Source organism: Somniosus microcephalus, chromosome 5, assembly GCF_052327205.1.
Source record: "Somniosus microcephalus isolate GS21.2 chromosome 5, FLI_Smic_1.0, whole genome shotgun sequence".
Lineage (NCBI taxonomy): Eukaryota > Metazoa > Chordata > Chondrichthyes > Squaliformes > Somniosidae > Somniosus > Somniosus microcephalus.
This window is the reverse complement of record NC_140991.1, coordinates 201,367,550-201,655,907: the sequence shown is the minus strand read 5'-3', so window position 1 is coordinate 201,655,907 and position 288,358 is coordinate 201,367,550. Positions and strand designations below refer to the sequence as shown.

Sequence of the window (288,358 nt, the reverse complement as noted above, 5' to 3'; positions counted from 1 at the left end):
TTACCAAAATGTAATCCCTCACTCTTATCCATGTTAAAATTCATTTGCCAATTATATGCCCATTCTGCAAGTTTATTATTGGTATTCTCGTAATTTGTTGCAGTCCGCCTCAGTGTTGACTATCCCTCCCAATTTGGTGTCATCTGCAAATTTAGAAATTGTGTTTTTGATTCCAAAGTCTAAATCGTTAATATAAATTGTGAACAACAGTGGTCCTAGCACTGATCCTTGTGGAACACCACTTCCCACCTTCTGCCACTCTGAATAGCCACCCTTTACTCCTACTCTCTGCTTTCTGTCTTTCAGCCAGCCAGCTATCCATTCTGCTACTTGTCCCCTGACTCTGCATGCTCTGACCATATTCATTAGTCTAAAGAAGGCCTTTTCAAAATCTAGATATATTACATCTACTGCATTACCCTTGTCTACTCTCTATGTTATCTCTTCAAAGAATTGAAGAAGTTGGTCAAGCAACACTTTCCCTTTTGAAATCCATGTTGACTATTCATTATTATATTTTTGGGGCTAGATTTTCAGTATAGACAGTTTTGGGGCGCTAACCTTAGCGCCCGTCCGAAGTTAGCGCCCGCCCCAAAGTAGCGCCCCGTTGCCGGAAATTCAGTGGCTTCGCCCTAAGAGATTGGTGGAGCGCTAAAAGAGGCGTTCCACTCCTATCTTTAGGCGCTAAGCCGGCGGTCCAGAGGGATAGCGCCCAGGCGGGGCGCAGCGCGGGTGCGGTCATTTTTGGACTGACAGCAGACCCCGTGGCGCCGACCAGCTCTTAAAGGGGGAAGGGACGAATTGGTCTGCTGCCATGCCCTGCACACTGCAGCCTTGCAAAGAGGCCTCAACACTGCTGCTCAGCCCCAGGGAGTCATGGCAACGCCAGAGAAGGCCTGTCAGCGTGCCCTGCGCTTCTCAGAGGGTGATCTGGACATAATGGTCACAGCTCTGGAGGTGAGGCGCAAGATCTTGTTCCCAGAGAGTGGGAGGAATCCAACCCACCACGACTACACCAAAGCCTGGAAGCAGATCGCCCAGAGGGTGACGTTCACCGGCGATGCCCCCAGGACCCACAAACAATGTTGTAAAAAATACAACGATCTGACCAGGATTGTGAAGGTGAGTAGCCTTTCCAGTCTCCTCCTCATTCTTGCATGTACACCTGACATGATGGGCAAAGGGAGCTGAAAGTCCTATTGGCCAGCCCTCAGCCAGCAGCATTCGGACAGTCATGAGCATCACATGGCCATTCGGCACTCTACACTTTGTCCAAGCTATTCCACCATGGGAGGCAGTGCACACTACATCAGGGCTTCACTCTGTCCACGCTATTCCACCATGGGAGGCAGTGCACACTACATCAGGGCTTCACTCTGTCCACGCTATTCCACCATGGGAGGCAGTGCACACTACATCAGGGCTTCACTCTGTCCACGCTATTCCACCATGGGAGGCAGTGCACACTACATCAGGGCTTCACTCTGTCCATGCTATTCCACCATGGGAGGCAGTGCACACTACATCAGGGCTTCACTCTGTCCACGCTATTCCACCATGGGAGGCAGTGCACACTACATCAGGGCTTCACTCTGTCCAAGCTATTCCACCATGGGAGGCAGTGCACACTACATCAGGGCTTCACTGCGCACTTACAGCCCGTCCTTTCTCTTGCAGGCTAAAGTAGCGTTTAATCGCCAGGCGTGTGCCAGGGGTGGCCGCGCCAAGCTGCAGAAGCTCACTCGGCTGGAGGTGCGCGTGTGTGTGCTCATGGGAGCCCGTGTGATTGTCCCCACAGCGTGCGGAGTATCCGACCCTCCACTGCCCGGCAATGGTAAGGACCTCGCCTTTTGGCCCTCTCGCGTCGCACTGGCCCATCCGAGCTACCTCCTTTGCCACTGTCCCACCAATGCGCTGAATGCCACCAGTCCTAACTCCCTCGCTGACGCCGTCTCCTCACTCTGAAGCTACTCTTGTGCATTCCTGCTTTCAGCTGGTGACGACCAGGACCCTGAAGCTGCCAGTGACAGCACCTCCGACCAGGAGGAGGAGGAGGAGCAAGCCGGACCTTCGGGGGAACAGTCACATCCCGCAGGAGAGGAGGAAATGCTTGACACCTCCTCACTGGACGAGTGCCTGGAGGAACTGTCGCAGGGCAATGCAGCTTCTGGGACCAGTGGCGTCCAGCCACCCAGGAGTCGTGCGCGTCGCCCGCGGCCTTCCCCCCAAAGGGGGGAAGGATCAGAGGGGAGTGCTGCTGATCGGCACACTCGCCGCCACCAACGCGGCAAGGGTCCCCTAGTTCGGCCCCCTCCTCCCCAGCGGGAGAGTCCCGACTCCAGTCCGGACACCTTCACCTCGGAGGAGGTGCGGAAGCTGGATAAGATGGCCGAGGATTCGGACCGGCGCCACACGGAGCTCATGAGCGTGGTGGGGCGCATGCCTGAGGCCATCGAGTCGCTGGTGACCAGTGTGCGCGAGTTCGGGGCAGCAACTGCCGCGAGTGGCCGCATGCTGACTGATGCCGTCAAGACCCTGGCGGCTGTGATGCGCGCGCACACCAGGACCACAGGGGCACTCACTGCTGCCACACGCGCTGTCTCAGGCAGGCATCGCCAGGGCAGCCGCCGCACTGGACCATCCCAGCAAGCCGCCCCTCGGCTGATTGTTGCGGATCCTGCAGTGCGGGCCCGGCCGAGTGCCACCGCGCCACAGCACCAGCCAGCGCATCCCAGACGCCAGCTGGCCCACATTGCGCCATCCGTCGCCGCCATTCCCCCACTGGGGCGTCAAGGGCAAGCGGCTGCAGCTGATGGTGGCCAGGCTCAGGTGCGCCACTCAGCAGACGGCCCCTCGAGGCCCAAACGCCGTGTAGGCCGCCCCCCAGCGGCATCTGGCGGAAGGGCATCTGAGCCTCAGGCGCCTTCCCCCAGCCTCGCAGCAGCCACTGGGCAGAGCTTGCGAAGGAGCAGCAGGCCGGGCAGGGGAGGCAAAAGGCTGGGCAAGGTCTCGCCCTCGTGGGCCACTCAGTAGAGGGTGTGGGCAGCTTTCCTTTTATATGGCGGTGGCCATCTTTAATTTGCCCATGGTTGTGTTGTTGGAGGGCTTATTTTTTGCGTTAGGCCGACGTTGAGGCCCGGTTTGAAGAAAGGTGGAGTGACTCCTCCCCAGTTTGTGGGAGTGAGTCGTTTGTTGGGCTTTTTGTGGGGCCCGTTTATTGTTTTTGGGGATTCATGTGGGAAGGGCTTTTCATTTTTGTGTAATAAAAAATTATCTTTATTCATGCAGTCTCCATGGTTGTTCTTCTTAGTGTTTGTTGGCTTCGCCGGCTGAGGGCTTGCGGAGCGGCTGCATTCATCTTCCCTCATGGCCCCTGGCCATTCCCTGACAGGGGGCTTAGAAGTACCGTGTAATAAGGTGGCGTCGTGCGGCCCTTGGCCCTGGTCGCTCCCTCCTGGGAACGTACTCCTGCTCCTCCTCCTCCTCCTCCTCATGCTCCTCCTGCTCCTTCTCCTGAGGTGCTGGTCCAACGTCAGGTGGCAGTGCCTGAGTCCTGCGGATAGCCAGGTTGTGTAGCATGCAGCAAACCACCACAAATTGGGAGACCCGGTCCGGCGAATACTGGAGAGCTCCTCCGGAGCGATCAAGGCAGCGGAACCACTGCTTGAGGACCCCAATAGTTAGCTCGATGATGTTGCGGGTGGTTTGATGGCTCTCGTTGTAGGCCTCTTCAGCAGCGGTCCTGGGCGCGCGGAGCGGGGTCATGAGCCAGGTGCACAAAGGATAGCCTTTGTCCCCGAGTAGCCATCCTCTTGGGGGAGGCTGTGCCTGGAACATGTCATGCACAGTACTCTGCCGCAGGATAAAGGCATCATGGCTGCTGCCTGGGAAGCTGGCATTGACTGCCATGATGCGCTGCTTGTGGTCACAGACCAGCTGCACATTCAGAGAATGGTAGCCCTTCCTGTTGCGATACTGCTCGCCATGCTCCAGAGGGGCCCGCAAAGCCACATGCGTACAATCAATGGCGCCCTGCACCAAGGGGAATTCCCCGAGTCTGGAAAATCCCAATGCGCGCTGATGCTGGCTCTCCAGGGCCATGGGGAAGGAGATGAATTGGCTTCTCCTTCTGAACAGTGCTTCGGTCACCTGGCGGATGCAGCGATGCGCGCCGTACTGGGAGATGTTTGCTATGTCCCCAGCAGCGTATTGGAAGGAGCCGGTGGCATAGAAGTTCAATGCCACCGTCACCTTCACTTCCACCGACAGAGACGTCCTGCACCTGAGCTTTGGCCGCAGATCTCGGCGAAGCAGGTGGCAGATCTCTGCAATCACCTCCTTTCGGAATCGGAGCCTTTTAACACATCGCGCGGCACTCATGTTTAGGTAGGAGCGCTGCTGGCGGTATAGCCTGACTGGGTAAGGCCTACGTGGCCGACGCCTGTAGCCCCCTCTGCCTCTAGCCAGGGCTGCCCCTCTCACAATGCGTCTGCGAGCCCTACGGACATGGAGCTGCAGCTCCGCGTTGGCACCCCATGCAACCCCCATCAAATCCTGGCAAACACTCTAATTTCCAAAAGGCCACTTGTAGCGCTCTGGCCTGAGTCCAAAAATACCTGGCTCTTGCTGCTTGAAACCAGTTAGCTATCCTCCTTGTTGTGTCTCCAGAAATGCGTTGCACAAGAGTGTTTTCTGAAAAAAGGCTGGCCTTTATACTGGAGAGTACGTCCCCTTTAATTTGCGCCCCCCGGGGCCCGCGCTGGTTGTGTTGCGTTCCTTTTTCCAAACGCTCCGGCCGCCAGCCGCACAATGGGGCGGTCCGACTGAAGTTTGGAATCGGGGCGCACAAAGGGCGTTGCACGAGGATGTGACGTCATTTTCTGCGCGCGCATCCGGGCGGGCGCTAAACTTTGCGCCGGCGCTAACAGGCAACTTAATTTGGGGCAGGGCGCAAACTGCGCTGCGCCCGGGCGCTACACGCATAGCGCCCGAAAATCACTTCTCTTAAGGCGCTAACTGCTGGCGCAAGCGACTGAAAATCTAGCCCTTGGTTTCTAGATGTTTTTCTATTTTCTCCATATAGTAGGGATTCCATTACCTTTACTACCACCAATGTTAAGCTGACTGGACGATAGTTCCCTGGACATATCTCCCTTCTTAAATATAGGTATAATGTTAGCTATTCACCAGTCCTCTGACACTACACCTTTTTCTAATGAAATATTAAATACATGTAATAGTGCCTTTGAATGGATAGGTGTTAAAATATACAAATATCATCAGATGATATCAATGTCGTTTGATGCTCACTCGGGCTGGAATTTGTCATTGTTTCAGCACCTACTTACAGAGACAGAGCTAATTGCTGACCTGCTAGCGGGTATTTTAGCTAGCCAGGTGTTATTGTGGGATAGAACTTCCATGAGAGTTCTGCCAATCTCCCTCCCCAATTTCAGCAGAAACCATAGAGAAAGGACGTAAATTCCGGTTTCTCTGGCTTTCCACTGAAGTTACGGTGGAAGATCGGGAGAACCCTCATGGAAATTCTACCCTTGCATGTTTGATTATTGAAGGACAACCCAAATAATTGCAAAACCAGTATGTAAACAACAGGGGTCTCACTGCAGGTGGAGTTCTACGAGTTGTCTCTGGGGGAAGTAATTAATATTTTCTTAATTCATTCTCGGGATATGGGCGTTGCCAGCAAGGCCAGCATTTATTGCCTATCTCTAGTTGAGAAGTTGGTGGTGAGCCTCCTTCCCAAACTGCGGCAGTCCATGTGGTGAAGGTACTCCTACAGTGCTGTTAGGGAGGGAGTTCCAGGATTTTGACCCAGTGATGATGAAGGAACGGCAATATATTTCCAAGTCAGGATGGTGTGTGACTTGGAGGGGAACTTTGAGGTGGTGGTGTTCCCATGTGTCTGCTGCCCTTGTCCAAGGTTGATGGTTCTGTGTCCAGACCAAGAAATATATGCTGCAGCTTTTAACCAGTTCACATGTTATTCCCATTCCAATGTACTGCAGACTTTGTAGAGGTGAGCACATAAAAGGTTCTGTGAGGGAATCGACCTCGCGTACAAGTTGTGCGTTACAGATGCTAATCCAAGTTCAGTGTTGCTAAGAAAGTTAATGAAATGTGTTTTTAAAATTATTTTTGCCACCAGGAACTGTAAGTTTTATGTTGCAAGTTAATGAAACATGCTGTTTCAACATTTTGCTGTAGTTTAATTTTTAGCTTTTAATTAACCTGTTACCTAGATTGTAGTCTAATCCACAGGGTCTGATAATGATTATTCTTCCGTTGTCCAATGACCGGGAGGACACAAAGGGCTTGGGTAATGCTATATTATCAGATACTTAATTTTGGTCCTTGGTGCTGAGTGTGAGAGAAACACATACTGCAGCCTGAAAATCAAAACTGTAGTCTGCACAGTGTCAGCTGTGGTTCAGTTGGTAGCACACTTGCCTTTGAGTCAGAAGGTTGTGGGTTCATAGTCCCACTCCAGGAACTTGAGCACATAAATGTAGGCTGACACTCCAGTGCAGTGCTGAGGGAGTGCTGCACTGTTGGTGGTGCTGTCTTTCAGATGAGACGTTAAACCAAGGTGGATGTAAAAGATACTATTTTGAAGAAGAGCAGGTGAGTTATACCCGGTGCCCTAGCCAATATTTATCCCTCAACCAACATAACAAAAACAGATTATCTGGTCATTATCACATTGCTGTTTGTGGGAGCTTGCTGTGTGCAAATTGGCTGCCACATTTACAACAGTGACTCCACTTAAAATAGTGCTTCATTGGCTATAAAGTGTGTTTTGAGATGTCTGGTGGTTGTGAAAGGCGCTATATAAATGCAAGTCTTTCTTTCATTGGCATGCCACAGAACTAGTCATGTGGCTGCTTCAGTATAAAGTTGCAAATAAATATTTTGTCTGAAATGCATTTGTTTTATTACTTTTTCATTGTGTGTTTTTGTCATTTATTAGATTTAAAGCTAAATAATAATTCTATTTCAAATGGAATCTTGCTCCTAATACAACTACCTTAATCATGCTGTTAGCTGGCTTTCTGAACGTTAATGCAAATCATATTATACCCAGGAATTTATCATGACAACTGAATGCAACTGGCTCAGGGGAATCCAGTTATCAGGCTCCATAATGGAACCAAACTTAATCTACATATATTTAAAAAAAGTCAGAGGTTTGACTTACATAGTAATTCACCTACCTGTAACAACAACTAACGCTTTACAGCCATATTTCTGCACTGAAATTTTACATTTTAAAGCTTATTAAGAAAACATGATTGTTAAAGGGTTTAAAATCTCAATGCATAGAGTCATCATAATCTCTGTTGTATTGGACTAAAACAGAAGTCATATAAAAGAGTGGCAATAATCTACTTTTTATTTGGGTATCATAACCAGATAATATTCCCCAATACAAATGGGCAGTATGATCTCCAGTACTTCCAATATTTGATGATGGGAAACATGCTTATTTTGTAAACTGGAGCTGTCACTGTGTATTCAGTAGGCCAACAAGCTGGTATTCTTTTCACAAACTGGAAAAGCTGCTAAAAATATCTACACGGTAACCCCCTTTCACATACTCTCACTCAGAAAAGCCATCAGCCACTTGCTTTCCCCAAAGAAGACCAGACAAGCTTATATCTTATTCCACGGGCACAATTAGTAAATTCACTGCTCACAATATTATTTGATGTGTGAAAATCTAAAATAATTCACACATGTGAAATAACAGTTGACAGAGGCAGCATATAGTGCTCTAGATTTGAACAGTTGCCCAGCATTCTACTAGACACTAAGGCCCTGATTTTCTGCCAGCCGTCGGGCGGGTTTTCATGCGGGCGGGGGCCGAAAATCGCCGAAATAGGGGGTCGCGACCGCCCCCCCCTCCCCGTCTGATTCCCCGCCCCGCCCAACTTTCGGACCACCATTTCTCCACGACCCGAATCAGTCCCGCCCGCCGCTGGCGGGACTGGCCGTCAGGACCATGATCACCAATTATTGACATGTTTAATGCCATTTTAGGGGGCCCTTGCGATTTTATGGGGTTCCCCATGCTAAACACGCCTGCGGGGAACCCCGCTGATGAAACCTGGCGTGAAGCTTGCCGGCTTGCTTGCTGTCAGCTGCAGGTCATTCAGGAAAGCTGCGATTTAAAGGGACAGCATTTGTATGTTGAAGGACCTTGTTGTTGCAGGCTTGGGGCTACTTCTTCAAGGCTTAGGCACAGCTGTGGAAGGTTGGAACCTCACACACTTCTCCAATGTGATCTCCTGGGAAGCCCCTCTCGCCACCCTCACTCAGCGCTTCCTCAGCGGAGGCATCTACCAGAAGCATGGGACGCCTTTTTTTCCTTCCCTTCTTGCCATTAGAGGATCTCCAGCAGTAGAGGCAGCAGCAGCAGAACCAGGAACAGCAGAATGAGCACCAGGAGCACCAGGCTGCTGCTCACTCACCTGAAGCTGCACAGGCCAGAAGGGGCCAGCGCTTGGAAGTGGCTTGAGAGCACCTTGCTGTGCTTTAGGGGGCCATGGGGACCTGTATCTGCACTGGCAGTCCTACTCAGAAGGACTTCCATGAAGGTCTGGTTTCTCTGTTCAATAGATGGCCAATGCTCCTCAAGAGATGTCATTCTCTTATGAGCACTCACCATGTTTTCCGTACCCTGGCGAGTTATCTCCTCCATGGAGGGTGCCAACCTTTCCATGGTGATGCGTTCCTGCGCCAATGACTCCAAAAAGGCTCTGCTCATGGTTGCTATGGACTCCTCCATTCGCTCCACACTCGCAGCGACCCTGGAGACAAAACCTGCCAGAGACTCCTGCATCTGTGCATGGAGATCCATCACCTCTTCTCTTGCGGATGGACCCAGAGGCAGAGGGTCGACATGCAGCGCAGCTGAGCTGAGCTGGCAGAGTCCTGCGCCCTCCGACGAGGACTCTCCACTGCTGTCCCTGTCTCCAGAATCTGCTGAGGCTCACTTGTGAGCTGTAAAACACCAGGTGACAACACTACTCTATGTCCCGAAGGTCCCCCCGAAGTGCGAGTGTCTGCGCTGGTGCTGGGTGCGCTTACTTCTACTGACACTGCACCCTCAGAGGTTGGAGCTTCCTCTGAGGAGTCTGGCTGCACAGCCTCTTCCTCCTCCACAGTGGGGACGGGGGCTCTGGATGGTCCTGTGGGGGAGTAGAGGAAGGAGTTAGAGATGTGATGCCAAGGTTACATGCACATTCGAGTTGACATCTGCTGACACCTGCATCCATGCAGCCTTGGTCTCAGTGGGAGGCCTCTTCCTGCCTGACCTAGGGAAGAGGACCTCCCTGTGGGCCCTAACCCCATTCAATAATGCCTGCAGTGAAGCTTCGTCGAATTTGGAGGCAGCTTGGGATCTGGCACTGGCCACAGCTGCTGCAGGCTCCTCTGCCATCCTGTATGGTTCGTTTGGAAGCCAACAGAGGAAGCAATGCTTGCTGTGGACCTTGAAAGCACCACAAATGATGACATCATATTGTGGGGCTTTCTGACTGGAAATGAACAATTAGCAAGGCTGCCCACACGCTGGAAATTAATTGGCCACTTGAGGGAAAATTGCGTGCAGCTGGCTGACCCATTTTTTTGTGTGTCAGAACCCCACATTCGGGGGAATCCGACCATTTCCCACACAATCCACAAAATCAGGCCCTAACTTACCTGTAGATTAAACTGAGTAGGGTGAAACTTCAGCTCAGGCCTCCAGTCAGGCAGGGAGTCGGGATTTGCATAATTAGCATTTACTCTCCCTTATTTCTGCAGCTGGCCTAATTAGCATTTTGTAGCATTATGCCCTAGTCCTTATGAAAGCCATTTCTCTCTCTCACCCTGGCTGTTCCCCCTGGTACAGCCCTCACCTCTGTTCCCTTAAGTCCAGGGATGTAGACTTGAATGGATATGGTGGTCAACTGCTTTAGCCAAGCTGAAGCACATAAAGCATTATCGGGTCCTGCTCTCATCTGGCAAAACTGCTCACTATTCCAGGATCATTCTGGAATGCAAAGATAGCCCTCAACCTCTTTTCTCTACTGCTAACCGTCTACTTAAACCCCTCGCCCCCGTCTCCTCCACCCTTACCTCCAACAAGTGCGAGGAGCTCATGGACTTCTTTGATTCTAAGATTGAGACCATCGGATCAGCTGCCTCTGCCACTTGCCTTCCTTCCCCTAGCCCACCAGGCCAAACTTTCTCGAAGGTTTCCCCTGCCCTAGCTCTGAATGCACGGCCGCGATTTTGCCGGCGCTCAGAGGGCTGGTTTGGAGGCAGTTTAGCTGTTAAATTCGAAATGATCGACGGCGGGTTGTGAACCTGCTGCGATGCCGCCACCGTGTGAGTTTCCAAAGTGTCGGGTCTGTGATTTCAGAACAGACCCAACACCAAGCGACGGGTAAGGGATTTAAGATACTTAACTCCTTGCTAAGTGCTTGTTAACTGCTATTTTGACAGCCTTTTCCTATTTTCGCACATTTTCAACGGGTTTCATGATGTTCGGAGATCATATCAGGTAAGTATGTCGGGAGTACCAACGAGCTGAATAGTTCACAGCTGCAACTGCAGTATAAAAGCTGAACTCTCACATCTGTTCACTTTGAAATGTCAAAGGCTGCTGATTTCAGGATTTGGAAGACACATTTGATCCATCTGGAGGCTGTAAGTGTGTGGTGTTAAATCTATATCCACTGTCATCCCCTTGGAATAAGCTCTCTCCCCATTGACTGAATGTTTATAACATCTCATCTTCAACTGCCATATATAACAGCAGAATGGGAACCCTGTCATCCTGGTCCTCAGAATCTGAAGAGGATCAGCCGCAGCAGCAGCAGAAGCAGGCACACCAGCAGCACAAACAACAAGAGCGCCAACCTTCTCCTCAACCATGATGCTGCGCAGGGCAGAGGCCATCAGCGCAGGGCTGCACTGCACCGGAGGAGATACCCCCAACACAGGGTATACAGGCAGAGGATGAGCTTCCTCAACATGACTGAGCAGCAGTGCCAAAGGAGGCTGATACTTTCGCGACAGGTAGTCACAGACATTTGCGCAATGCTTGATCAAGACCTGCAGCCCAGAGGAGCAGGTGGACACTCCTTACCAATGGCTGTCAAATTCACCACCGGCCTCAACTTCTTTGCGTCAGGCTCCTTCCAGGGATCAGCAGCAGACATTAGCGGCATCTCCCAGTCGGCCGCCCACAGATGCATCACACAGGTCACCGATGCCCTCTTTACCAAGTCTGCCAATTACATCCACTTTTCCACTGATGAGGCAAGTGTCACCGAGGGGTCGCTAGGCTTTGTCAATCTGGCTGGCTTCCCACGGGTACAGGGCGTCATCGACTGCACACATGTGGCCATCAGGGCACCCCATCAGAACACAGCAGTATTTATCAACCGCAAGGGCTTCCACTCCCTTAATGTGCAGCTGGTGTGCAACCATAGGAAGAGCATCATGCATATGTGCACCAAGTTCCCTGGCAGCTGCCATGACTCTTACATCCTGCGCCAGTCCACTGTCCCTCAGCTCTTTGCTCGCCAAACAAACTTTCCGGCTGGCTCCTTGGAAACAAGGGCTATCCCCTGAAGATGTGATGAATTACACCGTTGAGGAGGCCCTCAAATGAGTCTGAGGAGCGCTACAATTAAAGCCACATTTCCACCAGAAGTGCCAAAGAGCAAACAATAGGGTTACTCAAAAAGCGCTTCAGATGCCTGGACAGATCTGGTGGAAACTTTCAGCATGCACCAGCCGGGGTCTCGAGAATCATCGTTGTCTGCTGTGCCCTGCACAACATCGCACTGCAGCAGGGATGAGGAACACAGTGCAGAGCGCACAGCCTCTTCAGAGGAGGAGGAGGAGGAGGAGGAGAAGCAGAATGAGGTTCCAGATGAGGAATACCTGGAGGAGGCAGCTGACCCATTGTGACCAGCACAGGAGCACATTGCTGCCCATGATGCCTAATCCATTCCAGATTCGCCTACATTTATGCAGCACAGACATATGGCTGCCACATGCACATGAAGGTTGCCATGACCACACTTCAACACCATAGAGCATCTCTACAATGATCTGTGCATTCCTTGCACTGTCACCACCATTGCTGGACATAAAAGGTGCCCTTACCCTTCACTCTGCCACTTCAAATTGTGGCCACACATATGGCAATGAATTCAAATATTCACATAACCTTAATTTATTACAACAGAATAAAAGAACAGAAACTTAACATTGATTTCTAGCAGAACACCCAAGTGAGTACCCTTGTGACTATTTATGTGGCAGCTTTCTCTTACGCGTGCTTCTACGTGGTGCTACCCCTGTGGTTTCAGCAGATATAGGGGCAGCCTGCTCACTTCCCTGCTGTGCCTGCTTAGACGCCTTTGGCAGTCATCCTCTGGGTTTTGGAGTCTGTGAGGGCCCCTCCAAAGTCTGATCCTCCTGTGGCTGCACAGGGGTAGACTCGGCCATCAGTGTTCGGGGAGGCATCTGGGGCTTTGACCGAGGGGTTGGCAAGGGGATGGCAGTTTGAGCACTTGGAGAGGAGCCCCCACTTGCATGTCCCCTCTCACCATCATCCCTCTAATGGGCTACCCGTACTTCTCTGCTAGCAAGTAGCTGGAGAGCACCTTGCTGCACATCAGTGGAGCCATGAAGACCCATGTCTGTACTGACGTTCCTCATAACGGGGACGTCCATGAACCTCTGGTTTCTCTCCTCAATAGATGCCCATCTATCCTCCATAGCTGACCATCTATTTAGAAGTGTTACCATGTTGTTCTGAGTCTGGCGATTTATGTCCTCTATGGAGGTTGCCATCCTTTCCATGGCGGTACCTACATTTGCTATTGCATGGCCATGGCATTGCTCATGTTTGAGATGGACTCCTCCATTCTCTGCACACTCGCAGTCACTGTGGTTCCAAACCCAATCAGAGCCTCCTGCACTTGGTCCTGAAACTCCAGCACCGCTCTCTTTCTGGATGGCCCCAGAGGCTTAGCGTCTACATGCAGCTGAGCAGAGCTAGGAGCGTCCAGCGCCCTCCAACGTGGACTCTCTACTGCTGTCCCTTTCTCCGCCATCTGCTCTTGCTGACTCGTGAGTTGTGATACACCAGGTGACAGCACTACTGTATCTCACGAATGACCCACCGAGGTGTGCGTCTCTGCGCTGGTGCTGGGTGCGCTCATTTCTGCTGATGCTGCTCCCTCAGAGGCTGGAGCATCCTCTGAGGAGTGCTCCTGCTCGTCCTCCTGGACAGTAGGGAGGGGGGCTCTTGATGGTCCTGTGGGAGAGTAAAGACATAAGTTAGACATGTGATATGTAGATTGCAGACACATCCCATTGTGCACATGATGAGCATTCAATATCTATTGACACAGATGCCATATGAGTGACTCATGAATGCCAAATAAGATGGATGGAGAATTATTCTGTCACCAGGTTGTTCTACTGAGCCCCTCTCTCTGTCACCCACTTCAAGCTGTTTGACTGTTCCCACAATGTCAAGAGCGGACTCCTCAGCGTGGGTGAGCTGTGAGAACGATGGTGGTCCTCCTCCTGTTCTCTCCCTCTCCCTCTTATTGTGGGCTCTCTTTTCCTGCGATGAGGGAAAGAAGTGGCATTTCAGTGAGAGTGATTGAATGAGTGTAAAGAATGTATAGGATAGATGTTTAGAGGGAGACTATGATGGAGTGAGTTCCCATTACCAAGTTTCCTCCTTTGGAGTTGTTAGTAGTTGTCATTGCACAATATTGAGTGTTGGTGTGAGGGGTGCACAGTAAGATGGGGATGTGATTCTGTACATAGGGAGAGAAGGATGGGTCATGGTGCAAGGGATGTTGGGGTAAGTTAGGATGTGTAGGAGTAGGGTTGGCAATGCAGAGTGATGGGGATCTGATGACAGACACTGCAGAATTAAGGTAAGTTTGCTTTTATACTCACTTATCCAGAACACAGGAGACATTGGACCCAGGTGCGTCTATACACAGACCTGGCACTGACCTCCTCAGCTATTTGTCTGCTGAGGAGGTTTCTTTCTTCCATCCGCCAGGAATAGTACCTCCCTACATCCTCTGACTCCCTCCACAAGAACATGGAGGGAGTCATCGTTGAATCGGGGAGCAGTCTTTGGTCTCTGCAGACATCATTGACAGCACCAGCACTCAGAAGCATCAATAACAAAGTGAGAGCCAATGGGGACACGGCCCCCTTAAATACTCCCGCTGCAAACGCGCCATCAGAGCAACTCAGCTGACCTGTATCTTGTGATGAGGCCGAGTAACGCGCATGGTGGGCTTAACGAGCCCAATCAGCAGAAAATTGTGTCAGCAGACTGGCTGGAGCCGGGAGTGGGACCGGAACCAGCCGACTTAATTCCCGATGCCAACCCGCCTCCAATCAGAAAATCCAGCCCCACATCTTTCTCCAGTTTCTCTCCGATCTCCCCTCATGGCCTCTCTGCGCTCATCTTGTCCATGAGACCCACTTCCTGCTCCCTTGACCCTATTCCCATTAAACTGCAGACTACCCAACTTCCTTTTCTGGTTCCCATGTTAGCTGATATTGTTAACGGTTCTCTCTCCTCAGGTACTGTCCTCCTCTCCTTCAAACCTGCCATCATTACCCCTCTCCTCAAACAAAACCCTTGACCCCTCTGTCCTTGCAAACTACTGCCCCATCTCCAACCTCCCTTTCCTCTCCAAAGTCCTTGAACATGTTGTCGCCTCCCAAATCCATGCCCATCTTTTCTGGAACTTCATGTCTGACTCCCTACAATCAGGTTTCCCCCCTGCCACAGTACCGAAATGGCACTTACCAAAGTCACAAATGACATCCTTTGTTACTGTGACAAAGGCAAACTATCCCGCCTCATCCATCTCGACTTGTCTGCAGCCTTTGACATGGTTGACCACTCCATCCTTCTCCAACGCCTCTCCACCGTCATCCAGCTGGGTGGGACTGCACTCACCTGGTTCCATTCTTATCTATCTAACCGTAGCCAGGGAATCACCTGCAATGGCTTCTCTTCCCACTCCCGCATCATTACCTCTGGTGTTCCCCCAAGGACCTATCCTTGGCCCCCTCCTATTTCTCATCTATCTGCTGCCCTTCAGCGTCATCATCTGAAAACACAGCGTCAGTTATCACATGTACGCTGATAACACCCAGCTCAACCTCACCACCACTTCTCTTGACTCCTCCAGTGTCCTTAAGTTGTTAGACTGCTTGACCGACAACCAGTACTGGATGAGCAGAAATTTCCTACAACTAATTGTCTTCGGTCCCCGCCACAAACTCCATTTCCTAGCCACCGATGCCATCCCTCTCCATAGCATCTGTCTGAGGCTGAACCAGACTGTTTTCTTACTTGGTGTCATATTTGACCCTGAAATGAGCTTCCGACCACATATCCACGCTATAAGTAAGACCATCTATTTCCACCTCTGTAACATTACCCGACTCCGCCCCTGCCTCAACTCATCTGCTGCTGAAACCCTCATCCATGCCTTTGTTACCTCTAGACTTGACTATTCCAACACACTGCTAGCTGACCTCCCACGTTCTACCCAAGGTAGATTAAACTAAAATGGCAGGGGGTTGGTGTTATGTATTGTGTGTTCTAGTGTGTGTTCTCCTCCCACCTGTGGTGGCGCTGTCACAGGAGATAAATGGTTGGGTGTTCTCGGTTAAGTTTAGCTCTCTTTCTTCGGAACTTTCCAGAACTTCCTTTCCTTCCAATAAAGCACTTCATGTTTGAATCTCTGAGTTCTGAGTCCTAAATTGTGTCTAGGTAGAAAGGTACCGACACAACAAGTGGCGACGAGGATCGGATGAATCTGTGTTGTGGGAACTTTCTTGTTTTCGACTACAAAACACTCGGAACAGAGACGGGTGCAGTGACTAAACAGAAATTTTAATTTGAAACGTGAAATGGCTAATATATTAGGAAACATCGGTGATTTTGATGAAAATGTGGAGCAATGGAGCGCATATACGGAACGTTTTGACTATTTTGTACTGGCGAATGCGGTGGCAAATGAAAAGGTCGTGCCTACCTTTTTGAGTGTAATCGGGCCGAAGACATTCAATTTACTTCGCAGCCTCGTGCAACCAGATAAGCCAGGAACTAAAACATATAAGCAACTAGTGGAAATTCTTGGAGCACATTTTTCACCAAAACCTCTGGTTATTGCTGAGAGATTTAGATTTCACAAACGGAATCAAGAGGAGGAGGAATCAGTGACGATGTTTATTGCTGCTTTAAAAAGGTTATCAGAACACTGCGAGTTCAAGGAGGTGCTGAAGGACACCATTAGAGACAGACTCGTGTGTGGTCTGCAAAATGCAGCCACACAGAAGTGCCTTCTTACTGAGGACAACCTTACTCTTGAAAAGGCCATTGAAGTTAGTGTCTCCATGGAGATGGCGGAAAAGGAGGCTCACCAGTTGAGTTCAACAGGGAGAGTTCACAAGGTGTCGTCTGAGCCTAAAGGTGCGCGGAACGGCACATGTTACCGTTGTGGGAAAACGGGCCATAACGCTAATGACTGCTGGTGTACGGAGCTGGAATGCCGAAATTGTGGCAAAAAGGGTCACATTGAACGCGCCTGTAGAGGTAAAAAAAAAACAGACAGAGCTGGGAAGCATGGAAGCAAAATGTCTGTATTTGGACAAGAGAGGAAAAAGAGTGTTCATTCAGTGCAGTATGATGGAACAAGCAAAACAGAGGGGAGCGACACCTCTGAGGAGGAAGAGGTGCATATACTGATGGTTGCAGGTGATTCAAATGGCTACTGGGTGTCACCACTGGTGGAGGGACAATCAGTGTGGATGGAGGTGGACACAGGCGCGGCTGTGTCCCTTGTTTCAGACACTGTCTACAAAAAATGCTAAAGCATCTTACCCTTCAGCCAACAAACATTGTGCTAAAGACGTATACCGGCGAACCTGTGGCCATGAGAGGCGCCATTGAGGTGACAGTTAAATTGAACGGACAGACTGCAAAACTGCCACTATATGTGGTAAAGGGAAATTACCCATCGCTACTGGGACGTGCGTGGCTAGAGAATATCACGCTGGACTGGCCTGCAGTCCGCATGATGTCAAAAGGGGAGTCAGGTCTGACTGCAGTGTTAAACAAACATGCAGAACTCTTCAATGGGGAACTTGGGAGCATGAAAAAGATCAGCGTGAGACTGGACATTAAACCTGACAGCAAGCCGAAGTTTCACAAAGCCCGACCTGTACCCTATGCAATTAGGCCAAAAGTTGAGGCTAACTTGGAGGCCTTAGTCGAGAATCGAGTCCTGGAGCCTGTGAGCGTGAGCAAATGGGCCACACCCATTGTTCCTGTCCTGAAAAAGGATGGATCTGTTCAAATCTGCGGGGATTTTAAAGTGACTATTAACCCGGTGTTGTCTGCGGAACAGTACCCTCTTCCCCTCATTGAGGATCTTTTTACGGGCCTGGCCGGAGGGCAAAAGTTCAGCAAAATAGACTTATGCCAGGCTTATCTACAAATGCATGTCGATGACAAATCAAAGGAGCTGCTGACAATTGTGACAACAAGGGGCTATACAGGTACTGCCGCCTTCCGTTTGGAATTACGTCGGCCCCTGCTCTATTCCAAAGGGCAATGGATCAGATTTTGAGTGGACTGCCAGGAGTCCAGTGCTACCTGGATGACATCCTTGTCACTGGGACAAATGAGGAGGATCATCTTCTGAACTTGGATGCGACACTACAACGACTGAAAGAGTACGGACTCAGAGATCGTAAAGACAAATGTGAATTCTTTCAGTCTTCAGTTGAGTACCTGGGGCATGTGATTGACGCTACTGGCCTGCATAAGGTGCCGTCAAAGGTCAAGGCGATCGTGGAGGCCCCAGCACCCCAGAATGTGAGCCAGTTACGTTCATTTCTGGGGCTACTTAACTACTATGGGAAGTTTATTCCAGACTTAGCAACATTGCTGAAGCCGTTACATCAGTTGCTATGTCAAGGCAAAACATGGAAATGGACTGAACTGTGCAACGAAGCTTTTGCCCAAGCAAAGAAAGCATTGCTGAAATCGGAGGTCCTGACACACTTTGACCCAAAGCTACCCATGCAGCTAGCATGTGATGCATCACCATATGGTGTGGGAGCAGTCGTATCCCACATCATGCCTTCGGGTGAAGAGAAACCTATCGCCTTCGCATCACGCACCTTGAACAAGGCCAAGAGTAATTATGCGCAGATCGAGCGCGAGGCCTTGGGAATCGTTTTTGGAATTCGAAAATTTCATCAGTACCTGTTTGGGAGAAGGTTCACACTCCTGACGGACTACCGTCCTTTAACTTCAATCTTCGGGCCCCACACTGGAATTCCTTCTCTCGCTGCAAGCAGGATGCAAAGGTGGGCTTTACTGTTGTCAGGACACACATACGACATCAAATATCGCAAATCAGACTTGCACGGCAACGCAGACGGTCTCTCGAGGCTACCCTTGCCTGTTACTCCCCCAGAGCCTCATCAGATAGACATCTTCTACTTTAGACAAGTGGAGGGAGCACCTGTCACTGCAGTTCAGGTGCAAAGGTACACCCGCAACGATCCAGTCCTGTCTGAGGTAATGGACGATGTCATTCGAGGGAGAGCTATAGGAGATTCTCCTAGTTTGAAACCTTACGTTTCAAAAAGAAATGAGCTCTCCGTCCAGGCAGGTTGTCTTCTTTGGGGACGCCGTGTCATCATTCCACCACCTCTGAGGGAACCTATACTGCAACAACTTCATACAGGCCACAGTGGGATGGTTCGGATGAAGGAAATGGCAAGAAGCTACTTCTGGTGGCCATGTCTCGATGGGAATATTGAGGAGAAAGCCAAAACATGTTCCCCATGTCAAAGGGTCCGGAATGTTCCACAGCTGGCAACCCTACACCCCTGGGATTGGCCTGCAGAAGTGTGGCAGCGAGTACATGTGGACTTCGCTGGTCCTTTCGAAGAGAAGATGTTTATGGTGGTTGTAGATGCTCGTAGCAAGTGGCTGGAGGTCGCTGTGATGAGGTCTACCACGGCAGAGAAAACAATTGAGAAACTTGGTGAGATGTTCAGCCGTTATGGCTCACCGGAACAACTCGTAAGTGACAACGGTCCACAATTAGTATCACAGGAGTTTGCAACCTTCCTGCATGTGAATGGTGTCCAACACATCAGGTCTGCGCCCTAGCATCCCTCTACTAATGGCCAGGCAGAAAGGTTCGTGCAAACTTTGAAGCACGCCTTGAAGGCATCGCAAGGTCAGGGCTCAATCCACCAACGTCTGAACAGCTTCCTGTTGTCCTACAGGAACGAGCCGCATGCCACAACCAAAACTTCCCCCGCTTCGCTCATGATGAAGAGGCAGTTGCGGACAAGTTTTGACTTACTCAAACCTCCAAGGGCAGAGCAGGTTGTCCATCGTCAACAACAAACTCAAGTTGAAAAGAGAGAGAAAAGAGCCAAGGAGAGATGGTTTCATCCGGGAGAGCAGGTCCTAGCTCGAAACTACAACACTGGACCGAAATGGGTTCCTGCTACGGTGATCGCGCAGACGGGCCCTGTGTCTTACATGGTTGAGACTGCTGAGGACGTCGTCTGGAGAAGACACACAGATCAACTGTTGCTAGGAGCAGAGACAGCCACAGAGGCTCCAATGGCTGGTTGGCCTGAACTGTTTCCAGATGATACCGCAAACCAGCATCCCTTGCCACAATGCTCTTCTCCAACACAGGAAGTCAAAGAGACTATTCCACCTGTGCAAACTCCTGACTTTCAACTGACACAGGCACCTTCTCCATCTAGGCCTGTGTCAATGCCTACTGCTGTGGAAGCCAGCAATGACCGCCAGTATCCTGTCAGAGAGCGGCAGCCTCCAAGACGCTTGGATCTGTAGGCTTAGTGACTTACCCACAAGACTGGGGCAGAATAAACCCCAGGGTAAAGTCAGGGTTTGAGGCAGTCTACCTCTACCCTAGGTTCGTTGAGTGCATTGAAAGTAACTTACCTGTTGAGGAATAATGTGGACCTTCCATTTAAGAGGGGAGGAAATGTTATGTATTGTGTGTTCTATTGTGTGTTCTCCTCCCACCTGTGGTGGCGCTGTCACAGGAGATAAATGGTTGGGTGTTCTCGGTTAAGTTTAGCTCTCTTTGTTCGGAACTTTCCAGAACTTCCTTTCCTTCCAATAAAGCACTTCATGTTTGAATCTCTGAGTTCTGAGTCCTAAATTGTGTCTAGGTAGAAAGGTACCGACACAACAGTTGGGAACTTGAGCAGGGAGACAGAGGAAAGGGAAACAAGGATATAAGCAAAAGATAGGAAGGAGAAAAACAAAAGTGGCAGTCAGAGAAATCAATGGTTTAAATCAAACGTGGCCACAGTAAATAATAATTCTAATAGGTCTAAGAGCGTTAAAAAAACAAGCCTGAAGGCTTTGTGTCTTAATGCGAGGAGCATTTGTAATAAGGTGGATGAATTGGCTGCGCAAATAGAGGTAAACGAATATGATTTGGTTGGGATTACAGAAACGTGGCTCAAGGATGGCCAAGACTAGGAACTCAACATCCAGGGGTATTCGATATTCAGGAAAGATAGGCAAAAAGGAAAGGGAGGTGGGGTAGCATTACTGGTTAAAGAAGGGATTAACACAATTGTAATGAAGGATATTAGCTCTGATGATGTGGAATCTGTATGGGTAGAATTGAGAAATACTAAGGGGAAAAAAACATTAGTGGGGTGGTATATAGGCCTCCAAACAGTAAGGCGGAGGTTGGGGATGGCATTAAAAGGGAAATTAAAGAAGCGTGCAATAAGGGCACAGCAGTCATCATGGGCGACTTTAATCTACATATAGATTGGGCCAACCAAATTAGTAATAATACTGTGGAGGACGAATTCCTGGAGTGTTTACGGGATGGTTTCCTGGACCAATATGTCGAGGAACCAACCAGAGATCAGGCCATCTTAGACTGGGTATTATGTAACGAGAAAGGATTAATTAGCAATCTTGTATGAGGCCCCTTGGGTCGGAGCGATCATAATATGATCGAATTCTTCATTAAGATGGAGAATGAAGTAGTTGACTCAGAGACTAGGGTCCTCAATTTAAATAAAGGAAACTACGATGGTCTGAGGAGCGAGTTGGGTAGGATTGATTGGGGAATGGCACTCAAAGGGTTGACGGTGGATAGGCAATGGCAAACATTCAAAGACCGAATGGATGAGCTACAGAATTTGTTCATCCCAGTTTGGCATAAAAATAAAACAAAAAAGGTGACTCAACCGTGGCTAACAAGGGAAATTAGGGATAGCATAATATCCAAGGAGAGGACATATAAATTGGCCAGAAAAAGCAATACTCCTGAGGATTGGGAGCAGTTTAGGATTCAACAAAGGAGGACAAAGGGATTAATTAAGCAAGGGAAAATAGAATATGAGAGTAAGCTTGCAGGGAACATAAAAACTGACTGTAAAAGCTTTTATAGATATGTGAAGAGAAAAAGGTTGGTGAAGTCAAGCGTCGGTCCCTTGCAGTCAGAATCAGGGGAATTTATAATGGGGAACAAAGAAATGGCAGACCAACTAAATACATATTTTGGTTCTGTCTTCACAAAGGAGGACACAAATAACCTCCCAGAGATGCCAGGGAACATAGGGTCTGATGAAAGGGTGTGTTAGATCGGGTAATTAATTTCAGTGGACCACACTGATCTGAGGTCAACACACTAAAATTAAAGTTTGCGAGTCCGGTGGTAAGTTTTAAATAGTCGATTTATTGCATCACTTGATTTACACTGTTTGACTTCCTTTATCCAACTAACATCATATTCACAATGGCTGGTTTTTATACAGCAGCAGATGTACCCGCCCCCTTTATTACCATTGGCTCAGCAGCCTGCATGCAGAGCTATGGTTGGTTCAACTACATCACACTGATTGGATCTCTGGTACATCAATCATTCCTTTGTTCTCTGTTTAAGCCAAATCAGCACTTTTAGTATTAAGCTTAGATCAGCATTTTCAAAGTTAAGCTTAGATCAGCATTTTCATTGTTCTCAGTTTTTAAGTCAGCCGATGTGACATTACCAGCTGTGATTGGATCTGATACATCACACCATCCTTTGACACGTGGTCAGCTTAAGCATAATCAGATTTCTATAAATCATTAGTTTAATTATATTAAAATCTATGTTATTAATATATATATATTCCCTAACACTCCTCCCTTTGATTCTTTCAAAAATTGAATCATAAAAATAAAGAGTCAGATTAAAAATATAATCAATCATTGCTGTGTTTTGCCACTGTCCGGATCAGTGGCTCTGCACAAATTTACATCAACCAGGATTTAACGTGGCCACAGTAAAAGCCTGGTTTTAATAAGTTAATTGATTTCATAATCTTAAATTAATTAGTGCATCTTAAAAAGTGGGAGGAGCTCCCCTCAGCTTATGGCTTTGAAAAATACATTCAGGTAAAAAAGGTAGAAAAATTATAAAAAGTAGAAAAGGTACAAACCGATCTAGCAGCTAAATATAACATGCCCCTTTAAGATGTACAAATGGTCTGCGGCGACCTGCAAGGTGTCTTGCCCGCGGGGCAGCAGCCGCCTGGTGGCAAGCACATTTAATCAACAGAAACACACAATTTGATCCCCATCCTATCTTTCTGAGGAATGTTTTGACAAGTTTCTTCAAGGGCATTTGATGGCTTCGTGGCTCCTTGTTATCTAGCAGGTGCTATCCTCCCTGTTTCCTTGCATTTTACCATTCCCTTATCATTTCTATTTGTCTTTTGATGCTTGATATTCGACCTTGCTGGCATTTATGCTATCTTTTTCCGCTTGCCTGTTGTCAGTCCCTGGTCTAAGAATTAAAACCCATCTTTGAATCTAACAGCTATTTCTTACAATTCCCTTCTTTGAGAAGGAAATATCCTTATTGACTTCTTACAATCGGCTCTTGACTAATCTAGCTAGCTCTTATTGCTCTCTCAACTTGGGCATTAGTTAGTAGGGAGTCTTGAAGATTTCTCCCTTCCTTACAGTCCATTCCTTTGAGGGGGAGGAGCAACCTCTGACCCCTTACTCAAATTCAATTCACTGTTCCGGTGTTCCAATTCTGCCCCGCCTGGGATCTCCTCTGTTTCTTCTATCTTTCCTGATGTTACCCCACCTGGGGTCTCCTCTACATTGCTTCGGATCTTCTCTTTCGGTGTGCTCAATTAATTTGTTAGTGCTTGTCAGTCATGGGCATGAGTACCCAATTGGCTTATGTATCAAAGTCTTACTTCACATGTTACATGTATCAAATACACTATCATTACAAGTTGGATAGCTACCAGAGCATGTGAAATAATAAGGGTGTGCTGATGTATTAAGCCCAATATCCCATCAATGTGAGTTGTCCCCTATGCTGTCAATTTCAATATCTATTCTTGTGTTGTCTTGCTCCAAAACATAAAAATGCTTTAGGGAGGAGTTCAGTCGCATCATGAGCTCACTGAAACCCACAATCAACAGGGGAATGTCGTATCCGAGTATCCGAATTGTGCCAGATAATTGTGTAGCTCATACTTAAAAACATGTTGGTTGATGGGACAGGCCCTGTTAGACCCGTAAAGCATGGTAATTGCAGTAGTAGTGACACAGGAGGCACCACCAAAACCACCTCATACTGGATTCGTACCGGTTTTTCCCACACTCTGTTACCTACAAAACACAATTATTACAGTCACAGTTAAATTCAGTCTTACAATCATTTCAAGCGACATTACAGTTTAACATCTAATCAACATATCATGGATTTAAAAGATTCTCCAGATCTCTTTTACTCGTATCCATCTTGTGGATAATTCTTATTAAACATGATGGCCTAGAAATTGGGTATAGCCCCGCCAGCTCGTTTGCACCGTAAATTTTGCGCCCGCCGCGGAGCCAGTTGTGCCCGCCCCATATTCACTTTCAGCGCCCCAAAGCGGAACCGGGCGCTGTTCCAGGGTTTGGCCGCCCCGCTTGGGGCGCTGAAAGTGAATTTCAGCGCTGCCGGTCCCGCTGCGCCACCCGATGCGGTGCGGCAGGCTGCTGTACTGCAGGCCTCCCCCTTCTCTTAAGGGGGAGGTGCCTGCAACGGCCGGAGCCCCGATTGCAAGTGCCGGCAAAAGAGCCCGGCACAACGGAGAAGTGCCGGGCTCCACGGAAACCAGCCGGCAATGCCGCGGGGGGGGGGGGTGGAGGAGGCCGGGGAAGGAGGTGCGGGCAGGCAGCCGCCGAAAAAGCGGCCGCCCCGCACCTCCACCTTAACTTGCGCCGCTAAGGCTGCAGTAAGGACCCGTTCTCCCGATGTTGTTAGCGGCCACCACGGATGAGGCGGCCGCTACTGAAGATGGGGATCGGCGTGGTTTCGGGCGGTACCGGGGCACTGCGCACACCGATGAAGTCATCGGTGCCGGCGCAGCACTACCGGCTAACGCCGATGTTAAGGCCCACCTAATTTCGGGCGCGACGCAACTTCCGGCGCAACCCACTCTTTCGCCCCTAATTGGGCGCAAACGCAAGTGAATTTCTAGGCCGATTTCTCCTTAGCCCTCAATTGTCCCAATCCAGATTCCATGTAACTCTCCGCTTCAACTTCAATTTTAATCCCTCCAACAGGTACCAGTGTGTTTAACTCTATTCTGATTGTTTCATCAATTAGATAGTTTCTCGATGGAGTATGTGTCAATGCTTTAAAAGTTGTCTCGCTCTCCTGAGCCACATTACCCCTTTCATGTCTTGCTGTTGTCAAGTAACTGAGCATGTCTGAGACCCGTTCTTCAGTGCAAATTCACCATACATTTCTGGATGGTAATTACTTCATACGTAACAAATCACATTTGCACACTCATACCGGTATCTCAATATCATGCCACCCATGCCATCCGATACAAGCCTTTCTCGGGCTTTCAGGTATCTTATCGAAAGATTGTAGTCGTCTAATGGTTGAATACTTCTTCAAGGTCTTACTTGCTGCTATTTAAGCTTTGACCTGAGCTTTTTGCCCTCTGCCTGTAATCTGGCCACTTCAGCCTGCTTGATTTCAAGCTGATTTTTAGCAGTAACTAGCCCTACATTAATCTCTTCCATTTCTTTCTCCTGAAGTGCTCTTTCCTGTAGTTGTGCTTTCACTAATGCGGTTTTCTCAGCTATTAGGCTCTCTAAAAGCATAATCTGTTGCTTAAAGTTATTCTCAAGATTCAACTTTTCTTTTTCCACGGTCTCTATTGTTGCCTGACTTTTCTCAATGTTTTCCGAAAACTGCTTTAACCTGTCAACTTTTTCAAGTGAAGCATCTTCCTTCTCATGTTGCACATTATCATACAATTAGTTTACAAGATAACTTCCATTTATCAAATCATAATTTTCCTTCTATCACTGTGGGGAAATGTTAACTTAAAATTAAGAAACTTAAATTTAATAATGTCCCATATCTTTAAATTTCATACTAAAGTTGTTGCTTGGTGAACTTAAACAGCTGTCAGTGGAAAGGGTTAACTCCTTTGCAGGATTTTAAGAAGGTGGCGCGAAACCTTATCAGGCGCAATTGCGTCACTTCACGTAAATTTAAAAAAAGTTTCCTGATCGAAAAAGACAGTTGTGTTTTCACACTTTAACTAAACATGAACAGAACAGATAAAACAAAACAAAATAGCACATTCTTGCAGAAAACAGTAAATTACGTCATATTTCTTATTGTCCTTTCTTCAGATGTCTTTCCAAAATAATGTAAAAACATAACTGGAGAAAAATTAGTTTTTCACATTTAAACAAATCAAATCAAACTGCTTTAGAAGATTTCACCATAGCAACCGGGACTCCAAGGTTAAATCTTAGACTGAAACTTAATGTAACATTGTACAGTTTGCACTGCAAGTACAAAAATCTATCGCAATCTTTTGTTAAGCAAACTTTTTGTTGCTCTTCTCAGTTTTTACACACCAGCTTAACTTAAATTATTTCAAAGGTTTTTTTTTTTCAATTCTTGGGGCACAATCTTATTCGCACATGCTTCCAAAATCCAAGACAAGACAAAAGATTTAAACGCTTTTAACACAGAGAAGTGGGTGGAGCTAAACCACACATAACAGAATCTTTCTTTTAAAGAACATCTAATCAGACAAAAGAAATACTTTAACTTCTTAAACATTCATAGTCATTTTTCAAGGTTCCTTTCACTCAGCAAATCTTGTGTTTTATTTGACTCAGCACAGATGTTAATAACTTCCATGTCAGTAAAACTTTAAGTTTCTCTTTGTTTTCCTCTTTTTCCATCGGTGTCTCAGTAGCTTTTTTCGACCTTCCAAATCCCTGTTTTTTTCCTTCCTTTGCTGAGTTTTCAGATTGGCTAGCCTGCAAATTAGATCTTTTTCCTTTTTTATCTCTCCTGTGTTCAGCCCCGAGTGTTCCAACCAGTTAGTTTTAAATCGCTCGTCGTACTCTAACACTTCCTCCGTCTCTTTCTGTTGACAGGCTATGATCTTTCCCCAATCCGTTTTTGCAGGGTTAAACACTTGTAACCACTGTTGGATCGCATCCCATCCGGCATCTAATTCTTGCTCATAATTTCCCAGGCCAGTCTTTACTTTGCTGTGTAACTTATTTCCCTCTCTCCTGGGTATCATTACAATCAGAATTTGGACTCCATCCCACGGGTGGAGTTGGTACTTCGCCCTTTCTTCCCCATCTTCTTTCTTCTCATACTCCTTTTCTACTCTTTTCCTTTTCTGTCTCAACGGGGCCAAATGGGGTCCTGTTTTCTCTTCTTCACTTTCACTAACATTACTAGAGGATCCCGAGTCAGTCTCTTGACCTGCTTCTTGTCTTTGTCTCCCACGACCTTCCTCCTTTATTTCATTTAGATCTGGGTATCCCTTCCAGGTCCCGACACATTTTCCCTTTTCTTGGACTACCGGTACTATCGGTTGTTTATCCAATTGTTTTTTTACAGTCCTGAACTTCATCTTTAAGTTTTTTAACTTCCACTTCTGACTTTTCAAGCTCATTTGTTTTCTTTTTCAATTGTTCATGAATCGAATCTTTCTGCTCTTTTGCATTGGTCAAGTCGTGATCATGTTGGGAGTTTGTCTTAATCTCATTTTGCCGTCGGATCTGACTCATAACTGCCATGGACCATCTGATCCGTCTTTTATCTTTCATACGGGTCGTTTCTCCCCAGACCTTTTTTATGTCATCCAAAGACCACTGTTCAGAGGAGGTACCGTACTTTTGTTCGATTTCGAACCAGGTTTTAGATAAGTCAAACTGTAATTCTATATAGTCATACAACTGCTGGAGAATTTCGTCTTCTGAAATCTCAGGTGGAGCCCGCCCACCCTTAATAGTTGTAGGTTTATCGAGTGGTGCCATAATATCGATTTCTTTACTTGGGGGTCTCAAGTCGCAGGCTTTTCAGCTGAGTCAGCAAGTTAGAGCTCTATATGGGACCTCGAGCCATCTTACCACACAGAGGGTTCGCTACCCAGGAGGTTTGCGGAGTCGCGTGGAGGGGAGATGACTAGACAACCAACCGAGGACTTTTAAAACGAGGAGTCCTTACCTCCGATATAGTTCTGGTGTCTCAGATCCAATCTCTTCCCTCAGCGACCCTGCTCACAGCGCCAAATTGTTAGATCAGGTAATTAATTTCAGTGGACCACACTGATCTGAGGTCAACACACTAAAATTAAAGTTTGCGAGTCCGGTAGTAAGTTTTAAATAGTCGATTTATTGCATCACTTGATTTACACTGTTTGACTTCCTTTATCCAACTAACATCATATTCAAAATGGCTGGTTTTTATACAGCAGCAGATGTACCCGCCCCCTTTATTACCATTGGCTCAGCAGCCTGCATGCAGAGCTATGGTTCGTTCAACTACATCACACTGATTGGATCTCTGGTACATCAATCATTCCTTTGTTCTCTGTTTAAGCTAAATCAGCACTTTCAGTATTAAGCTTAGATCAGCATTTTCAAAGTTAAACTTAGATCAGCATTTTCATTGTTCTCAGTTTTTAAGTCAGCCGACGTGACATTACCAGCTGTGATTGGATCTGATACATCACACCATCCTTTGACACGTGGTCAGCTTAAGCATAATCAGATTTCTATAAATCATTAGTTTAATCATATTAAAATCTATGTTATTAATACATATATATATATTCCCTAACAGGGTGGAACTGAAAGAAATCAGTATTTGTAGGGAAATGGTGTTAGGAAAATTGATGGGACTAAAGGCCGATAAATCCCCAGGGCCTGATAATCTACATCCAAGGGTACTTAAGGAAGTTGCCCTAGAAATAGTAGATGCATTGCTGGTCATCTTCCAGAACTCGATAGACTCTGGAACAGTACCCATGGATTGGAGGGTAGCTAATGTTACCCCACTATTCAAAAAAGGTGGTAGAGAAAAAGCGGGGAATTATAGACCGGTAAGCCTGACATCGGTAGTGGGGAAAATGCTGGAGTCCATTATAAAAGATGTAATAGCAGAGCACTTGGAAAGCAGTGACAGGATTGGACAAAGTCAACATGGATTTACAAAAGGTAAATCATGCTTGACTAATCTACTGGAATTTTTTGAGGATGTAACTGGTAAAATAGATAAGGGAGAACCAGTGGATGTGGTGTATTTGGACTTTCAGAAGGCTTTTGAAAAGGTCCCGCATAAGAGATTAGCGTGCAAAATTAAGGCACATGGGATTGGGGGCAAGGTATTGACTTGGATAGAGAACTGGTTGGTGGACAGAAAGCAAAGAGTTGGAATAAACGGCTCATTTTCCGAGTGGCAGGCAGTGACTAGTGGGGTACCGCAAGGATCGGTCCTAGGACCCCAGCTGTTCACAATATATATTAATGATCTGGACGAGGGAATTGGATGTAATATCTCCAAATTTGCAGACGACACAAAGCTGGGTGGGAGGGTATGCTGTGAGGAGGATGTCGTGAAACTCCAGTACGATTTGGACAGGTTGGGTGATTGGGCAGAAACATGGCAAATGCACTATAATGTGGATAAATGTGAGGTTATCCACTTTGGTGGCAAAAACAGGAAGGCAGATTATTATTTGAATGGCAATAGATTGGGAGAAGGGGAAGTGCAAAGAGACCTGGGTGTTCTTGTGCACCAGTCGCTGAAGGTAAGCATGCAGGTGCAGCAGGCGGTTAAGAAGGCAAATGGTATGTTGGCCTTCGTAGCAAGAGGGTTCGAGTACAGGAACAAGGATGTCTTGCTACAGTTGTACAGGGCCTTGGTGAGACCGCACCTTGAGTATTGTGTGCAGTTTTGGTCGCCTTACCTGAGGAAGGACGTTCTTGCCATGGAAGGAGTGCAGCGAAGATTCACCAGGCTGATACCTGGGATGGCAGGAATGATGTATGAGGAGAGATTGTGTCGATTGGGCTTATACTCACTGGAGTTTAGAAGATTGAGAGGGGATCTAATCGAAACCTATAAAATTCTCTCAGGCCTGGACAGACTAGATGCAGGAAGGATGTCTCTGATGGCCGGGGAGTCCAGAACCAGGGGTCATAGTCTAAGGATAAGGGGTAAGCCATTTAGGACTGAAATGAGGAGGAATTTCTTCACCCAGAGAGTGGTGAACCTGTGGAATTCTCTGCCACAGAGGGCGGTGGAGGCCAGTTCATTAAATATATTCAAGAAAGAGTTGGATATATTTCTTAAGGCTAAAGGGATCAAGGGATATGGGGAGAAGGCAGGGACAGGGTACTGAATTAGGATGATCAGCCATGATCTCATTGAATGGCGGAGCAGGCTCGAGGGGCTGAATGGCCTACTCCTGCTCCTATCTTCTATGTTTCTATGTTTCTAACTCGCACCAAGTCCCGTTCGCCCATCACCCCTGTTTGCTGATCTACATTGGCTCCCGGTTAAGCAACGCCTCGATTTTAAAATTCTTATCCTTTTTTACAAATCCCCCCCTGGCCTCGCCTTTCCCTATCTCTGTAATCTCCTCCAGCCCCACAACCCCCTGAGATATCTGCACTTTAATTTTGCCCACTTGAGCATCCCTGATATTAATCGCTCTATCATTGGTGGCCAAGGCCCTAAGCTCTGGAATTCCCTCCCTAAATCTCTCTGCCTCTCTTTCCTCCTTTAAAACACTCCTTACAACCTACCTCTTTGACCAAGCTTTTGGTCATCTGCCCTAATTTCTCCTTACGTGGCTCGGTGTCAAATTTTGTTTTATAATACTCCTGTGAAGCGCCTTGGGTCATTTTACTATGTTAAAGGCGCAATATAAATTGTTGTTGTGACCATCCTATGTGTCGGCAGTGATAACAGGAGGAGCAGGAACCTGTTTTCCAGAGGGTCAGCTTACATCTGTCCTCAGTTGATGAGGACACAGATCCAAAACTAAGGTGACCTTGATGTAAAAAGGAGTCTCACACATCAAGGAACTTTAAAGTAAGCTTTAAGCAACTTATAATTATTATACTATATACAAGAGCGGTCTTCACCATGCCTCTAGGAGAAGCCCTTTTACCATACTGAGCAGTTCAGTATTTATACTAGTCCAAACACAGGAAGTGACGTATGCACAGGAAGTGATGTATGCACAGAGTTCACAGTTCACAGTTCACAGGAAGTGATGTGCACATAACTTCATCCGGAAGTTATTTATTATTGTTACATTCTTCCCTCCTGTGAGATTAGAAGGCTGTGGTCTTCCTTTTATTCCGCAGCCGCCGAACGAGGAAGAGTCGCACCCGTTTGGGTTCCCGTCGTAGAGGGTCTCTGGTCCGCTTACATGCTGTTGGCCATTGGTCAGAGTCTGTGTGGCCTGGATTACCCTGCGAAGGGTCGGGGAGATCATGGCTTCGTGTACGAGCCCCAATAGGTGCAGAGTTGGTCTGTCTCTGTTCAGAGGGAGGTGCAGAGCTGGTCTGTGGTGGATCAGTACTTTGGTGCGCGGTACTGGGAGGGTCGCAACTTTGAGTACGGGGTTCTACCGGCATCAAGCTAGTTGGTGTCAGATCAGGATCCTGGAGAGGGGTACCCGGTAGGTTCCAAGAGGCTCCTGGTAAAATACCATCACTCGATGTCCCACTAGGTCCTGGTGGGCAGGGAGCCAGATCCCGTAATGATACGGTAGATTCTCGGCCGTCGGGATATCGTATGTATGCATAGGTGGGGTTGGCATCGGTTAGTTCGACCTCGTCTACGAGAGGGTCATTTTTAGACGTCCGAACGTATCTTCAGAGTAGTACAGGTCCAGGAGTAGTTAGCCATGATGGGAGGGATGTCCCATAAGATGAGCGATGCTGGAATCCAAAGAACCGCTCATGAGGTGTAGTATTTGTGGCTGTAGAAAGAAGGGACCGTATAGAGTGCAATGCATCCGGAAGCACTGCTTCCCATTGCTGGTTTGGTAGGCCCCGAGATCTTAAAGCAAGATGTACGGAATTCCAGATGATACCGTTATACCTCTCTACCTGCCCATTTCCGATGGGATGATATGGCGTCGTTTTGCTTGTAGCAATTCCCCGTTCTGAGAGGTAGTCCTTGAGTTCCCTTGACATAAAGGATGGACCCCGATCCGAGTGAATGTAAGCCGCCATGCCACAGAGAGAAAATACCTACTCAAGGCAGCAGATTACTGTGGACGCCAGCATATTGGAGCAGGGGAAGGCAAATGGAAAACGTGAATATTCATCAATCATGGTGAGCAAATATGTGTTCCAAGTTGAAGAGGGCACTGGGCCCTTAAAATCGATGCTAAGTCATTGCATCGGTTGGGTTGCGTGTATGAGCATACCATCTGAGGGGCGGAAGAACTGAGGTTTTAATTCTGCACAAAGCCGGCATTCTGAGCACATTTTCTTTACATCTCCAGTAGAAAAAGGGAGATTCCGTGATCGTACGAAATGTAGCATGCGCGTAACGCCAGGATGACACAATCCATTATGGACATCTATGAGAGTAGAGGACGACATAGTGGAGCAGAATGCTCGTGTGAGGGTATCCGGGGCCACATTCTCCTTGCCAGGTCGATAGTGAATGGTGTAACCAAAAGAGGCCTGTTCCATCCTCCAAAGCTGTATTTTATTATTCTTAATTTTGGTTTGTTTTCGATTATCGAGCATGAAGGCGACTGATTGCTGGTCCGTGATTAATGTAAAGTGCTGGCGAGCTAGGAAATGGTTCCACTTCCGTACCGCCTCTATGATGGCTGTGGCTTCCTTCTCAACCGGAGAATAATGTAGCTCGGCACCTTGTAAGGTCCTGGACATAAATGCTACAGGACGACCTTCCTGATTTAGAGTAGCCGAGATCGCCACCTCCGAGGCATCACATTCGACTATGAAAGGGAGATTCTCATCGATGGAGTGAAGAGCCGCTTTCTCCAACTGTTTTTTGAGAAGGTTAAAGGCTGCAACAGCCGCTGTTTCCAATGGAAATGATCTAGCATGCAGCAAGGGTTGGATTTTGTCTGAAAAATGAGGAATCCATTTAGCGTAGTATGCAAACAGACCGAGAGCCCGACGTAAAGAAGCCGGATTCTTAGGTGACGGGAGCTCTTGGAGCGGGCGAAGTCTTTCTGGGTCTGGCTTAATGATACCATTGCCTACGCAGTAGCCAAGGATGTTGATGGTCGGTTGCGACTCAACAGATTTAGATTCATTCAAAGTTAAGTTACGGTGATGGAGGGCATCCCGAAATTTTTGGAGGTTGGCGTCGTGTTCCTGTTGATCGTGACCTGCAATAGTAATGTTATCAAGATAGGGAAAAGTGTCCCTTAAGTTTTCCTGCTTAACCAGGCCATCTATTGCCCGTTGGAAGACAGCCACTCCATTAGTAACCCTGAATGGGAGGCGACGAAATTGGTACAGCCGTCCATTAGCCTCAAAGGCCGTGTACTGCTTATCTGAAACCTTCAAGGGTACCTGATGATAGGCACTTTTTAAATCGTAAGTTGAGAACACTTTGTATTCGGCCAGTTTATTAACCATATCATCAATGCGTGGCAATGGGTAGGCATCCAAGTCAGTATATTGATTGATGGTTTGCGAATAATCAATGCATAGTCGTTGTTTGTGAGGTTTTAGAGGGTTCTTGACGATGACGACTTGAGCCCGCCAGGGCGACGAACATGGTTCGATGATATCCTCTGCTAAAAGTCGAGAGATTTCAGTCTCAATAAAAGATTGGTCTTCCTGACTAAAGCGCCGCGATTTCGTTATTATTGGTTTGCATCGAGGAAGAATACTGGCAAATAATGAGGGTTCATCAAGTGAAGCTGCTGATAATGCACAAAACGGTAATTTAGACAGTATATTAGAAATAGTGGCCTAGAAATTCAGTTGCGTTTGCACCCAATTAGGGGCGAAAGAGTGGGTTGCGCCGGAAGTTGCGTCGCGCCCGAAATTAGGTGGGCCCTAACATCGGCGTTAGCCGGTAGCGCTGCGCCGGCACCGATGACGTCATCGGTGTGCGCAGTGCCCTGGTACCGCCCGAAACCACGCCGATCCCCATCTTCAGTAGCGGCTGCCTCTTCCGTGGCGGGCACTAACAACATCGGGAGACTGGGTCCTTACTGCAGCCTTAGCGGCGCAAGTTAAGGTGGAGGTGCGGGGCGGCCGCTATTTCGGCGGCCGCCTGCCCGCACCTCCTTCCCCGGCCTCCTCCACCCCCCCCCCTGGTTTCCGTGGAGCCCGGCACTTCTCCGTTGTGCCGGGCTCTTTTGCCGGCACTTGCAATCGGGGCTCCGGCCGTTGCAGGCACCTCCCCCTTAAGAGAAGGGGGAGGCCTGCAGTACAGCAGCCTGCCGCACCGCATCGGGTGGCGCAGCGGGACCGGCAGCGCTGAAATTCACTTTCAGCGCCCCAAGCGGGGCGGCCAAACCCTGGAACAGCGCCCGGTTCCGCTTTGGGGCGCTGAAAGTGAATATGGGGTGGGCACAACTGGCTCCGCGGCGGGCGCAAAATTTACGGCGCAAACGAGCTGGCGGGGCTATACCCAATTTCTAGGCCAGTAAGTCCAGGTTTGGATCCGCCGAACTCAATGGTGAGTTTCTTATGCTGTTTTTGAAAATCCAGCCCTAAGATGAGATCACTACATAAGTCCTTGAGCACCGAAAGTCGGGTGGAGGGATACATGCGACCATTAAGTGTCATATCAATAATACAAAAGCCGGAGATTCTGGTATTAAGTGATGACTGAGCCATCGCAATTGCCTGGTCCGATGGGAAGATATGTAGTTTCAATTTCGCAACAATCTGTTCTCTAATGAAACTATCAGTACTTCCTGAGTCAATTAAGGCATCTAAGGTATGCCCATTAATTGAAACTTTTGTAGCTGCATGAAACAGGTTCTGTGGGCAAGCAGCTGTAATTGGTGTGGTTGCACAGAGAGTGGCTAAAACTCTAGGTGTGCTTCTTCGGGAGAGAGCTCGAGAGGAAGCTTGATAGGTCCTAGCCGGAGCATCTTGATAGGCCCTAATTGGGGCAGTTCGGTAGGCCTTAGCTGGATAGGCCCTCGTAGAGGCTCTTGATTGGCAAACTTTTGCAAAGTGTCCCTTTTTATCGCAATGACTGCAGATCGCATTGCGAGCAGGGCAGAATTTCCTAGGGTGAAAAGAATCTCCACAAAAGAAGCATTCCTTCCTAGATTGCCAAGAGGCTGCTAAAGTGGGGTCATCCTCCTCTTCTTCATCAGAATTATCATCAGGATTAGATTCCTCCATGATAGGGTTCACCTGAGGCCACTTGAATCGTCTGGTTGCAGTTACAGCAGCAGATCGAGATCTGGGCAGCTGATAGAGGTCTGCATTTTTCTTTGCCAAATCCAGAGAACAAGCCAGGTCAAAAGCCTTTTGTAGCTCAAGTGTTTTACTTTCTAGTAGACGCTGGCGTATAAATGGAGAGGCAATTCCGCAGATGAAAGCATCACGAATCATTTCTTCGCGGTACAGCTCAGCCGAGGCTGCCTGAAAGTTACAATCTATGCTGAGCCTGCGAAGTTCTTGAAGGAATTCGTTAATCAATTCCCCTGGCCCTTGTCGGGCTGTGGCCAGTAGATGTCTAGCATAGACCTCATTTGCGGTCTTGGCATATAGTTTTTTAAGTGCCCGGATCACCGCATCGTAATTATCCCATTCATCAACATATTCAAACACTGTTGGGGTCACATAGTTGATAAGTATCCTCAGTTTAGTAGAAGCATTCGCTTTACATTCATCAAGAAAATTCTCAAAAGTACAGTACCAATGCTTCCATACCCTGCCAGCTGCTGGTGCGTTTATGTCCAAGTCCAGACGAGTAGGTTTAAGGATGTTTTCCATGATGGGTGGTTCCCTGGATCCTTAACTCCGAGTTTGTCCGAAGGTCTAGTATTTGTGAGTGTAAATACTAAGTTGCTTAAATTGATGTAAAAAGGAGTCTCGCACATCAAGGAACTTTAAAGTAAGCTTTAAGCAACTTATAATTATACTATATACAAGAGCGGTCTTCACCATGCCTCTAGGAGAAGCCCTTTTACCATACTGAGCAGTTCAGTATTTATACTAGTCCAAACACAGGAAGTGACATATGCACAGGAAGTGATGTATGCACAGAGTTCACAGTTCACAGGAAGTGATGTGCACATAACTTCATCCGGAAGTTATTTATTATTATTACAGACCTGTTTTGGGAAAAAAAAGCTGTCTTGGCATCAAATACTGCTGCACTCATTGGAGACTGTGCCAACTAAGCACCCACAACAGATGATGGGTACGACGCACTACCCGTGTCTGTGTTGTGTTGATGGATAGTGTTAGAACATTTTAGGATGATGTAAAAAGTCAATCTATTCTAGCATTATAATCTTTTAGCATTTTTAGTGATAGAGCAAATGTGCGAGAAAGGGAAATCTTAATCTTGTCTCTGTATATGAACAGCAGACAGTTTGGAAATGCACGGACGGAAAATGAAAACATCCAGGTCTTGGGAACAGGACGCACACTTTATTGTATTGTAAATAAAGCTTGTAGTACAATGGAAAAGGCTGAAAGGATTATAAGCTGGGTAAACACCTAAAAATGCAGCCTCAGCTAAACGTGCAAACTACGTATTAATTCCTATGTGGCGACACGCCACCATTGGACATAATCTGCTCACGGCGGCACGGACAGTTTACGCAGGTGCACTGCCGGCAGCAGCCGCCCCCAGCCGGGGGCCCTTTCCTCCGGCAACTTGTTTCCCACAGGGACAGGCTGCCGGGAGCACTTCCTGTCTGGGGAGTATTTAAGTGGTTGCGCGGGCTTTTCAAGCTCTCTTTTTGCCATGATGTAGATTAAAGCAGTTGTGTTTCACCAACTCTGGTCTCGACTCCCACGTTTGCCGCGGTATCTCAACACTAGTGACCCCGACGCTCAGGACGAATCCTAAGCTAGCATGGCGGATACAAACGCAGTCACGGTTAAACTACCGGACTTTTGGGAGAACCTGGCCGAGGCCTGGTTCGTTCAAGCCGAGTCCAGATTCCGGCTGAGAAGCATTACAGTCGACGCCACGAAGTACGACTACCTCGTCGCCTCTCTCACCTACGCCACAGTTCCCAAGGTTTGGGCAGCGCTGCAGGATCCACCAGTGGAAGGCAAGTACGAACATCTGAAGGCCGCGCTTCTTAAAACATTTCAGGCGCCCTCTTACCAGCACAACTGCCAACTCCTCGACCTCCCAGGCCTTGGTGACACTTCACCGTCGGACCTGCTTTCCCACATGCTGTCCCTCTCGGACGACAAAAACCCCGGCGCCCTCTTTCGCACGCTTTTCATTCGGCAGCTCCCCGCCAGCATCTGCCCGCTCATTGTGGAGTCTGGCTCCACGGACCTGAATGAGATAGCCGAAAAGGCCGACCGGCTGCTCTCCGCGCAGACCGCCCGCGACGTCGCGCCCGACCTCACGGCAACGACCACGCGGTCTCCCCGGCCCACTAGGCCCAACTGCCCTTCCACTCCGGGTCACTGCTACTACCACAGCCGTTTTGGCACTAGGGCCCAACGCTGCACGCCACCGTGCACTTTCAAACCCCCCCCCGCACCGGCCCCCACGATGGCCGCGGGGCAAAAGGGGCCCCTACTGTATGTCACCAACGACAGCACCAACCGCCGATTTCTGTGTGACACAGGAGCCCAGCACAGCATCACCCCCGCCTCCGCCCTCGAAATCCAACGCGGTGCATGGGGTATCACGCTGGCCGCAGCCAATGGCTCTGACATCCGCACATACGGCACCCACATGGTCACGCTTGACCTCGCAGGCCGCCGCTACCGCTGGGAGTTCCTCACAGCCAAGGTCCTCTGCCCACTCCTCGGTGCCGACTTCCTACGCGCCCACGGCCTCCTTGCCGACATTCCGAGGCACCGCCTCGTCGACATCAACACTATGGCCCCCATCCCTGCCGCATTCACCCCGGCCCGTTCGGCCGGCCTGACGACCTACTGCCTCGCCAGAGCCACGGACGACTACTCGGCACTTCTAGCCGAGTTTCCCGCCCTCACCAACCCGACCTTTTCGGCCAAAGCCGCCAAACACGGTGTGGAGCACTATATCCCCACCACTGCCCACGCCCGCAGACTCAACCCGGCCAAGCTGGAAATCGCGGGGGCCGAGTTCACCACCATGGAGCAACTCGGCATCATCCGCCGCTCCAGCAGCCCTTGGGCCTCGCCCCTCCACATCGCCCCCAAGCCCGGCGGAGGCTGGCGCCCCTGCGGGGACTACCGCCGCCTCAACGACGCCACCACCCCCAACCGATACCCGGTGCCGCACATCCAGGACTTCTCGGCCCGACTGGCCGGACGAACCGTCTTTTCCAAGGTCGACCTGGTGCGCGGTTACCACCAAGTCCCCGTACACCCCGCGGACATCCCCAAAACGGCCGTCATCACCCCATTCGGCCTGTTCGAGTTCCTGAGAATGCCCTTCGGCCTCAAGAATGCAGCCCAGGCTTTCCAGCGCCTTATGGACTCAGTCCTCCGGGACCTGAATTTCCTATTCGTCTATCTAGACGACATTCTCGTGGCCAGCTCCTCCCAACAGGAACACCTCGAACACCTTCGCATCCTGTTCGGGCGCCTAGTCCAACACGGGCTCATCCTCAGCCCGGCGAAGTGCCAATTCGGCCTAGCCGAGATCGATTTTCTCGGCCACCACATCACCCCTGCTGGGGCCATCCCCCTGCCCAACAAGGTGCAGGCCGTCCAGCAATTCCCCCGCCCCAAAACCATCAAGGGCCTCCAGGAGTTCCTCGGGATGGTGAACTTCTACAACAGGTTCATCCCCAGAGCAGCAGCCCTCATGAAGCCCCTATACGATTCCCTCCGAGGTAAATCCAGCAAGATGGCCGTAGCCTGGACCACTGACATGTCAGCCACCTTCGACGCCACCAAAAACGCGCTTGCCGACGCCACCCTGCTCGCGCACCCGAGGGCCGATGCCCGGGTCGTGCTCACCACCGACGCCTCCGACCACGCGGTCGGAGCCGTGTTCAAGCAGTGGGTCAATGGCGCGTGGCAGCCACTTGCCTTCTACAGCCGCCAACTGCGCCCCCGGAGGTCAAATACTCTGCTTTCGACCGCGAGCTCCTCGCGCTCCACCTGTCAGTCCGCCATTTCAGGTTCCTCCTGGAGGGCCGTCCCTTTACCGCATACGTGGACCACAAGCCGCTCACATACGCGATGGCCAAGCACACCGAACCCTGGTCCACTAGGCAGCAACGCCAGCTCGCGGCTGTGTCCGAGTTTACCATGGACATCCAGCACATCTCCGGTAGAGACAACGTTGTCGCCGACTGCCTTTCCCGTCCCGCCATCTGTGCGAATCACCTCGCGGTCGACTACACGCAACTAGCAGCGGCCCAGCTCACGGACCCAGACCTCCTCTCGGCGGCCACCAGCCTGCCAGGGCTACGCCTAGCCAAGGTCGCGCACGGGCCCGAAGCCACGGCAGTCACTTGCGACGTCTCACTCGGCCAACCCAGGCCGGTCGTCCCTGCAACCTGGCGCCGCCGCATCTTCGACGCGCTCCACGGGCTCTCCCATCCGGGTTCCCGCGCATCCGTCAAACTCCTCTCCCAGCGCTTCATCTGGCGCGGCCTCAGCAAAGATGTTCGGACTTGGGCCACCTCCTGCCTCGCCTGCCAATGGGCTAAGGGACAGCTGCACACAAAAGCACCCCTGGGAGACTTCGAGGTACCTAGCCGCCGCTTCGACCATGTACACGTCGACATCGTTGGTCCTCTGCCGCCATCGCAAGGCCAAACTTATCTCCTCACGATGGTCGACCGCTACACACGCTGGCCGGAGGCAGTGCCGCTGACCTCCACCACCACAGCCGACATTGCCAGGACGTTCGTTAACACCTGGGTCGCGAGGTTCGGCGTACCGGCCGACATAACCTCCGACAGAGGCGCCCAGTTCACCTCCGAACTCTGGACGGCCACAGCATGCAACCTCGGGGTGATGCTCCACCGAACCACGGCGTACCACCCGAAGGCCAACGGGCTTTGTGAATGCTTCCACAGGTCACTCAAGGCCTCACTCCGCGCCGGCCTGCAGGCCAGTACCTGGACTGACCGCCTACCGTGGGTGCTACTAGGCCTACGCACCGTGGTCAAGGAAGACCTCCAGTCCTCAGCAGCGGAGTTAGTCTACGGACAACTGCTGCGCATACCAGGCGAATTCCTCCCGGAGGCTACCATGCCTTGGTCGGCCGAACAGCAGCGGCTCAACTCTTTCTCTTCCGCTCAACAGTTCGCCCCACTTCCGGTCAACCGACACGGCGAACTCGCACCTCACGTCCCGCCAAACTTACAGCAGGCACGCTTCGTCTTCGTGCGACATGACGCGCACCGCGGACCCCTACGACCCCCGTACGACGGACCGTACGAGGTACTACAAACCGGGGACAAGATCTTCAAGCTGCGACTCGGCGACAGGGTCGAAACAGTCTCCATCGACCGGCTCAAACCAGCACACACAGAACCAGGAGAACAGGTCCCCGTGGCCCGACCTCCAACTAGAGGCCGTCCCGCCAGCAAGCCAGCACAGCCGGCGGCGAACCGCCCGGCCCCACCAACTAGACTGGTGACCACTCAGAGCCGCTCCGGCAGAACCATTAGACCACCGTCACGACTCGTCCACTCCTCCTAAGTGGATTCTGGGGGGAGCTCTGTGGCGACACACCACCATTGGACATAATCCGCTCACGGCGGCACGGACAGTTTACGCAGGCGCACTGCCGGCAGCAGCCGCCCCCAGCCGGGGGCCCTTTCCTCCGGCAACTTGTTTCCCACAGGGACAGGCTGCCGGGAGCACTTCCTGTCTGGGGAGTATTTAAGTGGTTGCGCGGGCTTTTCAAGCTCTCTTTTTGCCATGATGTAGATTAAAGCAGTTGTGTTTCACCAACTCTGGTCTCGACTCCCACGTTTGCCGCGGTATCTCAACACCTACATATTATGTAAGCACAGGCCAAGCTTGTATTATAGTATAAGAATTGACCCAGGTCTCCTTTAACTTCAGAGCATTCTCAGGGGTCAGGAGCAATGCAGCGGGCCTGGAGGGCGGGAGCTGGTCACTTCAGGACTTGTGTTGTTCTCTGACATCAGACAGCGTTCTCGGAGGTAGTTGGAGCCTGGGAACCAGGTTGTATTATTTGCATGTCATTTAATATAAATGGAAGACCAAATCAATCACCGTAATAAAGCTTGTTACAGTATTATAAAACCACTCATGCATGCATCATAAGCGGAGTTGTTGTCGTCGGACTAACAACCCTGTGTTGCAACGGTAACCACTAAGAAATCTGCTAACAAATGGGTTCAGAACACTGTAGTCCACTGGAGCATATGGTATCTACAGTGATAGAGGCCCTAAATCCAATCATAGTGTTTCTTGTGAATGATAAGACTGCTAGTGTACAGGCCTTGGCTCCAATGTGCAAAAGCCTCTCTCCTTTAGGGTGGGCAGGGTTGGGGATCGCATGCATTGATTGGGTTTCAACAACCTCATTGCTGCCAACTGTTTTGCTCCCGCGCAGATCATTGGGACTTGGGGAAACAACATTAAGTAGCATGGGGATAGATTTCTCTCAGTATGTCAGGATATCTGCATTCTCCTGCCAGCCTCCTCCGATGATTGCACAAGTGCCAAGCTGTACCACAGCTGGAGTCTGCAGCTGTGATATCTCAGGTCTCGTTCAGAATTTTAGGGCCACATCAATCCCAAGAGACTTTTCACTTCATATGCTCCGGCCACTGGGGAGCACATAGAAGTTATAGATTGGTTGTGGGCCACGTCAGTCACACGCAGTCACCAAGGGGAACAGCTGAGACACTAAATACTAGACAATCATCATATTTAGGGAAATAAAACACAGTTACACTGAAGCTGTACTGTGTTTGGCCAGTGTTGTTGATATGGTGGTCAATAATGTATCAGCAGGTAAGTAGCTGGCAAAGTTGCCTCAAGAGCTGCCTCCTGCTCACCTCCTTCCTGCTGTTCATTGTCTTCCTCCCCCGGGTGCTGCACATTGACACCGTGTTGGATGGCGAGGTTGTGCAACACGTAGCAGACTATGATGATCCAGGAGACTGGCCAAGCTGTATTGTAGCGAGGCCCCAGATCTGTCTGGGCATCTCAAATTCTAACTTAACATGCTTATACTGTGTTCTATAATGATTCTGGTTGATGCATCCAACTCATGCAAGAGAAAGAATGGAGACAGAAGGAGAGAGACACACTGAAGGATTGGAGATATGTAAATGTTGGCAGATTGTGCTAAAATAGCTAACGGTGAAGTTGAAAGAGACCTAGGAGTCTTAGATGCTTTTACTCGATGCTGAACAGGGTAGATTTTTAACTTGTCGCCAGGTGTAAAACCATCGTTGCTGATCGGCCGTCCGTTATAGAAACTGCCCAAATTCTATAATGGACAGCCAATCCGCAACGTTAGTTTTACCCCAACAGGTCCAACCAATGTAGAGTAGGAATCAACAAAGCCAGTAGAATGTTGAACTACATAGCCAAAACAGTAGAATACAAATCAGAGGAAGTTGTGATCAAACTGTAGTTCTCTAATCAGACCACATCTTGAGTACTGGGCTCACTTAGGTCACTGAGACGCAGAGAGACATTCACGTGTTGGAGGCCATACAGAGAAAAATAACAAGCCTGGTCCCCAGCATGAAAGATATGAATTACTAGGAAAGACTGAAGAAATGTGGACTTCTCAGTCTTAAAAGGAGGCATCTGACAGTAATCTTAGAGGTATGTAAGATTGTAAACCGTAAATCCACAAATTCTTTTAAATCAAATTGTGAGAGTAGGACAAAGGGACACAGATTCAAACTAAAGGTAATTTTAGGATTGATATCAAGAAGTTTGTCATACAAAGAATTTTCAATACATAAATGGCCTTCTGGCTAGAGCTGTGGGGTGGAAACCCTGGAATCATTTACGGGCAAATGGATGCTGGAATGTACGGGTGAGGGGAGGACTTTAGGGCCTTTCTGGATGGATGAACTTAAATGGGCTGAACGGCCTTCTTCATCTGTAATTATCTTGTGATAGAGGGAGAGATGCACTGAAAAAGCGATGGAGGTACTGAACTTGGGCTAGACATTGGCAACAAACTGGTAACCATATCCCATGCCAAATAGTTCTTCCCTTTTACTGCTGAACATTACATCTGGTGTATGGAAGGTAATGAAAACAGAGGGAGAGACAGATTGATCAGAGACTGTGGGAGAAACTCTCTTTAAGAAAAAGGACAGAGTTCTGTCCAATTCATTGGGCTTTGCATTGTGGAATGCAAAAGACTGGTAGTAATATTAAAGCATTGCAGATTTATCCAACATGGAAACTGTTAAAATACAGGCTACTAATTTCTGATCTATCTGGTACAAGACACCTACATAAGGGAGAAGGCGAGGTAACTGCATTGCATTTGTTTGTTTTTAATCTTAGTTGTTCAGATTTAAATTTCAGTGGTCATAACGGAGTGGTTTCAGTGCCACTGCATACAGCTGGAGCTGAGACTGGATTTCTTGTTTATATTTTCGTCTAGTGTTTAGCTTCCCCCTCAAGATTATATTGTAAATTGTGTATTATAATTTTAAACTTTTATACACAATTATTTATTTTTATTCATTCACGGGATGTGGGCGTCGCTGGCAAGGTGTCGGTGGGAACTCAGCGGCAGCAGCGGGGCTATAAAAGTGCCAGAGCCCAGGTAAGGTTTACCAGTCTCCAGTCTGGGAACTCGGAGGGAAGGAGAGAGGTAAAAAGTAATCCAAGTGTGACATCACCAGAAAGCGGGTAAGTGATTGGTTGGTATGTATTTCTCCCTTTTAAGCTTAAATCTCTTTGGTTTATAGTTTCTAAGGTGTGATATTCACCATCTAGAATCGGGGCAGAGGGTATTTAAGAATAATATTAATAAATTTAATTAATTACATAGAATAGGAGATCAGGTGATGTGTTGCTGCTGCATTATGTGGGAGCTGGTGGACACCATTGATGCTCACGGTGATCACATTTGCAGTAAGTGTTGGCTGCTCGAGGAATTCCGGCTCCGTGATGAAGAGCTGGAGTCCGAGCTTCAAACACTGAGACACATCAGGGAGGGGGAGGGTTACCTGCACTCTGTGTATCACGAGGTATTCACACCAATTAGATTAATTAATTCAGATGTAGTCCGTGGCCAGGGTCAGGATGGTGTGACTAGAAGTGAGGCAGGTACGGGGATCCAGGAGGTAGTGTTGGAGGAGCCGCAGCCCTTGCACTTGTCCAACAGGTTCGAGGCTCTTACTCCCTGTGAGGATGGGAACAGGGACTGCGGGGAGGATGAGCAACCTGACCACAGCACCGTGGAGCGGGGGGCCATTCAAGTGGGGGGAGTTAAAAGAAATGTTGTAGTGGTAGGGGATAGTATCGTTAGGGGGATAGATAGAGTTCTTTGCAGCCGAGAGCGAGAGTCCCGAAGGCTGTGTTGCCTGCCCGGTGCCAGGGTTAAGGACATCTCTTCTGGACTGGAGAGAAACTTGGAGTGGGAGGGGGAGGATCCAGTTGTCGTGGTCCGTGTTGGTACCAACGACATAGATAGGACAAGGAAGGAGGTTCTGCTGAGGGAGTTTGAGCAGCTAGGGGCCAAATTAAAAAGCAGAACCACAAGGGTAATAATCTCTGGATTATTACCTGAGCCACGAGCGAATTTGGCTAGGATAAATAAAATTAGAGAGTTAAATGCGTGGCTCAAAGATTGGTGTGGGAGAAATGGGTTTTGCTTCCTGGGACACTGGCACCAGTACTGGGGCAGGAGGGAGCTGTTCCGTTGGGACGGGCTTCACTTGGCCAGTGCTGGAACTAGAGTCCTGGCGGATCATATAACTAGGGCTGTAGAGAGGGCTTTAAACTAACTAGTGGGGGGGACGTTCCTAGAGAGCAAATAATAAAAATGACAACAGAGAAGGTCATAGACTTAGGTAGCAGTGGGGAAATTAAAAACCAGAGTGTGTCAGGAAGGGGCAGAAGGTATGGAGTAAAAGGTAAAGTAATAAAAAGGGCAAAAGCAGGAACTAAGTGTCACAAAACATATTTGAAAGTTCTCTATCTGAATGCACGTAGCATTCGTAACAAAATAGACGAGTTAATGGCACAAATAACTACATATGGGTATGATCTTGTGGCCTTTACAGAAACATGGCTGCAGGGTGACAATGCCTGGGAATTAAACATACCAGGTTATTTAACGATCAGGAAGGACAGGCTGGAAGGAAGGGGAGGTGGGGTGGCGATGTTAATAAAGGAAGGAATCACTGTAATACAGAGAAATGATATTGGGTCAAAAGATCAGGATAATGAAACAGTTTGGGTGGAGGTAAGGAATAATAAGGGGAAAAAAACACTAGTGGGCGTAGTCTATAGGCCTCCGAACAGTGGCAACTCTGTTGGACGGAGTATCAATCAGGAAATAGTTGAGGCTTGTAATAAGGGAACATCTATAATTATGGGGGATTTTAACTATCATATTAATTGGACAAATCAAATTGGGCAGGGCTGCCTTGAGGATGAGTTCATTGAGTGTATTAGGGATGGGTTTCTTGAGCAGTATGTAACTGAACCGACCAGGGGGCAAGCAACCTTAGATCTGGTCCTGTGTAACGAGACAGGATTAATTAAAAATGTCCTAGTAAAGGATCCCCTTGGAATGAGTGACCATAACATGGTTGAATTCCATATTCAATTAGAGGGTGAGAAGGTTGGATCTCAAACAAGCGTGCTAAGCTTGAATAAAGCAGACTATGAAGGTATGAGAGCGGAATTGAGTAGAGTGGATTGGGAAAATAGATTAAAGGGTAAGACAATACATGATCAGTGGTGTACATTTAAGGAGTTATTTTACAACTTCCAAAAAATATATATTCCACTGAGAAGAAAAGGGCGTAAAAGAAAAGACAGCCATCCGTGGCTAAGTAAAGAAATTAAGGATAGTATTTGACTGAAAACAAGGGCACATAAGGTAGCCAAATCTAGTGGGAGGATAGAGGATTGGGAAAACTTTAAAAGACAGCAAAAAATACCAAAAAGATTGATTAAGAAAGGGAAGATAGATTATGAAAGTAAATTAGCAAAAAATATAAAAACAGATAGTAAGAGTTTTTATAGTTATATAAAAAGAAAAAGGGTGGCTAAAGTAAATGTTGGTCCCTTAGAGGATGAGACCGGGAAATTAATGGTGGGAAATATGGAGATGGCAAAAACACTGAATGAATATTTTATATCAGTCTTTACAGTAGAAGACACTAAGAATATCCCAACACTGGACAAACAGGGGGCTAAAGGGGGGGAGGAGCTAAACATGATCAAAATCACTAAGGAAGTGGTACTCGGTAAAATAATGGGACTCAAGGTGGATAAATCACCTGGACCTGATGGCTTACATCCTAGGGTCTTGAGGGAAGTGGCGGTAGGGATTGTGGATGCATTGGTAATAATTTTCCAAAACTCCCTGGACTCAGCAAAGGTCCCGGCAGACTGGAAAACTGCTAATGTAACACCCTTATTTAAAAAGGGCAGTAGATAGAAGGCTGGAAATTATAGACCGGTTAGCCTAACATCTGTGGTAGGTAAAATTTTGGAGTCCATTATTAAGGAGACAGTAACAGGACATTTGGATAATCATAATTTAATAGGACAAAGTCAGCATGGTTTTATGAAGGGGAAGTCATGTTTGACAAATTTGCTGGAGTTCTTTGAGGAAGTAACATATAGGGTGGATAAAGGGGAACCAGTGGACGTAGTGTATTTAGACTTCCAAAAGGCATTTGACAAGGTGCCACACAAAAGATTATTGCTTAAGATAAAAAATCACGGGATTGGGGGTAATATTCTGGCATGGATAGAGGATTGGCTATCTAACAGAAGGCAGAGAGTTGGGATAAATGGTTCATTCTCAGACTGGCAATCAGTAACTAGTGGTGTTCCGCAGGGGTCAGTGCTGGGTCCCCAACTCTTTACAATCTATATTAACGATTTGGAGGAGGGGACCGAGTGTAACATATCAAAGTTTGCAGATGATACTAAGATGGGAGGGAAAGTAGTGAGTGAGGAGGACATAAAAAACCTGCAAGGGGACATAGACAGGCTAAGTAAGTGGGCAGAGATTTGGCAGATGGAATACAATACTGGAAAGTGTGAGGTTATGCACTTTGGCAGGAAAAATCGTAGAGCAAGTGATTATCTTAATGGCAATAAACTGGAAAGTACTGAAGTACAAAGGGATCTGGGGGTCCTGGTGCACGAAACTCAAAAGGTTAGTATGCAGGTGCAGCAAGTGATTAAGAAGGCCAATGGAATGTTGGCTTTCATTGCTAGGGGGATAGAATATAAAAATAGGGAGGTATTGCTTCAGTTGTACAAGGTATTGGTGAGACCGCACCTGGAATACTGCGTACAGTTTTGGTGTCCATACTTAAGAAAGGACATACTTGCTCTCGAGTCAGTACAAAGAAGGTTCACTCGGTTAATCCCGGGGATGAGGGGATGGACATATGAGGAGAGGTTGAGTAGATTGGGACTCTACTCATTGGAGTTCAGAAGAATGAGAGGCGATCTTATTCAAACATATAAGATTGTGAAGGGGTTGGATCGGGTGGATGCGGGGAGGATGTTCCCGATGATGGGTGAAACTAGAACTAGGGGGCATAGTCTTAGAATAAGGGGCTGCTCTTTCAAAACTGAGATGAGGAGGAACTACTTCACTCAGAGGGTGGTAGGTCCATGGAATATGCTGCCCCAAAAAGCTGTAGAAGCTACATCATTACATAAATTTGAAACAGAAATAGACAGTTTCCTATAAGTAAAGGGAATTAAGGTTTACGGGGAGCGGGCAGGAATTTGGACATGAGTCTCGGTTTGGATCGGTCATGGCCCTGTGGGTAGCGGAGCGGGCCCAGGGGCCGTGTAGCCTGATCCTGCTCCTATTTCGTGTGTCTAATTCTGTTAAGATTCAGGAGATGGTTCTGTGATAGTGGATTGGCGGTTAGGATCAGATCAGCCATGATCTTATTGAATGGCGGAGCAGGCTCGAGGGGCCGATTGGCCTACTCCTGCTCCTATTTCTTATGTTCTTATTTATTGCCCACCCCTAATTGCCCTTGCTAAGGTGGTGGTGAGCTGCATTCTTGAACCATTGCACTCCATCAGGTGAAGGTACACCCACACAGTGTTGTTAGGGAGTTCCAGGAATTTGACCCAATGACGCTGAAGGAATGGCGACATATTTCTAAGTCAGGATGCTGTGTGACTTGGAGGGGAACTTGGAGGTGATGGTGTTCCTATGTGCCTGCTGTCCTTGTCCTTCTAGGTGGAAGAGGTTGTGGGTTTGGGAGGTGCTGTCGAAGAAGTCTTGGCGAGTTGCTGCAGTGAATCTTGTAGATGGTACACACTGCAGCCACGGTACGCCAGTGGTGGAGGGAGTGAACGTTTAAGGTGGTGGATGGGGTGCAAATCAAGCGGGCTGCTTTGTCCTGGATGGTGTCGAGCTTCTTGAGTGTTGTTGGAGCTGCACTCATCCAGGCAAGTGGAGAGTATTCCATCACACTTCTTACTTGTGCCTTGTAAATGGTGGAAAGGCTTTGGGGAATCTGGAGATGAGACACTTGCCGCAGAATACTCAGCCTCTGACCTGCTCTTGTAACCACAGTATTTATGTCTCTGGTCCAGTTAATTTTCTGATCGATGGCAACCCCCAGGATATTGAGGGTGAGGGATTTGACAATGGTAATGCCATTGAATGTCAAGGGGCGGCGGTTAGACCCTCTCTTGTTGGAGATGGTCATTGCCTGGCACTTATTGGCCCAAGCCTGGATGTTGTCCAGGTCTTGCTGCATGCAGGTATGGACGGCTTCATTATCTGAGGAATTAAACTATTTTTATACATGAATGAAGACAGAGTGAAGAGAAATCCAAGGAGAGGGGCAAGTAGGTTTAGCCAAAAACTGAAATCACCGATGATGAGAAGTTATTCAGTGCAGAAGCAGAGTGAGGACAGAAGGGAGGAGACTTTGGCTAGTAAGTTGCTGGGAGATTTGAGAGGGTGGCAGAAATGGAGAGGGAGAAATGGGGAGGGAAAAGAAAGTGAAGAACAAGATGCCAGAGGTGTAAGGGGACAGGGTAAAGTGAAACCTGATAATGAGAGCCATACCATTGCCACAACAGTGATAGTGAGTGAGGTGCTGGAATGATAGCCAGCCAGGGCACCCTCAAGAGGGAGAAAAGACTCACCCATTTGTCAGTCAAGTTTCATTAAGGCTCAGGATATGGGCTCATCTAGATGAGGTCATGGATTATGAGAGCCTTGTTTATAAGGAAACAGGCACTTTGAAGGGCAATGCAGATTAGATGTGTAGTAGGAGACCCGCAGATGTGGCCGGAGAGAAGGATGGGAAAAGAGAAAAGATTAGGTTTGTTCCAGAAGTAGATGGACAAGCTTTGCACCAATATAGGGAATGAGGCAATGTAGATTAGTGCTTTAGGAGTCATGATTGGTGAGAGGGTACCAAGAGCAGAGTGAAGGAAAGCTGTTGGGACATTTAGGAAGCACTCAATCTTGAGGTGTCAGAAGGAAAAGAGGTTAACAGGGGAGTAGCAGTGTGTGAATTTGAAATATGCAGAAGTAGAGTGATAAATGGTAAGTGATTCAACAACAACTTGTATTTATATAGCGCCTTTAACGTAGTAAGACGTCCCAAGGTGCTTCACAGGAGTATTATAAGACAAAAAATTTGACTCTGAACCACATAAGGAGAAATTAGGGCAGATGACCAAAAGCTTGGTCAAAGAGGTAGGTTTTAAGAAGCATCGTTAAGGAGGAAAGAGAGGTAGAGAGGCGGAGAGGTTTAGGCAGGGAATTCCAGAGCTTAGGCCTAGGCAACAGAAGGCATGGCGACCAATGGTTGAGCGATTATAATCAGGGAAGCTCAAGAGGGCAGAATTAAAGGAGTGCAGATATCTCCGGGGGGTTGAGGGGCTGGAGGAGATTACAGAGATAGGAAGGGGCAAGGCCACAGAGGGAGGCCAGCCAGGAGTGCGTTGGAATATTCAAGTTTAGAGGTAATAAAGGCATGGATGAGGGTTTCAGCAGCAGATGAGCTGAGGCAAGTTTGGAGACGGGCGATGCTACGGCGGTGGAAATAGGCGGTCTTAGTTCAGCCGCCAATATGTGGTCGGAAGCTTATTTCAGCGTCAAATATGACACCAAGGTTGCGAACAGTGTAGTTCAGCCTCCGACAGGGAGAGGGATGGAGTCGGTGGCTAGGGAACGGAGTTTGAGGCGGGGACTGAAAACAATGGCTTCGGTCTTCCCAATATTTAATTGGAGAAAATTTCTGCTCATCTAGAACTGGATGTCGGACAAGCAGTTTAGAGACAATGGAGGGGTCGAGAGAAGTGGTGGTGAGGTAGAGCTGGGTGTCGTCAGCGTACATGTGGAAACTGATGCTGTGTTTTCGGATGATATCGCCAAGGGACAACATGTAGAAGAGAAATAGGAGGGGTCCAAGGATGGATCCTTGGGGGACACCAGAGGTAACGATGTGGGAGAGGGAAGAGAAGCCATTGCAGGTGATTCTCTGGCTACGATTAGATAGATAAGAATGAAACCAGGCGAGTGCAGTCCCACCCAGCTGGACGACGGTGGAGAGGCGTTGGAGAAGGATGGAGTGGTCAACCGTGTCAAAGGCTGCAGACAAGTCAAGAAGGACGAGGAGGGAGAGTTTACCTTTGTCACAGTCACAAAGGATGTCATTTGTGACTTTGATGAGAGCCGTTTCAGTACTGTGGCAGAGGCGGAAACCTGATTGGAGGGATTCAAACATGGAATTGCGGAAAACATAGGCACGGATATTGGAGGCGACAACATGTTCAAGGACTTTGGAGAGGAAAAGGAGGTTGGAGATGGGGCGGTAGTTTGCAAGGACGGAGGGGGTCAAGGGTTGTTTTTTTGAGGAGAAGGGTGATGACGGCAGATTTGAGGGAGACAGTACCTGAGGAGAGAGAACCGTTAACAATGTCAGCTAATATGGGAGCCAAAAAAGGAAGTTGGGTGGTCAGCAGTTTGGTGGGAATAGAGTCGAGGGAGCAGGAAGTGGTTCTCATGGACAAGATGAGCACGGAGAGGTCAAGAGGGGAAATCAGCGAAAAACTGGAGCAAGATGTGAGTTCAAGGCTAGGGCAGGCAGGACCTTCGAGGAAGTTTGGCACAGTGGGCTAGGGGAAGGAAGGGAAGTGGCAGAGGCAGCTGAATGGATGGTCTCAATCTTAGAGACAAAGAAGTCCATGAGCTCCTCACACGTGTTGTCGGAGGTGAGGGTGGAGGAGACGGGGGAGAGGGGTTTAAGAAGATGGTTAACAGTGGAGAATAGAAGCAGGGGTTTATCTCTGCATTCCAGAATGAACTGGAATAGTGAGCAATTTTGGCAGATGAGAGCAGGACCTGAGAATGCTTTATGTGGTCCAGCCAGGTCTGGCGGTGAATGGATAAACCAGTTATCCGTTCAAGTGTGCGTCCCTTGGACTTAAGGGAGTGTAGATGAGGGCCGTACCAGGGGGAATGGACAGGGTGAGAAAGAGTAATTGTTTTAATAGGGTCTAGGGCATCAAAGGTGGTGATGTGGGTGTGGTGGGAGAGTTTTTTCCAGGGGCGGACACAGACGGAAGTAGGGTTGGGGGGGGAAGGGGGATGTGGGTCGAGAGTGATACGAGGAAATGGTCAGAGATGGCCTTATCTGCGATTGACACGATGGGAGTAGCGAGGCCACAAGAGATGGCAAGGTCGAGGGGGTGGCCGTGAATATGGGTTGGGGAGTTTACATGGAGGGAGAGATTATGTAAATTGTAATGTTGATGCCAGCCAGAATATACATGCAGTGGACACAGAGAACTGGCTACGGGTTTTGTACGAAAACTGGGTGATTTATGTGCAACTTGGTGATTTATAGTCGGGAACAGTAGCATAGTGGTTATGTTATTGGACAAGTAATCCAGAGGTCTGGACTAATGATCCAGAGACGTGAGTTCATAATGGGGAATTTAAATTCAGTTAATTAAATATATTTGGAATAAAAAGCTAGTAATGGTGACAATGAAACTATCGGATTGTTGTAAAAACCCATCTGGTTCACTGATATCCTTTACAGAGTCATAGGGGTAAAAATTGGGTAGCCTTTTAGCGCCCCGAAAAAATAGGCACCCTGAGGGAGAGGAGGGGTGCTACTGGAAGGGCCCTGCATCCCTCTTGGGGCGCTGTGAGTTAATATCGCGGCACTACATGCCGCGGTACTGCAGGCCTTCCTCCCCTTATTAAAGGGGAGCGGCCTGGCGAAACCTGTCCCAGTGCCCAGCTGGGCCACCAGGGATTGGGAATGCCGGCAAACGAGCAGGGCAGTCAAGAGGAGTGCCGGGCTCTCAGAGAGCAGCTGGCACCCCACGGGGCTTCATGGGGACCAGGGACAGCAATGGGGGCAGGTGCTGGCAGGCGGCCAGCAACAAAATGGCCGCCCGCGACCTCCCCTTTAAATAGCGTCACCCCGGCCACAGGTAAGACCCCCTGACCCCGTCGGACATAGCGTCCGGCGGTATGTCGGGGGGCGCCACCCAATAATACAGCCGGGGCGTGAGCGGGGCGCTGCGCACGGCGATGATGTCAGCGCCGGCGGCGTAGCGCCGTCGCTAACCTCCCACTGAATTTCGCAGGAGGCGTTGGCTGCGGCGCACCCAGGTGCTAGTTGATTTGTGTGGTGTATGTGCCTTTAAGAGCAATTATGGTGTATGTGCCTTTAAGAGCCCAGGTGTGCGTAATGCCGGTAATTGCCACTTGGGCTATATAAGCCTGTGTATTGTGTATATCCTTTAGAAACCCCCCCCCCAGACTTGCTTAGTAAATACCTATGAACCAACTCCTGTCTTCAGTGTCTTTATCTACACACGGACACTACAGTGGCGACGAAGTGGAAACGGACTTACCTGCAATTCGGCAGCACCTCAAGAACATCGATTCCTCCAGCGTCCAGAAGACTCAAGGAAGTAAGAGAAACTGTGGTTTCACCAGCTGGCCAAGCTGGTGACAGGTACTGCGCTAATCCTTCCTGGGCGTCAGGCTGGAGCTCCAGCGGCGGGCTCCACAGCTGAGACAGGCAGCGAAATCGGAGGCAAGCAATAACGGACTGGGAGGGTGCACTCGAGAGACGGCCGGCGCGGCAAGCAGGTCAGCGTTTAGACCTCCGTCGGGAACGAGTCTCCAACAGTGAATAAACGGAAACCACAGTAAAACAGCGTTGTTATCGGTAGCAGCGGCGGGAAAGCGCGGGAAGCGCCATATCGTTGCTACAGAGAGAAAAAAAAAAGCGCGGGAAGCGCCATATCTTTTCTGAAATGCCTAAATCTGGTAATATTGAGGCTTTTGATGGCGAAATAGAAGATTGGACCACATACGTGGAAAGAGTAGAGGTTTATTGCACTGCAAATGGAATAACAGATGAAAAAAAAGCTTCAGTACTTCTGAACTTAATGGGCGCGAAGACATACGGGCTGTTACGAAATTTAATCACTCCAGCCAAACCAAAGGACAAGACTTTTAAAGAAATTGTTGATACCCTGCAGGAGCATTTAAACCCAACACCGCTGCTGATAGCGGAACAATTCAAGTTCTTCAAGAGAAATCAACACAAGAATGAAAGTAACGCTGATTACCTAACCGAATTAAGAAAGCTATCAAAGTACTGCCAATTCGGAGCAGGACTATCGGATTATCTTCGAGACAAATTTGTTTGCGGTCTCTTAAGTGAAGGAACACAAAAAAGACTGCTTTCTGAAAAAGATTTAACATTGGACAAAGCTTTCAGTATGGCTGTATCATACGAAGCAGCAGCAAAAGGAGCTGCAGAGATACAACAAGGACTTCGGCACCCATAAAATGACACAGGAGTTCGGAAGATGTTATCGCTGCGGCAGATCCACCCATAACCAGAGGAACTGCTGGTTCAAGGGCAAAGCATGCAGGCAATGTGGTAAGATTGGACACATTGCACGGGTATGCCAATCTGGACAAAATAAATCCACTGACAGAAAACAAAAAATCAATAAAGAAAAGTACAGGAAGGTACAAATGATGACGGACAATAGCTCCGAAGACCAGAATAGCGATAGCGACTCCGGAAACAAGAGACTAAGCTGTCTCAAATTACATAATGTACTTGCCAAAGAGGATTACCAAACCATTTGGGTTACCCTCACAATAGCAGGGTCCCCAGTTCTTTCAGCCTAGTGAGCACCTGCTCCAAATTGGCAAGGTGCTCGTTGTCGTTTTCTCCTGTTATAAGGATGTCGTCTAGGTAGCATTGAGTCCCCGGAATCCCTTGCAGGACTTGCTCCATAGCTCTTTGCCAGATAGCTGGTAGTGATGGGTTGTAATGAGCCAAAATTTTCTCGGATGTGATTAAGTCTTTACATTTATGGAAGGCACGTTTACAGTCTTCGTTCCATTTCCAAATCACTCCTGTCTGTAGAAGATCATTAAGAGGGTGTAGAATAGTTGATAAGTTCGGTAAAAATTTACGATAGTAATTTATTAATCCCAGGAATGACCTTAATTGTGAAACATTTTCAGGTGCTGGGGCTTTTATAACTGCTTCAATTTTTTCAGGTGACTTATGCAACCCTTCCTTATTAATTATGTTGCCACAATATGATATCTGATTTTGGAAAAATTCGCACTTGGGGCGATTTGCTCGTAGGCCCCGTTCTTTCAGCCTAGTGAGCACCTGCTCCAAATTGGCAAGGTGCTCGTTGTCGTTTTCTCCTGTTATAAGGATGTCGTCTAGGTAGCATTGAGTCCCCTGTAATCACCCTAAGAGGAGGCGCAAATCAACCGAATTTAGCCCCCATAGAGTCATAACGGCACAGAAGGAGGCCATTTGGCCCATCGAGTCCGTGCCGGCTCTCTGTAGAGCAATCCAGTCAGTCCCATTACCCCGCACTATCCCCGTAGCCCTGCAAGTTTATTTCCCTCAAGTGCCAATCCAGTCTCCCCTTGAAAACATTGAGTGTCTCCGCTTCCATCGGCAGCAAATTCCAGGTCATTACCACTCACTGCGTAAAAAAGTTTTTCCTTACGTCCCCCCTGTATCTGTTGCCCAAAACCTTAAATCTGTGCCCCCTAGTCCTTGTACCATCAACTAGTGGGAACAGCCTTTCCCTGTCTAGCCTATCCAAACCCGTCATAATCTTGTACACCTCTATCAAATCACCCCGCAATCTCCTTTGCTCTAATGAAAACAAATTGAGCTTCTCCAACCTGTCCTTGTAGCTAAGATCCCCCATCCCCAGAACCATTCTGGTAAATCTCCTCTACACCCTCTCAAGGGCCTTCACATCCTTCCTAAAGTGTGGTGACCAGAACTGGACGCAATACTCCAGTTGTGGCCTAACCAGCGCTTTATAAAGGTTCATCATAACATCTCTACTTCTGTACTCAATACCTCTAAATATGAAACACAAGATCCCATATGCTTTGTTAACCACTCTCTCAATATGTCCTGCCATCTTCAGGGACCTATGCACATTAACTCCCAGGTCCCTCTGTCACTGCACACTCTTTAAAACTGTGTCATTAAGTGTATATTGCCTCTCCTTGATCCTTCTGCCAAAAAGCATCACGTTACACTTCTCTGTATTAAATTCCAACTGCCACTTGTCTGCAAATTCTGCTAGCCTTTCTATGTCCCGTTGCAGTCGATTGGTATCATACTCACTGTTTGCCACACCCCCAGATTTGGTGTCATCAGCAAATTAAGAAATTCTACTCTGTATTTCAATATCCAGGTCATTTATATATATATCAAAAAAAGCAGTGACCCCAGCACTGACTCTTGGGGAACACCACTGTCTACCACCCTGAAAAACAGCCATTTACCACAACTCGCTGTTTTCTATCCTTAAGCCAATTCCTTATCCAAGCTGCCACTGACCCACCTATTCCATGAGCCTCAATTTTATTAACCAGTCTTCTATGTGGTACTTTGTCAAACGCCTTCCGAAAATCTATGTAGACAACATCCATTGCATTCCCTTCATCAATCTTCTCTGTTACTTCATCAAAAAATTCAATTAGATTAGTCAAACACAATCTGCCTTTTACAAATCCGTGTTGGTTCTCCTTAATTAGCTTAAACCTCTCCAAGTGCCCGTTAATTTTTTCCTTGATTATTGTTTCTAAAACTTTACCCACCACTGATGTTAAACTGACCGGCCTGTAGTTACTAGGATTGTCCTTACACCCTTTCTTGAAAAATGGTGTCACATTTGCCACTTTCCAATCCTCAGGCACCTCCCCCGCATCCAGGGAAGATTGGAAAATTATGGCAAGCCCTTCCACTATCTCCTCCCCCAATTCCCTTAGCAACCTGGGATGCAAGCCATCTGGACCAGACGACTTGTCCACTCTAAGCATACCCAGCCTTTCTAGTACATCCTGTCTATCAATTTTCACCCCTTTCATTCCTTCTACCTTTCCCACTTCTACTGATATTTTGTCAGCATCCACCTCCTTAGTAAACACCGATACAAAGTACTCATTGAATAATCTAGCCTTGCCCTGCGCCTCTAAGCATATATCACCTTCTTTGTCCCTAATAGATCCCACCCCGCTTCTTCCTCGCTGCTTACTGTTTACATGCCGGTAGAAGATTTTTGGATTCCCTTTTATGTTAACCGTCATTATACTCTCATATTCTCTCTTTTCCAATCTTATTTTCATCTTCACATCCCCTCTCAACTGATTGTATTTGGTCTGGTTCTCCCTTGAAGAATTCACCTGACATGCATCATACACCCTCTTTTATTGTTTCATCATCTTCTCTATCTCCCTCGTCATCCAAGGAGCCCTTGCTTTGGTTCTCTTACCCATCCCTCTTGTTGGAATGTACCTAGCCTGTACTTGTAACATCTCCTCCTTAATGATCACCCATTGTTCCGTCACAGTTTTTCCTGTCTGTCTTTGGTTCCATTTTACCCTGGCTAGATCCTTTCACATCCCATTGAAGTTAGCCCTATTCCAGTTTAGAAGTTGCACTCTAGATTGTTCCTTGCTCCTCTCCATTGCTAATCTATATCTTACTAGCTGGAGTGCCTGGCGGTGCCGAGGGCTTTTTGAGGGCATGTTGTTATGAAAAAAGTAGAATTAATTTTTATCCATACACACGACATGAAATGCCCCGTGACGCACCGCGCTTCCCCCGTAGGATTGGTCAATCATCATGTCACTCAACGCTAATGAGCGGTAGGATTGGTCAACTGCTAATGAGCGGGTTTAGTCCGTTTTTTGAACATTTTTAAAAAGTAAATACGCCTATGACACTCCCTTGATTGGTCAACCGCTAATGAGCAGATTTTGTCCGTTTTTTGAACGTTTTTTAAAAGTAAATACGCCTATGACACTCCCCTGATTGGTCAACTGCTAATGAGGTTGGCAATTCACCTCACTGTTTCTCTCAACAACAACAAAACCCCCCCTACCACTCTTACCAGTCATCTGAGATGCCAATGTTTGTGTCAAAGGCTACCAGATTTGGAAATTGAACAAATGTGGATGAAACTTCAAATGAAAGGGGGGGAAAAACACCTTGGGCTTGTTTCAAACACTACTTCAGATTTTTGAAGGAGAAAGCTATTAAAAAAAAAAGTGCATTATTATTGCTGGAGAAGAAAAGTGACAGTTAATTCCAAAAATAAAAATGCAAAGCGGAGAGAGCTTCAATGAGCTGCCACAGGAAAGATGGCGGCGGTTTGCCAATGGCCGGCCATTGGGGCGGGGAAGGCAGGAAAAAGCAAGAGCGCGAGCGGGCGGCGCGCGAGAAACAGGGAGCGAGAAACAGGGAGCGCGCCAGAGTTTGAAATCAAACAAAACCGTTGGAGAAAGCACGTGATCGCTTTTGCCCGCCCGCTCCCTCCCTCCCCGGGCTGGGACACTGAGAGCGGACCGAGTAGGGTGAACCCCATGGTCGGGGGTGCATCACGTGGTTCTCGGAGCCGGGTTTGCCAGACTCCCTCCGGCAGTTGCTGGGCTGGGAGACTGAGAGCGGACCGAGTAGGGTGAACCCCGTGGGCGGGGTGGGGTGTCATGTGGTTCTCGGTGCTGGGACACTGAGAGCGGACCGAGTAGGGTGATACCTGGGCGGGGGTGTCACGTGGTTATCGGTGCTGGGACACTGAGTCGAGCCCCGGGACCGGGCCGAGGTGGGGAAAGGTCGAGTCCCCGGCCACAAACGGAGCCGAGCCCCGGGACCGGGCCGAGGGGGGGGAAAGGCCGAGTCCCCGGCCCGTGGCCACAAACGGAGCCGAGCCCCGGGACCGGGCCGAGGGGGGGAAAGCCCGAGTCCCCGGCCGCAAACGGAGCCGAGCCCCGGGACCGGGCCGAGGGGGGGGGAAAGGCCGAGTCCCCGGCCCGTGGCCACAAACGGAGCTGAGCCCCGGGACCGGGCCGAGGGGGGGAAAGCCCGAGTCCCCGGCCACAAACGGGGCCAAGCCCCGGGACCGGGCCGAGGGGGGGAAAGCCCGAGTCCCCGGCCCACGGCCGCAAACGGAGCCGAGGACCGGGCCAAGGGGGGGAAAGCCCGAGTCCCCAGCTGGGGCCTCCAGCTCCACAAGGTGGGGAGACCTTCCCCGGAAGACAACTGAGTTCCTTCATACTTGAAATGGATCACTTCATTTCTAACTGTTCCTAAATACTATTTAAAACTGAATTAATTTGTTCTTTTCCTTAGTTCCGTATTAAATTTCAGGTTTTTAAGCACCCCATAGCTAAGAAGACAACTGCACTACATGATCTGGCATTAAGCCATATAGAACAGGAAGGTGGCAGCTGTTAAAATGTGAATAAAAGTAAAAGCTGAGGTAAAGATGGCCGAATTAACGGCAGTTTGAAAGATTAGGCCCCGCCCACACACGCCATGAAAGGCCCCCCATGCCGCAGTGCGCTCCCCCCGTAGGATTGGTCAACCTTCACGTCACTCAACGCTAATGAGCGGTAAGATTGGTCAACCGCTAATGAGCGGAATTTTGCCGTTTTTTGAACGTTTTTTGTATACTGTCCAAACAATTTTTGTCTGACCAAAATGTAAATATGCCTATGACGCTCCCCTAATCATAAGCTTTCTTTTGATATAACATATGTGTAGGTACACTCTATAACTTTTGAGTGATACCCAGACATACACACAGACAGACAGACAGATCGATCCTTTTATATATATATAGATAGATAGATAGATGATACGATGATCACTCGTACCCAAGTGTTCTCCCACAGACACTTGGTCGACCTGGCCCACCTCATTGCCCAGCACCAGAACCAGCAATGCCTCCTTCCTAGTTGGGTCAAGAACATATTGGTCAAGGAAATTCTCCTGAACACATTTCAGAAATTCCTCCCCCTCCTTTCCCTTTACCCTAGCATTATCCCAATCGATATTTGGGTAATTCAAGTCCCCCAATATCACCACACTATAGCTCTTGCATATCTCTCTGATTTCCCTGCAGATTTGCTCCTCTACCTCCCTCTCACTATTTGGAGGCCTATAGAATACCTCCAATAGCATGATCATACGCTTTTTGCTCCTCAACTCTAACCAAATGGATTCTGTCCTTGTCCCCTCAAGAACATCCTCCTTTTCCAACACTACAATGTCTTCCTTAATCAGCACTGCCACCCCACCTCCCTTTTTTCCTTCCCTATCTTTTCTGAACTCCTTGTACCCTTGAATATTAAATGCCCAGTCCTCACCGTTTTTAAGCCACGTTTCCGTTATTACCACTTCATATTGCCACACGGCTAATTGTGCTTGTAGCTCACCAACCTTTGTGCATTTATGTACATACATTCTAAACACATTTTTGAATTTTTCGTAATCTTTCTTAGTCTGCTCCTATCTAATATGGTACTACTATCGCCTCTAGTACTATCTTCTTTAGTACTATCCAACACACTCACTCTTTTATGCACCTTATTCTTCTTTTCTACTCCTATATGCTGGTGCCCATCCCCCTGCCAAGCTAGTTTAAACCCTCCCCATCAGCACTAATAAACCTCCACGTGAGAATATTGGTCCCAGCTCTGTTGAGGTGTAACCCGTCTGGCTTGTACAGGTCCCACCTTCCCCAGAAATGGTCCCAATGCCTCAGGAATCTAAAGCCCTCCCTCCTGCACCATCTCTCCAGCTAAGCATTTATCTGTTCTATCCTCCTATTCCTGTACTCACTAGCACATGGCACTGGGAGTAATCCGGAGATCACGACCTTTGAGGTCCTGCTTTTTAATCTCTCTCCTAGGTCCCTAAACTCTGCCTCATCCCATTTTCTGCCTATGTCGTTGGTACCGATATGGACAACAACCTCTGGCTGTTCACCCTCCCCCCTCAGAGTGTCCTGCAGCCACTCAGTGACATCCTTGACCCTGGCACCAGGGAAGCAACATAACATCCTGGAGTCACGTCTACGGCTGCAGAAACACCTGTCTGCTCCCCTATCAAATCCCCTACCACTATTGCTCTTCCTCTCTTTTTCCTCCCCCCTGTGCAGCTGAGCCACCCGTGGTGCCATGGCCTTGACTCTGGCTGCACTCGCCAGAGGAACTATCGCCCTCACCAGTACTCAGAACAGAATACTGGTTGGAGTGCGTGATGCACTCCGGGGACTCCTGCACTACCGGCCTGGTCCTCCTCTTCTGTCTGGCAGTCACCCATTCCCTCTCTGCCTGCATACTCTTCAGCTGCGGGGTGACCATCTCTAGAAACGTGCTATCTACGTAACTCTCAGCCTCGCGGATGAACTGCAGTGACTCCAGCCGCCGCTCAAGCTCCGAAACCCAGAGCTCAAGTTGCCGTAGCTGGTGACACTTCCCGCACATGTGGTCATCCAGGCTACGTGAAGTGTTCAGGACTTCCCACATGGCACAGGATGTGCACTTCATGGGACTGAGCTGCCCTACCATGCCTCTATTTAATAGACTAAGAACTACTCCAGCAGAAATAAACTTAAAACTTAACAAAATACACTCACCAGCTACTCACCAATCAGCTCCTTCCCTTGTGCCGACATCACTTTTTTTACTCTGACGCCACTTTTTCAAAAACTGCCTCTGTTGAGTTGCTGCCGCTCGGGACTGCTCCTTTTAACTGCTCGCTCTCGCTGTGCTCCTTCCAGGTCTGCTCCTTCCGGTGTCCGGACCCCATGAAGTCTCATGGCTTCAGGTCAAGCATGGGCAAGGAAACCTCCTTTAGGAAAGGAAATCTGCCATCCTTACCTGGTCTGGCCTATATGTGACTCCAGACCCACAGCAATGTAGTTGACTCTTAACTGCCCTCTGAAATGGCCCAGCAAGCTACTCAATTGTAAAAAAAACACTACGAAAAACAATAAGAATAAACCCGGATGGGCCACTTGGCATCGAATTCGGCACTGGCTACGGACACAACGGCACACCTAGCCCAATCGACCCTGCAAAGTCCTCCTCACCAACATCTGGGGACTTGTGCCAAAATTGGGAGAATTGTCCCACAGGCTCGTCAAGCAACAGCCTGACATAGTCATACTCACAGAATCATACCTTTCAGCTAATGTCCCAAACTCTGCCATCACCATCCCCGGGTATGTCCTGTCCACCAGCAGGACAGACCCACCAGGGGTGGCACAGTGGTATACAGTCAGGAGGGAGTGACCCTGGGAGTCCTCAACATTGACTCCAGACCCCATGAAGTCTCATGGCTTCAGGCCAAGCATGGGCAAGGAAACCTCCTGCTGATTACCACCTACCGCCCTCCCTCAGCTGGTGAATCAGTAATCCTCCAAGTTGAACACCACTTGGAAGAAGCACTGAGAGTAGCAAGGGCACAGAATGTACTCTGGGTGGGGGACTTCAATATTCATCACCAAGAGTGGCTCAGCAGTACCACTATTGACTGAGCTGACCGAATCCTGAAGGACATAGCTGCCGTCTGGGCCTGCGACAGATGGTGAGAGAACCAACACGAGGGAAAAGCCTACTTGACCTTGTCCTCACCAATCTACCTGTCACAGATCCATCTGTCCATGACAGTATTGGTAGCAGTGACAACCGCACAGTCATTGTGGAGACGAAGTCCGTTCTTCACATTGAGGACACCCTCCATCGTGTTGTGTGGCACTACCACCGTGCTAAATAGGATAGATTTAAAACAGATCTAGCAGCTCAAAACTGGATATCCATGAGGCGCTGTGCGCCATCAACAGCAGCAGAATTGTATTCCACCACAATCTGTAACCTCATGGCCCGGCATATCCCTCACTCTAGCATTACAATCAAGTCAGGGGACCAACCCTGGTTCAATAAGGAGTGTAGAAGAGCATGCCAGGAGCAGCATCAGGCGTACCTAAAAATGCGGTACAAACTTGGGGAAGCTGCAACACAGGACTACATGCATGCTAAAAAGCAGAAGCAGCATACTAAAGACAGAGCTAAGCGATCGCACAATCAATGGATCAGATCAAAGCTCTGCAGTCCTGCCACATCCAGTCGTGAATGGTGGTGGACCATTAAACAAATAACGGGAGGAGGAGGCTCCATGAATATCCCCATCCTCAATGATGGCGGAGCCCAGCACGTGAGTGCAAAAGACAAAGCTGAAGCGTTTGCAACCATCTTCAGACAGAAGTGCCGAGTGGATGATCCATATCGGCTTCCTCCTGAGGTCCCCACCACCACAGAAGTCAGTCTTCAGCCAATTCGATTCACTCCACGTGATATCAAGAAATGGCTGAGCGCACTGGATACAGCAAAGGCTATGGGCCCCGACAAAATCCCGGCTGTCGTGCTGAAGACTTGTGCTCCAGAACTAGCCACCTCTCTAGTCAAGCTGTTCCAGTACAGCTACAACACTGGCATCTATCCGACAATGTGGAAAACTGCCCAGGTATGTCCTGTCCACAAAAAGCAGGACAAATCCAAGCTGGCCAATTAACGCCCAATCAGTCTACTCTTAATTATCAGTAAACTGATGGAAGATGTCGTCGACAGTGCTATCAACCAGCACTTACTCACCAATAACCTGCTCACTGATGCCCAGTTTGGGTTTCGCCAGGACCACTAGGCTCCAGACCTCATTACAGCCTTGGTCCAAACATGGACAAAAGAGCTGAATTCCAGAGGGGAGGGGAGAATGACTGCCCTTGACATCAAGGCAGCATTTGACCGAGTGTGGCAGCAAGGAACCATAGTAAAACTGAAGTTAATGTGAATCGGAGCGAAAACTCTCCATTGGCTGGAGTCATACCGAGCACAAAGGAAGATGGTTGTGGTGTTTGGACATCAATCATCACAGCCCCAGGACATCGCTACAGGAGTTCCTCAGGGCAGTGTCCTAGGCCCAACCATCTTTAGCTGCTTCATCAATGACCTTCCCTCCATCGTAAGGTCAGAAGTGGCGATGTTCGCTGAAGACTGCACAGTGTTCAGTGCCATTCGCAACTCCTCAGATAATGAAGCAGTCCATGCCTGCATGCAACAAGACCTGGACGACATTCAGGCTTAGGTTGATAAGTGGCAGTTAACATTCGCGCCACACAAGTGCCAGGCCATAACTATCTCCAACAAATGAGCATCTAACCACCGCCCCTTAACATTCAACACCATTACCATCGCCAAATCAATATTCTGGGGGGTCACCATAGACCAGAAACTTAACTGGACCAGCCACATACTGTGGCAACAAGAGCAGGTCAGAGGCTGGGTATTCTGCAGCGAGTGTCTCACCTCCTGACTCCCCAAAGCCTTTCCACCATCTACAAGGCACAAGTCAGGAGTCTGATGGAATACTCTCCACTTGCCTTGATGAGTGCAGCTCCAACAACACTCAAGGAGCTCGACACCATTCAAGACAAAGCAGCCCGCTTGATTGGCACCCCATCCACCACCTTAAACATTCACTCCCTCCACCACCGGCGTACCGTGGCTGCAGTGTGTACTATCTATAAGATGCACTGCGGCAACTCGCCAAAGCTTCTTTGGCAGCACCTCCCAAACCCGCGACCTCTACCACCTAGAAGGACAAGGGCAGCAAGCGCATGGAAACACCACCACCTCCAGGTTCCACTCCAAGTCACACACCATCCTGACTTGGAAATATATCGCCGTTCCTTCATCGTCGCTGGGTCAAAGTCCTGGAACTCCCTCCCTAACAGCACTGTGGGGGTAACTTCACCACATGGACTGCAGCGGTTCAAGAAGGCGGCTCAACACCACCTTCTCAAGGCAAACTACGGATGGGCAATAAAAGCTGGACTTGCTAGCGACGCCCAAATCCCATGAATGAATTTAAAAAGATCCCTAACAAGGTCTAAGGTCCCTTTAAAGGAATCCTGGACCAGTGGTGGTTGAGGAAATCTAGCTTGCTGGAGAAAGCAAAAGAATTCAAGGCCTGCTGATGGTTGAAGAGAGTCCAAGCTTGAAGGTGGCTGTAGAGTCCAAGCACCTGGTGGAAGTTGTGGAGGGTTCAGAGGCTGGTGACAATCAATGAAGCTCCAGAGTGTGGTTGGTTGACCGGCTGGTTTGGTGTCTGGTAGGCAGGCTGGAGTTCTGGGCCTAAACCTGGTTGGCTTAAGCCTGTGGCCTTCTGGCTGGTGAGGTCTGAGTCTAGGGCCTGCCAGTCCGAGGCTGGCTGGCTAGAGACTGGGGTCTACCCGGAGTCTCCCGACAGAACCTCTTAAACCATTTCCCCCATGGAATTTTTTGTTGCTTTTCTGTCATGTTTAGCATTCACTGTGTCTTTTTTCCACTCTCTCTCTTGGTATGTGCAAGCAGTGACCTGTTGCAGAGCAGAGAGTGCATCTTGTCTGGAAATCTAGCTGATTAGTGAAGTTTGCATCTCATGGAGGGAGGACTAGACCATTAATAGGCGAAGAGTTTGGCCCCCAGGACATAGAGTTTGGTCCCCAGGACTTCAGCCCTCAGATGCAATTAGACAGGGAATGAGCCTTGATCAACCTTTGCAACTTCTTTAGTTTTCTGTTTGGGAGAGCGGGGCACCATATGTGTAGCAGCAACATACAGGCAGGGAAGGAAGGAAGAATGGCAGGTGGGAGAGGCACTGGATCCACATAAGGTGACTGGAGACCAGATGAGCAAAGCAAATAATAAAGTAAATAGGAAACTCTGAAACCAGCTAGAACATGCAACACCACAAAAAGTTGCATTTATATATCGCCTTTTAAGTAGAAAAACGTCCTGAGGCACTCCACAGAGGTTTAATAAAAAAAATAGATGCTGAGCCAAAGTAGAAAAGATGATGAAGGATGACCAAAAGCTTGGTGAAAGAGATGGTTTTTAAGGAGGGTCTTAATCGAGGAGAGGGTGATGGAGAGGTAGAGTGGTTTGGGGAGGGAATTCCAGGGTGTGGGGCCTAGGCAGCTGAAGGCACAACCGCTAATGGTGGAGTGAAGGGAGGGGAGAAGGATCCAGAGAGCAGAATGGTCAAGGAGCGCAGGAAAGAACCTTCAAATGTCAAGGAGGCAACAGACCTTGGGCTACTGTCAAGAGCCTCGAACAGCAGCTTGTTGCAGCACTGCCATCTCGTAAATGTACCGTAATAGTAATCATGTAATGTATCACTTCACTGCATTATGGCAGTCTGTGAGCTGCTGTCGCTCTAGGCTGCAGCAGGATCAGAATGCACTCCAAGTCCTGGATAACCCATGAGCAATATCACAGGAGATCTACTCATATATAATTTTCTTCAAAAATACCTATTTACACATGACAAGTACATGACATAAATGGTTGGAAGTGGATTTTTTACATTAGATTTCCTGAACAATGCATTGAAGGCTGCAATAGTTGAACAATGTGCATGCTCTTTTCATTTGTAAAATTGAGATGGATTGCAATACCCTTGTGTGTTCTCTTGCATTTGCCTTAAATTTTATGATTAATTAGATAGTGATGTGAACTATTGATGCGCTATCAATTACTCATAAAAGACTGAGAGTTAGAAGAGTAACTAAAGGCTTTTATTAACAACAGAATGGAGGTCTGCCTCGAGTGGTCAACTGGTCCAGGATACCAAGGGCTGGGGAGCAGTCACCTTTATACTAGGACCTGTGGGAGGAGTCAGCCGAGGCATGTCCAGGCATGTACACAGTGGAATACAAACAGGACAAACAGGAATACAAACAGTGGTTTACCACAACTATAGATCAGCATCCAGTTACTGATGTTTTAATTGATACTGATGTGGGCCGGCACTCAATAATGTATAAGACTCAAGGAATCCTTTTGGGTGGGGGGGAAGGACAAGAAAAGGTTAATGTTTGATGGTGGTTACACCACTTGTCATAATGTTTACTTTAGATATTTTTAGCTTTCATGATTTTGCAATATATAGACTGTTATTGCCTGTTACTTAACACTCGTCCAGCCGCCAGTGATTACATCACAATCATTAATCCTCCATTGTAGATGTCATCATGTATCAGCCATGATTGCTGCTGGCTGCCACGATACTTGTTAGCAGCAAAATAGGCCAAACAGGAAATGGAATAAGAGTCCTCACAAACTTCATAGTATCACAGCTTTTCCTTAGTAACTACAAGACAGAGCAAATTGCTAGTCTCAGTTGATGCTTGTAAACCATTTGATTTTTGATTGCAGATTGTGCCCTCTCAACTTCTGGATGAGCTTGAAGCCTCATAACCACAGTCATTTATCTGTTCTCTTTCTCATCAGATACGTGGCATGCTTTGATATCAGAATGTTATGATAGCAGAATGTTATGGTATCAGAATGATCATGCGATTAAATAAAAATATATTGTAAAGCTGTTTTATTATATGATATATTGGGTTATGTACTGTATTGTATCCATGCACTCAAATTATACAGTTAGTAATCAGAGTTTAGGTAGTTAATGGCTTCCATACAATGAATGATAATCACTGCATTTGTCATTCAACTCTGTAAATCAACATCCTACATTTATACAGCATCTTTCATGTAATGAAATGCCTCAAGGTGCTTTACAGGGGAACCAAAGAGGAAGTAGGGGAAAAATTGGGGACTTGACTGAAATCTAGTCTTTTATCCAAGAACTTTTGCTTTTTCTATTTCAACCGATTATTTCAATTGAAGGATATACCCAGTGTGAAAATCACCCTCCCACACAGCTGAAAAACTCGTAATCTGACTCAATTTATCTCTCATTTTGAAACTACTTCAGATACGTATTATTCACCAATAAGGTTGACCAAATTAGTCAATGCATGGGCTTTTATCACTAATACAAAGTGTTAATTTAAGGTTCTTCATAAATATTAAAAGAATGACTAAGAATATTTTCCACACAAATAGTAATGGCAAACATGCTGCACAAATCATAAATGTTTCCATTTTAAAGGGGGTTTCTCTACTTTGGATAAAGAGCGACCAGTGTCAATAGTTTACTCACAAAGTGAATCCTCTGCTGACTACACAGGGCTGCTGTGTAGGAATCCAATTTATAATATTTTTGATTTTTCACAGAAGGAGAAATACCACTCCTCCTTGAGACTGGTTTTGGGTAGGTCCACATGCATGTGGATACAGAGTTTTTGAATTATGAGCCGATGTCTCATGAAAGTAACTCCGGTGGTTACTGGGCAACTGATTTCTTACAGATTACTGAATGTGCCAGCATGTGATGGCTAACTCTGTGTGTATCTTCTGCCTACAAAGGAGAAAGTTCCACCTGACAAGTGTCTGGGGAGCCCACAGGCGGATGCAGTTTGTAGCTTTGCCATTAGTATTTTGTGAAGACTTTTTGGATTGCTGCTGGTATAGCTCTTGTGCTCCTGGTATAAACATGGAAGTCTGGCTTAAGAACTAGCAACTTTTAGTTGTGTTGCTGTCTTAACCTTGTAAGTTGTAGCTGTCCTCCACTTCTCTACATGGCATAGGAGTATACCAAGTCCAGAAAGAAGCTATTTTCTCTGTGAACTACCAATATAGGCTACAAGATTCCATCACTGGAGATACAGATTTTGTGTAACTGCCAATATTAACAAGTAGAGCTGTACTTGCTTGATGATTGCTACTTGACTACCTATTTTTCCAGCCATCTTCACCAGTCTGTTTGCCTCATCATAGCTCACATGTGATTCACAAACCAACGAGTTCCATGTTTGTAAGAGTTGCTTTATGGAGTAGAGGGGTGTGAGTATGGCCAATCTTTAACAGAATTGGTGACTTTGTTTTCCGTGTGCTGAAAATAATGCACTGTTTGCCCACACACTGTCTAATTCTGTCTGCAGTATGTCATCAATGCTCATCATTCAAAGGGGAGTTAACCACTCTGCTGATAACAGCAAAGTGAATAACATTACTTTCGATGAAATGCAACAGGTCACTGATGAAGACAAGAAACCAAATGTGGCCAGGCATATTTGTTCTCAGTCAAGACTGCCAATGGCATATCCCTTAAAGCAGATGACATAAAGAGGTATTGGGGTAGATTTATGTCTTCACGGTGGTAATCTGGCAGAGCAGATTGCTCACCTGGTTTTCATCCCATTGAAATAGGATGAAAATGGGGCAGTTCTATAAAAGACAGGTGATGCACTCCACCAGATTACCACACAAATACCGATGAGGAAAATCTACCTCATCTTTCAAAATTCTACATAAAACAGACTTCTATTTATAACACACCTCAACACATCTTTCAGAAATGCCTCAGTGATTCACATACAATGAATTACTGAGGTGCAGTGACTCATGTAAGCAAATGTACACAGACTGAATTGAAACATTTTCTGCCAAGATCTAATTAAAAAATATAGAATTCTGCATGTTTATAAGCTGTAAGTAAAATTTGTGGGCAAATTCTGAAGCGTTTATCATGTCATTGCTTACCTCTAGTATATTTTGCAGAAAGCTGCTGAATGTTAAAAGGTTGTTTTGCAGATCTGACTTTTTACAGTTTTAATGTGCAATCTGCCTGGGCCAGCGCAAGCCATACTGTTGCTTTCTCACACTTAGTATGCAGCGGCATAGCTGTACATATTAAAGTTAGAAGCATAACTTGAGAAAGGAAAATTAAGCAGCTTGCAAGTCAATTAATCATCAAATTGTCAGCATTAATGACCAGGACAAATGCAAATACTTCAAAATAATTCACTATTTTTAGTATATTTGTGCCACTGATTCAACCTAGAGCTAGATTTATTAAAATAAAATTTGCATTTAAAAAAAACATCAAATTTCACCTGTGAATACTTTTGGAAATGTTATCACGGGTGTTAGTGTGAAAGCTTAGACTTCACATGGAGGTGTTATTTAAGTGTAAATTTATCACTCAGAACAGACTGAACACTCCATGCATCTGCCATAGATTGCAGAATTACTGTTGGGCTTTTAAGTCGCCCCCAGCACTTCCAGACAAGTAGACAAATGCAGATTTGTAACTTTTGCACATACTGGACATGTCAACTTTAAAATTGATGCATTTTCACTTGATTGTAAAACCCTCCTTTTGAATTACTGTGATTTTGGCAACAAAAACTAATTATCTTTTTGGGGACCTGCAACTTTCCCCATCCCTAAACCCACTTAGATCAACTTCAGATGAGAGATGACTTTCCCCACGGACACACCACTCTATGCTATCATAACAGAGGAGGAGCTACAGCAGCAGTGTGTTGCGTCCAGGAGAATCAGGCTGTATAGCGGAGAACAAGAGCCCATCAGGTACGAGCCTCTCCAGCTTGTGTACAGGGCACACCAGTCCTACGAGGACTTCTCTGTCCGACACTCCAACGATGCCATTGGGCACCTTTGCCAATTTCATTACAAAGATTTGTAGACTTGCTCCACTGCCACAACTGCTCTGCCTGTGCCAGTTAAAATGACAGCAGCCCTCAACTTTTACTGCACCGCATTCTTCTAGGCTGCCACAGGGCATCCGTGTAACATTATCCAGGGAGCTGTCAGGAATGGACATCATGCAGGTGATGGACGCCCTCTTCCATAGAGCAGCCAAATTCCTCTATGTGGGCATTTCCTCCAGGCAGCAGAGGCACAGGGCCAGGGACTGCTACAGGATAGCTGGATTCCCCCAGGGTGCCGCGATGGCATGCACATGGCACTGAAGACACCAATTGAGCAGCCGCTGGCGTATGTGAATTGGAAGGGGTTCCATTCTCTGAGTGTCCAGCTTGTCTGTGAATAAACCAGGCCATATCCTCACACGCCATTGAAAGGGACATCAGAGGGCAGATTCTGCAGGATGTCTTCATTGACTGATCAACTGCAGCAGCGGCACCTTACCCGTACCTTCTTCTATCCACTCATCTGGATGACATCACAGCAGACCTCTTTTGCCCAACATCCATCACCTGAGTTAAAGAATTCCATACCAAATGAATGCTCCCTTTCCTGAAAGACTATCATGATCATAAGTAACAAAGCACAAAACTGCATAGTGCATTTCAAACAAAACATTTCTTTTATTTACAGAAAATCAATTATTTGTGTCCAAATGTTGCAACTTCCTACTCTTAAAACTGATTTCCCCCTCATGCCTAACTCCTATCCTAGGCCGTGTCTAAGTTTTCCAAGTGCTAGTAACAGAAGAGGTGGTGGATGCTCAGGTTGTACAAAAGGATCATGAGACTGAGGTGGCACTCGGCTCATGGCAGCTAACTCCTGAGAGGGAGCCGCTACTGGTTGTATCTCTGGAGGGTGTCCTGGGCAGCCTGGTCTCGTCCGCCACCACATGCCGTCATGGCACTTGGAGGGGAACAGCTGGAGTCCTGGAATGTGCCGTTGTCAGGAGACACAGCAGTATGAGGTTGATGGACTTCAGCTGCTGCCATTCTGCTGGGTCCTTGATGTGCAGCGCCACTATCCCTCAATAATTTCCTCCCTTGCACTGCTGGAGGGAGTGAGTAACACAGGTGGCAAACTTGGGGGGGGGGTTGGTTTAGGGGGCATGGGTAGACAGGGTGGCTACTAACTGTTGACTTTATGGCCTGGGTTGTTCTTTCTCAACCCCTTCTTCCTTTTGTCCTCTGGCAGCAGTATGCCCCCAGGTCCTCCTTTTCTTCCTCAGTATGGTATTGCCCCATTGAAGGATCCTATGTAGTGGATCTGCAGGAAAGGATGGCAGAAGGTAGGAAAGAGTGAAGCTAGGTGTGCTTGTGAGAATAAGGCTGTCAGTTAAGAAGTGTGTGGCAACTGTGATGGGAGAGGTGAAGTGAGGCGTGTGAGATTCTAAAGTGGTTTATGCAGGGTAGTTGGTGTGTGGTAGGGGAGTTGCAGGTGGCATTACTCAGAGTGTAGTGTGATGGGTTAGTAGTGTGAGTGTTGTTTTAAGAGGGTGAAAAGTTTGCTGGTGCCTAGGGTGGGCAGGGAGGAAAGGGAGAGTATGGCGACACCGTATCATTGCCTGCTTTCATGAATTGTTTTCAGTTCTTTCTGCAGTGTTGATCAGTGTTGGCTGTGAGGGAGTTGGGAGTCAGTGCCAGCCCCTCTACAGGCAGCACAATTGATGTTGGGGTCCAGTTTGGTGAAAGGAAAACCCAGGAGTGCAAGGCTCCTGTCTTGTACTTCATCTGCCTGCTATTTGGCATTGTTCCCAGTGGGCACAGCTGGCATCTAACCAGGCCCTGATGGTGCCAGTCAGGACTGATGCTGTGGGTGAGAGATGCCATCAAATGATTTGGTGGAAATTGCCTGCAAAACCACTTGTCAGCTGCTTACCTTGCTGTCGGGTGACTGTAGAGTGTTTTTAAGATTTACACCATTGTTGCATGGAAGTTTCCTGGAGGGGAATGTCGGCAACTTACAAAGTATCTACACTCAAGTTTCACCAGAGCTGCACCAAAAATATTTAAATTAACTTACCCGGGAAACTTATGTGTAATCCCCTCTGCTGGTGTATGGTGTAACTTTCTGGCTCAATTATGGTGTGGCAACACCGTAACTGACATCAAAGAAATTCAGTACCAAATAGTATGCTGCTCCTCCCTCCCAAAATAAGGTTAAACCCTAATGCAAACTAGGAGAACAGAAAATCCTGCAAAGGCACAACAGGCCGACCAGCATCAAAAATAAAAAGGTATGCAAGGTGTGAACCTTCATCAGAATAGGAATGGGCTGCTTTATATCCTATCCAATGGTTTACTTCTCTTCCTCGCAGATGCTATGTTTACAGCATTCATGGACTTTTTGTTTAAAGTTCAGCTGGCTCAGCGTATGGTGTACTCACATGATGCACCATTGAGTGACAGGTCAATTTGTGCCAGTCGTTCTCAATGGGGCAATTTCTCAATCTCGGAGAAACCACTGGAGGAGAGTGGGTTGCTTTCCCACAGGAGGGAAAATTCATGAGGAAAGTGAATGAGTCGCTCATGCGTCTGTGAGCAGTAGTAACATGGCAGTATTGACAAAGATTTGGTACAGCAAAGCAGGCAATAGCTGCTTTCTCTCCACGGATGTTGCCTGACCTGCTGAGTTTTTCCAGCATTTTCTGTTGTTATTTCGGATTTCCAACATCTGCAGTATTTTGCTATCGCAATAGCTGGCTGTATGTTTGCTTATATAATTGTTAAAAATAGAGGATCAAAGTTTTAAAAATTTAAGATGATTGCAAGTGTAGTCAGACAACTACACAAACAACCTAAACTTTGCTCTTGGGACTTATGGTGTTAGAACCTTTGACTGCATTGCTCGAGTCTATTATTTTTATATGGCAGTTTGAGACCTACGACCGTAATCGATCTGCCTTTAACCCAATTGCCATGCACAGCAGTAACTTTTTCTTCTCACCCAAACCTCATTAGGGTTGGAATAAGAATACATTTCAACATTATACTCGGTCATCTGTTTAGGATTGTACGTACATCAGAAGGGGCCTTGGTAATAGTTTGCGGCTGCTCCCATTATGGACAAGGAAACAAATTATAGCCATAGCAAGAACTGTGTGTTCAACAGTACATCGAGATGGACTTTGACATGGTGCAGTGCAAATACATTGACAAGCTGCCTCTCCTGTGGGTGGTGATCAATGTTTGACTAAGTCAGGGGATTTGGCAACCAATTGCTTAAAACTTACATTCCGTGGACAAAATTGAAAGCTGCCCAGAACTCTGAAGTCAAAACTGTTCTGCAAAAACACAAAAGAAGCAGCCAATTTGGTAGCTGTAATCAGACAATTCTCAAAATCTACCTTCTGTTCACAATGTTGTCATAGTATCAATTTACAATTTAATTCAAGGTAACACAATGTATCTCAGAGTAACTAAATACACACAAATCCAGAATTTATAGTTTTTCATTTATAGCTACAATGTACCTGATTGGATTAATAGAGATATGCTTTATTCTGCAAAATATTTGGGTCATCTGCTGATTAACATGTTCAGACATCCAACTGGCAGAATCACACGCCTAAGTCTATAACCAGGGGTTCATGAATGCAAAAAAACAAAGTAAATGTAAGAGATTTTCATACTGCACTCTATAAAATCTGAAAAAAAACACTGATTACTGTACAGTAAACAGTAATCAGTTCAATTCCACAATTTACAAAGATGTGTATTTCAAACATGATGAATCACTCTTCACCTCACGATTGGCAGGTTTCATGTAATTGTTCCCTCTGTTGGTTCTCGGTTCTTGAAGTGGCACCAGCTTTTTATTGAAGAATTTGCAGCCTTCAGCTACATGCTAATAGGCACTTTCTGCTGTCTTTTCTTAGAAGGAATGCCAGTTTGTTGGAATTCTTTCCTTTCCTTCAGATATTCTTGTTTACATTCTTCATATAATGCTGAATCTTTATAACTTAAGATTAAAAGAACAAGACAAACAACATTACTTTAGTGCAAGATTAATTTTTGTAAAGTGTCATAGGAAAAACAAATAAACATTTGGAATATACTATTGTTTACAAGAATTATCTTTTTTTAAAAGCACTCTATATTCTCCATGCAGCACTGAAAAAGTTTTCTATATTATATCAAAATTAACACTTGCCAGGTGTTTTGGAAGTTCACACACACAATTAAAAAAGAACACCAGTAATCTGACTGCGGAAAAGAGGATCGCAAGACTCTGCTGTAAATCCGAACATATTTATCACAATCCAGAGGTCAATATCTTAGTAAATTACTTTTTTTCCTTTTAACAGTTTACATGTTGTGTATGCTAATATGAAAAATATCACAGTTATGACGCAGTCAGGGGTACATGCTTTCATATGACACTGCACAGTAACATGTTATACCCCGAATGGCTGCAGTAGATACTATGGGAATGAGTGGGTGTTTAAATGTTAGGGCCTGTTATATACGAGTACCTGCAAATTAATAGCGTGCACTCATCATGTGCACCTGTATTTGGGCCCAATGTTGTGGGTTATATACACAAATAATGGGACAGATTTTAATGTTAAAATAACGGTGAGCCTAATGGTGCTCGCCATTGTTTATGAGCAAATGGCACAGCTACTTCAGGCGCGGGGCAGATGTGCAGTTAAATGGGGATATCCAAAAGTTGTTGTTCAAGTTGCGCTGCTCCACTGTTAGCTTTGCAAAAACGGCATCTCACTGTCTGCCTCAACATTGACAAGCACTGAATGCATTGAATGGTGTGAAGTTGCTGTATTTGCGCAGTAGGTACGAACTAAACTCGCCACAGAAAGTTAAGTCTTGCCATTTCAAATGTAAGTACCCTTTTAATGACATGATAAGTGTTAATTACTGCCAATCAGCCTTTCTGGCACTGAAAATTAATTATTACAAGTGTGGAGTCTCATTCCTTCAGGTTTTAATTGTTAGAGATTTAAAAACTATAAAACTTTTCCTTTCTGTCTTCTTTTCTCTCTCTTTCTTAATCCAATCTTTCTTTCCCTCTCTTTGGCCATGAATTTAATGGATGAGGTGGAATGGTGACGGGAGAGATGGTTTCCGGGTTCCGGTCCCGCTCCCAGCTGCAGCCGCTCTGTAGACATGATTTTCCCTTGATTGGCCTTATTAAGCCCGCCCTGCGGGCTTCCCAGCCAATTAACAGGAAGCGGGTCTGATGACATCATTTGATGCCGCATCATCAGCCGGTTTCCTTAACGGGACCATGTCCACATGGAGTTTGACAGCATTGAGGTGCTACAAACACTGACAAGCACTGCACAAAGGTGGACGCTTGTACTCAGGCTCTACAATGACTCCCTCCATATGTTAATGGAGGGAGTCACAGCATGCAGGGAGGTTCTCTTCCCTTCCAAGGGCGGAAGAGACCTCTCCAGGACACCAACGCAGCCTGGTTGCACATTGCACAGGAGGGCACAAGCAGGATGTCGTCAGGGGTCCCTGGCTGCAGTGGCCCCAACCCTTCAATGATCTCAGTGGATCACGAAGTGTTACTGCAAAGCCACACTCAAACTCACCCTGCTGTGCCACTCAACACATCCCCATCACTCTGCCTTCCCTACCCTTCTCCTGCACATCCTTATTCACACCAACTTACCTTGCACCTCCACCCAACCCTATCTACTTTATCACTTCCCCATCTCACTAGCCACCCCTCACACTCACCCTCATCCTACTGCAAACATACCAACTAACAACGCACAAGGGTAGGCACTTGAGAGGATTAGCCAATGCCCATGTGAAGTTTCTGGTAATGTGTTGTCATATAGTGAAATCTATATTTTCCAAAAGTGCCCCTTATTGGACAGATCTGAGCGCACCTTAAGTGTCTTACTGAGTTACAGTGATTGTTCAGACATAACTCTCCCCCCTGCGCGCCCCCCGCCATAGTGATGAGTGTGCATGGAATGGCTTGGACATTAAAGGGATGCTTCATGGTGCTGGTGTGGAATGGTGTCAACTTGGCACATCATGTGGCAGCCAGGGTTTACAGCATCAAGTGAAGAAAATCTGGCCATGGTGATACCATCGCTGGCCTCCCGGGCAGCAATGTTGTCAGGGGCTGATGCCCTGTGTCCAGTGCAGCATCAGGTGATAGCGGAGAAGGTTGGTGATGTTGATGTTGGGGCTGATCGTGGAAGGATTCGGTGGACCAATGTCTGATTGTTTCAATGGCTCTGATGTTGCTGCAATAGATGGCAGCTGCAGGTGAGATGACAGAAGCGATCTGTCAATGGTGAGAGAGGTTCTCCCAATGAGGCGGCACTGGGCATACAGTTGGATCTAAAAACTTGTAAGCTAAAGAAATCTGTATATGTATTAAAAATGCAGTAACCAACATTTTCTGTGCTCTGAAACTCACCATCTGCAACATGGCATCCCTGACACCACTTCTGAGCTGTCAGCTTTTCAGAAACATCAGAGCAGACTCACAACACACCAGGTTGAGTTGGCATGTTCCCCGGACAGTGGGTAACCCGTGGGGGAGAACGTAAAATTAGAAGTAAGCCTCAAAATAGTCCTAAATTGGCTTTTAACAAGCCATTTAACAAGCTGAAATGTATCCCCCGCTGCTTGGTGTCGGGTCAGTTCTCCGCTGACAGACCTGACACCTGGGAGACTCGCGTGGAGGCAGGTTGACAGCGGGTTTCCTACCCGCTGTCAATCTTTACTATTTTGACAGTGGACCCGCCTCCAAGCCCGCTCCCTGAGTGCGATTAAATTTGCGGTCTTTATTTCTCTTTCTGTACTTGATTTGATATTGAATTCACCCACTCTAATTTGCATTTCCTTCTTGGTCTTTGTGCTGTTTACTTCTCAATCCTTTAATCTGATTGGTTAAGGAGATACACAGTTACAATCCCTGTTCACTCAGGTCCCAGATGCCATTTTCCTTGTGAGCTGATAACAGCTCACACTATCAGCAACTCGTCATGCAATTTTTTCAAACCTAAATGTGCGTGGGCAAGCCTAACTAAAGGCAGACACCGTTAGATGCCCTGCTACAGAAAATTTGGCCCATTATAGTACACCTCTTTATTCACCTACCCATATTTGTAATTTACAATGTACCACATATTAATATATGCCAAGATGGATAAATACTTCACCACACAGAAAGTGTGTACACTTTACTAATGAGTCGCATGGGATTTACACAGTGGACCATAACATATGAGAGTTCGCGTTGTATTGGAAACAGAGTCAAATTAAACAAAGATTAATTTTCTAAAATTTCTGTCTTATTAAGCAATCATCATGCCATTATTATAATTCAAAATATACTTGAGCAGGGATCACAACTGTGTATCTCCTTACCCAATCAGATTGAAGGATTGAGAAATAAACAGCACAAGGGCCAAGAAGGAAATGCAAATTAGATCTTGAGTTTAATAATGTAACAGCCTTTTCTCTTGGTGGAGAAGAAATTAATAAAGACAAATATTAATTTTTTAAAATTATAGGGGGAGAAATTGGGTGAGTAGCGCCACCCGTTAGCGCCTAAAGAGGCAGTCAGTGGCTGTAGCGCCACTGGCTGCGTCTCCGGCGATATTCAGTAGGGGCGCTAATGGTGGCGTTAGGCATTTGCGCTGCGCCGCCACCGATGACGTCATCGGTGTGCGCAGCGCCCCATTCGTGCCCTGTTCGCGATATTTGGTAGCGAACGCCGCATTTGAGCCGCTCGCTACCCGCGCTCGGTTCACAGGGCCTTACTGTGCCGGCAGCAGCGCAAGTTAAGGTGGAGGTGCAGGGCGGCCGCTTTTTCAGCGGCCGCCTGCCAGCACCTCCGTCCCCGGCCTCCTAACCGTACCCCCCCCGCCCCCGCGGCATTGCCGGCTGTTTCCCGAGAGCCCGGCACTTCTCCTTGGTGCTGAGCTCATTTGCCGGCACTCGCGAGCAGGGATCACGCTGTTGCAGGCACCTCCCCCTTAACAGTGGGAGGAAGGCCTGCAGTACCGCAGCGTGCCGTGCCGCAGCAGGTGGCGCTGCGGCACGTTGCGCTGCGAGTCAGTTTCAGCGCCCTAAGAGGGACGCGGAGCGCCTCGAGCCTCGCCCCGTGTCCCTCGAGCGGCACTGAAACTGAATTTCTGGCGATCGGTATCACTCCAATCGCTGCGCTAAATCCTGCGCTCAGGCAACTTTTGCGCCACTTTGGCGCCCCAACCCAATTTCTAGGCCATAGTGTTTACTATTTGCATAAAATGAATGAGTCAATAACTGAATCATTTTTGTATGCATTACAGTTTCCACATACAGTAAACTCTTTCGTATCCAGCACCTACAGGACTGGGATGGTGCCGGTTGATTAAAAATTCCGGATAATGGAGAGGTATACCTACCAAGGTACGAGACCCCCTATACAGCCACAGGTACTGGAGCCCCGGATACATGGCCACAGGTGCAGGAACCCCGGTTACACGGCCACAAGTGCTGGAGCCCCGGTAACACGGCCACAAGTGCTGGAGCCCCGGTAACACGGCCACAGGTACTGGAGCCCCGGATACACGGCCACAGGTGCAGGAGCCCCGGTTACACGGCCACAGGTACTGGAGCCCCAGTAACACGGCCACAAGTGCTGGAGCCCCGGTAACACGGCCACAAGTGCTGGAGCCCCGGTTACACGGCCACAGGTACAGGAGCCCCGGTTACACGGCCACAGGTACAGGAACCCCGGTTACACGGCCACAGGTGCAGGAACCCCGGTTACACGGCCACAGGTGCAAGAGCCCCAGTAACACGGCCACAAGTGCTGGAGCCCCGGTAACACGGCCACAAGTGCTGGAGGCTTGGTTACACGGCCACAGGTGCAGGAACCCCGGTTACACGGTCACAGGTACAGGAGCCCCGGTTACACGGCTACAAGTGCTGGAGCCCCGGTTACACGGCCACAGGTGCAGGAACCCCGGTTACACGGCCACAGGTGCAAGAGCCCCGGTTACACGGCCACAGGTGCAGGAACCCCGGTTACACGGCCACAGGTGCAGGAACCCCGGTTACACGGCCACAGTTACAGGAACCCCGGTTACACGGCCACAGGTGCAAGAGCCCCGGTTACACGGCCACAGGTGCAGGAACCCCGGTTACACGGCCACAGGTACAGGAACCCCGGTTACACGGCCACAGGAACCCCGGTTACACGGCCACAGGTGCAGGAACCCCGGTTACATGGCCACAGGTGCAAGAGCCCCGGTTACATGGCCACAGGTGCAGGAACCCCGGTTACACGGCCACAGGTGCAAGAGCCCCGGTTACACGGCCACAGGTGCAGGAACCCCGGTTACACGGCCACAGGTGCAGGAACCCCGGTTACACGGCCACAAGTGCTGGAGCCCCGGTAACACGGCCACAAGTGCTGGAGCCCCGGTAACACGGCCACAGGTACTGGAGCCCCGGATACACGGCCACAGGTGCAGGAGCCCCGGTTACACGGCCACAGGTACAGCCGCCCCGGTTACACGGCCACAGGTGCAGGAACCCCGGTTAAACGGTCACAGGTACAGGAGCCCCAGTTACACGGCCACAGGTGCAGGAACCCCGGTTACACGGCCACAGGTGCAAGAGCCCCGGTTACACGGCCACAGGTGCAGGAACCCCGGTTACACGGCCACAGGTGCAGGAACCCTGGTTACACGGCCACAGGTACAGGAACCCCGGTTACACGGCCACAGGTGCAAGAGCCCCGGTTACACGGCCACAGGTGCAGGAACCCCGGTTACACGGCCACAGGTACAGGAACCCCGGTTACATGGCCACAGGTACAGGAACCCCGGTTACACGGCCACAGGTGCAGGAACCCCGGTTACACGGCCACAAGTGCTGGAGCCCCGGTAACACGGCCACAAGTGCTGGAGCCCCGGTAACACGGCCACAGGTACTGGAGCCCCGGATACACGGCCACAGGTGCAGGAGCCCTGGTTACACGGCCACAGGTACTGGAGCCCCAGTAACACGGCCACAAGTGCTGGAGCCCCGGTAACACGGCCACAAGTGCTGGAGCCCCGGTTACACGGCCACAGGTACAGGAGCCCCGGTTACACGGCCACAGGTACAGGAACCCCGGTTACACGGCCACAGGTACAGGAACCCCGGTTACACGGCCACAGGTACAGGAACCCCGGTTACACGGCCACAGGTGCAGGAACCCCGGTTACACGGCCACAGGTGCAAGAGCCCCGGTTACACGGCCACAGGTGCAGGAACCCCGGTTACACGGCCACAGGTACAAGAGCCCCGGTTACACGGCCACAGGTGCAGGAACCCCGGTTACACGGCCACAGGTGCAGGAACCTCGGTTACATGGCCACAGGTGCAACAGCCCCGGTTACACGGCTACAGGTGCAGGAACCCCGGTTACACGGCCACAGGTGCAAGAGCCCCGGTTACACGGCCACAGGTGCAGGAACCCCGGTTACATGGCCACAGGTGCAGGAACCTCAGTTACATGACCACAGGTGCAGGAACCCCGGTTACACGGCCACAGGTGCAGGAACCCCGGTTACACGGCTACAAGTGCTGGAGCCTCGGTTACACAGCCACAGATCCAGGAGTCCCTGTTACACGGCCACAGGTACAGGAGCCGTGGTTACACGGCCACAGGTGCAGGAATCCCGGTTATACGGCCACAAGTGCTGGAGCCCCAGTTACACGGCCACAGGTACAGGGGACCCAGTTACACAACCAGAGGTGCAGGAGCCATGGTTACACGGTAAAAGGTACGAAAACCCCGGTTACACAGCCACAAATATATAGTAAAACTTACCTTTGGGTTTTTGAACCAACTCCTGAATTTTGCCGGTTATTAGAGAATTCTGGATAATTAGGTGCCGTTTAAATGAGAGTTTACTGTACTGTGTTTGAAAAGGAACTCATCTTTAACCACTAGATTAAACTGGTTAAAGAAACTATCCCCATGTAAAGTGTTAAAATTACTTGCCACTTTTTAACACCCAACTCAACATTCTCCTAATATAGAAGATATTGATATTAAGAAAATTTGATCAAACAAGGTGACAGCTGTTGCATGGAAACCAACTTTAACCTTTATTTACAGACTGATTAAATTGGTATTTTCACGGAAATAGGAGACTTGGGAAAACTGAGCAGTTTAATCGTTGCAGGGCCATAGTTTGAGCCATATTCAAAATAGTATAGCACAAGTAATGGATTAGCAAAGACGTAACAGAGAGAGTAGACAAGGGTAATGCAGTAGATGTAATTTATCTAGATTTTCAAAAGGCCTTCAATAAGGTACCACATAATAGACTAATGAATAAGGTCAGGGAATGCGGAGTCAGGGGACAAGTAGCAGAATGAATAGCTAGCTGGTTTCAAGACAGAAAGCAGAGAGTAGGGGTAAAGAGTAGCTATTCAGAGTGGCAGAAGTTGGGAAGTGGGGTCCCACAAGGATCAGTGCTGGGACCACTGTTGTTCACAATTTATATAAACGCTTTAGCCTTTGGAATCAAAAACATAATTTCTAAATTTGCGGACGACACCAAATTAAGGGGGATAGTCAATACTGAGGAGGACTGCAACAAATTACAAGAAGACATCAATAAACTTTCAGAATGGGCATATAATTGGCAAATGAAATTCAACACAGATAAATGTGAGGTATTACATTTTGATAAGAAAAATAGGGAGGTCACATATTACTTGGAAAATAAGAATCTAAATGGGGTAGAGGAGCAAAGGGATCTCGGAGTACAAATACACAAATCACTAATAGTATCGACACAGGTTAACAAAGCCATTAAAAAAGCAAACCAAACACTAGGGTTTATTTATGAGAGGGATAGAATTGAAAAATAGTGAAGTTATGGCAAACTTGTATCGAACCTTGGTTAGACCACACTTGGAGTACTGCGTACAATTCTGGTCGCCATATTATAAAAAAGATATAGAGGCACTGGAGAGGGTGCAGAGAAGATTTACAAGAATGATACCAGAAATGCGAGGGTATACCTATCAGGAAAGGATGAACAGGCTGGGTCTCTTTTCTCTTGAAATGAGAAGGCTGAGGGGTGACCTAATAGAGGTCTTTAAAATCATGAGAGGTTTTGATAGAGTGGATACAGAGAGAGTGTTTCCACTTGTGGGGAAGAGCAAAACTAGAGGTCATCAATGTAAGATAGTCACCAAGAAATCAAATAGGGAATTCAGAAGAAACTTCTTTACCCAGAGAGTGGTGAGAATGTGGAACTCGCTACCACAGGGAGTAGTTGAAGCGAATAGTATAGATGCATTTAAGGTGCGATTAGATAAGCATGTGAGGGAGAAGGGAATAGTTAGATGAGGAAAGACGGGAGGAGGCTCGAGTGAAGCAAAAACGCCGGCATGGACTGGTTGGGCCGAATAGCCTGTTTCTGTGCCGTATATCCTATGTGATCCTACGTAATATGACGGCTTAATTTAAAAAATGAAATGTGAGTATGGGGTGTTTTTCCTGATTTTTTTTTACTTTTTGAATTGAAGCGAAGACCCCTGACTAAATAAAGGAAAACAATCCCTCACAAGACTACAAAGTCGCAACATTTTTCTGCTTTATTAATTTTTTGCTCTTTCTCCCCTCTTCTGCTGAGACTAGAGAAGCTGGTGTTGTTCTCCTTGGACAGAGAAGGCTAAGAGGAGATTTGATAGAGGTGTTTAAAATCATAAAGGGTTTAGATAGAGTAAATAAAGAGAAACTGTTTCCAATGGCAGAATGGTCAATAACGACAGGGCACAGATTTAAGGTGATTGGCAAAAGAACCAGAGGCGACATGAGGAAAAACATTTTTATGCAACGAGTGGCTAGAATTTGAAATGCACTGCCTGATAGGGTGGTGAATACAGATTCAATAGTAGCCTTCAAAAGGGAATTCGATAAATACTTGAAGGAGAAAAAATTGCAGGGACATGGGTAAATGAGCGGATCTAACTGGATTGCTCTTGGAAAGAGGCGGTGCAGACTCGATGGGCCAAAATGGGCTCCTTCTGTGCTGTACTATTCTAGGATTCTTTGAGGTAATTAAAGTGCAAAAGTGTTTAAATCGCAATATTGATGTCTCTCAATTTCAAAAATTCATTCAGGGCTTGAGGCTGGGAGCGAGCAAAGCCACCCTTCAAAAGGGTTGTATGGAAATCCAGCAAGAGATTATTGTGGGGTGTATATTCGGCCACACATACACACAAGAAAAAAACCTAATTAAAAAAACTATTTCTCAAAACAAAAAGGTTGGTTCTAGATGGGAAAATGTGATTTCAATAGAATCAAAGATTTGAGCAGAATAAGAGAAAACACATACGTCTGGTTTCACACCATATCAAAGTTGCATCACACACTACGGCTTTTTTGACACTAGCAATGCTCCTTTGCTAGGCTCTGTATGCAAAGTGAGAGTTAGTCCTTTCTGATCATTTACAGACAATAGAAATTTCATACATTTTCTATTTAGTGTCTCACACCTGGTTAACCCTTTTACCAGCCTTTACTGTTCATGTAATTATAAGTGGTTACATTTCCCACATTGTTTTTTTTTAAATCGTCACATAAAATTTCTGAACTACCCAGGATTTGCAAGTTCAATATTTTTAACCTTTAGCCTGCTGAATTGAACACACAGAAATATATATTTACAGGAAACTTTGGTTTATCCGGAGGTTGTATGTCCGGAAACCTCGATCTACCGGCAGAAATCAGGAGCCGTTTTGTTAGGTTTTTTTTCTTCTCGTGGCTTTTTTTTCCAACAATCAGGCTCTGGAAAGTCTCTCTGAAGCTGTTGCTAAGCTACAGAGATGCTTCCAAGGTACGGGCCGACTGTTTAGAAGCTGTTGCTAAGCAACAGTGTTTGTTGTCAGATACGGAGATGAAAACCTCCGTATGCTTCAACATTAACACTGGTATGTCCGGCAGTTTTGATAGATCGGCAACAACTCAGTCCCGTCGGTGCCGGATATAACAAAGTTTCCTGTAGCAGGTTATACATTAATTAAATGTGTAATCTGGTCAGCAGAAATTAAACATGGAAAAATATATAAAAAATTATTGGGTAATGTAGAAAAAATCCTAATGGGGAACATTGCTGTAGAGGGAAGTACTTAGACTGTGAAGTACCCTTCCATGGAACCGTACAGCACAGAAGGAAGCCATTCAAACCATCGTGTCTGTGCTGGCTCTTTGCTACAGCAATCCAAAACTAATCCTACTTACTGACCTACTCTCTCCCCGTAGCCCTGTATCATAGAATGGTTACAGCACGGAAGAAGGCCATTCGGTCTGTCGAGCCCATGCCGGCTCTCTGCAAGAGCACCTCAGCTAGCCCCACTCCCCCGCCCTTTCCCTGTAGCCCTGCAAATGTTTTTCTTTCAGGTACTTATCCAACTCCCTTTTGAAAGCTGTGATTGAGTCCGCCTCCACCACCCTTTCAGGCAGTGCATTCCAGATCCTAACCACTCGTTGCGTAAAAAAGTTTTACCTTATGTCGCCTTTGGTTCTTTTGCCAATCACCTTAAATCTGTGTCCTCTAGTTCTCGACCCTTCTGCCAATGGGAACAGTTTCTCTCTATCTACTCTGTCCAGATAATTGCGGTTATCTTCCTGTGCTTCAAATATTTATCTAATTTTCCTTCAAAAGATGGAATGGTCTCTGTCTCAACCACTCTCTGTGGCAAAGCACACCATTCTCAAACAACACGCTCTGTAAAGAGAGTTTCACCTAACATCTGTCCTCACTCTTAATTTTAATTTGATGACCCATCACTGACTCTACAAGCAGAGGAAATAGTCTTTTCATAGTCACTCCATCAAACCCATTCATAGGCCGCGAATTTAATGGAGGTGGTGGGTTGGAGTCGGGTTGTGTGGTGGGCGGGGTCCGGTCCCGCTGCTGGTGTCAGCCGCTCCGGATTTGAAATTTTAATTTAATTGGACTATTAAGTGCCGTCGTACACGCTGGCTGGTCCAATGGCTGGGATCTGGTCTGTTAGTTGCCTCTGATGACGTCATTGCTGCTGTTGTTTTTAAGGGGCCCATGCAGCCTCAGCCTTTCATTTATCGTTTCTGCTTGTGTTTGAATGTGCCAAGGCAACAATGAGTAGTCCAAAACCGAAGGCTGCTCCACATTTTAATGATGTCTCCCTCCAAGCTCTTGTGGAGGGAGTAAGAGGGCGTAGGAACATCCTGTTCCCTCAGGATGGCCGGAGGAAGCCTCCTCAGCAAACAAAGGCAGCCTGGCTGCACATTGCTGAAGAGGTCAGCGCAAGGTCCATTTGTTCACGCATCTGGATCCAGTGCCGGAAACGGTTTAATGATCTTCTGCGATTAGCAAAAGTGAGTATCACATCACACTTACCTTCAATCTGCTTCCCTTCTCTTTTCATCACCAGCACTCTGCTCTGTAAGCCTACTCCTCCATATCCCACCTTACCCTTACTTCCCTTGCACCCTTACCCATCCACCTTTCTCTGTACTGAATCACTTCACCATCCTACTATGCACCACTCATACTCGCTCTCACTGTTATGCAATGACAACAACTAACAACGCACAGGGAGGCAGCTTCCTCTTGGCACCTCACTTTATCTTGGTCTCCCTCTAAGCTTCTATATTATGGATTCTTCACAGTCACTCCATCACTCTCGCTGAAACTCCACTTGTGTCCCTCCTTGCAGGAAAAGATAGCCCACAATAAGAGGGAGAGAGCGAAGACAGGAGGAGGGCCTCCATCCTTGGCGACATTGACAAGTGCCGAGGAGGCTGCGCACGAGATCGTGGAAGGTGGCGAGGAGCTGGAAGTGGGAGACAGAGAGACGGGTGCAGTAGACGAAGCTGGTGACAGAATAGATTTTCAACCCTCGCATTTAGATTTCATGATTGACTGCAATGGCAAATGATGTTCATAGAGATTGACTTTGGATCATCTGCACAATAGGATGTGTCTGCTACCTCCAAATCCATGCCACTGCGGAGCCCTCGGTCAGAGCCCCAGAGTCCTCACCCAACTGAGATGGCCATCGCAGCCCCTGCACCGCCGCAGGAAGAGCAGACTGTTGCAGAGCCCTCCCAGGCTCCCAAACCCAGAGGACGCCCGCCAAAAGTGTCTAAGCAGGCGCAGCATCAAAGTGAGCAAGATGCCTCTACATCTGCAGAAGCCACAGGGGAAGCGCACGTAAGAGGAAGCTAACACACAAATAGTCACAAGGGTAGTCACTTGGGTGTTTTGTTCTGCTGTATATTTGCCATTGTCATCCTTTTGTGATTTTATTAAACAAAAGTGATGGCAAACAGTTGAAGTTCTGGCCTATGTATTCCGGGAAATGCAAGTTGCACTTTAAGGGCGCAGGGCAACTTGCATTTGTAACGATGATGCTGAGAGTGATAGGAAAGCACCGTTTATTGGAGAGATGATGTATGGTGTTTAAGAAGGTCGTCCACACATTCATAGCCATATGCTAGCCACCTGTGGTTGAAACGTAAGCTTACGCGAATCTGGCATGGATGAGTGCATCCCTTGCATGACGGCTAGCTCGAGTGCTACTGCATTGGCCACATCCGACCCCACAAGGCGTACCTCCTCCTCATCCTCCTCCTTCTCCTCATCCTCCCCCTCTTCTTCTGAGGATGCTCTGCACTGAGCCACTTGTTCTTCAGAGCGCTAAGCCACGCTGCTGTGCAATGTTGTGCAGGGCATAGCAGACGACATTGATTCTGGACACCATGGCTGGTGCATATTGCAGGGCTCTACCACATCTGTCGAGGCATCGGAATCGCATTTTGAGAAAGCCGATGGTTTGCTCTGTGATGCTTCTGGTGGAAATGTGGCTCACACTGTAGCGCTCCTCAGCCTTGTTTGATGGCCTCATCGGTGTCATGAGCCACTTTTTCAGGGGATGGCCCTTGTTGCCAAGTAGCCATCTGGAAAGTTCTGTTGGCGGATTGAAGAGCTGAGGCACAGTAGACTGCCGCAGGATGAAGGAGTTATGGCAACTGCCAGGGTTGTTGGCGCAAACATGCATGATGATGTTCCAGTGGTTACACAACAGCTGGGCGTTAAGGGAGTGGAAGCCCTTGCAGTTGCCAAATACAGCTGTGTTGTGATGGGGTGCCCTAATAGCCACATGTGTGCAGTCTACAATGCCCTGCACCCTTGGGAAGCCTGCCATATTAGTAAAGCCAACCACACATGAAGTTATACTTGCTTCATCCATGGAGAAGTGGATGTAATTGTGCGCCTTTGCAAAGAGGGCATCGGTAGCCTGTGTGATGCAGGTGTATGAAGCAGACTGGGAGATGCCGCTGATGTCTGCAGATGATCCCTGGAAGGAGCCCGAAGCAAAGAAGTTGAGTGCAGCGGTGACTTTGACAGCCACTGGTAAGGATAGTCCACATGCTCCTCTGGGCTTCAGGTGTTGGTGCAGCATTGCACAGATGTCAGCGACTACGTCTTGCGGAAGTTTCAGCCTCCTTTGGCACTGCTGCTCACTCATGTTGAGGAAGCTCATCCTCTGCCTGTAAAGGGAGGTTGTTGGGGGTTTCTCCTGCGGTGAGGTGCAGGCCTGTGCTAACGCCCTCTGCCCTGTGCATCATCAGGTGGCTGAGGAGAAGGTTGACACTCCTGCTGATGTGCCTGGTTGCGCTGCTGCCGCAGCTGCTCTTCCTCCGATTCTGAGGACCAGGATGAGAGGATATAAATGGTTCCCATACCGCTGGTATATATCTCAGTCGAGGAATGGAGGTTGTGTGCGCTCAACAAAGTGACCAGAGGGTATACCAAGGAGGTCACACATCAGATGGATTTCAGCCTCAACACTCACAAGATTAGGAGAGCTGCAAAATGTCTCCCAAACCTCAAAGCACTAAGTTGTGGCATGTGAAAGAATGAGAGATTGCAGGACCGCTTTTAAGCTGCTCAAGCAGCTGGCAACAATTCAGGTCCTTGCTCAACCCGGCTCGATTCACCTGGCGTGTTTTTATGAAGGTGGGCAGCACAGTGAAAAACCTCCAAAATCAGATCAGGTCTTTAAAATAGGATTATCCAGGCAGTTAACAAGCTGTTAACTGTCTTAACTGTCTCTCCCGCCGTTTGGTGTCGGGTCAATTCGGGAGTGGCTGACCTGACACTTGCCAAAGTTTTTATGATTATCGCAACAGACCCATCTTCAAACACGTCTTCTGAGGTCAATTAAATTTGTGGTCATAGTTTTAAAAACCTATACTAAATCTCTTCTTAAACTTTCCAGTAGAAATAGTCTCAGCATTCTCATTTAGTTCTGGGGAAGCTAAAATTGTCTCCTTAGCATGTATGAAAAACATTGGGCCAGATTTTGGAGTCAACGGTGAATGAACGCGCTCACCGTTTATTATGCTTACACTTGCCCACATTACACTGCAATTTGCAGTTATCAGACAGTCAAAATAGTGTGGCACCCTCTGCAGGGGATTTGGGACCCCTGTGAACAGGGCAAGCAACGGCGTGGCTCTGCAACCAATCAGATTGAAGAATCCTTACTGCGGCACAGAATCTAAACCAAGAAGTGCAAGTTAGAATATTTAATTCAATGTAAAATCATGTCCAGAAAGGGATTAAGAGATTTAAAAAAAACAACGGAAAAGTAAAAAAATGTACATTTAAAAAAAAATCTCCAACAAAAATTAAAATCAGAAGGAATGAGACTTCACACTTGTAAAAGTTAATTTTCAGTGCCACAGAGGTTGTTTGGCAGTAATTAACACTTATCACGCCGTTAAAAAATCACTTACACTTGAATGGACAAGCCCTAACTTTTTCTGGCGTGTATAGTCTCTAGTAGGTAAGTACTGCAACTTCATGCCCTTCATGTGTTTCAATGCCGAGTCGAGATACTGTTATAGCGTAGCTTGTGGAGGAGCAGGGCAACTGGGACAGCAACTTCCTGATTTCTGCGTTTAACTGCACATGTGTGGACGCCGGAAGATGCTGTCGATTTACTCCTTAATAACGGTGAACACTGATAGCCTCACCGTTATTCTTACCGCAAAATCCGGGTCAATTTGTTTGCCCTCCTCACTGCTAGTCTGTACTATTATATCAGATATCACAGCTGAAAGAAACTCCTCAGCTGACTAATGTAATGAATCCCTCAGTGAGCGGTTCTCACAGCTGTAGTGGGTATGTGCACACATCCAGATCCTGGGAGCCAATTCTGGTGCTGTTAGCAATTTAAAAAATCAGTTCTAGCTAAGATTGCCTTTCCCTAAGTCAGAGTCCTCTGTATGAGGAAAATTCCCTCACTCTACAGCCATGTCTTCTTTTCCTAATTAAATACAGGAGGATTACTATCTTCATTCTTCAGAATTCTGATTAGCAATATTTCAATGACAAGTGTTAGCCACTATTAGAAATATAACATCTGGGTAGTTACAGTAGATTCCTAACTAGGTTTGCAGAGTTTGAATCCCAGTGATGATCATCATCTATCTCAGTAAGGTTAGCTAGGACAGCAAGGGGAGACACAAGCCCCTTCTCACACTGGTGAGGCTCACCTCTTAGGGAATTAACCGATTACTCTATAGAAATCTTGGATTAGGGTGGGAAAAGGAGCAAAGGAGAAGTACACCCTCAATGTTACATTTCTTATTCTCGATATAAAGTGAAATTATTCCTCAATTTCTTTTCCAATTGATGTTAGTACAAAGACTGATAATAATTAAATTCATCTCTCATTAGGACTGGGTGTGTCACTGGATCAGAACAGTCTCTTTACTCCTGGGACCTGGATTTGAATCCACTAAAACCTTGATAGCATCATAGATAGACTATCATCCAAATTAAGGTTTTTAGTCGACAGCACGAGTGGCCAAAATTCAGCAGTTATTCTCACTAAGAGATTGCATAAGACTGGAGTATGGTATGGAAATTATATTGTGGTGGAACAGGAAATGTAGAAATGCACAGAATTGGAAAAGACCAATGGAGTGCATCACTGCTTAGAAGAACCAACTTACTTTTAATGCAATTTTCTGTTTCTAAAAAAAAGTCATATCTACCATCTACTTTTGATCTATACAACAGATGAGCTGCTACTCGAAAATAAATACAACACACAAAATAGATGACTTTAGCCTGCTCAGTAAAAAATGTAACTAGATCCAATTCATAAGGAAACAAGTGGAACACGTTGTTCATATTAGCAAAGGATCAGATTTCTCTTAGCATGTAATCTCAGTTTGCTGCTACACACGTTAAATCTGAAGATCCAGACTAGCCCTGGTATCAATGAGCACACCTCCCCCCCCCGCCCCCAAGGCTGATCTGTATGCTCCCCAGTAAAAACTGGCACGGGGCAGAGCTTTCAACTTCGGCGGGGCGTAAAACTAGCAATATGGATTGGCTGCCTGTACACCATGCCTGATATTAAGTACAACACGCAAACGGGCCATTCAGCCCAACCAGTCTCTTTTGCTGTTCATCCTCCACACAACTAGCAGTTCTAAACCCATGTGCCCATCTTGTTCCCATATCTCTTTATTTCCCCTTTCTTTCACCATCTATCTAACCTATTCTTAAATGTTGACATGGTCTTTGCCTCAATCACCAACTCAGATAGTGTATTTCAGAGCCTAACATCCCCATGTAAAAAGAGTTTCTCCTACTCTCTGTCCTAAATCTATTACATTTTACATCCCCTCGTTCTAGACCCCCTCAATCACTGGAACAGTTTTTTTCCATTTACTTTGTCTCATCATAATTTTAAACATCGCTATCAAATCACCCCATAATCTCATTTGTTCTAATTTTGTCCCCAATTTTTCCAAGTTTTTTGTTGTATTTTAATTTCCTTATATCAGGCAACACCCTAGTAATTTTGCACTGTATTCTCTCTAAAGCCTTAACACCATCCTACAGTGTGAAACCCAAAACTTCACAGAGTACTCCAACCCTTACTAAGATTTTATATAGATTTACTATTACATCTCAACTTTTGTATTCTATACCTCTTGCCATAAAACTCAGTATTTCATTTGGAAAATCGTGCAGGATATATAATAGGTGGCTGATCTGATACGGTCAGTTTTACACCCACAAAGTTGAAAGTTTTGCCCTTGGATTACGCCTTCCCACTACTGTTTCCAATCTATTGGGAAGGGGAGGAAACCTTTTTACATGCATAGAATTAAAAAAGTAGTACTGTTTGGAGCTGTTCATTAGCAGTTTTTTTTTTACAAGGCCCGGTCTACAGAATTTGGCTCAAATCAAAATGTCAAACCAAGATTACAGCACAAAGACTTAACAAAAATATGACATAAATCAGTTATAAGTATTGTCGTAATTAAGGGAAGAGATGTCAATAATATGGAATGGAAACTTTTCTGCTGTTGAGCTGTCCTTATCAGCATTAAGCATTCTTAGGTAACAACTTAGGCCAGCTATGGAATAATGAACAGAACAAAGCTGACTTTGCTCTGTCCCGAAAATGTGTCTTTACTCCTACTTCAACAATACATCCCAGAATACAATATTCAGTTTTCAATTTCCCATCCTAGCTATCATACGGGTTTTCAAATGAGTTTGCCAATTTTGTACCAATTTTTAGCCAGTTCTGTGCTATGTGGGGTACAAAACTGGCAACTGGATTGAGATTAACCAAACTCAATTCACTTAGGTCCCACACAGCTTGCAAAGAGAGGAGACTCTGACATGGGTTTTAGCCTAGGCCAGTCTGAGATCAAAGTCCTCAAATCTTTTTCTTAAATTAAACTTTCAACAGTTTACATTCATGGTTATATTTTATGAAGCCATTTTACATTTTTATTACACTATGTTTAATGTTAGACTACATTGATGCATGAAGATTTCTTGGTATGGCTGTCCTTGCACTGGGAGCAATGAAGGTTTATGGGTTACGGCAATTTGTTTGATCTTGACCTCTGGAGCTCAGTTGCATCAGGGAACAGAGGGACGTCCTACCAAATAGTCATTGTCTCTCCCTTTCTATGGCCGGAATTTTACCGGCGCTCAGAGTGTGGGTTTGGAGGCAGGTCCACTGTCAAAATCACAAAGATTGACAGCGGGTCAGTATCCCGCTGTAAACCCACCTCCTTGTCAGTTTCCCAAGTGTTGGGTCTGTCATCCCTGAACAGACCCGACACCAAGCGACGGGTCAGCAAATTTAGATACTTAAAAGCTTGTTAAAAGGTAGTTAAGAACCATTTTCCCATGTACATACCATTTTACCAGGTTTTTAACGAGGATCCCGGAGAGCAGGTATCACATCAGGTAAGTATGTCGTGTTCTCAATGACTCTCCATTGCTGTGAATAGATGACAGCTGCAAAAGTGGTATAAAACCTACCATTTCACAGCTGTTCACTTCCCAATCTTAGAAGCTGGAGCCTTCAGGATTTGGAACCCACTTTTGAGCTGTATGCAGTTTGGAAGTATTTGGAGTAAACTCTCTATCCACTGTCACCACAGACAGATCACTTCTGTCATCTCAACTTCAGTTGCCATCTATTCCAGCAGCATCGGTGCCCTTGAAAAAATCTCTCCTTGGTCCTCAGAATCCCACCACGATCAGCCCCAACACCAACATCATCAGGCACACCAACATCACCAACAACACCACCAACCTTCTCTGCAATCACCTGATGCTGCACAGGATACAGGGCATCAGCACCTGACCACATTGCTGCCCGAGACGCCAGCAATGGCATCACCATGGCCAGATTTACTTGACGCTGTACACCCTAGCTGCCACATGGCGTGCCAGGTTGGCACCACCCCACACCAACATCACAAAGCATCCCTACAATGCCCAAGCCATTCCTTTCACACTTATCACTATTGCAACTCACTGAGCCACTTCCAAAGGTGCACACAAATCTGTCCAAGAATGCAAAGTGTTTAAAATAAAGATTTCAATGTTTGACAGCACATTAACAGAAACTTCACATGAACATTGGCTAAACCACCCAAGTGCCTATCCTTGTGTGTTCTTAGTTGGTATGCTTGCAGTAGGATGAAGGTGAGTGTGAGGGGTGGCTAGTGAGATGGGGAAGTGATAATGCAGCTAGAGAGGGATGGGTGGAGGTGCAAGGTAAGTTGGTGTGAGTAAGGATGTGCAGGAGTAGGGTAGGGAAGGCAGAATGATGGAGATGTTATGAGTGGCACAGCAGGATGAGGTTGAGTGTGGCTTTGCAGTAATGTTTTGTGATCTACAGAGATCATTGAAAGGTTTGCGCCACTGCAGCCTGGTCCTCCCGACGACATCCTGATTGTGCCCTCCTGTGCAATGCGCAACCAGGCCGCGTTGGTCTCCTGGGGAGGTATCTTCTGCCCATTGGAAGGGTAGAGAACCTCCCTGTGTGCTGTACCTCCCTCCAAAAGCATATGGAGGGAGTCATGAGAGAGCCTGGGTGCAGCCGTCCGCCTTTGTGCAGTGCTCGTCAGTGTTTGCAGCACCTCAATGCTGCAGAACACTGACAGCACAACTGTCAAAATAAATTTGGACATGGTCCCTTTAAGGAAACCAGCTGATGACTCGTCATCAAATGACATCATCAGACCTGCTTCCTTTTAATTGGCCGGGAACCTCGCAGGGCAGGCTTAACAAGCCCAATCAACGGAAAATTCTTCTCACACAGCGGGATGGTACCGGGAGGAGTCGCCGCCCGGCACCTACCTCGGCCGCACTTAGCCGGCGTTGGTAGGCGAAATCACGGCCTATGAGTGGCTCTCTATCCTTGGGGATGAGGGATTTAATCTAAGTGGGCTTCTAAGAATGGGTGCCACTCTCCAGTACCAGATGAAGGAAGAATATCATTTGTTCTGATCTGGATATGTCCCACATGTACTTCAGCCTTGGAGCTGCACTCCACCACAGATTAGCAACAGCTCTGCTAGCTCGAGCACTTCGCCCCAGCAAGCAACATGTTGGCTCTTCCGGAACTGCAAGATGAGTCATGGTTGTCAGGTTTCCCAGATCACTGTCTAGAATAGCTGAATCCAGAGGCATGACCAGAACATGTACAGGAGGGTGCAGCTTCTGGCCGTAGCCGCTACAAGAGTATTCTGGTATCTGGTACTTGTGTGGCATGTGTGATGCATGACCATAAGTCAAGACTCTTGCATTCTAATGCTGGTGGTGGTGTTGAGAGGTTCTGTTTCCGTGCCTCCCGCTGTTGCTCCGCAACTAACTAACCACCCAAGTTTCATTCCCAGATCCCCTTCAGGTTTGCTCTACTAATGTACAGGGCCATGATCTATCTTGTTAGGTCTGCTGGGGAATGGAGGTAGGGATCTACGAGGGTTGGCTCATGCCAGAGTCTGCAAAGTATTGCTGGGTTCTGGGGAAAAATATTGGCCAAGCTGATAAAAATCTGGTGTTTGTGCAAGATGGTCTAATTTGATCCCTTTTGCATGCAAGGCTCGGAGCCCAACTAAGGTAAGTAGTCATAGGAGTTCCCCATTAGAGAGAGGCCTGCTGGGCCCAAAGGGTTATTCGGGGAAGTGTAGACCTCTTTCCAGGCAATACTGTGGTGCTTCTGGATCCATGGCAGTCTCTTTTGAGGACATATAAAGTATAAGCTGTACAGGCAAGTTAGGAAGACCTGAATCTCTTGGATCTGGGTGCCCAGTAGTGTCTGAAGTTTGGGAGGCCGAGTAACCTTTCTTACTTTGGAAGCTGGAAGTGCTTCTGGTGTATTCTTATCAGGAAATAGAATCAGTATGGATGGAGATAAGGAATAACAAGGGGCAGAAAACACTGGTAGGAGTAGTCTATAGGCCCTCTAACAGTAGCTATACCGTTGGACAGGATATTAATCAAGAAATAGTAGGAGTTTGCAACAAAGGTAATGCAATAATCTTGGGGGACTTTACTCTTCATATAGACTGGACAAATCAAATTGGCAAAGGTAGTCTGGAGGACAAGTTCATGGAATGCATTTGAGACAGTTTCCTGGAACAATATGTCATGGAACCAACCAGGGAACAGGCTATTTTAGATCTTGTATTTTGTAATGAGACAGGGTTAATTAGCAATCTTCTAGTAAAGGATCCTCTGGGGCAGAGTGATCATAATGTGATAGAATTTCACGTTAATTTTGAGAGTGACTTGCCTAAGTCCGAAACTAGAGTCTTAAACTTAAATAAAGCCAATTACATAGGTATGAGGGGTGAGTTCGCTAAGGTAGATTGAAAACATAGATTAAAAGGTATGACAGTAGATAAGCAGAGGCTAGCATTTAAAGAAATATTTCATAATTCTCAACAAAAATACATTTCATTTAGCAACAAAAACTCCATAGGAAAAGTGATGCAAACGTGGCTAACTAAAGAAGTTAAGGATAGCATTAGATTGAAAGAAGAAGCTTATAATGTTGCAAAGAAGTAAGCATGAGGATTGGGAGAGTTTTAGAAACCAGAAAAGGCTGACCAAAAAATTGATAAAATGGGAAAAAATAGAATATGAGAGAAAACTAGCAAGAAATATAAAAGCAGATTGTAAGAGCTTCTACAAGTATGTAAAAAGGAAGAGAGTAGCAAAAGTAAACATTGGTCCCTTAGAGGCTGAGACAGGAGAAATTATTATGGGGAATAAAGAAATGGCAGAAACGTTAAACAAATATTTTGTATCTGTCTTTACAGTAGAGGACACAAAAAGCATACCAAAAATGGTGGGCAACCAAGGGTCTAATGAGGGCGAGGAATTTAACATAATTAATATAAGTAGAGAAAAAGTACTAGAGAAACTAATGGGACTAAAAGCCGACAAATCCCCTGGACCTGACGGCCTAAATCATAGGGTTCGAAAAGAGGTGGCTGAAGAGATAGTGGATGCATTGGTTTTGATCTTCCAAAATTCCCTAGATTCTAGAATGGTCCCAGCAGATTGGAAGGTCGCAAATGTAATGACGCTATTCAAGAAAGGAGGGAGAGGAAAAACAGGGCACTATAGGCCAGTTAGCCTGACATCAGTCATTGGGAAAATGCAGGAATCCATTGTTAAGGAAGTGGTATCAGGGCACTTAGAAAATCATAACATGGGTAGGCAGAGTCAACATGGTTTTATGAAAGGGAAATCGTGTTTGACAAATGTATTTTGAAGATGTAACTAGCAGGGTAGATAAAGGGGAACGAATAGATGTAGTATATTTGAATTTCCAAAAGGCATTTGATAAGGTGCCACATAAAAGGTTATTACACAAGATTAGGGCTCATGGGGTTGGGGTAATATAGTAGCATGGATAGAGGATTGGTTAATCGACAGAAAACAGAGAGTGGAGATAAATGGATCTTTTTCAGGTTGGCAGGCTGTAACTAGTGGGGTGCCACAAGGATCAGTGTTGGGGCCTCAACTATTTACAATCTATATTACTGACCTAGATGAAGGGACCGAGTGTAATGTATCCAAGTTTGCTGATGATACAAAGCTAGGTGGGACAGTAAGCTGTGAGGAGAACACAAAGGCCTAGAAATTCAGTGCCCTTAGCACCGATTTTGCGGCGCTAGAGGGCCTAGCGCTGCAATTGGCGCCGGTTCCTAAATTGCCTGGGGCCCTTCCGCGGCGGTAGACCGGTAGCGCTGCACCGGCACCGATGACGTCATCGGTGTGCGCAGCGTCCCGGTTGCCGTGGTAACCCGGCCCCAAGCCGAAATTCAGTTGCAGCCGCCTCGCCAGTGGCAGCCGCAACTAAGACTCAGGCAAACGAGTGTTGCCGGAGTCTGCGCCGGCGCTTTAAGGAGGCGCGGCGGCCGGCCGCTTTCCCGCCGGCCGCCTGCCCGCAGCTCCCTCCCCGGACTTCTCCCCCCCCCCCCACCCCCCGGAACAGATGCAAGCCCGGCACTTGTCCGAGGTGCCGGGCTCATTTTTGCAGAGATTTGCGCGGGCTGCGGCCGGGTGCAGGCAGCTCCTCCTTAACGGAAGGAGGAGGCCTGCACTTCCCGAGCCTGCCGCACCGCAGCGGGCGCCGCAGCGCCGGAATAGCGCCGCAATGCGGCGCGTTGCGCCAGTTTTCAGGCGCTAAAACCCTTCAGTAGCGCCGGCAGCCGTTTGGGTGCGGCGCTACTGAATTTTTGGCGCGCGCAAAGGGACTTAGCGCCGGCGCTAACTTCCGGCGCTAAAGCCCTGGCGCAGCGCAAACTCAATTTCTAGGCCAAAGAGTCTGCAAAGGGATATAGATAGACTGAGTGGGCAGTAAGGTGGCAGATGGAGTATAATGTAGGGAAATGTGAGGTTATTCACTTTGGTAGGAAGAATAGAAAAACAGTATATTTTTTAAATGGTGAGAAACTTTCAAATGTTGGTGTTCAAAGAGATTTGGGTGTCCTCATACAAGGAACACAGAAAGCTAGCATGCAGGTACAGCAAGCAATGAGGAAGGCAAATGGCATGTTGGCCTTTATTGCAAGGGTGTTGGAGTATAAGAGGAAGGAAGTCTTGCTACAATTGTACAGGGCCTTGGTGAGACCACACCTGGAGTGCTGTGCACAGTTTTGGTCTCCTTATCTAAGGAAGGATATACTTGCCTTGGAGGCGGTGCAACAAAGGTTCACTGGATTGATTCCTGGGATGAGAGGGTTGTCCTATGATGAGAGATTGTGTAGAATGGGCCTATACTCTCTGGAGTTTAGAAGAATGAGAGGTGATCTCATTGAAACATACAAGATTCTGAAGGGGATTGACAGGGTAGATGTTGAGAGGTTGTTTCCCCTGGCTGGAGAACTAGGGGGCATAGTCTCAGGATAAGGGGTAGGCCATTTAAGACTGAGATGAGGAGGAATTTCTTCACTCAGAGGGTTGTGAATCTTTGGAATTCTCTGCCCCAGAGGGCTGTGCATGCTGAGTCTTTGAGTATATTCAAGGCTGAGATAGATAGATTTTTGGACTCTAGGGGAATCAAGGGATATGGAGATCGGGCAGGAAAGTGGAGTTGAGGTCGATGATCAGCCATGACCTTACTGAATGACGGAGCAGGCTCGGGGGCCGTATGGCCTATTCCTGCTCTTATTTCTTATGTTTTTATGTTCTTATCCAGAAGAACTTAGAGATGCAGCTATCCACATCTTAGAATTCCTGGGCTATCAGTTCTGAAATCAAATGGCTTTTCAAGGTTCTAACTGAAGATAACAAACAGTAATTTCCAACTAAAGTTCTGTCTGCAACATTGTTTTGAAGAAAATGTATTTTAAAAAAACTGATACTTCCTGATAGTATCACTAGAACAGTGACTTCTGGAGTCATGCAGCCATTCAGCAGCATGTTTAGCGCTGGGCTGCACGCTACTATCATTTAAATTAACAAGCAGCACCAAGTTTGCATGCTGCCTGCCTTACTTTGAACGGGCGCGGGGTAGTCGCACATTGCGATCCCCATGCTCATTTGAGGGCTATCAAACTTTTAGCCCATTGCCTTGTCTGGGTTTGTTCTCCTCAGAGCGTAATGCTGAATGGGTTCAAAAAGTAACACAGACTTGGATATAAATGCTAGAAATGTAGCATATATATTGACTATGATGGTAACTCACATTGAAACAGAGCTCTTGATATACTGTTTAACATTAATCCTTCATGGCACAGTACAATACTCACTGGTCAGTTAGGCATTCTTTCAGTGCGGCATTTTCTTCTCTGCATTTTAGAACCATAAAAAAGCCACTTTTCTGGCAGCACTTGGTAAAGGCTGTAACGACAGAGACCGTTTTAGTCAGTCACAAGTTATTAGTGCATTGGTTCTCAGGAATATCACAATAGAGGCAAATTAAGATATTTTACTTGTGCTTCGCGATTTTTGTGGCTGGATTCCTTAAAGGGGTTGACTGATCAAAGGTATACAATAAATGTATTAAAATTAGGACCAAGAGAACACATGGAAACCTTCTTCGCTATCTAATCTAAACCAGAAGGCAATTAAGTCCTTATTTAGGATAATAATTAATTCAGAGAAAATATCCGTTTGGTTTAGCTATTTGACTACACAATTTAATTTCCTAAATAAAAAAAATAGGCTCACATATATTACAGCCACATTCTTCAGCCATCAGGAGCAAGCAATGTCACATTATCTGGGGACAGTGATTTCAAAGAACTTTACCAAAGCAATAAATGGCTGTCATAGTTGTCACTAGGCCTGAAAATCTCGTCATAATTGGACATAACTCAGTGCACTTCAGCACGATGCTATTATCTGTCATCTGTTAGTGCTGCAGGCTGAAGCTGTTTCACTGTAATGGAGCCAGCACATACCCAGACTGCTCATCAAAACTGAAACTACTTTATAACCTAATATTGTCATTTGGCCAAATAAGGGAGAAAGGAAGAGATAAAAGGGAAAACAAAACAAGGGAAAAGAATCAAAGGGAATCAATGCAAGAAAAATAATCTAAATGAAAAAGTAAATGGGAAACAAAGTAAGTACAATACACCCAACATTCCACTACTCAAATCCTAGTCTTTGACTGCACCTCCCAAACCCGCAATCCCTACCACCTAGGAGGTCAAGGGCAGCAAGCACATGGGATCACCACCAAGTTCCCCTCCAAGTCACAGACCATCCTGACTTAGAAGTATATCGCCGTTCCTTCATCGTCGCTGGGTAAAAATCCTGGAACTCCCTCTCTAACAGCACTGTGGGAGTACCTTCACTAGAACGACTGCAGTGGGTCAAGAAGGTGGCTCACCACCACCTTCTCAAGGGCAATTATGGATGGGCAATAAATGCTGGCCTTGCCAGTGACGCCCACATTGCATGAACGAATAAAAAAAACCCGGGCTGCTCTCAGTAAAATGAAAATACTCACTTTGGAACTGCTGTGTCGAAGGAATGATCAAAATAAATTACTGCTGGGAACTAGATATTGTAGCAGTGTTCTGTGCATCACATACGTGTTTGGAGCTTTTAGTTCTCTCTTTGACTAATCAGCTATAGTTCTCATCTTGCATGCACCAAGAAGTAAAAGACAATGATGGGACTGCTCTGATCAAATGGGTGCTACATACCTGGATTACAGACTGCTCAACCTTATCTAGTCTAAGAATTCCTCTTCAATCTTCTAATTTTATCAATTCAGCTATTTAAATAAACTCATTGTGAACTGCCTAACATTTTAAAATTCTGGAACTTATATTGTAAATTACTGTAGTAGCCATTTGAGCAAGATCTGAAAATTTGTTGGAAAATTCCTCAATCCAATAAATAAATTAATGTGTAAAAAATGGTTACTTCCATTAACACTGTATCAGCAAATCATGGAAACTAGTTGCTTTTCTTGGGTCAAATTTTGTGTGTTAAACACAGACTTTATACTTTCATTTTAAAATTCAAAGTTTACAAAGAAAGAACCATTGGTAACTTCATGGACTGACAATGTAACTTTCCCATTGAAACAGGTTACTCCAATAATTCCAACAAGCAGGTTCTGGAACTGGCTTTTTGCAATGGAAATTCTTAAAAGTGACCAAAAACAATCTTAATACTCAGGTGAGTCTCCTATTCTTGAAGGTAGGAGGAAAATTAAGAATTCTGACATGATTTAATTTAATTTTTTTTAAATGTCCTTTTTTGCACCACTAAATGCTAAACAAAAATATCCCAGTGCTTAAAAAGGGCATTAGACTTTTTAAAAAATGTTGCCTTCCCAAGTCACTTTTTAGCTCAGACTACAAGCCAACTAAAATGGAGTACAATTGGCTCCATTTTTATATAGTGTACCTCTACCATCATATGTAGAATTAAGGAATTCAAATTTACAGTTGCCGCACACAGCCAAAATATTACTTGGGCTACTTATTCCAAATGCTAATAGCCCAATTAACTATCAGTTTCCAAACATGTATATATTCTTATCATGAATGCTTGTTCTGTTCGATACAGGGCAGAAAGATGCTGAAGCATTTCAGAGTTCTATCATGTGGTAAGATAGGGGCAGCAACATATGAGCTCATTTAACGTCTTTTGCATGAAGGAACACATGTTTTTGATGGGTGGCCATTAATGAACAAGTGATCTGTCCAGCTGCTAAAATAAACAGACCCACTGTAAATAAATACTCAGCAGTTTACTAACATTCAAATGGAATAATTATTCAGTATCCTTCATACACTTGTGAATGCAGGTTTTTCATCTTTTAAAACACAATGAAAGTGATACAAGAGCATAGCTTTGCCACTGGCACATTTTCTTTACCTTTTATAATGCCCATTAGAATCAAAGTATGACAGATGACACTGGGAATGCAGAGAGTTGTTAGCAAAACCTTTTGCTAGTGACTGAAATGTACACAAACAAAGGTAAAAAAAAATAATGTTCAGGAGCACCGGATTCAGAACTTGATGCTAGATTTACTACAATTCCACCATATGATTACACTGAGCCCGGGTTTAATATAGTTTTACAACGATATATTTTGAAGACTCCATTACATCTTTGTATGTTTACATAAATGAAAGTACATAAATTCATTTTAATATTAAGTGTTCAATCAAATGCAAAAACTACATTAAGCTTTACATTTTAGGTATTTCTAATTATTATCTTGCTGGAAAAATGCATAAAGTCAATTCATGTGGTCAATTAGAAAGTCACTAGTCACAGCTCATAAGTACAGAAGTTACATAATTTGAATTATCTGTTAACTCAAATTGGGATTGTGCAAAAAAATGCCACCTGTGCTGTCTTATCAAAATTGCTTAACTTGAACTACTGAATAATTCAAATTATTTTTCAAGCAAAAAACAACTTTGAATTAACAGGAATAGATTATATAGTGTAATAACTCTACCATCATTGCTTTAGTGTATTTGTTCCCGGTATCATATTTGTGCTGCAAGTAAGTGCACTAGCATTAATTATTTTCTTATTCGTTCATGGGGTCTGGGCATCGCTGGCAAGGCCAGCATTTATTGCCCATCCCTAGTTGCCATTGAGAAGGTGGTGGTGAGCTACCTTCTTGAACCGCTGCAGTCCACATGGTGAAGGTACTCCCACAGTGCTGTTAGGGAGGGAATTCCAGGATTTTGACCCAGCGACGATGAAGGATCAGCGATATACTTCCAAGTCAGGATGGTGTGTGACTTGGAGGGGAACTTGGAGGTGATGGTGTTCCCATGCGCCTGCTGCCCTTGTCCTTCTAGGTGGTAGAGGTCACGGGTTTGGGAGGTGCTGCCAAAGAAGCCTTGGCGAGTTGCTGCAGTGCATCGTGTAGATGGTACACACTGCAGTCACGGTATGCTGGTGGTGGAGGGAGTGAATGTTTAAGGTGATGGATGGGTTTCCAATCAAGCGGGCTGCTTTGTTTTGGATGGTGTATAGCTTCTTGCGTGTTGTTGGAGCTGCACTCATCCAGGCAAGTGGAGAGTATTCCATCACACTCCTTACTTGTGCCTTGTAGATGGTGGAAAGGCTTTGGGGAGTCAAGAGGTGAGACACTCGCCGCAGAATACCTAGCCTCTGACCTGTTCTTGTTGCCACAGTATTTATGTGACTGGTCCAGTTAAGTTTCTGGTCAATGGTGACCCCCAGGATGTTGATGGTGTGGGATTCGGCGATGGTAATGCCATTGAATGTCAAGGGGTGGTGGTTAGACTCTCGCTTGTTGGAGATAGTAATTGCCTGGCACTTGTGTGGTGCGAATGTTACCTGCCACTTATCAACCCAAGTCTTAACGTCGTCCAGGACCTGTTGCATGCAGGCATGGGCTGCTTCAGTATCTGAGGAGATGTGAATGGCGCTGAACACTGTGCAGTCATCAGCGAACAGCCCCATTTCTAACCTTATGTTGGAGGGAAGGTCATTGATGAAGCAGCTGAAGATGGTTGGGCCTAGGACACTGCCCTGAGGAACTCCTGCAGCGATGTCCTGGGGCTGTGATGATTGAGCTCCAACCACCACAACCATATTCCTTTGTGCTAGGTATGACTCCAGCCAGTGGAGAGTTTCCCCCCCAATTCCCATTGATTTCAGTTTTACTAAGACTCCTTAATTTACCAGTCTGATTCAATTTTCATACTCAAAAAGACAATATGGTAAAACTTTTTAATGACCTATTTAATACTGTACTGTACATATGCCAACAGTAAATTTTAAGCCTTAAATTAGCTATTATCAATGTTTTGTCACTTGTTTAACAACCAGGTTTTAATTAGATTTTTTTTCAGTAATCTGATAATTTGTTTGCTGGGAAGATGCAGCAAGACTGCAAACCAATTACCAGGATCACACACTGCATGCTAATCCAATTTAAACTCCAGCAAATTAATTGCTGCCAAACCCAAATAATAAAGAATTTTAACAAATCCTGCAGTTCCATGTCATTTACTAAATTATTCTTCCTGCTTCCTTCCTCCTTATGCTTCTCCTACCCCCATCCAAATTTACCCGAACAAGAGCGACAACTTATTTTCAGCCCCTGGCACTGAAACTGGCGGATGGAGGAGTAACGAACATTGCAGAACCATTCTGACTAAAAGGTCATCGACCTGAAACGTTTAAATCGGTTTCTATCTCCACAGATGCTACCTGATCTGTTGAGTATTTCCAGCACTTTCTGTTTTTATTTCAATGTTCCCCCTAATTTTTTGATGGGTACGCAGTCCCTTTAACGGGCTGCATGGGACCTCCAGACAGCCGCGTGGTTGGGCAGCTCAGCGAGCACTGGGGTGATGGGTGAATGGGACTTGGAGTGTTAGGATACATGCAGCAGAGTTTCAGATGAGCTCATGTTCATTGAGAGTGGAAGATGGGAGGCTGGCCAGGAGAACTTTGGAATAGTCGAGTCCGGCAAATAACATAAAAATGTAATGTTATGTATATTGTAGGACCAACACAGAATACGCTCTCATTTAAAAAATTTATTTATTACCCATCCCTACTTGCCCTTGAGAGGGTGGTAGTGAGCTGCCTTCTTGAACTGCTGCAGTCTGGGGATGGGGGGATGGGGGAAGAGGGCAAATTTGGTGCAGGTGGAAAGGGGATGGGGGTGGAAGAACATGATCCAGGCCGAAAAGAAGGCGAGAGAACGTGATCTATCTTCCCATCTGGATCACGTTCTTGCTCTCATTCCCCCCTCCTTTCGACCTGGATCACGTTCTTCCCCCCTCCCCACTATCCTCACCATGCTCCCCCCCCCGCCGACAAATTCCTGACCTTCTCTCCCCGAATTCCTGACCTTCCCCCCCCATTCGAGCTCCTGACCTTCCCACCGCCCCATGAGCTCCTGACCTTGTCTCCCCTCTGAGCTCCTCTCCCCTCCTCCGATCTCGTCGCTCTCTCTCCCCCTCCGATTTCCTTGCTCCTCTGATCTCTGTAGTGTATGTGCCTTTAAGAGCCCCATGTGTACTGTAATGCCGGTAATGGCCACTCGGGCTATATAAGCCTGTATATTGTGTTGTATCAGTTAGTTCCCCTCCAGACTTTGTTTAGTAAACACCTATGAAACCAACTCCTGTCTTCAGTGTCTCTATCAACACACAGACACAACAGTGGTGACGAATTGGAAACGGACTTACCTGCAATTCAGCAGCACCTCAAGGCGTCCTCTGGCGTCCAAAATTGAAGAAAAATCAAGAAAAAGAAAAAGCTGTGGTTTCACCAGCTAGCCAAGCTGGTGGCAGGTACTGCAATGATCCTTCCTGGGCGTCGGGCTGGGGCTCCAGCGGCTGGCTCTACAGCTAGGCCAAGCAGCAAAAGCGGAGGCAAGCAGTAACAGACGGGGAGGGAGCACTCGGGAGACGGCCGGCGCTGCAACAGGTCGGCGTTCAGACCTAGAGAGAGAGTCCGGCGGGAACGAGTCTCCAACTGTAAATAAATAAATAAAAAGAATGGAAACCGCGGGAAACAGCGTTGTCATCGGCAGCAGCGGCGGGGAAGCGCCATATCTTTTCTGCAGAAAAGAAAGACAAGCGCGGGAAGCGCCATTTTATTTCTAGGATGCCTAAGTCTGGCAATATTGATGCTTTTGATAACGAGATAGAGGATTGGACCACATATGTGGAAAGAGTGGAGGTATATTGCACCGCAAATGGAATAGAAGATGAAAAAAAAGCTTCAGTACTGCTAAATCTAATGGGCGCAAAGACATACGGGCTGTTACGAAATTTAATCACTCCAGCCAAACCAAAGGACAAGAATTTTAAAGAAATTGTTGATACCCTACATGAACACTTAAACCCAACACCGCTGCTGATAGCAGAACGATTCAAATTCTTCAAGAGAAATCAACACAAGAATGAAAGGAACGCTGATTACCTCACCGAATTAAGAAAGCTATCAAAACACTACCAATTCGGGGCAGGACTAGCAGATTATCTTCGAGACAAATTCGTCTGCGGTCTCTTAAGTGAAGGGACACAGAAAAGGCTGCTTTCTGAAAAAGATTTAACGCTGGACACGGCTTTCAGTATGGCTGTATCATACGAAGCAGCCGCAAGAGGAGCTGCAGAGATACAACAAAAGACACAGGACTTCGGCACCCATGAAATGACACAAGGTTTTGAGAGATGTTATTGCTGCGGCAGATCCACCCATGACCAGAGGGACTGCTGGTTCAAGGACAAAGCATGCAGGCAATGCGGAAAGATTGGACACATTGCACGGGTATGCCGATCTGGACAAAAAAAATCCACAGACAGGAAAAAAAAAATCAATAAAGAAAAGTACAGAAAGGTACAAATGATGACGGACAGTAGCTCCGAAGACCAGAAGAGCGATAGCGACTCCGAAAACAAGAGACTAAGCTGTCTCAAATTACATAATGTAATTGCCAAAGATGATTACCAGACCATTTGGGTTACCCTCACGATAGCAGGGTCCCCAGTTAAAATGGAGCTAGATACAGGATCAGCTCTGACCGTCATAAATCGATGGGATTACGAGCGGTTATTTCCGCATATACCTTTAAAAGACACATCCATTATCTTGAAAACGTATACGGGGCAGAAAGTATACCCCAAAGGAAAAATAAGGGTGCCTGTTGCATACAACAGCAAGGAAATACAGAAGTTGTATTTATACGTTCTACAAGATGGTGGTCCACCGCTGTTGGGACATGAATGGATCAGGAAAATACGTTTAGACTGGCACTCCATTCAGGCACTGACGGTGACCAGTAAGAAAAAAAACGATGATGACGTCATACCTGAACGATTAAAAGACATCTTGGCCAACGCCAAAGAAGTGTTTCAAGAGAAACTAGGAACCTTGAAAGGCATCACCGCCTCAATCAAAGTGGAAGATGCAGCAATTCCCAAGTTTTTTAAGGCAAGACCGGTGCCATACGCAATTCGTCCAGCAGTCGAGGCAGAGCTGGAGAATTTGGAAAAGTCAGGCGTATTATCCAAAATAGATTGGAGCGAGAGGGCAACACCCATCGTTCCAGTCATGAAGAAAGCATTGAATAATGATAAATCTGAAGAACAGAGAAAAATTCGCATCTGTGGAGACTTCAAGGTGACTGTAAACCCGGTCCTTCACACGGTACACTATCCTCTTCCGAGGATAGAAGATACTTTCGCCTCACTATCCGGAGGGAAACGTTTCACCAAAATTGACTTGGCACAGGCATATCTACAGATGGAGGTTGAAGAGGCCTCTAAAAAATATCTCACGATAAATACACACAAAGGTTTGTACCAGTACAATCGACTGGTTTTCGGAGTAGCATCCGCTCCAGCTATCTGGCAAAGAGCTATGGAGCAAGTCCTCCAAGGGATTCCGGGGACTCAATGCTACCTAGACGACATCCTTGTAACAGGAGAAAACGACAACGAGCACCTTGCCAATTTGGAGCAGGTGCTCACTAGGCTGAGAGAACGGGGCCTACGAGCAAATCGCCCCAAGTGCGAATTTTTCCAAAATCAAATATCATATTGTGGCCACATAATTATTAAGGAAGGGTTGCATAAGTCACCTGAAAAAATTGAAGCGGTCATAAAAGCCCCAGCACCTGAAAATGTTTCACAATTAAGGTCGTTCCTGGGATTAATAAATTACTATCATAAATTTTTACCGAACTTATCAACTCTTCTGCACCCTCTTAATGAACTGCTACAAACAGGAGTAATTTGGAAATGGAGCGAAGACTGTAAACGTGCCTTCCATAAATGCAAAGACTTAATCACGTCCAAAGAAGTTTGGGCTCATTACTACCCATCACTGCCAATCAGACTGGCGTGCGATGCATCCCCTTACGGCGTAGGAGCAGTATTATCGCATAAATTCCCTGATGGCTCGGAACGGCCGATATTTTGTGTCACGCTCATTGAACTCAGCTGAGCGTAACTATGCCCAAATCGACAGGGAAGCACTCAGCCTGGTATGGGGAGTGAAGAAATTCAACCATTACCTACACGGACAAAAATTTACCTTGTTGACTGACCATCAACCCCTCATCTCCATATTCAACCTTAAAAAGGGTGTTCCCATTATGACAGCGCAAAGGCTACAGAGGTGGTCCCTTTTTCTAGGGGCACACCAATACAACATAGAATACAAAGGATCAAAACAGCATGGGAATGCTGACGGGTTATCGCGCCTACCGTTGCCAACGGTAGAAGAAGCACCTACCGTAGACCCAGTGGAGATTTTCCACTCTACCATAGTCGAATGTCTACCAGTAACAAATTCTGCCATTGAAAGGGAAACTAGAAATGACCCGACTCTCTCACGAGTCTACGATTTAACAGTGAAGGGATGACCAGCACATGGCGAACCACTGTTGCCAGCATTCTTGCAAAGAAGAGAACAGCTGTCAGTGTGCCGAGGAACCTTGATGTGTGAATCCAGAGTGGTGATTCCACCCAAACTCCAGGATAAAGTTCTAAAGGAGCTTCACGAGGGGCATCTGGGTGGAGTGAAAATGAAGAACCTAGCCAGAGCGTTTGTATGGTGGCCAGGTATCGATGGAGACATCGAAGAAATGACCAAGAGCTGCCTAGGATGCCAGAAGGTCCAAAACGCTCCACCCCAAGCCCCTCTACATCCATGGGAGTGGCCCTCATCTCCCTGGCAAGGGGTACACATCGACTTTGCTGGTCCATTTATGGACTCAATGTTCTTAATCGCGGTTGATGCACACTCCAAGTGGCCGGAGGTAATAAAGATGTCCTCCACCACCACGGAAAAAACCATCACAGTATTAAGAACCATATTTGCCAGGAATGGGCTGCCGGAACAGATCTGTTCTGATAATGGACCGCAATTTGTGTCCGAAGAATTCAGGAAGTTCTTAAAAAACAATGGGGTTAAGCACTACACGTCCGCCCCATACCATCCCGCCACCAATGGATTGGCTGAAAGGTTTGTCCAGACCTTCAAGAAGGCCATAAAGGCCATGGGTAATGAAGACATAAAACTTCAGCACAAGGTGGATAACTTCTTGTTCGCATACAGGAATGCAACACATATGGTTACAAACCAAACTCCCGCCATGATGTTCTTCAATAGAAGCCTAAAATGCCGGCTGGATTTGTGGCATAGTGGTTAGCACTGTTGCCTCACAGCGCCAGGGACCCGGGTTCAAATCTGGCCTCGGGCGACTGTCTGTGTGGAGTTTGCACATTCTCCCTGTGTCTGCGTGGGTTTCCTCCGGGTGCTCCGGTTTCCTCCCACAGTCCAAAGATGTGCGGGTTAGGTTGATTTGGCTCTGATAAATTGACCCTTAGTGTTAGGGGATTAAATACGTGGGGTTACGGGGATAAGGTGGGATATGTGTCAGTGCAGGCTCGATGGGCCGAAATGGCCTCTATCTGCACTGTGGGGATTCTGTGATTCTGTGATCAGAAGGGACGTGGAGAACCGGCAATTTCAAGGCATGAATGAAAGGCCAACTAGAACCTTCCAGATAGGTCAACAAGTTTTGGCCCGGGACTACCGTACCGAGAAATGGCAGCCTGGAACTATCTGCACACGACTAGGACCGCTGATGTATACCGTGGACATCGGAGAAAGCATAATAAGGCGCCATGCTGACCAAATCATCGAGTCATCCGAAAAGGGACAACCTACACCACAACTTTATACGCCTAACGATGAAGTAGAGATACCCATATCTACCTCCGATCCGGTGATACTGGAACCCGATGAACCCGACACTGGCATTCAAGCCGAATCAGCCTTGCCAAAAGAACCTACTACACCACCAGAAACTACTACACCACCGAGGCGTTATCCGGACCGAGTCAGGAAGCCTCCAGAGAGACTGACTTATAATTAATTAACTGCAGCAATGTGTAGATTATTTTTCTTGTAACATGTAATTAATAATTACTTAAAATATTATGTAATGGTTGGCTAAAAGGGGAGGAATTGTAGTGTATGTGCCTTTAAGAGCCCCATGTGTACTGTAATGCCGGTAATGGCCACTCGGGCTATATAAGCCTGTATATTGTGTTGTATCAGTTAGTTCCCCTCCAGACTTTGTTTAGTAAACACCTATGAAACCAACTCCTGTCTTCAGTGTCTCTATCAACACACAGACACAACAATCTCCTCTCTCTCTCCCCCTCCGATCCTCTCTTCCCCCCCCCCCGCCCCCCATCCCCAATCCGATCCCCGACCTTTTCCGTGTGTAGCCGAGGCAAGTGTGGCGGTGAAGGCCTTGGCCGCCGCACCGTTTGGTACTGCGCATGCGCGACTGGATCGAGTGCGCATGCACGGTACCAAACGGGCTCGCATGCACAGAGAGAGTCAAAAGTGCGCTGCAAATAATCACTCCGTTCTTCTACCAACATTACTCACAAAAGGAAACTCAGTTCAGTAAATACACCAGAGGAAAAAGTTCTCACACTGGAATACTGATGATGAACAGGCTTCAAATCTATTGTCTCCTAGTGACATTTATTGCTAATTACAGGCCTCTTAATTACATTGTAAAATAGTGAAACTATATATATTTCTTCGAATAAATTTCCTATTCTTTATTTTAGGCCTCATCTGTAACTGACAATATTACTCACCAAAATTATGAGTAGCAACAACAACATCGGTTGAGCCATTTGATTTTTAGAAAGTCTCAAATTTGGGAGATTTAATAAAAATCCACAAATCCCTAATTTAAAATACAATATTTAACATACATGGGCCAGAAAAGTACACAATTTACATTTGTTACTTCAATTGTGTGAAATATTGAATTTATTTAACATGCAAGATAACAACTTGACGGCAGTTAATTTCCTACATGTCACGGGCACTTTAAAGATATCAAACAGTTGCAAGTAAAGTATTAACAATGGGGGAATCCTTTTCCTTTATAAGGTAAAACTTTATATTCTATTCCTTGCACTTAGAGGGGACCAGATACTCCAGCAAATGCACTTGTTTTCACATGGTTTATTACTTAGGAGGCCATTAAGAAGGCAAACGGTATGCTGGCTTTCATTACAAGAGGATTTGAGTACAGGAGTAAAGAAGGCTTACTCCAATTATATAGGGCCCTGGTGAGACCACACCTGGAGTACTCTGTACAATTTTGGTCTCCTTACCTAAGGAAGGATATACTTGCCATAGAGGGAGTGCAATGAAGGTTCACGAGATTGATTCCTGGGATGGCGGGACTGTCGTATGAGAAGAGATTGAGTAAACTAGGCCTGTATTCTCTTGAATTCAGAAGAATGAGAGGGGATCTCATTGAAACATACAAAATTATTACAGGGCTTGCTAGGGTGGAAGCTGGGAGAATGTTTCCATTGGCTGGGGAGTCTAAAACCAGGGGCCACAGCCTCAGGATGAAGGGTAGGCCATTCAGGGCTGAGGTGAGAAGAAATTTCTTCACACAGAGGGTGATGAATCTTTGGAATTCTCTACCCCAGAGGGCGGTGGAGGCTCAATCATTGGGTATATTCAAAACAGAAGTCGATAGATTTCTGACTAGTAAAGGCATCAAGGGATGTGCAGGTTAGGTTGATTTGGCTATGATAAATTGACCCTTAGTGTTAGGGGATTAAATACGTGGGGTTACGGGGATAGGGTGGGATATGTGTCGGTGCAGGCTCGATGGGCCGAAATGGCCTCTATCTGCACTGTAGATTCTGTGATTCTGTGATATGGCGATCGGGCCGGTGAATAGAGTTGAGGCAGAAGATCAGCCATGATCTCATTGAATGGCGGAGCAGGTTCGAAGGGCCGAATGGTCTACTGCTCCTATTTCTTATGTTCTTATGTACTAAGGTGATCTGACAGAATATGAAAGTGAATAAAAGTGCAACATTAAACCAAAGCTTTTATCTATTAGATCGTACTGAAACTTTGGAAATCTGGGCTGAACTACTGGAAGCTCAGGTTCCCGACTAACATTATATTAACTGCATTTCCGGTGACCCTAGATTATAGGGCTGTGCTGGTGAAAGGCTGAAGGTGTAGTGGATTTGCACGTTGACAAATAATTTAGTACTTCTCATGTAAAAGCACATCAGAGAACTTTACAAGGGGGAGAGGTGAACACCAAGCATTAAGTGAAGAAATTTAGGAGAAGACAGAAGGCACAATCAAAGAGATAGGTTTTTATAAAGTTTTTAAGGAACAGAGGGAGAGGTTTTGTGTGGCTGGAAAAGATTATCCAAATGAGGCAGAGTGGAGAGGTTTGAAAGCAAGGACCTTGAAGTTGATTCACTGGGACACAAGCGCCATTAAATTTCTATGATTCTATTATCCAATAGAGGTAGACAAGGATGGGTGTGTGGGACTTTAGGCAACAATGGGTGTGCGGGACTTTATGCAAAAGACTCTGGATTATCTTACGTCGGTGAAGGATGGAGGCTGACAAGCAGTGTATTTCAGATCCTCAAAGTTAATGAAGGCATAGTAAGGGTTTCAGCAGCAGAAGAAATGTTCCCCTTAATTTTCTTTTTTGGGTGCGTAGTCCCTTTAATGGGCTGCGCGGCCCAAAGTTTTGCGCAGGCATGAAATTTCACATTGGAAAAGCCGGTTCCGGGCTGCGCGGTACCAGCAGACAGCTGTGCAACCACGCAGCTTAGAGGGAACATTGGCCATAAGTGGACAATATTCCAGAAGTGGAAAGAGGCAGTCTTGGTGGTGGACTGAATTAAGAGGTAGAAAGCTTTTCTCAGGGTTGAACACTGCATGCCACTGAGGTGAGCCTGAATGTGTAGCCAAGAAAGTTGATGGAGTTGATGCCAGAGGCACAAGGTTGGTGGCAATAGCTTCAGCTTTTCCAGCTTTGAACTATTGACAAAACTGCGTGTCTAAGTTTAGGCATGATGATTCAGTTCTAGTATTTCATCGATTCAAACTAAAAGAATCCTTGCCTATCTATGCTCTTCAACCTAAATACATGAAATATTTAGAATGGTTTAAAAAAGAGTGACGAAAGACAGAGGTTGATTATTAGAAAATCAAAGGACTGATGGGCTCTGACAGCACTGGAGTTTCCTGGAAACAGAACAATTCTTAAATTATGCTCATACCTAGATTCAGACTCTGGGTACTGAGCATTTGCAGGCCTCAACGTTAGTTCATGTTTTGTGGAGTGGTTTCACAAGCCACAAGAGCGAAAGAATGAAGTTACAGCGGTGCAAAAAAGGCCATCACTCACTTGCTTGCTTCCTGCACGCCGGAGCTGCAGCTTCTGCTCTTATGATTGTAAATTTTAAAATGTTAAGATAACAGAGAGAATTAAAAAATCTTCACACATGGCAGCATGCGTGCAACATGTACAACATGCAGTGACACCCATGCGAAAATTCAGTTTAACGACATGACAAGAGTGGCAGCATGGGCAAACTTGGATGAACTGCAAGATTAAGTCAAACTTGAAACGAAAGAAGCATTTAGTGCTTACAGGACAAATAATAAAAATGAAAGCCAGGACAAATATAAAAAAATATAGGAACGCTACAAAAAAAATAGAAAGATTAGGGAGCATGAGAGAAAGTTAGCAAAAACAGAAAGGGCAATAAAAAGGCACATTATGACAACAACAGCTTTAGTGTAAAAAAACCAAGGCATTTCACAGACAGGTAAAAGGAAAAGGAACACTAAGCCAGGAAAGGAAGATATTCAGAGTGATGACTATAAGCTTGGCCAAGGAGATGGGTTTTGACAAAGTTTTTAAACAAAGAGAGAGAAGAGGGTTGAGGGAGGGCATTACAGACAATAAGATCAAGGCTGCAGAAGGGTCGGCCACCAATGATGGGACAAAGTGAGAGGAATGAAGTACATGCTGGAGGCAGAGGAACAATGTATTTGAGAGTGGTAGATGGCTGGTGGAGATTGCAGAGATAGAATGAGATAAGGTCATAAACAGATTTAAAAATGAGGATGAGGATTTTACAGTAAAGGGTGAAGGGTGTAGTTCAGTGGGGAGGAGAGTGACAGGTGAAAGACAGGATACATGTGGCAAAGTTTTAGACAAGTTGGAGCTTATGGAGGGTGGAAGTGGCATGAGGGGAGATAGGAGAGAAGCTAGAGAAAGACGCTAGGGCAGTGGGGAACTTTGGGGGAGGTTTGGCTTGGTGGCCAAGGGAAAGGGGGTGCAGCAGCAACAGCTGAACAGATGGTCTCAATTTTAGTGACAAAGAAGTCCATGAGCTCCTTGCATTAGTTGCTGAAGGTAATGGCGGTGGGGGCAGGGGAGAGGGATTTCAGGAGACAGCTTGTAGTGGAGAAAAGAAGCCAGGGGTTACCTTTGCATTCAGGATGATCCTGAAGTAGTGAATGGTTTTAGCAGAAGAGAGCACGGCCTGACAGTGCTTGATGTGGTCCAGCCAGATCTGCTGATGGATGGCTAAGCCAATTTTGCAGCAGATGAGTTTAGTCTATGCCCGCTGAACATGACGGAGGCCATACTTCAGGAAGAACCAGAATGGGAGAGAGTAAGAGTTCTGATGGGGACAAGGGCATCAGAGGTGGAGTGAGGCAAATGTATTGTGGAAAATGGAGGACCAAAGGCGAGACAGTTGGGAGCTTGAAAGTGCAATTGCAAGTGGCTTGGGGGAAAGTTTTTTCCAGGCGCGGACTCAGGTGGAAGTGAGGTTGGAAGGGGGAGGGGGCTGTGAGTGGAGAGGGATGCAAGGAAGTGATCAGAGATGGTCTTATCTGTGATCAAGATGATGGGAGTAGAGAGGCCTCATGCGATGGCAAGGTTGAGGGGTGGCCGTAAATGTGGGTAGGAGAGTTAATATGGAACAAGAGGGTAAGGGATGACAGGAAAATTACAGGAGGGTAAGGTGAGCTGAGATGGAGACTGAAATCACGGAAGATAAGGAGTCGACCAGTGCAGAGGGTGAAGGAGGAAAGGAGTGACGACATCTTGGTTAGAAACTCGTGGTGGAGCTTGGGGGGGGGGGGGGGGGGCGGGGTGGTAGAGATTGAGGATTTTAAAGGAGAGGCGAGAGAGGTGGATCAAGGTGAGGTGTGCTTGAAGGAGAGACAATGTCAGAGAAATTGGGGGAGAGACCAAGGTGTGATTTGATGCTAAGGACCACAACGCCCACTGCGGCGGTTCCAGTAGGTACAGGTGGTGGAATGTACAGGAAGGCTTCAATAAATGGCAAGGTGTCACCACCCATGAGCCAAGTTTCATTCAAAGACAGGATGTCAATCACAATAAGATTGTGGGTGACGAGGGCTTTGTTCGCAAGTGGATGGACATTCTCGAGGGAAATGCAGAGACAAAAGAAAGAAGACTTGCATTTATAAAGTGACTTTCATGACCTCAGGATGTCCCAAAGCGCTTTACAGCCAATGAAGTATTTTTTGAAATGTAGTAGCTGTTGTAATGTAGGAAACGTGGCAGCCAATTTGCACACAGCAAGCTCCCACAAACAGCAATATGATAATGACCAGATAATCTGTTTTTATGACGTTGAGTGAGGGCTAAATATTGGCCAGGTCACCAGGGATAACTCCCCTGCTCTTCTTCGAAATAGTGCCATGGGATCTTTTACGTCCACCTTAGAAAGCAGACAGGGCCTCGGTTTAACATTGGTTCCAAAGGACGGCATCTCTGACAGTGCAGCACTCCTTCAATACTACACCGGAGTGCCAGCCTAGATTTTTGTGCTCAAGTCTCTGGAGTGGGACTTAAACCCACAACCTTGTGACTCAGAGGCGAGAGTGCTATAACTGAGCCACGGTTGACACTCTAGATTGATTGTTGCTCCACAGGCAGAGTCCAAGACAGCAGTGGGGGTTGGGATGAGTGAGACAGGAAGAGTGGCAAGGTTAGCCTCCGGGGGCATGTTGGGTAGAAAGGTCAGCAAGAGAGGAGGATGGGGCAGTTTGGGTTGCAGTTCATAAGGAGATAGAGATGGCTGCCTCGCTGGGCACTTTGGAGAATGCCAAGAGAGGGACAGAGGGCAACTGTGGATTTATCCGAGGGGGATTCAAGCCTGGATCAGCAGCAGGAGAGTAGGAAGGCAGAGGAGTAGTGATGGATTGGGATAGGGATTAGGTGGGGCAAAGTACCCAAGAGGGGAGAAATGAAAGATGGCATGACAGAGTGACAGGAAGGGGAAGAGACAGGAGAGAAGGGCCCAGAAAGGAGCCAAGAGAGCGAAAAAAGAGATAGAGGTAATGGGCTCTGGTCTACAACGCACCCAAAATGCACACGCGAATACACACAGGGAATTTGGGTTACATAGTATGGCAGTGTTTAGAAGAGACGTATCCTAGTTATGAATGCCAATAGTTAAGGGAATATATATTCTGTAAAATTATTAGAGAGGCATTAATATATATCAGGCTGCAGAAAAACAAACATTACTTTAGCTTTAGGATGTGTTAAACAAGTCTTGAACTGTCAATATAGCAGACTCTGCTCAGAAGAAGGGCATGGGATGAAACAGGGACCAAGCATCACAGCACATAAGAGGCAAAGACAGCAAGTTTGTAAAACAAAAATGCCAATTAACATTCAAGGAAGATAAAAGTTCAATATTTAATGGTGATGTATGTATTGCACAAATGTTGCTTAAGGACCTGTATCTTTAAAGGTGTTCCCAGAATACCTCATTAAATAAAAGATAATTATAAATAAATGTATATAAAAACACAAAACTTGGTCAATGAATCTCAAAGAAGAAAACAAAATATGATTTTTTTCTTTAAATGACATATTCATACTTTACAGAACTTTCATAAAGAATATACCAACTGCCTCATCCCAAATATCAATCATCTTCATCTTGGATCGTGAATCAGTTTAATTGACCATTTTAACCCTGATTATTACTTCTTTCACAAAAGAGTCTTGCAGCTGTTGTGACTAAGTAGCCTCACAAATCTGGAAATAAACTTTTAAATCATGTTGTTCAACTTGCTAATCACAACTGCATGGGAGAAAAAAATGCTGGACGTAGCAACTTAAATTCTACATATCAAACTATAAACTACCATCTTAAAGAGCTTGAGCACACATCATTTGCACTTTCAAAATAAATTGTGTATTTCAGTACAATTAGAGAAATATGTTGGGCTGGAAGACTTCACTTATAGCAGTCTCATAAACTTAAAAACATTCTGTTTTGGTGTTGAAATCCTCCGATACTACAAAGATATATACTTCACTGAATTATGAACTCACTGGGGTTAAAACAATCCATAGTATAAAGATTACATTATAACACTTCAAAAGTATTTAGTTTGCTGTAAAGCACTTTGGGACGTCCTGAGTTTATCAAAGGTGCTATATAAATGCAAGTCTTTCTTCTTTCTTACACTTGAAATCTTATCAATAGCAGCAAATGGAGCCACATAATCAGCATTTTTTTAAAACTGCATAAAGCCATATTTTGGGTGGTTTCTGAATGTCCATACCCGACATGCCTTGAATTTTGCTTTTCCCTTCCACTGTAAACTACTGCTGTATCAAAGGCAAAGGCAGAGGCTGCCAAAGAACATGGTTGCTGTCAACAATTTATTGGCAGCCTCGCCTTGTCGACTAATACCAGCAGTGTTATGATTCTGCTCGTGGACTGATATTATGTCTCCTCTATCACTGAGAAAAGTCTGGGGTCTGGGTGAAGGCTAAAAAAAGATTGAACTCCTGCCCCACCCCTACCAATTTCACACATTGAGGGATAGGACATAATACTAGTGAATGAGTATGTCTGCTGCATTACTGATAGGGAGGGAGTACTAAATGGCTTTGCCTATCAGCCTGGCAGTAGCCACATTCATTATACAGTCATTCCCTGCTGATTAAACCACCCAATATAAATGGGGTAGTTTTATCAGAAAAGAAAGCAGATACCCTAAAAGTGCAGACACTTTTGAAAATATCTCTGTACTGTTTGGAGTGTTTGATATATATATAGCGTTACACAAGTCCTTAAAATGGCGTACCACTTTTAAACCAAATTAACAGTTATTTCAAAAATGGGGTTGCAGTATCTCAAAATGCAGTCTGTTCTCGAACTAACAACTTAATTCTTATTCCCATCAGTGACACCCGAATGCTGTGAAACCTGCAGTAATGATCCTGTCTTTTGAAAGCTGTTTATAGCAAAACCTCCACACGACAGGAGGTCCCTTTTGCTTGTTAAGTGGAACTGGACCACCTCCCCAGATTTGATTGGTGATGGAAGCACAGTTCCTACAAACAAGGCTCAAGACACAATGCATTCACTCTTCAGCTCCAGAAGGCACTGCCTGTTGGTACATAACCAAAACTGTATAGAAGCTGGTCACCCAATGAGCTTCAGATCATTAAAACATGATAAAACGGCTCCAAGCTATAAAGAAAAATAATAATCAATGTCTCCTAAAAAAAAGAGGGATGCATGCTGCAGCATATAAACACCCTGCTGCTTTAATTACTCATTTCACTTCTTCTCTATTACGGGTCTGCTTAATCCATCAGATGGTGGCTTAGGAACAATCATTGTAAAACAAGCTCATTAACAAATGGTAATCAGTAAGAGGCTAGGGGCATCTCACTGAACTATCACATGGTAGAAGAGATTTATTTTATCTATAATATATGTTTATATTTAATTAATAAACAAAATCATAACTGCTCACAATTTGAAATCTACCCAATGTCTTTTTACTCTACTGATTCATCACCAAAGTAGGAATTTTAATGATGCAAGGGGGGTGAAAACAAACTTGATACCAAATAAAAAATTCAGTTCATTCAAAATATCAAACTCTGCAATTAATTTAAATACTCATTTAACAGTAAACTGTTTCCATTTGATGCCCTATATATAAAAAACATTGACACTTCATTCACCAAAATGCAATAAATGAATAGATATTACTAGTTCATAACGTTGTCTGCATGCTTCCACTAAGTTGTGTATTTCAACATTTCCTTACCCGAGAAAGTTTGTACTGCTACTGTGAATGCAATCAAATAATGGTTAAACAAGTCAGAATTAATTTTCAGCACAATATTCCAATAGGGAGACATTAATTTAAAATGCAAACCATTTATTTGGAGATCACCTGTTAACTACTACTGTAGCCAGTTGGAGAATGAAAAACAAAGTTTTAAAATAAGAGTTTATGCTGTTGAACTCACAAGTCTCTAAATGTTAGAAGCATTGGTGAAAAGATTTAAATTAACAATAACCTTTCAACGAAGCTCCAGAATATGTTTCTATATTTTTTTTAAAGAAAAGTTTACCTGCTAATTTAAAAAGGAACTTTGCACTTACTGAAAAAACACAACTGAAAAGAATTAGTGCTGGCTCGTACAGTACTAACACATGGAAGATTATTACCTACTGCACAGCACAAGCTATTTGACATTTGCAATGCCAGTACAATCATAGCTTCTAGATTGATCAAGGTTCACTTAACATCACTGAATATCTAATACTCCAAGTCTATTAATTCTTACCTGATGAAGAATAAGAAGATATTCAAACTAAATCAGCTCTCCAGTCAAGCAGAAAAGGATATTTCTGATCTCGCTTTTAAATTAACAAATAATATAATATCTGCGTGTTTGGTATGGCTTGAGTGGTGTTTTCGATTCTAACTTATCATAGCATGCATAAAGCTTCTTATTACAAGACTCAAGACTAATTTGAAACAGAATGAAAGACCAGAACAGCAGATTAATTTGATTGAATACAAAAACAGAATTAAGTTATTACATTCATCCTACAAAGAGCCAATGCAGAAAATTAATAATGAATTCAACACAGTGCTTATGAGAAATACATTTCATGTAAATAAGGCAACTTGATGGTTACCAGCCATTCTAGCTTCCTAAAACTTAATTAACATTCTATGGATAATGGTAGAAACTGCAGGTTTGTTTTCAGCAGCACTTCTACTAACATTCATTCAAAGGAGAATTTCAAAACTAAAAGAAAAGTCAATGGTAGAAATGATGAAAAGCAATACATTAACCGAGAGTTTTTCAACTGACTTTATCCCGAGGAAGGACACTGATCAGTTTGTGGGGTGGGGGGGGGGAATAAAATGTACATTTTACAACTCAATTTAAACATTGTTTTTTTAAGTAAAAGCATTTATATACCCGTTTTCATAGCCAGGTAGTAGCACTTCTAATCCCACTATTTAATGTGGTTGCAACTTGGAAGACACTTTGGGATTTTCCCTCAGTCAGGGTTTGGTATGGAAGGGGCAAGAAATAATACCAATCTAGGCTGGGATGTTGGGGGTTATAACCCATAAAACTTTTAAAAAGTTACAAAATTCCACATAACACCCCCAGCTCTAAGCATACTTTGCATTCATATTCATACAGGAAACTTAGGTTTATCCCGAGGTTAACTCGATCCACCGGCAAAATTCAGGAGTCGGTTCAGTAAGTTTTTTTTCTTTTCGTTGCTTTTTTTCACCAGTCAGGCTCTGCAAGGTCTAGCTAAAGCTGTTGCTTAGCTACAGAGACGCTTGCAAGCTACAGCCAACTGTTTAGAAGCAACAGGGTTTGTTGCTAGATACGGAGCTTTAGCGCTGGTTTGTCCGGCAGTTTTGATGGGACGGCAACAGCTCGGTCCTGTCGGTGCCGGATATCACAAAGTTTCCTGTACTATAAATGTTTGTCTGGGTTAATTTGCTAGTTTTACTATTCAATTGGAGCTTATAGAAACCAACAGCCTCTGATATGTCTTCCTGAACTTTGTGTCCTTGTACAATACATACAAAATTGAACAATTAAAAATAGCACAGTATGTATATATACTGATTGTCGTTTAAACTACTTCTGACAAAACTGAGTCAATGCTGACACTATTTTTAAAAAGTTCAATGTCACAGAATAGGTTACCTCAACCCAAGCACAAGAGGGCAGGTGGGCACGTTGCTGCAGTGCCTCTGCTGCTCTTGAACCAATTATACGAGATATGTGCAAGGTTTGCACTGGCCAGATTTCACCTCAGGTTTTATGGGAAACAACCTGTCCTCTGTATATTCCCCCCTTGCAAAAACAAAGCTCAGCCAAGCTTAGAAACTGGTCATGTAAATAATCTGGGAAGAATGCTGTCCTACTACTTTGTTTCTTAAAAAACCCCATTAATTTTACCTTCCTATACTTCCTCATGTTCCTATTTCTTTTCATATTGCTCAAAATAATTTAATTTATTTTCTATTGAATCTTCATATCATGTGATTATTTTTCATCTTTTGCCAAAATGGCCAGTGCCATTTATGTTATACAATAAACAATAAGCTGGCACATCTTATTATCTGGTTGCCTTTCAAATTCATTTATCAACTTGTGCTCTCAATCTCAGAATCTTAACATTTTTGGATTACATCAATACACAGCACACTGATTCATGTTGCAGCCTTCAAGACTTCAAGAGGTTTCAATAAAGTAGGGCATAACTGATGAACTGCTGCCTTAAATACACAACTTCATCTGAGGGCACAAACATCAAGTTATGATAAAAAGACATTTGTCTTCTTATCAGAACATCTATATAGAGATCCCTTGAGTGTTTTGTTAAAGGAGCATGAGCAGTGTGAGGTGGCTAAAAGGACAGCTAACAGGGTTTTAGCTTGTGTTGCTGGGATCAGGGTACAAAAGAAACAGTACTATAGAGAGGATTTAAACAGCAGTGTACGTGCCCAAAGTATTGTATCCAGTTTTGGTCCCTGCACATGGTGAAGGATATCAAGGTCCGGAGAAGGTGGACCAGGAGGTTACCAAATCTGAGAGCCCTTAGTTGTGTGGATAGGCTCCAATAGTTAGGGTTATATACCAAGAAGAAACAGGCTTAGAGGAAATAAGATTTGGGGTTTTTAAAATAGGGTGACCATACGGATGAGGTACCATGTCCCTGAGCAAACAATGTCCACGGACGAGTCCACGGTTCACGAAACTCATCCCCAAAGTGTATACCTGGGCAGGGAGTGTACCCCCCCACAGCTGTCAGTTTTCGGCTCTAAGGCTAAATTAAACAACTTGTACAATGGCCAGAGTGACTCACTGCACATGTGCGACCGGGCGGTCTTTCTGCACATGTGCCAGTTGTTGTTTCTGAGTTTCTGGGTGATCTCATGCTGCTGGATTGCTGGCACCAGAAGTGACACCTCAGGCACTGTGGGGGGATTAGGTGTGACCTCAGTCACGGGGGTAGGGTCAGGTGTCACCTCAGTCATGGGGGCCGGGAGGAGGGGTCAGATGTCACCTAAGTCACTGAGTGGGAGGATCATGTGTCACCTCAGTTACGGGGTGGGGCGGAGTCAGGTGTGACCTCAGTCGGGGAGGGGGGAGGAGGGGTCAGGTGTCACCTCAATCACGGGGGGCAGGAGGATGGGTCAGATGTCACCTAAGTCAATGAGTGGGAGGATCATGTGTCACCTCAGTTACGGGGTGGGGCGGAGTCAGGTGTGACCTCAGTCGGGGAGGGGGGAGGAGGGGTCAGGTGTGACCTCAATCACGGTGGGTTTTGGGAGGGGGGGGTGGGGGGAAACAGGTGCCTGAATGCACTTTAATAGTGTGACGTCACATCCACGGTAATTATATGCACATTTGTATTGCATTTGTGGTATATATGTGCAACTGTTAAAATATAGGCAGCCAAAAAAAATGTTGCTTCGCTACGCTGCACAACCTACATATTCCATCCCGGCTACTTTGCTGTGCTCCCACTGTGTCCCTGGATTCGGTTTAGAAAATACAGTCACCCTATTTTAAAATGACTGGATAGGTTACTTGAAACCACTGTCCAGCTCAGTGACTGCTCTCCCTTGGTTCCAGACTACCTATCCGATTGTAACTAGAAGATCTCCAATAACGACATGCTTCGTTTAACGTCTCATCCAAAAGAGGGCACTTCCTACAATGCAACACTTCTCAATCATGAACCTAAGTAAATGCTCAAGTCCTTAGAAGGTCTTGAAAACACACCTTTCTGACTCAGAAATGACAAGTGCCCAACTGAGCCAAGCTGAGTTAGTAGTGCTTTAATCTGCATGGTTTACTGTGACCTCCTGGAGCTTACTTGATTGCCTTAGGGAGCTGGAAAGGAATTTTCCAGAGTTTTTCCTGAATTGGCTGCAGGGTTTTTGCCTCTCTCTAGATATAGCAGAATTAGGAAAGGTCTGAATGGTGTATGTAGTTACAGCATTCACTGGGTGATGTGGGCTTGATGGTCTTTTTTCACCTTTCTTTTCATATGCTCTTAAATGTTGACCAGGACATTGGATGAACTTCCCTGCTCTTCTTCAAATAGTGTCATGGGATCTTTTATGTCTACCTGAGAGGTCAGACAGGGGCCTCAGTTTAACATCTCCTCTGAAGGACAGTACCTTTGACAGTGCAGCACACTCTCAATACTACACTGAAGTGTCAGTCTAAATTATGTGCTCAAGTCTCGAGTGGGGCTTGAACCCACGACCTTCTGACTCAGAGGCAAGTGTGATACCACTGAGCGAAGACTGACAGTTACCTGGGCCAAATTATGGGAGGTAGCAGGCCATGTATTGAATATTAGGTCTAGGTGCCGCCCTTTGGAGGAGTTTACCCGGTTTCCTGGTCAACAGTCATCCCTCAACCAGACGTTATTCTGGTCACTTATCATATTGCTGTTTGTGGCACCTTGGTGTGTGCAAATTGGATGCTGTTTTTGCCTACTTTACAACAGTAAATACACATTAAAGTACTTAATTTCACTGTGAAATGCTTTGGATATCCTAAGGACATGAAGGCGTTATATAAATGCAAATTATTTTCTTAAAATTATCTACATGGGTGTAAATGCATCACAATCAGCAGCAAATAGTTTGTGTAAACCATATTATAAGTGCTCATTTAGTGATAGATGCAGTTTGCCTGATAATCAGAAAAGTAAGCCTGCTCTATGTCATTGTGTGATGTGTTGTGTTTAGAAATTTAGTTTTTTAAATCTGAGACTAGCAGATGACTAGAACCCCACTGTAGAGCTTTCCAAGTGAACAAATTAAATGATACAAAATAATGGATTATATTGACAGTTTCTTGAACAGCCACTTGGATCAGTTCCCAGAAATGTGAATAATTTTTCAACATGAGCAAGCACCAAGGGTTTCCGATCACTAGTTGTATTTGCCCTTAATTGATAATGACTTTGAAGGCCTAAAGAGCCTAATTTCAGCAAGTGTAGGTGGCCACAGATTGCACCATCTTAATCTACGACACAGCTACTTGTGTGTTACATTATCTCTTCTCTCTTCTCTTAGGCAGTCCCTCGGAACCGAGGATGACTTGCTTCCACATTAAAAATGAGTTTGCAGGTGACTAATTAGTCCAATGCAGGACCTACAGTCTCTGTCACAGGTGGGGCAGACGGTGGTTGAAGGGGCGGGTGGGTGAGGTTCTTGGGTTGACATGCGCTCTGCGCTTGGCTTCCGCTTGCTCCCATTGTTATATTATCAACAGGAATTTGATAGGAGCTTAAGCATTCAATCCCCTGCTCTGACACACATCCTTACCTCACAGCATTTGCCCATCAAGTGTTTTCCTCCAAATGACACACCCAGTCTAATCCCACTCACCTGCTCATGTGTTCTTTTGTGGAGTGAAAGATAATTATTTGCCTCTTATTCAGAATGAACGGGAGAGGAGAGAAGTCACTTCCCCACAGGGAGGAAGGCCATTGGGATCACATCAACATTTAGTGTCCCTGAAACAGGTGAATATTTGTGAGTTTGAGTAATATGATCTGCAAGGGACTGCAATGGAGAGAATCTCAAATTCTTCACTACCACTAATGCTATTAAGGACATAAGAAATAGGAGCTGAAGCAGGCCATACGGCTCCTCGAGCTTGCTCCGCCATTCAATAAGATCATGGGTGATTTTTGACTTCAACTCCACTTTCCCGCCCGATTCCCATATACCTTGATTCCCTTAGAGCCTAAAAATCTATCTATTTCAGCCTTGAATATACTCAACTACTGAGCATCCACAGCCTTTTGATAAAAAAAATTCCAAAGATTTACAACTAACGTTCCTGCACAGTCATGTTTTCTGACGGTCCCATGCAACCCCGGGACCAGCTTTTCCAATGTTAAGTTATGCGATGCGCGAAACTGTGAACAGGCCACACAGCCCCTTAAAGGGGCTGCGCATGCAAAAATAAATTAGGGGAGCTTTGTTCGCAACCCTCTGAGTGAAGAAATTTCTCATCTCCATCCTAAATGGTCGACCCCTTATCCTGAGACTATGCCCCCTAGTTCTAGACTCTCCAGCCAGGGTGAAACAACCTCTCAGAAGAAAAGTTTCTGTTGATCTCAACACCTGGCATGATCTAAAAACTGTTTAGACAATTCATAATTTATAGAAAAAGAGCGTGATAGAAAAAGTGCCCATTATAGAGCAGTCAATGCAAATAGTAATGATGGCAAGTGATAATGAATCTAAGGCCATTCAGAGAACACCCTTGTACAGTAAGGTAGGGAAGAATGCACAAATTCATCAAAGTCTCCTTAAAAAGTTAGGTGTCCCTGGAATTTTTCCTAGTTGAATATAAAATACTCATAAACTATGAGAATAATGAAGGAAGAAGAATTTAAATTTAAATAGAAAACATGATTTTTTAATATATTTTATAGCTTTAAAAGGAATCACTACTTTCTAGTCAGCAATTTTTCAAAGAAAAAAGTTTCAATCGTCTAGAATAACCATTCATAGAGTTTATACATAAAATAGTGCAGTCTCATGTACTTTGGGGGAAACCAGGTACAATACTGCGCATTATAAAGGATAAAGTTTAAGTTCCTGTCTCCTCTAAGATAACATCAGATTTTTTAAAAAATCTACAAAGAAAGAAAATCACATCCTGTAACTGTTATAGGAAATAAAAAACTAAAATTTGGTACCTTTCCACTTTAGTGTTTTTCTAAAATGGCAATATACTGACACCAAAGAATTCCCATCATGACTTTCTGACAACATCAATGTTTTCTTCTGAGGTAAAGGGTGGAGATTTCCTGTATATCATAAATGCTTATGTCACTGACTGCACAACGTGCACATCAGTGCAAACTAGGTCTTAGGTTCACTGTTGATTTTTTTCTTTGAACGGCTAGTGTTTAGTTTTCTCTTTTCCAGTACATAATAAAATTTTCACTGTCATTTGCAGCTGCAGACATGCTCCCTGTGGTAAGTATAGGAACAGCAACAGGGCATAAGCTTCATTTTATAGTTTTTTCCCCCTTTAGGTTCCCCCTACGTGATCCACCATTGCCTAATCAAGGAGTCAGCAGTCAACCCAGGTTCAAGCCTCCGTCAACTGTTTCTGAACTGGCATCTCAGAAGGGCATGGAAACACTAAGGGTTACCTCACCCTTCAACCGTCTCTCCTATCTGGAAAAGCACCTGGTATCCACTTGCCACCTCCCCATAGTTTCTCCCTCATCTTCCAAAATACCAAATATGAAATCACAACTTGTGTGCGTGCATCAAAAAAAATTGCTGGACTAAACTCACATTGTCACACCAGTAAACAAACAAGCTCGAAGAAAATTAATGATGTCAGTACTGCTAAGTAATCACCTGTTTTTACACCAGCTGTTTTTATTTCATGCTAATAAAACATAGTTTGAGCTAATTTAAAAAGAGTATATATATATTTTAAAGTAAGTGATGATGTGCTAGTCAATAATCTAAAATATATCTGCAGCTACACTTTTGGCACAGCAAATGCTATTGCACCTCTGTGCCTCTAGGGGGCAACTGAGTTTCAGCTGTTTGCGTTCTTCAGTTTCTCAAATCTGGACTGTGCTGAGCCTTAGCTTTAGCAATTAAATGTTGTATGAGTTATTGAAATTAACATCTCAAACGTAAATTCTCATACATCATAAACACTGTACCACCTTCCTGTTAAGTGTGTATATGATACCTTGCAGCCAACCTTATAACAAACAATACCCTACCTACACACAGCCACACATCTATCTCAATCGGCTGGCTAAAGACTGACAACATATTCAGTGTTTCTTTTGTTATTCAAAGATTACTGCCTTCTGGAGGATTTTGGAGAGCAGAATCAAGTGTGTAGTATAGTACCATGCCTATGCTAGATCTATCTGACAATTACAAATCAGAAAATCATCTTCTAAAATGCACTGCTCTCAATTACAGAAAATAAACTCTATTATGGTCTGCATCACCTGGTTCAAAATCATTTAAGAAAATTCAAAGTACCCAGATTTAGTTCCCCTACTTACAAATACAGATATCTGAGCCATCAAAAATAAAAAGCTATCCTCCTTCAAACCAAGGAAGTCTGGACTTTATCAAGAATTTCTGTGAGTTGTTTTGTTGCATCCAGGGATTAATACCTCAGCAATAGAAAAAACAAAACAGTAGAAAGTGCAATTCTGACCTCACTGCAGATACAAGTACACTGAAGCAAACCATTACCAATGATCAGAGCCACTGGTTTATGGTAACTAAATAAGTCAAATTCCACTTGTAATAAATGGAATTTTTAAGTAATAGTTAGGGGATTGCATTCTCCAATTACACCCATTCCTTTTATGAAAACTGAAAACCAGTACGTAGCCTTACCAATAACAAAGGGTCTACATTCAAAACATCAACCTATTGTTTCGCCCTATAGATGCTGATGGACATGCAGAATCAGAGCTGATTAGGTATGATGCTATGCAGGGCACAATTATATATTTGTCTATATACTGGGGCTATTTCTGGCAGCATGTTCAGGCACTAAAGAGCCTCCAAGGTGGCCAAGATGGGGTCTTGAGCTGAAGCACCGGTTTAGCCCACGTTTAGCGCAAGACGCCATCTTAGTTAAGGAATTGAAGCCTGCGCTAGGAATGGTCGCCCAGAGATTCGTTAAGGGGTTGATTGCCACTTAAAATGCCTGCTAGCGTTCTTTTGCCCTCTCCGAACAGCAACCAGCTGTTTCGGAGTAAACACAGCGTTGATGTAGATTTCAAACGTTACTTAAAGGGATACTCACCATTTCATGTTCACTTATGGCTGGAGCTGGGAAGAGGGCCTCTGAAACACATTGGGAGATTTTCTGGGACACTTTGTCAAGACTTCAACATTCAAGAAACATTTATTCCAGAAATTCTTGGAGGACTTTCCCTAAGAATAAGTGCTGTGCTACTCCACCTTATTGAACACCTTAAAGGAGTCACCAGGAGAAAGGGAGTACTTGGGCATGGGCATCTTGCTAGGGGACCCATTGGTCTGGACGAGGAATAGGAGGAGGACATGAGGCCAGGCAAAGCAGCACCAGCTGCTGCAGGAGAGAGCGGCAGGCAGGCAAGGTGGACTCCTTCCCCCTGCGGGTACAGGAGATCCCTCCTCCACCAGGACCTCCAATGTCACGTCCGAGAACCTGAGCCTTTGGTCCCTGAGCCATCCTGCAATGTGCTGTTGTGTGCCAGCCAGAGCACTCCACACCTTCAGTGGAAATGTGTGCAAGGAGCCCACATATACTGCTCCACGAAAATTGCGTCTAATCATCACTTGAGTGTTAAACCTGCAGATCTCTGTTTTAGCACCTCCAGGCAAGTTTAAATTATTGCAATCAGTAATTAGGACCAAAAATTGCATGCTAAATCCAGACTTTCAAACAGGCGTGTGTTATTAGCACAGCACCCATTTAGCACCTGCTTTCATAACCCCCATTGTGTAAACACACAGAGCATAAAATTCTTAAAAGGCGGAGGTGCATAACTTCTGTTATTGGCAATTTTAATGTTTGATTCATGTTTGTTTACAGCTGTGTCACAAATATTATTGTTCTGAAATGCAGAAGTCCACATTGTTCGCAAAAAGGTTCTCAATTCCGAAAACCCTGTACCCAATTTCTGGTTGTCCAGTTAAATAGACTAAAGCTATAAGGACTGCAGCCTTGGTTGTAAGGTGTAATTACTCTTTAGATCTAACAGTACAGGCAAGAGGTTTCCGAGTTAAATTCCTGTTCTGCGCAAGTTAGCTGATCTCAGCCAAGGCATTATTATGGTTAGCTTCCCCACCCTTGGACCTGGGATTCAGAAAAAAAGCCAGGGTTTTGCTCCTAATCTTTAACCAATGGCACTTGCAAGAAAGTTTTTTTTTAAATTGAGAAACCAAGGAGAAGTGTCAAACATAGAAACATAGAAGATAGGAGCAGGAGTAGGCCATTCGGCCCCTCGAGCCTGCTCCGCCATTCAATGCGATCATGGCTGATCATCCAAATTCAGTACCCTGTCCTTGCTTTCTCCCCATATCCCTTAAGCCTTAAGAAATATATCTAACTCCTTCTTGAATATATTTTAAATGAATTGGCCTCTACTGCCTTCTGTGGTAGAGAATTCCACAGGTTCACCACTCTCTGGGTGAAGAAATTCCTCCTCATCTCAGTCCCAAATGGCTTACCCCTTATCCTTAGACTGTGATCCCTGGTTCTGGACTCCCCGACCATCGGGAACATCCTTCCTGCATCTAGTCTGTCCAGTCCTGTCAGAATTTTATAAGTTTCAATGAGATAACATAAGAACATAAGAAATAGGAGCAGGAGTAGGCCAATCGGCCCCTCAAGCCTGCTCCGCCATTCAATAAGATCATGGCTGATCTGATCCTAACCGCCAATCCACTATCACAGAACCATCTCCTGAATCTAACAGAATTAGACACACGAAATAGGAGCAGGATCAGGCTACACGGCCCCTGGGCCCGCTCCGCTACCCACAGGGCCATGACCGATCCGAACCTAGACTCATGTCCAAATTCCTGCCCGCTCCCCGTAACCCTTAATTCCCTTTACTTCTAGGAAACTGTCTATTTCTGTTTTAAATTTATGTAATGATGTAGCTTCTACAGCTTTTTGGGGCAGCATATTCCATGGACCTACCACCCTGAGTGAAGTAGTTCCTCCTCATCTCAGTTTTGAAAGAGCAGCCCCTTATTCTAAGACTATGCCCCCTAGTTCTAGTTTCACCCATCATCGGGAACATCCTCCCCGCATCCACCCGATCCAACCCCTTCACAATCTTATATGTTTCAATAAGATCGCCTCTCATTCTTCTGAACTCCAATGAGTAGAGTCCCAATCTACTCAACCTCTCCTCATATGTCCATCCCCTCATCCCCGGGATTAACCGAGTGAACCTTCTTTGTACTGACTCGAGAGCAAGTATGTCCTTTCTTAAGTATGGACACCAAAACTGTACGCAGTAGTCCAGGTGCGGTCTCACCAATACCTTGTACAACTGAAGCAATACCTCCCTATTTTTATATTCTATCCCCCTAGCAATGAAAGCCAACATTTCATTGGCCTTCTTAATCACTTGCTGCACCTGCATACTAACCTTTTGAGTTTCGTGCACCAGGACCCCCAGATCCCTTTGTACTTCAGTACTTTCCAGTTTCTTGCCATTAAGATAATAACTTGCTCTACGATTTTTCCTGCCAAAGTGCATAACCTCACACTTTCCAGTATTGTATTCCATCTGCCAAATCTCTGCCCACTTACTTAGCCTGTCTATGTCCCCTTGCAGGTTTTTTATGTCCTCCTCACTCACTACTTTCCCTCCCATCTTAGTATCATCTGCAAACTTTGATATGTTACACTCGGTCCCCTCCTCCAAATCATTAATATAGATTGTAAAGAGTTGGGGACCCAGCACTGACCCCTGCGGAACACCACTAGTTACTGATTGCCAGTCTGAGAATGAACCATTTATCCCAACTCTCTGCCTTCTGTTAGATAGCCAATCCTCTATCCATGCCAGAATATTACCCCCAATCCCGTGATTTTTTATCTTAAGCAATAATCTTTTCTGTGGCACCTTGTCAAATGCCTTTTGGAAGTCTAAATACACTACGTCCACTGGTTCCCCTTTATCCACCCTATACGTTACTTCCTCAAAGAACTCCAGCAAATTTGTCAAACATGACTTCCCCTTCATAAAACCATGCTGACTTTGTCCTATTAAATTATGATTATCCAAATGTCCTGTTACTGTCTCCTTAATAATGGACTCCAAAATTTTACCTACCACAGATGTTAGGCTAACCAGTCTATAGTTTCCAGCCTTCTGTCTACTGCCCTTTTTAAATAAGGGTGTTACATTAGCAGTTTTCCAGTCTGCCGGGACCTTTGCCGAGTCCAGGGAGTTTTGGAAAATTATTACCAATGCATCCACAATCCCTACCGCCACTTCCCTCAAGACCCTAGGATGTAAGCCATCAGGTCCAGGTGATTTATCCGCCTTGAGTCCCATTATTTTACCGAGTACCACTTCCTTAGTGATTTTGATCATGTTTAGCTCCTCCCCCCCTTTAGCCCCCTGTTTGTCCAGTGTTGGGATATTCTTAGTGTCTTCTACTGTAAAGACTGATGTAAAATATTCATTCAGTGTTTTTGCCATCTCCATATTTCCCACCATTAATTTCCCGGTCTCATCCTCTAAGGGACCAACATTTACTTTAGCCACCCTTTTTCTTTTTATATAACTATAAAAACTCTTACTATCTGTTTTTATATTTTTTGCTAATTTACTTTCATAATCTATCTTCCCTTTCTTAATCAATCTTTTTGTTATTTTTTGCTGTCTTTTAAAGTTTTCCCAATCCTCTATCCACCCACTAGATTTGGCTACCTTATATGCCCTTGTGTATAGTCGAATACTATCCTTAATTTCTTTACTTAGCCACGGATGGCTGTCTTTTCTTTTACACCCTTTCCTTCTCAGTGGAATATATATTTTTTGGAAGTTGTAAAATAACTCCTTAAATGTACACCACTGATCATGTATCGTCTTACCCTTTAATCTATTTTCCCAATCCACTCTACTCAATTCCGCTCTCATACCTTCATAGTCTCCTTTATTCAAGCTTAGCACGCTTGTTTGAGATCCAACCTTCTCACCCTCTAATTGAATATGGAATTCAACCATGTTATGGTCACTCATTCCAAGGGGATCCTTTACTAGGACATTTTTAATTAATCCCATCTCGTTACACAGGACCAAATCTAAGGTTGCTTGCCCCCTGGTCGGTTCAGTTACATACTGCTCAAGAAACCCATCCCTAATACACTCAATGAACTCATCCTCAAGGCAGCCCTGCCCAATTTGATTTGTCCAATTAATATGATAGTTAAAATCCCCCATAATTATAGATGTTCCCTTATTACAAGCCTCAACTATTTCCTGATTGATACTCCGTCCAACAGAGTTGCCACTGTTCGGAGGCCTATAGACTACGCCCACTAGTGTTTTTTTCCCCTTATTATTCCTTACCTCCACCCAAACTGTTTCATTATCCTGATGTTTTGACCCAATATCATTTCTCTGTATTACAGTGATTCCTTCCTTTATTAACATAGCCACCCCACCTCCCCTTCCTTCCTGCCTGTCCTTCCTGATCGTTAAATAACCTGGTATGTTTAATTCCCAGGCATTGATCCCCTCTCATTCTTCTAAACTCCAGCGAGTATAAGCCCAATCAACCCAATCTCTCCTCATACGTCATTCCTGCCATCCCAGGTATCAGCCTGGTGAATCTTCGCTGAACTCCTTCCATGGCAAGAACATCCTTCCTCAGATAAGGCGACCAAAACTGCACACAATACTCAAGGTGTGGTCTCACCAAGGCCCTGTACAACTGCAGCAAGACATCCTTGTTCCTGTACTCAAACCCTCTCGCTACAAAGGCCAACATACCATTTGCCTTCTTAACCGCCTGCTGCACCTGCATGCTTACCTTCAGCGACTGGTGCACAAGGACACCCAGGTCTCGTTGCACCTCCCCTTCTCCCAATCTATTGCCGTTCAGATAATAATCTGCCTTCCTGTTTTTGACACCAAAGTGGATAACCTCGCATTTATCCACGTTATATTGCATCTGCCATGCTTCTGCCCAATCACCCAAACTGTCCAAATCATCCTGGAGTTTCTCGGCATCCTCCTCACAGCACACACGCCCACCCAGCTTTGTGTCGTCTGCAAACTTGGAGATATTACATCTAGTTCCCTTGTCTAGATCATTGATATATATTGTGAATAGCTGGGGTCCATGGACCGATCCCTGCGGTACCCCACGTGTCACTGCCTGCCACTCGGAAAAAGACCCATTTATTCCAAATCCATAAAACAGGACAGCACTAAGGTTGAAAATAGTAAAGGAGGAAAGGTAAACTAGTTTATTAAATGGTACCATGCCTAAATGTTAAAGCCTGAAGATAGTAAGCCAGACAGACTGAGGGAAATAAGGAGTTCTACAGTTCTGAAGGAAGACAGGAAGTAATGCAGAGCGTGTAGGACTGTGTATTTAATGTTTAGAAGAAATGAGAGGGAAGATCATAGGAGGAAGAAGAGGGAGAACGAGAGACAGAGAGGCCGGAATTTTCTGGGGTCCGCGCGGGCGTGATCGGAGGCGGGTCGGGTGGGAAATTTGAAAAAAGGTTGGGAACCCCGCATCATCCCGCCCCCACACGCCTTTCCCTCGGGCGTGTTTGCCGGTGCAGCAGCGACCCGACTGGCAGAGGCGCACGAGCTAATTGAAATCATTATCAGCTTGCTGTCAGACACTTAAGCGCCTTTTTCCCCCAACCTTTCAAATTTCACTGCATGGCCATGGGATGCACGCAGCTTGGGAACCACACCTGTCAACCTGAGGTGGGAGTTGAGTGGCCATTGATCCAGCTGATTACTTGAAAGCATCAAAAGCATTAACAGCTCCGTCCTCACAGCTGATCACTTTCCTAAGGCAGAAGCTGTTGTTGACTACATTGCCAGCACAGATTTAACTTTCTGCAGGCTGCAAGTGTTTCCAGCAAAGTCTCCATGCAGTGTCACCTCATTGGAAGAACCTCTCTCACCATTGACAGATTGCTTCTTTCACCTCTACTTGACCTGCCATCTATTCCATCAGCAAGGGTGCCGTTTATACTCTCACCTTGGTCCTCAGAATCTGACCACGATGAGCCCCAACACCAGCAGCACCAACACCACCAACCTTCTCCGCAACCACCTGATGCTGCACAGGACAGAGGGCATCAGCACCTGGGCACATTGCTGCCCGGGAGGCCAAGGATGGCCTCATCATGACTAGATTTACTTAACTTTATGCTGTACACCCATATGGCTGCCACATGCAGCGCCAGGTTGGCACTACCCCACAGAAACACCATAAACCATCCCCACAATGACCAAGCCATTCCTTTCACACAAATCACCATTGATGGAGGGTACTGTTATGTCTCACCATTCACTGCAATTCACTAAGCTACTTCCAAAGGTGACAACAACTTTCTCCAATGTGGTGAAAATAATGATTTTTATGTTTGAGATCACATTAACGGAAACTTGACATTAACATTGAATAAAATACCCAAGTGACTACCCTTGTGAATCTACTTGTGTGTCATCTTTCTCTTACGTGTGCTTCTACGTGGTGTTACCCCTGTGGCTTCAACAGAGGTAGAGGCAGCCTGCTCACTTCCCTGCTGCGACTGCTTAGACACTCTTGGCAAACGTCCTCTGGGTTTTGGAGCCTGTGATGGCCCCGCTAAAGTCTGCTCCTCCTGCGACTGTGCAGGGGCAGACTCGGCCATCGCTGTCCGAGGAGGCATCTGGGGCTCTGACTGAGGGGGTGGCAATGGGGAAGAAGTGCAAGCACTTTAAAGAGGAGCCCACACTTCCATGTCCCCTCTCACCATCATCCCTTTCAGGGGCCACCCGCACTTCCCTGCTAGCAAGAAGCTGGAGAGCACCTTGCTGCACATCAGTGGGGCCATGAGGACCCACGTCTATGCTGACATCCCTCCTAGAGAGGTCTATGAGCCTCTGCCATCTATTCACCATAGATAGCATGTGCTCACGTGAGTGGCACATCAGCTGCTCCATGCAGGTGGCCACCCTTTCCATGGAAGAGCCGACAGTCGCCATCGCCTACGACATGGTGGTGCTCATGTTGGAGATGGACTCTTCCCTTCTCTGAACATTTGCAGACATCGCAGTCGCAAAACCTGTCACAGCCTCCTGCACTTCTTCCTGCATCTCCAGGATCGCCCCCGAGACTCAGCGCCTGCATGCAGCTGAGCAGAGCTGGGAGCATCCTGCACCCTCCGGCGAGGAGTCTCCACTGTTGTCCCTGTCTCCACCATCTGCTCTTGCTCACTTGTGAGCTGTGCGACCCCAGGTGACAACACTATTCTATCTCGCGTGGGACTCACTGGGGTGTGCGTGTCTGCACTGGTGCTGAGTGCACTTATGCCTGGTGATGCTGCGCCCTCAGAGGCTGGAGGCTCCTCTGAGGAGTCGTCTTCCTCTTCCTCCTGGACAGTGGGGGGGCTCTTGATGGACCTGTCGGAGAGTAAAGAGATGAGTTAGTTATGTCATATGAATAATGGGTAGATACCATTCTGCACATGGTGACCATTCAATGGCTGCTGACATCAGTCCCCATATGAGTGACTGATTTATGCCATGTAGCTGTTTGATATGTAATTCTGTCACCAGGTTGCTGAGATGTCCCCCTCTCACCGTCTCCCACCTCGAGTTGCTCGGCGAATCCCGATACTTCTAACGCAGCCTCTTCGGCTGTTGTAAGGGTGGCAAATGATGGAGGTCCACCTCCAGTTCTCTCACTCTCATTGTGCGCTCTCTTTTCTTGCAAGGAGGGAAAGAAGAGAAGGTTGAATGAGAGTGATGGAATGAGTGTAAGGAATGGATGGGTTAGATCTTTAGAGGGAGACTATGATGGAGTGGGGTGGCAATGCCAAGTGGCCTCCTTGTGGGTTGTTAGTTGGTATGATTGCGTTTGGATGAGGGTGAGTGTGAGGAGTGGCTAGTAAGATGGGGATGTGATAATGTAGATAGAGAGGGATGGGTAGACGTGCAAGGTATGTTGGTGTGAGTAATGATGTGCACGAGTAGCATTGGGAAAAGCAGTGATGGGGATGTGATGAGAGGCACAGCAGGATGAAGTTGAATGTGGCTTTGTACTCACTTTTTCTGATCTAATGAGATCATTGAAAAGTTTCCGGCACTGCACCCAGGGCCTCCTGAACACATCCCTGCTGTTCACCTCCTCTGCAATCTGGAGCCAGGCTTTTTTGTCTCCTGGGGAGGTCTCTTCCGCCCATCGGAAGGGAAGAGAACCTCCCTGTGTGCTCTGACTCCCTCCACAAGCATATGGAGGGAGTCATCGGAGAACCTGGGTGCAGCCCTCTGCCTCTGTGCAGTCATGTCTCCAAGTGTTTGGAACAATCAAAAGCTCCAGAGCTGTGACTGCACACTCCTAGATGAACCTTCAAATGCAATGTGGCCATGGCTCCTTTAAATATCCCGGCTGAAAACGCGTCATGGATGACGTCATCAGACCCGCACCATTTAATTGGACCAGGTAACGCGCTGGGCGGGCTTAATAGGCCCCATTAACACAAAGTCTAGAGCAAGAGGGAAGCAACAATGGGGTTAGAATTTTGCATCTAGGTCAGCACCTTCAGCAGAAGGGGGGAGAAAAACTATTTAAACTGCTTTCAGTTACTTCCCCACTTTTCCAGTAGACAAGGAAACAAGTTAACAACCAAATATATTCAGAATAAAGACTGAGGGGGCGATTTTGCCAGCCCTGGGGAGGCAGGTATGGAGGCGGGACTGCCAGGAAAATGGCAGAATCTGGGGGCGGGTACCCATAGCGCCCCCAACACGCCTCCATGCCATCTTCCCAGGAGGCGGGTACCCGACCCGCACTGGGAGCCGCCTCCTCGAGGCGGGATGGGGATTAGTGCCAATTAACTGCCTGTTAACAGGAAGTTAACAGGCAGTTTTTTGGATAATCCCTATTTTGCCACCTAAAGTGTGGGCTTCCCAACGGCTCCGAACCGCGCCAGGGTCAGCGAGGCGAGCCATGGGTCTGCGGGGGTCGGAGGGGCCAAGGTGTCCGGTGTGCAGGTGAGTGATGGGTGCATGTGTGCAGAGATAAGTGTGTGAAGTGAATGTTGAGTGTTTTAAAAGCTTTACTTACCTTTGCTTCTTCTTCCAGGCTTCATCCCTTCAGGTCTCGGGAGTCCCTCAGCTCACCAGCAGATAAAGCACAATGGCTGCTGCATTCTCAAATGCATCAGCCTTCTGCTTTCTGCTCAGGAAGGCTTTCTAATTGAGCCTTGAGTAAAGACTCAACTTAGAAGACAGATTGTCAGTGTTTCACAGCTTCACAGAGCCGTCAAACGCTGACATTTCATCTGTCAAAAGCTCTTGACAGATAAAACGTCACTCGCTGACGTCACCTGTAACTGGCTTACCCTTAATTGGCCTGCTGGGCGGGCTGAACAAGGTCAATCAAGGGAAAATAGCGTGGGTTGGCCACAAGTCGATGGAGGCGGGACTAAAATCCAACAAGTGAGAGTCCCGCCTCCAAAAGCTCCCCATTGAGAAAATCCCCCAAAAAAGTCAAGTACAAAACAGACTCACCACTCCAATATGCATTTCTGCCATATAGGACAGCCAAAGCAATGGATTGGTTGGAGTGACTGAGTGCAAGAACAAGAATATATTTCAGACTACCTTTCCCCAACTTTTGAAGTATTCTTTCTCATTACAGTAAGTGATGCTAGGTGACGTTTCACTGCAAACCCAAACAATGTATCACAGGTTTAAGTGCAGGAATATCTGGTCGCTTGGATAGACCTGTTTACACATGGATATTTAGCAGTTTCAGGCCGCTAGATGCATTTCTGGGGAGCAACTTGCTTGCCCTGTATGACTCATTGCCGAGCAGTAGTAATAGACTAATATCAATAGTAGTTGTGGAGAAATGTGTGCTTCTTTCCTCTATTCCTCCTAACACATAAAAGAACCTAGAAATTCGGTTGGTAGCGCCAGCGATTAGCGCCTAAAGAGCCCGAGAATTGGGGCGTTACCCAATGTTCAGGCGGGCGCAGTGAATATTGCGCCACCTCCCATATTGAGTATTGTTTTAGCGCCGGCGCTAACTCTTTGCATGCGCCCGCGGGCGCAGGCAGATCATGATGTCATTTCAGTGTGCAACGCCTTTTTGGCGCCCCGGACCGGATATTGGGTGGCGCCCGGAACCTTTGCGCCTAGCGCTGTTAGTGACAGTTCAATGGAACGCTACCAGGCCCTTCTCGTAGTCGGGGGCGCTATTTAAAGGGGACAGCTCTAGTATAAAAGCTGCAGCCACTTGGCCTGTTCATTGTGATCGTTGCTGAAGAGAGTTGGTGAGCTACTGTGGAGCAGATTTTTTTGAATTTAGTCTTCGAATACTTGGGACCTTCAAACCTGTCCGGAGCAGCTGGAGCGCTACAGCTAACAGCGTTTGGACCGACTGGCATCGGTATGGGAGCTGCTTTGGATGGCAACGTCCTCATGGCCGGACACTGTGAAGGGGCAGAGAGATGACCGGAGGGCTGGGATTGGCCAGAAGGAGGAGGGGCAATGGAGGTCAGCCAATCCGAGGGTACGCTGCGAGGGTATTCAGGCAGCAGGTCTCATACCTTGCAATGTCAGAGGAGCAGTGTGTGCGAAGGCTCCGATTCGGGAAGGAGGTTGTAACTGAGCTGTGCCACCTGCTTGCTCAGGATCTGCAGCCGCGTCTACGGTGCAGGACCTCTCTGTCGGTGTCCGTTAAAAGTGACTGTTGCCCTCAATTTCTATGCCACCGGATCCTTTCAGGCAGCCACTGGGGACATTGCGAATATCTCTTAGTTTGCAGTCCATTGTTGCATCCGGCAAGTTACAGCTGCCCTTTATAGACGAAGGCGTCAATTCATCAACTTCCCTCTGAGCCTGGAGAAGCAGGCGGAGCGCGCGCAGGGCTTCATTGCTATTGCGGACTTCCCCATGGTGCAGGGGGCGATTGATTGCACACACGTGGCTTTGCGGGCGCCATTGCTCAATCCTGAGGACTTCCGCAAACGCAAGGGGTTCCACTCCCTCAATGTGCAGCTGGTCTGTGACCACCGCCAAATGATCATGGCAGTCAACGCCCAATTCCCAGGGAGCAGCCACGATGCCTTCATCCTGCGGCAGACCTCAGTTTGTGACCTTTTTGAGGGGCCGGCTCGCCCATGAGGCTGGCTTCTTGGGGACAAGTGCTATCCTCTCTGCCCATGGCTCATGACACCACTCCGTTTGGCCGCCACCCCAGCAGAAGAGCTGTACAACAGCAGCCATCAGGCGACTAGGAACATTGTAGAGCACACTATTGGTGTGCTCAAACAGCGTTTCCGCTGTCTGGACCATTCGGGGGGAACCCTGCAGTACTCGCCGGAGCAAGTGGGTCACATCGTCGTCGTCTGCTGCATGCTCCACAACTTGGCGATTCGACGCACCCAGCCAATGCCAGCTGTCCCTCAAGGTCCAGCAGAGCAGGCGGACGAGGAGGAGGAGGACGAGCAGGCGGACGAGGAGGAGGAGAAGGAGGAGCATGCGGACGAGGAGGAGGAGGAGGAGGAGGACGAGCAGGCGGACGAGGAGCATGCGGACGAGGAGGAGGAGGAGGAGGAGGAGGAAGATGGGAGGGCTCCTGCAAGTGGAAGGGCCATCCGTCAGAGGCTCATCAGGACTCGGTTCCAGGCCCCTCTGGCGGAATGATGGGTGTCATTCGTCCTGCGCACTGCGGATTTTTGAAAGGCTCTGAAGGCCAGCATGACTGTAAATAGTTACGTGTACCATTGCAAATTAAAACTTTTCTTTATTGTCACAAAAGTCCTTCCTTCCAGCATAACAACGTCATGTCAACAGAAACCATAACTAACAAAATAACAGTTAACTCTTCGGCAAAGCCGCAAAACTAAACAAACCATTTCCAACTATCACAACAGGTGAGGGAGTCCTTCAATTTGGCCAAAGAAACCTCTCTGCACCTCCCTCTACTGCTGGCCCCTTGATGGAGAACGACTTCTCTTTCGCGGTCGGCCCCTTCCCTCCCTGCTGCTCCTACGTAATTGAACCCCAGTGGCGGGGTCAAGGCTGGGGGAAGCCTGCTGACTGTGTGGAAGCACAGAAGCCCCTGAGGGACGGCCTGGCCGACCTCTGGTTTTGGAGGGTGCGGACGCAGGCTGCTTGATCTGAGCATGGCTGGAAGCAGTGTGCCCTGCAGGTGGTGGCAGCTGCACTGCAGATGTACCAGCGGTGGCATAAGCAATGGTCACCTGTCGAGAGAGGACACCTGCACCATGGTCGGACGATACACTGGCTCTCTGAGGGGACAGGTTCGGCTCAACCGCCACAATCGCCTGCTCTACTGATTCCTGGCCTTGTATGGTACTGGAAGGGCCCGGGGTGATCCTAGCTGATGCAGATAGGGTGGCTGTAGTGAGAGTTCGCGTTGCCTCAATCTGGGTGTGGACGAGGCCAGCAAGTGACTGCGTGGCAGCAGTGAGGACCTGTGTGGCAGGTGCCAGTGCTTCGGAGAAGCCCTGGACAGTTCTTTTAATTGCTTCGGACAAGGCCGGAGCAGTCCGTTCCACTGCCTCGGACAAGCCCTGGACAGACCTTTCCAGGGATTGTCCGAGGCTCTGAACAGTCCTTTCCATTGCAGCCTCGAAGCCCTGGACAGTCCTCTCCATTGCTGCCCCGAAGCCCTGGGCAGTCCTCTCCATTGCTGCTCCAAAGTCCAACACACTCTTTGCCAGTGTTTCTATCGACTGAGGCATCCTCCCCACTGCAGCCATCAGCTCAGTGCGCCTGAGCCGGGCCTGGGTGCTCATTTCAGCAAGGCTACGCACCTCCTCTGCACTCTGTGCAGCAGTCATCACCCACAGCCTTGCCCTCCGGGGAGCCGGTGGCCGAACTTGCCTACCACCCCCCCCCCCCCGCGCTGCTGCATGCCGCTTGTTCCGGCAACTGGCTCATCAGCAGAGCTCCCCCCCACCCCGCTCCCCTCCAGGGAACTACTATCCCCAGTCTGCAGATGTGTACGCTCCCCTGAAGTTGGAACGGATGCTCCGGCTTCCTCCTGATCCTCGCCTCCGGAGGCACTGGCACTGGCAGCTTCAGGGCGCAGATCCCGAGTTGGTGATGCAGCATCTGAAAGCAGGGATGTGGAAGAGTGGCTTTAGCAAAAGGTCAGGTTGGCGGCAAGGCATGCCAGATTGCGGCAAGGCTCTGACATGGCTGCACACTGAGAAAGCATGCTGGCGGGGGGACCAAGTGGAAGGAGACAGCTGAAAAAGGTGAGAGCCTTACCCTCGCTGTCGAGAAGGGGATCGGCAGCTGCAGTGGTAACAAGACCACTCAGACGTCCTCCAAGAATCTGGTGCACTCTCTCCTCGAGATCCGTGAGAGTGACCACTTGTGGAGGTCCGCCACCGGTTTGACGCTGGTCCTTTCGGATCGTCGCCAGCTTGGACTGCAGGGGAAAGAAGGGGAAGCTCTGTTACATGATGCCTTGAGAGATCATCTCATGCCCCCCATGGTGCAAGAGCCCTTACATGATGCCTTGAGAGAGCATCTCATGCCCCCCATGGTGCAAGAGCCCTTACATGATGCCTTGAGAGAGCATCTCATGCCCCCCATGGTGCAAGAGCCCTTGCATGATGCCTTGAGAGAGCATCTCATGCCCCCCATGGTGCAAGAGCCCTTACATGATGCCTTGAGAGAGCATCTCATGCCCCCCATGGTGCAAGAGCCCTTACATGATGCCTTGAGTCAAATGTGCATGTGTGTGCCCAGAAAGGGCCATGGGTGCTTGCTGACAGATGGCCATTGGGGCATCATGGCAAGAGGGTGCGCGAAGTCAGGTGCAGATGGAGGGAATCAGAAGTTTGCATAAACAATACTCACCCTAACGACCCGAGTGAGGTCGTTGAATTTCTTCCTGCACTGAACAGGGCTCCTGGTCGCCATGCTGCTGGAGTTGACCCTCTGAGAAACCTCCCTCCAAGCTCGGCGGTAATCCTTTTGATTCGGCCTCCTGCCATTGTCAGGATACAGAACATCTCGACGGCGCTCCACTGCGGACACCAACTGGTCCAGAGCCTCAGTGCTGAAGCGTTCTGCTCTCTGTCTCACCTTCTCCATCCTGACCAAGTTTTTTGCGCCAGAGAAGGGCGAGCGCCGATTCTGAGGCCTACAGGGCGTTGAGTGTGGAAGCTGAGGCTGACTGACCCACCCCTTTACGAGCCGGCCGGCGCCTGGAAGTCTCGTGGTTATCGGTAATTGAGATCACCTGCGCTGCGCCCGTCCGCGCCGATATTGGGTAGCACCGGAAGTTTTGCGCCTTAGGAGGCCCGTGCAACGTCTGAATTCGCGCCTCAATCCCCTTTGGGGGCGATGCGACCCAATATCGCGCCAGGCAGCTATAAGTTTTGTCTGGCTATAAACTTTGCGCAGCGCCAGTTTGAACGCCTCAAGCGGGGCTATACCCAATTTCTAGGCCCAAGATTTTAATATGTTGAAGTCACGTGAAAAGAGAGAAAAAATGAAATCTACAAAAATAAATGATTTGTGAGCTGAAGAATCGATTATTTTACTGCAGTATGACTTTTGTTACATTGGGGAAATAGTCTGTAAATAGTTTAGTTGATTGTATAGCCAATTCATGAGCCCTTACAGTCTCACACAGATAGTACTCGATTGAATGAGAAAATGAAAGCAAAATTCGATTCGATAAATCAAGAATTCCAAAAACACAATGCTAACATGCAAATTTGGAATCTCTTAAAATCTATAGACTCTTTTCATGTTTACTTTGATCCCTCACCTCCCACCCCGCCCCACCCACCTCTTCCCGACCCGCCCCCTCCCCCACCCCCCCCACCATTCCAATCCCATAGTCTCCCTGTTTCATGCATTCGCCATAGCCATGAGGTCAGATAGGAGATCTACTCTCAGGCCTCTGACAATGACGCTATATAGCCAGTTATTAGAAAATCCAAAGAGTTGGGTCTCCTTCTTTGTGGAAGGGCACCTGCTTGGCACCATTTCACTGCAACGCATTTAAGAATGTAAACTCACCCATGTGGGGAATTGACGGTGTGAATACCCTGCCACTCCAAAGCACAGCATGTCAGTGTTCTAATACATTGCACCATTATGCCTCCATTTGAACAATACCATTTCTTTTTCTGCACAAAGGTAGCAGATGTTTTTGTCCAATAATTGTATTAAGGTACAATTATATTTCATGTGATTTAAAAAAGAGAAAACCTTATAACGAAGGTTAGAGTCTTTCATTTAAAAAAAACAGGGTTAAATCAGAAAAAAGACTCACATTACAAAGCAGGCAGCTTGTTAAAATATGGCTAAAATCCGCAGATATGTATTCATTAGGACACTCTCAGAGTGTGAAAGGGTTGCATTTGGTCTTTTTGGACTTTACCAGCTGGGGTTCTGTGAAGGAGTGACGGTTAATGCTTTACCTAGTTTTGTCCTCCAACCTCAATCCTAATTAGTCCATGACTGTGAGCACCAACTGTCTGGGTTACAAAGAAACTAATTAATGCTAACAAATTAGATCAAGTCAAAATCAACAGCAGCCAGAGTTAAATGTTCCTTGGTAGCTAAAGGTTTTTGATATCAGTAATTGCTGTTGAATGCTGTAATGAGGCGCCCTTCCTTTGAATGAAAGTCATTTTACTTGCTTTTCCTGGTAAAAGCCTGTGTATCCCATTGTAGCTTCTGCAACAATGCAACATGAGAACTAGGATTGATATTTTTATGTAATCCACAGGCTGAGAAAATATCCTAAGTAAGTGTAAAGAAAGCTTTGGAAACTCGGGGCAGACAGGGTGAGTGTGGACGCACTCGCGGGGGGGGGGGGGGAAGAGGAGGGGAGAGACAGGGTCGGGGGGGAGAGACAGGGTCGGGGGGGAGAGACAGGGTCGGGGGGGAGAGACAGGGTCGGGGGGGAGAGACAGGGTCGGGGGGAGAGACAGGGTCGGGGGGGAGAGACAGGGTCGGGGGGGAGAGACAGGGTCGGGGGGGAGAGACAGGGTCGGGGGGGAGAGACAGGGTCGGGGGGGAGAGACAGGGTCGGGGGGGAGAGACAGCGTCGGGGGGAGAGACAGGGTCGGGGGGGAGAGACAGGGTCGGGGGGGGAGACAGGGTCGGGGGGGAGAGACAGGGTCGGGGGGGAGAGACAGGGTCGGGGGGGAGAGACAGGGTCGGGGGGGAGAGACAGGGTCGGGGGGGAGAGACAGGGTCGGGGGGGAGAGACAGGGTCGGGGGGGAGAGACAGGGTCGGGGGGGAGAGACAGGGTCGGGGGGGAGAGACAGCGTCGGGGGGGAGAGACAGCGTCGGGGGGGGAGAGACAGCGTCGGGGGGGAGAGACAGCGTCGGGGGGGAGAGACAGGGTCGGGGGGGGAGACAGGGTCGGGGGGGAGAGACAGGGTCGGGGGGGAGAGACAGGGTCGGGGGGGAGAGACAGGGTCGGGGGGGAGAGACAGCGTCGGGGGGGGAGAGACAGGGTCGGGGGGGAGAGACAGGGTCGGGGGGGGGAGACAGGGTCGGGGGGGGAGACAGGGTCGGGGGGGAGAGACAGGGTCGGGGGGGAGAGACAGGGTCGGGGGGGAGAGACAGGGTCGGGGGGGAGAGACAGGGTCGGGGGGGAGAGACAGGGTCGGGGGGGAGAGACAGGGTCGGGGGGGGAGAGACAGGGTCGGGGGGGGAGAGACAGGGTCGGGGGGGAGAGACAGGGTCGGGGGGGAGAGACAGGGTCGGGGGGGAGAGACAGGGTCGGGGGGGGAGAGACAGGGTCGGGGGGAGAGACAGGGTCGGGGGGAGAGACAGGGTCGGGGGGGGGAGAGACAGGGTCGGGGGGGGAGAGACCGGGTCGGGGGGGGGAGAGACAGGGTCGGGGGGAGAGACAGAGTCGGGGGGGAGAGACAGGGTCGGGGGGGGAGACAGGGTCGGTGGGGGGAGACAGGGTCGGGGGGGGAGACAGGGTCGGGGGGGGAGACAGGGTCGGGGGGGGAGACAGGGTCGGGGGGGGAGACAGGGTCAGGGGAGAGACAGGGTCGGGGGAGAGACAGGGTCGGGGGAGAGACAGGGTCGGGGGGAGAGACAGGGTCGGGGGGGAGAGACAGGGTCGGGGGGGGAGAGACAGGGTCGGGGGGGAGAGACAGGGTCGGGGGGGAGGGACAGGGTCGGGGGGGAGAGACAGGGTCGGGGGGGAGAGACAGGGTCGGGGGGGGAGAGACAGGGTCGGGGGGGAGAGACAGGGTCGGGGGGGAGAGACAGGGTCGGGGGGGAGAGACAGGGTCGGGGGGGAGAGACAGGGTCGGGGGGGAGAGACAGGGTCGGGGGGGAGAGACAGGGTCGGGGGGGAGAGACAGGGTCGGGGGGGAGAGACAGGGTCGGGGGGGAGAGACAGGGTCGGGGGGGAGAGACAGGGTCGGGGGGGAGAGACAGGGTCGGGGGGGAGAGACAGGGTCGGGGGGGGAGAGACAGGGTCGGGGGGGGAGAGACAGGGTCGGGGGGGAGAGACAGGGTCGGGGGGAGAGACAGGGTCGGGGGGAGAGACAGGGTCGGGGGGAGAGACAGGGTCGGGGGGGGAGAGACAGGGTCGGGGGGAGAGACAGGGTCGGGGGGGAGAGACAGGGTCGGGGGGGAGAGACAGGGTCGGGGGGGAGAGACAGGGTCGGGGGGGGAGACAGGGTCGGTGGGGGGAGACAGGGTCGGTGGGGGGAGACAGGGTCGGGGGGGGAGACAGGGTCGGGGGGGGAGACAGGGTCGGGGGGGGAGACAGGGTCGGGGGGGGAGACAGGGTCGGGGGGGGAGACAGGGTCGGGGGGGGAGACAGGGTCGGGGGGGGAGACAGGGTCGGGGGGGGAGACAGGGTCGGGGGGGGAGACAGGGTCGGGGGGGGAGACAGGGTCGGGGGGGGAGACAGGGTCGGGGGGGGGGGAGACAGGGTCGGGGGGGGAGACAGGGTCGGGGGGGGAGACAGGGTCGGGGGGGGAGACAGGGTCGGGGGGAGAGACAGGGTCGGGGGGAGAGACAGGGTCGGGGGAGAGACAGGGTCGGGGGAGAGACAGGGTCGGGGGAGAGACAGGGTCGGGGGGAGAGACAGGGTCGGGGGGAGAGACAGGGTCGGGGGGAGAGACAGGGTCGGGGGGAGAGACAGGGTCGGGGGGAGAGACAGGGTCGGGGGGAGAGACAGGGTCGGGGGGAGAGACAGGGTCGGGGGGAGACACAGGGCCGGGGGGAGAGACAGGGTCGGGGGGAGAGACAGGGTCGGGGGGAGAGACAGGGTCGGGGGGAGAGACAGGGCTCAGTGATCTCTGCAAATCTCAAATGTAGTCTTTTTGATTGGTGCCTCATAGTGTTTCTGTATCTATCTGTATGCCTCTCCGTCTGTCTTCGCAGATCAGTAATGATAACTTTTACATTTTCTATCAAAACACAATTAATAATCAAGTGATTATTAGAGGCTGACGAAAGTTTATTGACCTGAAACGTTAACTCTGTTTCTCTCTCCTCAGATGGTGCCTGACCTGCTGAGTATTTACAGCATTTTCTGTTTTTATTTCAGATTGTCCGCATCTGCAGTATTTTGCTTTTGTATTATTACAGGCTTTCAGTCAAAATTCAACTAATTTGCTGTTTTTTAAAACTCAGAATGAGGAAAGGCACACTTAATATGCCTTCTGAATTTAATAGAGTATTAATAATTCAAAACCAAAAGTAGCAACAGGGGAGAGAGACATGTCCATTTTTTTCAATTTAAAAGCCGGCTCACCGGCTGCACGGGACCCCTGGAGTGCTGCACAGCCACGCAGCTTAAAGTGAACATTGGTGAGCACGCTACATGGCCTTGGAGAGGGGAGGGGGAAAAGAAAGAGACTTTCCATTCTCTGGGCCTGCGGCTAGGCCATAATCGGGATTTAGTGTGACGCTCTCCTTCAATGTCTTCAGTCTGAATTAATAAAATAGCTGAAGGCGTTATCAAATTTTCCCCGTACCTCAGACTCGGAGCTTTATATTCATTGCCATGTGCTTCTCTGATGGATGGATAGGCCTAGTCTGGGCGCTTGTGTCCTTTGAGATACCGCCGGCTATTTGTGAAATGGTTGGGGAGGAAGAAAGAGGGGGGCTGCCTTTGCCACTAAAGGATTTATGGTAAAGATGTTGGGTGGGTAAAAAACACACTGGGCCCTGGTTATTTCTCCATTTCTCTCGTTCCATCTACCTCCGCCATTACTGGTGCTGTTCATTCAAGTCGCTGGCTTTCACCATCGTGTTGGGGTTTGGTATTGAAATAAGAGGGAAGTTCTGTCTAGTTATAGAGAGTGTGCACAAAACAAGCACTGCGCTTGTTGCTCCTGGTTCATTTCCTGTTGAGCCAATGGTTGATGGGGTGGAGCAGACCTTGGGCAGCAAATGGGCACATAATGTAAATTTAAGATAAAAACAGAAAATAGTGCAAATACTCAGCAGGTCAGACAGCATCTGTGGAGAAATAAAAAAATGTTAACGGACGGAATTTTACCGGCGCTCAGAGTGCGGGTTTGGAGGCGGGTCCAATGTCAAAATCACAATGATTGTCAGCGGGTCGGTATCCCGCTGTAAACCCACCTCCTTGTCAGTTTCCCAAGTATCAGGTCTGTCATCCCTGAACAGACCCTTATGTCTCACTAATCACTGCAACTCACTAAGCCACTTCCAAAGGTGAACACAAATCTGTCCAAGAACGCAAAGTGTTGAAAATAAAGATTTCAATGTTTGACAGCACATTACCAGAAATTCAAATGAACATTGGCTAAACCACCCAAGTGCCTACCCTTGTGTGTTCTTAGTTGGTATGCTTGTGATGGTGAGTGTGAGGGGTGGCTAGTGAGATGGGGTAGTGAAAATGTAGCTAGAGAGGAATGGGTGGAGGTGCAAGGTAAGTTGGTGTGAGTAAAGAGGTGCAGTAGGGTAGAGAAAGCAGAGGGATGTGAATGTGATGAGTGGCACAGCAGGATGAGGTTGAGTGTGGCTTGGCATTAACATTTCGTGATCTACTGAGATCATTGAAAGGTTTGTGCCACTGCACCCAGGCCCTCCGGACCACATCCCTGCTTGTGCCCTCTTGTGCAATGTGCAACCAGGCTGCGTTGGTCTCCTGGAGAGGTGTCTTCTGCCCATTGGAAGGGAAGAGAACCTCCCTGTGTGCTGTGACTCCCTCCATAAGCATGTGGAGGGAATCATGGGAGAGCCGTGCACCGCTTGTCAGTGCACATCCACAGTGCTTTGCTTATGAAAATTTAGGACTTAATAAATTCTTCTTTACATAATGTGTAATAGAGCTAACAACTAATTTTTATACAGAAAAAAATACTTGGGTTGTGTTACGGGGCCGGGTGGGGGGGGGGGGGGGGCACAGAATTTTTATAACACGAAGGGGGGCCGAGGAAGCAAAAACGTTAAGAACCCCCGCTCTAACTGTAAGCAATAAAATACTTCAAAGTAATGTCTTGTACTGAGAGCTCCTGTTTCATCACCTCAAGTAACATAAGTAACATGTACTGTTCAAAATTGGTGTTTGATCAAAATTTAAAAAGTGGATCGATGACTATGACAGCATGTGATTGAAAGTATGCACGGGTATACTCAGCATACCAGCGAAAAGGTGGTGTGCGGAGAGGCTTTTTGCAGAGAGAGCTCAAGCAGCTTTTTCACTCTGCGTTTGTTTTGAGTGGTTGTCGTTACCTTTGAGTTTGTTAGGAGGAAGGCTGCAATAGCATCTGCAATGATCTTTGGCACCTCATGTGGGGGCAGTGAGGCGGCGCCAAGCCAGCGGAGCAGGTTCCAGGGTTTCCTGCTGCAGTGAGAGAAATTCAGGTTTTTGGTGGTTTCTCGCTCTCGCGCTAATCTGCCTTCACCCAGGGAATCCATAAGTGCTGTTGCTGTATGCGGGTCTTGAGTGACACTGAACTGTGCCAGCTGTCCTGGGACCAGCATGGCACGTAGTCTTTCCTGTAGCTGCGCGGGATGCTTCTGGCGGCCCCCACTTTTAGCAGTCGAACAAAGCGGTCGCAGTTCTCTGGGGACGGCGGTATTCTCTGGATTGTGTGCTTGACAATGCTCGTGAGGTGGGCCATGAAGTCTTACGGAAGTTCCATCTTGGTTTTGAGACTGAGGCGACTATCGGCACCTTGATCCCTATGATGCTGGGTCCGTGTTGTGAGCGGGGGAAGTACTGAAGAATCTTCCAGGAGCAGGTGGGTGGCCGTTCTTTGCTGTCACCAGTCGTGAAGCAGAGGGTTTGGTGAACATTCCTTCTGCCAGCGGGCAGAAAAAAAAGGTGCCTGGCTGTATGGCATCGTAGACGAGATGGATATCGGAGGCCAGTGCCCAGTCTTCTAGTTGTTCGTCTACTCGGTCTACTTTTTGGTAGCCCCACATGTAGTGGTGGCTGTCAAAATTGCCGATGTAGATGGCTGGGTGGTTAGCGGTTGGTAGGGTGATGGAAGGTGGAGACAGCGCTGACAGCCACCAAGTCTAGAAAGCTGGCCGGGGTCGATGGCATCGACCCAGAATTTCGCAAGAACCAGGGCCTAAATGGATGGATGTGGCTTGACATATTCGCCTCCAACATCCTTGACACTGGGATAGTCCCAGATGTTTGGCGCCATGCCAAATCGTTATCATCCTAAAGCCAGGAAAACCAGCCAACGATCCCAAAAGCTACCACTCCATCGCCCTTCTGTCTACGATCTACAAGGTGGTCGAATGGCTCGTCCTTAACTGGATAAAACCCGTTTTAGAAGCCGCCTCCCAAACGAGCAGGCAGGCTTCAGAGGGGGAAGAAGCTGCTCTGATCAGGTCCTTGCACTCACTACCAACGTTGAGGCAGGGTTCCAGAAGTAGCTGAAGACTGGAGCTGCCTTCATAGACTTGTCATCAGCATACGCCACTGTCTGGCGTGAAGGTCTGCTACTGGAGCTTTCAATAATCATCAAATGCTGCAAGACTCTCAGGCTTATCAACACCCTAACGAGTAACCGTAGGTTCCGCGGCTATCTTGGTGACAAGACCAGCCGGACACGGACGCTCAACAATGGTCTGCCACAGGGGTCGATGCTCGCACTGGCCTTTCTCAACATCTATACGGCGGACATGCCCTGCACCAAATCCCAGAAGTTTGCGTATGCCGATGACATAGCACTGCTGACGCAGGCATCAACGCTAGAGGAAGCAAGTAGGATGCTAACAGGTGATCTGGACCTACTGGAATGCTACCTCCAGACCTGCCGCCTCCGCCCCAATCCAGAGAAGACAGTTGTGTCGGCGTTCCATCTGAACAACAACGCCGCTGGGAAATAACGTAAACTTTCCTTCTGCGGAAGGTGACTTACCCATGAAACCCACCGAAAATACCTGGGCGTCACCCTGGACAGGATTCTCACCTATCAGTCCCATCTCACCAACACTGGCCAAAAAGTAAAAACCAGGGTGAACCTGGTCCGGAAACTTGCTGGAATCATGGGGGAGCACAGCCAGAACTCTTCGCACCTCAACAGTGGCCCTAGTCTACTCTGCTGCAGAATACTGCTCTACCCCATGGTCCTGCAACCACCACACAAAGATCATGGACATGCAGCTAAATGCCACCATGAGGATGGTGCCAGAGACGCTCAAGTCCACTCTAACTGAGTGGCTCCCGGTGCTGTCCCACATTGGTCTGCCTGCCATTCGCCACGATGCCACCGTGCTCCGCGAGATGGAAAAATCATGAGCAACATCGACCTTCCCATTCACGAAGACTTGAAAAACCCACCACGAAAGCGCATAAAATTGCGACGGCCATTCTGGGAAACAGCAGCCAATATTCATGCAGCTGGTATCGACCCACTATCCAGATGGACGGAATCGTGGGACGCATGCAACATAAAGAATCAACACCTCATCACTGCCCCAACAGCAGAGCTCCCTGGATTCAACCTCCCTCAAAGACAGATTCCGCACAGAACATGGACAACATGGCCACCTGCTCCACAAGTGGAAGATGAGGTAAAACCCAAAGTGTGACTGTGGCCACGAGTCCCAGACCATGGAACACATCACATCAACCTGCCCTCCAAGATCTGTTGCCGGAGGCACCTCATTTCCCCGCTCGGCATCTCAGAAGGCCATCGAATGGATAGCCAAACTAGACATTGCATTATAGGCTTTCCCGTCATACCAAACAACAACTAAGCATACCAACCTTTTATTTTTGAATACCGAAGTATGAATCAAGATTAAACATAGTGGCCTAGAAATTGGGTATAGCCCCGCTTGAGGCGCTAGAACTGGTGGTGCACAAAGTTTATAGCCAGACGAAACTTATCACTGCCTGGCGAGATATTGGGTCGCATCGCCCCCAAAGGGGATTGAGGCGCGAATTCAGCCGCTGCACGGTGCTCCTAAGGCGCAAAAGTTCAGGTGCTACTCAATATCGACGCGGACGGGCGCAGCGCAGGTGATCTCAATTACGGGAAACCACGAGACTTCCAGGCACCGGCCGGCTCTTAAAGGGGTGGGTCAGTCAGCCTGAGCTGCCACACCCAACGCCCTGTAGGCCTCAGAATCGGCACTCGCCCTTCTCTGGCGTTAGAAACTTGGTGAGCATGGTGAAGGTTCGACAGAGAGCAGAGCGCTTCAGCACTGAGGCTCTGGACCAGTTGGTGGCTGCAGTTGAGCACCGTCGAGATGTCCTGTATCAAGACAATGGCAAGAGGCCGAATCAGAAGGCTTACCGACGATCTTGGAGGGAGGTTGCTGTGAGGGTCAACTCCAGCAGCATGGCGACCAGGACCCCTGTTCAGTGCAGGAAGAAATTCAACGACCTCACACGGATCGTTAGGGTGAGTGATGGTTTAGCAAACTTCTGATTCCCTCCATCTGCAGCTGACTTCGGGCACCCTGTTGCCATGATGCCCCAATGGCCATCTGTCAGCAAGCACCCATGGCCCTTTCTGGGCACACACATGGACAGATGTCTCAAGGCCTCATGTAAGGGCTCTTTCACCATGGGGGGCATGCGATGATGTCTCAAGGCCTCATGTAAGGGCTCATTCACCATGGGGGGCATGCGAGGATGTCTCAAGGCCTCATGTAAGGGCTCTTTCACCATGGGGGGCATGCGATGATCTCTCAAGGCCTCATGTAAGGGCTCTTTCACCAAGGGGGGCATGCGATGATCTCTCAAGGCCTCATGTAACACAACTTCCCCTTCTTTCCTCTCCAGGCCAAGCTGGCAGCCAGGCGAAGGGACCACTTTCAAACCGGTGGCGGGCCTCCACAAGTGGTCCCTCTCACGGATCTGGAGGAGAGAGTGCACCAGATTCTTGGAGGACGTCTGTCTGGTCCTGTGACCACTGCATCTGCCGACCCCATTTCCGACAGCGAGGGTAAGACTCTCACCTTTTTCACCTGTTGCCTTCCACTTGGTCCCCCCGCCAGCATGCTTCCTCAGTGTGCAGCCATGTCAGAGCCTTGCCGCAATCTGGCATGCCTTTCCGCAAACCTGTCCTTTTGCTAAAGTCACTCTTCCACCTCCCTGCTTTCAGATGAATCAGCACCAACTCGGGCTCAACGCACTGAAGCTGCCAGTGCCAGTGCCACCGGAGGCGAGGAGCAGGAGGAATCCGGACCAGCCGTTGCAGAATCCGGGGAGCGGACACATCTATAGACTGGGGATAGTAGTCCCCTGGAGGGGAGGGGGGGGGGGCGCTCTGAGGATGAACCAGTTGCCGGAACAAGCGGCATGCAGCAACGCAAGGGGGATAGGCAAGTTCGGCCACCGTCTCCCCGGAGGGCAAGGCAGGTAGTTATGACTGCTGCTCAGAGTGCAGAGGAGGCGCGTCGCCTGGGTGAAATGAGCAAACAGGCCCGGCTCAGACACACGGAGCTGATGGCTGCAGTGGAGAAGATGCCTCAGTCAATAGATACATTGGCTAAGAGTATGTTGGACTTCGGGGCAACAATGGAGAGGACTCTCCAGGGCTTTGGGGCAACAATGGACAGGACTCTCCAGGGCTTCGGGGCAACAATGGACAGGTCTATCCAGGGCTTCGGGGCAACAATGGACAGGTCTATCCAGGGCTTCGGGCCAACAATGGAGAGGACTATCCAGGGCTTCGGGCCAACAATGGAGAGGACTGTCCAGGGCTTTGAGGCCGCTATGGAAAGGACTGTTCAGGGCTTCGGACAATCCCTGGAAAGGCCTGTCCAGGGCTTGTCCGAGGCAGTGGAGCGGTCGGCACCTGCCTTGTCCGAAGCAATGGAAAGAACTGTCCAGGGCTTCTCCGAAGCACTGGCACCTGGCACACAGGTCCTCACTGTTGCCACGCAGTCACTTGCTGGCCTCGTCCACACCCAGATTGAGGCAACGCGATCTCTCACTGCAGCCACCCTCTCTGCATCAGTTAGGATCACCCCGGGCCCTTCCAGTCCCATACAAGACCAGGAATCAGTGGAGCATGCGATTGTGGTGGATGAGCCGAGCCGGTCCCCTCAGATAGCCAGTGTGTCGTCCGACCATGGTGCAGGTGTCCTCTCTCGGCAGGAGACCATTGCACATGCCAGCGCTGGGACGTCTGCAGTGCAGCTGCCACCACCTGCAGGGCACACTCCTTCCGGTCATGGTCACATCAAGCATCCTGCGTCCGCACCCTCCAAGCCCAGAGGTCGGCCAGGCTGTCCCTCAGGGGCTTCTGCGCTTCCACACAGTCAGCAGGTGTCCCCCAGCCTTGAGCCCGCCACTGGGGTCCAATTACGTAGGAGCAGCAGGGAGGGAAGGGGCCGGCCGCGAAAGAGAAGTCGTTCTCCCTCAAGGGGCCAGTTGTAGAGGGAGGTGCTGAGACGTTTCTTTGTCCAAATTCAAGGACACCCTCACCTGTTGTAATATTTGCAGAAGTTTTGTTGAGTTTTGCAGCTTTGCCGAAGAGTTCACAGTTATTTTGTTAGTTATGGTTTCTGTTGACATGACGTTGTTTTGCTGTAATGAAAGACTTTTGTGACAATAAACAGAAGTTTCAATGTGGCATGGTGCACGTGACTACTTTCAGTGATGCTGGCATTCAGAGGCCGTCAAACATCCAAAGTGCGCAGGAGTTAAAACTCTCATCATTCCGCCAGAGGGGTCTCGAAACGAGTCCTGATGAGCCTCTGACGTATGGCCCTTCCACTTTCAGGAGCCCTTCCATCTTCCTCCTCCTCCTCCTCCGCCTGCTCTTCCTCCTCCTCCTCCTCCGCCTGCTCTTCATCCTCCTCCTCCTCCGCCTGCTCTTCCTCCTCCTCCTCCTCCTCCTCCGCCTGCTCTTCGTCCTCCTCCCCCTCCTCCTCCGCCTGCTCTTCCTCCTCCTCCTCCTCCACCTGCTCTTCCTCCTCCTCCTCCTCCTCATCCTCCGCCTGCTCTTCCTCCTCCTCCTCTGCCTGCTCTTCCTCCTCCCCCTCCTCCTCCGCCTGCTCTTCCTCCTCCTCATCCTCCTCCTCCGCCTGCTCTTCCTCCTCCTCCTCCTCCACCTGCTCTTCCTCCTCCTCCTCCTCCTCATCCTCCTCCTCCGCCTGCTCTTCCTCCTCCTCCTCCTCCTCATCCTCCTCCTCCTCCGCTGGTCGTTGAGGGACAGCTGGAATTGGCTGGGTGCGTCGAATCGGCAAGTTGTGGAGCATGCAGCAGACGACGACGATGTGTCCCACTTGCTCCGGCGAGTACTGCAGGGATCCCCCCGAATGTTCCAGACATCGGAAACGCTTTTTGAGAACACCAATAGTGTGCTGTTCAATGTGCCTGGTCGCCTGATGGCCGCTGTTGATCAGCTCTTCTGCTGGGGTGTCGGCCACACGGAGTGTTGTCATCAGCCATGGGCAGAGAGGATAGCCCTTGTCCCCAGTAAGCCAGCCTCGTGTTCGAGCCAGCCCCTCAAAAAGGTAGCAAACTGAGGTCAACCGCAGGATAAAGGCATCGTGGCTGCACCCTGGGAAATGCGCTTTGACTGCCATGATGATTTGGCGGTGGTCACAGACCAGCTGCACGTTGAGGGAGTGGAACCCCTTGCGGTTGCGGAAGTCCTAAGGATGCTGGCATGGCGCCCTCAAAGCCACGTGTGTGCTGTCAGTCGCCCCCTGCACCATGGGGAAGTCCGCAATAGAAGCGATACCCTGCGCGCGCTCCGCCTGCTTGTGCAGGGTCAGAGGGAAGGTGATGAATTGATGCCTTCGCCTATAAAGGGCATCTGTAACTTGCCGGATGCAACAGTGGACTGCAACCTGAGCGATAGTCGCAATGTCCCCAATGGCTGACTGAAAGGATCCGTTGGCATAAAAATTGAGGCCATCAGTCAGTTTAACGAACACGGACAGAGAGGTCCTGCACCGTTCACGCAGCTGCAGATCCTCAGCAAGCAGGTGGCACAGATCAGTAACAATGTCCCTCCAGAATCGGAGCCTTCGCAAACACTGCTCCTCCGACATGTCAAGGCTTGACACCTGCTGCCTAAAGACCCTCGCAGCATACCGTCGGATTGGCCGCCCTCCATTGCCCCTCCTCCTTCTGGCCAATCCCGTCCCTCTCTCCCGCCGTCTCTCTGCCCCTTCACAGTGTTCGGCCATGAGGCCGTCGCCCTCCAAAGCAGCTCCCATTCCGATGCCAGTTGGTCAAAAGGCTGTTAGGTGTAGTGCTCCAACTGCTCCGGACAGGTTTGAAGGTCCCAAGTACTGTAATGCTAAATTCCCAAAACTCTGCTCCACAGTAGCTCGCCAACTCTCTCCAGCAACGATCGCAATGAGCAGGCCAAGTGGCTGAAGTTTCTGCACTAGAGCTGTCCCCTTTAAATAGCGCCCCCCTACTCCGAGAAGGGCCTGCTAGCGCTCCCTCGAACTGTCACTAATAGCGCTAGGCGTTAAGGCTCCGGGCGCCACCCAATATGCGCTCAGGCGCTCCTAAAAGGCGCTGCACACTGAAATGACGTCATGATCTGCTTGCGCTCGCGGGCGCGCGCAAACACTTAGCGCAGGCGTTAAATGTATAGTCAAAATGCGAGTTGTCGCTATCTTCATAGCGACCGCCCCAACATAGGGTATCGCCCCAATTCTAGGTCTCTTTAGGCGCTCAACGCCGGCGCTACCAACCAAATTTCTAGGCCAGTATGTCATGCTTAACCTTCATCAACACATCTTCAAAATACATACCCTTGGGTAAAATTTCTGCTGTGCATGCTCCTGGTGTACGCTAAGAGCACATATCACACAAAATGTGCTCTCGGCACATGCCAAAAGCAGGCCCAGCATGTCTTATCCACATTGCTTTATATATTTTGTAAAGAATCTTCATTACATACTATGCTTAATCTTCATTGACATATATTCCATAATATTATGACATTATTTCTTCCCTTTACAAACTTGAACATTATTAATGCAGGTTGATAAGAAATCCCTAACTTGTTATCACATGGAAAATTATCAGTGGTTAGTGGTACATAAATTGAGCTATCTCCACCTATTGATCAAACCTAGCATTTGAGTGAAGCACATCTCACTTTTAAATATCTGCCCTCCTTGGAAGGCAAGGCTGTCATTTAAGAATTTTCCTTCAGATGAAACGATATGGCATTGTTCAGTCAGGTAACAGTTACTCTTTTAATTTTAACTTACCACTAATTTGAAGGGTTCACATTAATGAAGGTATAGAATAATTCGACAATATGGTGAAAGATAAAGGGAAATGACAATAGAAGAGCACTTCTCATCTCAGACCACTAAATCCTTCTCTCAGTACTTCCCAAGCAAAAAAAATGTATAACAGGAAACTAGAAAAAAGTGTCAAAAAATGGTACAGTATATTATTTTGCTAATGGATTACTACAATATATATGATCCACCATTATATAGTTATAGTCTGTCCAGCTTAGTGGAATATATTCTCCCACATGAAGTAGTAGACATATTACAAAAGCTACGGCAACAACATACATTTATATAGCACTTTAATAATGTAGAAAAACGTCCCAAGGCACTTCACCGGGGCTTTATCAAACAAAATTTGTCAACAAGCCAAATGAGGAGATATTAGGATGGGTGACCAAAAGCTTGGCTAAAGAGGTATGTTTTAAGGAGGAGAGAGAGGTTAAGAGGCAGAGAGCCTTAGAGAGGGAATTCCAGAGTTTAGGGCCTATATACAGCTGAAGACACGGCTACCAATGATGGGGCGACGGGAGTGGGGAATACACAACAGGCCAGAGTTGGAGGAATGTGTAGTGCATGTACCTTTAAGAAAGAACTACTTTTACAGCTCCTGTATACTGTAGTACCGGCAGTGACCACACCTGTATATAAGCCTTGAGCATGCCTCTGTACCCCCAGTCGTGAGACTACCCTACTCCAGTAAACACCTGTTGATTGTTAAGTTACAGCATCCGTGTAGTTATTTGAAAACATCATACTCAGAATCACGGATCTAACAGTGGCGACGAGTGTCGATTCGAATCTACCTGCAACTCTGCATTTCCCTTCAAGGATTCGCTCCGGGAGGGCGGTGGAAGAAAGTCGAGGCCAGAAGCACGGGCGTCGACCACGAGCAACCGCCCAGTCGTCCGGCAGAGAGTGAACATCGCAGGGGAGGCTGTTGAGAGCCGGGCTTGGTTCCCCAGCCACGACGATCCAGCAACAGACTGACAACAGGTACAGCGCAGACCCTTCCCAGACAGCGGCGGCTGGAGCCGACCGACGGCAGAGAAAAAGCCGAGCAGCGTCGACGGGGTAAGAGAGAGGGTGAAGCGCACATGGCGCAGCCGGGGGTTGAAAACCGAGCGGCGTCGAGGAAAAACAAAACGGAGATAAAGAGGGTAAAGCACAGCCAGGGCTCAAGAGCTGAACAGTGCCCGCGGGGAGAAGAAGGGAGAGCGCGGGAGACGCCATTGAGCCGCGGAGAAGAAGGAAGAGCACGGGAGACGCCATTTTGTGCCAGCGGAGAAGAAGGGAGAGCGCGGGAGACGCCATTGTTGACAGTTAAATCACACCCAGGGATGCCGAAGAGTGGCAGTATCTCTATGTTCGACAATGAAGTCGAAGATTGGGCGACATATGTGGAACGTATTGAGGTGTACTGCAGGGCGAATGAAGTGCCAGATGCTAGGAAAGCACTGGTTTTGTTAAATTCCATGGGTGCAAAAACTTATGGCTTACTGCGAAACCTAATAACTACAGAGAAGCCCGTGAATAAGAATTTCGAAAGCATAGTAGAAATCCTACAGGACCACTTAAACCCCACACTGCTGCTGATAGCAGAAAGATTTAAGTTCCACAAAAGGAACCAGCATAAAGACGAAAGTAATGCTGAGTACTTAACGGAACTGCGCAAGCTATCGAAACACTGCCAGTTTGGAGTGGGACTAGCAGATACGTTAAGGGACAAGTTTGTGTGTGGGCTTCAAAGTGAAGGAACCCAGAAATGGCTTCTATCAGAAAAGGATCTTACGCTGGACAAGGCTTTCAGCATGGCAGTATCACACGAAGCAGCCGCAAGGGGCGCTGCAGAGATACAACGGAGACCACAAGAATATGGCACCAATGAAATGTCATATGGAACAGGGAAGTGTTATCGCTGCGGCAGAACACACGACCAGAAGGATTGTTGGTTCAAGGACCAAGTATGCAGACAGTGTGGAAAAGCAGGACACATAGCAAGAGTCTGCAGGTCAGGGAAGAAAACCAACAGCAAGAAATCTCCACAGGAGAAGTACAAAAAGGTACATAAGGTGATCGTCAGTAGTTCAGACGAACAGAAAAGTGATACAGACTCCGGAAGCAAGGAGCTGGGTTGTCTGAAACTACATAAGGTAACCAAAATGGAGGATCACCAGACTATCTGGGTCACACTCAAGATAGACGGAGTCCAAGTGAAATAACAACAGAAAATGCTGGAAAAACTCAGCAAGTCAGGCAACATCCGTGGAGAGAAATTTGAGTTGACGTTTCGGGTTTGACCCTTCTTCAAAGTCCAAGTGAAAATGGAATTGGACACAGGATCAGCCCTAACAGTCATAAACCAAAGGGACTACAAGCAGCTATTTTCACACATACCCTTGAAAGCTACAGAGATTGTCTTGAAGACATACACGGGGCAAAAAGTCTACCCGAAAGGAAAAATAAGGGTGAAAGTGATATACAAAGGCCAGGAAATACCTAAAATGGACCTATATGTATTGCCAGATGGAGGACCACCACTACTAGGACGTGAATGGATCCGGAAGATACAATTAGATTGGCATTCCATACAAGCACTGAAGGTTGAGGCCAAAAAGGATGACGACGTCACACCTGGACGGCTGTCAAAAATGCTAACTGACGCAAAAGAAGTGTTCCAGGAGGGACTCGGAACACTAAAAGGCATAACAGCAACGATTAAAATAGAGTAAAATGCAAGCCCAAAGTTTCTTAAGGCCAGACCAGTGCCTTATGCGATCAGACCAGCCGTCGAAGCAGAGCTGGAAGGGTTGGAACGTTCAGGAGTACTGTCCAAAGTAGACTGGAGCGAGTGGGCTACACCCATCGTTCCTGTAATGAAGAGGTCGTTGAGTAATACGCCTGGGGAACCAAAGAAGGTCCGCATCTGTGGGGATTTTAAGGTGACAGTGAACCCAGTCCTTCACACGGTACAATATCCACTTCCACGAATTGAGGATATTTTCGTCTCGCGATCTGGAGGTAAACGCTTCACCAAAATTGATCTAGCCCAGGCGTACTTGCAAATGGAGGTAGAAGAAGCCTCGAAACAATACCTCACGATCAACACTCATAAAGGTCTCTACCAATACAACCAGCTGGTGTTCAGGGTAGCATCGGCTCCGGCTATTTGGCAAAGGGCGATAGATCAAGTCCTGCAAGGGATTCCAGGGACCCAGTGTTATTTGGACGACATCCTGGTCACGGGCGAAAATGACAGTGATCACCTCGCCAACCTGGAGAAGGTGCTCACTAGATTAAAGGAATATGGGCTATGAGCTAATCGCCACAAGTGCGAGTTTTTCCAGAAGCAGACCTCGTATTGTGGCCACGTTGTCGATGAAGAGGGTTACATAAGTCCCCTGAAAAGATTGAGGCAGTAGTCAAGGCTCCAGCACCGGAAAATGTGTCACAGCTGAGGTCGTTCCTCAGGCTGGTAAACTACTACCATAAGTTCTTGCCAAATTTGTCTATGGTATTACACCCACTGAACACCCTACTGCAAACAGGGGTACCATGGAAGTGGAATGACGAACGTAAACGAGCTTTCCAGAAGTGCAAAGAATTGATCACATCAAAAGAGGTGTTGGCCCATTTCAACCCAGCACTACCAATTCGTTTGGCATGTGATGCATCACCCTACGGTATTGGAGCGGTGCTGTCGCACAAATTCCAAGACAGGTTGGAGAGGCCAGTAGCCTTTGCGTCTCGGTCACTAACCTCAGCCGAGCGCAACTACGCCCAGATTGACAGGGAGGCCCTCAGCCTAGTATGGGGAGTAAAAAAATTCAACCACTATCTGCATGGGCAGAAGTTCACCTTGCTGACTGACCACCAACCACTTGTCTCCATCTTTAATCCAAAGAAGGGCGTTCCGGTGATGACTGCACAACGGTTACAAAGATGGTCCCTTTTTCTAGGGGCGAACCAATATGAAATAGAATATAAAGGCACGAAACAGCATGGAAACGCTGATGGGCTATCACGCTTGCCACTGCCTACTGTGGAGGAAGCACCAGCAGTGGACTCTATCGAGATATTTTATTCATCAATAATTGAACGATTGCCAGTAACTAACACGGATACAGAGAAGGAGACCCGCAATGATCCGACACTGTCTCGGGTATATGATTTGACGGTGAGGGGATGGCCAACACATGGCGACTCACTGTTGCCAGCATTCTCATCCAGAAGAGAACAGCTGTCAGTATGCCAGGGGACAGTGATGTGTGGATCCCGAGTGGTGATTCCACCCAAGTTAAGGGAGAGAGTGCTAAATGAGCTTCATGAAGGTCATCTGGGAGGGGTGAAAATGAAAAACCTTGCTAGGGCTTATGTGTGGTGGCCGGGGATCGATCAACAAATCGAGGACCTAACCAACAGCTGCTCAGGATGCCAGAAGGTCCAAAATGCACCACCACATGCCCCTCTACACCCATGGGAGTGGCCCTCCTCTCCATGGCAACGGGTGCATATTGATTTTGCTGGTCCATTCATGGACTCAATGTTCTTAATAGCAGTGGATGCTCACTCGAAATGGCCTGAGATGATCAAAATGTCCTCAACCATTACAGAGAAAACGATTGCAGTCCTACGGACCATATTTGCCAGGAACGGCTTGCCAGAGCAGATTTGCTCTGATAATGGACCACAGTTTGTGTCCGAAGAGTTTCGGAAATTTATGAGAAGGAATGGGGTACGGCATTACACATCCGCCCCGTATCATCCAGCCACAAATGGATTGGCTGAGAGGTTCGTACAAACCTTTAAAAAGGCGATAAAGGCCATGTGCGATGATGAAATTCCACTACAGCATAAGGTGGACAATTTCCTGTTAGCCTACAGAAATGCGACACATGCAGTTACCAACCAGACCCCAGCCATGATGTTCTTTAACCGAAGGTTGAGATCTCGTCTGGATTTGCTCAGACCAAATGTGTGAAGAAATGTTGAGGATAAACAATTCCAGCACATCAATGAGAAGCCGACAAGGAGCTTCAATGTAGGACAACCAGTCTTGGCCCGTGACTACCGAACAGAGAAATGGCAACCCGGAACGATATGCACAAGGCAGGGGCCATTAATGTACACCGTGGATGTCGGGGAGAACATTGTGAGACGCCACGTCGATCAGATCTTAGCGTCACAGGAACGAGTCAACCCCATGTCTCGAGTACCTGGGGATGAACCCGACATACCGGTAGCATCTACCTCAGAACCAGTAGCAGTGGAAACTGATGAACTAACCGACGAAAAGGGGCCAGAATCGCCTCCGCACCAAGAGCAAGAACCTCAGGAAAGGCGCTATCCAGAAAGGATCAGGAAGCCGCCCCAAAGACTGAATCTATAAATGGACTATTTTTGTTTAACGTGCATGTTAAAGTGTTAATTGTTATTTGAATATTATGGGTACTGCTAATCTAAAAGGAGAGGAATTGTAGTGTATGTACCTTTAAGAGAGAACTACTTTTACAGCTCCTGTATACTGTAGTACCGGCAGTGACCACACCTGTATATAAGCCTTGAGCATGCCTCTGTACCCCCAGTCTTGAGACTACCCTACTCCAGTAAACACCTGTTGATTGTTAAGTTACAGCATCCGTGTAGTTATTTGAAAACATCATACTCTCAGAATCACGGATCTAACAGAATGCATAATTCTTCGAGGGCTGGAAGAGGTTACAGAGTTAAGGAGGGGCGAGGAGGATTTTCAACACGTAGACGAGAATTTTAAAATCAAGGTGTTGGTGGACCAGAAGTCAATGTAGACCAGCGAGCACAGGGGCAAGGGTGGAAACCTGATTGGAGAGGTTCAAACATGGCATTGCGGGAAAGATGGGCATGGATTTGGGAGGCAACAACATGTCCAATGACTTTGGAAAGGAAAAAATGGTTGGAGACGTGGCGGTAGTTTGCAAGGTCAGAGGGGGCAAGGGTAGGTTTTTTGAGAAAGGGGGTGATGATGACAGATTTTAAAGGGAAAGGGGCAGTACCGGAGGAGAGGGAACAGCTAGTGAACTCAAAGGAGAGTGGGAAAGGTGAGTTGAGATGGATGTTGAAACCACCGAGAATGAGAAGTCACTCGGCGCCGAGGCTGAGAAAGGAAAGCAGTGAGCATGTCTCAGTGAGAAACCGGGGTGGGGCTTGATGGTCAGTACAGAATGAGCATTTTAACGTCCAGGCAAGAGAGGTGGAACAAAGAAAGGTGCTCAAAGAAGTAGAAAGTACCAGAGGAGTATTGGGACAGACCAAGGTGAGATTTGGTGATCATGGCCACACCGCCACTGTGGCGGTTTGAGCAGGGCATGTGATGGAAGGTATAGCTAAGCGGGGAGGGTTCAGTAAGGGGCAAGGTGTCATCACCCATGATACAAGTTTGCGTCAAGGCCATGATCTCAGCGCATACTTCCACAATAAGATCATGGATGGCAAGGGCCTTGCTTGCAAGTTAATGGACCTGGAGGGAGTGTGGCGAGGGGTAGTGATTGTTCATTTGCTGGTGAAGTCCATGGGGTCAGCAGTGGGAGGAGTGAGCTGGACAGGAAAGGAGTATGCAAGAGATCGGAGGCCTCGTGGGGCGCTGGATCCAGGGGGAAAGTGTAAAGGCACTTACCTCCTGGATCCAGCAGTCCTCGCATTACTTTAGTTGCTGGGTTTCACGAGGCCTGCAAAACCCTACCAGCTAAAGTTAAATTTAAAATGGAGTTTAAGTCAGGGGTTTCCAGCCACATTATAATTTCCCACATTACAACAATGACTACACTTCAAAAAGTACTTCATTGGCTGTAAAGCACTTTGAAATGTCCGGTAGTCGTGAAAGGTGCGATATAAATGTAAGTCTTTCTTTTCTTTTAATATTTAAATGGACGACCCGCCTCCCCGTCCCGCCTCTGTTAAAACCGGAAGTGGGCAGGTTGGAGGTGGGCTCTGGACGGGATTCAGATTTTTAACACTTTAATTTCTCACACCCCCCCAACTCACCAGTTCTTTTAGGTTAAAATTACCCCCATAGTGTCCCAGCTGCCACTCTTGTTGAGAGCAGCTAGCAGCGCATACCAGGAACTGAATCTGCAACTTTTTAAACTGTATGGTTCAGTACCACAACACAGTGTGCATTTATAAACTTGGTCATACAACTTTCTAATGTTGTTGCTGAATAATGTAGTGTTGAGTTACAGTAATATAATGAATATTGCATCTTTCGTCACAAGCACTACTGCTTCAGTACACTGCATACATCTAACATTGCTGCTGAAATACTGCCACCAAAGAATAAATCATTACCTTCCACTTTATCTGAACAGAGTTCTCTGGCTTTCTCCCTCACCATTTTGGGAATAAGAACATCTTTCTCCACATGCCGAAGTTGATCCACCTCTGTAAGATATAAAAGTGGAAATTTTAGTGCTAGCTTAGCAGATAGCAGAGTGGATGAATGCTGGGATCTTTCTCTAACACTCAGATTTGCTGATTAGGATACTGTGTGACTCAGCGAATCATAGACCAGGTATTTGCATATGGTGTCACCACCAATTAGGAGGTGAGTCAGCAGCCGTCTTTTTCAAAATGAAAGCCCCAACAATCCCTTACTGGGTTGTTTTTCCAACCCACCCCCATTTCACCCACCAAAAAAACCCCAACAACCTACAAACGAGGAGTGCTGGTGCCCTAAAAGAGCCACATATTTTTTTAAGTAATTATTCATCTGAAGTCTAGGTTCAGGGGGGTAGGACAAAAAGAGACTTTCAAAACACATTAAGTAAAAATAATAAATTATAGAGTAAATAATTTAATAAACAATAACTTTTAAAAATCTGTTAGGTTAAATATATAAATAGGTATGGCAGGATCTGAGTCTGGAGCGTTGTGTGTGGCTTGCATGATGTGGAACTGCCTGGACTCACATATCAGGCAGGGTGAATATATCAGTATAAAGTGTACGAAGGCTGCACTCCTCAAGCAGAAAGTTGCACAGCTTGAGAGTCAACTAGACAGACATTCCAGATGGAGAAAGTTTTCTGGAGCGGACGTTCCACAGGGTGGTCACCCCACAGGTTACTTGGAGTAGAGAAGCTGCTAAGAGAGACTGGTGACCACCGGCAGACAGGGCAGGAAGTGGCAGATGAGGGTAGAAAGGGCATCATCGGTAGAGCTGGATTTGCCCAATATGTATACCTGTTTCTATACCAGTGATGTGGACAAAAAAGGTGACACAGAGGAGAGTTACCATGAGTGACTACAAGGCACTGAGGAGCGCGTGGTTACCTGTGGGGGAAAGAGTACAGGTGGCATGAATAGGACAGTGGTGACAGTATGCGATTCTATAATCAGTTTCTTCTGTAGACGTGATCCAGAGTCCTAAATGGTATGTTGTTTCCCAGGTGCCAGGACATCATTAAGTAAAGACAAAGGGCTATAAATTCGGTGCATTGTGCCTCTCGTTAGCACCCCGAGGGAAGAACGCACCACCCTGTTATTCGGGGTTAGCACTCTAAGAAGGAAGTGGAGCACTGGAATTAATTCTCCACCTTCCTCTTGGGGCGCTAAAACTGAAGTTAGTTATTCCCGGCGCTATTAGCGACCCAAAGTTACTACTTGCATTCCTGTACAGAACTCTTATCCGAGTAACTGTCCCCACCCTGCCCATATGTCCTGCTGGTCTTTTTCTAACATATTTTGACTTACAGTGTGGATTTTCCCCCAGTTAAATCTTTCACCACTGCCCCACATATTGAGGACATGGTTCATGTGGGAACCAATGTCATAGATAGGAGTAGGTTCGAAGTTTTGCAAAAAGAGTTCAAGGAGCTAAGTTCTAGATTAAGAAGCTGAACCTCCAGGGTCGTAATATCTAGAAAAAGGCCAGCAGGACATATGGGCAGGGTGGGGACAGTTACCCGGATAAGAGTTCTGTACAGGAATGCAAGTAGCAAAATAAATAGAACAAGTGAGTAAGATGTACAAAATCAGCTCAAATGGTACGATGTAGTAGCCATTACAGTGACCTGGCCAAAAGCTGAGCACAATTGGGAGCTAAATATTCCAGGCTATAGGATCTTTAGAATGGAAAGGGAAATTGAGAAAGGAGAGGGAGTAGCAATATTGATAAAAGACACAAATACAGCAGTGGAAAGAAGGGATTTCAGTATGGGTGATCAGGCAGTGAAAACACTATGGGCAGGATTTTCATTGGGCCGTGGAGGTGGGATTGGAGGCGTGTGGGGAGCTAAAATCCCGAAATCGGGGGGCACGAACCCATCCCGCCCCCAACTCGCCTCCATGCCAGTTTCAAAGGAGGCGGATACCCGACCTGTGCTGGGAGCCGCCTCCCCGAGGCGGGAAGGGGATTAGTGCTAATTAACTGCCTGTTAACAGGTAGTTAACAGGCAGTTTTTAGCCTAATCCCTATTTTTATTCCTGAAGTGTGGGATTCCCGACAGCTCCAAACCACGCCAAGTTAGCGAGGCGGACCGTCAGGCTGAAGGCCTGGAGGGTTCGAGATGTCCGCTGTTCAGGTGAGTGATGGGTGCATGAGTGCAGAGGTAAGTGTGTTTGGTGTGTGTAAAGTGTTTAAAGAAGTTTTACTTACATTTACTTACCTTTACAGCCTTCCTTCCTTCAGGTCTCGGGAGTCCCTCATCTCACCGGCACAGAAAGCAGCTGTCAAAAGTTGCAGCATTCAGCTTTCTGTTCTGGAGAGATCTCTAAAGGAATTAACTTGGAGTACAGATTGTCAGTGTTTGACAGCTTTAAAGAGCTGTCAAATGCTGATATTTCATCTGTCAAAAGCTCTTGACAGATGAAATGTCAATCTGTGATGTCACCTGTTGCCGGGCGGCCCTTAATTGGCCTGCTGAGCCCACTGGGCGGGCTCAACAAGGTCAATCAAGTGAAAATCGCGTGGGTTGACCACAACTCGATGGAGGCGGGACTACAACCCCGAAAGTTGTAGTCCCGCCTCCAGTATCAAAATCCAGCCCTATGGGTTTAAATTAAGGAACAACGAAAGATGCAAGGTTATGGTAGTTGTCTACAGACCTCCTGATAGTAGTGATGTAGTGGGTGGATGGGGGGGATGTATTAATACAGAGATATGGGAAACATGTAGCAAAAAAATGTAGTTATAACTCGAGATTTAAGTTTTCACATAGACTGGGAGAAGCAGAACAGCACAAGTAGTAAAGGCAATTAATTTTTTAGAATATATTGGGGGCAGATTTCTAAACAATGGGCCAGATTTTGCAGTAGAAGTACAGTAATGGTGAGGCTAACCGCATTCACTGTTATTTATGTGAAAATCGGACAGCAACTTCTGGCAGTTAAACGCAGAAATCCAGAAGTTGCTTCCCAGATGTGACGTTCCTGAAAAAGCTTCCTGGAAACGGCATCTCGTCGTCTGGCTCCCCATTAAAATACATTGAACGGCGTGAAGTTCCTGTACTTAGATACGAACTAAACTTGCCAGAAGTTAGGGCTTGTCCATTCCAATGCAAGCATCTTTTTAATGGCGTGGTAAGTCTTAATTACTGCCAAACAACCTCTCTGGCACAGAAAATTAATTTTTACAAGTATGGAGTTTCATTCCTTCAGATTTTAACTATTGTTGGAGATTTAAAAAAAAGAAAAAAGTAACTATTTTTTTTAACTCTTTCTTTTATCTCTCTCTCTTAAACAACCTTTCTTTCCCTGTCTTTATTTTGCTTTCTGTACCTGATTAGACATTAAATTAAATAATCTGACACTTCGTGATTTAGACTCTGTGCTGCTTATTAATGATTCTTCAATCTGATTGTTAAGGAAATACACAGTTGCTTGCCCTGTTCACACAGGTTCCAGATGCTCTGTAGAGAGCGCTGTGCTTTTTGGACAGTTGGTTGACAGGAACTCCAAGTAAAAAGGTGCACAATTCATACGCCGCCGACTGCAAAATCCGCCCCAATATGTTTTGGAACCAACAAGGAAACAGGTCATACTGGAGTTAGTAATGAGTAATGAACCAGAATTCATTAACAATCTGATAGTGAGGGAACATTTTACAAATAGTGACCATAATATTTAATACTACTTTTGAGAGGGAGAAAGGAAAGCCACAAAGCAAGGTTTTAAATTTAAGTAAGGTAAATTTCATAGGAATGAGAAATGAAATGGCTGCAGTAAACTAGGTAGAACTGTTAATGGGTAAACCTACAAACAGTGGGAAATATTCAAAGAATTATTTGGTACCATATAAAACCAGTACATACCCCTAAAAGGCAAAGGCTTCACATGTAATTAAGCAACCATGGTCAACAAATGAGGTAAGAGACAGTAACAAGCTAAACGAAAAGGCTTACACAAGTGCAAAGAAAAAGTAGAAATCTAGTGGACTGGGAAAGTTTTAAAAAGCAAGAATGGGATGCAAAGGTTAAGGAGATACACAGAACCACCAATAAGTGGTTCAAAAGGGAATATGAAGAAAACTTGCAAGGGATATCAAAGCTAACAGCAAAAGCTTTTATAAATATATTAAGAGAAAAAGAGTGGTAAAAGGGAATAGCCCATTCAATACAGATGCAAGCGAGACTATCGTACATAATAAGGAAATGGCAGACTTGTTAAATGAGTACTTCATCTGTTTTCATAATGGAGAAAGAGGACAAAATACCAGCAGTACAAGGGAATCTAAAATAAGTCAATGGGAGGAACTTAGTGGATTAATGGTGATGGAGAAAAAAATATGACTTAAGATAGACAAATCTCCAGGACCTGATGGTTTCCACCCTAGAGTATTAAAAGAAATTGGGAAAGAAATTGCAGCTGCATTACTCATAATTTTCAAAAGCTCTCTAGATTTAGGAATTGTGCCCTTCGATTGGAAGATTTCAAATGTCACTCCATTATTTAATAAGGGAGGGAGGAAGAAACCAGGTAACTACAGACCTATCAGTTTATCATTAATTGTAGGGAAGTTACTGGACACTATCATAAGGGACAGAGTCACTGAGCTCTTGGACAAGTATTAGCTGATCAAAGAGAGTCATCGTGGATTTGTGAAGGGTGGTTATGTCTGAGTAATTGAGTTGAATTTTTTGAGGTGGTCACTAACATGGTGGATAGGGGAGTGTCTATAGATGTTGTCTATATGGACTTCCAAAAAGCATTGATGAGGATCCACACGAAAGATTATTAGCAAAAATGAAAGTGCACGGAATTGGAGGTAACCTTGTGATGGGAGCAGTAATTAGTTGAGAGGTGGGAGACAGAGAGTAGGGATAATGGGTCCATTTTCTGATTGACAGAATGTGACAAGTGGTGTTCCCCAGGGTTCTGTACAGGGGCTGCAGCTTTTCACCATATATATTAACAACTTGGATGAAGGAATAGAGGCCTAGAAATTCATTGTAGCCACTTTTGGGGCGGTAAAGTCGGGCGGCCGCTAAAGTTTGCGCCTGCTGCCAAATCGAGGCCACTTCTCCGATATTCATTAGCTTCGCCCTAAGAGTTTGCTCGAGCGCTAAAACTGGCGCTGCACGCCTCTCTTTAGGCGCTAAGCCGGAGGTGCTGAGCGAGAACGCCGAGGCCGGGCGCAGCGCAGGTGCGGCCATCTCGTGATTGACAGCAGACACCCTGGCGCCGGCCAGCTCTTAAGGGGGAAGGGTCGACTTGGTCTGCTGCCACGCCCTGGATAGTGGAGCCCTCCAGCTAGGCCTGAACACTGCTGCTGGACCCAAATAGCGCCTGAAGCCATGCAGAAGGCCCGTGAACGAGCGCAGCGCTTCTCAGAGCGTGATCTGAGTGTGCTGGTTGGTGGTGTGGAGAAGAGGCGCTATCTTTTGTACCCTGACAATGGCAGGAAGGCGCCGGTGCCTTCCTGCTTTCAGATGGTGAGGAGGAGGTCCCTGAACTTGCCAGTGACAGCCCCTCAGAAGAGGAGGAGGAGGAGGAGCAAGAGGAAGGCGGCCCATCAGGGGAACCCTCATCCGCGGCAACCCATGCGAATGTAGGGGACACGTCTTCCCTGGAGGGGAGCGTGGCGGAAGTGTCGGAGGGGAGGGGAGCTCATGGGACCTGCGGCCTGCAGAAACGCGGGAGGGGGGTGGAAGCTCAGCGGCCTTCTCCCCAGAGGGGGGAAGGGTCAGAGGGGAGTCCAATTGCTGGGCCCAGCGGCGTCCAGCAACGCAGGAAGGGTCGGCCAGCTCGGCGGCCTTCTCCCCAGAGGGAGAGTCCGGCCTCCAGTCCGGAGATGGTCTTCGCCGAGGAGATGGAACGCCTCGAGGACTTGTCCGCGGACTCGGAGCGCCGGCACACGGAGCTCATGGGGGTAGTGGCACGGTTGCCTGAGGCCATCGAGTCCCTCTCTCGGAGTGTCACCGACGTCGGGGCCTCACAGGCCATCAGTTTGGCGGAATCGGGGCAGAGCAGGCAGCGAGTCGGGCAGCATTCGGGGCAGCTCAGGCAGCAAGTGGGCAGCTGATCAGTGGTGCCGTGCAGTCACTGGGTGCTCTGATGAGGTCACTGAACAGGTCAACACGGGCACTCACTGCTGCCACACTCGCTGTGTCAGCCAGGCATCGCCAGGGCACCCGGCGCGCTGCAGCAGCACAGCGGTCTGTCCCTCGGCAGATTGGTGCGCATGCTGCAGTGCTGGCCCGGGCGAGTGCCAGTGTCTCAGGCGACCAGCGAGCGCCTGCCATCCGCCAGCTTGCCCCCATTCCTCCAGCCGCCACTGCCACTCCCCCAGTGGAGCTGCCAGGAGCTGCTGCAGCGACTGATGCTGGCCAGCCACAGCTGCAGCATTCAACAGCCGCCCACTCGACGGCCAGACCTCGACTAGGCCGACCCCCAAGGGCATCTGCCGTCACGACATGTGCCCCTCTGGAGCCTGCCCCAGCCTTGCAGCAGCCAATGGCCTTACTTTGAGGAGGAGCAGGGCGGGCAGGGGCCACACAAAGATGGCCAAGGCATCGCCCTAGCGGGCCAAAAAGTCAAATGTGTGGCCAGTTGTGTTTGTTTTTTGAGGCCGAGAATTGGATGTTTGTTTTTTGAGGCCGAGAATTGGATGTTTGTTTTTTGAGGCCGAGAATTGGATGTTTGTTTTTTTGAAGGCCGAGGATGTGATGTTTGTTTTTTACGAAGGCCGAGGATGACGGCCATTTTAGTTGCACTGTTTTGTTAATCCTCTCCAGGTTGTGGGAGCGAGTAATGTTTGAGTGTTTTTTGGGGGTTTCGTCTGTTTTTGGTTTTCATGTGGGAAGGGCCCTGAGTTTGTACAATAAAGCATTTTATTTATTAACATTGTCCATGTTTGATCTTTGAAGTGTTTGTTGCCTTAACCGGCTGAGGGCTTGCGGGGCGGCTGCAATCATGTTCTTTCATTGGCACAAGCCATTCCCTGACAGGGGGCCTAGAAGTGACGTTCAATAAGCCGCCGACGGGCGGCCCTTGGACCTTCTGCCTCCCTCCTGGGCTGGTACTCCTCGTCCTCCTCCTCCTCCTCATGCTCCTCCTCCTGAGGTGGGGGTCCAACGTGAGGTGGCAGTGCCTGAGTCCTGCGGATAGCCAGGTTGTGCAGCATGTAGCAAACGACGACAAATTGGGAGACTCGCTCCTGCGAATACTGGAGGGCTCCCCCGGAGCGATCGAGACAGCGGAACCGTTGCTTGAGGACGCCGATTGTTTGTTCTATGATGTTCCTAGTCGCTTGATGGCTCTCGTTGTATGCCTCTTCAGCAGGGGTCGTGGGCGCGCGGAGCGGGGTCATGAGCCAGGTACACAAAGGATAGCCTTTGTCTCCGATAAGCCATCCTCTTGGGTGAGGCTGTGCCTGGAACATGTCAGCCACAGTTGTCTGTCGCAGGATAAAGGCATCGTGGCTGCTGCCTGGAAAGCGGGCATTGACAGCTAGGATGCGCTGCCTGTGGTCACACACCAGCTGTACGTTGAGGGAATGGTAGCCCTTCCGGTTGCGGTAATCCTCGGCATGCTCCAGAGGTGCCCGCAAAGCCACATGCGTGCAGTCAATGGCGCCCTGCACCATGGGGAAGCCCGCTATTCTTGCAAATCCCACTGCACGCTGCTGCTGCTTGTCCAGGGTCATGGGGAAGGAGATGAATTGATGTCTCCTTCTGAAAAGGGCTTCGGTCACCTGGCGGATGCAGCAATGCACGGCGAACTGGGAGATGTTAGCGATGTCCCCAGCAGCGGATTGGAAGGAACCGGTGGCATAGAAGTTGAGCGCCACCGTCACCTTCACTGCCACCGACAGAGACGTCCTGCGCATCAGCTGTGGCTGCAGATCTCTGTGAAGCAGCTGGCAGATGTCTGCAACCACCTCCCTTCTGAATCGCAGCCTCCTAACACACATCGCGGCAGACATGGTCAGATAGGAGGACTGCTGGCGGTATACCCTGGGTGGGTAAGGCCTCAGTTGGCGACGCCTGTTGCCCCCTCTGCGTCTAGCCAGGGCTGCCACTCTCTCATGGCATCTGTAAGCCCTTCTGGCATAAGGCTGAAAGTCAGCGTTGGCACCCAATGCAGCCCCCATTATATGCTGGCAAACACTGAGCTCTCAATGAAGGCAAAGATAATTGCTAAGCTCTGGCCTGAGCCAAAAATACCTGTCCTAGTGTTGGTCCAAACCAGTAAGCTCTCCCTCCTTGGTCTCTCGCCAAAAAACCGTTGCACAAGAGTGAATGCTGCAAAATGGCTGGCCTTTATAGTGCAGGTTAAGTGCCCTTTAATTAGCGCTCCCCGCGGCCCGCCTCGGCTGTGTACCGTTCCACTTCACAGTCGTTAGGGCCGCCCGGCGCACAATGGCCCGGCGCGAGTGAAGTTCCGGTTCGGGGCGCACAAAGGGCGTTGCACTAGTAAATGACGTCATGATCTGCGCGCGCAGCAGGGCGCGCGCTAAGACTTTGCGCCGGCGCTAAATGTGTACTGAAGTTGGGGCGAGGCGCAGATCGCGCTGCGCCCGGGCGCTAAGCGCCTAGCGCTCGAGATCTACTCCTCCTAAGGCGCTAACGGCTGGCGCGCCCAACTGAATTTCTAGGCTAGAGAGTTGTATATCCAAGTTTGCAGATGGCACTAAGTTAGGAGGTACAGAAAGTTATGTGAGTGGTAGCAGGAAATTACAAAGGGACTAAGTGTGTGGGCAAAACTACGGCAGATGGAGTTCAATGGGGGAAGTGTCAGGTCACCCACTTTGGATCTGAAAAAGACAAATGTTTTCTTAATGGTGAGAGACTAGAATCTGTGGAGGAGCAAAGGGATTTAGGTGACCATGTACACAAATCACTAAAAGCTAGTGCATGGAACAAAAAGTCATCAAAAAGGCTAATGGAATGTTGGCCTTTATCTCAAGGGGTTGGAATACAAAAGTGAGGAAGTGATGCTTCAGTGTGCAGAGCTTTGGTTAGGCCCCATCTGGAGTACTGCAACCAGTTTTGAGCACAGCACCTCACCTCAGGAAAGATATATTGGTCTTGGAAGGGGTACAGCACAGATTCTTCAGAATGGTACCGGGGCTTAAAGGGTAAAATTATGAGGATAGGTTGCATTAACTTGGCTTGTATTCCCTCGAGTTTAGAAGGTTTAGGAGTGATTGAATCAGGTGTTTAAAATGACAAAGGGATTCGATCGGATACAGAGAAATTATTTTCTCTGGTGGGGTAATACAGAGAAAGAGGGCATAATCTTAAAATGGCTAGGCCATTTAGGAGTGAAATCAGGAAGCACTTTATCCACCCAAAGAGTAGCGGAAATCTGAAACTCGCTCCATCAAAAGGTTGTGGATGCTGGGTCAATTGAAATGTTCAAGACTGAGATCAATAGATTTTTGTTGGATGATGGTATCAAAGAATATGGAGTAAAAGCGGAGTTGAGATACAGATCAACCGTTACTGCAAGGCAGAACAGGCTCGAGTGCTAAATGGTCTACTCCTGTTCCTATACATGCTTGTAAACCAGTAAACTGCTTAAAAACAGAATCTTTCTATTGCAGATTAGCATACATATCGCAGTTCATTTTTCCCTTCTACTGCTGTTGTGACTTTATTGTATTAAAAAAAACTAAATAATTCAGTTAATGCATGCCTTGTCTGCTGCACTAAAACTTACCAGCACTTCAATATTTTATTTTTAAAAACTTGAGTAACAACATTAAGTACACTTGTTACTCCAATATTAGCTGTTGGTCAAAACCTTAAAAATGTAAAGGTTAAAAAATAATTAATTAATAAGAGTTCCTATAAACCTTTCAGAACTTTAGTAACTGAATATGTGTGCATGGTACTGCTGTGCTAACAGTATTCAAAATTATATATTTCTGATTATAACAATTGATTAATACAGAAATCCCAGCCCTTTAATCTAATAAAAGATTAAAATGTCCTACAAATAAAAGCAATAAAACACTTAAAAATAATGACAAATTTGAGACATATTCGGCAAAATCTGCCTGGAAAAATAACAGTGAGTTCACGTTGCAAGCCACTATTAATGTGCAAATTGGCCAACAAGTTTAAGGAAAGAAGAGATACAATGTGAGTTACTAATCTCCAGAACTGGCTGGTCGATTTACACCAATCCCCTCGTACAAACAGCATCTCGTCCTTAGGCTCCCATTATTTTTAAGAACTTGCTGGATTTGCACATTAATTGTTCATTAAACTCAACAACAACTTTTATTTATACAGCACCTTTAACATAGTAAAACATCCCAAGGCGCTTCACAAGAGCGTTATAAAACAAAATTTGACAACAAGCCACATAAGGAGAAATATGGGCAGAAGACCAAAAGCTTGGTCAAAGAGGTAGGTTTTAAGGAGCGTAGTGAGGCAGAGAGGTTTAGGGAGGGAATTCCAGAGCTTAGGACCTTGGCAGCTGAAGGCACGGCCACCAATAGTTAAGCAATTAAAATCTGGGGGATTCTCAAGAGGCCAGAATTAGAGGAGTGCAGATATCTCGGTTGGCTGTGGGGCTGGAGGAGATTACATAGGTAGGGAGGGGCGAGGCCATGGAGGGATTTGAAAAGAATGAGAATTTTAAATCGAGGCGTTGCTTAACCAGGAGCCAATGTAGGTCAGCAAGCACGGGGTGATGGGTGAACGGGACTTGGTGCGAGTTAGGATACTGGCAGATGAGTTTTGGATGACCTGAAGTTTATGTAGGGTAGAATGTGGGAAGCCAGCCAGGAGTGCATTGGAATAGTCAAGTCTAGAGTTAACAGAGGCATGGATGAGGGTTTCAGCAGCAGATGAGCTGAGGCAGGGGCAGAGATGGCCGATGTTACGGAGGTGGAAATAGGTGGTCTTAGTTATGGCACAGAAGCTCATTTCAGGGTCAAATATGACACCAAGGTTGCGAACAGTCTGGTTCAGCCTCAGACAGATGCTAGGGAGAGGGTGAAGTCGGTGGTTAGGGAACGGAGTTTGTGGCGGGGGCCGAAGAAAATGGCTTTGGTCTTCCTAATATTTAACTGAAAAAAATTTCTGCTCATCCAGTACTGGATGTTGGACAAGCAGTCTGACAATTTAGAGACGCTGGAGGGGTCGAGAGAAGTGGTGGTGAGGTAGGGCTGGTTGTTGTCAGCGTACATGTGGAAACTGACACTATGGGCTGGATTTTACCAGCCCTGAGGACGCGGGTCTGCCAGGAAAATGGTAGAAACTGGGAGCGGGTACCAACCCGCCTCCGTGTCATGTTTCCGGGATGCGGGTCCCCGAGTCGCGCAGGGACCCGTCTCCTCAAGGCGGGAAGGGAATTAGAGCCAATTAACTGCCTGTTAACAGGTAGTTAACAGTGAGTTTTGAAGCCTATCCCCATTTTACGCCTGCAATTGCGGGCTTCTCGACGGCTGCGAACCTCGCCAGGGTCAGCAAGGCAAGCAGTGGGTCTGCGAGGGTGAGGGGGATCGAGATGTCAGATGTAGAGGTGAGTGATGGGTGCAAGTGCGGACAGGTAAGTATGAGAGGTGAGTGTAAAGTGTTGGAAAAAGTTTCCTTACCTTTGCTTCTTCCTGCAGGATCCGGAGCTGCCTCATCTCAACGGCAGAGATGACAGAATGGCTGCTGCATTCTCAGATGCAGCAGCCATCTGCTTTCTGCTGAGGAGAGGGGTTTTGGTGGGCCTTCAGTGCAAGGGCTCACCTTAGAACAGAGATTGTCAGTGTTTGACAGCTTCTCAAAGCTGTCAAACGCTGACAATTCATCTGTCAAAATATTTTCGACAGCTGAAGCGTTATACGCTGACATCATCTGTCACCGGCTTTCCCAGGGCGGGCTTAACAAGGTCAATCAAGGGAAAATAACATGAGTTGGTCTAACGTCGCTGGGGGTGGGACTGAAACCCGAAAAACAGCAGTCCCGCCCCCAACGCGCCTTCATTGACAAAATCCAGCCCTATGCTTTCGGAGGATGTCGCCAAGGGACAACATGTAGATGAGAAATAGGGGGGGGGGGGTCCAAAGATGGATCCTTGGGGGACACCAGAGGTACCGATGTGGGAGCGGGAAGAGAAGCCATTGCAGGTGATTCTCTGGCTACGATTAGATAGATAAGAATGGAACCAGGCGAGCGTGGTCCCACCCAGCTGGAAGATGGTGGAGAGGCGTTGGCGGAGGATGGAGTGGTCGACTGTGTCAAAGGCTGCAGACAGGTCGAGAAGGACGAGGAGGGAGAGTTTACCTTTGTTACAGTCACAAAGGATGTCATTTGTGACTTTGATGAGAGCCATTTCGGTACTGTGGCGGGGAGGGAAACTCGCCGCAGAAAGTTAGGGCTCATAATTAATAGCATAGGTACCCTTTTACTGAAGTGATAATTGTTAATGCCATGCCTATCAATCTCTCCAGCTCAGAAAGGGAAGGATTTAAACTATTGAGTCTCATTCCTACATGTAGTAATTCTTCATAGAGATTTTTTAAAATTTGATTTGTTTTTCTTACTTTTCCTTTCTGTCTCTTTTTCTCTCTCGCTCTTAATCCAATCTTTATTTCGCTTTCTGTACCTGATTTGATTCTTATTCACCTTCCTTCTCTTCATTCATTCGTTTCTTTCAATCTCAATCCTTAAATCACATTGGTTAAGGAGATACACTGCTGGTCCCGTCATTCACTGAGGTCCCAGATGTCCCAACGTCCTTGCCACACCGCTTTCAGTTCACGCTTTCAGCGAGTTACGGTGGAAATGATATACCAGCCGAAGGGTGCAGAAAAAAGTTTAATGGTGCACACCAAAAGATGCCCCACTCCAGCAAGATTTGGCCTGTTATCTGAAGCTACAGACTGCAACAATCAAATATAAGGTACCGATGCTTCTCTACCCACCCTAATATTATACATAGTGGGGCAGTAATTCCTCCCCAAACGCGTGAGTACGGAAGGGGTACTCACGCGTCTGGCCGGAGGAAATGCCGGTTTTCAGCATGCACAGCGCATGCGCTGAAAACCGGCATTTCCTCTCCTCTAACCCAAGAGGTGAAGAGGCTAGCGCGTGCGCTGTAGGGGGCAGCGCGTGCGTCTTGGATTTCCTCTGTTTTGGGGGATTTGCGCATGTGTAAAGGCCTTCGGTCTTTACGCTTGGAAAAAGCACACGTAAGTATTTATTTTTACAGGTAAGTGGTGTTTTAGTGCAACTTAGAATTTTTTTTTCCACAGGTTTATTATTTTAAAGAATCTACAATAAGGTAAGTTTAGTTTTAGACCCTTTTTATTAAAAATTTATTTTTTTCAAAAAAAAATTGTTTAAATTATTTTTTTTAACTTATTTATACTTAATTTAATGATTGGGATGTTTTTTAAAATTTTATTTAAAGTTTAAGTAGTGTTTTGGGGTGCAGTACTTCTCATGAGTTTGACAGTTCTTACTCTCAAACTTATGAATGAAGTTTCCCCTCCCCTGATTGGCTGAACAGTGCTCACCTGATCCCAGCCGGCACATCGCACTAACTACACCGCTGGGTCAGGTTAGCACAGCGCGCCGACATCAGAACCGGGCCACTGACAGGAAATCCACTGCGGGCCAGGTTTCAGATGTCGGCGCGCCGGGTAAGTGCACATCGGGGGCTTGCAAGCGCGGCAAGCCCCCGACACCAAGTTCTGGGCCATTGTGTGTTCAAGTTGAATTTTTTTTTTTTTAAATTCTCCCCCACTTTGCTGAAGACACTGACTATGGAATGGTTCATAGGCAACCAAGTGGCCGTTATTTACGTGTGTGTTTCAGCAGTGAGAACTGGCAAACTATTCAACTGCAGGGAGCATCATAGCCAAGCCTGATCCTGTGCTTATCCCAATGTACACTTGCATGCACTTTCTAAAGGGGAAAGCAATTAAGAATGGGGACCCTGGCTGGTTTTCGCTTCACTACCCCTGGCTGCTGATTCTAATCAGCATTTCAAATGCTGCCACTACTGAGATCAGCTAACTCAGAGCAGGCCAAGGATCAAAACTAGGTCTTTCCTGTATGGCTGAGAACAACACTGGGCAATGGGTATGATATACTAGAGTCATTAGGAAGGAAGGTACAATTTTAAAGAAACATTCCTAATAAAACTATAATAAAGTTTGTCAAAAAATTGTTAAAATGGAACACTTCAAAAACCAGAGCTTAACAAAGCATTACCATATTTGATGAATTCAAAAGGTATTGAATAAGAAATGGAAGTGTAATGTACCTCATTTAGAAATTGAGAGAGAAAACCCTTCTGAGTTACTAATTAATATCAGGCATACAAGCAAAAGCTGCAATTATTAATTTAAGGTGACCAAAAAGTAGAAACAAGCACCCAGCACCGGTTATATTAACCCCATAACCTAATGAGTGGCAGGGAAATCGTGCTTACACCACCTTTCTCATTATATTGACAGGCTGTCTAATTTGAACAGCTTGGCCTCTTTCTAATATGTATACAGTAACTTGAATGTTTCTAGTGGATTCCTGATTATATGCACAAGCTGATGCTACTGTTGATGTACACCTATCGTAACATTGTTCTCCCTTTACTCCCAAACTTTACTTTTCAAACCGCTCTCCCCTGCCTCCTCCTCCCTCACCTCCAGCAATAAATGTGGAGCTCATGGACTTCTTTGTTAAAAAGATCGACAACATTAGTTCAACTGCTTCTGCTTTCAATTCCCTTCCTTCCCCTAGCCCATCAGACCTTACTTCCTCTCCATTTTCCCCCTGCCCTAACCCTAAATTTGCATATTTCTCTAATTTCTCTCCAAACTCCCCTCTTGCCCTTTCAAATCTCATCTTGTCAATGAGACTGACCTTCTGCTCTCTCGATCTAGTTCCTACTAAATTGCTGACCACCCAACTTCCATTCCTGGCTCCCATGTTAGTGATATTGTTAACTGTTTTCTCTCCCCAGGTATTGACCCCTTTCCTTCAAACCTGCCGTCATCACCCCCTCCTCAAAAAAACAACCCTTGACCCCGCTGTCCTTGCAAACTATCGCCCCATTTCCAACATCCCTTTTCTCTCCAAAGTTCTTGAACGTGTTCTTACCTCCCAAATCCATGCCCATCTTTCCCACAACACCTCCAATTAAACATCGGGAAGTCCAAAGCCATTGTCTTCGATTCACGCCACAAAGTCCGTTTCCTTTCCACTGATTCGCTCTCTCTCCCCGGCAACTGTCTATAAGGCTGACCAAGTCTGTTCGTAACCTTGGTGTCATATTTGATCACGAATTGAGCTTCCTATCTCATATCCATTCTATCACTAAGATTGCCCATTTCCACCCTCGTAATATCTCCCGTCTCCGCCTCAACTTGTCTGCTGCCGAAACCTTCATCCATGCCTGTATCACCTCTAGGCTTGACTATTCCAATGCACTCCTGGCCAGCCTCCCTAGTTCTACCCTCCATAAGCTTGAGGTCATCCAAAACTCTGCCACCCGTTTGCTAACTTGCACCAAGTCCCGCTCACCCATCTCCCCTGTGCCTGCTGATCTACATTAGCTCCCAGTTAAGTAACGCCTCGATTTTGAAATTCTCATCCTTGTTTTCCAATCCCTCCATGGCCTCGCCCCTCCTTATCCCTGTAATCTCCTCCAGCCCTATAATCCTCCTAGGTCTCTGTCCTCTGCCTATTCTGACCTTTTGAGCATCCCTGATTTTAATTACTCCACCATTGGCGGTCGTGCCTTCAGCTGCCTAGGTCCTAAGCTCTGGAATTTCCTCCTTTAAGACTCTTGTTAAAATCTACCTCTTCGACCAAGCTTTTGGTCATCTGCCCTAACATCTCCTTATATGGCTCGGTGTCAAATTTTGGTTTTTGATAACACTGCTGTGAAGCGCCTTGGGATGTTTTATTCCGTTAAAAGCGCTATATAAATATAAGTTGTTGTCCTTGTTATATGGTAGTTTTGATTCAGCGTATTGTTTACAAAATTCCATATTCAAGCAAAATAGTGGCATGCTATTAGTAAGCATTTTATCTGCACACATGTGGTGTACATAATGCTATACCATGCAGCACCATGATGATCTCAGATCGGTAAATAAACAAAAGTAGGAAAGGGCAATTAATCAAAATGTATGTGGCGGAAAATGAAAAACTCTCACCTTCAGTGGCACAGCCTTCATCTATTACTATCCTACACACTGGAAATGGTCTCCCAACCCCCCTCTGCCTTACTTCCTCCATCCCCACCTTCTCTTTGGCCATGCCTTTGGTCACCTCCCTAACTCGTCTCCCACCAGTGTGCAGCATTTGTTTTTGCTTCTTTGAAGCACCGTGCAATGATTTACTACATTAAAAGTGTAAGTAAGAAATGGGGAAAGAGAAAGGAAAGGAAACTTATTATTTATATAATGATTTATTAGCCCAGATTTTGCGGTTAGCAGCGAAGCAAAAGCGTTTCCGACATGTTACTTCAAATCAACGGAGTATAGTGGGAATGCTATAGTGCGTGCTGCTATGACATCAACAAGCTGTCTAAGCAACCAATCAAAACTCAGAGTTCTCTCAGACAGCAAACCAGGAAGTGGGTAAGCTCTTAAAATTCTACCTTTTTAAAAATGTTAAAGAGAACAAAACAAAGATTGGGGCTCTCACATGGCGAAAAGGCAAACCCGAAATAAAGATGAACAACCTTTAAAAAAAAAATATTTATTTTTTAAAGGTTTCTTAAAAAAATTTATTTTTATTAAAATGGATAAATTTGACACTGCACAAAATTAAAATGAGTTTTTCAGGGCCATATCCTTTGTTTAGCAGTCAATGCACTGTTAAACCCCGAGTTGCACCTAATCCCTTTGGATCTAACTTTTAGCGAGGAATTTAACAGCGTAATTACTGCAGAAGAACTGAAGTTTTCATCAGTTTCAATGATTTGAGAGATTTCACTGATTGCCGGCTCAGGGCGGGGGGGGGGGGGGGGGGGCACAGCGCAGCCTGTGGAGGAGCAGTGAATGACAGACCATAACTTCAGGATATCCTCATTAGGCCGCACGTGCGCTAAATCCTGAAGTTGCGGTCAGTTTCAAAGGCGAAATGACAGCGACGCTGCCAGTTTGCTGTCATCAGGACCGCAAATTCTGGGCATTATGTCTCTTTTTACTTCATATCCAATGAATTATTTGAAATGAATTTCTGTTCTGTAGTCAAATATATAAATGCAAGTTGTTGTCTCGCCTCCAAAGTGCCCCCATTAACAAAATCGCCCCCACAGTCTCAAACAGAAAAGTAACTGGTCACTTCAGACACAACTTAGAAAGTCACTGTATTCGTCACTGAGGTATAATTTTGTTAATAACAACAACTTGGTATCTTGTCGCTCAATCTACCAAATTAAACTAAAGGCTCTAGTGATAATGCACAGCCCTCCTTTTAAAGCAACTAACCAGTGAAAAATACTAAATAATTAACAGATTAAATGAAAAATGACAAAAACTGGAAATCTGAAAAACAGAAAATGCTAGAAATGCACAGCAGGTTGGTAAACACCTGAAGATGAAGATATGTTAACATTTCATCAGCTGTACACCTGGATTCAATTGAAGAGTCCTGAAGAGTACAGATAGTAAGAGTTTTTATAGTTATATAAAAAGAAAAAGGGTGGCTGTGGTAAACCACTGTTATCGTTCACAACCGTTCACTATTGTTTACACTGTTGTTATCACTACACAAGGTTACCTCTTGCCACACACGCTGTTATACCTAGGCATACCTCAGCTGACTCCGCCCATGGCTCCGCCTGCTTGCCCAGGTATAAAGGTGACTGATTGGCTAGTATTCTTCCTTGTTGGAACCGATCACCCACGAGGGTGGGCTCTGTTATTTAGCCAATAAAAACCTATAGTTACTATCTTAACTCGTCGCTTTTCATGGAATGAATTGATAGGTATATCAATTTTATTGGCTAAATTTTGAAATGAATGGACTGGAGCAGCCAAACGGCCGGCTACAACAGCCCCAGCAGCTGACTTGGCTGCGAGCCCTCCGACCGCCGTACCTGGATCTAAATCCACAGGCAGCGAATTCAGCCCTCGACTTCGATCACTGGCTGAGCTGCTTTGAATCCTACCTGGTAGCCTCCGGCGTGCCATCGGAAGCCGACAAACTAAGAGTTCTGACCGCCCAGGTGAGCCCTAAAGTATTTGCACTCATCCGGGACCTTGCTACATACGAGGAGGCCCTCGACCTGCTAAAAGAGCAGTACCGGAGCCCAGTAAATTCAATGTATGCCAGACATCTCCTAAGATCCCGCTCGCAACAGCCAGGAGAGTCTGTAGATGAATTTTTACGGGCGCTACAAACACTCGGCAGGGACTGTGACTTTAAAGCTGTATCGGCTGCACAACATGCTGAAGGAAATATCCGTGATGCCTTCGTGAAAGGCCTTCGGTCCGACTACTCACGGCAAAGACTGCTCGAATCAAAGGACCTCGGCTTGAAAGCAGCTGCAGCCCTCGCTCGCTCCCTGGAAGTGGCCCATCGGGACCTCGAGGCGTACTCCGGGTACAGTGCTGCGCGACCCTGGGACTCGGGCCCGACTTCGGCCGCAATACCCCTCGCACCGCCGCCCCTGGGACCTACTACGGCGTCGGTGTCCCGGAATCGATCGGGACCTTCACCCTCGGGACCTGCTGCGGCAGCGGAGCCCCGCGATCGGGCCGCCAGCTGCTATTTCTGTGGCCAGGCGAGACATCAAAGGGCGCGCTGCCCTGCAAGGAACGCGACCTGCTCCGGATGCAAAAAAAAAAAGGCCACTTCGCAAACGCCTGCAGGGGGAAAGCCACAGACGCCAGCAGTGCCTCATGTGAGTCGTGGGGGTGGCCATCTTTGATCAAGGCCACAGACACCAGCAGTGCCTCATGTGAGTCGTGGGGGCGGCCATCTTCTCCGCCATTTTGTCCAACTTCGACCTCGTGGGGATCCGCGTCATGGGCGCCGCCATTTTGTTCGCCGCACTCGGCCGCCATTTTGTCTCCAGACCCGACCACCGCCTCACCTGCCGACTACAGCAGCTCACTCAGCCATACACTGGCCTCCGTCACGCTTGACCAAGCTCTCCCGCATCATCTGTCCAGGTCCATGATGGACATCGAAGTAAACGGCCACGCCACGACCTGCCTGTTCGACAGCGGGAGCACGGAGAGTTTTATTCACCCAGACACGGTGCGCTGCTACTCCCTCACTGTCCGGCCAACGCGCCATCGGATCTCGATGGCGTCGAAGTCCCATTCAACAGACGTCAGCGGCTACTGTGTGGTGACCCTGTCGGTTAGGGGCACGGAATATAAAAACTTTAAACTTCTCGTCCTGCCCCAGCTCTGCGCTGCCGTCCTACTAGGGCTGGATTTCCAATGCCACCTTCAAAGTGTCACTTTGGCATACGGTGGATCCCTCCCCCCACTCACAGTCTACAACCAGCAGTTTTTAAACCGCCCGCCGCGTACCACCTGCGGCCTCTCCACTCTCAAAGTCCCGCCCCCCTCCTTGTTCGCTAACCTCACCCGCGACTGTAAACCCGTCGCTACCAAGAGCAGGCGGTACAGCGCCGGGGACAGAGCTTTTATTAGCTTTGAGGTGCAGCGACTCCTGAAGGAGGGCATCATCGAGGGGAGCACCAGCCCCTGGCGTGCCCAGGTCGTAGTCGTTAAGACCGGCAATAAACACCGCCTGGTCATCGACTACAGCCAAACCATAAACCGGTACACCCAGCTGGACGCATACCCCCTTCCCCGCATATCTGATATGGTCAACCAGATTGCACAGTACCGGGTATTCTCCACCATCGACCTTAAGTCGGCCTATCACCAACTCCCTATCCGCCCTGAGGACCGCCAGTATACTGCCTTCGAGGCGAATGGCCGCCTCTACCACTTCCTTAGGGTTCCCTTCGGCGTCACCAACGGGGTTTCGGTCTTCCAAAGGGAGATGGACCGGATGGTTGACCAGAACGCGCTGCAGGCCACGTTTCCTTATCTAGATAACGTCACCATCTGCGGCCACGACCAGCAGGACCATGATGTTAATCTGGAGAAATTCCTCCGTACGGCCCAACGGCTGAATCTCTTACAATAAGGAGAAATGTATGTTTAACACCTCGCGCCTTGCCATCCTCGGCTGCGTAGTAGAGAACGGAGTCATCGGCCCCGACCCCGAAAGAATGCGCCCCCTCATGGAGCTTCCCCTTCCCCACTGTCAAAAGGCACTGAAGAGAACCCTGGGGCTCTTCGCTTACTATGCCCAATGGGTGCCCAATTATGCGGACAAAGCCAGACCCCTCATGAAGTCCACCTCCTTCCCCCGGACAGCAGAAGCATGCGCAGCCTTCTCCCTCATAAAAGGAGACATTGCGAAGGCCACAATGCACGCAGTGGATGAGTCCATCCCTTTCCAAGTGGAGAGCGATGCATCCGACTTCGCCCTAGCTGCAACCCTTAACCAGGCAGGGAGACCTGTGGCCTTCTTCTCAAGGACCCTCCAGGGCCCTGAGATCCGACACTCTTCTGTCGAGAAGGAGGCCCAGGCGATTGTGGAAGCGGTACGACGCTGGAGGCATTACCTGGCAGGCAAACGATTTACCCTCCTCACCGACCAGCGTTCGGTTGCTTTTATGTTTAATAACAAGCTGAGGGGCAAAATCAAGAACGACAAGATCTTGAGGTGGAGAATTGAGCTCTCCACCTACGATTACGATATCTTGTACCGGCCTGGTAAACTCAACGAGCCCCCAGATGCTCTATCACGAGGTACATGCGCCAACGCGCAAGTTGATAGACTGCGGACCCTCCACAACGACCTCTGCCACCCCGGGGTCACTAGACTTTACCACTTCATTAAGGCCCGCAACCTGCCCTACTCCATCGAGGAGGTCAGGACCATGACCAGGAACTGCCAAGCCTGTGCCGAATGCAAACCGCATTTCTATAGGCCGGACAGAGCAAGCCTGATCAAGGCCACCCGCCCCTTCGAGCGCTTGAGCATCGATTTTAAGGGGCCCCTCCCGTCCTCTGACCGTAATGTGTACTTCCTCAACATTATTGACAAGTACTCCCGTTTCCCCTTTGCCATCCCCTGCCCAGACATGACCAGTACCACGGTCATCAAATGCCTGAGCGACCTCTTCGCCTTGTTCGGGTTCCCGAACTATATACATAGCGACCGGGGCTCATCCTTCATGAGCGAGGAACTTCGCCAGTTCCTGCTCGCGAGAGGTATTGCTGCGAGCAGGACCACCAGCTACAACCCCCGGGGGAACGGCCAGGTGGAAAGAGAGAACGCGACAGTTTGGAAGGCCGTCCTCTTAGCCCTAAAGTCTAAGGGCCTCCCAACCTCTCGCTGGCAGGAAGTCATCCTGGCAGCGCTCCATTCCATCCGGTCACTGCTTTGTACTGCCATTAACGCCATCCCACATGAGCAAATGTTTGTTTTCCCCAGGAAGTCGACTACGGGAACCTCGCTACCAACATGGCTGACTTCTCCGGGGCCCGTCCTGCTGCGGAAGCACGTGAGGACCCATAAAACGGACCCCCTGGTCGAGAGGGTGAACCTCCTGCGCGCCAACCCCCAGTATGCTTATGTGGCATACCCAGACGGGCGGGAGGACACAGTCTCCTTGCGAGACCTCGCACCCTCGGGCACCCCTGAGATCCCACCGTTATCCCCCACCACTCCCCCAAATCCAGCTCCTGTAGACGGCATGCCGGAACCCCAGGAGCCTTCGTCGACCACGCAGACACCAGCACTAACATCGGATACTGCACCACCGCCGCCGCTGCTGCGCCGATCAGAAAGGCTTACGAGGCCTCCTGATAGACTGACATACACGAACTGGTAGTATACTTCACCCCGCCGGACTCAATTTTAAACAAGGGGTGAATGTGGTAAACCACTGTTATCGTTCACAACCGTTCACTATTGTTTACACTGTTGTTATCACTACACAAGGTTACCTCTTGCCACGCACGCTGTTATACCTAGGCATACCTCAGCTGACTCCGCCCATGGCTCCGCCTGCTTGCCCAGGTATAAAGGTGACTGATTGGCTAGTATTCTTCCTTGTTGGAACCGATCACCCACGAGGGTGGGCTCTGTTATTTAGCCAATAAAAACCTATAGTTACTATCTTAACTCGTCGCTTTTCATGGAATGAATTGATAGGTATATCAGTGGCTAAAGTAAATGTTGGTCCCTTAAAGGATGAGACCGGGAAATTAATGGTGGGAAATATGGAGATGGCAAAAACACTGAATGAATATTTTACATCAGTCTTTACATTAGAAGACACTAAGAATATCCCAACACTGGACAAACAGGGGGCTAAAGGGGGGGAGGAGCTAAACACGATCAAAATCACTAAGGAAGTGGTACTCGGTAAAATAATGGGACTCAAGGCGGATAAATCACCTGGACCTGATGGCTTACATCCTAGGGTCTTGAGGGAAGTGGCGGTAGGGATTGTGGATGCATTGGTAATAATTTTCCAAAACTCCCTGGACTCGGCAATGGTCCCGGCAGACTGGAAAACTGCTAATGTAACACCCTTATTTAAAAAGGGCAGTAGACAGAAGGCTGGAAACTATAGACCGGTTAGCCTAACATCTGTGGTAGGTAAAATTTTGGAGTCCATTATTAAGGAGACAGTAACAGGACATTTGGATAATCATAATTTAATAGGACAAAGTCAGCATGGTTTTATGAAGGGGAAGTCATGTTTGACAAATTTGCTGGAGTTCTTTGAGGAAGTAACATATAGGGTGGATAAAGGGGAACCAGTGGACGTAGTGTATTTAGACTTCCAAAAGGCATTTGACAAGGTGCCACACAAAAGATTATTGCTTAAGATAAAAAATCACGGGATTGGGGGTAATATTCTGGCATGGATAGAGGATTGGCTATCTAACAGAAGCCAGAGAGTTGGGATAAATGGTTCATTCTCAGACTGGCAATCAGTAACTAGTGGTGTTCCGCAGGGGTCAGTGCTGGGTCCCCAACTCTTTACAATCTATATTAACGATTTGGAGGAGGGGACTGAGTGTAACATATCAAAGTTTGCAGATGATACTAAGATGGGGGGGAAAGTAGTGAGTGAGGAGGACATAAAAAACCTGCAAGGGGACATAGACAGGCTAAGTAAGTGGGCAGAGATTTGGCAGATGGAATACAATACTGCAAAGTGTGAGGTTATGCACTTTGGCAGGAAAAATCGTAGAGCAAATGATTATCTTAATGGCAAAAAACTGGAAAGTACTGAAGTACAAAGGGATCTGGGGGTCCTGGTGCACAAAACTCAAAAGGTTAGTATGCAGGTGCAGCAAGTGATTAAGAAGGCCAATGGAATGTTGGCTTTCATTGCTAGGGGGATAGAATATAAAAATAGGGAGGTATTGCTTCAGTTGTACAAGGTATTGGTGAGACCGCACCTGGAACACTGTGTACAGTTTTGGTGTCCATACTTAAGAAAGGACATACTTGCTCTCGAGTCAGTACAAAGAAGGTTCACTCGGTTAATCCCGGGGATGAGGGGATGGACATATGAGGAGTGGTTGAGTAGACTGGGACTCTACTCATTGGAGTTCAGAAGAATGAGAGGCGATCTTATTGAAACATATAAGATTGTGAAGGGGTTGGATCGGGTGGATGCGGGGAAGATGTTCCCGATGATGGGTGAAACTAGAACTAGGGGGCATAGTCTTAGAATAAGGGGCTGCTCTTTCAAAACTGAGATGAGGAGGAACTACTTCACTCAGAGGGTGGTAGGTCCATGGAATATGCTGCCCCAAAAAACTGTAGAAGCTACATCATTACATAAATTTAAAACAGAAATAGACAGTTTCCTACAAGTAAAGAGAATTAAGGGTTACGGGGAGCGCGCAGGAATTTGGACATGAGTCTAGGTTCGGATCGGTCATGGCCCTGTGGGTAGCGGAGCGGGCCCAGGGGCCGTGTAGCCTGATCCTGCTCCTATTTCGCGTGTCTAATTCTGTTAGATGCAGGAGATGGTTCTGTGATAGTGGATTGGCAGTTAGGATCAGATCAGCCATGATCTTATTGAATGGCGGAGCAGGCTCGAGGGGCCGATTGGCCTACTCCTGCTCCTATTTCTTATGTTCTTATGTAGCCTTTCTCTTTCATATGTTGACTGACCTGCTGTGCATTTCCAGAAAACTTAAGAGTATTTGTATACCCAGATTTGATCTACTTTTTATATTCTGTGAGCATTCATTATAATTGCATCTCCAGTACTACTAAATTCACTTGGTGAATGTAAAAACAATAATCCATAAGTGCTAATGTTATCATTTTTAACAGTCTGCACCACTTCCAATGTTCTTGAATTAATTTATACATGATCTGAACAATTCCCATGATATAAACAGAATATCCCAATTGGTGAGGTTACTTGATGGATCTTCATTAAGATAAATAACGTTATCTTTGTGAAATAATAAACTACCCTATAATAGTTATCTTTTGAAATATATTTATGACATTTATGCTAAATACCCAAGTGAATACTGAGCTCAGTGCCTTAATTTTCCTAAAATTGTAAAAGCAAAAGGATCAGTGGCCTGAAGGAACATTACGAAGTTTATCACCACTTAATCAGTGCTCTTAATCAAATTTTCACCTTTCTCAGTACTGAATTTATTGCACATCTTGTTCTGAAGGAGATCCGCAATCTGATTAAAAAAAGATTCTGACTATTCTCAGCCCATCTGAATGCCCAGCTTTGTATAAAACGTTTTCAGAATAAGATTCAAGTAACAGTATCAGGTTCAAATTAATTTGATATGGATAATTATTTAAAGTTACAACTGGGCTGGAGTAAATTTCCTCACAAACAGAATAAATTAATAGCCAAGGTAAAAATGCAGTGCAAAAAAACAATTAACTCCTAGGCAAGAGAATGGAGACAAGTCCAATACAAGCAAGACAAGAAACATGTAGCTATATTCACCAAACCAGAATTAAATGCAAATAACAAAAGGAGCTTTGCCATGAGAGAATGTCTCACAAAATTCTGACCTGCAAAGGTTCTAGCAAATACAGATGGCAGAGTGGATAAAGCAAAGGATGAACTTGCATTTATATCACATTCTCAGGACTGCCTAAAGCACTTCGCAGCCAAAATATACTTTTTGAAGTGTAGTTACTGTTGTTACGTAGGTAAACGTGGCAACCAATTTATGCACAGCAAGGTCCCACAAACAGCAATGAGATAAATGAACAGTTAATCCATTTTATTTGTCCATGTTTTTGAACTGTACTAATTACTGTAGAACTACGTATTATTGTATCTATATATATAAATCGGTACATCTGTCTGTCTGTCATTCTGTACATCTGTCTGTCTGTCATTCTGTCATTCTGTCTGTCTGTCATCGCGTGTGCGTCTGTCGGGTATGCGCTCGAAAGTTACAGGGCGTACCTACGCGCGCGTTACCTCCAAAGAAAGCTTACGCTTCCGAGACGGTTTTAAGCGTATTTACGTTTCGGCCTGGCTAAAATCGCGCTCGCGGTATCCGAAAAACCTTAACATTCCGCTCATTAGCATCTCATTATCCGCTCATTAGCGACAGAGTGACCTCGAGCTCGACCAATCGTACGCCGGGTTGCTGGCGTGTGTGGCCGGGCCTTATCGTTCTGAACCGAGGTGAGTCGCCGCCATCTTGATTCCAAACTTTTCCTTTCTTTTTCCCGCTTTCTGCGTCTTTAAAAAAAACGTTGCTTTTAAAACACATAGGGCTAGATTTTCAGTTGCTTGCGCCAGCAGTTAGCGCCTTAAGAGAAGTGATTTCCGGGCGCTATGCGTGTAGCGCCCGGGCGCAGCGCAGTTTGCGCCCCGCCCCAAATTAAGTTGCCCGTTAGCGCCGGCGCAAAGTTTAGCGCCCGCCCGGATGCGCGCGCAGAAAATGACGTCACATCCTCGTGCAACGCCCTTTGGCCGCCCCGATTGCAAACTTCAGTCGGACCGCCCCATTGTGCGGCGGGCGGCCGGAGCGTTTGGAAAAAGGAACGCAACACAACCAGCGCGGGCCCCGGGGGGCGCTAATTAAAGGGAACGTCCTCTCCAGTATAAAGGCCATCCATTATTTCAGAAAACAGTCTTGTGCAACGCATTTCTGGAGACACAACAAGGAGGATAGCTAACTGGTTTCAAGCAGCAAGAGCCAGGTATTTTTGGACTCAGGCAACAGCGCTGCAAGTGGCCATTTGGACATTAGAGTGTTTGCCAGGATTTGATGGGGGTTGCATGGGGTGCCAACGCGGAGCTGCAGCTCCATGTCCGTAGGGCTCGCAGACGTATTGTGAGAGGGGCAGCCCTGGCTAGAGGCAGAGGGGGCTACAGGCGTCGGCCACGTAGGCCTTACCCAGTCAGGCTATACCGCCAGCAGCGCTCCTACCTAAACATGAGTGCCGCGCGATGTGTTAAAAGGCTCCGATTCCGGAAGGGGGTGATTGCAGAGATCTGCCACCTGCTTCGCCGAGATCTGCGGCCAAAGCTCAGGTGCAGGACGTCTCTGTCGGTGGAAGTGAAGGTGACAGTGGCATTGAACTTCTATGCCACCGGCTCCTTCCAATACGCTGCTGGGGACATAGCAAACATCTCCCAGTACGGCGCGCATCGCTGCATCCGCCAGGTGACCGAAGCACTGTTCAGAAGGAGAAGCCAATTCATCTCCTTCCCCATGGCCCTGGAGAGCCAGCATCAGCGCGCATTGGGATTTTCCAGACTCGGGGAATTCCCCTTGGTGCAGGGCGCCATTGACTGTACGCATGTGGCTTTGCGGGCCCCTCTGGAGCATGGCGAGCAGTATCGCAACAGGAAGGGCTACCATTCTCTGAATGTGCAGCTGGTCTGTGACCACAAGCAGCGCATCATGGCAGTCAATGCCAGCTTCCCAGGCAGCAGCCACGATGCCTTTATCCTGCGGCAGAGTACTGTGCATGACATGTTCCAGGCACAGCCTCCCCCAAGAGGATGGCTACTCGGGGACAAAGGCTATCCTTTGTGCACCTGGCTCATGACCCCGCTCCGCGCGCCCAGGACCGCTGCTGAAGAGGCCTACAACGAGAGCCATCAAACCACCCGCAACATCATCGAGCTAACTATTGGGGTCCTCAAGCAGCGGTTCCGCTGCCTTGATCGCTCCGGAGGAGCTCTCCAGTATTCGCCGGACCGGGTCTCCCAATTTGTGGTGGTTTGCTGCATGCTACACAACCTGGCTATCCGCAGGACTCAGGCACTGCCACCTGACGTTGGACCAGCACCTCAGGAGGAGGAGCAGGAGGAGCATGAGGAGGAGGAGGAGGAGGAGGAGGAGGAGCAGGAGTACGTTCCCAGGAGGGAGCGACCAGGGCCAAGGGCCGCACGACGCCACCTTATTACACGGTACTTCTAAGCCCCCTGTCAGGGAATGGCCAGGGGCCATGAGGGAAGATGAATGCAGCCGCTCCGCAAGCCCTCAGCCGGCGAAGCCAACAAACACTAAGAAGAACAACCATGGAGACTGCATGAATAAAGATAATTTTTTATTAAACAAAAATGAAAAGCCCTTCCCACATGAATCCCCAAAAACAATAAACGGGCCCCACAAAAAGCCCAACAAACGACTCACTCCCACAAACTGGGGAGGAGCCACTCCACCTTTATTGAAACCGGGCCTCAACGTCGGCCTAACGCAAAAAAAAAGCCCTCCAAAAGCACAACCATGGGCAAAATAAAGATGGCCACCGCCATATTAAAGGAAAGCTGGCCACACCCTCTACTGAGTGGCCCGCGAGGGCGAGACCTTGGCCAGCATTTTGCCTCCCCTGCCCTGCCTGCTGCTCCTTCGCAAGCTCTGCCCAGTGGCTGCTGCGAGGCTGGGGGAAGGCGCCTGAGGCTCAGATGCCCTTCCGCCAGATGCCACTGGGGGGCGGCCTACACGGCGTTTGGGCCTCGAGGGGCCGTCTCCTGAGTGGCGCGCCTGAGCCTGGCCACCATCAGCTGCAGCCGCTTGCCCTTGACGCCCCAGAGGGGGAATGGCGGCGACGGATGGTGCAATGTGGGCCAGCTGGCGTCTGGGATGCGCTGGCTGGTGCTGTGGCGCGGTGGCACTCGGCCGGGCCCGCACTGCAGGATCCGCAGCAATCAGCCGACGGCCGGCTTGCTGGGATGGTCCAGCGCGGCGCCTGCCCTGGCGATGCCTGCCTGAGACAGCGCGTGTGGCAGCAGTGAGTGGCCCTCTGGTCCTGGTGTGCGCGCGCATCACATCCGCCAGGGTCTTGACGGCATCAGTTAGCATGCGGCCAGTCGCGGCAGTTGCTGCCCCGAACTCGCGCACACTGGTCGCCAGCGACTCGATGGCCTCAGGCATGCGCCCCACCACGCTCATGAGCTCCGTGTGGCGCCGGTCCGAGTCGTCGGCCATCTGATCGAGCTTCCGCACCTCCTCCGAAGTGAAGGTGTCCGGACTGGAGTCGCGACTCTCCCGCTGGGGAGGAGGGGGCCGAACTAGGGGACCCTTGCCGCGTTGGTGACGGCGAGTTTGCCGAGCAGCAGCACTCCCCTCTGATCCTTCCCCCCTTTGGGGGGAAGGCCGCGGGCCACGCGCACGGCTGCTGGGTGGCTGGACGCCACTGGTCCCAGAAGCTGCATTGCCCTGCGACAGTTCCTCCAGGCACTCGTCCAGTGAGGAGGTGTCGAGCATTTCCTCCTCTCCTGCGGGACGTGACTGTTCCCCCGAAGGTCCGGCTTGCTCCTCCTCCTCCTCCTGGTTGGAGGTGCTGTCACTGGCAGCCTCAGGGTCCTGGTCGTCACCAGCTGAAAGCAGGAATGCACAAGAGTAGCTTCAGAGTGAGGAGACGGCGTCAGCGAGGGAGTTAGGACTGGTGGGATTCAGCGCATTGGTGGGACAGTGGCAAAGGAGGTAGCTCGGATGGGCCAGTGCGACGCGAGAGGGCCAAAAGGCGAGGTCCTTACCATTGCCGGGCAGTGGAGGGTCGGATACACCGCACGCTGTGGGGACAATCACACGTGCTCCCATGAGCACACACACGCGCTCCTCCAGCCGAGTGAGCTCCTGCAGCTTGGCGCGGCCACCCCTGGCACGGGCCTGGCGATTAAACGCTACTTTAGCCTGCAAGAGAAAGGACGGGCTGTAAGGGCGCAGTGAAGCCCTGATGTAGTGTGCACTGCCTCCCATGGTGGAATAGCTTGGCCAGAGTGAAGCCCTGATGTAGTGTGCACTGCCTCCCATGGTGGAATAGCTTGGACAGAGTGAAGCCCTGATGTAGTGTGCACTGCCTCCCATGGTGGAATAGCTTGGACAGAGTGAAGCCCTGATGTAGTGTGCACTGCCTCCCATGGTGGAATAGCTTGGACAGAGTGAAGCCCTGATGTAGTGTGCACTGCCTCCCATGGTGGAATAGCTTGGCCAAAGTGTAGAGTGCCGAATGGCCATTTGATGCTCATGACTGTCCCAATGCTGCTGGCTGAGGGCTGGCCAAAAGGACTTTCAGGTCCCTTTGCCCATCATGTCAGGTGTACATGCAAGAATGAGGAGGAGACTGGAAAGGCTACTCACCCTCACAATCCTGGTCAGATCGTTGTACTTCTTACGGCATTGTGTGTGGGTCCTGGGGGCCTCGCCGGTGAATGTCACCCTCTGGGCGATCTGCTTCCAGGCTTTGGTGTAGTCGTGGTGGGTTGGATTCCTCCCACTGTCTGGAAACAAGATCTTGCGCCTCACCTCCAGAGCTGTGAGCATGATGTCCAGATCACCCTCTGAGAAGCGCAGGGCACGCTGACGGGCCTTCTCTGGCGTTGCCATGACTCCCTGGGGCTGAGCAGTAGTGTTGAGGCCTCTTTGCAAGGCTGCAGTGTGCAGGGCGTGGCAGCAGACTAATTCGTCCCTTCCCCCTTTAAGAGCTGGTCGGCACCACGGGGTCTGCTGTCAGTGCAAAAATGACCGCACCCGTGCTGCGCCCCGCCTGGGCGCTATCCCTCTGGACCGCCGGCTTAGCGCCTAAAGAGAGTAGTGGAACGCCTCTTTTAGCGCTCCACCAACCTCTTAGGGCGAAGCCACTGAATTCCCGGCAACGGGGCGCTACTTTGGGGCGGGCGCTAACTTCGGGCGGGCGCTAAAGCTAGCGCCCCAAAACTGCCTAAACTGAAAATCTAGCCCATATTGTTTTAAAAAAAAATGATTTAGAAACGAATTAACTTATCTAATCTCATTAATTTTCCTACCTTTCCCCGTTTTTCCAGGTAGGCCTCGAAGCCTCGGCTTCTCCTTCGCACCCACGCCCGAGCTAGGCACCTCCCGGCCCCACTCGAAGGCTGGAGGGCCGAGCCTCAGCCCAGCGCCGCTAGGGTGCGCGCGCAGCAGGAGCTGAGACGCGGCGTCTCTCTCTGGCTCGGCCGGGGGGCGGGGCTTGCTGAGCGTCAAGCGTTACCCTGGCAACCGGACCCGCCGGCCGTCTCGCACAGCCGCAATCGGCGGTCTTCACCTCGGGGGGGGGGGGGCGTGACCCTCGGGGGGGGGGGCCGCGACCCTCGGGGGGGGGGCCGCGACCCTCGGGGGGGACCCCCCGCGCCCCCCCTCCCCTCCCTCCACCACCCCCCCCGCCCACAACCCCCTCCCTCCCCCCCTTCCCTTCCCCCCCCGCCCACACCCCCCTCCCTCCCTTACCCCCCTCCCTCCCTTCCCCCCCTTCCCTTCCCTCCCCCTTCCCTCCTTCCCTTCCCCCCCTCCCCTTCCCCCCTTCCCTTCCCCCCTCCCCTTCCCCCCCTCTCCCCCTTCCCTTCCCCCCCCTCCCCTTCCCCCTCTCCCCATTCCCCCCTCCCCCCTTCCCCCCTCTCCTCCTTCCCTTCCCCCCCTCCCCTTCCCTTCCCCCCTCCCCTTCCCCCCCTCTCCCCCTTCCCTTCCCCCTCCCCCCTTCCCTTCCCCGCCCTCCCTTCCCTTCCCCCCCTTCCCCCCTCTCCCCCCTTCCCTTCCCCCCCTCTCCCCCCTTCCCCCCCTCTCCCCTTCCCTCCCTTCCCTTCCCCCCCTCTCCCCCCCTTCCCTTCCCTCCCTTCCCTTCCCCCCCTCTCCCCCCCTTCCCTTCCCTCCCTTCCCTTCCCCCCCTCCCTCCCCACTCCCTCCCCCCCACTCCCTCCCCCTCCCCCCGCTCCCAGTCGCTCTCTCTCTCTCTCTTCCAACAACAACATGCCCTCGAAAAAGCCTCGGCACCGCCGAGCACTTCAGCTAGTAACTGAATAAAAGGAATGAAATGTAGTGGAGGCTTCAGGTGCAAGAACTGCATTTAGGGGTCGATTTTCGTGGAGCCGTCAGGTGGGGTTTCAGGCGTGTGGGGGGGGGAAATCCTGAATTCGGGGGTCCCGACACCATCCCGCCCAAAACCCCGCTCCACGCAACTTTCAGAGGCGGCGGGTCCCCGCCTCGCACTGGGACCCACCGAAACCAGGCGGGAAGGGATTAGTGCCAATTAGCTGCCTGTTAACAGGCAGTTTTTAGCCTAATCCCTATTTTGAGGGGTTTCATGTGGGATTCCCGACGGCTCCAAACCACGCCATGTTAGAGCAGGCGGGCCGTCGGGTTGAAGGAGTTAGAGGGGTCGCGATGTCGGTGTTCAGGTGAGTGATGGGTGCATGAGTGCAAAGGTAAGTGTGTTTGGTGTGTCTAAAGTGTGTAAAGAACTTTTACTTACCTGTACTTACCTTAACAGCCTTTCTTCCTGTAGCCGCCGGGAGCCCATCACTCAGCCGGCACTTAAAGCTGAACGGCTGCGATCTGTGAAAAGTGACAGCCTTCAGCTTTGAGTGCCGGTGTGAGTTCTAACTGAGTCTGTGGAGAAGGACTCATGTTAGAACTCAGACGGTCAGTATTTCACAGCTTCAAACAGCTGTGAAACACTGATATTTCATCTGTCAAGAACTCTTGACAGATGAAATATGCAGTCTGTGACATCACCTGTTGCCGGGTGGCCCTTAATTGGCCCGCTGAGCCCGCTGGGCGGGCTCAACAAGGTCAATCAAGGGAAAATCGCGCGGATTGGCCAGACGTCAAAGTAGGCGGGTCTAAAACCCGAAAGTTGTAATCCCGCCTTCTTCCCGACAGCTTCAGGAAAATCGACCCCTTAGTATTCAACGCCAACTCAGATAACATCATGAGGTTTTGTTGTAGTGACATCATCAAGAACCCAGAGCCCAATGTTCCAATTCACAATATCACTTGAACAAAACTATATATTGCCAGGAGAGTGCCTCACAAAACTTCACATTTCAATACATAAAATACAGAATCCAGATGTTTTGCTACGATTTTTTCTCTTCTGTTAAATTTATGGGCATTTTATGCAGCGTCATAAAACTAACAATTTGCAAAAAAAATGTATTTGCTGTTCAAAGGCTATCTCATTAAATACAACAATATGGTGGCAAGACTTTTGTCAGATCAGCCAAAGTGGAATACAATTTTAACCATTATATCATAAAGCCATTACAATTTTAGCTTTTGATTTTCCGGAGCAATCCTGGCCTACAATCAATTCCCAATCAAAGATCAGTGTCCGAGGCTGTAGCAGATTTATTAAAAGGGAGTGCCTCACAAATGTGCTAAGTAGGTTAGTAATTTTACCACAGATTTTAAGACTCTACCAAAAAAACATTTTTAAATATAGACAGAGCTTTCTGCGGCTTTGCCTGACATTTAATGATCTGACTTCACATCAAACTGTCACTAAGCCAGCAAGCACCAGGTCTTAGAATATTTCTAAGTCTATTCCTCCTTTTGCTCTACGTTAGTCACACACACAGCTTTCTATGAATCTTCTCAGAAACATTTCTTCCCTGGAGAGAAGGCACAAACATAAGACTGAGCAACTGATTTGTGCTGTGCATCAAATATGTATCTAGCACAAGCTACTGAATTGAAAAACACTCACAATTTATTCAAATGTTTCTCTACACATTATGGGGAAAAAATTGGCCCTCTTTGGGGTGCTAACTTCGCCGGAGCACCCTGAAAAAATTAGCGCCCCCGCGGCTGAAATTCACCGGTAGCGCCCCAAGAGGGAGGCGGGGCGCTTCACCTCCCTCTTGGGGCGCTACGAGTGAATATCGCGGCGCTATGTGCCGCAGTGCCATGCTCTGTGGCACGTCGTGCCACGGTACTGCAGGCCTTCCTCCCCTTATTAAAGAGGAGGGGCCTAGCGCAGAGCAACCCAGGGCCCAGCTGGGCCACCAGGAATCAGAGTGCCGGCAAAAGAGCCCGGCACTCAAGAGAAGTGCCGGGCTCACGGACCGCAGCCGGCACCCCACAGGAGAGGGGCTGGTCAAGAGGCTGGGGACGACAACAGGGGCAGGTGCTGACAGGCGGCAAGCATCAAAAATAGCCGCCCGGCACCTCCCCTTTACTTTGCACCGCCCCGGCTGCAGGTAGGCCCCCCTTACCCTGTCGGACATAATGTCCAGTGGTAAGTCAGGGGGTGCTACCGAAGGTCATGGCCGGGGCGATGACGCATCGCTGGCAGTGCAGCGCCACAGGGCACTAACAGTTATTGCCGCCGCTAACCTCCCGCTGAATTTCGCAGGAGGCGTTGGCAGCGCTGTGCCCAGACGCTAGTTGCTTTGCGCCCCATTAGCGCCCTCTTAGGGCACTAACGGGAGGCGCAAAACAACCAAATTTTTAGGCCTATATATTTATAATGAAAATTTCTAACTCAGTAGAAAACCTGTTTTAAAACACGTTAAAAGCTGAGGAGGAAAAAATTTAAAAAGGAATCTATCCATAAGAACATAAGAATTAGGAGCAGGAATAGGCCATACGGCCCCTCAAGCCTGCTCCGCCATTCAATAAGATCATGGCTGATCATCAACCTCAACTCCACTTTCCTGCCTTATCCTCATATCCCTTGATTCCTCAAGAGTCCAAAAATCTATCTATCTATGTAGACCTTGAATATACTCAACGACTGAGCATCCACAGCTCTTTGGGGCAGAGAATTCCAAAGATTCACAACCCTCTGAGTGAAGAAATTCTTCCGCATCTCAGTCTTAAAAGGCCGACCCCTTATCCTGACACTAAGACCCCAAGTTCTAGACTCTCCAGCCAGGTGAAACAATCTTTCAGCAGCTATCCTGTCAATCCCCCTCAGAATCTTATATAGTTTAATGAGATCACCTCTCATTCTTCTAAACTCCATAGAGTACAGGCCCAATCTACTCAATCTCTCCTCATAGGACAACCTTCTTATCCCAGGAAACAATCTAGTGAACCTTCGTTGCACCCCCTCTAAGGCAAATACATCCTTCCTTAGATAAGGAGATCAAAACTGTGAACAGTACTCTAGGTGTGGTCTCAGCAAGGCCCTGTACAATTGTAGCAAGACTTCCTTACTCTTGTACTCCAACCGTATAGCAATAAAGGCCAACATGCCGCTTGCCTTCCTAATTGCTTGCTGTACCTGCATGCTAACTCTGTGTTCCTAAATCTCTCTGAACACCAGCATTTAATAGTTTCTCACCATTTAAAAACATATTCTGCTTTTCTATTCTTCCTACCAAAGTGAATAACCTCAAATTTCCCCACATTATACTCCATCTGCCATCTTATTGCCTACTCACTTAACCTGTCTATATCCCTTTGCAGCCTCTTTACATCCTTCTCACAGCTTACTTTCCCACCTAGCTTTGTATTGTCAACAAGCTTGGATACATTACACTTGGTCCCTTCATCTAAGTCATTAATATAGATTGTAAATAGCTGAGGCCCAAGCACTGATCCTTGCGGCACCCCACTAGGTACAGCCTGCCAATCTGAAAATGACCCGTTTATCCCTACTCTCTGTTTTCTACATAACATAAGAAATAGGAGCAGGAATAGGCCACTTGGCCCCTCGAGCCTGCTCCGCCATTCAAGGATGGATTGGGGAACATTACTTAAAGGGTTGACGGTGGATAGGCAATGGCAAACATTTAAAGATCGCATGGATGAACTACAGAATTTGCTCATCCCTGTGTGGCATAAAAATAAAACAAAAAAGGTGACTCAACCGTGGCTAACAAGGGAAATTAGGGATAGCATAAGATCCAAGGAGAGGACATATAAATTGGCCAGAAAAAGCAGCAAACCTGAGGATTGGGAGCAGTTTAGGATTCAGCAAAGGAGGACAAAGGGATTAATTAAGAGGGGGAAAATAGAATATGAGAGTAAGCTTGCAGGGAACATAAAAACTGACTGTAAAAGCTTCTATAGATATGTGAAGAGAAAAACATTGGTGAAGTCAAGCGTAGGTCCCTTGCAGTCAGAATCAGGGGAATTCATAATGGGGAACAAAGAAATGGCCGACCAATTAAATACATACTTTGGTTCTGTCTTCACAAAGGAGGACACTATTCAAAAAAGGTGGTAAAGAGAAAACGGGAAATTATAGACCGGTAAGCCTGACATCGGTAGTGGGGAAAATGCTAGAGTCCATTATAAAAGATGTAATAGCAGAGCACTTGGTAAACAGTGACAGGATCGGACAAAGTCAACATGGATTTACAAAAGGTAAATCGTGCTTGACTAATCTACTGGAATTTTTTGAGGATGTAACTGGTAGGATAAGGGAGAACCAGTGGATGTGGTGTATTTGGACTTTCAGACGGCTTTCGATAAGGTCCCGCATAAGGGATTAGCGTGTAAAGTTAAAGCACATGGGATTGGGGGTAAGGTACTGACTTGGATAGAGAACTGGCTGGCAGACAGGAAGCAAAAACTTGGAATAAACGGGTCTTTTTCCGAGTGGCAGGCAGTGACTAGTGGGGTACCGCAGGGATCGGTGCTAGGACCCCAGCTATTCACAATATATATTAATGATCTAGACGAGGGAACTAGATGTAATATCTCCAATTTTGCAGACGACAAAAAGCTGGGTGGGCACGTGTGCTGTGAGGAGGATGCAGAGAAACTCCAGTATGATTTGGACAGGTTGGGTGATTGGGCAGATGCATGGCAGATGCAGTATAATGTGGATAAATGCGAAGTTATCCACTTTGGTGGCAAAAACAGGAAGGCAGATTATTATCTGAACGAGAATAGATTGGGAGAAGGGGACGTGCAACGAGACCTGGGTGTCATTGTGCACCAGTCGCTGAAGGTAAGCATGCAGGTGCAGCATGTGGTTAAGAAGGCAAATGGTAGCGAGAGGATTTGAGTACAGGAGCAAGGATGTCTTGCTGCAGTTGTACAGGGCCTTGGTGAGACCACATCTTGAGTATTGTGTGCAGTTTTGATCGCCTTATCTGAGGAAGGATGTTCTTACCATGGAGGGAGTGCAGCGAAGATTCACCAGACTGATACCTGGGATGGCAGGAATGACGTACGAGGAGAGATTAGGTCGATTAGGCTTATACTCGCTGGAGTTTAGAAGAATGAGAGGGGGTCTCACTGAAACTTATAAAATTCTAACAGGGCTAGACAATGTTCCCGATGGCTGGGCAGTACAGAACCAGGGGTCACAGATTAAAGATAAGGGGTAAGCCATTTAGAACAGAGATGAGGAGGAATTTCTTCACCCAGAGAGTGGTGAACCTGTGGCATTCTCTACCACAGAAGGCAGTTGAGGCCTATTCATTAAATATATTCAAGAAGGAGTTAGATATATTTCTTAAGGCTAAAGGGATCAAGGGATATGGGGAGAAAGCAGGGACAGGGTACTGAATTTGGATGATCAGCCATGATCTCATTAAATGGTGGAGCAGGCTCGAGGGGCCGAATGGCCTACTCCTGCTCTTATCTTCTATGTTTCTATGTAATCCCCCTCAGAATCTTTTATGTTTCAGTGAGATCACCTCTCATTCTTCTAAATTCCAGAGTGTAGGCCCAATCTACTCAATCTCTGCTCATAGGACAACCCTCTCATCCCAGGGGTCAATCCAGTAAAAGTTTGTTGCACCGCCTCTAAGGCATGCATGTCCTTTCTCAGATAAGGAGACCAAAACTGTGCACAGTACTCCAGGTGTGGTCTCACCAAAGCTCTGATCCACTGACAAAGCTATAGGCTGGCTTGCAAACATACTCTTCATGTTCTCAAGCTGTCACCACAAATTTTCAATAGAATATGGAAAAATTGTGGCTGCTCCAAGGTTAGCTTTGAAGATTTGACAGCATATGACAATTCTCTTCCTACCTTCCATAAAGCTATTTTATTTGGCTAGGTTTTTACACTGTACTAATTACTGTAGAACTCTATTATTGGAAGTGGTTAAAAGGAATGGAATATAATGGAGGCTTAAGGTATAAGAACTAAATTTGAGTGGTCAACGGATCTCAACTCGAACGTTGAGGTTAAAATGTAGCCTTATGACTTACTTTCTGTAATTTATAGTTTGGTTCTTTATAAAACATATTACTGTACAAAAAATGGAATGTTGCAATTTGATTTAAAGAATACATGTAACAACAATGAACCACACTGATTGATAATAGGATAATCAATCAACTGTGTAGATGGATGGGGCTGTGAGCGAGGGTTATCACATCTGAACCCACTCCTGTTCATAGTAAATACAATAAAATACCCTGAAAGCAACAATGAAATGAGATAATTTAACATAATTAAGATTTTTGATCTGATACAGTTTACAAAATTTATAGGCATCACTGTTTTGGGACGCAATGTGAAACAAATTATAATATTGTCCCTTTAATCAAAAAACACACAAAAACGTTTAACATTATTAACATTATTTAGTGGAACAGTCATATGCAAAAGAAAAACATGTCATAATTTTCACAGTAAAGCTTAAACTGTAATTTTCGTACTGGATTTTATTAAAAGAACAATCTGCATAAGAAAGAGCAAGAGGGTTCCCTCAATAGCTCGCTGAATAAATGCAGTCAATTGTGTGCGACTGAGCCACATGACCAGGTATGTGCCAGATTCAATTCCTGCTCTGTGCTAAGTTAACTGGTCTCTGGCAGAGAAGAAGTGGAGGCACTACAACTGGCCTCACTCTCTTTAATACTTCTATTAGGTCTCACTAAGGAATACAGCCCTCATTTTTGAAGTCTTTTGTTATAATGATATCCTCTCATGCCAGACAACATACTAGGGAATCTATGTTGCAATTTTCCATGGTCCCAATATTCTTTTTATGGTGAGATTCCCAAAACTGCACAAAGTACTCCAACTGAGCCCTAACCAAAGTCTTGCACAGATTAATCATCACTTGCTTGTTTTTGTATTCAATACTCTCACATATAAACAACAAAAACTTGTATTTAAATAGTGCCTTTAACATAGTAAAACGTCCCAAGGCGCTGCACAGGAGCGTTATCAAACAAAATTTGACACCGAGCCACATGAGGAGAAATTATGGCAGAGAAGTAGGTTTTAAGGAGCGTCTTAAAGGAGGAAAGAGAGGTAGAGAGGTGGACAGGTTTAGGGAGGGAATTCCAGAACTTAGGGCGTTGGCAGCTGAAAGCACGGCCACCAATGGTTGCACGATTAAAATCAGGGATGCTCAAGAGGCCAGAATTAGAGGAGCGCAGATATCTTGGAGGGTTGTGGGGCTGGAGGAGGCTGCAGAAATAGGGAGTGAGGCCATGGAGGGATCTTAAAACACGGGTGAGAATTTTAAAATCGAGGCTTTGCTTAACCGGGAGCCAATGTAGGTCAGCGAGCATAGGGGCAAGATGGGTGAACGGGACTTGGTGCGAGTTAGAACACAGGCAGCCGAGTTTTGGATGACCTCAAGTTTACGTAGGGTGGAACATGGGAGGCCAGCCAGGAGTGCGTTGGAATAGTCAAGTCTAGAGGTTAACAGAGGAATGGATGAGGGTTTCAACAACAGATAAGCAGAGGCAGGGGGTAGAGTCGGGCGATCTTACTGAGATGGAAATAAGTGGTCTTACTTATGGCGTGGATGTGTGGTCAGAAGCTCATTTCACGGTCAATTATGACAACAAGGTTGCGAATAGTCTGGTTCAGCCTCAGACAGATGCTAGGGAGAGGGACAGAGTCAGTGGCTAGGGAACAGAGTTTGTGACGGGAACTGAAGACAATGACTTCGGTCTTCCCAATATTTAGTTGGAGGAAATTTCTGCTCATCCAGTACTGGATGTCGGACAAGCAGTCTGACAATTTAGAGACAGTGGAGCGGTTGAGAGAAGTGGTGGTGAGGTAGAGCTGAGTGTCGTCAGCGTACATGTGGAAACTGACGCTGTTTTCGGACGATGTCACCGAGGGGCAGCATGTAGATGAGAAATGGGAGGGGGCCAAGGATAGATCCTTGGGGGAATACCAGAGGTAATGATTCAGGAGTGGGAAGAAAAGCCATTGCAGGTGATTCTCTGGCTATGATTAGATAGATAAGAATGGAACCAGGCGAGTGCGGTCCCAGGCGTTGGAGAAGGATGGAGTGGTCAACCGTGTCAAAGGCTGCAGACAAGTCAAAAAGGACGAGGAGGGATAGTTTACCTTTGTCACAGTCACATAGGATGTCATTTGTGACTTTGATAAGAGCCGTTTCGGTACTGTGGCAGGAGCGGAACCCGATTTGAGAGATTCAAACATGGAGTTCCGGGAAAGATAGGCACAGATTTGGGAAGCAACAACAGATTCAAGGACTTTGGAGAGAAAAGGGAGGTTGGAGATGGGGCAGTAGTTTGCAAGGTCGGAGGGGTTAAGGGTCGGTTTGTTGAGGACAGGGGTGATGACGGCAGATTTGAGGGAGAGGGGGACAGTACCCGAGAAGAGTGAACCATTAACAATATCAGCTATCATGGGAGCCAGAAAAGGAAGTTGGGTGGTCAGCTGTTTAGTGGGAATAGGGTCGAGGCAGCAGGAAGTGAGTCTCATGGACAAGATGAGCGCAGAGAGGGCATGAGGGGAGTTCGGAGAGAAACTGGAGAAAGATGCGAGTTCAGGGCAAAGGCACACCTGAGAGGAAGTGTGGCCCAGTGGGCTAGGGAAAGGAAGGGAAGTGGCAGAGGTAGCTGATCAGATGGTCACAATTTTAGGGATAAAGAAGTCCATGAGCTCCTCGCACATGTTGTTTGGGGTGAGGGTGGAGGAGACAGGGGAGAGGGTTTCTGAAGATGGCTTGCAGTAGAGAAAAGAAGCTGGGGGTTAACTTTGCATTCCAGAATGATCCTGGGATAGTGAGCAGTTTTGGCAGATGAGAGCAGGACCCGATAGTGCTTTATGTGGTCCAGTCAGATCTAGTGGTGAATGACTAAACCAGTTGTCTGCCATATCTGTTCAAGTCTGCGTCCCTTGGATTTAAGGGAGCTGAGATGAGGTCCGTACCAGGGGGAATGGCCAGGGTGAGAGAGAGTAATGATTTTAATAGGGACTAGGGCATCAAAGGTGGTGGTGAGGGAGTGGTTTAGCAGATCAGTCGCTGCAGAAATGTTGTGGTAAATGGAGGGCCAAAGGCTAAACGGTTGGGATTTTATAAGTGCAGTTTTAAGTGAGTTGGGAGAGTTTTTTTTCCAGGGACTGACACAGAACAAAGTAGGGTTGTTGGCGAAGGGGGGAACGTGGGTGGAGAGCAATTCAAGGAAATTGTCCGAAATGGCCTTATCTGTGATTGACACGATAGGAGTAGCGAGGCAACGTGAAATGGCAAGGCCAAAGGGGTGGCTGTGAATATGGGTTGGGGAGTTTACATGGAGGGAGAAATTAAGGGATAAAAATAAAATACAGCATAAGCATTTACTTATTATTGAGCAGTTACTTTTTTATTTGTTCACAGGATGTGGGCATCGCTGGCAAGGCCAGCATTTATTGCCCATCCCTAATTGCCCTTGAGAACGTGGTGAGCCACCTTCTTGAACTGCTGCAGTCTTTGTTACAACTGTATCTCTTGCTAGAGCCGTTTTAGAGGGCAGTTGGGCATTGCTGTGGGTCTGGAGTCACATATAGGCCAGACCAGGAAAGGACAGCAGATTTCCTTAGTGAACCAGATGGGTTGCTATGACAATCTGGTAGTTTCATGGTCACCATTCCAGATTTATTTAATTAACTGAATTTTAAATTCCCCAGCTGCCGTGGTGAGATTTGAACTCATGTCTCTGGATCATTAGTACAGGCCTCTGGATTACTAGTCCAGTAACATAAGCACTATGCTACTGTACCCTACTATTGGACTTAAGGGAGCTGAGATGAGGTCTGTTTTCCTACTATTGACCTTATGATCACTCGGGTCAAAACTTAAAAAAATTAACTTACACTTCAGCCTGTCTCCAGAACAGTGATGTCCTGGAAAAATGAGACAGACGGTCAGGAATACACCCTCTGCCTCATTAGCTTGCCTCCAATGGACCTGCACCTATTGGAGGTTCAGGCCTACCTCCAATCGCAGGAAGCCTTGAAAATCCCACAGCAATGTAAAAGGGGCAGAGACTCAGCAAAATTAATTTACTCCCCTTTGCGCCAAGAAATGGGCTCGTAGAGCGATCTTTATATTTCTTATTTGCTGATTTTAATTTTGTATGCCTGGTGGTTTAGAAAAGGTTGTTTTTAGTACTGTTCCCTCATTGTTCAGGCAGAGCAGAGGGAGCTTTACTCTGAATTAAACTATGCCTGATCTGGGAGTACTGGATCACTAAATCAGATTATCTGGTCATTATCTCATGGCTGTTTCTGGGAGTTTGCTGTGCACAAATTGGCTGCTGGGTTTCCTACATTACAACAGTGACTACACTTCAAAAGTACTTCATTAGCTGTAAAGCACTTTGGGACATCCCGAGAACATGAAAGGTGCTATATAAATGCAAGTCTTTCTTCTTTCTTACTGGTGAGTAAATCCTAATTAGGGAGTTCCAAAATCTGATTGTATCAGCAACTTGATATTCATGCAAATTAATGTAAACATGGATTTTAATTTTATGTGACACCCAAGGATCCATTTATGCACCTACAGAGCCCACAGAAAAAGATGAACATCCCTGTTGCAAGAGCAGTGGTTCTAATTATAGACCAGTGATATTTGTCAGCTGGTGTGTGAATTTTGGGCACATTGCGTTAAATACTGGGGATTGGCACACATTCCAGTACTCCCAGATCAGGCCTAGTTTAATTCCGAATAAAGCTCCCTCTGCTCTTCCCTAACAATGTGCACTACTTTAAGGTAAACCTTGGTAGTAGGGAAAAGAGGTATAGATCTAGGAAGTCAAGAAGTTCTTCACACAAAGACCAATCGACACTTAGATTGGTTTCCTGGGTAGTGGAGTGGAAGGAAGTATTTAAGGTACAATTGGACAATGCAATGGGGGAAGGGGTCCAGTCGGATTTTTCAAGGTCAATAAGCCAAATGAACTTCCTGGTCAGTACTGGTAGTGTGCTTCACCAATTCGTAGCAACAATTACAGGGATGCTTGTGTGCAGTTCCTTAGCACCACACACTGATGGCAGTTACAGATTCGAAACATCCCGAGGCTGTACTCATCTCAAAGTGTGAAACAGCAAAATGGTCCCATTTATACACCACAAAATGACCGACAGCTTATTCCCCCGGTAACCATTAATCTGGGTTGTAACATGCCCCCGCTCGCTCACTGCTGCTGCTGGCGGTGCCAGGCCTGTCCCGCTCGCTCACTGCTGCTGCTGGCGGTGCCAGGCCTGTCCCGCTCACTCACTGCTGGCGGTGCCAGGCCTGTCCCGCTCGCTCACTCTACCTTCACTGTCGGGATCCATGGCTGCTCCTTGTGCGCGGAACAGGCCCCACCCCTTCACCTTTCACCCTGGCAACCAAGCCGCCGCTTCCGCTGTTGTGGATCCTGAACCCGAAGAGGGTGCGCGCGCGTTAACAGCGATTTGGATCTTTTGCTCGTTTTCCGATTCTGCGGTGTTTGTATTTTTTAAACTGCTCAGTTCATTTCTTCTCGCTGTTGGTGGCGCAGGTTTTCATTTCAAATTATTCCGCTTTAGTGGTGATTCCCGGCGCCGCCAGACGTTATTCTGAGCCAGGGCTCCCGCTGCAAACCTCGCTCACCAGACCTGGGGGTTCAAATACAGAATTCTTTGAAAGTTCAAAAGTAGACAGACAAAGTCGTGAAGAGCAACAACATTTTGAATTTTATAAATAGTGACATAAAGTACAAGAGCGATCTGTACACGGACATGCTTATACCACAGGGTACTGCGTGCAGTTTTGAGTCTTCTATTATAACCATAGAAAACATTCAGCAACGGTTCACCAAGATGGTACTAGGGATGAGAAACTAGTTATGTATAATTTTGAAATCCTCTATTAAATCTCCTGTTGGCCTTCTCAGTTCCAGTGAAATAATCACCGTATCACAAGAGGAGGAACTTGAGATACTGTGATAATTTCACTGGAACAGAACAATCTAACAGGAAAGGCGCTTAAAAACATGAAGGGTTTTGATCAGGTGAATCGGGAAAGACTACTTCCCCTGGTTGGGGGCCAATGATCAAGGTCATCAATTTAAAATTGAAATAACAACAGAAAATGCTGGAAATACTCAGCAGGCCAGGCAGCATCCGTGGAGAGAGAAACAGAGTTAACGTTTCAGGTCTGGGACCCTTCATCAGAACTGGAAAAAGCTGGAGATGTAACATATTAAGCAGGTGCAGAGGCGGGGTGGGGGGGAGGAAGAAATAGAAAGAACTTTCTATTTATTCCTCCCCTCCTACCACCCACCCACCCCCAATCCCTGTCTCTGCACCTGCTTAATATCTGTTACATCTCCAGCTTTTTCCAGTTCTGATGAAGGGTCCCAGACCTGAAACGTTAACTCTGTTTCTCTCTCCACGGATGCTGCCTGGCCTGCTGAATATTTCCAGCATTTTCTGTTGTTATTTCAGATTTCCAGCATCCGCAGTATTTTGCAATTAATTTAAAATTGAGGTTGGGAAAAGTTACTTTACGCAGAGTTGTTGGTTTGCTACAGGCAATAGATTGAGACAAATATTACACATATTAGGAGAAAAGTAGAGAAAATATTTGAAGCAGTGGAAGATACAGGGCCATGGTAAGACAGCAAAACTGGGATTATTTGAATTGCTGCACCAAAGAACTGGCACAGACAAAATGAGCCAAAATGCTTCATTCACTGCTGTAAACCTCTATGGTTCTATGGAGTGAAATGTGACATTTTTAACCCTGACATGAGTAAGTCTCACTCCAAATGGGTGAAAGTTTAATTGGTCTGTAATATTTCTACTGGAAAATCAAATATTTTGTGGAAGTAATAATTCTATGTTTGCTTCACTAAAATATATATTTGTAAGCTTTCTCCTTGTATGGGAGGGGGCGATTATTGGAGGAGAGAGTCATACCTGAGCAGTACGGTAGCATAGTGGTTATGTTACTGGACTAGCAATCCAGAGGCTCAGTGAACCTAGAGACCTGGACCAATGATCAGGAGACATGAGTTCAAATCCCACCACGGCAGCTGTGGAATTTAAATGCAATTAAATAAATCTGGAATTAAAAAGCTAGTATCAGTAGTGGTGACTGTGAAACTACTGGATTGTTCATCTGGTTCACTAATGTCCTTTAGGAAAGGAAATCTGCCATCATTACCTGGTCTGGCCTATATGTGACTCCAAACCAAAGCCGGGACCAATATTCGCACGGGGAGGTTTGTTAGTGCTGTTGGGGAGGGGGATGGGCACTAGCATATAGGAGTAAAAAAAAGGAATAAGGTGCATAAAAGAGTGAGTGTGTTGGATAGTACTAGAGAAGATAGTACTAGAGGCGGTAGTAGTACCATATTAGATAGGAGCAGACTAAGAAAGACTACGAAAAATTCAAAAATGGGTTTAGAATACATGTACATAAACGCACAAACTGTGAAGAATAAGGTTGGTGAGCTACAAGCACAATTAGTCGTGTGGCAATAATGGAAACGTGGCTTAAAAACGGAGAGGACTGGGCACTTACTATTCAAGGGTACAAGGTGTTCAGAAAAGATAGGGAAGGAAAAAAGGGAGGTGGGGTGCCAGTGCTGATTAAGGAAGACAATGTGGTGTTGGAAAGGGAGGATGTTCTTGAGGGGACAATGACAGAATCCATTTGGTTAGAGTTGAGGAGCAAAAAGCGTATGATCATGCTATTGGAGGTATTCTATAGGCCTCCAAGTAGTGAGAGGGAGGTAGAGGAGCAAATCTGCAGGGAAATCGGAGAGATATGCAAGAGCTATAGAGTGCTGATATTGGGGGACTTTAATTACCCAAATATCGATTGGGATAATGCTAGGGTAAAGGGAAAGGAGGGGGAGGAATTTCTGAAATGTGTTCAGGAGAATTTCCTTGACCAATATGTTCTTGACCCAACTAGGAAGGAGGCATTGCTGGATCTGGTGCTGGGGAATGAGGTGGGCCAGGTCGACCAAGTGTCTGTGGGAGAACACTTGGGTACGAGTGATCATCGTGTCGTAAGATTTAGACTAGCAATGTAGAGGAGCAAGGAACAATCTAGAGTGGAACTTCTAAACTGGAATAGAGCTAACTTCAATGGGATGCGAAAGGATCTAGCCAGGGTAAAATGGAACCAAAGACTGATAGGAAAAACTGTAACAATGGGTGATCTTTAAGGAGGAAATGTTCCAAGTACAGGCTAGGCATCCAACAAGAGGGAAGGGTAAGGGAACCAAAGCAAGGGCTCCTTGGATGACAAAGGAGATAGAGAAGATGATGAAACAAAAAAAGAGGGTGTATGATGCATGTCAGGTGAACTCTTCAAGGGAGAACCCGACCAAATATTATAAGTTAAGAGGGGATGTGAAGATGAAAATAAGATTGGCAAAGAGAGAATATGAGAGTATAATGGCAGTTAACATAAAAGGGAACCCAAAAATCTTCTACCGGCATGTAAGCAGATAGTAAGAGGCGGCGTGGGCCCCATTGGTGACAAAGGTGGTGATATATGCTTAGAGGCGCAGGGCAAAACTATAATTCTCAGTGAGTACTTTGTATCGGTGTTTACTAAGGAGGTGGATGCTGACAAAATATCGGTAGAAATGGAAAAGGTAGAAGCAATAGAAATGAAAATTGATAGACAGGATGTACTAGAAAGGCTGGGTATGCTTAGAGTGGACAAGTCGCCTGGTCCAGATGGCTTGCGTCCCAGGTTGCTAAGCGAATTGGGGGAGGAGATAGCGGAAGGGCTTGCCATAATTTTCCAATCTTCCCTAGATGCGGGGGAGATGCCTGAGGATTGGAAAGTGGCAAATGTGACACCATTGTTCAAGAAAGGGTGTAAGGACAATCCTAGTAACAGGCCAATCAGTTTAACATCAGTGGTGGGTAAAGTTTTAGAAACAATAATCAAGGAAAAATTAACGAGCAGATCATGTTTGACTAATCTAATTGAATTTTTTGATGAAGTAACCGAGAGGATTGATGAAGGGAATGCAATGGATGTTGTCTACATGGATTTTCGGAAGGCGTTTGACAAAGTACCACATAGAAGGCTGGTTAACAAAATTGAGGCTCATGGAATAGGTGGGTCACTGGCAGCTTGGATAGGAATTGGCTTAAGGACAGAAAACAGCGAATTGTGGTAAATGGCTGTTTTTCAGGGTGGTAGACAGTGGTGTTCCCCAAGAGTCAGTGTTGGGGCCACTGCTTTTTTGATATATATAAATGACCTGGATATTGGAATACAGAGTAGAATTTCTAAATTTGCCGATGACACCAAACCTGGGGGTGTGGCAAACAGTAATGATGATACCAATCGACTGCAACGGGACATAGAAAGGCTAGCAGAATGGGCAGACAAGTGGCAGATGGAATTTAATACAGAGAAGTGTGCGGTGATGCATTTTGGCAGAAGGAACAGGGAGAGGCAATATACACTTAATGGCACAGTTTTAAAGAGTGTGCAGAGACAGAGGGACCTGGGAGTTAATGTGCATAGGTCCCTGAAGGTGGCAGGACATATTGAGAGAGTGGTTAACAAAGCATATGGGATCTTGGGTTTCATAAATGGAGGTATTGAGTACAAAAGTAGAGAAGTTATGCTGAACCTTTATAAAGCGCTGGTTAGGCCACAACTGGAGTATTGCGTCCAGTTCTGGTCACCACACTTTAGGAAGGATGTGAAGTCCCTTGAGAGGCTGCAGAGGAGATTTACCAGAATGGTTCTGGGGATGGGGGATCTTAGCTACAAGGACAGATTAGAGAAGCTGGATTCGTTTTCATTAGAGCAAAGGAGGTTGAGGGGTGATTTGATAGAGGTGTACAAGATTATGATGGGTTTGGATAAGCTAGACGGGAAAAGGCTGTTCCCACTAGTTGATGGTACAAGCACTGGGGGACACAGATTTAAGGTTTGGGCAAGAGATACAGGGAGGATGTGAGGGAAAACTTTTTTACGCAGCGAGTGGTGATGACCTGGAATTCGCTGCCGACGGAAGTGGTGGAAGCGGAGACACTCAATGTTTTCAAGGGGAGACTGGATAGGCACTTGAGGGAAATAAACTTGTAGGGCTACTGGGATAGAGCGGGGGAATGGGACTGACTGGATTGCTCTACAGAGAGCCGGCATGGACTCAATGTGCTGAATGGCCTCCTTCTGTGCCGTTATGACTATGATTATGACTATGATGAAGCAGCTGAAGATGGTTGGGCCTAGGACACTGCCCTGAGGGACTCCTGCAGCGATGTCCTGGGCCTGTGATGATTGACCTTCAACTACCACAACCGTGCTGCAGGAGACATTGCTTGTGAGCAAACCTTGCACCTATCCCATCACAAACAGCTATCCTGCAAGGTAGATGCAGGAAAGGGGATAAAACACAAACAGGAGAAACTCTGCCAAATATCACAGTAAACAGTAGACTTTAATTGGTTTGCAATCAATGTTCCAGTATGAGCAGTCCTTCAAAATACAGCATTGATTCAGGGCTACTTAGTGAATAATGACAAGTTCAATCCTCTTTTGGAGGCTGGAAATCCCACTTCTTGGCTGTGATTTTGCTGATCGAGGCGGCCGAGGTCGGTGTCGCGGTCCAAGCCAGCTGCCTGCTCCAGCCCGCACTGTCCAAGTGATTTTACGTTGATTGGGCTTGTTAAGTCCGTCCAGCGAGGTTTCCGGCCAATCAAAAGGAAACAGGTCTGATTACGTCAGTTGATGACACATCATCAGCCGGTTTCCTTAAAGGGGCCATGTCCAAATTGACTGACAGTGTCGGTGTTCTACAGTATTGAGGTGCTCCAAACACTGACAAGCACTGCACAAAGGTGCACGGCTACACCCAGGCTCTCCCATGACTCCCTCCATATGCTTATGGAGGGTGTCACAGCACGCAAGGAGATTCTCTTCCTTTCTAATGGGTGGAAGAGACCTCCGCAGGAGACCAATGCAGCCTGCTTGCACACTGCACAGGAGGGCACAAGCAGGGATGTCGGCAGGAGGACCAGGCTGCAGTGGCGCAAACCTTTCAATGATCTCAGTAGATCATGAAACGTTACTGCAAAGCCACACTCAACCTCATCCTGCTGTGCCACTCATCACATCCCCATCACTCTGCCTTCCCTACCCTACTCCTGCACATCTTTACTCACACCAACTTATCTTGCACCTCCACCCATCCCTCTCTATCTATATCATCACTTCCCCATTTCACTAGTCACCCCTCACACTCACCCTCATCCTACTGCAAGCATACCAACTAAGAACACACAAGGGTAGGCACTTGGGTGGTTTAGCCAATGTTCATGTGAAGTTTCTGGTAATGTGCTGTCAAACGTTGAAATCTTTATTTTCAACACTTTACGTTCTTGGATAGATTTGTGTTCACCTTTGGAAGTGGCTTAGTGATTTGCAGTGAATGATGAGACATAACGGTACTCCCGCAATGGTAATGAGTGTGAAAGGAATGGCTTGGACTTTGTAAGGATGCTTTATGGTGTTGGTGTGGGGTGGTGCCAACCTGGCGCATCATGTGGCAGCCAGGGTGTGCCGTGTCAAGTGAAGTAAACCTGGCTATGGTGAGGCCATCCCTGGTGTCCCGGGCAGCATTGTGGTCGGGTGCTGATGACCTGTGTCCTGTGCAGCATCAGTTGATTGCAAAGAAGGCTGGTGTGGATGTTGGTGCTGCTGGTGTGCCTGGTGATGCTGGTGTTGGGGCTGATTGTGGTGGGATTCTGAGGACCAAGGTGAGATTTTTTCAAGGACACTGATGCTGATGGAATGGATGGCTGGTGAGGTTGAGATGACAGAAGCAATATGTCAATGGTGAGGGAGGTTATTCCAATGAGGTGACACTGGATAGAGAGTTTGCTCCAAACACTTGCAAGCAGCATAAACCTCAATCTGTCTTCCAAATGCAGTAAGCAACAGCTTGTAACCTTGGAAAGTGAAGATCTAGGAAATGGAAGCTTTTATAAACCATTTGCAGCTGTCAAGTTAATAAATCATCCCATGCTGACACAACACCCGACCTCCTTACCTGACGTGACCCCCAAGTGCCGTGAACCTCATGAAAAAGGTGTAAAAATAGTAAGTACCTGGTAAAATTGTGTTTAACAACCTTTTAAATAGCTTTTAATGAGCTTAATTGCCTGACCCACTGCTTGGTGTCGGGTCTGTTCAGTGCTGATAAACCCAACACTTGGGAGATGAGCATGGAGGCGGGTTGACAATGGGCTCCCAACCCCCTGTCAACCTTTTCTATTTTGACAGCTGACCCACCTCCAATCCCACCCTCTCAGCGCTGGAAAAATTCTGGCCCTTGTCTTTAGTCCTTCACACTCACCTGCACTGTTGGCTAGATTATGTTGAGTCAACTGGTTGCTGTTTGGACAATGTTTCTTGCTGTACTGGGATGATGCTACAAAAATTGGGGCTTATCCCTCCAAAGATGGCCACTATCACAAATTGTTCTAAGTCAATTATGTTGAACTTGTGCATGTGCAACCAGACACCTCCCCTCTAAAACCAGAAGTGACATGCATGCCTCTAACCCAAGGCCATCAAAGCATGCCAACCTCCCAAAATCAATCAACACAGAAGCTGGATACTTTGGTTTCAACTAAATATTGAACATATTGTGCATGTGATTCTGTATCAAAGTCAATTCAAAGGGGTTTATAATTGGTGCCTTATGTCAGAAAGTTCCCAGGATCAGCTGCCTGACACCTAAGGTAAAAATCCAGACCTTGTCCCCTGTGTAGCTGATAGACATGGACTAATTCATGCTTGATAAGTTTGCTACCAGGCATAAATGTGCTGATAATCACAGACTACTTCACGAAGAACACTTTGGCATTGCCAACCAAGAACCAGATGGTCATGAGCACAGCCAAGGGCCAGTGGTAACACTTCTTTCAACCATATGGTTGCCCAGTGAGGCTGAATTCTGACTGGCACAAAATTGAAATTGAGGACCATCAATGATTTCTGCTGGCTGTACTATAAAAAAAACTAAAACCCACACCACCCACCCACTCAGCCAGGAATGGTAAGTGTCAGCAGTTAAACAGAACTGTGTTGGATCAGAACAGGTATTGGACTTCGTATTTATAGGAATTAGTCAAAATCTGTAACGGATCTACACTATACAAAAGAATTTGTACCATTCTTAACTCAGATAGTATTCCCAACTCTCAGTTAATACGATCAAGGGCTTACATCAACTTGAAGAACCTACGTATGCTCATGACTGATTGTAGACAAACCATGCCCGATAACCCCATGAAACAGTTGGAAAATAACCATTAAAAGCCTCTGATAAACAGAAGTGTCAATTTGACAAGAAGGCCTGCGGGAGCCAAACTATTGCCCGGAGACCACATCCAAATCCCTAACAAGATTCCCTGAGATCCAGCCAACCAAAGGACTGGTGGTAACTGATTTCACATATTCACAGTTTGGGCAATAAAACTATGATATATTAGTATAGATTACATAACTTGAGCACAAAAAGCTGGGAGAGTGAGGGGATGTACGTACAGCCCATTTTCAGGGCACTGCCAATGCCCTTGGTCCATTGAGGTATTACTTTCCCCTTTGTACTATACTTACAGCCCTAAATCTACTGAAGCACAGGCTCTGGTGGACACTAATGCTGGGTGTGCCTTTTTTAACATGGTAAAAATACCCAATTATCAGTCAAAGTCCCAGATGTCCTGCTTCCCTTGCTGTGTCGTTATCAGCTCGCACTTTCAGCAACTTTGTGGACAATTGTTTGAGCTGAAGGGTGCAGGGGAAAGTCTAACTAATGTCAGATGCTATTAGATGCTCTGCTACAGCAAAATCTGGCCTTTTAAAAATGTGGGAAATTTGTTTATACAATCTGAAATTAGAAATGGATCTTTAAAGTTCCAGAATTGTTTTGTAGTTCACAGCAAGGCTGGATATTCACAGAGTGAGGCAAAACTTCCTGTTTATAAACTGCATCCCAACTGTCCAGTACTCAACCATTGGTGGCCATGCCTTCTGTTGCCTGGACCCCAAGCTCTGGAATTCCCTGCCTAAACCTCTCTGCCACGCTACCTCTCTTTCCTCCTTTAAGACGCTCCTTAAAACCTACCTCTTTGACCAAGCCTTTGGTCACCTGCCCTAATTTCTCCTTATGTGGCTAGGTATCAAATGTTTTGTCTTATAATACTCCTGTGAAGCGCCTTGGAGACGTTTTACTATGTTTAAGATGCTATATAAATACAAGTTGTTGTTGTTGTTGTTGTTGTACTGTGTTAGACTGGGGAGAAAAAGGTAACTTCAATCTGCCTTGTTGAAGTTATAGTCTATCAGAGTGCCATGCACTGGTGTATTCTAGGAGTTGCAGATCACCAGTGTGAAATGCACAGTGATATTGGTACATTCTGATTGAAGCATCTTCACTTGGGGATCTACAGAATGCAGCAGAATTCAAATTTGAGATAGGGACAGACCTCCGAATGGAATCTTTCATGGCGACATTTGAAACAATTATTTGTATGTTAGAAACCTTATTTTTAGTATTACATTCCGTAGTTATGACAAAATAAAATGGTGGCTGAAAGGATTTTCAAAAAATGAGTAACTTATGAATATGCGGAAAGGGCAGGAAAGGAGTAGCAAGGCCACTCTATCCAGACAACAGTGCACCACTGACCCAAACTCCTGGGCAGTCAAAAAGAGAAAGAATTCTGTAGCCAATTTAGAAAAAACTGTGGGAAATTTTGTCCAGACTTCCTAATGCAATCAAGAAAATCTTTAGGAAACTGTGGTAGAGATCAGAACTCGTCATATTAGCCTTCCCTGCACCTTCTGCAAATCCTCATCCATCATCATGTGCAGGGACTAAAACTCAATGCAATACTTCTACTGTGCACTTACCAAAGTTTAATACAGCCTAAGTATAGTGCTCTTTGTATTGCAACCAATGTTCCTAGCAATACAACCAAAAATCCTATATGCTTTCTCTTTAGCCACCTCATACTGCTTGTGTACCTTTAATGAGTAATCAACTATTATTCTGCAAAGTGCTATGGGACGCCCTGAGGTTCTGAAAGATGCTATATAAATGCAAGTTTTTTCTTTGTACTTGATCTGTATCCCTTAACTTGTATCCCCGTTTCCCAACCCCACATTCATGACTCTGCATTTGTCCATATTAAAAGGTTAGCAGCCACACGCACAGACCCATTCTCCTAACTTGACTACTAACTGCTGTGCACATTTTCACGAACTGTTCTAGTTATGTCCACATCTAAATAATTCATAAAAATGATGAACTGCAACAATCCCAACACAGAGCCTGTGAAACTCCACCCATGACCAGGCCCTATTTAGATCAATTCCCATTAACTGCCAAAAGGAAACAGCCAAAAGGAAACAGACACTGCAGATCGAGGATCATTTCCACAACAACTCGGACCCCCGGCGCATGTGGCAAGGCATCCAGTCCATCACTGACTACAAGAGTAAAAACACCAGCCCCCCGGTTAGCGATGCCTCCCTTCCGGAGGAGCTTAACAACTTCTACGCTCGCTTTGACAGGGACAACAGGGAGCCAGCTACCAAAGCCTTGCCACCCCCGGAAGACCAGGTGCTCACTCTGTCGACCTCCGACGTAAGGGGTGTTCTACGCGGAGTGAACACACGTAAGGCTGCTGGACCTGATAGCATCCCTGGACGGGTACTCAAGGAATGTGCTGATCAGCTGGCTGATGTCTTCACCGCCATCTTCAATCTGTCATTGGCCCAGGCAGTAGTCCCTACATGCTTTAAGACCGCTACCATTATTCCTGTGCCAAAGCAAACGGCTGTGACGTGTCTGAACGACTACCGACCTGTCGCACTCACACCCATCATAATGAAGTGTTTCGAGAGACTGGTCCTGGCTCACATCAAAGCCAGTGTTCCCGCCTCTCTTGACCAACACCAGTTTGCCTATCATGCAAACAGATCAACGGAGGATGCAATCACAACTGCTCTACACTCTGCATTGAATCACTTAGACGGTAAAGAGACCTACATCAGAATGCTGTTCATAGACTACAGCTCAGCATTCAACACTATCGTCCCCAACAAGCTGGCCACCAAACTCCACACTCTTGGCCTGAACACTTCCCTTTGCAACTGGACCCTGGACTTCCTAACAAACAGACCCCAGTCTGTCAAATTAGGTAACCGCACCACCCCCCCCGACCCTGAACACGGGGGCCCCACAAGGATGTGTGCTGAGCCCCCTCCTCTACTCCCTCTTCACCCATGACTGTGTGGCTGTTCATGGTTCCAACACCATCATCAAGTTTGCGGATGATACCACGGTGGTAGGCCAGATCACCAACAACGATGAGTCAGCCTACAGGGAGGAGGTCCAGCATCTCGTGAAGTGGTGCGCCGATAACAACCTGGCCCTTAACATCAAGAAAACCAAGGAAATCATTGTGGACTTCAGGAAGTCTAAAGGCGGAAGTCACACCCCCATCCACATCCATGGGGCTGTGGTGGCAAGGGTGGACAGCTTTAAGTTCCTCGGAGTCCACATCACAGAAGACCTCTCCTGGTCCCGCAATACCTCCTCTTTGGTGAAGAAGGCTCAGCAGCGCCTATATTTCCTAAGGAGGCTGAAGGGATGTAACCTGTCACCCCTGATCCTCTCTAACTTTTACCGCTGCACAATAGAGAGCATCCTGACGAACTGTATCACAGTATGGTATGGCAGCTGTAGCTCCTATGACCGGAAAGCCCTGCAGCGGGTAGTCAAAACTGCCCAACGCATTACCGACACCCGGCTACCGACCATAGAGAACATCTACCAGAAACGCTGTCTACGGAGGTCACTGATCATCATCAAAGACCCTACCCACCCCAGCCACAGTCTGTTCGCCCCCCTGCCATCTGGGAGACACTACAGATGCATTTGCACCCGAACGACCAGATTTAGGAACAGCTTCTTTCCCAGGGCTGTCATCCTACTGAACTCCACAAATAAACTCTAAAGCCTGCACATCTGCCAATGCATTTTATTATGTTTATGTTAATGTATTACAAACCAAATGAATGTTGAATGTTTAAATGTCCTAATCTAAATGTACACTCTCGGGAGCCGCAAGCCTACATTTCGTTGTACTGCACTTGTGCACTAACAATGACAATAAAGTTGATTATTATTATTATTATTATTATTATTATTAATAATGACAACCTTCTGCCTATGAGATTTCAATCAGCTACCTAGTGAGTATAATATTTATTCAATAATCGCATGTGATCTGGATTTATCTAATTGCCTCTATCCACTAATTTATTGAGTTCATTTTGGGAATCAAGGTGGATAACATTAACAGCACTTCCATCATTCACCATACTTGTCTCAAAGAGCTCAATCCAATTAGTGAGGCAGGACCTACAGTTCCTGAGGTTATGCTGGGAGTCCCTAAAAATGCCAAATTCTCCAAGTGATCTTAAATCACATCCCATATAATGTCTTTCAACAGAATTCCTACAAGTGATTTCAAACTCACTGGTCTATAATTTCTGAGATTTAATTTCATCCTTTTAAATAATGGGACCATGTGAGCCTCCCTCCAAGCCATGGGACTATGGACCTTCCGCATCCATATCTAATTTGTGATCTTGCAACTAAAGTGAACTCAGATTCACCGGCTCTTTTCTGTAACCCATGTGTAAAGAAAGAATTAATCAGACTGTCCTGAAGTCTGCTAATGTTATACTGCTATTGATTTCTCTTTCTATTGTAGTAATAGTCACCTTCAGCCTTTGCCTGTTAAGCAGGGAAGTTAAGTCAATTTAAAGTACCATTGGGCTATTGAGCCAGGGTTAACCTTAAAGTGATGGTCAGTTTAGTCACTTCAATAAACCTAATTAAAAGACATGCTCGTGCATACCATAAAGAACTTTAATCAGTTAATAACAAGTACAGGAAAAGCAGTTTGTTATGCAAAGGAAAACACCTGGGTTGACTGGTATGAAATGGAACTGAATCAAAAATAGATTTAAAATTAAAAGTTTCACTCGGTGGAATAGTAATTATATATAACAAGAGTGAAACTATTGATAAGGTAACAAATGTACCGATCTACAGGAAAATAACTCCTTAAAACAAAAGTTTAAGGGATAAGTCAATTAAATTCTCCTTATATGGAGTTCTATTTTAACTTTTATATAATTATGTAAGCCGAATTTTGTGAATGGCCACATGGAGGGAATAAGAGAAATTAATAAAAATTGGCTGCTTGTAATGAGTATTTGGATTAGTAAAGGCCTAAGACACTGAGCTCAGAACTGTAACACGTTTGAATCAACCAACCATCATTAGGTCTGGTTATAAGTATTACCTTTTAAGTTTATGTTTATGTACTATTACATGTACTGTATGCTTAATAAATCTGTTATACCTGCTATTCAAGGTATAAGGACCATATTGATTTGAGAAATAAATTATAAATAAGAACACCTATCCTAGTACATGCATTGCATTTATGCTACCTTGAGTAAATTCTGCACAGATATCAAAGTATAACATGGGCACTGCCCAAATTTTACCTGACTTAGGAGTTCATTGACATTCCTAAGAATAAAACAAAACAAACTATGTATAGGGTAAATAATAATTGTTCAAAAAGTAATACAAAGAAACTATTGTCTCAATACCACAAAACAGACAAATGTTTATCCTGGTAACTTGGTATGTGATCTCTCTCATGAGACCATTGCCAGAAATAAATACTTGTGAAATATCTAACAGGAACATAGTACAGTCATGATAAATCATAGGTTTGATGAACCAAAATAGATATGTTCATCAGTTAGAGAGGCTCCTTACATAGTTGACAAGAAGTGGGCAACCAACAAATTATTTTTGTATATATTGGCCCAAAAGTTCCTGTAACCGGTCAACAAATGGCGCCCATCATTAGTTAGGCTTGCCCTTGCCCGTTTAATCTCCGTGATATTTTTCTCTAAGTTGCTGGAAGTGCGAGTTGGAAACAGTGTGGTGCCCTCTACAGGGCATCTGGGATCTGAGTGAACAGGGCAAGCAACTGTGTATTTCCTTAACCAATCAGATTGAAGGATTGTAAAATCAACTGCGCAAGGTCTGAACAAGGAAATGTAAGTTAGAATGGTTAATTCAATGTCAAATCAGGTACATAAAGAGAAATAAAGAGAGGGAAAGTAAGATTGGATTAAGAGAGAGAGAAAAGAGACAAAAAAAGTAAATTTAAAAAAAAATTAATTAAAAAAATCTCCAACAACAATTAAAACCTGAAAGAATGAGACTTCACACTTGTAATCATTAATTTTCAATGCCAGAGAGGTTGATTCACAGTAATTAACACTTACCACATTGTTAAAAGGGTACTTAGACTTGAAATGATTTAACTTTCTGTGGCAAGTTTATTTCGTATCTACCATGCAACTACAGGAACTTTACACAGCTCAATGCATTTGAATGGGGAGCCAGACAGCAAGAGGCTGCTTTCATGAAGCGAACAGCAGAACGGCACAACTCAGACAGCAACTTCTCAATTTCTGCATTTAAACGCGCATCTGCCCTCGCCTAAAGTTGCTGTGGCATTTGCACTTAAATAACGGCTAGCGCTATTATCCTTGCCATTACTTGGACAACAATTTTGAAGCCATTGAGTTTTTTTCCATGTTATCCCACTTGTTCTTTGTATTTCTTTCTGAAACCACAGACACTGTAGAATTTTATTTACAGATCAACTGCCTCAGCACCCAGGCTTGGTAAAACACAATTTGAATGTGGTTTGGTTGAGCACTAATAATCTTAGCTTTAGCTGTACTTTACAGTAGCTGATAGCAACAGCACACCACGCTGTAAAGATGGTGTGCTCTGCTGTGGTATAGACTTAAAATATTTCACTTGTTAGAGGTTTCCTCGCATGGTTTCCCAGAGAGTAAGATCCAAAATCTACTTGAAAGTTTCTGAAGAAACAGTTTTAGAATATAATGAATTTGCTTATTTTCACTCAGACAATTTTGCAATATAAATTCAAAAGATTGCAAAATAATTACAGAATGAGGAAGCCCATTTGTTCCAGATTAATTAATCTAACCAGAAAGAGCCTACAGTTCCCCCCATTACTGCATCTAACTGGTTCATCTAAATGACTCGAGGGTTTTTGCTTCCACTACTTTATTTGGAAATGTATTCTAAGTGTTGATCACTCTTTGTGTGAGGAACTTCCCAAATGTATCTCTTACTAGTTTGAAGCTGTGCCTCCCTTGTCTTACTCTCACAAATTGATTTAAAGTAGTATTCCAGATTCTATTTCCTTAACTGTCCTATATAGCTCTATAAGGTCATCTCTCAGACGCCTAGTTTCCAAGCTGACAGGCCCAAGTTCCCAGACTTATTTTCTGCCACTACCCAACCCATTACTGATAGAAAATCCTACTTAGGGAGTTTAAAAGCCCCAGCTGTAGTCAGAATCCATGTCCCAGCTTAAATTGATACATATGTTGCAAGGACAGTCTGGTCTGGTTTTCTAACTAAATGGCTGGAGGGAGGGACGAAGGTGTATTGATTTCTTTGTGGGTTCAATGACGACACAATCATGAAAGAGAATGGCCTAGAAATTCAGTATAGCCACTTTTGGGGCGGTAAAGTCGGGCGGCCGCTAAAGTTTGCGCCCGCCGGAAAGTGGAGGCCACTTCGCCGATATTCAGTAGCTTTGGCCAAGGAGTTTGCTCGAGCGCTAAAACTGGCGTTGCACGGCTATCTTTAGGCGCTAAGCCGGCGGTGCAGACTGATACCGCCGAGGCCGGGCGCAGCGCAGGTGCGGTCATGTTTTGATTGACAGCAGACACCCTGGTGCCGGCCAGCTCTTAAAGGGGGAAGGGTCGACTTGGTCTGCTGCCACGCCCTGGATACTGCAGCCCTCCAGCTAGGCCTAAACACTGCTGCTGGAGAGAAATAGTGCCAGGAAGGATGCAGAGGGCCCGTGAGCGAGCGCAGCGCTTCTCTGCCCATGATTTAAAGGTGCTGGTTAGGGCTTTGGAGAAGAGAAGCCATATCTTGTTCCCGGACAGTGGCAAGAAGCCTCCCAAGAGGGTGTACAGGAGAGCCTGGAGGGAAATCGCCCAGAGGGTCACAGCCAACAGCAATGTCCCCAGGACTGGTGTCCAATGCCGGAAAAAGTTTAACGACCTCACTCGGATTGTCAGGGTGAGTACCCTTTCCAGTGTCCTCCTCATCCTTGCATGTGCACCTCACATTATGGGCAAAGGGACCTCAAAGGCCTAATGGCCAGCCCTCATCCAGCAGCTATGGCACTGGCATGAACATCAATTGCACTTTCTGCACTTTACACACTGGCCAAGCTATTCGACCATGGGAGGCAGTGCACACAACAACAGGGCACCACACTGGCCAAGCTATTCGACCATGGGAGGCAGTGCACACAACAACAGGGCACCACGCTGTACTTAGAGGCCGTCCTTTTTCTTGCAGGCCAAGCTGGCCCAGAATCTGAAGAGCCGGACTGTCACCGGGGGAGGCCGTGCCCAGTTCCAGCAGCTCAATGACCTGGAGGAGCGCGTGGGTCGACTCATGGGTGCCCGGGTTATTGGCCCCGTTGCAATTGGAGATGCCGACCCTGTGCTGGGCCCCAATGGTAAGGACATGACCGTTTGGACCTCTCTCATTCCCCTTGCGCTTCAGATCTACATCCTTTGCCACTGTCTGACCAATGCGCAGAATGCCACCACTCATGCCTCCCTCGCTGACGCCCTGTCCTCACTCTAAAGCTACTCTTGTGCCTTCCTGCTTTCAGCTGGTGAGGAGGAGGTCCCTGAAGCTGCGAGTGTCAGTCCCTCGGAAGAGGAGGACGAGGAGGAGCAAGAGGAAGGCGGCACATCGGGGGAACCCTCATCCGAGCCAGGGGATGGCAATGGAGGGGACACGTGTTCCCTGGAGGAGAGCCAGGGGGAAGTGTTGCAGGGGAGTGTAGCTCCTGTGCCCAGTGGCGTCCAGCCACGCGGGAAGGGTCGGCCAGCTCGGCTGCCTTCTCCCCAGAGGGGGGAAGTGTTGCAGGGGAGTGTAGCTCCTGTGCCCAGTGGCGTCCAGCCACGCGGGAAGGGTCGGGCAGCTCGGCGGCCTTCTCCCCAGAGGGGGGAAGTGTTGCAGGGGAGTGTAGTTGCTGGGCCCAGTGGCGTCCAGCCACGCGGGAAGGGTCGGCCAGCTCGGCGGCCTTCTCCCCAGAGGGAGAGTCCGGCCTCCAGTCCGGAGACGGTCCTCGCCCAGGAGGTGCGCCTCCTTGATCAAATGTCCGCGGACTCGGATCGTCGGCACACCGAGTTCATGGGGGTTGTGGCACGGTTGCCTGAGGCCATTGAGTCCCTGGCTCATAGTGTGTCCGATTTCGGGGCCTCACAGGCCAGGGGTTTCGAACAACTCGCGGCAGCACAGGCCAGGGGTCTCGAACAATTCGGGGCATCACAGGACGCGAGTCGGGCACAATTCGGGGCATCACAGGACGCGAGTCGGGCCAAATTCGGGGCATCACAAGACGCGAGTCGGGCCGAATTCAGGGCAGCACAGGACGCGAGTCGGGATGACTTCAGGGCAGCACAGGCAGCGAGTGGACAGTTGATCAGTGGTGCCGTGCAGTCACTGGCTGGTCTGATGCGGGCACAGACCAGGGCAGTACGGGCACTCACTGCTGCCACACTCGCTGTGTCACGCATGCATCGCCAGGGCACCCACCGCGCTGCTGCAGCACAGCGGTCTGGCCTTCACCAGATTGCTGCGCTTGCTGCAGTGCCAGCCCGGCCGAGTGCCAGTGTCTCTGGCGACCAGCGAGCACCTGGCATCAGCCAGCTTGCCCCCATTGCTGCAGCCGCCACTGCCACTCCCCCAGCAAAGCTGCGACGAGCTGCTGGAGAGACTGATGCTGCCCAGCCACAGCTGCAGCAGTCAGCAGCCGGCCCCGCGAGGGCCAGAGCTCGTCTAGGCCGACCCCCAAGGGCATCTGCCGTCACGCAATGTGCCCCTCAGGAGCCTTCCCCCAGCCTTGCAACACCCACAGGGCCCAGGTTGAGGTGGAGCAGCAGGTCGGCCAGGGGCCGGAAAAGGCTGGACAAGGACTCGCCCTCTCGGCACACAAAGTAGAGTGTGTTGGCAAATGTTTTTTTATATGGGGGTGCTTGTGCTGTCTATGGGGGGGGTTCTTTTGGTAAGGCCGAGGATGAAGGCAAATGTTTTTTTATATGGGGGTGCTTGTGCTGTCTATGGGAGGGGTTCTTTTGGTAAGGCCGAGGATGAAGGCCATTTGGATGGACAAGTTTTGTTATTCCTCCACAGGTTGTGGGAGTGAGATATGTTTTTGACTGTTTTTTGGGGGTGTTGTGTGTTTTTGGGTTTCATTTGGGAAGGGCCCTGAGTTTGCTCAATAAAGCTTTTTCTTTATTCAGCTTGTCCATGTGTGATGTTTCAAGTGGTTGTTGCGTTAACCGGCTGAGGGCTTGTGGAGCGGCTCCATTCATGTGCCTTCATTGCCACAAGCCATTCCCTGACAGGGGGCCTAGAAGTGTCGTTCAATAAGCCGCCGACGGACGGCCCTTGGACCTTGTGGCTCCCTCCTGGGCTGGTACTCCTCCTCCTCCTCCTCCTCATGGTCCTCCTGCTCCTCCTCCTGAGGTGGTGGTCCAACGTGAGGTGGCAGTGCCTGAGTCCTGCGGATAGCCAGGTTGTGCAGCATGCAGCAAACGACGACGAACTGGGAGACTCTATCCGGCGAATACTGCAGAGATCCGCCGGAGCCATCCAGGCAGCGGAACCATTGCTTGAGGACGCCAATCGTTTGCTCTATGATGTTCCTTGTGGCTTGATGGCTTTCGTTGTATGCCTCCTCAGCAGGGGTCCTGGGCGCGCGGAGCGGGGTCATGAGCCATGTACACAAAGGATAGCCTTTGTCCCCGATAAGCCATCCTCTTGGGGGAGGCTGTGCCTGGAACATGTCAGCCACAGTAGTCTGGCGCAGGATAAATGCATCGTGGCTGCTGCCTGGAAAGCGGGCATTGACAGTTAGGATGCGCTGCCTGTGGTCACACACCAGCTGTACATTGAGGGAATGGTAGCCCTTCCGGTTGCGGTAATCCTCGGCATTGTCGATAGGTGCCCGCAAAGCCACATGCGTGCAGTCAATGGCGCCCTGCACCATGGGGAAGTTGGTGATCCTCGCAAATCCGACTGCACGCTGCTCCTGCCTCTCTAGGGTCATGGGGAAGGAGATGAATTGGTGTCTCCTTGTGAAAAGGGCATCGGTGACCTGCCGGATGCAGCGATGCATGGCGAACTGGGAGATGTTAGCTATGTCCCCAGCAGCGGCTTGGAAGGAGCCGCTTGCATAAAAGTTCAGAGCCACCGTGACCTTCACTTCCACCGACAGAGACGTCCTGCACATCAGCTGTGGACGCAGATGTCTGTGAAGCAGCTGGCAGATCTCTGCAACCACCTCCCTTCTGAAGCGCAGCCTCTTAACACACTGCGCGGCAGTCATGGTGAGATAGGACACCTGCTGGCGGTATTCCCTGAGTGGGTAAGGCCTACGTTGCTGACGCCTGATGGCCCCTCTGCGTCTAGGCATGGCTGCCCCTCTCACACAGCGTCTGCGAGCCCTTCGCACATAATGCTGGAACTGAGGGTTGGAACCCCATGCAGCCCCCATAATATACTTGCAAACAGTGAAATCACAATGAGTCAAATTTCCAAGCTCTGGCCAGAAGCCAAAAATACCTCTCCTATGTTGGCCCAAATCAGTAAGGTCTCTTCCTTGGTCTCTGTCCAGAAATCCATTGCACTAAAGTCATTGCAGCAAAATGGCTGGCCTTTATAGTTCAGTCTAAGTGCCCTTTAATTAGCGCTCCCCGAGGCCCGCAGGGCCTCTGCTGCGTTCCACTTCACAGTTCTTAACAGCGCCACGCCCACATTGGGCGGGCGCCACTGAAGTTCCGGTTTGGGGCGCACAAATGGCGTTGCACGACGAAATGACGTCATAAGTTGCGCGCGCAGCTGAGCGCGCGCAAACACTTTGCGCCGGCGCTAAATGTCTACTGAAGTTGGGCGTAGGCGCAGATCGTTCTGCGCCCGGCCGCTAAGTGCCTAGCGCTCGAGATCTACTCCTCTTATGGCGCTAACGGCTGGCGAACGCAACTGAATTTCTAGGCCCATGTCTTTTAATCTAAAGTCTGTTCAACAAGTTAACAGCCTTGCAGGAGACACCATGCTAGAAATCCATCTAAAACGAAACTAAAACTAAACTGCTTGTCTCTGTCACATGCCCTCTGCTGGTCAGGCATAAGTAATCAATCAGGCAACTGTGCTGGTAAGGCATCATAATCAAACAGGCAAATACCATCACTATTTGCTGATATCATTACATCTCCCTTTCTTAAAACAAAACTATTTTACTTTTAACTAACAACATATTTTCTTTGTATTAATCTGCATTTTAACTGTAACACTTAATGAACTATCATTATCATTATCAAGGTTTTTTAACCTTGCTTTGTGTGTTCACATGAAATATGTAAATACACTAGAACTTGAAGAAAGAATAAGATAACATTACTTCCTTCTATAACAATAGTCCTTAAATTTGCTCAATGAGTCTCTCAGGAGGCTTCACGCGTCTTGAGGATTTTCTGATTGATTGTCCTTGAATCTGAGTTGTTGCCTCAGATGATGGTTTCTCAGCTGTGTGATCAGGTTGTTCAACAGTATCAGTCTTTTGACCTGCTGTGTGATCAGGTTGTTCAACAGTATCAGTCTTTTGACCTGCTGTGGCTGGTCCCATGAGAAGATCTCGACGGTTTCTTCTCAGAACAGCACCCTCATCTGTCTGAATGGTGTATGATCTTGGTTGTACTTCACTCAGGACAGTTCCCTTCTGAGTCCATGTGTTTGTTTTGTCTTTGAACCTTACTTGGTCACCAGTGTGGAGTTCAGGTAGGTTTTGTGTTCCTCTGTCATAGTAGTACTTTTGCTTTTCTTTCTGTTGTTCTTTGAACTTACTCACTTTCTCCCCCTCTTTTGTTTTCAGGAGGTTCTCCGGGATGGGTAGGTTTGACCTTAGCCGACGTCCCATAAGGAGTTGGGCTGGTGACATACCACACTCGAGCGGCGTTGTGCGGTATACAAGCATGCTCTGGTAGAAGTCAGTTCCACTGTCTTTTGCCTTGTACATCAGTCTTTTCACTGTCTGGACCGATTTTTCCACTAGTCCATTGGACTGTGGAAAGTGAGGACTTGACGTTGTGTGGACAAAGTCCCACTCTTTGGCAAAGTGTCGGAAACTTGCATTGTAAAACTGGGGTCCGTTGTCTGTGAAGACCTCGCTTGCCACGCCATGTCTGGAGAATATGGCTTTCATACATGTTATCACAGCATCTGCAGTGGTCGTGTACAGTCTACAAACCTCTGGATACAGGGAGTAATAGTCTGTGACTACAAGATAGTCCTTCCCTTGACATACGAATAGGTCAGCGCCTACCTTCTGGTAAGGTCTGTCTGGTGCTGGGTGTGGCTTTAGTGGTTCTACCGGATTGCTTGCTCGATATTTCAGGCATATTGTGCAGTTTGACACCTCATTTGTCACATCTTGGTTGATTTGTGGCCAGTACATCACCTCTCGTGCTCTTTTCTTACACTTTTCGATTCCCAGATGTCCTCCATGGATCCTTTTTAGCATCTCTTTTCTCAGACTCTTTGGGATAACTATTTTACTTCCTTTGTAGATGATGTCTTCGACCACTGATAGTTCCACCCTGCAGTTCCAGTACTCTGCCATGTCAGGTGAGCAGTCTTGCTTCATGTTGGGCCATCCATCCAAGATGCTTTTCCTCAGTCGTCTCATTGTTTCATCTTTGTTTGTCTCAGTCTTTATGAGCTCCATTTTTGCATCTGCTATGGGCAGTGCACTTGTGATCATGTCCACGTAGGCATTCACTTTTTCATCCATTTTGGTGTTTGCGGGCTCACTTGGGTCAACAGCTCTGGACAACGTGTCTGCTGTATACATCAGCTTACCCGGTGTGTATGCAACATTCAGTGTATAGCGTTGCAGCCTGATCATCATTCTTTGTATTCTAAGCGGACAGCTATTTAGTGGCTTTTGGAACAATGCAATCAAGGGCTTATGGTCAGTCTCTACACTGATTGCTTGTCCTGCCACAAACTGGTGAAATCTTTCACAGGCGTATGTGATGCTGAGCAGCTCCTTTTCTATTTGAGCATATCGTGTCTCCGCGTCTGTCATTGAGCGCGATGCATATGCAATAGGTTGCCAGTAGTCATATTTTTGCAGAAGAACGGCACCGAGCCCACTCTGTGATGCATCTGATGATATCTTGATGGGTCTCGCTGGGTCATAAAACCTCAGAACTGGTTCCTCTGTGAGCAGTTTCTTTAGATCGCTCCATGACTTCTCATGCTCATGATTCCATTCCCATTCTATGTTCTTTTCAGTTAGTCTTCTCAGTGGCGCCATCTTTTCTGAGAGGTTGGATATGAATTTACCCATGTAGTTGATCATTCCATTAAACCTCTGCACGTCCTTTTTGCATTGTGGCTTTGGCATATTCTCAATGGCGGACACCTTTCTGGGATCTGGTCTGATGCTCTCACTGCTAAGGATATCTCCCACAAATGTCAGTTCTGTCACCCCGAGCTGGCATTTCTCTCTATTCAGCTTCAGGTTTGTTTTCCTTGTTGCTTCCAGCACTTTTTTCAGTCTCTCGTCATGCTCAGTTCTCGTGGTTCCCCATACTATGATGTCATCCATTGATGTATCAACTCCCTCCAGGTGCTCATAGATCATATGGATAGTTTTGTGATACACTTCAGGAGCTGAGGCAATGCCAAATGGTAACCTTAGGAATCTGTATCTGCCAAATGGACTGTTGAACGTGCACAGTCTTGAACTTGCCTTGTCCAATTTCATCTGCCAAAATCCTGATGATGCATCTAACTTGCTGAAATACTTTGCATTTGCAAACTGTGACATGATTTCCTCACGTGTAGGAAGCTTGAAGTGCTCTCTCTTTATTGCTCTGTTTAGATCTCTTGGATCCAGGCAAATTCTGAGCTTTCCATTCTTTTTGTCCACAACGACGAGGGAACTCACCCACTCAGTTGGCTCATCTATCTTCTGAATCACGTTCAGGCTTTCCATCCTGTCCAACTCTGCCTTCAGTTGCTTTTGAAGAGCAAACGGAACTTTTCTGCATGGATGTATGACCGGTGTCATACTTTTATCTACTCTGATCGTGTGTTCTCCTGGAATGCAGCCTAGACCCTTAAATAGGTCGTTGTACTCTTTCATGAGTTCATCATAGACTGTCTCTCCTTCGCTTTCCACAACGAGGACTCTCTTTACCAGGTTCAGTCTCTCGCAGGCTTTTAAACCTAGTATGGCTTGCACATCCTTTGGCACCACGATTAATGCTAGCGTGTGCTCTCTGTCCTTGTGTGTTACTTTGACAATGCATCTTCCTTTCACTGGTATATCAGTACCTGAGTATCCTGTCACTTTCACTTTTATTCCATGTATCTTTGGTCTGGGTCTAATTTTCTTAAAATCAGTCTCTGATATCACATTAACTTGTGCTCCAGTATCCAATTTAAATGGAATATGTATGTCATTCACTTTTAGTGTCAACATCCAGTCTCTTTTTTCTTCTTTGTTTTCAGACACAACATCTACATTGAACTCCTCTATCTTGCTTTCATCTACTGCATGGGCCTTGCTTTGTTGTGCTTGGTTCTTACAGCAAAGGGCATAATGGTTGTTTTTGTTGCAACTATTGCATTTTTTACCATATGCTGGACACTTTTTTGGTGTATGCTGTGTACCGCATCGACCACATGACTTTCGATTGCCCCTTTCATTTTTGTTCGCTGGCCACGCCTCTTTTTTCACATTGGCGCTCTTTTTGTTAAACGGTTTGTGTCCGTTCTTACTCACTGCATCCACGTTGCAACTACTGTCACTGAACAGCTCCTTTGCCTGCGACTTCACAGTCTCTGTAGCCCTACACAGTGCTATGGCTTTTCCCAGGTCTAGATCTTGCTCTCTTAGCAGTCTTTCCCTTAGACCATTATCTGGAATACCACACACCAGTCTGTCTTTTATCAGCGAGTCTGTCAGTCCCCCAAATTCACATGTTTTGCTTCGGTTTCTCAGTTCAGTCACATACTGATCAATAGTCTCACCCGTTTTCTGTACACATGTGAAAAATCTGTGCCTCTCAAATGTCACGTTATGTTTAGGTATGCAGTAGGCCTCAAACTGTTCCATTATTTTATCCAGCTTCATTTTGTCTCCATCAGCAGCGAATGTGAAGTTATTATACACCTCCAGCGCTTCATCACCCACGACATGTAAGAACACTGATGATTTCTTTTTATCACTTTTCTCGTCAGCTCCGATTGCCGCTAAATACAACTCTAAACGTTGTTTGAATCTCCTCCAATTTTCAGCCACATTACCTGTCAACTGAAGCTTCACCGGTGGGTGTAAACCTTCCATTTTTTTCTCTTCGTTAGCTATTCTCCAATGGTAAGTAACGATGTTCTCTTTTGGCTTGCTAATATGTGGAGAGCTGATTTAACTTCAGATTTTTCCTCTTCATCTCTTTCAATCACTTCTGACACCATGTATCGATTTGTATGTGGGTTCAATGATGACACATTCATGAAAGAGATGTCTTTTAATCTAAAGTATGTTCAACTCAGTTAACAGCATTTACAGGAGACACCATCTTACAGATCCATCTAAAACGAAACTAAAACTAAACTGCTTGTCTCTGTCACATGCCCTCTGCTGGTCAGGCATAAGTAATCAATCAGGCAACTATGCTGGTAAGGCATCATAATCAAACAGGCAAATACCATCACTATTTGCTGATATCATTACAGAAGGCACATCCAAATACCTACTGTTTGAATTGTTTAGCTATGCAAATGACAGCCAGTTACTTTTGAAAGTAGCTGACAGGTATTCAATCTAAAAAGGATTGGCAACATGTTTTGGGGTATAATTTAATGAGCTGAAGCTGTTCAACAAGCTGATTTGAGCTGAGTAGAATTCAGTCGATACAAAACGCAAAATACTGCAGATGCAGGAAATCTGAAATAAAAACAGAAAATGCTAGAAATACTCAGCAGGTTAGGCAGATCTGTGGAGAGAGAAACAGAGTTAATATTTCAGGTTACTGACCTTTTGTCAGAACTGGAAAACTTTACAGATGTAATGGCCCAGAAATTAGGTTCGGGGGCTTGCCGCGCGTGCAAGCCCCTGATGTGCACTCACCTGGTGCGCCGACATCTGAAGCCTGGGCCTGCTTGGAATTCCTGTCACTGGCCCGGTTCAGATGTCGGCGCGCTGTGCTTACCTGATCCAGCGGCGTAGTTAGTTCGATGTGCCGGCTGGGATCAGGTGAGCACTGTGCAGCCAATCAGGGGAGGGGAAACTTCATTCATGAGTTTGATAGTAAGAACTGTCAAACTCATGAAAAGTACGGGTGCCCAAAAGACTAGTTTAACTTTAAATAAAATTTTAAAAAACATCCCAATAATTAAATAAACTATAAATAACTTTAAAAAACTATTTTAAACAATTAATCAAATTTTTGAAAAAAATAATTTTTTAAGAAATCGGGTCTAAAAATAAACTTACCTTACTGTAAGGTCCTTAAAAACAATAAAGCTGTGGAAAAAATGTTATAATTTTAAATAATAGACCACTTACCTTAAAGAATCAAGTCCTTACGCCTCCTTTTTATATGTCTAAAAAGTTCAGGCCCTTACACACGGGCAAACCTGTCAAAAAGAAGGAAGTTCAATGCTTGCCCTTGCCCGTTTAATCTCCGTGATATTTTTCTCTAAGTTGCTGGAAGTGCGAGTTGGAAACAGTGTGGTGCCCTCTACAGGGACCTCTGAACCCCTTGGAGGAAATGCCGGTTTCCCGCGCATGCGCTGTGCATGCTGAAATCCGGCACTTCCAACGGGCCCACGTGTGAGTACCCCGTCCGTACTCACGCGTTGGGACCGGAATTACTGGCCCATTAGGTTTTAAGCAAGTACAGGTGCAGGGAAAGGGGGGAGGGGAGGAAAGAACAAAAGGGTAGATCAGTGATAGGGTGGAAGGCAGGAGTGATTAAATGATAAAAGGGATGATGGGGACAGTAATGGAACAAGTAAAGAAACAAAAGGTGGATCTAGAGGAGGTGTAAATGGGAATAGCAAAATCATTAACAACACATACTGTTTGAAAAAATGGGAGCAGTGGTTATGATCTGAAATTGTTGAACTCGATGTTGAGTGTGGAAGGCTGTACAATGCCTAATCGAAAGATGAGGTGCTGTTCCTTGAGCTTCTGTTGATCCTTCCGCCAGACTTACGGTGGGATTGCATCCGAAAGATGGCAGACTTTCGAGCCCTCTGACTTTTCTCTTTGTTAGCCAAGAAGCACCAGGTTGCTGCTCTGAGCTCAGCTACCTCAGCACAGAACGGGGAAACCAAACTTCTATGAAGCACAAGCAAAGTTCTAAAGCCACCTAATTGCATGACATTCATATCAACATAACAAATGGGGCAATGCCTCTGGTAAAATAATGGAGGCAAGACTATCATACAGCTCTAAGTGCTTGTACACTGTTACCACAAACAATCATTTCCAGGCAGTGATGTCTTTTAAAAGCCAGAAGAAAAAATATCAGTTCTGTCATTTTTGTACTGTAATATGAACTCACAATTATTTAGGTTTCCTTTTCATTGATGGTAAAGTGGTTGCTCAGACACATTTCTTTTACACATCATTTTTTTGTAGTGTCTGGGTGCAGAGAAAAATTTGTTGTAAACTGCAGGTGTGTATCTTTTGCCCTTAAGTGGAATGAAAATAGTTTAATGTAATTATAGCTCATTGTTTGTTCTCTCATGGGCTAAACGTGAGCTAATCAGCTCTACACCACTAGCAGTCAGCTGCAGATACCTAGCCCAATATCACTTGCAATCATCAGGCTGGAAACAGCATCAGAGAAATAGAAACCAAATAGTAAGGTGAGTTACCCCAGCACATTCCTGTGCCCTTCCGAACACTAGCAGTAAGTCAGCCACCTGCTCACTCAGTCAGTGAAGTTTGTGTGGCATGAGGAAAAAGTAGTGAGAATATTTTACTTTGAAATAGGAAAGGAGAAAACAAAATAGTTACATTTGATAAATGTGATGTCTAAGAAGTATAGATTAATAAAATCAAATAATTTACTTACTGGAACTTATTGCTATATTAAAGGGGTACTGTCTTGGCAAATCTTGTTTCACTTGTTTCCAAACACATAAATAATGTAAATTGCATCAAATGCATTACTGTGCCCACAAATGATATATGGTTATTCTGGCTCTTCTGCCCTCAAAGATTATTTTAACATTTGCTCAACACATTTTCACTTAGACACCCTTTCATTTCATTGTAAAAATAAATATAAGACACTTCCCAGAAAGCAGAATGTAAAATGTAGATGGGTTATCACGAAACCACTATTCTAGCACCTTGGGTTGGTTGGTAACAGACTTTTCTTGTCAGAGAACTGCCTCGCTTAGATACTTTTCTACAAACTTAGAAACAGTGAAAACAACTACCAAAACATTGCTGTTGATGGATTTCAAATTAGTAGCCCCGGATAGTTATACACTAAAAGAAGTATCAGGTAGGATGAGAGTTTGGATTAATTCGGCTTCAGATTTAGATTTTTATCATCTGAAATGAAGACAGTGCCAAATTGATATCCCAAGCTAAGATAGAAGCATACCTACCAAACCAAGGGAATCAGACTACATGCCTGCTTGATCTGAGAGAATTTGGAGCACACCTTTAGTCTCCCAGGGAATCGGCTAAGTTAAACTCCACTAGACCACCAGGGAATTAGATGCCATTTATAGGTTATCCAGTAGATTGACACCGAAACTGACAGGGCAATTGTAGACAGAACACTAAAACTAAACAACAAAAAACACATTTGCCTGCATAATAAATCCCTTCCAGTCAACACAAAAATGAAAGATGGAATATCTTTTGGTGTGCAGCTTCCCAAATGGTGATTTGCATTTATTGAATAGACACCAACTGAAAAAATGGTCCAACTGTATGTGTGGATCTCACCGTTTTCTTAAAGTGACAGGTGCATTTGGGTGCTGTGGGAGCTAAACGAGCCAAATTTCAAATATTCACAAACCAATTCCAATCACTTCAAATTCCATAATCAGTTGAGGGATCATCCATAGTGTCACTTTGGTGTTTCAATACACTATAGTTCTCTTCACTTGAACAACTGCATAAGTTTGGAGCTAATTCAGAACTAACAAGGTGAGCATATTACACCAATATTGTCCATAGAGTGTAGTTAGCAAACATTGATGGAAATGTATCATGACTAGCATTAAATACATTTATTAGACACTGCAATCTATTTTAACAACCACAGTACTGTGAAATTATACAGCACGGCATCTGCAAAAGATTAATGAGGAATATACCTATTAAATCAGTCTTGCATTTGCACAAGTATATTGTTTCCAGTAGAGAGGCTTGCTATTATAAAATTACAAATTTAGCTTTCTCTTTCTGTTGAAAATAGGTATACATTGATGCTTATTTATTTTTCTAAAATTTTGGATTATTTGATTTGCAATAGCACAGTTGCAAAAATAGCAAAATAGTCTTACACACTTCAATATTCGGTGACATTACTGAGTGTACGTCAGTCATCAAATCTTCAAAGATTACGATAAAATTGGAAAAAAAACCCACAGGATTATATATTTTTCAGCACTTGTTGGGTTGGCTGGTAATTGCATTCCCAATGTGAAACTGATCCACACAACAATAACAACAACTTGCATTTAAGGCACTTCAAAGGATTGTGATCAAACAAAATTTGACACTGTAAGATGCTTAAACTCACCCTTGTCCTTTAACCCATTCAACAGTTTCCAAAGTTCAGATCCGTCGAACAGACAACACGAAACCCAATGAATCTGTGAAAAACTTCTTTTACTTAAAATCAGCAAGAGATTATAAGTAAGCATCCGACTGTTATGTAGCACATAATAATTCCCAATTATACCTCAGCATACATAGAGCTATTCCTTTACTTTAAAATCAAGCGATAATAAGCCAACTCTACATACATACTAACACCAGCGAGTGATCAATCCGGCAGTGACTAGGCCTATGATTTCTGACAATTGACCAGGTCACCCGGCTGTAGCCGCCCTGAGTGTCTTAAAACAGCATCTCTTATACACTAAAAACCTGGGCAAGCTCCTCAATGCATATGTGTCCCAAGCTGTGTGACAAAGGATCGGCAGCTGGTTTCCTCTTCTTATCAGTGGGCCCAAGGCTGTTCACACCATTTGCCTGAAGGTGTTCCTGCCTTTGTAATGCCCAACCATTTGTTCCTGCTCAGGGTATGTAGCTTCCTTATCTGGTTAACAGCTTTTGTACAAAGTTCCCACAGGAACCAAACTCTCAGCCTCTCGAAGTGTGCTGGTATATTAAATATGTTCAACTTTTAGGTTTGGTCAAGTTATAGTAAATTCTTACAGCAAATGGCTTATTCTTACAACACTGAGCCACAGAAGGAGATATTTGGACAGTTGAGGTAGATTTTAAGGAGAAGTCTAAAGGAGAGAGGTAGAGAGACAGAGAGGTTTAGGGAGGGAATTCCTGAACTTAGGGCCTCAGTAGCTGAAGGCATGGCCAACAATGGTGGAATGATGAAAATTGGGGAAGGGCAAGAGACCTTAATTGGAGTAGTACAGATATCTGGACTTTAACTGGGGACAGATTACAGAGATAGGGAGGGGTGAGGCCATGGAGGGATTTGAAAAAAAGGACGAGAATTTTTAAATCAAGACGTTGCCGGACCGGGAGCCAATGTAGGTTAGCGAGCACAGGAGAGATGGGTGAATGGGACTTGGTGCGAGTTAGGACATGGGCAGCAGAGATTTGTATGAGCTCAAATTTAGGAAGGGTGTAAGGTGGGAGGCTGGCCAGGAGAGCATTATAATAGTTTAGTCTAGAGGTAAGAAAACCATGAATGAGGGTTTCTGTAGCAGATGTGCTGAGGGAGGGACAGAGACGGATGACATTATGGAGGTGAAAGTAGGTGGTCCTAATGATAGAGTGGATATGGGGTCAGAATCTCATCTCAAGGTCAAATAGGACTCCAAGGGCTAAAAATTGGGGTGCTAACTTCGCCAGGGCGCTACTTTTAGTCCCCCGGAAAAATTAGCGCCCCCGCGACGGAAATTGAGTGGTTGGGGCGCTGCGAGTCAGTATCGCAGCACGTTGCACCGCGGTATTGCAGGCCTTCCTCCCCTCCTTAAAGGGGAGGGGCCTTGCGCAGCGTGACCCAGTGCCCAGATGGGCCCCCGGGGATCAGGAGTGCTGGCAAAAGAGCCTGGCACTCAAGAGAAGTGCCGGGCTCTTGGAGCGCAGCCAGAATTCCGTGGGGGGGGGGTGGCATTTCAGGAGGCCGGGGACGGGAGCGCAGGCAGGTGCTTGCAGGTGGCCAGCAACAAAAATGGCCGCCCCGCACCTCACCTTTAAATTGCACCTCCCTGGCCACAGGTAGGCCCTCCTGACCCCGTCAGACATAGTGTCCGGCGGTAAGTCAGGGGGTGCTCCCGAAAATCGTGGCTGGGGTGTGAGTGGGGCACTGCGCACGGTGATGACATCATCGCCGGCGGCGCAGCGCCACAGGGCGCTACCGGTTAGCGCCGCAGCTAACCTCCCGCTGAATTTCGAGGGAGGCGGAAAGCAACCACATTTTTAGGCCCAAGGTTGCAAACAGGTTGGTTCAGCCTCAGACAGTGACCAGGGAGAGAGATGGAGTTGGTGGCTAGGGAACGGAGTTCGTGATGGGAACCAAAATCAATGGTTTCAACTTGTTCAACAACAACAACTTGCATTTATATTTTAAGATAGAAAAATATCCTAAAGCACTTCACAGTGCCATGTCAAAGAAAGATATCAGGAGGGGTGACCAAAAGCTGATCAAAGAGGTGGGTTTTAAGGAGGGGTTTAATGCAGGAAAGGGTGATGGAGAGATGTAGGGATTTTGGGGGGGGCGGGGGGCAGAATTCCAGAGGGAGCTGGGACTAGGCAGTGAAAGAGGGGGATTTGGATTTTTTGATGGGCTATAGCATTCTTGTATTTGGAAGAAAAGCAAAATAGTCCTACAGTAATAAGTATACAATCATTAATGCTTCAAAAATTATGGTAAAATTGGGGGAAAAAGCAGGATTATATGTCTTTCAGCACTTTGATGGCTCAGCTGGTAAATGCGCATCTCAGTGTGGAATGGATTATTACAACAACAACATAGCATTTATATAGCTCCTTTCATATAGAAAAACATCCCAAGGTGCTGCACAGAGTCATTATCAAAAATGGGCGCTGAGCCAAAGAAGGAGCAGGCAAGGTGACCAAAAGCTTTGTCAAGGGGTGGGTTTTTGTAGAGGGTCTTAAGGAGGAGCTGGAGATGGAGAGAGATTTAGGGAGGGCATTCCAAAGTTTAGGGCCAAGATGGCTGAGGACACAGATGCCAATGGTGGGGAGAAAAGGGGAATGCACAAGAGGCCAGAGTCATGGAATGAAGAGTGGTGGGGGGTGTGGGGGGCATGTAAGGCTGAAGGAGGATAAAATATAAGGAGGGGTGAGGCCATGAATGGATTTAAACATAATGATTACATTTGAGACATTGAGGAACTGGAATCCAATGTAGGGCAATGAAGACTGGGGCGGGGGAGAGGGGCGGGGATTGGATGAGCGAATGGGACTTGATGTAGGATACAATATGGGCAGCAAAGTTTTGGATGAGCTGAAGTTTATGGAAGGTAGAAGCTGGGAGGCTGGATAGGAGAGCCTTGGAATAGTTAAGTCTGAAGGTGACAAAGGTGGATGAAAGCTGAGGAAGGGGGCAGAGACAGGAAATATTACAGAGGTGAAATTATGATGCTCTTTGTGATGGAGACAATATAGGGTTAGAAGCTCGGCTCAGGGTTGCGAGCAGTCTGTTTCAGCCTGAGATAGTGGCCCGGAAGAGCGATAGAATCGGTGGCAAGGCTATGGCCATTGTCTCAAGGGCCAAGGACAATAGCTTTGGTCTTCCTGATGTTTAACTGGATGAAATTGCAGTTCATCCAAGACTGGATGTTGCACAAGCAGCACAGAGGCATTGGAAGTGTTGGGAGATGTAGAGCTGGGTGCTGTCGGTGTACGTGTGAAAGCTGACCCCATGCCTACGGATAATGTCGCCAAAGTGCAGCATATAGATGAGGAAGAAGCGAGAGCCAAGGATAGATCCTTGCGAGACTTCAGAGGTAACAGTGTGGGAGTGGGAACAGATGCTCTGACTATGAGTAGATAGATAAGAGTGGAACCAATTAAGGGTTGTCCCACTAAACTGGACAATAGAGGAGAGGTGTTGGAGGAGGATGGTGTGGTCAACTGTGTCAAAGGCTGCAGGAAGGTTAAGAAGAATGAGGAGGGATAGTGCACCACAGTCAAAGTCGCAGAGGATGTCATTTGTGACTTTGGTTAGGATCATTTTGGTCCTGTGTCAGAATGGAAACCTGAATGGAGAGATTCAAATGTGGAGTTGCAGAACAGATGGACACAGATTTGGAAGGCATCACATTCAAGGAGAGTCACAGGTTCAGTCCCCAGTATACAGAGTTAGTGAATCTCAGCCATAACTGTGGTAGGAGCATTAAAGCCAAGGATGAGAAAAGTCAATTCAGCAAACCAAACCTCACCCCTCCCTGATCTAGCAGCCAATAGTATTTTCAATGCCCCAAATGTAGTAACAAAAGACAGACTATTCCAAACAATTATTGCCTTTTGAGTACAGAAATTCTAATATTGGTCACAAATTACTGCTAACAGATTTGAATTTATATGCACTGGTTTTACTATTCTGACATATTTGAAGTAATATCCTGGGTTTCCTTAGTTATCTATATAATTAAAAGTCATCTGTCTGTCAAACCTTAAATGTACACATCATACCAAGGGTATCAGTAACATAATACAGTACATCATCTATCACACTTCAATGATTGGCTTAAATAAGCACCATCTGTTCAGTTAACCAGGCTGACCTGCTCAAATGTCTGACTGTCACTCTACAGGTAGGAGAAGCAATCACTACCATTCAGGAACCAGTCACTCACAAAACCAACCAATAGCACAAAACTAGTAATACAACTACCACAAAATGAAATAAATTCCTCAAACATTTTTTTCCTATTTCTTTTAACAACAAAGCTGTTTCCTCAGCTAGCCAACCATATAACATTTATAAATGTGACACATAAAAGCTGAAATATTTCACAAGAAAAATCTTTAAATTTACCCATAAAATTGCTCTACTGAAAATCATTCCAAATGGTTTTCCCCAAGAGACCTACCTCTTCCAAGGGCCAGTTGAGTTTTTCTTTTTTCTGAAGGTTGCTTTCTTCAACTGGGGCTTCCCTACTTACATTCTTAAAGTTTCTGCATGTGTGACCGGCCCTGAACCCCTATCTGATCATTCCCCGTGGAACTTGGCACAGAGCTGTCTCTCCTGTCAGTGTGGCAGAGGGAAATACTTCCAACTTAAAAATATATCAATATCCCAGGCGGTCATTTTATTTGTTGCTGTGGAATGTTTCTTTTGCTTGCAACATTCCATTTTTTTATGTAAGAACATTTTTGTTCACTTGGCTACGAATGGTTCTTGGGTAAATCCACCTTGCAATATGTTACTGTGCTATTCAGAACATGTTCAGTCTGTTCATTTCAGCTGATCTCAGTGATAAGGGTACTACAATTGTCCTTAATGTCCCAGGACAAGGGACAAGACAATTCCCCCAGGGATTTCATTTCTGAATGCTATCTGGTTCTTCTGAAAACTATGCATGTGTGAATGCCAGGTGGGAATAAGAGCCTGTCAACAATCACTGTCGAGGTTCACACTTGAAGAGCCATGTTGGGGCGGGGTGGGGTGGTCCAAAGGGGTGCCAATATCCATGAAATTCTACCCCAGTTTGAACTATTACCTTCAGAAGAGGAAGTGTAATGAATGACAAGCAGAATCTTGTTGCTTGCAACTGATTAGGGCATTGAGACAATAAAGAAACTTGCCAATGTGGTCCAAATGTAAATTAATTGTAACTGATTTCCTGAAAGAAAGCTACTTGGAATGTCCCTTTGGGATATAGCTACCCAAACTGAACCCTGCCCCACCCCCTGCTTCCCCATCAAAAACATTAGATTTCCTTTTGGAGTTACTCACATCCTTACATCATAGGCTTCCTACAATTTTTTTTTGTAATTGCAAGGTCACTGCATTAGTTAAATACTGCTTCTTCCATTGAAAACAGAAACTCTGTACAGTCTACCTTGATACCACTGAGATCACTGAACTCTCCAAAATTGCTTTTATGGTGGATTTGAGGAAGACTTTGGAAAGTAAGGACAGTGTGTTGAGCTGGTAGGTCTCCAAAATCCGAAGTAGAATCTGTCCTAATCACCTAACTTTCTGTAGGAATGCAAATATTGCAGTCCTCAAGAATATGAAGGATGACCCCACAGCATTACACCACAGTGAGTGGAATGTCATACTGCTCATTGTTGATGTCTCTACGCGATGCACACATATACAGTACTCTTATTACTATTGCATATTATCATAGCAGGCAGGCACAGTGAAAGCAATCTGGAAAAGGACACATCAGTGTTTCTATTTCATTTGGGAAGTCTTAAAAGTTTAATCTATGTTGGGGGCTCTAAGTTTAATGGAAGTCACATTTCTATAGGTTGGGATACCTGAAAATTTGATTTGTTGATCTAAAGCCCATACAGGGCTCACATCAGTTGAGTCATATCTTACAAACTATAACTCACATTGAATGTGAAGTGCCACCTGTCAATACTTTTAGTGACATATTCAGCACGAATACAAAATTTGTATTTCTAATGGGATTTTGTCTCCCTTCAGTGAAAACATCACTTTTGGTTTGCAAATGTAATATTTCAGTAATAGTATTTGCACTTATATATTGCCGTATCACGTTAAAAGTCTAAGTGCGTCAACAATTAATTACTTTTTGAAATGCAGTGGCTGCGATGAAAGCTCTGACCTTATTTTTACAGCATTAAGCAAGAGATCTGGTTAAGCCGATAAAGCCGTAGCAGAAGCACTTAATTTTGGGATGTGTAATAATATCTATATAATAATTGAAAGTCTTGCATTTAGCACACATCCATACCATCACACCTGAAAGTGTGGCCTCAGAGGTATCACACCTCAGAGTGTCACATGTCTGTAGGGCAAAAATTTGCGATTAGCTGAAATAACCACATCTGATTGATTAAATGTGAACAAATCAAAAAGCATGAATAAAGACTGAGGCCGTGAAGTTCGGTATGTTAGCGTCTCCCGTTAGCGCCTGGCAGGGGCGCTAATGGGACATTAAGGGGTTAGCGCCCAGGTACGGCGAATGCAGCAATGCCCGCAAACCTCAGTGCCGGTTAGTGCCTGGGCCTCTAGCGCCTCGCAGATCGTGATGTCATAAAGTGTGCAGCACCCCGTTATCGCCCCAGAAGGAAAATTGACTCTCGCCCCCTGCTTTATCGCCTCGCGCCGACAACGCCAGCAAGAAGAGGCATTGTGAACTTGGCTGGCCGCTTCAGGAGCGGTAATTAAAGGGAATGCTTTTTAGCTAGCGCAACCTTTATTATTTCCACCAATTTGGTGCCTGCTCAAAGTTTTTAATGTTTCATTGGTGCAAGATGTCCAATCCCTCCACTTTGTGAGAGTGTTTGGGGCTGTAATGGCAGTCGCCCAGATTGCCTTGCAAAACAGAACTGACGACAACTAGCTTATGCTAAAGTCAAGCGAGGGAAGCAGCCTCTGTGATGAAAGAGTGCCGTTTACAATACGTTCGAAATTGTTTAGCGCTCTGCCACTACCGCGCCGCCCTCGGACTTTAGCGCCCTAAGAGAAGTGGTTAGCGTTTGATTTAGCGCTCCACTTCCCTCTTGGAGCGCTAAAACTAAATTTTGCAGGAGGCGAGAATGATTAGCGCCTGGTGCTAATTTTTCTGCTTTTAAAGTTTTATTGTCCCAAACGGGGCTATACCGAATTTCTCCCCCTGAGTACCTAGCAGAAAATAAACAACCACATTTTTTCCCCAAATGATTCATGAGCCTGCATTTAACACAAGCCAACCTAAGTTGCTCAGATTTTGTCACATGGTTTTCAGCTGCCATTTTCCATTTTCAGTCAGTCAGAGTATAGACATAGAAATAACATTTACACACAAGATAGTATACAATTCTGAAGAAAAGAAATCACTCAGCTTTCCCTAACGTTCGTCATTTAATATTAGAAAAAGCTTACAAGAGGTCTTTCCCTTATAGACTTATGCTTCTCTATAGGGGCTGGGACTTGAGTTGGAAATTTCACCTGGGCTTTGGGTCATACAGATTTCCAGCTGCAGTGGACAAAGTCTGTATGTGTAAAAGAGAGAGATGAATCAGGCAAGTTGTAGTTTTCACCTGTGGAACAATAATGCTCAGACTGTACTGTCACAACCTGGCAAACAAATTACAAACAACAATAGTGAGGTCTGAGTGGCAGGAGAGAACAGCACCTTTCATTTTTCATCTTTCATCACCAGTTTTCATTTTTTTGGCATATTTCACATCATTAAGTAAAAATTCTGACATTAAAAATGTTGCTTTGGCTGAGGATTTTTTTGCGTGTGGCTGTAGGACACTGATGTGTGCACGAGGGCCAGAGGGAAACGCTTCTGAGGCTTCTTATTGTTGGCCTTGAACACTGTGACACTGTTGGTCAGTCAGGTAGGCCTGGATCAACCTAATTAGATGTTGGTTAGTAGAGACTCATCTGCTGGGAGAAACCTCCCTGGGCATTGCTAGACCAACAATGATTCGGCAAGAACTATGAATCCATCATAGGATGCAAGGGAAGAAAAATATCTTTTATAATCATGTAAATAAGGAACATTTGGATGGGGGGGGGTGTGCGGTGGGGAAGGAGGGAACAATAAACAAATAACTGAAGTATTTGCATCTTAAACAAATGCTGCAAATCTACTGTAGCTGATAAAGCACAGATGATATATTAAGTCAGTAAATGTGTTGTACTACAGCAGTAAATGAACTAGTCCCACATTTAGGCTGCAGCAGAACCACAGTAAATATCAAAAACCACAGTCTAGGTCCTGGACTACTTGTTAGCAATGCCACAGGAGATCTATTAGTACATCTAATTATTTTGCAAATCATGGCTCATTAAGTGGTTTCAGTACAAATATCTCAGAAGTACAGTGTAGTAATAGACATAGTCAAAAGTTTTGAGTTGACAATTTTTCAACCATTTGGAACTACAAAAGAACATAATAGGAAAGGCCATTCAGCTTGTTTGTTTGTCTATGTCCTCTTTCAGGATCTCCAGCAATGGCTTCTCTTCTCGCCCCCTCCTTGGCCCCTCCTCTTTCTCATTTACATGCTGCCCCTTGGCTACATCATCCAAAAACATGGGGTCAGGTTTCACATTTACGTTGACGAAACCCAGTTCAATCTCACCACCATCTCTCTCAACCCATCCACTGCGTCTGTACTGTCAGATTGCTTGTTTGACATCCAGTCATGGACGAGCCACAATTTTTTCCAGTTAAACATTAAGACCACCAAACACATCATCTTCTCCCCCCCACCACTGCCCCCCTCTGCCCCACCGGCCCACAAACTCCATACCCTTGCAACTGATTCCAACCCCTTGCCCAGCCACTGTCTCAGGTTGGACCAGATTGTTTGCTACCTCGGCATCCTAATTGATCTTGAGCTGAATTTTCAATCCCAGGAGTTAAAATGGCCCGGAGCTCATGTTGGCGAACCGGGGCAAGTCTGACACTCGCCCCGCTGACTCAACGCTCACCCCTTGTCCCCAGTTAAAGTCCGGGTATAGACTAAAAGTTAACATATACCTCAGCTATTGTTTAACAATACATTAGTGGTGCTTGGATTTTTTGGGGGGAAAATTCAGTTGGTTAGCGCCTCCTGCTAGCGCCTCCGGGGGCACTAACGGGGCTCTAACAACTTACCGCCTGAGCGCAGCGATTTTAGCGCTACCCTCGAAATTGACCTGGCACTTTGCGGTGCTGCTAAACACTCCCGCCACGATCTCCTGCACCCGGAGATCGTGACGTCATCTAATGCCCAGGTCGCACCCCGGACCGGAAATTGATTCTTGCCCCCTGCCTTAGCGCCTGCCTAGAGGGGGACATTTTGCAGTCGGCTGGGAGCTGGGGGAGCGCTATTTAAAGGCGTGCGCTTCCTGCTTTTTCCTGTCGGCAAAACATTCTGCATACGCAGGTTGAGAGAGGGAGAGAGACATCTGCAGACATTTTACGCTGTTACAAGGAGTTTTGTTCCTCACCAACACATTTCAGGTTCCCATTTCTGTCAGCTTTATTACTACCATATTTAGTAGATTAAATGGGGGCTGTACCAACACGGGGCCTCGTCTTCCAGCTTCACCTTCAGAGGCAGAAGAGGCGCAGAGAGCGAATGGCAAACGTGGCCAGAGGGAGGAGGGCCAACAGGACTCTGCACAGGAGATCTTACCCTCCCAGGGTATTCCGCGAGCAATTCTCCTACATTAATCTGTCCGAGGAGCAGTGTTTCAGAAGGCTCTGCTTCAGCAAGGAGGTGGTCACTGAGCCCTGCCACCTTCTGCAACCAGAGCTCCAGCCTCAGCTCAGGACCAGGATGTCTCTGTCGGTGGCAGTGAAGGTGACAGTGGCTCTGAATTTCTATGCCAACGGCTCCTTCCAGGCTTCAACTGGGGATATTGCGAACATCTCCCAGTTCGCCATCCATTGTTGTATCTGGTTGGCCACAAATGCTCTAAACCAAAGGAGAAGGGAGTACATCCCATTCCCCATGACCTGAGACAAACAGTGTGAATGCGCAATAACAACAGAAAATGCTGGAAAAACTCAGCAGGCCAGGCAACATCCGTGGAGAGAAATTAGAGTCGATGTTTCGGGTGAACCCTTTTTCAAAACTGGAAAGGAAATGAAATAGATCGAAGGCAGGGCTGCGATAGAACAAAAGAAGTAAAGAGATATTAAGAGGTATTCAAAACCAGACGAGATGGTAATAGGACAAGTGGAGACAAAAGACGGCTCAGATTAGGTGTGAAGTGTACTGGCAGAAAGAGAGACAGCTGCCTTGTGGGAGAGAGAAAAAAAAGGAAATGGGGGGGAGGGAAAACCCAAAACAAAGGGGTGGAAAAAAAAATTATAAGTAAAAATATAATGGGAGCCGAGGTTATGATCTGAAATTGTTGAACTCGGTATTGAGTCCGGAAGGCTGCAAAGTGCCTAATCGGAAGATGAGGTGCTGTTCCTCGAGTTTACATTGAGCTTCCATGGAACAATGCAAGAGGCCAAGGATGGTGAGGTCCGAGTGGGAATGGAGTGGTGAATTAAAATGACAGGCGACCGGAAGCTCGGGCTCACCCTTACGGAACCCTGGATGTCAAGGGATATACAAGAATTGATTAGGAAAAAAAGGGAGCTACAAAGGACTAAAAACAGTGGAAGCCCTAGAGGAGTATAGAAAGTGCAGGGGGGTAGATAGGGTAGACAGAAAGGAACTTTTCTCCTTAGTAGAGGGGTCAATAACCAGGGGGCATAGTTTCAAGGTAAGGGGCAGGAGGTTTAGAGGGGATTTGAGGAAAAGCTTTTTCACCCAGAGGGTGGTTGGAATCTGGAACTCACTGCCTGAAAGGGTGGTAGACACAGGAACCTTCACAACATTCAAGAAACATTTAGATGAGCACTTGAAACACCATAGCATACAAGGCTATGGACCAAGTGCTGGAAAATGGGATTAGAATAGACAGGGCTTGATGGCTGGCACGGCACATTGGGCCGAAGGGCCTCTTTCTGTGCTGTATAACTCTATGACTCTATGACTCGAGGAGGAAGAGGGAGAGGAGGAGGAGGAGGAGGAGGAGGAGGAAGAGGATGAAGAGGAGGATGAGCAGCAACAACATGGGAGGGAGGCGCTCAATGTTGCCTCTGCAAGGGCTGTTCGTGAATGCCTGATAAGACACTACTTCTGATGAATGACAGAGAAGATGGCTTTTGGGATGAAGAAGCACATCCTTACAACCATCCCGCAGCCCCTATTACCGGCAATGAGTAAAATGAGCAAAGTTGTCAAGTTTCAATAAAAAAAATATTTTTCTGACAAACTGTCTTATTAAGCACAACCAATAACAAACATACACAACAATTCATTAACAAGCAAAACTGGTTCTTACTGCATCGAGATAAGCATTAACAGAGTGAACAATTTATTAACATATAAACATCCAACTTTGGGACAAACATTCCCCCCATTTGTTTGAGAATTTTTAGTTGTTCACCCTTCGAGGATGATCTCCCTCGCCTTCGCACTTCCCCCCTTCCCACCCTACTGCTCCTCTGTAATGTGGCCCCAGTGGCTGCAACAAGGATGGTGGAAGGCTGCTGAATGTCAGAACCTGAGACTGCAGATGGCCTTGAAGGGTGCCCTCGACCAACTCTGGGCTTGGAGTGCTGGGCTGCAGACTGCACCAACTCTGCATGGGCGACAGCAGTCTGGGCTGGCTGGGTTACAGGCTTAGGCAAGTGCAATGGCGGAGTGGCAGTGGTGGCAGCAGGAATGCTGTCATCCTGAGAGAGAACAGTACCTTCCTGCTCGACTGACACACTGCCACACCCCCAGGGCAGAACCTCAGCATCCGGAGCAATCTGCTCGAGCACAGATTGCAGGCCTGCTGCTGCACCGTGAGATCCCCGGTGGACAGCGGGCAATCCAGCGATGATGGCAGCAGTCAGCGCTTGTGTGACATCAAACTGAGACTGCACGAGAGCAGTTTGAGATCGGATGGCACCAGCCAATGACTCGATTCCAACACTAAGCCATTGCGTTGCCTCGGCCTGTCTTCTTCTTAGGCAGTCCCTCGGAACCGAGGATGACTTGCTTCCACACTAATAATGAGTTCTCAGGTGACCGATGAGTCCAATGCGGCCTGTGCTGCAATAGATGCTGCCATCTCACCCACTGCATGGGGTCTGGGTCCCCACGGGCTCTCTGCAATTCAACCATCCTCTGCAACGAGGCAAGGATGGGTTCAAGGGTTTGCGCACAGATGACAGCTGTGCTGGCGACGGACTCCTCCATGCTCCTAGCCAGTGCATCCATGCTGTCGGGCACCCTTGCCATTGCACCCATGAGCTCTGTATGCATGCTCATTGCCTGAGTATTCATGGCCGCTATATCGATGTCCTCATCCGAGTCCTGTGCAGCAGAACTTGTACACGCACTCATCCTCCGGGGAGATGGCCCCTGAGCTTCCCTTCCCCCATGGTGTTGCTGCAGCCCACTGGGTCCCGGAGTTTCACCCACATCAGGTTCAAACCCCCTGCTCCCCTCCAGTAAACACGTGGCCCCAGTATCAGATGTCTCGCTCTCAGTAGACACAGGCAGTGAGGTGCGGGCTTCGTGTTCCTCCTCCTCTCCTGCATTGCTGCCACTGGGAGGCTGAGGGACAGGCTGGTCAGATGGTGGCTCACTATCTGAAAGCAGGAACGTAGAAGAGTGGCTTTAACATGAGGGCAGGGGGGCAGGAAGGGAGTAAGGAATGGAGTCAGTATAGTTAGATGGAAAGTGTAAAAGGCTGGTGTTGTGAGGGGGAAGTGGTATGAGAGAGGAGAGAAAGCCGATGAACATACCGTTGCTGTCCCCAAGGGGGTCGACTTCTCCAACGGCCACAGCGCTCACAACATGACTGGTGATGAGTCTATGAACTCGCTCCTCCAGTTGTGTGAGGGGGTGCAGCTCTGTCTGACCTCCTCCTGTGCGTTGTTGTTCCCTCCGGTTATGTGAATGCTTGGCCTGCAAGAAAAAGGACAACGTGTGAGTGAGTTTGCAGCCATGTGTTTGGCAGATGTGCCTACCATAGTTGAATAGTCGTTAATGTCTGCAAGGTGTGGGATGTGGATGTGACTTTAATTAAATGGGCATAGTTGTTGGGTGAGTGTTGAGCATTTGGGTATTTACACCATCTGTGCACAGAGTGAGGTTGAGATGGTGGGATGTAGAGGTTTTTCAAGCAGGTACTCACCCTGACCACCCGAGTGAGGTTGTTGAACTTCTTGCAGCACTGAGTGGGAGTCCTTTGGACCAGGCTCCTGGATGAAACATGCTGGGCAACCTCACTCCACACCCTTGTAAACTCCCGGGGCAATGGCCTCCTGCCAGTCTCTGGAAACAGCTCTGCTCGTCGGTGTTCTACAGCCACAACCAGAGCCACCAATGCCTGGTCGCTAAACCGGCAAGCTCTCTCCCATGGCCTCTGAGTAGCCATCATGAATCTGTGGTGAGGATTTTTACCTGCTTGCAGGCTGATGTCAAATGCTGCAATAAGCAGGGTGTGGCTGTGCAGCAAGATGGATCCTCCCCTTTAAGAACTGGATGGCACCAGTCTGTCTGAGTACAAGTTAATTGACATCGCCTGAACTTGAGTAGCTCTCTGAGGCAGCGCCTTGCTCCCCAGCGTTAGCGCCCTAAGAGAGGTGTGTAGCGCTTGATTTATTGCTCCAATCACCTCCAGGGGTGCTAAGATGAATTTCGCGGTTGCCGGCGATAATTTGCGTGGGGGGCTAAAATTTGAGCCCGGCCGATATGAGCGCCCCAAAATGGCCGATACCCAATTTTTCCCCCTTTGAATCATATACTAGATTGAAAACATTAAAGCATTGACTTCGGTAACCGAGGGCTAAGATTCACTTTTATCATGTAATTTAGAGAGGGAATTATGTATAACTGCTCAAAGCATGAATGGTGATAGCAGAAAGATTCATAAGATTTTCGGAGGCACACGTGTTTATTAGCAAAAAGGTCAGTAGTCTTTGATTACAAAAGTTCAATAACCCATCAGTAATGGTGTAAACAAAATCCACCACAGAGACAGATCTCCAGCTACTATCAGCATAAGCTGCCAGCTGGACGTGGGCCTAGAGATTCGGCTGCGCAGCTGGGGATTGCCCAGTATGTTTGCTCAGTTTGTGGGTGGCGGGGGAGGGGAGGGAGGAGGTTGGGTTCCTGGCGATTATCTCTGCACACAGGGAAGGATGGTTGTTAGTCACTATCTTTGCTCAATGAGTTGTGGGCGTTTTGTCTGCCATCTCTGCTCAGTGTGGGATGGGGTGGGCGGAGTGGTGGTGGGTGTTGGAATCCAAGAAGCTTAAGTGGGGGCTGGACGAAGAACGCCAGCTTGAACTGGTGGGGCGGAGCAGAGGAAAGAAGAGCACCAGGTTGAATTGGAGGGGGAGAAACCCCAAATGTCACTTGTTTTTTGTTCTTTTATTGAAGTTTCAAATTCTATCAATTGTGAAGTATAAAGGTGTTTAAAACCAGAATACATCCCTTTAAGATGGGTGGGGAGGAAGCAGCATACAGGAGACATCTGTGAAATTCTAAATTTGTTGTCTACAGCCCTGATTGAACTGATCCTATAATCAATAAGACCAAGTTTCAGTAACCTGTTTGCTATTAGACAATTTGTTTTTTCAAAGAAAATAAATTAAACAGTTTCTCCCAATAATTTTTAGTTAAAATTAAAATGGAATATCCAAGTTTGTTGTAGATGCCAAAATATTGGAAAATGCACCAAATAAAGTGTCAATAATCAAAAAATAAATATTGCGCCGTCAATATTTATATCCTCCTTTAGGCTTTTATTTACTTATGGCTTATTTTCACCAACGCAAGTGAAGGTATGTTGAGTATAGCCAATAGTTTAACTCTCAAGTCTGTGCCCCCCTACACTTATACTTATTTTGTTTGTTTTATTATTTTGAATATAATGCAAAAATATAATCTGGTAAAACTGAACTGCAGTGGAATGTTTAATGTACAAAATAACAGCTATTTATTTTAACTAGAAGGCAGGTTTAATCCTGCTGTCGGGTTCAAAAGTTCTGAATTATGTGCAAAGATTTGGGACCTAAAACTATCATGTGACAAAAAATGTAACAATATGGAACTAACTCAGGAATACCTGAGGTAATTCTATATTTACTGCTTTTCACCAATGGAGCCAAATAAGAGAATGGGGGTTAAATTGGCTAACCCCTGAAAACAGGCAGGGGGACCATGGTACATGATTATTCCGTGCCCGTTCATTGCGTTATGTGCATCAACAGGGGGCCCTATATTGTGAGTGGCTAGCACTACTTAAAGGCAGCCTACACCTCTTAATGGGGAGGTGCATTGTGGCTGCAGGAAGTGGTGGGAGTTTTCTGAAAAGTGAACCTGGGCTGTGATACTTTGAGGAATGGCTCAAAATGCGAGAGACAATGCACTGGAGGACTTGGTGCAAGACGTAGAGAGGAGAGATGTCCTGTATTCGCAGGAGGCCCTCCAGACATATGGTCAGAAGGCAGTCAGAAGAAGTAGCGGTGGAGGTCAATGCCAGGAGTGGATGCAGTGCAGGAAGAGGTTTAATGATCTGACATGAGTTGACAAAGTGAGTGAATTATCTTTAAATGGCATATCATACCAACTGCACCCTAGCCTCATCCACTGCCCAATTCACTACTCCCCCATCACCCACCTACCAACAATCTCTATCAATCAGTACTCATCCTTTCAATTCGTATGCTTTACTTTACCCACACTCAATTAGGGCTGGATTTTCCCAGCTGAGGCGGGTTCACATCGGGAGAGGTAGTTGACGGGTTCCGGTCCCGCTCCCGGCTGCAGCCACTCTGCTGATAGAATTTTGCGATAATTGGGCTTGTCAAGCCCTCGGTGCATGTTGCCCGGCCCAATCACTAGGTGCGGGTCTGTTCAGCTCCCCCGATTATGTGTTTGCTGCCGTTGTATTTAAGGGGGCCATGTCCCCATTTGCTCTCACTTCTACTTCCACACTCCTGAGTGCTGCTTGATAGGAAAATGACTGCACAGAGACAGAGGGCTGTGCCACGCTTCAACGATGACTCCCCCCATGTTCTTGTGGAGGGAGTCTGATCTCACCAACGCTGAGGAAGCAGCTCTGGAGAACGCAGGAGAAGCTGAGCAGCCTGAAGTTGGGGATGGAGAGAGGGGCTCATTAGAACAACCTGTTTCCTGGACCAATATGTCGAGGAGCCAACTAGAGATCAGGCCATCTCAGACTGGGTATTATGTAATGAGAAAGATTAATTAGCAATCTTGTGCGAGGCCCCTTGGGGCGGAGCGATCATAATATGATAGAATTCTTCATTAAGATGGAGAGTGAAGTATTTGACTCAGAGACTAGGGTCCTGAATTTAAATAAAGGAAACTATGATGGTATGAGGCACGAGTTTGGTAGGATGAATTGGGGAACATTACTTAAAGGGTTGACGGTGGATAGGCAGTAGCAAACATTTAAAGATTGCATGGATGAACTACAGAATTTGTTCATCCCTGTTTGGCATAAAAATAAAACAAAAAAGGTGACTCAACCGTGGCTAACAAGGGAAATTAGGGATAGCGTAAGATCCAAGGAGAGGACATATAAATTGGCCAGAAAAAGCAGCAAACCTGAGGATTGGGAGCAGTTTAGGATTCAGCAAAGGAGGACAAAGGGATTAATTAAGAGGGGGAAAATAGAATATGAGTGTAAACTTGCAGGGAACATAAAAACTGACTGTAAAAGCTTCTATAGATATGTGAAGAGAAAAAGATTGGTGAAGTCAAGCGTAGGTCCCTTGCAGTCAGAATCAGGGGAATTTATAATGGGGAACAAAGAAATGGCAGAACAATTAAATACATACTTTGGTTCTGTCTTCACAAAGGAGGATACAAATAACCTCCCAGAGATGTCAGGGAACATAGGGTCTAATGAGAGGGAGGAACTGAATGAAATCAGTATTTGTAGGGAAATGGTGTTAGGGAAATTGACGGGATTGAAGGCCGATAAATCCCCAGGGCCTGATAATCTAGGGTGCTTAAGGAAGTGGCCTTAGAAATAGTAGATGTATTGCTGGTCATCTTCCAAAATTCTATAGACTCTGGAACAGTTCCCATGGATTGGAGGTTAGCCAATGTTACCCCACTATTCAAAAAGGTGGTAGAGAGAAAACGGGGAATTATAGACCGGTAAGCCTGACATTGGTAGTGGGGAAAATGCTAGAGGCCATTATAAAAGATGTAATAGCAGAGCACTTGGAAAACAGTGACAGGATCAGACAAAGTCAACATGGATTTACAAAACTAAATCGTGCTTGACTAATCTACTGGGATTTTTTGAGGATGTAACTGGTAGAATAGATAAGGGAGAACCAGTGGATGTGGTGTATTTGGATTTTCAGAAGGCTTTCGATAAGGCCCCGCATAAGAGATTAGCGTGTAAATGTAAAGCACATGGGATTGGGGGCAAGGTACTGACTTGGATAGAGAACTGGTTGGCAGACAGGAAGCAAAGAGTTGGAATAAACAGGTCTTTTTCTGTGTGGCAGGCAGTGACTAGTGGGGTACCACAGGGATCAGTGCAAGGACCCCAGTTATTCACAATATATATTAATGATCTAGACGAGGGAACTAGATGCAATATCTCCAGGTTTTCAGATGCCACAAAGCTGGGTGGACGTGTGTGCTGTGAGGAGGATGCCGAGAAACTCCAGTATGATTTGGACAGGTTGGGTGATTGGGCAGATGCATGGCAGATGCAGTATAATGTGGATGAATGCGATGTTATCCACTTTCGTGGCACAAACAGGAAGGCAGATTATTATCTGAACGGCAATAGATTGGGAGAAGGGGAAGTGCAACGAGACCTGGGTGTCCTTGTGCACCAGTCGCTGAAGGTAAGCATGCAGGTGCAGCAGGCGGGTAAGAAGACAAATGGTATGTTGGCCTTCGTAGCAAGAGGATTCGAGTACAGGAACAAGGATGTCTTGCTGTAGTTGTACAGGGCCTTGGTGAGACGACACCTTGAGTATTGTGTAAAGTTTTGGTTGCCTTATCTGAGGAAGGATGGTATTGCCATGGAGGGAGTGCTGTGAAGAATCACCAGACTGATACCTGGGATGGCAGGAATGACATATGAGGAGAGATTGGGTCAATTGGGTTTATATTCGCTAGAGTTTAGAAGAATGAGAGGGGATCTCATTGAAACTTATAAAATTCTAACAGGACTAGACAGACTAGATGCAGGAAGGATGTTCCCGATGGTCGGGGAGTCCAGAACCAGGGGTCACAGTCTAAAGATAAGGGGTAAGCCATTTAGGACAGAGATGAGGAGGAATTTCTTTACCCAGAGAGTGGTGAACCTGTGGAATTCTCTACCACAGAAGGCAGTTGAGGCCAATTCATTAAATATATTCAAGAAGGAGTTAGATATATTTCTTAAGGCTAAAGGGATCAAGGGATATGGGGAGAAAGCAGGGACAGGGTACTGAATTTGGATGATCAGCTATGATCTCATTAAATGGCGGAGCAGGCTCGAGGGGCCGAATGGCCTACTCCTGCTCCTATCTTCAATGTTTCTATGTAACTCATCTCTTTACTCTCCCACAGGACTATCAAGAGCCCCCCCCCACCACTGTCCAGGAGGAAGAGCAGGGGCACTCCTCAGAGGATGCTCCAGCCTCTGAGGGAGCAGCATCAGCAGAAATGAGCGCACCCAGCACCAGCGCAGAGACACACACCTCGGTGGGTCATATGCGAGATTGAGTAGTGTTGTCACCTGGTGTATTGCAAGTCACAAGTGAGCAAGATTAGATGGTGGATACAGGGACAGCAGTTGAGACTCCTCCTCGGAGGCCGCAGGAGTCGCCTAGCTCCGCTGAGCTGCATGCAGATGCTGAGCCTCGGGGGCCAGCCAGGAAGAGGGCGATCCTGGAGCTTCAGGAACAAGTTCAAGAGGCTCTGACTGGGTTAGCAACCATGGTGACTGCGAGTGTGCAGAGAATGGAGGAGTCCATCTCAAATATGAGGAATGCCATGGCGCATGATGTGCCTCAATAAATCCGCAGACCTCTGGATGGAAGATACATTCTCCTCTGTGTGTTACCTTCTAAGTCAATAAAAGCCTTGTTTTGTTTCGCTAACATCGAGTCTTGGATTTATTGAGGCAAAACAAGGCTTTTATTGACTTAGAAGGTAACACACAGAGGAGAATGTATCTTCCATCCAGAGGTCTGCCGTACTGGATGTGCTGCAGGCTGGGCCAGCTTACATAGGAGCCAGGTATGGGCGGAGCCCTACACACAGTACAATACAATGGAAATGAAACTGAAACCAACCACAGTCACAGGCAGAGAAATACTGATGAGCGATGAATGGAATATTTCATCACAGCGCACGCATTGGAAACTGTACGTTCTGCCATGGAAAGGATGGCAACCTCCATGGAGGACATAAATCACCATCTCAGGAGAACACGGTAACAATTCTAAATAGATGGTCAGCTATGGAGGACAGATGGACATCTATTGAGGAAAGAATCTAGAGGTTCATGGACATCCTTGCTGTGAAGAATGTCAGCACAAAAATGGGTCCTCATGGCCCACTGATGTGCAGCAAGATGCTCTCCAGCTACTTGCTAGCAGAGAAGTGCGGGTGGCCCATGCGAGGGATGATGGTGGGAGGGGACATGGAAGTGGGGGCTCCTCTCCAAGTGCTCCAACTTCCCTCCCTCTTGCCAACCCCTCAGTCAGAGCCCCAGATGCCTCCCCGAACAGTGATGGCCGAGTCTGCCCCTGCACAGCCGCAGGAGGAGCAAACTTTGGTGGAGCCCTCAAAGGCTCCAATACCCATAGGTCGACCGTGAAACGCATCTAAGCAGGTGCAGCAGGGAAGTGACCAGCCTGCCTCTACATCTGGTGAAGCCACAGGGGTAGCATCTCGTAGAAGCATGTGTAAAATAAAGCTCACACATAAATAGTCACTAGGGTAGTCACTTGGGTGTTTTCCTATAAATGAATGCTAAGTCTCAATTCTTTTATTTTGTTGTAATAAAGTAATGTTTTGTGAATGATTGATGTTGTTGCCATATGAATGGTCACAAATTGAGGTGGCACAGACAAGAGTAAGGACGCCTTTATTGTTCAGCAATGGTGGTGACAGTGCAAGGATTGAACAGTTCATTGTAGAGATGCTGTATGGTGTGGCAGTGTGGTAATGCCAACCTTTATGTGTATGTGGCAGCCATATGTCTGTGCTGCATAAAGTTAGGTGAATCTGGCATTGATTAGGCCATCCTTGGCATCACGGGCAGCAATGTGCTCGCGTGCTGGTCGCACTGGGGCAGCCGCCTTCTCCAGGTCTTCCTCTTGCTGACCCTCATTCTGGTCGTCCACCTCCTATTTTAGAGGCTAGGATAGAGGAGGGGTCTGCAGGTGGTGAGACACCGGGCACAAGTGCGCAGGAACCAGGGTGGGGGGAAAGATTAGCACAGGTTCCATTTTGCTGGTGGGCGAGGTTGCACACTAATTCAGCGGCAGAAGAGTCAGATGAGGACATCGATGGGCCAGGCTACAGAAGAAGGCTGATGGGTATACATAACCAAATGCTTGGTGCACTGGAAAGCCAGTGCTCAATGTCAAGGAGCATGGAGGTGTTCAGCACCAAATTGGCACAGGGCTTTGTGCAGAGCCTGGAGCCCATCCTTTCTAACATGGAATGGGTGGCCACCTCCAGAAGCACACCTAGGGAACCCACCATGATGCAGCATCTGATGGCTGATGTCACAGATTATATTACAGTACAAACTGCTTCCAGCAAAGATCCGAGTGCTGTACTGGAAGCTCAGACTGTTGCCATCATGGCTTCCACTGTTCAAAAGGGCTTCCAGGGTGTCACAGCAATCCATCAATCTATTCTCCAACAGATCAGTAGGATTGCTGAGGCGCCGCCCCGGGAGAGTGGCAGTGGCTCCATGGAACACGAACCTGCTGTCCATTCCCAGCATTCCTGCTCCCACCCCTACCACTCTGCTAGTGGCCTTGCTGTTGCCTGTCAGCCAGCCAGCCCAGATTGCTGCAGCCCAGGCCAAGATGGTGCAGTCTGAAGCCGGAACCTCTAGGCTTAGAGCTGCTTGAGGTCGCCCTCCAAGACAGTCTCCTCAATTTGAAGTAAGCAGTCTGTTAAGTCTGTGTGTTATATTGAGAATTAATACACAGACCACAAGAGTAAAATTTAACAGGTCTTTACTAGTCGAAGGTCAGGGCGGAACTGCCCAATAAATCATTACACAGCACTTATATACCGGTGTGGTCACCACCGGTATTACAGTATACAGCAGCCAAGATAAAGTAGTGCAACCCTTAAAATAGTTCTCTTAAAGGTGGAACGTTACATACACTACAATCCTCCCTTTTTAGGTTAACAGTATATATTCCCATTAAACATAACATCATAACATATATACACAACTTCATGTAAAAACAGTTCACAGATTCAGTCTCTCTGGAGGCTTCCTGACTCGGTCCGGATAACGCCTCGGTGGTGTAGTAGTTTTCGGTGGTGTAGTAGGTTCTTCTGGCAAGGTCGATTCGGCTTGAATGCCAGTGTCATGTTCATCTGATTCCAGTATTACCGGATCGGAGGTAGATACTATGGGTATCTCTGCTTCATCATTAGGCGTAGAGAGTTGTGGAGTAGGTTGGCCCTTTTCGGATGACTCTATGATCTGGTCAACATGGTGCCTTATTATGCTTTCACCAATGTCCACGATATACATCAGCAGTCCTAGTCGTTTGCAAATAGTTCCAGGCTGCCATTTCTCGGTACGGTAGTCCCGGGCCAAAACTTGTTGACCTATCTGGAAGGTTCTAGTTGGCCTTTCATTCATGCCTTGAAATTGCCGGTTCTCTACGTCCCTTCTGATGTTTGGCTTGATCAAATCCAGCCGGCATCTTAGTCTTCTATTGAAAAACATCATGGCGGGAGTTTGGTTTGTGACCGCATGTGTTGCATTCCTGTATGCCAACAAGAAGTTATCTACCTTATGTTGTAGATTTATGTCTTCATTACCCATGGCCTTTATGGCCTTCTTGAAGGTCTGGACAAACCTTTCAGCTAATCCATTGGTGGCGGGATGGTATGGGGCGGACGTGTAGTGCTTAACCCCATTGTTTTTTAAGAACTTCCTGAATTCTTCGGACACAAATTGCGGTCCATTATCAGAACAGATCTGTTCCGGCAGCCCATTCCTGGCAAATATGGTCCTTAATACTGTGATGGTTTTTTCCGTGGTGGTGGAGGACATCTTTATTACCTCCGGCCACTTGGAGTGTGCATCCACCGCGATTAAGAACATTGAGTCCATAAATGGACCAGCAAAGTCGATATGTACCCTTTGCCATGGAGATGAGGGCCACTCCCATGGATGCAGAGGAGCTTGTGGTGGGGCGTTTTGGACCTTCTGGCATCCTAGACAGCTCTTGGTCATTTCTTCGATGTCTCCATCGATACCTGGCCACCACACAAACGCTCTGGCTAGGTTCTTCATTTTCACTCCACCCAGATGCCCCTCGTGAAGCTCCTTTAGCACTTTATGCTGGAGTTTGGGTGGAATCACCACTCTGGATCCACACATCAAAGTTCCTCGGCACACTGACAGCTGTTCTCTTCTTTGCGAAAATGCTGGCAACATTGGTTCGCCATGTGCTGGCCATCCCTTCACTGTTAAATCGTAGACTCGTGAGAGAGTCGGGTCATTTCTTGTTTCCTTTTCGATCGTAGAATTTGTTACTGGTAGACATTCCACTATGGTTGAGTGGAACATCTCCACTGGGTCCACTGTCGGCGTCTCTTCTACCGTTGGCAACGGTAGGCGCGATAAACCGTCAGCATTCCCATGCTGTTTTGATCCTTTGTATTCTATGTCATATTGGTGTGCCCCTAGGAAAAGGGACCACCTCTGTAGCCTTTGCGCTGTCATAATGGAAACGCCCTTTTTAGGGTTGAATATGGATACCAACGGCTGGTGGTCTGTCAGCAGTGTAAACTTCTTGCCCTGCAGGTAATGATTGAATTTCTTTACTCCCCACACAAGGCTGAGAGCCTCCCTATATGTCTGAGCATAGTTGCGCTCAGCGGAGGTCAATGATCTGGATGCAAATGCGACTGGCCTTTCCGAGCCATTTGGCAACTTGTGTGAGAGTACTGCTCCAATACCATAAGGGGAAGCATCACAAGCTAGACGAATAGGTAGCGTTGGGTTGAAGTGAGCCAACACTTCCTCTGAGGTGATCAATGCCTTGCTTTTGCGAAAGGCCTTCTTACAGTCCTCGCTCCACTTCCATGGTACTTCTTTCTGCAACAGAGCATTCAGCGGGTGCAGCACCGTGGATAGATTTGGCAGAAACTTATGGTAATAGTTAATCAACCCTAGGAACGACCTCAACTGGGATACATTTTCCGGAGCGGCGGCCTTCACAACAGCTTCGATCTTGTCAGGTGACTTGTGCAGCCCCTCCTGGTCAATGACATGACCACAGTACGAGATCCGTTTCTGAAAGAACTCACATTTCTGGCGATTAACTCGAAGGCGATATTCCTTCAACCTGGTGAGCACCAGTTTCAAATTTGTGAGGTGTTCCTCCTCGTCCTCTCCTGTAATCAGGATATCGTCCAAGTAACACTGAGTGCTTGGAATTCCCTGTAAGACCTGCTCCATGGCCCTCTGCCAAATTGCTGGAGCCGAAGCCACTCCAAAAACCAGTCTATTATATCGATACAAGCCTCTGTGCGTGTTGATTGTGAGATACTGGCGCGACTCTTCCTCAACTTCCATCTGTAAGTACGCTTGCGCCAGGTCTATCTTGGTGAACTGTTTCCTGCCAGACAATGAAGCAAAGATATCCTCAATCCGCGGAAGCGGATATTGCACCTTGTGAAGCACCGGATTAACTATGATCTTGAAGTCTCCACAGATGCGGACCTTCCCCGGTTCCCCTGGCTTGTTACTCGATGAACGCTTCATGACGGGAACAATGGGCGTGGCCCACTCACTCCAGTCCACCTTAGACAGTGCTCCTGAACGTTCAAGCCCTTCCAGTTCAGCTTCCACAGCAGGTCGTATCGCATAAGGTACCGGTCTGGCTTTGAAAAATTTTGGGTTTGCATGTTCTGCAATCTTGATTTTTGCCTTAATTCCTCTCAGTGTTCCCAGTCCCTGTTGGAATACCTCTTTAGCCTCATCCAATATTCTGGACAATCGTTCAGGTTTGACATCTTTCTTTCCGGAATCTACCGTTATTGCGTTTAGGGAGTGCCAGTCCATATTTATTTTCCTGATCCACTCCCGTCCCAGAAGTGGTGGACCTCCCTCAGGTAGTACATATAAGTCCATTCCTTGGTGTTCTTTGCCCTTGTGTATCACCTTGACTTTTATCTTTCCGATGGGGTATACTTTATGCCCCGTGTATGTCTGCAATACTATCTCCGTATCCCGTAGGGGAATATGTTTGAATAACTTTTTGTAATCTTGCTTATTCATGACCGTCAACGCCGATCCGGTGTCCAATTCCATCTTCACTTGGACTTCTGCAATCTGCAGTGTGACCCAGATAGTTTGTCGGTCAGTTTCCTTACTCACATTGTGAATTCTCAGACTACCCAGTTCCTTGCTGTTGGAGTCTGAATCCAAATTCTGTTCATCCGAACTCTTCACAGCCACCTTATGTACCTTTCTGTACTTTTTCTGCGGTGACTTTTTGTTGCTGGTCTTCTTTCCTGACCAAGCTTGCCACATTTTCTACATTCCTGGTTTTTAAACCAGCATTGGTTCTGATCGTGTGTTGTCTTCCCACAACGATAACATTTCGTTGTACCCGAAGCCATTTGATCTACGCTGAGTACCGCTGCCTTCAGCTGCATTTCCGCAGTGCCTCTCGCTGCGGCTTCGTGCGATGCTGCAATAGTGACAGCCTTATCAAGTGTAAGATCATTCTCTTCAAGTAGCCGCTTTTGTGTTCCTTCTTTCGACAACCCACACACGAATTTGTCTCTCAGTGCCTCTGTCAGATTTTCCCCAAACTGACAGTATTTCGCTAGCTTACGCAGTTCAATTAAGTACTCCGCGTTGCTTTCCTCTTTCAGTTGCGTTCTCGCATAAAATTTAAATCATTCCGCTAACATCAGCGGTGTGGGGTTCAAATGATCCTTCAGGACAGCAACAATATTAGCGAAAGTCTGATCCGCCGGTTTAGCTGCTGATAGAAGATGCTTCAATAGCCCGTATGCCTTTGCACCCATTGAGTTTAGTAAGGTTAGTGCTTTATCTTCATTTGATATTTTATTTGCCTTACAATATATCTCTATGCGTTCTACATACGTGGCCCAATCTTCAACATCGGGGTCGAAATCGTTGATGTTACCACGCTTAGGCATCTTCGCAATCTTCTTGAGAAAACAAAAAGAAATTTTTCTTTAATTTTTTTTTCAAAACGACGGTTTCCCGCGCTTGTCTTCTTCCCCGCCTACTTTCAAAATGGCGGTTTCCCGCGCTTGTCTTCTTCCCCGCCTCCGAAAATGGCAGCTTCCCGCGTTTGCTCGGTCTCGGTCTCCCTCGCTCAGTCTCCCTCGCTCGGTCTCGTTCTCCCTCGCTCGGGCTCTGTCTCTCCCGCTCGCTTGGGCTCTGTCTCTCCCGCTCGCTCGGGCTCTGTCTCTCCCGCTGGCTGTAACGGCGATTGCCGTATTGCTGCGTCCGCCCTCCCCAGCGGTTTTCAATCATGCCTCCCAGCCCCTCTTGCAGTCCGGTCCTTTCCCCCCCGGCTGCGGCTGAGTTCTCCGCGTTTTTTTTTCTATTTAAAATTTTTTTTTTTTTTCTCCCGCGCAAGCGGTTCTCGGTCGCTGCGCCTCGCGGCCTCGGTAGCTGCCCGGCCTTTTTTTACCGGTCGCGGTCGAGCTTGCTCTCGACGCTGTTGCATCTCCCAGCCCGCTTGCAGCCCGGTCTCTCACACCGGCTGCGTTTGCATTCACCGCGGCTTCCGTGCCTTACGCTGCCCCAGTCTCAGCACCTCTGGCCCCGACTTCTGTCCGGCTCTTTTCCCCCGGCCGTGGTTGAGTTCTCCGCCCTTATATCCTCCGTTTTTCCCTCCCCTACTTCACAGTCAACGTGACCGACTCGCTGTTCGTCGCTGATCGGCTTACCCACCACCGTGATAGAAGGGATGATCCTGCCTGTTGCTGATGGAAGGCTTCGTCTTAGAATTCTTCCGTTGCTCTGCAGACCCGAGTCTTCTCTCAGCAGAATGACGAGGGCGGATGCCTCCTCTCGACGCCCGTTAAACTGCCTTGGATAGTCTCTGCCGCAGGGTAAGATCGTACTCGTCGCCACTGTTAAGTCTGTGTGCTATATTGAGAATTAATACACAGACCACAAGAGTAAAATTTAACAGGTCTTTACTAGTCGAAGGTCAGGGCGGAACTGCCCAATAAATCATTACACAGCACTTATATACCGGTGTGGTCACCACCGGTATTACAGTATACAGCAGCCAAGATAAAGTAGTGCAACCCTTAAAATAGTTCTCTTAAAGGTGGAACGTTACATACACTACAATCCTCCCTTTTTAGGTTAACAGTATATATTCCCATTAAACATAACATCATAACATATATACACAACTTCATGTAAAAACAGTTCACAGATTCAGTCTCTCTGGAGGCTTCCTGACTCGGTCCGGATAACGCCTCGGTGGTGTAGTAGTTTTCGGTGGTGTAGTAGGTTCTTCTGGCAAGGTCGATTCGGCTTGAATGCCAGTGTCATGTTCATCTGATTCCAGTATTACCGGATCGGAGGTAGATACTATGGGTATCTCTGCTTCATCATTAGGCGTAGAGAGTTGTGGAGTAGGTTGGCCCTTTTCGGATGACTCTATGATCTGGTCAACATGGTGCCTTATTATGCTTTCACCAATGTCCACGATATACATCAGCAGTCCTAGTCGTTTGCAAATAGTTCCAGGCTGCCATTTCTCGGTACGGTAGTCCCGGGCCAAAACTTGTTGACCTATCTGGAAGGTTCTAGTTGGCCTTTCATTCATGCCTTGAAATTGCCGGTTCTCTACGTCCCTTCTGATGTTTGGCTTGATCAAATCCAGCCGGCATCTTAGTCTTCTATTGAAAAACATCATGGCGGGAGTTTGGTTTGTGACCGCATGTGTTGCATTCCTGTATGCCAACAAGAAGTTATCTACCTTATGTTGTAGATTTATGTCTTCATTACCCATGGCCTTTATGGCCTTCTTGAAGGTCTGGACAAACCTTTCAGCTAATCCATTGGTGGCGGGATGGTATGGGGCGGACGTGTAGTGCTTAACCCCATTGTTTTTTAAGAACTTCCTGAATTCTTCGGACACAAATTGCGGTCCATTATCAGAACAGATCTGTTCCGGCAGCCCATTCCTGGCAAATATGGTCCTTAATACTGTGATGGTTTTTTCCGTGGTGGTGGAGGACATCTTTATTACCTCCGGCCACTTGGAGTGTGCATCCACCGCGATTAAGAACATTGAGTCCATAAATGGACCAGCAAAGTCGATATGTACCCTTTGCCATGGAGATGAGGGCCACTCCCATGGATGCAGAGGAGCTTGTGGTGGGGCGTTTTGGACCTTCTGGCATCCTAGACAGCTCTTGGTCATTTCTTCGATGTCTCCATCGATACCTGGCCACCACACAAACGCTCTGGCTAGGTTCTTCATTTTCACTCCACCCAGATGCCCCTCGTGAAGCTCCTTTAGCACTTTATGCTGGAGTTTGGGTGGAATCACCACTCTGGATCCACACATCAAAGTTCCTCGGCACACTGACAGCTGTTCTCTTCTTTGCGAAAATGCTGGCAACATTGGTTCGCCATGTGCTGGCCATCCCTTCACTGTTAAATCGTAGACTCGTGAGAGAGTCGGGTCATTTCTTGTTTCCTTTTCGATCGTAGAATTTGTTACTGGTAGACATTCCACTATGGTTGAGTGGAACATCTCCACTGGGTCCACTGTCGGCGTCTCTTCTACCGTTGGCAACGGTAGGCGCGATAAACCGTCAGCATTCCCATGCTGTTTTGATCCTTTGTATTCTATGTCATATTGGTGTGCCCCTAGGAAAAGGGACCACCTCTGTAGCCTTTGCGCTGTCATAATGGAAACGCCCTTTTTAGGGTTGAATATGGATACCAACGGCTGGTGGTCTGTCAGCAGTGTAAACTTCTTGCCCTGCAGGTAATGATTGAATTTCTTTACTCCCCACACAAGGCTGAGAGCCTCCCTATATGTCTGAGCATAGTTGCGCTCAGCGGAGGTCAATGATCTGGATGCAAATGCGACTGGCCTTTCCGAGCCATTTGGCAACTTGTGTGAGAGTACTGCTCCAATACCATAAGGGGAAGCATCACAAGCTAGACGAATAGATAGCGTTGGGTTGAAGTGAGCCAACACTTCCTCTGAGGTGATCAATGCCTTGCTTTTGCGAAAGGCCTTCTTACAGTCCTCGCTCCACTTCCATGGTACTTCTTTCTGCAACAGAGCATTCAGCGGGTGCAGCACCGTGGATAGATTTGGCAGAAACTTATGGTAATAGTTAATCAACCCTAGGAACGACCTCAACTGGGATACATTTTCCGGAGCGGCGGCCTTCACAACAGCTTCGATCTTGTCAGGTGACTTGTGCAGCCCCTCCTGGTCAATGACATGACCACAGTACGAGATCCGTTTCTGAAAGAACTCACATTTCTGGCGATTAACTCGAAGGCGATATTCCTTCAACCTGGTGAGCACCAGTTTCAAATTTGTGAGGTGTTCCTCCTCGTCCTCTCCTGTAATCAGGATATCGTCCAAGTAACACTGAGTGCTTGGAATTCCCTGTAAGACCTGCTCCATGGCCCTCTGCCAAATTGCTGGAGCCGAAGCCACTCCAAAAACCAGTCTATTATATCGATACAAGCCTCTGTGCGTGTTGATTGTGAGATACTGGCGCGACTCTTCCTCAACTTCCATCTGTAAGTACGCTTGCGCCAGGTCTATCTTGGTGAACTGTTTCCTGCCAGACAATGAAGCAAAGATATCCTCAATCCGCGGAAGCGGATATTGCACCTTGTGAAGCACCGGATTAACTATGATCTTGAAGTCTCCACAGATGCGGACCTTCCCCGGTTCCCCTGGCTTGTTACTCGATGAACGCTTCATGACGGGAACAATGGGCGTGGCCCACTCACTCCAGTCCACCTTAGACAGTGCTCCTGAACGTTCAAGCCCTTCCAGTTCAGCTTCCACAGCAGGTCGTATCGCATAAGGTACCGGTCTGGCTTTGAAAAATTTTGGGTTTGCATGTTCTGCAATCTTGATTTTTGCCTTAATTCCTCTCAGTGTTCCCAGTCCCTGTTGGAATACCTCTTTAGCCTCATCCAATATTCTGGACAATCGTTCAGGTTTGACATCTTTCTTTCCGGAATCTACCGTTATTGCGTTTAGGGAGTGCCAGTCCATATTTATTTTCCTGATCCACTCCCGTCCCAGAAGTGGTGGACCTCCCTCAGGTAGTACATATAAGTCCATTCCTTGGTGTTCTTTGCCCTTGTGTATCACCTTGACTTTTATCTTTCCGATGGGGTATACTTTATGCCCCGTGTATGTCTGCAATACTATCTCCGTATCCCGTAGGGGAATATGTTTGAATAACTTTTTGTAATCTTGCTTATTCATGACCGTCAACGCCGATCCGGTGTCCAATTCCATCTTCACTTGGACTTCTGCAATCTGCAGTGTGACCCAGATAGTTTGTCGGTCAGTTTCCTTACTCACATTGTGAATTCTCAGACTACCCAGTTCCTTGCTGTTGGAGTCTGAATCCAAATTCTGTTCATCCGAACTCTTCACAGCCACCTTATGTACCTTTCTGTACTTTTTCTGCGGTGACTTTTTGTTGCTGGTCTTCTTTCCTGACCAAGCTTGCCACATTTTCTACATTCCTGGTTTTTAAACCAGCATTGGTTCTGATCGTGTGTTGTCTTCCCACAACGATAACATTTCGTTGTACCCGAAGCCATTTGATCTACGCTGAGTACCGCTGCCTTCAGCTGCATTTCCGCAGTGCCTCTCGCTGCGGCTTCGTGCGATGCTGCAATAGTGACAGCCTTATCAAGTGTAAGATCATTCTCTTCAAGTAGCCGCTTTTGTGTTCCTTCTTTCGACAACCCACACACGAATTTGTCTCTCAGTGCCTCTGTCAGATTTTCCCCAAACTGACAGTATTTCGCTAGCTTACGCAGTTCAATTAAATACTCCGCGTTGCTTTCCTCTTTCAGTTGCGTTCTCGCATAAAATTTAAATCATTCCGCTAACATCAGCGGTGTGGGGTTCAAATGATCCTTCAGGACAGCAACAATATTAGCGAAAGTCTGATCCGCCGGTTTAGCTGCTGATAGAAGATGCTTCAATAGCCCGTATGCCTTTGCACCCATTGAGTTTAGTAAGGTTAGTGCTTTATCTTCATTTGATATTTTATTTGCCTTACAATATATCTCTATGCGTTCTACATACGTGGCCCAATCTTCAACATCGGGGTCGAAATCGTTGATGTTACCACGCTTAGGCATCTTCGCAATCTTCTTGAGAAAACAAAAAGAAATTTTTCTTTAATTTTTTTTTCAAAACGACGGTTTCCCGCGCTTGTCTTCTTCCCCGCCTACTTTCAAAATGGCGGTTTCCCGCGCTTGTCTTCTTCCCCGCCTCCGAAAATGGCAGCTTCCCGCGTTTGCTCGGTCTCGGTCTCCCTCGCTCAGTCTCCCTCGCTCGGTCTCGTTCTCCCTCGCTCGGGCTCTGTCTCTCCCGCTCGCTTGGGCTCTGTCTCTCCCGCTCGCTCGGGCTCTGTCTCTCCCGCTGGCTGTAACGGCGATTGCCGTATTGCTGCGTCCGCCCTCCCCAGCGGTTTTCAATCATGCCTCCCAGCCCCTCTTGCAGTCCGGTCCTTTCCCCCCCGGCTGCAGCTGAGTTCTCCGCGTTTTTTTTTCTATTTAAAATTTTTTTTTTTTTTCTCCCGCGCAAGCGGTTCTCGGTCGCTGCGCCTCGCGGCCTCGGTAGCTGCCCGGCCTTTTTTTACCGGTCGCGGTCGAGCTTGCTCTCGACGCTGTTGCATCTCCCAGCCCGCTTGCAGCCCGGTCTCTCACACCGGCTGCGTTTGCATTCACCGCGGCTTCCGTGCCTTACGCTGCCCCAGTCTCAGCGCCTCTGGCCCCGACTTCTGTCCGGCTCTTTTCCCCCGGCCGTGGTTGAGTTCTCCGCCCTTATATCCTCCGTTTTTCCCTCCCCTACTTCACAGTCAACGTGACCGACTCGCTGTTCGTCGCTGATCGGCTTACCCACCACCGTGATAGAAGGGATGATCCTGCCTGTTGCTGATGGAAGGCTTCGTCTTAGAATTCTTCCGTTGCTCTGCAGACCCGAGTCTTCTCTCAGCAGAATGACGAGGGCGGATGCCTCCTCTCGACGCCCGTTAAACTGCCTTGGATAGTCTCTGCCGCAGGGTAAGATCGTACTCGTCGCCACTGTTAAGTCTGTGTGCTATATTGAGAATTAATACACAGACCACAAGAGTAAAATTTAACAGGTCTTTACTAGTCGAAGGTCAGGGCGGAACTGCCCAATAAATCATTACACAGCACTTATATACCGGTGTGGTCACCACCGGTATTACAGTATACAGCAGCCAAGATAAAGTAGTGCAACCCTTAAAATAGTTCTCTTAAAGGTGGAACGTTACATACACTACACAGTCTTCGACCATCCATGCTGCAGCCACTGAGGAAGCACCTCATAGGTGCCATTGCACCAGGCATTTCTTTGTGCATGCCCATCATCCTTCTCCTGAAGGCTGCCCCATTGAAGTCCTCATCTGAGTCCTGTGCAGCAGAACTCATGTGCGAACTTGCCCTTCGGGGAGCTGACACTTAAGCTACCCTTCCCCCCTGGCCTGACTGCAGCCCACTCGTGCTCGGTGACTCACCACGTGCAGATCCAGCCTCTATACTACCCTCTAATGTTCGTGCAGTGCCATTTTCTGAGCTGATGCCTGGGAGTGTCAGATCGAGTGACAGTGCCTCTTCTTCTCCTGCACTCTCCTCCTCTACAACTTCGGGGACAAGCTGGGCTGCTGGCAGTTCTTGGGTATCTGAAAGGAGAAAGGCACCAGGAGGCGGAGGAAAGCAAGCTTGTAAATGAGAAGATATTGTGGGATGAGGGTGAATTTCTAGGCCAATAGCATTAACAGAATCATGGATGCAAACTGGACAAGAATGAAAGATAAACATGTTCGGCTATAATTTATTTAGGAAGAATAGAAGAGATAAAAAAAGGAGATGGAGAGAAACACAAACTGGGTGAGGAAGGGAGTGCGGGAGAAATAGAAACTAGGGAGAGAGGGAGCAACACAACTGTGTAAGAGAGAAACACAAACTGGGGGAGGGTGGGAAAGAGCAACACAAACTGGAGGGAGGGAGAGTTCATGTCTGTAGTGTCCGTGTGTAGATAAAGACAGGAGTTGGTTCACAGGTATTTACTAAGCAAGTCTGGGGGGGTTTCTAAAGGATATACACAATACACAGGCTTATATAGCCAAGTGGCAATTACCGGCATTACGCACACCTGGGGCTCTTAAAGGCACATACACCATAATTGCTCTTAAAGGCACATACACCACAATTCCTCCCCTTCTAGCTAACTAGTACATCATATTTTAAGTAATTATTGCTTACATGTTATATGCAAAATAATATACATTGCTGTATTAATTAATTATAAGTTAGTCTCTCAGGAGGCTTCCTGACTCGGTCCGGATAACGCCTCGGGGGTGTAGTAGTTTCTGGTGGTGTAGTAGGTTCTTCTGGCAAGGCTGATTCGGCTTGAAGGCCAGTGTCGGGTTCATCGGGCTCCAGTATCACCGGATCGGAGGTAGATATGGGTATCTCTACTTCATCGTTAGATGTATAGAGTGGTGGTGTAGGTTGTCCCTTTTCGGATGACTTGATGATTTGGTCAGCATGGCGCCTTATTATGCTGTCTCCGATGTCCACGGTATACATCAGTGGTCCTAATCGTGTGCAGATAGTTCCAGGCTGCCATTTCTCGGTACGGTAGTCCCGGGCCAAAACCGGTTGGCCTATCTGGAAGGCCCTAGTTGGCCTTTCATTCATGCCCTGAAACTGCCGGTTCTCCATGTCCCTTCGGATGTTGGGCTTGACCAAATCCAGCCGGCATCTTAGGTTTCTATTGTAGAACATCATGGCGGGAGTTTGGTTAGTAACCATATGCGTTGCATTCCTATATGCAAATAAGAAGTTATCCACCTTGTGCTGAAGTTTTATGTCTTCATTACCCATGGCCTTGATGGCCTTCTTGAAGGTCTGGACAAACCTTTCAGCCAATCCATTGGTGGCGGGATGGTATGGGGCGGACGTGTAGTGCTTTACCCCATTGTTCTTTAAGAACTTTCTGAATTCTTCAGACACAAATTGCGGTCCATTATCAGAACATATCTGTTCCGGCAGCCCATTCCTGGCAAATATGGTCCTTAATACTGTGATGGTTTTTTCCGTGGTGGTGGAGGACATCTTTATTACCTCCGGCCACTTGGAGTGTGCATCAACTGCAATTAAGAACATTGAGTCCATAAATGGACCAGCAAAGTCGATGTGCACCCTTTGCCAGGGAGATGAGGGCCACTCCCATGGGTGTAGAGGGGCCTGTGGCGGAGCATTTTGGACCTTCTGGCATCCTAGGCAGCTCTTGGTCATGTCTTCGATGTCTCCATCGATACCTGGCCACCATACAAACGCCCTAGCTAGGTTCTTCATTTTCACTCCACCCAGATGCCCCTCGTGAAGCTCCTTTAGCACTTTATCCTGGAGTTTGGGTGGAATCACCACTCTGGATCCACACATCAAGGTTCCTCGGCACACTGACAGCCGTTCTCTTCTTTGCGAGAATGCTGGCAACAGTGGTTCGCCATGTGCTGGCCATCCCTTCACTGTTAAATCGTAGACCCGTGAGAGAGTAGGGTCATTTCTTGTCTCCCTTTCAATGGCAGAATTTGTCACCGGTAGACATTCCACTATGGTAGAGTGGAATATCTCTACTGGGTCTACTGTAGGTGCCTCTTCTATCGTTGGCAACGGTAGGCGCGATAAACCGTCAGCATTCCCATGCTGTTTTGACCCTTTGTATTCAATGTTGTATTGGTGTGCCCCTAGAAAAAGGGACCACCTCTGTAGTCTTTGTGCCGTCGTAATGGGGACACCTTTTTTAGGGTTGAATATGGAGATGAGGGGTTGATGGTCAGTCAGCAAGGTAAATTTTTGTCCGTGTAGGTAATGGTTGAATTTCTTCACTCCCCATACCAGGCTGAGTGCTTCCCTGTCTATCTGGGCATAGTTACGCTCAGCTGAGTTCAATGAGCGTGATGCAAAAGCTATCGGCCGTTCCGAGCCATCAGGGAATCTATGGGACAATACCGCTCCTATGCCGTAAGGGGATGCATCGCACGCCAGTCTGATTGGTAGTGATGGGTTGTAATGAGCCAAAACTTTCTCGGATGTGATTAAGTCTTTACATTTATGGAAGGCACGTTTACAGTCTTCGTTCCATTTCCAAATCACTCCTGTCTGTAGAAGATCATTAAGAGGGTGTAGAATAGTTGATAAGTTCGGTAAAAATTTATGATAGTAATTTATTAATCCCAGGAATGACCTTAATTGTGAAACATTTTCAGGTGCTGGGGCTTTTATAACTGCTTCAATTTTTTCAGGTGACTTATGCAACCCTTCCTTATTAATTATGTGGCCACAATATGATATCTGATTTTGGAAAAATTCGCACTTGGGGCGATTTGCTCGTAGGCCCCGTTCTTTCAGCCTAGTGAGCACCTGCTCCAAATTGGCAAGGTGCTCGTTGTCGTTTTCTCCTGTTATAAGGATGTCGTCTAGGTAGCATTGAGTCCCCGGAATCCCTTGCAGGACTTGCTCCATAGCTCTTTGCCAGATAGCTGGAGCTGATGCTATTCCAAAAACCAGTCGATTGTACTGGTACAGGCCTTTGTGTGTGTTTATTGTGAGATAATTTTTAGAGGTCTCCTCAACCTCCATCTGTAGATATGCCTGTGCCAAGTCAATTTTTGTGAAACGTTTCCCTCCGGATAGTGAGGCGAAAATATCTTCTATCCTCGGAAGAGGATACTGTACCATGTGAAGGACCGGGTTTACAGTCACCTTGAAGTCCCCACAGATGCGAATTTTTTTCTGTTCCTCATAGTTATTTTTCAATGTTTTTTTCATGACTGGAACGATGGGTGTTGCCCATTCGCTCCAATCTATTTTGGATAATACGCCTGCCTTTTCCAAATTCTCCAGCTCTGCCTCGACTGCCGGACGTATCGCATATGGCACCAGTCTTGCCTTAAAAATTTTTGGAATTGCTGCATCTTCCACTTTTATTGAGGCGGTGATGCCTTTCAAGGTTCCTAGTTTCTCTTGAAACACTTCTTTGGCGTTGGCCAAGATGTCTTTTAATTGTCCAGGTATGATGTCATCATTGTTTTTTTCCTTACTGGTCACCGTCAGTGCCTGAATGGAGTGCCAGTCTAAACGTATCTTCCTTATCCATTCACGTCCCAACAACGGTGGACCACCATCTTGTAGAATGTATAAATACAACTTTTGTATTTCTTTGCCGTTGTATACCACAGGCACCCTTATTTTTCCTTTGGGGTAGACTTTCTGCCCCGTATATGTTTTTAAGATAATGGATGTGTCTTTTAGAGGTATATGCGAAAATAGCCTCTCGTAATCTCGTCGATTTATTACGGTTAGAGCTGATCCTGTATCTAGCTCCATTTTAACTGGGGACCCTGCTATTGTGAGGGTAACCCAAATGGTTTGGTAATCCTCTTTGGCAAGTACATTATGTAATTTGAGACAGCTTAGTCTCTTGTTTTCGGAGTCGCTATCGCTATTCTGGTCTTCGGAGCTATTGTCCGTCATCATTTGTACCTTCCTGTACTTTTCTTTATTGATTTTTTGTTTTCTGTCAGTGGATTTATTTTGTCCAGATTGGCATACCCGTGCAATGTGTCCAATCTTACCACATTGCCTGCATGCTTTGCTCTTGAACCAGCAGTCCCTCTGGTTATGGGTGGATCTGCCGCAGCGATAACAGCTTCCGAACTCCTGTGTCATTTTATGGGTGCCGAAGTCCTGTGTCTCTTGTTGTATCTCTGCAGCTCCTTTTGCTGCTGCTTCGTATGATACAGCCATACTGAAAGCTTTGTCCAATGTTAAATCTTTTTCAGAAAGCAGTTTTTTTTGTGTTTCTTCACTTAAGAGACCGCAAACAAATTTGTCTCGAAGATAATCCGATAGTCCTGCTCCGAATTGGCAGTACTTTGATAGCTTTCTTAATTCGGTTAGGTAATCAGCGTTACTTTCATTCTTGTGTTGATATCTCTTGAAGAACTTGAATCGCTCCGCTATCAGCAGCGGTGTTGGGTTTAAATGCTCCTGCAGGGTATCAACAATTTCTTTAAAAGTCTTGTCCTTTGGTTTGGCTGGAGTGATTAAATTTCGTAACAGCCCGTATGTCTTCGCGCCCATTAAGTTCAGAAGTACTGAAGCTTTTTTTTCATCTGCTATTCCATTTGCAGTGCAATAAACCTCTACTCTTTCCACGTATGTGGTCCAATCTTCTATTTCGCCATCAAAAGCCTCAATATTACCAGATTTAGGCATTTCAGAAAAGATATGGCGCTTCCCGCGCTTTTTTTTTTCTGTAGCAACGATATGGCGCTTCCCGCGCTTTCCCGCCGCTGCTACCGATAACAACGCTGTTTTACTGTGGTTTCCGTTTATTCACCGTTGGAGACTCGTTCCCGACGGAGGTCTAAACGCTGACCTGCTTGCCGCGCCGGCCGTCTCTCGAGTGCACCCTCCCAGTCCGTTATTGCTTGTCTCTGATTTCGCTGCCTGTCTCAGCTGTAGAGCCCGCCGCTGGAGCTCCAGCCTGACGCCCAGGAAGGATTAGCGCAGTACCTGTCACCAGCTTGGCCAGCTGGTGAAACCACAGTTTCTCTTACTTCCTTGAGTCTTCTGGATGCTGGAGGAATCGATGTCCTTGAGGTGCTGCCGAATTGCAGGTAAGTCCGTTTCCACTTCGTCGCCACTGTAGTGTCCGTGTGTAGATGAAGACACTGAAGACAGGAGTTGGTTCATAGGTATTTACTAAGCAATTCTGGGGGGGGTTTCTAAAGGATATACACAATACACAGGCTTATATAGCCCAAGTGGCAATTACCGGCATTACGCACACCTGGGGCTCTTAAAGGCACATACACCATAATTGCTCTTAAAGGCACATACACCACAATGTCAGCCTATGATGCTATGATGTGCACTGCTGTATAATCTTTTTTGTTCCAGGGATCAGGCAGCTTCTCCCTGAGGACTGAGCCTCACCTCCCTGAAGCTGGGCTTCAGCAGTGAGAGTCAGTGAATTGAATTAGGTTTTGTTTTGTTTTTTAAAATTATTTTTATAAGTTGCCGTGTATTGTAAAAAGTCATAAAATTGTACAAAAACTGTAGTTGGAAGTTACTTATATCAATGATGTTTTTGTTGAATCAGTGGTATTTACTTGATGTTCCCATTGTGGTCGATAAGGTAGAAACATCACAGAAGAATTTTTTATTTAAGTATTACTTATCCTTTTTCTATTTTTTGTGTTCTTCCTTTGATTTATAAATTATGTTATTCATTTCACTATAAAACAAAATGTCACATATTTTATTCGGAGCTTGGTGATACGTGAAACACTCAACTAAGATAAATACAGTAACATTTGCAAATAGTGGGCAAATATCATGTGATCATAAGAACATAAGAACATAAGAAATAGGAGCAGGAGTAGGCCACTCGGCCCCTCGAGCCTGCTCCGCCATTCAATAAGATCATGGCTGATCTGATCCTAACCGCCAATCTACTATCACAGAACCATCTCCTGAATCTAACAGAATTAGACACACGAAATAGGAGCAGGATCAGGCTACACGACCCCTGGGCCCGCTCCGCTACCCACAGGGCCATGTCCGATCCGAACCTAGACCCATGTCCAAATTCCTGCCCGCTCCCCGTAACCCTTTACTTCTAGGAAACTGTCTATTTCTGTTTTAAATTTATGTAATGATGTAGCTTCTACAGCTTTTTGGGGCAGCATATTCCATGGACCTACCACCCTCTGAGTGAAGTAGTTCCTCCTCATCTCAGTTTTGAAAGAGCAGCCCCTTATTCTAAGGCTATGCCCCCTAGTTCTAGTTTCACCCATCATCGGGAACATTCTCCCCGCATCCACCCGATCCAACCCCTTCACAATCTTATATGTTTCAATAAGATCGCCTCTCATTCTACTGAACTCCAATGAGTAGAGTCCCAATCTACTCAACCTCTCCTCATATGTCCATCCCCTCATCCCCGGGATTAACCGAGTGAACCTTCTTTGTACTGACTCGAGAGCAAGTATGTCTTTTCTTAAGTATGGACACCAAAACTGTTTGCAGTATTCCAGGTGCGGTCTCACCAATACCTTGTACAACTGAAGCAATACCTCTCTATTTTTATATTCTATCCCCCTAGCAATGAAAGCCAACATTCCATTGGCCTTCTTAATCACTTGCTGCACCTGCATACTAACCTTTTGAGTTTCGTGCACCAGGACCCCCAGATCCCTTTGTACTTCAGTACTTTCCAGTTTTTTGCCATTAAGATAACAACTTGCTCTACGATTTTTCCTGCCAAAGTGCATAACCTCACACTTTCCAGTATTGTATTCCATCTGCCAAATCTCTGCCCACTTACTTAGCCTGTCTATGTCCCCTTGCAGGTTTTTTATGTCCTCCTCACTCACTACTTTCCCTCCCATCTTAGTATCATCTGCAAACTTTGATATGTTACACTCGGTCCCCTCCTCCAAATTGTTAATATAGATTGTAAAGAGTTGGGGACCCAGCACTGACCCCTGCGGAACACCACTAGTTACTGATTGCCAGTCTGAGAATGAACCATTTATCCCAACTCTCTGCCTTCTGTTAGATAGCCAATCCTCTATCCATGCCAGAATATTACCCCCAATCCCGTGATTTTTTATCTTAAGCAATAATCTTTTGAGTGGCACCTTGTCAAATGCCTTTTGGAAGTCTAAATACACTACGTCCACTGGTTCCCCTTTATCCACCCTATATGTTACTTCCTCAAAGAACTCCAGCAAATTTGTCAAACATGACTTCCCCTTCATAAAACCATGCTGACTTTGTCCTATTAAATTATGATTATCCAAATGTCCTGTTACTGTCTCCTTAATAATGGACTCCAAAATTTTACCGACCACAGATGTTAGGCTAACCGGTCTATAGTGTCCAGCCTTCTGTCTACTGCCCTTTTTAAATAAGGGTGTTACATTAGCAGTTTTCCAGTCTGCCGGGACCTTTGCTGAGTCCAGGGAGTTTTGGAAAATTATTACCAATGCATCCACAATCCCTACCGCCACTTCCCTCAAGACCCTAGGATGTAAGCCATCAGGTCCAGGTGATTTATCCGCCTTCAGTCCCATTATTTTACCGAGTACCACTTCCTTCGTGATTTTGATCGTGTTTAGCTCCTCCCCCCCCATAGCCCCCTGTTTGTCCAGTGTTGGGATATTCTTAGTGTCCTCCACTGTAAAGACTGATACAAAATATTCATTCAGTGTTTTTGCCATCTCCATATTTCCCACCATTAATTTCCCGGTCTCATCCTCTAAGGGACCAACATTTACTTTAGCCACCCTTTTTCTTTTTATATAACTATAAAAACTCTTACTATCTGTTTTTATATTTTTTGCTAATTTACTTTCATAATCTATCTTCCCTTTCTTAATCAATCTTTTTGTTATTTTTTGCTGTCTTTTAAAGACTTCCCAATCCTCTATCCTCCCACTAGATTTGGCTACCTTATATGCCCTTGTTTTTAGTCGAATACTATCCTTAATTTCTTTACTTAGCCACGGATGGCTGTCTTTTCTTTTACACCCTTTTCTTCTCAGTGGAATATATATTTTTTGGAAGTTGTAAAATAACTCCTTAAATGTACACCACTGATCATGTATCGTCTTACCCTTTAATCTATTTTCCCAATCCACTCTACTCAATTCCGCTCTCATACCTTCATAGTCTCCTTTATTCAAGCTTAGCACGCTTGTTTGAGATCAAATATCATGTGATTATGCATTACATGTGCAGTGACACATGATGGAATGCCATGTGATCAAATGTCACATGATCAATTTAAAAGAAGTTTTAAAAATGACCATAGGATGACACAGGGCAGATACAACCACTGTTTTTCCAGTAGTTTGAGGGGTCAAGAACAAGGAGCTATAGATACAAGATTAAATGTAACAGACTTAGAACAGAGCGCAGGGGAAACTTGTTCACACACAGAGTTGTGAGGCTGTGAAATTTACTTCCAGGGTTCGTGCTTGAGGCAGAAACGATGTCAACATTAAAGATTAGAAAATGCAACACTCACCAGAGCACCAGATGTCAATATCCACATTTGCAAAAGAAAGACTTGTATTTATATAGTACCTTTCATGACCTCAAGACTTTCCAAAGCGCGTTACAGCCAATTAAGTACTTTTGAAGTGTAGTCACTGTTGTCAGGTAGGTAACGCAGATATTTTGCAAGAATTAGAAAGCGATTTGGCTGTGGAAGCAGCGTGGTTTTGAACACTGTAATGTTATCTTAATAACGTAATTACGAGTCTCCCAAGCAGTTGTAGTGGAGTGCCATTTATTCAGTCCTGACTCTGTGTCTCTTAGTACAGTACCTCAAGCATGGCCAAGATGGCGTCAGATCCCGCCCCCGGATATGACGTCAGCTGTCAACCAGCTGTCAATCAAACCCCGCTGTCTTTACGACAGCTACGGTTATCCGTACATCTTCCCCCTTCAATGAAGACATAACACAGTAACAACATAACATAACATAACACATAGAACACTTGTTAACATCATATAGAAACAGTCAGTGTAACTACACCGTTGAACTAATTGCAGGTAGGTATAAACCTTACCCACACCCAGGAGTCCATTAACTGTTTACAGTCTTATCAATCCCTTTCAACAGGTCAAGTTTAACTACAGGCTTTCTGGTGCACTGTGGCCTGCGTGGCTGAATGGGTGTTTGCTGAACCACCCCAGTTGTATCCCTTAAGTTCATGTCTGTACCACACAGGTCCCTTGTCACATTATCACTACTGTGTCCTTTGTCACTTTGTGGCATTTCCCTCATCTCGTCTCTTTGTGGCATTTCCCTCATCTCGTCACTCTCTCTGTCCTCCTGAGGCTGAAAGGTCTCTGTGGTTTTCAGTAGGTGCCTCCTGTTTCTGCGAAACACATTGCCGTTCTCTGTCATGACACTGTATGACCTGGGGGTGACCTGTTGTAGAACGGTTGGTCTTTTAGGCCATGACTCAGGCCCTTCAATGCGAACTATATCCTTCTCCTGTAGAGGCACTAGTGTAGTGGCTGTGCGGTCATGAAGTGTTTTTTGTTTCTGTTGCAGTTTCCGAGCCTTGTCTGCCCACACCTCATCTCTGTGGTCAGGTGTGACATAACTGGGAAGTCGTGTACGGATTTTCCGACCTAGTAAGAGCTCAGCTGGAGATTTGCCACTTGCTAGCGGGCCCGCCCTGTACGACATCAGGGCCAGATATGGGTCAGTGTTGCTGTGTGCTGCTTTCTTTAATAGTCTTTTCACAATCTGTACCCCCTTCTCCGCTTTTCCATTAGCCTGAGGATAGAGCGGACTGGAGGTTACATGATTAAACTCATACTCTGAAGCAAATGACTGAAACTCATGACTGGCATAGGGAGGGCCATTATCCGAGACCAGGGTTAGAGGGATGCCCTGCCTGGCAAAGATTGACTTCAGGTGAGTTATCACAGCTCTTGATGTGGTACTGGACAAGAGAGCCATTTCCGGATAATTGGAATAATAACAAATGGGCCTAGAAATTCAGTCGCGTTTGCGCCCACTTATGGGCTATAGAGTGGTTTGCGCCGGAAGTTTTTTTGCACCCGAAATTCAGTTGGTCCGTAACATCGACATTAGCCGGTAGCGCTGCGCCGGCACCGATGACGTCATCGGTGTGCGCAGCGCCCCGGTTCCAATGCAATTCCGGTCCGACCGCCAAATTCAGTTGCGGCCGCCTCTCCCGTGGCGGCCGCAAACAGTGTTTGCAAAACGGTGCCTTGTAGCTCCGAGAGGCCGGCGCATAAAGGTGGAGGGGCGGCCGGTCGCTTTCCCGGCAGCCGCCTGGCCGCACCTCCCTCCCCGGACTCCTGCACCACCCCCCCGCGGCATTGGTGTGTCACTCCCGTGAGCCCGGCACTTCTCCGTGGTGCCGGGCTCATTTGCCGGGGGAATCCAGCGGCGATCTCACGGCTGCAGGCAGCTCCTCCTTAAGAGAAGGAGGAGGCCTGCAGTACCCCAGCCTGCCGCACCGCATCGGGTGCCGCAGCGGCAGCTGGACGCCTGAAACTGACATTCTTCGCCCCAAACGAGGCGGCCAAACCCTCCAATAGCGCCCGCCTCCGTGTTGGGGCGGCGCAACTGAATTTCAGGCGGGCGCTACGGGAATCCGGCCGAGCGCTAAATTTCGGGCGCTAAAGACCTGGCGGGGCTATACCTAATTTCTAGGCCATAGTCTTTTCCTTCATAGTGAAATATATCAGTTCCGACCTTTTCCCAAGGTTGTGATGGGAGCTCTGTGGTAATGAAGGGCTCTTTTGTTTGCTTGTAGTGATACTCCTGACATGTAGCACAATCGCCGATCAACTGGTCAATATCAGAGTTCATGTTTGGCCAGTAGAGTGCCTCACGTGCTCTCCTTTTTGACTTTTCTGCACCCAGGCGCCCTTCATGTTTCCTGTTGAGCATTTCTCATTGCATAGAAGTGGGCACTACTATCCTGTCACACTTAAGCAGTAGTCCATTGACCACAGAGAGCTCAGACTGAATGTGATAATATTGTTTACATGACCCTTTCTTCCAGCCCTCTTGAAGATTTCTCATTACTTTACTCAGGACTGGGTCCTTTGATGTCTCTGTGACTATCACTGATAGTTGTTCCTGTGTGGCGGGCAATGCTGCGTAGACCATATCCACATGAAGAGCCACATCCTCTTCTGATTCACTGTTTTGTGTGGCGTAAGGCGCAGCCCTGGATAGTGTGTCTGCAATGAACATTTATGTCCCTGGCACATATGTTCGCTCAAAATCGTAACGTTGAAGTCTCATCATTAGGCATTGTATCCGTTGTGACATGTCACACAGATTCTTCTTTGCGATCCCTAGCAGTGGCTTATGGTCCGTTTCTAGGATAACCTTGGGAAACCATAGATGTAGGTATGAAATTTTTCACACCCAAATGCCAAGCCAAGGCACTCCTTCTCGATTTGCGCGTACTGGCACTCTGTAGCCGTCATGGAGCGTGACGCATACGCCACTGGTCGCCATTCTCCTTCATCTTCCTGTAGAAGGACAGCCCCTAATCCATTCTTAGAGGTATCTGTGGACACTTTTGTCCTCTTTTTAGGGCAGAAGAACTTCAGTAGGGGTTCACTTGCTAGAATATGTAGCAGCCCCTTCCATTCTCTCTCATGTTCATGTCCCCATTGGAACTCTGTCTCTTGGTGCAGCAGTTTTCTCAGATGAACAGTTTTCACTGCTAGATTTGGAATGAATTTTCCTAGGTAGTTAACCATGCCAAGGGCCCGCTGAACCCCTTTCTTGTCCTTTGGTTTCTCCATGTCGTGTATAGCCTTTACCTTTGACTTGTCTGGCTGAATCCCCTCTGTAGAGATCTTGTCTCTGAGGAATGTGATTTCATTGACACTGAACTGACATTTGTCTTTATTTAGTTTGAGTCCATACTGCTGTATTCTCTGAAGTGTTTTCTCCAGTCTGGTGTCGTGTTCCCCCTGAGTGGAGCCCCATACTACCAGATCATCCACGTACACCCGCGCTCCCTCCAGGCCCTCGATGACTTGCTCCATTGCTCTGTGAAAGATTTCTGGGGTGGAGCTAATACCAAAGGGCAGGCGCTGGTAGGAGTATCGACCAAACGGGGTGTTAAAAGTGCACAGCTTAGCACTTTCTTCATCAAGTTTCAACTGCCAGAAACCATGCGAGGCATCCATCTTGGAGAAGACTTTTGCTTCTGTCATTTCGCTGACTATGTCCTCTCTCTTTGGAATTTGGTAGTGCTCTCTTTTGATATTGGCGTTAAGGTCCTTGGGATCCATGCAGACACGCAATTTATCAGTTTTCTTTGAATTGATGCAGACCATGGAATTTACCCAGTCAGTCGGTTCCTCAATCTTCTTTATGACAGCTAGTCCCTCCATGTGGTTTAGCTCTTTACTCAGTTTTTCACGGAGTGCCACTGGAACTCTCCTGGGTGCGTGAATCACAGGTTGTGCATCCTCTCTCAGTTTGATGGAGTATGTAAAGGGCAGTGCTCCGAAACCCTGAAATACATCTGCATATTTTTGTGGGGCTATAGTCTCATGAGTCAGATTTGTACTATCTTGGGGGGCACTCTGCACACAGTTCAGTTCATTGATAGTATAGACTCGTTTTACCAAGCCCAAATCCACACAGGCCTTATCACCCAACAGTGACTCATGTCCTTCAGGCACTATAACAAATGTCAAAGGGTGAATGTGATTTTTTCAACCTACACTTTCCTTTTGTTTCAATGCTTTGTCCATTGCATGCCTTCAAAGACACTGTCTTGTTCAGTATTTTAGGTCGCACTTTGAGATTCCGTGCATCACTCCAACTTATGAGGTTTGCCTTAGCACCTGTATCTAGCTTAAAGGGAACAATGGTGCCATTTACCAGCAAGGGAGCTATCCAAACTTCAGTCTTTGGTCCTACAGAGTGCACTTCATTCGCATTTTTGCCCTATTTTGACTCATTTTGCACCATTCCAACAAACAAAGTCTCTGCTCCTGTCTCTTCAGTCTCAATAGCATGCACTGTCTTTTTACCTTCAGTTTTCTCTTCCCAAAAACACATCTTGGCAAAGTGATTCCTGCCTTTACATTTTGCACAGTTCTTCCCATAAGCAGGACACTGTCTGGCAACGTGTTTATTACCGCACCGTCTGCATTTGTAAGGCGTCATCATCTTGAACTCCGTGGGCCCTCTTGTGTCCCTTTTGTGTACCACATCCACCGGCAGGTTTTTCAGCCCCAGGGCGCTCCCACCCACTGCTGTGCTGCTCCCTTCGAAAGTTTTCGTGTGCATGGCTGAGAGTTCACTAGCATGACATATTTTCACTGCTGCATCCAAATTTAGGTCATTGTCTGTAAGCATTCTCTCCCTCACCTTCTTGTCGAGTATTCCAAAAACGACTTGATCGTGTATCATCGATTCCTTCAGGTCCCTAAAGTTGCATGTTTGTGCTTTTATTTTCAAGTCCATCAAAAAAACATCAAAGGATTCTCCTTGCTTTTGCACGCGGGAGCGAAACACGAATCTCTCATACGTTTCATTCTTTTTTGGAGTGCAGTATTCGTCGAACCGTTCTATCACCTTGTCCAGATCATTTTTATCATCTTTGGCTGCAGACGTAAATGTATTAAACAGCTCGATTGCCTGCGAGCCAGCCACTGTTAGCAACAAAGCTACTTTACGTGTTCCAGAGCTAGTCGAAGCATCAATCGCTGTGAGGTAGAGAAGAAAGCGTTGCTTGAAGACACGCCAATTTTCATCCACATTTCCTTCTAGTTGCAGGCTAGCTGGAGGTTTTATTCCTTCCATTGTTGTAGTATGTCCTTATCGTGAGTTCTATAAATCCTGGTACCATGTAATGTTATCTTAATAACGTAATTACGAGTCTCCCAAGCAGTTGTAGTGGAGTGCCATTTATTCAGTCCTGACTCTGTGTCTCTTAGTACAGTACCTCAAGGATGGCCAAGATGGCGTCGGATCCCGCCCCCGGATATGACGTCAGATGTCAACCAACTGTCAATCAAACCACGCTGTCTTTACGACAGCTACGGTTATCCGTACAAATGCCAGTGATGAAACATAGAAACATAGAAGATAGGAGCAGGAGTAGGCCATTCGGCACCTCGAGCCTGGGTGTAGAAAAGTCAAAAAGGAGAGCACGTGAGGCACTCTACTGGCCAAACATGAACTCTGATATTGACCAGTTGATCGGCGAGTGTGCTACATGTCAGGAGTATCACTACAAGCAAACAAAAGAGCCCTTCATTACCACAGAGCTCCCACACAAGGCAGTTGAGGCCAATTCATTAAATATATTCTAAAAGGAGTTAGATATCCTAAGGCTAAAGGGATCAAGGGATATGGGGAGAAGGCAGGGACAGGGTGACGTAAGAAAACTACTAGGCACTTGGTCTAAGTATTAAACAAGGCTTTAATCAACTGTTTTACAACATGGAAGTCTAGTTGTGTCCTTCACTAGTTCCTGTTAAAGAATGTTCCGAGCAAGCTGGGTCCATGCCCGAGTATTTATACTCTCCCTGGACAGTGCCACCAGCAGGCCACCCAGTATTATTTCATGTCATTTCCACATAAATGACAAGGTTAGTATGCAGGTGCAGCAAGTGATTAAGAAGGCCAATGGAATGTTGGCTTTCATTGCTAGGGGGATAGAATATAAAAATAGGGAGGTATTGCTTCAGTTGTACAAGGTATTGGTGAGGCCGCACCTGGAATACTGTGTACAGTTTTGGTGTCCATACTTAAGAAAGGACATACTTGCTCTCGAGTCAGTACAAAGAAGGTTCACTCGGTTAATCCCGGGGATGAGGGGATGGACATATGAGGAGAGGTTGAGTAGATTGGGACTCTACTCATTGGAGTTCAGAAGAATGAGAGGCGATCTTATTGAAACATATAAGATTGTGAAGGGGTCGGATCGGGTGGATGCGGGGAAGATGTTCCCGATGATGGGTGAAACTAGAACTAGGGGGCATAGTCTTAGAATAAGGGGCTGCTCTTTCAAAACTGAGATGAGGAGGAACTACTTCACTCAGAGGGTGGTAGGTCCATGGAATATGCTGCCCCAAAAAGCTGTAGAAGCTACATCATTACATAAATTTAAAACAGAAAGAGACAGTTTCCTAGAAGTAAAGGGAATAAAGGGTTACGGGGAGCAGGCAGGAATTTGGACATGAGTCTAGGTTCGGATCGGTCATGGCCCTGTGGGTAGCGGAGCGGGCCCAGGGGCCGTGTAGCCTGATCCTGCTCCTATTTCGTGTGTCTAATTCGGTTAGATTCAGGAGATGGTTCTGTGATAGTGGATTGGCGGTTAGGATCAGATCAGCCATGATCTTATTGAATGGCGGAGCAGGCTCGAGGGGCCGATTGGCCTACTCCTGCTCCTATTTCTTATGTTCTTATGCTCTTATTTAATGAGATCATGGCTGATCATTCAAATTCAGTACCCTGTGACATGAATCTTGTCATTTATGTGGAAATGACATGAAATAATACTGGGTGGCCTGCTGGTGGCGCTGTCCAGGGAGAGTATAAATACTCGGGCATGGGCCCAGCTTGCTCGGAACATTCTTTAACAGGAACTAGTGAAGGACACAACTAGACTTCCATGTTGTAAAACAGTTGATTAAAGCCTTGTTTAATACTTAGACCAAGTGCCTAGTAGTTTTCTTACGTCACCCTGTCCCTGCCTTCTCCCCATATCCCTTGATCCCTTTAGCCTTAGGATATCTAACTCCTTTTAGAATATATTTAATGAATTGGCCTCAACTGCCTTGTGTGGTAGAGAATTCCAGAGGTTCACCACTCTCTGGGTGAAAAAATTCCTCCTCATCTCAGTCCTAAATGGCTTACCCCTTATCCTTAGACTGTGACCCCTGGTTCTGGACTCCCCCGCCATCGGGAACATCCTTCCTGCATCTAGTCTATCTAGTCCTGTTAAAATTTTATAAGTTTCAATGAGATCCCCTCTCATTCTTCTAAACTCTAGCGAATATAAGCCTAATCGACCCAATGTCTCCTCATACGTCATTCTTGCCATCCCATGTATCAGTCTGGTGACTCTTCGCTGCACTCGCTCCATGGCAAGAACATTCTTCCTCAGATAAGGTGACCAAAACTGTACATAATACTCAAGGTGTGGTCTCACCAAGACTCTGTACAACTGCAGCAAGGCATCCTTGCTCCTGTACTCAAATCCTCTCGCTATGAAGGCCAACATACCACTTGCCTTCTTAACCGCCTGCTGCACCTGCATGCTTACCTTCAGCGACTGGTGCACAAGAACACCCAGGTCTCATTGCACTTCCCCTTTTCCAAATCTATTGCCGTTCAGATAATAATCTGCCTTCCTGTTTTTGACACCAAAGTGGATAACCTCACATTTTTCCACATTATACTGCATTTGTCATGCATCTGCCCAATCACTCAACCTGTCCAAATCATACTGGAGTTTCTCTGCATCCTCCTCACAGCACACGTGCCCACCCAGCTTTGTGCCATCTGCAAACTTGGAGATATTACATCTAGTTCCCTCATCTAGATCATTTATATATATTGTGAATAACTGGGGTCCTAGCACCGATCCCTGCGGTACCCCACAAGTCACTGCCTGCCACTCGGAAAAAGACCCATTTATTCCAACTCTTTGCTTCCTGTCTGCCAACCAGTTTTCTATCCAAGACAGTACCTCACCCCGAATCCCATGTGCTTTAACTTTGCACGCTAATCTCTTATGCGGGACCATATCGAAAGCCTTTTGAAAGTCCAAATACACCACATCCACTGGTTCTCCCTTATCTATTCTACCAGTTACATCCTCAAAAAATTCCAGTAGATTAGTCAAGCATGATTTACCTTTTGTATACCCATGTTGACTTTGACCGATCCTGTCACTGTTTTCCAAGTGCTCTGCTATTACATGTTTTATAATGGACTCTAGCATTTTGCCCACTACCGATGTCAGGCTTACCGGTCTATAATTCCCCGTTTTCTCTCTACCACCTTTTTTAAATAGTGGGGTTACATTAGCCATCCTCCAATCCATGGGAACTGTTCCAGAGTCTATAAAATTTTGGAAGATGACCAGCAATGCATCTACTATTTCTAGGGCCACTTCCTTAAGCACCCTAGGATGTAGATTATCAGGCCCTGTGGATTTATTGGCCTTCAATCCGTCAATTTCGCTAACACCATTTCCCTACCAATACTGACTTCATTCAATTCCTCCCTCTCATTAGACCTATGTTCCCCAACATCTCTGGGAGGTTATTTGTGTCCTCCTTTGTGAAGACAAAACCAAAGTATGTAGTTAATTGGTCTGCCAGTTCTTTGTTCCCCATTATAAATTCCCCTGATTCTGACTGCAAGGGACCTACGCTTGGCTTCACCAATCTTTTTCTCTTCACATATCTATAGAAACTTTTACAGTCAGTTTTTATGTTCCCTGCAAGCTTACTCTCATAATCTAATTTCCCCCTCTTAACTAATCCCTTTGTCCTCCTTTGCTGAATCCTAAACTGATCCCAATCCTCAGGTTTGCTGCTTTTTCTGGCCAAGTTATATGTCTTCTCCTTGGATCTTATGCTATCCCTAATTTCCCTTGTTAGCCATGGTTGAGTCACCTTTTTTGTTTTATTTTTATGCCAAACAGTGATGAACAAATTCTGTAGTTCATCCATGCGATCTTTAAATGTTTGCCATTGCCTATCCACCGTCAACCCTTTAAGTAATGTTCCCCAATCCCTCCTAGCCAACTCGTGCCTCATACCATCATAGTTTCCTTTATTTAAATTCAGGACCCTAGTCTCTGAGTCAACTGCTTCACTCTCCATTTTAATGAAGAATTCTATCATATTATGATCGCTCCTCCCCAAGGGGCCTCGCACAAGATTGCTAATTAATCCTTTCTCATTACATAATACCCAGCCTAAGATGGCCTGATCTCTAGTTGGTTCCTCGACATATTGGTCCAGGAAACCATCCCGTATACACTCTAGGAATTCCTCCTCCACAGTATTGTTACTAATTTGGTTAGCCCAATCTATATGTAGATTAAAGTCACCCATGATAACTGCTGTGCCCTTATTGCACACGTCTCTAATTTCCCGTTTAATGCCATCCCCAACCTCAGCATTACTGTTTGGGGGTCTGTATGCAACTCCCACTAATGTTTTTTGCCCCTTGGTATTTCTCAGCTCTGCCCATACAGATTCCACATCATCAGAGCTAATATCCTTCCTTACTATTGTGTTAATCTCCTCTTTAATCAGCCATTCTACCCCACCTCCTTTTCCTTTTTTCCTGTCCTTCCTGAATATTGAATACCCCTGGATGTTGAATTCCCAGTCTTGGTCACCCTGGAGCCATGTCTCCATAATCCCAATTATATCATATCTGTTTACATCTATTTGCGCAGTTAATTCATCCCCCTTATTAAGATTGCTCCTCGCATTAAGACACAAAGGGCTGGATTTTCATTGAGGAGGCGGGTAGGAGGCGGGACTACAACTTTTGGGGTTGTAATCCTGCCTCCATCGAGTTGTGGCCAACGCACGCAATTTTGACTTGATTGACCTTGTTGAGCCCACCCAGTGGGTGCAGCAGGCCAATTAAGGGCTACCCGACAACAGGTGACGTCACAGATTGACATTTCATCTGTCAAGGCCTTTTGACAGATGAAATATCAGCGTTTCACAGCTGTTTTAAGCTGTCAAACACTGACAATCTGTGCTCTAAGTTAATTCCTTCCTCTCAGGATGATTTAGAGATCTCCCCAGAACAGAAAGCTGAATGCTGCAATTTTTGACAGATCGCGGCCATTCTGCTTTCTGTGCTGAGGGACTTCTGAGACCTGAAGGAAGGAAGGCTGTAAAGTTAAGTAAAACTTCTTTAAACACTTTAAACACACCAAACACACTTACCTCTGCACTCATGCACCCATCACTCATCTGAACACTGGCCATCTCGACCCCTCCAAGCCCATCAGCCTGACGGCCTGCCTCGCTAACTTGGCGTGGTTTGGAGCCGTCGGGAATCCCACACTTCAGCTATGAAAATAGGGATTAGGCTAAAAACTGCCTGTTAACTACCTGTTAACAGGCAGTTAATTGGCACTAATCCCCTTCCCGCCTCGGGGAGGTGGGTCCCAGCGCGGGTCGGGTACCCGCCTCCTTTGAAACTGGCATGGAGGCGGGTTGGGGGCGGGATGGGTTTGTGCTCCCCCCCCCAATTTCAGGATTTTAAACCCCCACACGCTTCTAATCCCACCTCCACGGCTCAATGAAAATCTTGCCCAAAGCCATGAGGCTTGATTTTTTAGCACTCTTATTCCTTTTAGAATTATTATTTACTGTGACCCTGTTTCATTTACACCCTTGATTTCTCTGCCTTCCACTTTTGCTTTTCTCCTTCCTGTCTTTTGTTTCTATCCTTGCTTTCCTTTCCTCTGTCTCCCTGCACAGGTTCCCAACCCCCTGCCATTTTAGTTTAAACCCTCCCCAACAGCTCCAGCAAACACTCCCCCTAGGAGATCGGTCCCGGTCCTGCCCAGGTGCAAACCGTCCAATTTGTACTGGTCCCACCTCCCCCAGAACCGGTTCCAATGTCCCAGGAATTTGAATTGCTCCCTCTTGCACCATTCCTCTAGCCACGTATTCGTCTGAAATATCTTTCTCTTTTTACTCTGACTAGCACGTGGCACTGGTAGCAATCCTGAGATACCTTTCAGGTCATATTTTTTAAAAGATTGCAGTGCTGGTTGGTAAAAAGGCAGCTAATGCCCCGCACAAATTACAGGAAGATACAGACCTGAGTAGGCCCACTGAGAAAATGAAGCTGCCACAGCAGCAGGGCCATACTGAAAAGTCACTTGAAAAATTGCCATCGTAGTTATAACCTGATTTTCAGAAAAATGTTGATTCATAACACAATATATTTATTACATAGAATTCTACAGCACAGCAACAGGCCATTTGGCCCAAATGGTTCATGCCGTTGTATATGCTCCACCTGAGCCTCCTCCCACCTTACTTCATCTCACACTTTCAATATATCCTATTCATTTCTCCCTCATGTATCTAGCTTCCTCTTAAATGCATCTCTGCTATTCGCCTCAACTGCTCCACGTGTTAGCGAGTTCCACATTCTCAACACTCAAATCATTTATGAGTTATTCCTTCCTAACTTTTTTAATCCAGAGGCCCTGAGGTACTCCAGTGAGGGTAGGAGTTTTATTAGAGCTGGATAAGCTAGCTTTGGACAGTAATGACAGAATTTGGTTGCAAATTTTACCGCTAACAGATTGTGTGAGCGCTAAAGCAAGGACAACACAACCGCTACTGTGGTCAGGGTACCACATCACAAAGTTTCAGTTACTATTGTAATGTTGGTTTCCTGTCCTACCCACTCCATTTTTTATATTGACCACAATCATTCCACAGGTAAGGTAAAAACACAAATACTTATTAGGTACAATGATTACACTTAGACATTACGTACACTTTCACTTTGTATTGTTGCGAATGTCTGGGACATACAATTTTGGAGATGGGAGTAGAATAGACTGGAATTTAAAATGACTAGACAAGAGTCAAAATTAACAGCAACAAACACAAAATTCTGGAAATGTACATTAGCAGCTGAAAAAGAAAAAACGATTAACATTTTCGGCAAGAACCTACATCAGAACTCATGATGAAGGTGTTAACATTCAAGTTTTACAGTTTTTTTCCTCCACAAAAGCCTTATTCATGTTCACAGTTAGACAGAAGTGCCCATAAGCAGATTGGGGCCTAGAAACTGCAAATGGCCCAAAAACGGACGGTGTTATGGTCCAGCACTATTTAGCTGCATGTAGGGGGTGGCGTGTGCCCAGTCAGCTCTGCCCTTGACTGTCTCTGAGCGGTTCGAATCGCTCCCACACCCCTGGGTTCTAGACACCGGACTTAGGTACAGGCAGCGATACAGAAGATCGAGTAGACAAGTGGTTTGGTGCAAGAAAACTGCAATTTTTATTAAAGGCACAATAAAACACAATCTTACTGAGAATTACTGAAATAATTACAGGCATATGAAATTACACTTATTTGGGAATGGGGAACACACGGCACATCAAGGGAAACAAATACATTAAAAATCCCCTTATCCTTATCCCACCCCCAATACCTAACTAGATTAAGCTACGATGGGCCAGGAATTCATGCTCACCAATTCGAAACCTGTTGATTTAACTGATTGTGGGTTTTGAGGTTCACTCTTGTTGTCCTTTGGGGTTCATCATTGCCACATGGTCACAGGGTGCGGCGATGGAGTTGTTTGTGCGAAGCACCATCCTTTTCCTCCGTTAACATCTTCGTTGAGTACTTTGTCACGATGGGTCTTCTTCTTCTTCGGGCGGCTTGGTCGCTGACGGTTTGGCTGCGGTTGGGGCTCGGTTGGCGGTTTTTACCGTTAATGTGCTTCGAACGCCAACTTATTCGTCAAACGCCAGCTTATAACTAGGCCGTTTGTCCCCCAATGCGTCTTTCCGCTGCCCTTCTCTGTCTTTACCGATTTTACTGTTTTCCTCGTCTCTTCTGTTCATGGCCCCGTATGTCCTGTGCGTTTTCGATTCGGGTCTCGTTCTCCTCCCGCGTTTGGCCCCCGGTGTAGTAATGGGCGTCCTTGGTGTCGAGCGGCGTGGGGAGGGAGAAGAGGGCCCGCAACGAGGCACAAAGC

The 288,358-nt window shown here is 47.0% G+C and overlaps 1 protein-coding gene across 3 annotated transcripts; it reads right to left on the bottom strand.

Moving 5' to 3' along the window:
* Positions 1 to 70,162: 70,162 nt before the first annotated feature.
* cmc1 (C-x(9)-C motif containing 1) lies at positions 70,163 to 205,888 on the bottom strand. 3 transcript variants are annotated; one of them, XM_085988568.1, is made up of 5 exons: positions 205,649 to 205,888; positions 162,841 to 162,933; positions 117,841 to 117,861; positions 98,157 to 98,247; positions 70,163 to 73,523 (listed from the first exon to the last, which is right to left on the bottom strand). In XM_085988568.1, exons 1-5 carry the CDS (start codon positions 205,665 to 205,667, stop codon positions 73,403 to 73,405), a joined length of 345 nt encoding a protein of 114 aa, XP_085844694.1. In that variant the 5' UTR covers positions 205,668 to 205,888; the 3' UTR covers positions 70,163 to 73,402. The 3 variants fall into 3 exon arrangements, with proteins under 3 accessions (XP_085844694.1, XP_085844696.1, XP_085844695.1); XM_085988570.1 differs by lacking the exon at positions 205,649 to 205,888 and adding an exon at positions 205,530 to 205,632; XM_085988569.1 differs by lacking the exon at positions 117,841 to 117,861 and having other exon boundaries at positions 205,649 to 205,758.
* Positions 205,889 to 288,358: the final 82,470 nt, after the last annotated feature.

Excerpts from the sequence above, each read along its gene's own strand:
- cmc1 (XM_085988568.1), bottom strand. Across the intron at positions 98,248-117,840 it reads AGCAGTACAAACTTTCTCGG|CCTTTACCAAGTGCTGCCAG; the intron begins GTAAGGAAATGT and ends CTGTCGTTACAG. Across the intron at positions 73,524-98,156 it reads AAAGAATGCCTAACTGACCA|TTATAAAGATTCAGCATTAT; the intron begins GTGAGTATTGTA and ends TTTAATCTTAAG.